This window comes from Zeugodacus cucurbitae, chromosome 2 (assembly GCF_028554725.1).
Source record: "Zeugodacus cucurbitae isolate PBARC_wt_2022May chromosome 2, idZeuCucr1.2, whole genome shotgun sequence".
Lineage (NCBI taxonomy): Eukaryota > Metazoa > Arthropoda > Insecta > Diptera > Tephritidae > Zeugodacus > Zeugodacus cucurbitae.
Genome location: NC_071667.1, coordinates 42,311,186 through 42,599,543, shown reverse-complemented (window position 1 = coordinate 42,599,543; position 288,358 = coordinate 42,311,186). Strand labels below are relative to the sequence as shown.

Genomic DNA, 288,358 nt, shown 5'->3' with positions numbered 1-288,358 from the left:
CAAGACCGAGCACACTCCTGTAGGACACCCAGAGGTGATCTAGTTATTGATGACCAGAGTATATTGAGTTTGTGGAGGGAACACTTCTCCAGACTGCTGAATGTCAGTGAAAGTACAACACCAGGAGATTGCGAACCCGATAGGGTGCGTGTTCTTTGCGGAATATGGTCGGAAGAAAGCATGCCTGACGATTGGAATCTCAGTGTACTCTGCCCAATCCACAAAAAGGGAGACCCCATCTGCGCCAACTACCGTGGGATAAGCCTCCTTAACATCGCTTATAAGGTTCTATCGAGCGTACTGTGTGGAAGACTAAAGCCAAATCTTGGAGAAGACCCGTGAAAAGAGGATCGACACAAACCATCCCTTTGGCGACTTTAAAGCTGCTTTCGACAGCACGAAGAGGAGCTGCCTTTATGCCGCGATGTCTGAATTTGGTATCCCCGTAAAACTAATACGGCTGAGTAAGCTGATGTTGAGGAAGGACCTCTCCGAGCCGTTCGATACCAAATGAGGTTTCAGACAAGGTGACTCGCTATCGTGTGACTTCTTTAACTTGATGATATAAAAGTGTACAGCTACTGGCATACACCGGTGATATCGATATCATTGGAAACAACACCCGCGCCGTTAGTTCTGCTTTTTCCCGCCTGGATAAGGAAGCGAAGCGAATGGGTCTGGTGGTGAACGAGGACAAGACGAAATATCTCCTGTCATCCAACAAACAGTCAGCGCATTCGCGTCTTGGCTCCCACGTCACTGTTGACAGTCATAACTTTGAAGTTGTAGATAATTTCGTATACCTAGGCACCAGCATCAACACCGATAATAATGTCAGCCTTGAAATCCAACGCAGAATCACTCTTGCCAACAGGTGCTACTATGGACTGAGTAGGCAATTGAAAAGTAAAGTTCTCTCTCGACGAACAAAAACTAAACTCTATAAGTCCCTCATCATTCTCGTTCTACTTTATGGTGCAGAAGCGTGGACGGTGTCAACATCCGATGAGGCGGCACTAGAAGCTTTCGAGAGAAAGGTTTTGCGGAAGCTTTATGGTCCCTTAAACATTGGCAACGGCGAATACCGCAGAAGATGGAATGATAAGCTGTATGTGTTATTCGACGACATAGGCATAGTCCAGCGAATAAAAAGACAGCGGCTACGCTGGCTAGGTCATGTTTTTGGAATGGACGAAAGTGCCCCAGCTCTGAAAGTCTTCGATGCAGTACCCGCTGGTGGAAGCCGAGGAAGAGTGAGGCCTCCACTCCGATGGAAGGCCCAGGTGGAGTAGAACCTGTCTTCACTTAGTATTACCAATTGGCGCCAAACTGCCAAAAAAAGAGATGCGTGGCGCCCTGTTGTGGACTCGGCTATAACCGCGTAAGCGGTGTCTACGCCAGTCAAGAAGAAGAAGAAGAAAATGAACGAATCAGATTGAATTCAAATTTGCGATCAGATGGGTTTCAAATGAATTTAGGCGTAGTTGTGAACGGATCTCCCATTTTCAAGGATGTTATGAAAATGAGATGTACCAAATCTGGTTGAAATTGGTCGATTGGTTTCTGATGATAGGTTTTTGAGCCAAAAGTGGGCAGCACTACGGCTATTTTTTAATATAAGCAATATCTTACTTTAGTCATCCAGGAAAGAAGAAATCAAAAGTGGTCGCATGTACAATTTATGGAAGGCCTTAAACGCTTTTGATATCTGACAGTTTTGATTCATATTTAGAGTTTTCCGATATGAAAAACGAATGAGCTGAAACTCCGCAAGCAACCAATTTCATAATCTCCGTCATGGGCATTACTGTATATTTTCTTAGTTAGTACAATCAGCAATTGCTTTTCCCACAGAACAGTGGAATAAGCATTTATACAATAGCTTGAGAGGATGCAATAACTAGTTTCGATACGAGTAACTTCGAAGTTATAGAAATACCCATTCCTCCTGTATGTATGTGTATAGGTTTTGCATTAAGTCCATAGCATTAGTGTACAAATATTACAATCTATTCTATTGAGAATTGAGTATAACCATTTTTGTGCAAATCCCAAGCTTTCGAAAATTTCAATGAAATAGTATAGGCTAGTAAAGCGCAAAGAGTGTTCCATTTATATTATAACTATTATTTCTTTCGTAAAATGTATACGTTTTTCTCTTAATTCGTTTTTGAATATATAATTTTTTGTGACATTAAACTGCCACCAAATGGTATTAACACAACATTCACTGTAAATTACACCATCACAACATCGCTTGCCTCACCTTTGAAATATAGAACACCAAATTCTCTAGCATCTGTCCTTGCGGAATTCAGCACGAAAATCTTGATTAGAGTACAGAACTGTTTACTCATATCTTCGTAGGGCAACTGGAATGCAAACAGGTAGCAGATTATATTTTACCAAATTCCTTATCATCTTCTGTTCCTAAAATTCTTGAGCTACAGTGCATTTTGTACGCGTCTGGCATTGCAATTGCTGTGGAAGCAACAATTACCGCTTAAGGGAAGGCAGCTTTGTGGCAGTGAGCTGGAGAACAACCAAAGTTTGTGAAATATGCATGCATTGCGAATGAAGTAAAAACCATTTCTCTGAACTAATCTGGCGATGAAATTATCATTTGTTACATTTATAGGAAACTTACTACCACAGACGTACTCAAAGGCGCAGTTTATACTTTTCATCTGACTAAGCAAAATCTCATCAGGCTGGTGTATTCAGTGATGACCATCTATGTTTAACAATTCGTTTTAAACTTATTATATTGGAATTTCAGTGTCTGTGTCTATGTTATATGTGAAAAAGGGATGGTTATAGTTCGCTTTCGCTTCTATATGCATACATTTTAAGAATATATGTATATAATAAAATACATAGCAAGACTAGAATTGGAACGTCGCATCAGCGTTTGTGTTTTAATTCAAATTGTGAAAAAATTTGGCACAGCCAACACAAGCACCATATACAATTTTTTACCCCAACTCAATGCGGGGAATAAAGTTTCAGATTGGCACAAAGCCAATGGGTAAAATAGAGTAATAACTCCCGCCCATTCCTATATAACCATTATGTTTGAAACTACCATAAATGTGATAACTATCCAATGACTAGCGTCAAAAAAGCTAGGAATGTTAAACCAGGCTTGCTTTTTAAAAGTAAAAAAAAGCTAGGAATGTTATACCAGGCTTGCTTTTTAAAAGTAAAAAAAAATTAAATGAAATGTCTCACAAACTACTTTAGTGGCCTGAACCGATTGAAATACCAACACAAATATCTTTATGCAGTTAAAAATAGAAATAGAATTAGCAGGAATAATATGTAGTTTGTTGCAACTCCGATATAAAACAACGAGAATTGAAAATATTATGTTATAGCAAAGAAATGAACAACAGAGGTAGTAAAAATTATTTACACACCCAACGTTTTTTTTTACAAATTTCACACAAAAAGCTTTTGCTTGTTGTTGTTGTCGCAGGGTAACAAAATGCTATGTTGTTGTAAACCTTGCATTCATAACTAACTAACAAAGCCTTAAAATATAAAATTTGGTAAATAAAATACCGAAAGCAAAGGAATTATGGATTATAACTAGATCAGAGACTTTTACTAAGTTTAAGACTGGTGTTGTTAGTAAAAATAATTATATAGAATTTAAAGGAATACTGTTTATAATGTTATTAAAAAAAGGAGACGAACAATTGCAAGGATACTTTAAAGAGAACTGGGCAGAAACCTGTGATACTCAAAGATAATGTAGAACATTAGTAGGAACTGTCATACATACCGCATGAACCCTGTATATCGAATTTGATACATAGTTTATAGTGATATTTCAAATTTTTGATACCAGCATTCATTACAATGAGCATTATGTTAAACTATAAGAACCGTAAAGTCCTTGCGAGATCCAAAGTTAATAAAGTTGTAGATAATAGTCGCTGTTTCGACCATTTATTAATAGCTAGCGCTTAATTAATGCCTTGTAAATGTCACTCATATAATATTAATTTACAAAAAAAAATGTAGTTTTCTGCTTAAATTCGTAATTAATTTCTCGTGGTCTCTTTCGATTTTGCTCTCTTCTAAATCATACAATGTCATCATGTATCTGTCATTATATATACATACGTACGTGAGTTTCACTTACTTCTTTAGTCCTTCATACTACTGTTTGCAAACTTTACAGAAATAGTCGGGCTTACCACTTCTACACAAATTGCTGTTACATTTTCCAATTTATGTAACAAAATTGGTTTTCCTATAACAGTAAAACAATTGGGTTTTGCTGTCATCCATAAAAGTACGAACTGAATATTTGTATTTCCCATCAACTTAATACAGGATCATAACCGCATACAGAATTGTAGAGAACAAAAGTAAGGAAAGGCTATGTCGACGTTTTATTCGATATGATGCATTGAAACTTGACATCGATGTTATGCGATGCATCGAAAAAGTATTACTTTTACCAAATGTTATTAAAATTGCTTTTACAGCAGTAAAACTGAAAACTGAACTGAAAAAAAGTTCTGAAATAATACTATTTAGGAAAATATCGATTAAAAATTATATTATTCAATAGTTTAATTTTCTAAAAATAATATAATACAAAGTACAACAAAACTTATTCTATATAGATTTTAGTTGGTTTTTACAAACCCCAATATTTTTTTCCTACGCTTTGCATAAATTAAATTTTTTTAGGTTTTATTCTATTCCTTTGATTGCCCACTGTTTGACTAGCTTTCGAAAATAAACGTTCGCATGGAACTGATGTAGCGACAATTGTTAAGTATTTAAAAGCTACTTTATATAAATTAGGAAATTGTGTTTGTATATCTTTTCAAATTTGGATTTTCTGCTAGCCTTCCAACTGTAGTGCGCAAATACATGGATAGCTCGTCTGCAATATACACCAAATTGTTTTTATTTATTTGTGGATCGATTGTATACATCGATGTATACCATCACTGGATGTAACCAAACATTATATACTATCGCAATTTATTTATTTAATGTTATTAAGATTACACACAAATCGTTCCGTATATTCAGCATAAATTTCACCCATTTTCACCACCAACCTACAGCATATCCAAAATTACACCGATACCGATAACCATATATGCGGAATAAAGTTCAACGGATGTTTGAAATTAGTATGAGGACTAGAGGAAATATTGATTTCACCCATTTTCAAACTATACTGTTGTTGTGATGACATACAGCCCGGAACTAGACGTAAGACGGCCTTTTAAACTGATGGATCACTGCAGAATCAAGCAGAGGTGTTTGCAATTGGGAAAGCTTCTTAGATATACTACAATGCAGCACCAGGTTACTCTAAAGTTAACAGTCAGACAGCAATCAAGGCAATAAACTGTTTCGGTATATCGGCCAAAAGTGTCTTGGGTGACAGTGGATGGTGTCGTCAAAAACAAGTCACTTCACTTCTACTGAGTGCCAGACGATAAAGACATCGAAGACACCGAGATAGTAGACGAGATTGCCAAGAGAGGTGTAAAACTGTTATCTGCAAGAAAAATCAAAGCACGTTGGAAGGATTTACCAGGTTGCAAATTTACGAAAGGTATGTGTAAAGCGGTAAATCAAAAGTACACAAAATTCCTATTGGCGCAGAAGGAAATTTAAGAACATGGTTGCCATTCTCATTGGTCACATTCCTGTGGCCTAACCTAACCTATCTAAAAGAACGTTACCGCTTTAGTTATTTGTAGCCAAAAATGTTGTTATTATCTTTATAAGTTTTGCGGAATATGCCATTTTTTTTTATAAACTCACAGCATGTTACTCAAAGTATAATAGTTTTTTTTCACCTAACGGTTGTTTATAAGTCCTAAAACTAAACGAGTTAAATATAAATATATATAAATACAGTGGAACTTCCATAACTCGAACTTCTATAACTCGAAGATCTCCATAACTCGAACTGTTGAAGTGGCAATAGAAGGCAACTTTCACACAAATTTCCTTCCATAAATCGAACTTTTTGGTCAGGGCATAATACAAAATTTAAAATTTTACTATCGAGGGAGAATTTTAAAAGAGTTTCTCTATATCCTACGGAGGCGAACAAAAATTATAATATTGCAGTTATAGATTGCATAATTCATTTAACAAAGGCATAAGATATAGACGTCAAGAGCCAAACAATAGCAAAATGCAACAATCAAAATTACAAAAAACATCTTTTAACGTATGTCCATAAAAATTTTTGCGAAGTAAATAAATAAAATTGTGTATGGGTGATTCTACGATAAGAGGTTTCAATTGCATAGAAAAAACGGCCAAAGAAAAACTTTGGATTTTTTTCATGAAACCTCTATATCCTCCTCAGTCCCAAGGGGGGAAAAAAAGTTAGAAGTCGACAAAAATATTGTTTTAAGCTTGCCACGTTAACATTAAAACAAAAATTTTGTTCAAGGACAAACAAAACTCATAATTATTACCCTTATCCTCCTCAGTCCCAAGGGGGGAAAAAAGTTAGAAGTCGACAAAAATATTTTTTTAAGCTTGCCACGTTAACATTAAAACAAAAATTTTGTTCAAGGATATATGCGATGAAAGGATTCGAAGATAAGACAGGTGCAGCTGGCTGGACATTGTGACATCCTGTAGACTGCACGTGAGGACCGAAGAGGATATTATTATTTTTGTCGCTTTTATTTATCTTCTCACATAAGGGAAAGTCACTTAATACATATTTTATTACTTTTTCGACGACCAGGGTAAAGACGTCAGGGGAGAGACATAAAGTTTATGGTAGATAATTAATAGTATTAAAAATTAAAGGTACTATCTTTCCTTGATGAATAAACCCTAAAATTACTATAACAAATCAATAAATTCACTCTTTATCATAAATAAACGAATCAAATATTACATATAAAATCTTAAGATCTTTCAAAAACATTTCTGACTTTTTAAAGACGTAATCCTCTGCCCTTCAAAAGAAGATTTGGCATGGGGAGAGTCTGGCCAGCCTGATCTTATTTATATATACATACAATGTATATATATTTGGCGTATGCACCGCTTATACGATTATAGGCGAATCTATTTGAACGCGCTAGTCATCTCTCCTTTTTGCTGTTTGGCGAAAATTGGAAATGCCAATAGAAACCAGAACACTTTTAACCTGGTTTTCCTACGGAATTGAGGGCTTACTGTTCCTCTGCTTCCACCAGCGGGTACTGCATCGAACACTTTCCAAGCTGAAGCGCTTTCGTCATTCGAACAACATGACGTAGCCTCTGTCTTTTTATTCGCTGAGCTACATATGTCAGTATCGTCGTATAGCTCATCGTTCCATCATCTGCGGTATTCACTTTTGCTAATGTTCAAAGGACCATAATTCTTCCACAAAACCTTTTTCCCGAAAACTCCTAGTGCCGTCTCATCGGATGTTGACAACGTCCATGCTTCTGCACCATAAAGCAGAACGGGATGATAAGGGACTTGTAGAGTTTGGTTTTGGATCATCGATAGAGGACTTTAACATTTAAATGTCCACTCAGTCCAAACTAGCATCTGCGTTGGATTGCGAGGCTAATATTTTTGTTTTTGTTGATGCTGGTGATGGCGGGAGGTGGGGAAGGGGTCATGTTCAGAAGTTCACGCAAGAAAGACTAAAGCAGCTCACGACTTCCGGTCCGGGTGCCATGATGAATAATATCTAGTTATTTTGCCAGGGGAAATACGGCAGGGGAGAGACGTTTTCATGAAAAATTTAATTGTTTTAATTGACTGAATTATTTTTTGGGTTAATTATTTATTTCACTTTAATTATCACAGTATTAGTAATTTAGGACAATAAATGCAAATAAATTAAATTAATAGTGTACGTTATATGAATTGCCAGCGGAGAGACAAAATAAGTTTTCGAATCCAGTACACCGCACGATCGGGGAGCAATAACTAAAAAACTACAGCGATCAAACGGATTTCGCGATTAGTATTGTTAACTTCAGGCTAAAATGAGCCCATGAGCACTTTTTTCAATGCGATCGTCTTTGAATTTATGTCGTACAAGCGGAACAAAATTTGGCATTAAAAAAATCGGGACAAAGTTAATTTTAATAATTATATGAAATAAACAAAATAATTTTGTTTTTTATTTAACAATACTTAATTTTAATTATTTTACTTTCGATTGAACTTAGTTTTGGTTTAGCATCTCATACAAAAAATATATGTATTGTCCGAAAGTTAAATAAAAAGTAGCAACGAGACAAGCCAGGGGATAGACTTTTGTAGACTTTGTAAGGAATTCCAGAAAAAAATTGTAATATTAAAAAATCGATCATTGCCCACCAAATGGCGTTAAACGAAAAGCTATAATGTGTCATTACTAAGCCATAAATAAGCTATGGAAATTAAATTTTGTACAGAAGATCACAATAAGTGAGAGGAGGGGGGCTTTTTGTCCTCGCTTCCTAATAGGTTTTTTGTATATACACTGTCATTAGGACAGGGGTTTTTTTTCATATGAGAATTCATAAATAAATGTATTCTCATCCGAAAATATGAGATAATGCCACTCCTTAGAAGGTTAAACGTGTTCGAGCGATATTGATTTGATCACATTAATATTATTTTTTCTTCAATTTTGACGGAGGACTCGTGATAACGCAATCGGGATCGCTATCCTGATGACGTAATTTTCGTTAGCAAATTTTTGAACTGTTTTGGTTTTTAATTCATTAAAAGTTTGTGAAGAATCGTAGAGTTTTATAGCTCTAACCCAAATCCTATGAATAATATATCAACTAAGCATGCTAGGGGGCGCTTTCCTGATGACGCGCAGTGTATATCCCAAACTACATAAGCTATATAAGTCAAACTTACTTCACACATTTCCTTTTAGCATCTAATTATACAAAATGGATGGATTCGAATAATAACCTCGCCCACCCTTCATACAAAGAGCTGCATACAAATTTTTATAAAATATGGAAAATGGGTCGCCCATTTTTCGGTCAAAAACCATATCTCATGAACTCCTCAACCCATTTCAATGAATTATGGTTCATAACATTTCCTTTGCATCCTGATATCGCCGATGGAAAATGGGTTAAATCGATTAACAACCACGCTTACTCCCCATACATCACAATTTTGAATTCCCTCTGATTGGTTCACCTTGCTATATATGTATGTAAAAAGCAAGAACTAGAGAAGATATAGGAACATGACTTTACACAAATACTTCTAGTGTGGCATAGCGCATCTAAAACTCACCGAAATCGGACTATAACCCTTCAAGGCCCCGAACATGATGGTCTAACTGCTTGTAGTTAATTTTTTGCCGAAAATTCTGGTAAATCTCTCAGAAGTTTTAAATAAATAGGTGGGAATCTATTTCTCTATTAATCTGTCTCTGAACCAAAAATTGGTGAAATCGGTCAACTTCCGGTGGGCTTTATATCGCATATATCGGTTAATATGTGAGATATCTTCTTCTTGACTGGCGTAGACAACGCTTACGCGGTTATAGCCGAGTCCAAAACAGCGCGCTACGTATCCCGCCTTCTGGCAGTTTGGCGCCAATTCGTTATTCCAAGCGAAGCCAGGTCCCTCTCCACCTGGTCCTTCCATCGGAGTGGAGGTTTCCCTCTTCCTCTGCTTCCACCAGCGGGTACTGCATCGAATACTTTCAGAGCTGGAGCACTTTCATCCATTCGAACAACATGGCCTAGCCAGCGTAGCCGCTGTTTTTTTATTCGCTGGACTGTGTCTATGTCGTCGAATAACACATACAGCTCATCGTTCCATCGTCTGCGGTATTCGCCGTTGCCAATTCTTAAGGGACCATACATCTTCCGCAAAACCTTTCTCTCGAAAACTCCTAGTGCCGTCTCATCGGATGTTGACATCGTCCACGCTTCTGCACCGTAAAGTAGGACGGGAATGATGAGAGACTTGTAGAGTTTGGTTTTTGTTCGTCGAGAGAGGACTTTACTTTTCAATTGCCTACTTAGTCCATAGTAGCACCTGTTGGCAAGAGTGATTCTGCGTTGGATTTCCAGGCTGACATTGTTATTGCTGTTAATGCTGGTTCTCAGGTGGACGAAATTATCTACAACTTCAAAGTTATGACTGTCAACAGTGACGTGGGAGCCAAGACGCGAATGCGCTCACTGTTTGTTTGACGACAGGAGATATTTCGTCTTGTCCTCGTTCACCACCAGACCCATACGCTTCGCTTCCTTATCCAGTCTGGAGAAAGCAGAACTAACGGCGCGGGTGTTGTTTCCGATGATATCGATATCATCGGCGTACGCCAGTAGCTGTACACTCTTATAGAAGATTGTACCTTCTCGATTTAGCTCTGCAGCTCGTATTATTTTCTCCAGCATCAGGTTAAAGAAATCACACGAGAGTGAGTCGCCTTGTCTGAAACCTCGTCTGGTATCGAACGGCTCGGAGAGGTCCTTCCCGATCCTGACGGAGCTTTTGGTGTTGCTCAACGTCAGCTTACACAGCCGTATTAGTTTTACGGGGATACCAAATTCAGACATCGCGGCATAAAGGCAGCTCCTTTTCGTGCTGTCGAAAGCAGCTTTAAAGTCGACAAAGAGATGGTGTGTGTCGATCCTATTTTCACGGGTCTTCTCCAAAATTTGGCGCATGGTGAATATCTGGTCTGTTGTTGATTTTCCAGGTCTAAAGCCACACTGATAAGGTCCAATCAGTTTGTTGACGGTGGGCTTTAGTCTTTCACACAATACGCTCGACAGAACCTTATACGCGATGTTGAGGAGGCTTATCTCACGGTAATTGGCGCAAATTGTGGGGTCTCCCTTTTTGTGTATTGGGCAGAGTACACTGAGATTCCAATCGTCAGGCATGCTTTCTTCCGACCATATTCTGCAAAGAAGCTGATGCAAGCACCTTATCAGCTCTTCGCCGCCGTATTTGAATAGCTCGGCCGGTAATCCGTCGGCCCCCGCCGCCTTATTGTTCTTTAGGCGGGTAATTGCTATTCGAATTTCTTCACGGTCGGGCAATGGAACATCTGCTCCATCGTCGTCGATTGGGGAATCCGGTTCGTCATCTCCTGTTGTTGTACTTTCACTGCCATTCAGCAGGCTGGAGAAGTGTTCCCTCCACAAACTTAGTATTACTTATCAATAACTAGATCACCTCTGGGGGTCCTACAGGAGTGTGCTCCGGTCTTGAAACCTTCAGTTAGTCGCCGGATCTTTTCGTAAAAATTTCGAGCATTACCCCTGTCGGCCAGCTTGTCAAGCTCTTCATACTCACGCATTTCGGCCTCTTTCTTTTTTTGTCTGCAAATGCGTCTCGCTTCCCTCTTCAGCTCTCGGTATCTTTCCCATCCCGCTCGTGTTGCGGTCGATCGCAACATTGCGAGGTAGGCAGTCTGTTTTCTCTCCACTGCGAGACGACAATCATCGTCATACCAGCTGTTTTTTTGGCATTTCCGAAAACCAATGGTTTCGGTTGCAGCTGTACGTAAGGAGTTTGATATGCCGTCCCACAGCTCCCTTATACCGAGATCCTGATGAGTGCTCTCAGAGAGCAGGAGTGCAAGTCGAGTAGAAAATCGTTCGGCTGTCGGTTGTGATTGCAGCTTCTCGATGTCGAACCTTCCTTGTGTTTGTTGACGTGTGCGCTTTTCTGCACAGAGGCGGGTGCGTATTTTAGCTGCTACAAGATAGTGGTCCGAGTCGATGTTGGGACCACGAAGCGTACGCACATCAGAAACACTGGAGACATGTCGTCCATCTATCACAACACGATCGATCTGGTTGCGAGTAATTCGATCCGGGGACAGCCAAGTAGCTTGATGGATTTTCTTATGCTGGAATCTAGTACTACAGACGACCATATTTCGGGCCCCGGCGAAGTCGATCAGCCTCAGACCGTTTGGTGATGTTTCGTCATGGAGGCTGAATTTTCCGACTGTTGTGCCAAAGACACCTTCTTTACCCACCCTAGCGTTGAAATCGCCAAGCACGATTTTGACATCGTGGTGGGGGCAGCGCTCATAGCTACGTTCTAGGCGCTCATAGAAAACATCTTTGGTCATATCATCCTTCTCTTCCGTCGGGGCGTGGGCGCAAATCAGCGATATGTTGAAGAACCTCGCTTTGATGCGGATTGTGGCTAGACGTTCATCCACCGGAGTGAATGCCAGGACTCGACGACGGAGTCTCTCTCCCACCACGAATCCCACACCGAATTTGCGCTCCTTTATATGGCCGCTGTAGTAGATGTCACAAGGACCCACCTTCTTCCGTCCTTGTCCCGTCCATCGCATTTCTTGGATTGCGGTGATGTCAGCCTTTACTCTTACGAGGACATCAACCAGCTGGGCAGAGGCACCTTCCCAATTAAGGGTCCGGACATTCCAGGTGCATGCCCTTATTTCGTAGTCCTTTAAACGTTTGCAGTGGTCGTCATCAAAATTGGGGTCTCTCATCCGAGGCTGTTTTGTTCTTTTCATTGGGGGTGTTTTTATGTGGTGGGTCCCAAACCCTACGCACAACCGCATAAGCGGGTTTCGCCTTCTCACTTTAGCTCGCCTTCAAACGGATGTTCGTTAGCTACCCAGAGGATACTTGGTCTAAGACCGGAAGTCGTGAGCTGCTTGAGCGACATGTAAAAGAATCGTTCCTGGCCACTCCCAAGTGAATGGCAGTCAGAAACTTTCCTCACTTGCGTGAACTTCTACATATGAGTCCATCCTCTTATGAGATATGCTCTTAGCAAAATTAAGTGAGCATATAGTCTAGGATATAGTGTGCCTTGGTGGTGAAAATGAGTGAAATCCGTTCAGGAATTACTCCAGCCCTCATTTACAATATAGATATGACTATTTTCTTTATTCTATTGGACTTTATGTCGAATATATGGATCCAAGTGTAAATGATATTATTATATATATTTGAACAGTTTAAACAAAAAATATTTCAAAGCACAAACGGTATTTTTGTGACAATTTGAAAAATATTTTAATTAAATGAACTATTTAAATTGGACCCTGAAGGCACTCAAATAATTTCATTGAAATTGGTCCATCCGTTTAGGAGGAGTAACTATGTACAAATACGTAGGTTGATGAAAAATTCTGGCACGTACAGTGCACAAATTCAAACAAATTTACATTAAAGGTATACTAAACGGTGATCCATTTCTAGGATCCCTACTTTTTTTTAAAGAACAACAGAAAATTCAGGTTTAATGGGAAATTTTTATTATTATTCGAAAGAACATTCTTTGACATTTATTTTTAAAATATTATCTCTTTCAAGTGTTTACGCGGGTACGTCTTAAATGATTCATCAGATGTGTTAAAATTTCGATGACTTTTGACGAGCTTTTCGACTAGTAACTGGCGAATGACACGCGTGATGTTTTTCTCTATGTCCTGAATCGAAGCGGGATTGTCCGCATAAACTTTAAACTTTACATATTCCCGCAGGAAAAATTATTATTTTTAACTTATTAGAATTGAATTGTTGTTAGTATTTAATCATTGTATACTAGGTACAATTGTAATAAAAAATAATAATTTTTGAAGCGTCAAAACGTCGGATCTTCTCAATAGTAATAAAGATGTACAATTTATTAACGTTGTTAAGGCGAAAATATTTCCATGATGAAATGCCAAACAATACTGAACAAAACTTACATGACAGCTTGACACGCTCGGCTACTGAAAAAAGAAAGTAGTGTACTACTTGGTGATCCAATAGTTTTGTTCACTTAACGGTTTGGAACCTACCTAACACTGAACTGGTTAAATATTAGGTTATGTATGTATGTACATATATCTAAATGATCATGAATCATGATTCATGATAATAAGAAGAGTTGAAATATCGATGTATGTCTGTCCGACCGTGCAAGCGATAACTAATAAAATAAAATTTTTATGAACCAACACATATCCATTGGAACCCTGAGTAGGTTGGTACAGTAGTTTTCCGAAATAACGAACACATTAATTGTCAGGCCTGTTCGTTGCATCGAATTTTTCGTTAATTCGAGTACTCACTTAGAGGTATGTTTTTCAAAAAATTTTTTTTTAAATATCCGTAAAAGATATTGTTCTTCTTTGTGGCTTTTAGCCTTTTTGTGCCACTTAAACTGCTGCATAATTAACAATTTTCTCCCTGAGGCTCTGCAGGTCTTCTTCACGTTGTTCGTTACACCGAGTACTTACAAATCCCCGATGTTCTTTATTTAAGGTGTGTGTGATTGGCGTTGCAACCGTTTAGCCGGTTATAGCCGAATCGACGATAGTGCGCCACCTGTCTCTCTCCTTTGCAGTTCGGCGCCAGTTGGAGATCCCAAGTGTAACCAGGTCGCTCTCCACCTGGTCCCTCCAACGGAGTGGAGGCCTTCCCCTTCCTCGGCTTCCTCCGGCGGGTACTGCATCGAACACTTTCAGGGCTGGAGTGTTTTCGTCCATTCGGACAACATGACCTAGCCAGCGTAGCCGCTGTCTTTTTATTCGCTGAACTATGTCAATGTCGTCGTATAACTCGTACAGCTCATCGTTCCATCGTCTGCGGTATTCGCCGTTGCCAATGTTCTGAGGACCATAAATCTTGCGCAAAATTTTCCTCTCGAAAACTCCTAGTGTCGTCTCATCTGATGTTGACATCGTCCAAGCTTCTGCACCGTAAAGCAGGACGGGAATGATAAGTGACTTGTAGAGCTTGATTTTGGTTCGTCGAGAGAGGACTTTACTGTTCAATTGCCTACTCAGTCCAAAGTAGCACCTGTTGGCAAGAGTTATTCTGCGCTGGATTTCGAGGCTGACATTGTTCGTGTTGTTGATGCTGGTTCCCAGGTATACGAAATTATCTACGACCTCGAAGTTATGACTGTCAACAGTGACGTGGGAGCCAAGACGCGAATGCGCCGACTGTTTGTTTGATGACAGGAGATATTTCGTCTTGTCCTCATTCACCTCCAGACCCATTCGCTTCGCCTCCTTATCCATGCGGGAAAAAGCAGAACAAACGGCGCGGTTGTTGCTTCCGATGATATCAATATCATCGGCGTACGCCAGGAGCTGTACACTCTTGTAGAAGATTGTACCTTCTCGGTTTAGCTCTGCAGCTCTTATAATTTTTTCCAGCATCAGGTTAAAGAAGTCGCACGATAGTGAGTCACCTTGTCTGAAACCTCGTTTGGTATCGAACGGCTCGGAGAGGTCCTTCCCAATCATGACGGAGCTTTTGGTGTTGCTCAACGTCAATTTACACAGCCGTATTAGTTTTGCGGGGATACCAAATTCAGACATCGCGGCGTAAAGGCAACTCCTTTTCGTGCTGTCGAAAGCAGCTTTAAAATCGACAAAAAGGTGGTGTGTGTCGATCCTCTTTTCTCGGGTCTTTTCCAAGATTTGGCGCATGGTGAATATCTGGTCAGTTGTCGATTTTCCAGGTCTAAAGCCACACTGATAAGGTCCAATCAGTTTGTTGACGGTGGGCTTTAGTCTTTCACACAATACGCTCGATAGAACCTTGTATGCGATATTTAGGAGGCTGATCCCACGGTAATTGGCGCAGATTGTGGGATCTCCCTTTTTATGGATTGGGCAGAGCACACTGAGATTCCAATCGTCAGGCATGCTTTCTTCCGACCATATTCTGCAAAGAAGCTGATGCATGCACCTTATCAGTTCTTCGCCGCCGTATTTGAATAGTTCTGCCGGTAATCTATCGGCCCCCGCTGCTTTGTTGTTCTTCAAGCGGGTAATTGCTATTCGAATTTCTTCATGGTCGGGTAATGGAACATCTGTTCCATCGTCATCGATTGGGGGATCGGGTTCGCCATCTCCTGGTGTTGTACTCTCACTGCCATTCAGCAGGTCGGAGAAGTGTTCCCTCCATAATCCCAGTATGCCCTGGACATCGGTTACCAGATTACCACCTTGGTCTCTACATGAGGATGCTCCGGTCTTGAAACCTTCGTTAAGTCGCTTCATTTTTTCATAAAATTTTCGAGCATTCCCTCTGTCTGCCAGCTTCTCAAGCTCTTCGTACTCACGCATTTCGGCCTCTTTCTTTTTTTGTCTGCAAATGCGTCTCGCTTCCCTCTTCAGCTCTCGGTATCTATCCCATCCCGCACGTGTTGTGGTCGTTTGCAATGTTGCGAGGTAGGCAGTCTGTTTTCTCTCCGCTGCGAGACGGCACTCCTCATCGTACCAGCTTGTTTTTTGTCGTTGCCGAAAACCAATTGTTTCGGCTGCAGCGGTACGCAGTGAGTTTGAGATGCCGTTCCACAGTTCCCTTATACCGAGATGCTGATGAGTGCTCTCAGAGAGCAGGAGTGCAAGTCGAGTAGAGTATTTCGTGGCTGTCTGTTGCGATTGCAGCTTTTCGACGTCGAACCTTCCTTGTGTTTGTTGACGGGCATTCTTTGCTGCACAGATGCGGGTGCGTATCTTCGCTGCGACCAGATAAGGTACTCAATGTAAAAATAGGTTGCGGTTTTCGTTAACACGAATATTCGTTATTTCAGAAAACTATTGTATTTGAAAATTGCGAAATCGACATATATAAATCGGATTATAATTGGATCCTGTTTTGCGTTCTTATAATTTTCTCTTTAAAAACAACACATTTCAGTTTAAAATTATTTTTATTATCGAGATATAATATTTTATATGTTTTCCCCAGTAATTTGAACTCTTACATACTAGCGCTAACCAAATTCACACAATTAGTGTGAAGTGAATTATAACCGTTTATTTTTTTGAATTCGTTTTTCAGAATATGCATTTCCATTCGAAATTTCGAAAGAGTGGTAATTAAATGGTGATTGTAATTTTCAGAACCCCAAGTGTGAAGTGAAGTGAATTTGCTTAAAACTCACTTTGAAGTATAATACAGTGTAAGTTTCCTAGTCCGACATCTGACAGCTTCCATTCATCAAACGCTACTCATACACTTGCAGTGCAAATAAGCCTTGCATTAACATGTACATACAGTGGAACTTCTCTAACTCGAATCACCATAATCCACAAAAAAACTTCGAGTTAGAGAGACTTCGAGTTATAGAAATTTTCATTAAAAAATATATTTTTAAAAAAGCTGTGAGATATAGATTTATACACAATTTTATTTATTTACTTCGCAAAAAGTTTTATTGAAATACATTAAAACATGTATTCTGTAATTTTGTTGGTTGCACTTTGCTATTGCTTTGCGCTTGACGTCTGTATTTTATGCCTTTGTGTCACGATTTATGAAATCTTTTAAAATTGTTCCTTGATAGAAAAAATTTAAATTTTGTATTGTGCCCTAGTCGAAAAGTTCGATTTATGGAAGGAAATTTGTATAAAATTTGACGTATATTGCCAATTCAAGAGTTCGAGTTATGGAGAACTCGAACTAGAGAATTTTGAGCTATGGAAGGAAATTTGATTTCTAAACGCTATTGCCAATCCAAAACTTTTAGTTATGGAAAACTATTCGGCTTATAGAAGTTCGAGTTAATGAAGTTCCACTGTATATACATATGTAAATATATTATTTTCGCTTATTTATCCATTTCATTAATCCCTTAGGTTGGAGTAGCGTTATGACTTACTTCTTCTATAAAAAATTATATTTTTATTTAAGTATTTAGTTATTTAACTCAATAAATAAATACTATTCTAATTTTGATAAAATTTTATTTCGTAAGTTTTGACAGTTATTTCATATTTGAACCATTCACAATAGCACGAATTTGTCTACAATTTGTAAAACAAAACGTGGTAGCATCGGATAAATATTCTAGTTTTGTGCTGCCAGCCTGCTGGAACAGGTATTCAACGTATAACTATTTAATTGGGATACATGCTAATATTAGTGTTTATAAAATAAATAAATAAATTTTGGTTACTCCATGCTTGTCACTTATTATCATTTAAACGAGTACATCCCATTCCTCGGAAAAAAGTACATATGCTGAAGGTTGATGTCCGAGATCATAAGGACCTCATTTTTATTAACACTTCTGATATAACTGTTCGACGATAGTACTAAATTATGTATCATGCTGCGCTGTATTGTCGACATAGCACTGCCTTAACTAAAAACTATAACCAACATCTATTACCTCATAGATGGCGCAGAGAAGCGTTAAATATTTGAAGACTGCAAGATATTTCTGCCACATAAATTTGGAAACTCTGGTGATCAACTTAATTTATTATTTTACTTTCGCATTTTGCAACTTATACTTTTAGTTTAAAAACTAATCCTAACGCGTTCAGGGTTCATATCACAATATATACAGTAGAAAACCTTATTCGTGGGGAATTCTCGGTGGTAAGATAGCCGCCATATTGGAAAAGCGCAGTGCTGTATATATTGAGTACTTAATTTTAGTAAAACATTAGTCATAAAATAGCAAATATTATATATATTGCTGTCTTATAGATAGCGAAATTATTTATTTTTGCTATATTTCACTTATAGAAGATTTTAACGTCAATGTGTGCCATATTATTGCAAAAAATTTATTTAATGTAGATGAGATATTTCATAAGTGGTGAGAATAAAATACAGCTCTAATACAAGTACTTCTCTGTGGTAAGTTATATTTAGCCACATTTATTTACTGACACAAAATTAAAAAAAATGCATTTTTGCTTGTTTTTACTTAAATTATTTACAAATAATTATATTTAAAAAGCTTTGAATTGCAAAACTTGGAAGTACACAAAAGCTTTATGGGCTTGAAATGATACGTGGTCGCCTCCTTATTAAACATTTTTAAAACAAAAATGATCCTATTGAATAGGTATTTCAAACCATCGGGTCCAAGGTAACAAGAAACAAAATCGTCATTTAATACTAATACAAGTTTTTTATGAAATTTATAAAAAGCTCAACAGCTTTTACTAAGTTTGACGAATCCCACAATTTTTATTTTGTAAAATTATAAGCTTCTTCAGAAATTGTGCATTTTAAATTGTGCATTTTAAAATATTCATTATACATATAACCATATATGTAAATATGAAAATCAAATTCTCTGAAGGAAATCGTTTTCAATTATATCAATTTCCATACAATGTCGAATAGATTGCTGACTATCTATGATACCAAAGCTTGAAAAGTTTGCCAACAACTATCTTGAACCAGACGTACATACTCTTTCAAGGTTATTTAGTGAAAATTATTCAAATTGTTTCATAGTAATAATAAATCTTTTAATATTTGAAAGCGCCAAAAGCAGGGTCACCAATCCAGGGATGTATTTATTTTAATACAATATTTAAAAATGAGTTGAATCGCGCTATAAACTTGTACATAAAATATAACTAACTTATCAATAAATAACATTTAATACCACCATAAAATTTAATAAATATGCGAAATAATTTAAAATAATTACAATAATATTGAAAAAATTTATTTTATTTAATAATTATTTAAGTACTGTTCATCGAACTTTAAACATTTTGTGAAGATTAAATGCTAGCAAAACACCCTAATTACCACAATTGTAGCAAAAAAGCGTAGCACAAACTCAAATACGTCTCGGTGGTGTGTTTAAAGATGAAAATTAATGTAAACAAACCAAAGGTTTTTACTGCATATACTGAGGTTATAGTATGTATGAGACTGGCGTTGCAACCGTTTAGCCGGTTATAGCCGAATCGACGATAATGCGCCACTTCTCTCTCTCCTTTGCAGTTCGGCGCCAGTTGGAGATCCCATATGTAACCAGGTCGCTCTCCACCTGGTCCCTCCAACGGAGTGGAGGCCTTCCGCTTCCTCCGGCGGGTACTGCATCGAACACTTTCAGGGCTGGAGTGTTTTCGTCCATTCGGACAACATGACCTAGGCAGCGTAGCCGCTGTATTTTTATTCGCTGAACTATGTCAATGTCGTCGTATAACTCGTACAGCTCCCTTCCCAATCATGACGAAGCTTTTGGTGTTGCTCACCGTCAACTTACACAGCCGTATTAGTTTTGCCGGGATACCAAATTCAGACATCGCGGCGTAAAGGCAGCTCCTTTTCGTGCTGCCGAAAGCAGCTTTAAAATCGACAAAAAGGTGGTGTGTGTCGATCCTCTTTTCACGGGTCTTCTCCAAGTTTTGGCGCATGGTGAATGGCTGGGCAGTTGTCGATTTTCCAGGTCTAAAGCCACACTGATAAGGTCCAATCAGTTTGTTGACGGTGGGCTTTAGTCTTTCACACAGTACGCTCGATAGAACCTTGTATGCGATATTTAGGAGGCTTATCCCACGGTAATTGGCGCAGATTGTGGGATCTCCCTTTTTATGGATGGGACAGAGCACACTGAGATTCCAATCGTCAGACATGCTCTCTTCCGACCATATTCTGCAAAGAAGCTGATGCAAGCACCTTATCAGTTCTTCGCCGCCGTATTTGAATAGCTCTGCCGGTAATCTATCGGCCCCCGCTGCTTTGTTGTTCTTCAAGCGGGTAATTGCTATTCGAATTTCTTCATGGTCGGGTAATGGAATATCTGTTCCATCGTCATCGATTGGGGGATCGGGTTCGCCATCTCCTGGTGTTTACTTTCACTGCCCAGTATGCCCTGGACATCGGTTACAAGATTACCACCTTGGTCTCTACATGAGGATGCTCCGGTCTTGAAACCTTCGTTAAGTCGCTTCATTTTTTCATAAAATTTTCGAGCATTACCTCTGTCTGCCAGCTTCTCAAGCTCTTCGTACTCACGCATTTCGGCCTCTTTCTTTTTTTGTCTGCAGATGCGTCTCCCTTCCCTCTTCAGTTCTCGATATCTATCCCACCCCGAACGTGTTGTGGTCGATCGCAACGTTGCGAGGTAGGCAGTCTGTTTTCTCTCCACTGCGGAACGACAATTCTCATCGTACCAACTGGTTTTTTGGCGTTGCCGGAGACCAATTGTTTCGGCGGCACGCAGTGAGTTTGAGATGCTGTTCCACAGTTCCCTTATACCGAGATGCTGATGAGTGCTCTCAGAGAGCAGGAGGAGCAAGTCGAGTAGAGTATTTCGTGGCTGTCTGTTGCGATTGCAGCTTTTCGACGTCGAAACTTTCTTGTGTTTGTTGACGGGCGTTCTTCGCTGCAACCAGATAATGGTCCGAGTCTATATTTGGTCCTCGGAGCGTACGCACGTCTAAAACTCAGGAGACATGTCTTCCGTCTATCACAACGTGATCGATTTGGTTACGCGTGTTTCGATCAGGAGACAGCCAAGTAGCTTGATGTATTTTCTTATGCTGGAATCTGGTACTACAGACGACCATATTTCGGGCCCCAGCGAAGTCGATCAGCCTCAGGCCGTTTGGCGATGTTTCGTCATGGAGGCTGAATTTTCCGACTGTTGTGCCAAAGAGACCTTCTTTACCCAACCTGGCTTTAAAATCGCCAAGCACGATTTTGACATCGTGGCGGGGACAGCGCTCATAGCTACGTTCTAGGCGCTCATAGAAAACATCTTTGGTCATATCATCCTTCTCTTCCTTTGGGGCGTGGGCGCAAATCAGCGATATGTTGAAGAACGTCGCTTTGATGCGGATTGTGACAAGACATTCATCCACCGGGGTGAATGCCAAGACTCTGCGACGGAGTCTCTTTCCCACCACAAATCCAACACCAAATTTGCGCTCCTTTATATGACCGTTGTAGTAGATGTCACAAGGACCCACCTTCTTCCGTCCTTGTCCCGTCGTATGAGGACATCAACTAGCTGAGCAGAGGCACTTTCCCAATTAAGGGTCCGGACATTCCAAGTTCATGCCCTTAAAACGTTTGCAGGGTACGTCATCAAAAGGGGTGATCTCATCCGAGGCCTGCTTCGATTTTTCATTGGTACTTAGTTTTTATGTGGTGGGTCCTAAACCCCACGCACAACCGCAGAAGCGGGCTTCTCCTTCTCACTTTAGCTCGCCTTCAGACGGATGTATATTGGCTACCCAGAGGATACTTGGTCTAAAACCGGAAGTCGTGAGCTGCTTGAACCATGTGGAGAAGAATCGTTTCTGGCCACTCCCAAGTGAATGACAATCAAAAACTTTCCTCACTTGCGTGAACTTCTACACATGATCCCATCCTCTGTAATAGTAAGAAAAATAATTGTCGGGCAGTGTAACACATAGTTTCATCAACAACCCTATCAGCTGTATTAAAATTCTATTTTTTATTCCCAAACTATAAATAGGTTCACGGTTGCCATTTTGGTTTCTTTTGGTTCATTGGTCCATGACTTTGCGAATTGGTCCATTTTGAATGCAACATTTTATCCAATAAATGAACATGGTTTTTTCATTATCGCTACAATAAGATTTCGATTTAATCGAAACTCCAACGTATTAATTGTGCCTTGACCAATTTCCTTAATTGGAACTTGCTTCGAAAGTAATCGAATCTCAATTTTATGTTGAACTTTTTTGGGAAAGAGTAGGTTTCATAAATAATATCAAGGAGTAAGTTTCATAAATAATAGATTAGGACAAGCAGCTTTCGGAAAATTATATAACTTCGTTTATTAGGTATTAACCTTGCGCACAGTTCAGCCGCTGCCGAGCGAAAATTCTTGGAATTAAATCTAATAAAAACAAAATTAAGAAACCAGGGAAATCTCATTACATATGGGCACAAAAGATTTTTTAAATACGCTCAACATCTCTTATTTTAAGGGGTTATATACTTTGTGGTGCGGGAAAATTTTGATATTCGGTAGAGCTATGAAACCATATTTTTATTGAATACTTGGTATACATCTTATGTCTAATCTGTAAAATCAGCTCAAAAACATTAAAAATACTAATAATTGTCAAAATGATATGATATTTCACGCAAATGCGTTTTTTTATCAAAAAGGCTTGCCGTGACTACGATTCTAGTCCATTGAAAATTTAAACGAAAAAATGAAATCGTTCAAGGACACGTAAAATAAATTATGAACAAATTGAAATAAAAAAAAAGTAAGGGAAGGCTAATTTCGGGTGCAACCGAACATTTTATACTCTCGCAATTTATTGAAGAAACTTACAAACATACAAAATTTACCCATTAATTCGGCATAAAGTTTAATACAATAACGAAAATCGTAATATATACTATATGTGGGTAATTCTTTCATTTTCACCAGCAGGGTACACTATATCCAATACTATACGCTCACTTTATTTTGCTTAGATATCTCACATATTAACCATACTTATATGCTGTATAAAGTCCACCGTATTTTTGAAAATCCTATAATTAGGTATAAGAAAGTTAGGGGAAATTATGACACAATTTTAACCATTTCTGGTACTTAGGATAAAACGAAAAAAAGGAAATATTATACCAAATTTCATTGAAATCTGTCGAGTAGTTCCTGAGATATGGTTTTTGACTCATAAGTGGGCGATACCACGCCCATTTTTAATTTTGTAAAAAAATCTGAGTGCAGCTTCCTTCTACTATTATTTCTGTGAAATTTAGTGGTTCTGTCGTTTTTCGTTAGTGAGTTAACCCACTTTTAGTAATTTTCAACCTAACATTTGTAAGGGAAGTGGGCGTGGTTATTATCCGATTTCAACTATTTTCATGGTGTGTGGTGGGGTACGTAAGAGAACCGACTGCAGAAAGTTTGGTTTATATAGCTTTTTTGGTTTGTGACTTATACATATATAAATATCCGATTTGTGGGCGGGGCACGCCCACTTCCCCAAAAAAAACTACACCTAAATATGCGCGTTCCTAGTGCGATCCCTTATTCCAAATTTTACTTTTATAACTTCATTTATGGCTTATAGCCATTCGGTTTAACTGCGCTTTTAATCAGTTCCAATTTTGTAGGTGATAGACGGCAGCAAAGCGAGTTATAAACTCCCATAAACAGCTGTTTGGCAATAATATTTCCATTTTGGTAAAATAAAATTGGATAGAAAGCAAATATTGCGGTTGTTAGCCGCACAATTAGTACAAAATCACTAATTACTAAAAAAATATACATAAATACGTTATTATTAGAACATCCATTTTAGAAAAAATAGATATTTCATTGCATGCGTATGTTTTTTGTTTACATTTAATTGAAAAACAGCTGTCAGTATTGCATATTTTCATTCACAATAGGTTAAAAGCGGCCATTTTAACAATGTTGCCAAAGAAAATGCCACGAACTCCCACTACCTCTCTAAAATTTTGAGGATTAAATGGGAGCTAGCAAACGGAGTTAATTGAGATAACTCTCGAATTAACGCCGATGTCTGTCAAGGGTATAACGGTTGTTTAATACCTAAAATTAGTCGAGATTGATAAAGAGTTATATAGTATATAAAATAATGATGACGAGTCGATTTGAATTCCGGATGTCTGACTGACCATATATGGGCGATAGAATAAATTAAGAACATACATATATGTATATGCGATTGTATATACAGTGTCCGACAAAATTATGTATACCCCTTGAATGTTAACACCAAAATTATGATATCTTTTAAGCAGTGAAATTTATCGCTTTGATTGTTTTCTATTTTATTTGTTGGTATATTGCATTAAAAAAGTTAAATTTAAATATTGTACATTTGAACTATTTGTTTCAAAACACACGATCATCTAAAAAAGACAAATAATAACAACCACAAAAGTATGGATGAAAGGCTTTTTTATTTAGTAGGGGCTGTAATAACCATCTTCTCGGATTTTCCGCTGACTTGTTCGCTCAGAAACATTGATCAGAAAGTTTTCTGAATAATTCGGGCTTAAACAGTGGAGTCTTTCTTCATTTCTATGATTATTTTGGTCTCTTCACGAGCTGTGATTGCCCTTTGGGCGGCCTGATCTTGGCGCGCTCTCTAGTCCGCCATTTTCCTATTTATTTATTATCACTTTTTGGATTGTGGTCTTGCTCCTGCAATATTTTTCTGTGATTTTCTCTTACTATTGTCCAATTTAATGATCCTGACCAATCAATTTTAACAAGTCAAAGATTAATACTCCTAATTTGGCATTTAACTAAAAAAATCTTTTAAGTATTGACCAAAACACCTTATTGAGATTAAATTGATGAAATTTAATCTTTATCAAGTTTATTTACCGATATCTTTACAAATTATTCACACACTGAGACACTACGCGGAAATATTGCCACGGTATCCATACTTTTGTCGTGTGTAAATCTTAGGTGATCTTCAAAAAGGCTACATTCTGCAAGCGAAACAAAAGCTAACGGTAAATATCATACCATTATTATTTGATAGCTTATTGTATCTACCAATAATATGTGCATTTTTTTTTTGTTGAACTCTTGAAAGAAATATTCAAAGAATAGTAAAAAAATGTGGTGGGGTATCCATAATTTTGTCGCATACTGTATCATATCATTCAAGTCCCACGTTAAAACAAACCCATTGTCCACAAATGTATAACAATCAAAGAACAAGCAACTAAAGAACATTACAAAAGGTTTTACGCTCATAGAAACTCTCAGCAAAGTACACATTCACGTTTCATTATAAAACAGTAGACTCAGTTTTGTACAAAAAATTCAACGCGTATCAATCCTTGATTCTCCACCAGCAGTTGCTATGAATTGAATCACGCTTTAAATTTGTAAACATGAGAAAATACCTATGTTTGTAAAATTATTTAAATATAGTATGTACATATAGAAAATTCTCACCGAAAATTGATACACTATTGAAGCATATTTGCTGTAAGACCATGCTGTAAGACGAAATATTAACGCTGTAAGGCTTTTGACCATAAAAACGCTACAAAAAAGATATATTGCACCACACACAACACACAGTCACACACTCGTGATATTACCGCACATGCGTATTTTACATATATTTACATACATATATCTATATACACGAAAGTCAGGTAAATGTGTGAAATATACGTAAAGGAACATGAGAAACCAATACCAGTTGTAGAAAACAGTCGATTCACTAAAAAAAAATCGAATTGATGATGGGGATACAAATACAAATGTAGAAAAAGAAAAGGGAAGGTGACCAAGTTTTTTACATGTGAGCATATATGTATGTATACAGTGGCTCACAGCCAAAGTGATGCAACCGTACAAGAAATACTAAAGCAAGTATTACTTGAAAACTAATTAAATTTTCCAAAAAATTAAGTTTATGCTTTAAAAAATCAGTTTTTATAGTTATTTTATTTATCTACAACAAAAACAAACTACAGATTTTCAATTGCATTAAAATCTGAAGATTGTGCTGGTGTTTGTACTATGTCGACAGTTCCAAATAAGCTAACTTTGCACAACTCCGAATTTGTACTTCGGATCTTTATTTTGATTGTACCGAAAGTATTTAATTTCACGGCATTTTGTAGCAAATTTCGTTTCAAAAGGTCCAGATACACACTCTTGTACATAGTACAATCGATGAACTCCAAATTCCCGACACCAGGAGACGACATGCATCCCCACATCATTACATGCTCTCCGTCATGTTCTACGGTACTACGTAGATTTTGCGGTTGTAGTTCAGCAATTGGTTTTGTCCATACATATCTATTTCTATCCGATCCAAAGAGGAAATTACTCTCATCTGCAAAAATTACGGGATTCCAGAAGCATGTAGGCTTATATAACTGTTCGTTTGTAACCTTTAACCTTATACTTCGAGTTTTAGGATTAATGTATAGTTTATTTAGGGCTGTGCGGCCATTTAAATCAGCTTCTCTGAGCATTCTTTTGTGGTTTTGGAATGGCTGTTCTTCCCAAGGATTTTTTCCATTTCGTTGCTTTAAGCCGGAGCACTTCAATGGGGATTTTCTCGTATTTTCCGTACCATCCAACGGGAGTCATTTTTGTTAAATTTTTTATTATGAGCCGATTTATTTTATTTACGACACGATTTTCACGATCATAATATTAAATGATATGCCGAATAGTTCCTTGACTCAGTTTCATCATTTTCGCGACGTTGCGTTGAATTTTTATGTATTAGTATTATTCGCGTACTTCAATACTGGTTTGGTGGCCCATTTTTATACTCTCGCAACAAATGTTGCTAAAGAGAGTATTATAGTTTTGTTCACATAACGGTTGTTTGTAACACCCAAAACTAAACGAGTTAGATATAAGGTTATATATACCAAAGTGATCAGGGTGAAGAGTGGAGTTCAATTCCGAATGTCTGTCTGTCCGTCCGTCCGTCCGTCCGTCTGTGCAAGCTGTAACTTGAGTAAAAATTAAGATATCTTGATGAAACTTGGCACACTTATTTCTTTGCACCATAGGAAGGTTGCTTTCGAAAATGAGCCAAATCGGACCACTGCCACGCCCACAAATGGCGAAAACCAAAAACACATAAAGTGGGCGTGGCATAAAATGGGCGTGGCTTTGCCCACTTATGGGTCAAAAACCATATTTTAGGAACTACTCGACCGATTTCAATGAAACTTGGTTTGTAATAGTTTCCTTACATCCCAATGATATGTTGTGAAAATAGGCCAAATCGCTTCACAACCACGCCTACTTCCTATATACCAGAACTTTGAAGACGATCTGAATCGTTAACTTTACAATATATAAAGTAAGCACTAGTGAAGATATCGGTGCAAAACTTTGCACAAATACTATGTTAATAGTGTGGCAGCCCCATTCTAAAAATCGCCTTAGGTTTTTAAGGCCCCATATATCGAACACGAGGACCTCGGTGCTTCTAACCTAACATTATGGTTTCCAACTTTCAATAGGCTTTATACAATATATATGACGAATATGTGGGTCAAATTGTGTATTATATAAAATTAATAAAGTTAAATAAATAAATTGCGAGAGTATAAAATGTTCGGTTACACCCGAACTTAGCCCTTCCTTACTTGTTTTATTTAATGCTTTTAAAAATATAAATAATTTTTTCGTTTTTTTTTTAAGATTAAACATATGTACCTAATCAATAAATTAGTAAAAGTTTTTAATTTTGAAATATAAACATGATTTTTTACTAAGCGATTTTTCATTTGGTTGCTGTATCATTTTGGTTGAGAGCCACTGTACATAACTAATCATATAGGGAATATTAAGAACTACGTACATATACAAATATTTATGTTTTATATACGGGTTTAGTTACGGTAACACTAAATCGTTTAAGAATACAACAATGAAATAAAATGAATTATAGTCATCTTTGTTGTTCATGATTGGTGAGTCAATTGCTGTATTCTTTTTGGAATATTCAATAGGGAAAGCAAATTGTTTTACATATATATTTCCCTTTTTTTCAGCAATTAATTTTGGATATACCACAAGTTCTTTTATAGCAATACATTTTTCAGTGCTTTTGAATGTTCAGTTAGACCTGATTAAAAGAGCATGTTGTCTAAATATCTCTCCCTCCATGTATAACTTGAAGGAAAACTTACTTACCTATAGTAAGTGTTAAATAGTATTTAACATATTAGTGTCAAGATTGGGAATACCAATAACGTGATAAGGATGACATTATTAGTAGGAATTGATTGCAGAATTAGAAGACATTCATTGATGTGTAGAGTCCGAAATTGCCACTTGGATTATTATTAATTTTATAACATTAATATCAAAAATAATAGAACTACCGATGTCAGATTTATTAATTTCATATAATCCACAAGGCGCATACTTAATATCAATATTAATACATACATTAATATTAATATTATTATTATATTATTATTATTATTATTATTTTATTATTAGTATTAACAATATTTTTAAAAGTGATGAAATACAGAATATTTTGTTGGTTTTAACAGCATCCAATTATCGAACTCCAATTTCCTTCTACAATTGTGTTATTATATATAGAATCATAATTTTAACCATTCGATTCCATTGTTATTTTTATGTACATTAATTTTTCACTCCTTCAAATTCCCCTACTTGCTGAAAGAGTGTCTCTTAATAACTAATGAATGATTTTATACTAATTTAACACCTTAAAATATTCAAACCAGTCCTAGGTTTACTGATAAGCATAACGACACAAATATCTTTCGCATTGTCTCTTTTCTGTACAAGAGTTAATTTGATAAAAATAGAGATGTACAGTGAAATCAGAATATTACCGTACTCACAAAAGGATGATATTAAAAATATCTCATGATATAATCAACTAATCCAAAGCCTTCAAAATCCTTAAAGACTTAAAAAAACCGGACTTGATCAGTATGGAACCAATGTGTTACATCAAACTCCAATAAGTAATAAATATAAAATAAAGTCGCGATGCCGATTATTGTAAAAAATTATATTAGCTTCCGTAATTGACTTTGGAAGAAGACAGAAACCGCTGAGTCTGTTATCTTGACAAAATAAGAATAAAACCATGTTTATACCATGTTCACGGTTCCCGTTTTGGTCCATTTGTTTTCTCTTGGTCAGTTGGTCCATGACTTTGTGAAATGGTCCATTTTGAATGCAACATTTTATTCAATAAATGAACAGGGTTTTTTCATTATCGCTACAATAAGATTTCAATTTAATTGAAAAACCGACATATCAAAATTGTCTTGACCAATTTCCTGAATTGGTACTTGATTTGAAAGTAATTGAATCTCAATTTTATGTAGAATAGACTCTTTTTTGGGAAAGAGTAGGTTTCATAAATAATAGATTAGTGCAAGCAGCTTTCGTATACTTGTACAACTTTGTTTATAATGTATTTAGCCTTTCGTACAGTTCCGCCGCTGCCGAAGGAAAATTCTTTGAATTAAGTCTAATAAAAACGAAATTCAGAAACCGTAGCACTCTCAATACATTTGGTCGGCAAAACATTTTTTAAATACTCTTAAGATCTCTTAAATCAGCTCAAGAACATTAAAAATACTAATAATTGTCAAAGTTAAAAAATAATAGAATAACAAAAACTAAGATAATAATGTGAAAGGGGTTAAGGGGTTATATATGTTAAAGTCGGTAAAAAAATATATATATTTTTTATAGAGATTTAAGCAGTAGAAGCGAAGTTATAGCGTTTTTCATCTTGCTCCCCTACACTAGACAAAATTGTACTTAAAACTTTAAACGCATTTATCTCGAAATCATGTTTTTCAGAAAACGTCATTGCGGTGACTTGGATTGCCGAAAGAGTTTTCAACCCATTTTATTATCATACTCTCGCAACAAAGTTGCTACGCCCACAAAATGGTGAAAACCAAAAACACATTAAGTGTCATAACTAATACCCCTGATAGACGGCGGTGTTATTTCGGAATAACTGCTTTAATCGGGGTTAATTCGAGAGTTATCTCAGTTAACTCCGTTTGCTAACTCCCATTAAATCCGCCCACAAAATGGCGAAAACCAAAAATTCCATAAAGTGTCATTCGGAATAACAGCTTTAATCGGGGTTAATTCGAGAGTTATCTCAGTTAACTTTAACTCAAAATTTTAGAGAGTTAGTGGGAGTTCGTGGCATTTTCGTTGGCAACATTGTTAACCATGGCCGCTTTTTATCTATTGTGAATGAAAATATGCAATACTGACGGATGTTTTTCAATTAAATGTAAACAAAAAACATACTGCAATTCAGAAACCAAAAGAAATTATATTTTTATTTATTTTCTAATTTTATAAGCCCAGAGAACCTTTATCTGTTAAGGTATCTGTATTAATACGAAAACTAAGCTTATGTAGTTCCCATATCAACTTACATCTATGCTTACCGTTCTAAAACCGTTTGATACATGGCACTCTAGGTCAGGCAAATTTTAAATTGCAGATTTACAAGATCTGGAAATGTTATATTTAACTATATCGGATATATCAAAATTATTTATTTTGTAAAATAAATGGTGGGCCAACGATAATTGTCTATCAAATATGAAATATGATGCACAGAGTATAAGAATTATGTTCCCGTAACGGTTGTTTGAGTCACCTAGAACTAAAGAGTTAGATATGAGGTTATATATACCAAAGTGGATTATACTCGTACCATATTTTTGATTTTTTGGAAGGCAAATATTTAGATTTTGGATGCTAACTTCGAAAGTCGGAGAATACACGTTGTTTACCTATGATCCAACCTCCCGGAAAAAGTAAGCTTGGTCCAATACCAAGAAAAAAAACTATTTCTAGATAGTTCGTATAGTGTTATTAATCAACATCCATACGCATAATAACTCCCAATTATATCTCAATATAATATGATATTAATAAACTTAAATATTAAGTCAATATAAAAGAACGGGATAAGGGTATTTTAAATTTGGTATTACGTTCTAATTCGACGACAAAAAAGGCTCGATACTTGAAATGAGTGTAATGGTTGTTAATATTGCCTAATAATGAGTCTTTATTTATTTATAACATTTCTAAATTTAAATTTTGTATATAATAGAAAATATCTCTACGTCTTTGGTCCTTACACATTGCGATAGTAAAATATATTATTCAGTTGTATCCGAACTTAGGGGTTCGTTTCTTCTATAATATAAAACATTCTCAAAATAGTTCACACTTCTTCTATTTTACCATTTCCGAGAATGTTGTTCGCTTCCGTCCTAACTCTGTCATATATACTTCATTGGACTTGTTCAGTACTACTGCACTGTTGCACAATGTTTTGCTGTTTGCTGGCATAACAAATATCACCAATAACGCTTTTCTAAAATAACAACAACGAGTGGTAACAAAATCTTTTGCAGTAGGTGTTGACAGATCTTTATATTTCTACCATTTCGGCAAGAATAAAAAATTTATGTTATAACGTGCGTGGTTGCCGCATTACATGCCGGCGATAGAAGAAATTCCATGCAACCACTTTGTACTCTTGAATGCCGACTCTGACATTTTTATCGCTGTTTACAGTAATAAAGGCCATTTCACTCGCAAAACAAAAAATAAAACTTTCTTTATTACTACTCGCAATATTTCGTGTAGTAGTTGCTACCGACAAACGAAACAACAACACCGAAAAGATAATAACAAATTAAATAAATGGTTATGTAGGCATTATTAGCCATAGTCGTATACGTGCACGATCTTTTACCCTATATATAAATATAAATATGCGTAAATCTACAAAATACACATTAATTGATTAGCCACACTAAATATGTATTCACGTATAAATGTACTCGTATTGTAGATTAAAGTACCCTCAGCAAGTTTAATTTATGCTTCAGTAATTCGCTAACTCTACGAAATGTTGTACTAATTAAAGTTAAACTTGATTTTATATATCGTATGGTCATGGTCCTTTTTAGAGATATATTTTTTTTAATTATGTGCACATCACATTAAATATTTAATATTAGAAAACTGGAAAAGCTGCATTGACGTAAAAGTTTTCGATTTCTTAAAATATCGATTTGTTGCACTAATCTTATGACATGGTGAATAATGAACCGACACCAAAGCTACGTTGTATACAACACAAGTGTTCATCCATCCTCAGACCTACACATGTCTATGCAGTTGTACATGTGTTAGTACATTCGTCTGAATGATGAAGGCTTGGCCTGATTGTACTGACATGCATGCAGTCGAGCGTTCCATATACTAGCCATTACTTGTATTTATGACATTTTGACTGTGGGCTTAGGTGTTGTTGTCATCTTATGCTGTCTTGAACAGTGAAAAGAGGTATTGTGAGTGCAGTTCACAGCGGAGAGACGACTTGTGCAACCGAAAATGATAAAAAGAAGTTGAGAACAAAAGTGTCATCCTTTCTCAATACATTTTATGGCCTTTCTTTTAATCTGACCTACACCTCACAACTCCTTTCATAAAAAAATCGTCAGACTTTCGTAGATGTACGCACATATGTACATACTGCTTAACAATGAGTATGATATGTTGTAATTGTATGTGCAGCTCTTCGGGGGTTGGAGTTAACGAGGCGACGTGTTGTTATGTTCCGGCCGCCATGTTCGTCGTCAGCTGTGATGGCGATAGTTACATATATGTATTTGTAAACGGTTGTGTGCAATAATGCATCTCGCGAAATGAGTTTCTTATTAAATATTATTGTGTGTTAGTGGCAGTTTGAATTTGCTGCAAATGTCTACGATGACATCTGTTCAAGTGGTTTTATCTCCGGTTTCGTATTATAGAAACTTTTAATATCCTTACAGATACAACATTGCTAATACATCTTTTTTTAATTTCTGTATCGTTTTTGTACATAAAAATAATATTTTCTTTTTTATTATCTATATATATTAGGATATATGCATATATGTGAATTAATTAAATTTTTAAAGTATGCGAAGGTTATGATTAGTTTTGAAACTCTTGATAAACTTTATTTGAGTTTTATTTTAGCCATGTGATTGTGGAAAATAGGTTTTAGCTCAATATAGGAAACATTTTTTAGAAGCTAAATTAGTTTCTTTTCTGGAAACTACAAACATATTTAGTTGGCTTATGTAGATTCCAAAATCTTTTACTTTAGTTTATTTCATTTATACACATATGTATATCAAGTTATATATTTTTTGGTCTACTTTATCTTCCGAAAGTATATCACGTTTAAAGGCAATTATAAACCGAATGCTATGTTTTATTAATGAAATTATGTATATGCAATACTTGCATTTCTTCTCCAAACCGTGCTATGAAATTGATATGTGCAGTTTTACTATGTAAATGTTTAGCATTAATTTATTTCCCAAATATGTTAAAAATCTTGTTGCTAACCGTCAAGTGAAAATACAGTTTTCACTTTCAGTAAAAAGTAATCTTAAGTCAATATTCACAAAGACCTAAACTTTATTAAACGTCTGAACTCTAAAGGCCTACTACTGAAAGGATCGTATAGCATATATAAAATATATATTTCATGCAAATTATTAAAATTTTGAAAACTTAACAAACTTAGTATTGCATGTTATACCAAATAAAAAATGGTATTAATCTACGGAAGCTACTTATACACATGCATCTAAAATCATATTTTGTATAAGCCATCCTTCCACCTGGATTGAATGAAAAAATCAGCTACTGAAATGCAACCCCAATTAAATGAATGTATTTGATTTCCGCCCCTCTGGATTTTATGAGTACGTAGTGAGAATAAGGGATGATACTCGTGAAGATGATGGAGACTACAGCAATGGAAAACAAATGGAAACAATGAAGGGTTTGCCAACAAACATTTAAGCTATGAAAATATAATGGAAAAAGTATTGTTTTTGTAAGTAATAAAAAGTTCAATTATATTAATATACATATATTTACATCAGGCCTAAATTCTTTTTTATAAATTGGTTTTATTATTTAAATGTATATAAAATATAATTTTAATATTTATAAAACAAATACAATTATTTTGCTTTATCTTATAAACCAATATTCATATATCATAAGAGATGATAAACAAATTTCACGACTGGAAACAAGAGACTAAATTTCATAAAATGGTTTACTGAACATTATTGGGCATATTTCCTCGAAAACAGTTGACAACAAATTGGTTGACTTACTCTTGCTTAAACCGGTGAATGCCAATTTAGTAATTCAGATATGCCATCCGCAGTTGTTCTCCTGGGTGCTATACTATTAAATCAACGGGATTGTTGCCGCATTTAAATGAGAAGGAACCGTCACCAACGTGTGTGCTGCGTTGCAGCTGTTAAAAAACAGGGGCGAGATTCGACTTAAATTCGGTTTTCTACTTTTTTCCGAGAGTAATTTAAAAGAGAATTTGTTATAAATTTGAATTAGAATATATATATAGGAAATATAAATTAAGAGCTTCGTCTTAAGCAATCGAAGAAGCTTCGTGTGTGTACTAGCATGAGTTCTAGTTGAGTATCATATACTCGTATTCAGAAATAGATCAAATAGCTTGTTTATAAGAATCCATTTAAAAACTAAACATTCAGCTGATATGACGACAAAAATATGAGAGTACGTGTAATGTTAATCAATATGCACTAACATGATGCTCCCATTAAACTGTTTCCAACTTTATGTAATGGTAACTCAGACACATCCCTTCAGGATGACCCACTCTGGGTGCCTTCGAAGTAATCACGCTTTGATACTTACACTAGGAAAGCAAATATAAGTTCGATTTGGAACGTATCATAAGTGAAGATTTCGCACATTCAACGCCAACACGTTTCACTGAATTAATTTGCTCATATACATGCTGAGGGTGTGTCCCATATTTACAAAACTGCCGAAAATGAAGCCGAAGTTTAGTATATTTTAATAGTATATTTTAATAAGGACTATTTCGAGTCCTTAATTAAATTTAATTAATAGTTATAACGAAGACTACGAATAAGGCGGTAAGTTGTTATCCACATCAAAAAATTATATGTTTGATATGTTGTTTTGCGGTGCGGCAATGGAGATGCGGGTACTGAATAGGGATGCTCTTATCTTCTTAATCAAAATTAAACTGGACTTTGACTTTGGATGTTTTGTTTTGAGTACTTTTGTATGAGATAAATAACTCATAATTATTTGATATTAGAAGAACATAAAAGTATATTTTCAACTTTAAGAAGCAATAAATAAGTGTTTTTTCTTATCGGCTATTTATTGAGGTTTAAATTAAATATTTATCTAATTTGTAAGATTTATTCTAAAAGATAATGAATATTTCGATATTTTAAATTTTTACTTTTTTTTTACTTTTAGATATTTACCAACCATTGTAGTGCCACATGCCGTTCTTATGGAAATGATTCTTATTTTTTGAACTCCCTAATAAATATTTAGATTTAAGCATATTTATGGAATGCTAGAACGTTTCGCATATTGACTATAACTAGAAAAATTAAAGCACATCACTACGTCTGCTTTCATCCGATTGGTTCGAGGAGAAGATGGGGGATTGTCTGGGTGGTCTGGAATGAAGATTCGTTCTTATACTTCTACATATATATATATTTCTATACATATTCACTTATAACTTATCCGCATATGTACCCAAAAGAACATTTATAATAATTGATGTGTATTTGCCAAAGTAAAGACGGGTAGGCATTTGGCCATTTAAGGATGAAGGAATTATAATGCATGGCACGTTCAAATCTTTTGTATATTGCATTTATACTTCATTATTTGAAATCCGATATTTTTGTTTTCTAGACAGGAAAGCACAATTTTTCGAAGCTCACTATACATTTGTAAATGAAGGCAATCACATCAGTATATACGCGGTATCCTAAAGTAATTTACAAAGCTTAAATTACTTAAAGCACGGAAGTAAGATAGTGGAAAGAATTGAGTTAACGCAAAAACAGCTGTTATTTGATATTAGCTCCATGCTTTTTGTTAAGAGACGTATTATATGCGAAGTGTATGATATCAAGCTCAAAACTTCTCTTTAAATTTAATATGTGAAACATTTACCGTTAATAAAATATCCACGTAAAAAGGTCCAGGGTCAAATAGTAAAGAGTTTTTCTGTTACAAATTCAAATACTATGGTTTTGGTATGAATTCTCCATAATATATTTTTGTTCAATTATGGAATAGCCTTCCATCATCTAATTTCAAATTAGTTAAGGAAAGTCTAGTCTAACATTCAACAGCATCAAGTTACTTCTTAATAAGACTAGAAACACAGGTAAATGATTGGATTTACGGTCATATTTATTTATTTCATTTTAGTTCAATATGCTTGACCCAATGATTATCCAACTTTGATGTAGATTATATCCTTGCAAATTTCGGAAAACGGTGGCCATCAAGGGACAGCCTTTGACTACTTTGAAGCAAGTTCACCGAGTGAATTTTATTGTTTCGTTGTGTTGTTGTTGTGAATTCAGCAGCAGTCACATTTGTCATTAAATGAATTCAAGGTAATAGATTTTTCATTTTTGGTCAATAAATATTTAAATTTTTTTACTCTCGCAACAAAAGTTGTTAAGAGAGTATTATAGTTTTGTTCATATAACGGTTGTTTGTAAATCATAAAACTAAACGAGTTAGATATAGGGTTATATATTTCAAAATGTTCACGATGACGAAACGAGTTAAAATCCAGATGTCTGTCCGTCCGTCCGTCAGACTGCCCGTTCAACGGATAACTTGAGTAAAAATTAGGATATCTTGACGAAACTTGGTAAACATGTTCCTTGGGACCGTGGTATTAAAAATGGGCGAAATCGGACCATTACCACTCCGCAAAATGGCGAAAACCTATAAAGTGTCATAACTAAGCCATAACTAAAGCTAGAAAAAATTTGGTATACAAGATCGCATAGGAAAGGGCATATCTGGATGTAATTTTTTTTTAAGTGGGCGTGGCCCGCCCCTAATAGTGTGTCTCTGTTCCAAAAATTATAGGTTATAGGTTTTTCAAAAATACGGCGTGCTTTTTTCCTCATTCATCGGTTAATATGTGATATATCTTAGCAAAATTATGTGAGTGTATAGTATTGAATATTGTGTTCCTTGGTGGTGAAAAGGAGTGAAATCGGTTCAGGAATTACCTCATATGATGATTTTCACTATTCTATTGGACTTTATGCCGAATATATGGGTAAACTTGAGTGTTATCTTAATAAAACTAAATTGGGAGTGTATAAATGGTTCTGTTGCACTCGAACTTTGCAATTCCTTACTTGTTTTTTATATTTTAGTGAAAGTTTTAGCTGAATTTCTGAAGATAACTTAACTATTGATATTGTCGTATTTTTTGTATTACAATTGTACCTAGTATACAATGATTAAATACTAACAACAATTCAATTTTAATAACTTAAAAATAATAATTAAAAGCTAAATGTTAGAGAAATGCATTTGCTGCTACAGTTGCCTTGCTAAGTCTGAAGGCCTCTTACGTTTCAATCCGGTTTCTCGTTCAGCAGTACCGATGAGTCTGGATGCCTCTTCATTTACATGCTGTATAAGCCTCATTTCGTGAGTCTTTGCAAGTTTGGTTATTTCGTTTACTACTGAATTCACACCAAGATCACGGTCATAACATACCAAGGAGCATTAACTATACTTCTTAGTACCTTATTTTGGAAGCGCTGAATGCAGGCAATACAGTTTTGAGTTGAGCAACCCCATAGTTGAGCTCCGTAGGCCCAAATTGACTTTAGTACTTGATTATATATAAACAGCTTGTTTGCGATTGAAAGCGTGGGTCTTCTAACGACCGACCGGTAAAACGTAGCAAATTTTAAATCAAGCTCGCACCTTTTTTCTTGACATGCTCTTTCCAGTGAAGCTTAGCTTCTAGGATGCTTCCTACTTAGCATTATTGTGATATGGTATAGGAGTACCATTTATATAAATGGGATGGTATGATGTTTTTTTTAAGTAAAGTCTACGTGCATTGATTTGGAATCGTTTAATTTAATGCGCCACTTGGAAGCCCATTTAGTAATTGCATTGACTGCTGTTTGCACTCGAAGGGTAGATATTGAGGTTGCTGCTAACAGGGCTGTGTCATCCGCAAATGTCGCTGTCACATAACTTGACTAAGTTGGGATATCACTTGTAAAAAGCAAGTAAAGCATTGGCCCCAACACGCTTCCCTGTGGAACACCCGCTTCTATCGGTTGCAAGTTTGAGTATGCATCCTCTTGTTTTATGCGAAAGTATCTGTATATTAGGTAGGAAGCAATTATTTCGCAATATTGTTTGGGTAACATGCATTTCAGTTTCAGCAGTAGACCCGAATGCCAAACTCTATCAAAAGCCTGAGACTCGTCTAAGAAGGCCGCAGAACAAACGTTCTTTTTATCCATAGCATTTTCAACGAAATTAACGATTCGGTGTACCTGGTCAATTGTTGAATGATGATCACGAAAGCCGAACTGATATTGTCGTATTTAAAGGATTTATATTTATCCATGTTTTCATAATTTATTTGTTTTATCTCGATTACTAATCCCCCAATATAATTCTTTATGAGGTTTGTAGCAATATTTTTATGAATGAAGTGAAAGTTGCAAATTGGGTGGTGTAAAAAACTTACTGCTTAAGGTAAGGTTATTAATCCTTAGTAATAGAAAAGATGATACACTTTAAAAAATGTTTATTTCATAAAACCCCAATGAATTTTTTAAAACTTTCTAACTCTTTTAACGAATTATAGAATCAAGTGGGAATAACATTCGTTTATGCATACTTATAAGTCCAATCCGAATATTACTGTTATATCATGGTATGCCATTGCTTTATTTATTATATACAATATGAGTAAAACGAAATTGTAACATTTTTCACAGACCCTTTTAAGAGGTTTCAAACAAACGAAAACTTCAAAATATAAACGTTTTAGAAAATTAATGTAGTAATTTCAAGTAATTGTTTTGCACCACTTCATAAAGAAAGTAAAGGATTGGATGGTACACGGCACATGCACTGAATGGTTACATAATTAAATGTTTGTAGTATTAAACCGCTTTGTTATGTTTTACACAATTTGAATAGAATTTTGCATGAAAACACCTTACTCTTAAAGTTAAATTGTTCCATATTGGCCACTCATGAGTTCTGCTTCAATATATTACACGTGGAAATTTAAGGGGTTGTACTTGTTTTATATACATATATACCCAATCATACAGACATTTATATATATATTATATATATATATTATATATAATATATATAAGTTTACATACATACACTGCGCGTCATCAACCATGCTTGGTTGATACCAAATATTTTCCATAGCGTTTGGGTTAGAGCGACAAAAATTAACTTAATACAATAAACTTAATTAAATAAAGACACAAAACGATTGATTATAATATTTTATTGAATTGAAAACCAAAACAGTACCAAAAGTTGCGAACAAAAATTGGATCATCAGGATAGCGCCCCCAAATTCAGTGTTAATCATATCGCCTAAAATACCAAATTTTTTGTGGTGCTTAATTGATAGTTTGTTTCAAATTGATGTACAAATTGGGAAGAAGAATTGTTTTAACTGTGGAGGAAAAATTCTAAATCGAAAGAGTTCATGAATGTAGACTGTTTTTGCATAAAATTGAAGAAAAATTCAAAATAATAATTTCAATTACATCGAAATAAAGAAAGTTATGAAAAGAGCTTAAAATGTGGCTATGCTCGTCAATTTACGGAAGCAGGCGGGCGGTATATACTTAAAGAAGCTTCAAATTATCACCACTCCTCCGTAAAAAATGAAGAAAAAATAATATTAAAGTGATTAAATCATCTACAAAAAAGATGGTTAAGGAAGCTGAAGATTTAAAAAGGCAGAAACTAAAGAAAAATCCTTCTCTTAATAAGTTGCGAAAAGAAATACGACTAATTCTTGTTTGAACATGTTCAACCTTCTAACAATTGGCATTATCTCCTATTTTCGGATGAGAATACATTTATTTATGAAAGCCCAGATAAATAAGTTTTTATTTAATTGACGTGTGCAATGGATGGGCTCCATTTGGATCACAAATACACTCGGGTCTAAGATGTAACGGTGTAGGGAGTCATATCATATTATGATACCCGCGAATTGCAGTTTTAAACGCCAAATAGGAATGCAAATAAATATAACCGAATTCGAAAAAGTGGATTTCCTGTTTTTATACTCTCGCAACAAAAGTTGCTAAGAAAGTATTATAGTTTTGTTCACATAACGGTTGTTTGTAAGTCATAAAACTGAACGAGTTAGATATAGGGTTATATATATCAAAATGATCAGGGTGACGAGACTAGTCAAAATCCGTCAGTCTGCCGTGCAACGGATAACTTGAGTAAAAATTGAGATATCTTAACGAAACTTGGAACACGTATTCCTTGGCACCCTGATGAGGTTGCTTTCGAAAATGGACAAAATCGGACCATTGCCACGACCACAAAATGGCGAAAACCAAAAACCTATAAAGTGTTATAACTAAGCCATAAATAAAGCTATGGAAATATAATTTGGTATGAAGGATCGCACTATGAAGGGGCATATTTGGATGTAATTTTTTTGGGGAAGTGGGCGTGGCCCCGCCCCCAAACCGGTTATTTGTATATATCTCGCAAACCAATAAAGCTATATAAACCAAACTTTCAGACTTGCAGTCGGTTCTCCTACGTTCCCCACCACACGTCATGAAAATAGTTGAAATCGGACAATAGCCATGTCCACCTACCATACAAAGGTTAGGTTAACAAGTAAGGAAGGGCTAAGTTCGGGTGTAACCGAACATTTTATACTCTCGCAATTTATTTATTTAACTTTACTTATATTATATAATACACAATTTGACCCACTTATTCGTCATATATATTGTATAAAGTCCATTGAAAGTTGGAAACTCTAATATTAGGTTAGAAGCACCGAGGTCCTTATGTTCGATTAATGGGGCCTTGAAAACCTATGGTCCGATTTCGGTTTTTCGATTTTTAGAATGGGGCTGCCACACTATTAACATAGTATTTGTGCAAAGTTCTGCACCGATATCTTCACTAGTGCTTACTTTATATATTGTAATGTAAACGATTCAGATTATCTCCAAAGTTCTGGTATATAGGAAGTAGGCGTGGTTATGAAGAGATTTGGCCTATTTTTACAACATATCATTGGGATGTAAAGAAACTATTACAAACCAAGTTTCATTGAAATCGGTCGAGGAGTTCCTGAGATATGATTTTTGACCCATAAGTGGGCGAAGCCACGCCCATTTTCCATTTTGTAAAAAAATCTGAGTGCAGCTTCCATCTGCCATTTCTTATGTGAAATTTAGTGTTTCTGACCTTTTTTCGTTAGTGAGTTAACCCACTTTAAGTAATTTTCAACCTAACTTTTGTATGGGAGGTGGGCGTGGTTATGATCCGTTTTCTTTCATGTTTGGACTGTAGGAAGTGGCTAAAAAAACGACTGCAGAAAGTTTGGTTTATATAGCTCTATTGGTTTGCGAGATATGTACAAAAAACTTAGTAGGGGGCGGGGCCACGCCCACTTCCCCAAAAAAATTACATCCAAATATGCCCCTTCATAGTGCGATCCTTCATACCAAATTTTATTTCCATAGCTTTATTTATGGCTTAGTTATGGCACTTTATGTGTTTTCGGTTTTCGCCATTTTGTGGGCGTGGCATTGGTCCGATTTTGCTCATTTTCGAAAGCAACCTTCCTATGGTGCCAATATCTTAATTTTTACTCAAGTTACAGCTTGCACAGACGGACGGACGGACAGACACCCTGATCACTTTGGTATATATAACCCTATATCTAACTCGTTTAGTTTTGGGTGTTACAAACAACCGTTATGTGAACAAAACTATAATACTCTCTTTAGCAACATTTGTTGCGAGAGTATAAAAATTAAAATAAAAGTGGGTAAACTCACTAACGAAAAACGTCAGAAACACTAAATTTCACAGAAATAATAGCAGAAGGAAGCTGCACTGAGATTTTTTTACAAAATGGAAAATGGGAGTGGCATCGCCCACTTATGGGTCAAAAACCATATCTCAGGAACTACTCGACAGATTCGAATGAAATTCGGTACATAATATTTTATTGACACCCTGTTGACACATGTGAAAAATGGACGAAATCGGTTCACAACCACGACAACTTCCCATATAACTCATTTTTGAATTTCATCTTATTCCTTCACTTTATAATATATATATAAGGAATCAATGAAGATAGCGAAATAAAACTTTACACAAATACTGTATATGATCTGTGGCATCACTTGTGAAAAAATTGTCGAAATCAGACTATAACTTTTCAATGCCCCGGATATCGTATATGAAGAACTCAGTGCCCCATGGTAGCTTTTCACCGAAAATTTCGGTAAATCTCTCAGTTATCTTAATATAATTCAGAGGAAATATTTTTCTTCTAATAGTGTGTCTCTGTACCAGAATAGGTTAAAATCGGGTCATAACTTCCCTTATATATGAAAATATGAGAATACCTAATTATAGGATTTTCAAAAATACAAGCTCATCGTAGCTTATAAATCGGTTAATATGTGAAATATATTTATGCCGAATGTATGGGTCAAATTGTGTGTTTTCTAATAAAAATATAGCAATAAATTGCGAGAGTATAAAATGTTCGGTTGCACCCGAACTTAGCCTTTCCTTACTTGTTAAAAATATTTTTGGCAATCTAGACTGATATTCATGGCACAAGGCACAATGCCTGAACTCAGCTTGTCGGTGTTCTGGAGTGGCCGCCATACTCTCCAGACCTAAATATAATATTATAGATAAAGTCGGGGGATGGTTGGTTAAAAAGGTTTATGAAGTGGTAAGCAATTATACCATCAAAACGGAACTAATCAACCATTAAACTAGATTTTATTAAAAAATTATAGGGTTCTCTCTCTAATAAAATTTATGAAGTTTTTATTAACAAAGGCGGCACCACCCATTACTAATTTAAGTTAAAAATTTTCGAATTATCAATTAAAAATGTTAAAATGTAATTTTTCATATGAAAGCTATCCTGATGACGCGATTTTCGTTTGCAAATTTATGTACTGTTTTGGTTTTTAATTCATTCAAATTTTATACTGAATTGTATTGTGTCATTTTCTAGCTTATATTGAGGCAAATTGTTTAAAGTATGTTAGAACAAATTTTTGTTGCTCTAACCGAAATATTTGATATCAACCAAGCATACTTAGGAGGGCACTCTCTTGATGACGCGCAGTGTAAATTTTTATATACCTTTGTACTTATATGCACTTGTGTCACATAATGTCGCACTTTGAGTTAAATTTGAAGGGATGATTATTAACGCAAAAATAAGTTTTCTGCAAACGGAGGAATTTTTACCGCATTTATTTGCCTCCGGACTTTACTTTATCTATGTTACACGTTGTTTATCTAGCTTTCATCCACCCGAAAATTGGTGTGTGTTGCACTCCCGTTACAGCCCAATTTCAATGTGATGTCAGTGAACTGTTTGCAAACACCTATCTTGCAACGTTATTAAAGTTCATGCCTACTATTACTTTGTAATAGTGTATTTGAAGCATAGAAATTACTGCTTTGAAAATTTGTACACCCTCCTGAGATGCAATGTCGTAAATTAATAAATAAATAAGCCCAACATTTTTATTTTATTCTAAAGGGAATATTGAAATTACCGGTATGAAATGAATTCTCCTAACACAATAATTGCGAAAGTATTGATTTTGTAACAGCACAAAATCGCAGTATCTCATATCATAAATATTTATTGGAAAGAGTTCTTTTGGGCAGAGGTAATAAAGTTTTCTGTCAGTAGCATTTAAAATTTAAATTTAATAAATTGTCAAATAAATAGATTATTTATAGTTCATGAAAAGAATCTAGTTAAGTTGAACAATGTAAAAATGATAAACGAACCTACTAATATTATAAGAATAACATGCAAAGAAATTGGGTACCATATAAATTGAAGCCAAGATTATTATTACTACAACCCTAAACCCAAACAAGTAAGGAAGGGCTAAGTTCGGGTGTAACCGAACATTTTATACTCTCCTAATTTATTGATGTAATTTTATAAAGATAACACAATTCGACCCATAAATTCGGTATAAAGTTCAATAGAATAACGAAAATCATCATAAATAGTATATGGGGACTGAGGTAATTCCTAAACCGATTTCACTCGTTTTCACCACCAAGATACAATGTATCGAAGACTATACGCTCACTTAATTTAATATTACTTATAATTAGGTATATGGCATCTGGGGGAAGTTATGACCCGATTTTTACCATTTCAGGTACAGAGAGAAACTGTTATAAGAAAAAAATTCAGAGGGAATGAATTACATAAAAATATCTGAGGTATTTACCTATATTTTCGCTGAGAAATTACCCTTAAGCACTGAGTTCTTCATGTTCGATATCAGGGGCCTTGAAACGTCATGGTTCGATTTTGACAATTTTTCTACAAGTGATGTCACAGCTCAAATACAGTATTTGTGTAATGTTTTATTCCGCTATCTTCATTTGTTCCTAATGTATATATGTATTATAAAGTGAACGAATCAAAAGAATTCAAAAGCGAGTTATATGGGAAGTAGACGTAGTTGTGAACCGATTTCGCCCATATTCCACCCGTGTCATCAGGGTGTGAAGAAAGTGTTATATACCGAATTTAATTGACATCGGTCGATTAGTTCATGAGATATGGACCCATAAGTGGGCGACGCCGCGCCCATTTTCCATTTTGTAAAAAAATCTCAGTGCAGCTTCCTTCTGCCATTTCTTATGTACAATTTGGTGTTTCTGACGTTTTTCGTTAGTGAGTTAACGCACTTTTAGTAATTTTCAACCTAACCTTTGTATGGGAGGTGGGCGTGGTTATTATACGATTTCTTTCATTTTTGGACTGTATAAGGAAATGGCTAAAATAAACGACTGCAGAAAGTTTGGTTTATATAGCTTTATTGGTTTGCGAGTTATAGACAAAAATGTGCCCCTCCCTAATGGGATCCTATGTTCCAAATTTAATTTTCATAACTTTATTTATGGCTTAGTTATGACACTGTATAGGTTTTCGGTTTCCGCCATTTTGTGGGCGTGGCAGTGGACGGATTTTGCCCATTTTTCAACCTCCTCAGGGTGCCAAGGAACATATGTTCCAAGTTTCATTAAGATATCTTAATTTTTACTCAAGTTATCGCTTGCACGGGCAGACGGACAGACATCCGGATTTCAAATCCACTCGTCATCCTGATCATTTATGTATATACATATAACCCCATATCTAACTCTTATATTTCTTGGTGACACAAACAACCGTTATGTGAACAAAACTATTATGCTCTGTGCAACAGGTTGCGAGAGTATAAAAATCATTTGTGAACTGATTAACCAGCAATATCAGTAGCAAAGCCGAGTATCCATGATGCTCTGCATTGGGATCAGATGAGCGTTTTGTATTATAAGCTTCTAAAATCAGATAAAACCAAAATGGGCAAAAATCCATTAAATTGAAGCAAGCGATTGCGGAAAAATACACGGAATTTGCGATTAGACACGACACAATAATTTTCCACCATGACAACACTCGACCTTATATTGCAAGACCGGTTAAAAACATTTTGGAAAACTGCGGCTGGAAAGTTTTGCCTCACCCACCAGTGCCTCTTCTAACTACCATTTATTACGGTCGTTGCATAACGCGCTTCACATAAAAACATGGTATCGAAAGCCAGTTCGATTCATTCTTAGCCTCGAAACTGGCACAGTTCCTTTGAGATTGAATCCACAAATTGCCAAAAATATCAAAAGTGTTATAGGTTTATATGGACAATATTTTGTTTGAATAATACAATTGTACAATGTACATGTTTTTCTTAAATAAATGTTCAATTTATGAAAAAAATAACATAAAAGTAAAAATATGGGCATAATCAACATTGCCTTCCTATTCCAAAGGTCGTTCGTCTAATTCATCTAAAAACGAACGCTTAATTCATGGGCAACATGTTTTGGAATCATTAATCAAACTTAAACATTTCCATATTGTCAAACCACTGATAAAATGAAGGTTTATAAGACAACTTGAATTAAAGCATAAATTGTAAATAAGCCAAGATGGATTTATTTTTTAGTAAAGTTTATTTTATCTTAAAGTTTGCAATTATTTTGATTATATACAGCATATTCCAATACTTTAATTTAAATACTTACTCACTTAATCTATTTTAAAATTATAGATGATTTCGAGTTTTTATTCATTTCAATCAAATTATTATTTTCAATAACCGCGTTTGCGGGTAAAGAAATTACGTATATATGGTTTTTGTTACTTGAATATTACCGCTAGATATATGTACGTATGAATGTATTGTTTAAAGATATTAATATTGTAAGCACACATATACATATGTATGTGTATATATTTTAAATTTGTTTTTTTTTTTTAATTTGTTAAGTATTTACGTATTTTAGTCGGCTTTAGTATTATTAACGGCATATATATTTTGTAATGTATGTATTTCTTCGGTATGTGGTACGTATATGTGTTTACAAGTTTATTTATGAGATATTATATATATTTATTGTTAAATCGTACCTGCAATATACGAATGAGCATTGTACTCATATATAGTATATGTTTAAATATATACATATTTGCTTTAGATAGAAAATAATTGTTTATGCTTGCACTGATAAGATGATTTCAAGGGAAATTTGCATAACATTGAAGGGCAACTAAAATAAGGTAACCATTGGTGCAATAAGGAATATTGCAAAATATCAGAACAAAGTCGTAACCACCATTCGACGATATTTAATATTCATCATTATGATAGATTGCTTAAATCATTTCATATTTTTGACGTTGTAAAGAAAATAATTTGTTAAACTTAGCCTTCATTGACAATTCTATTAATATTATGAATAGAGCTATCAATATTATTATAGTTATTATTATAATTGAAAATAATGTAGCATATATCCCAAAATCAAAAAAAAATCAAAAATAATAATTTTTGCATCATGGGCTAGATGAAGATATGCAGATATTGTTTTAATTATTACAGATTTTTTTTGAATACTACATTTTTCGAGAAAATAAATACTTTTGTTCCAAAATAGATCTTGATTTAAGAAAGAAATAATTATTTTAATAAATGTTAAACATTCACATATTTAATGTAGTATTTTTGTAGATTCATATAATATCTGTTTTTTATCTTCATATTTCTAATATATATCATAGACTGAATTTATTCAAAAGGTCATAAATTTCAAAAACGTTTTAGGGCAGCAAGTAAGAATTCTTTTTTGGTAAGATATAGATAAAAAATCTGCCAGACAACGAATTGAGTTGCGTAATTGAAAAATTTTGAAACAAACTCTTACCTTTTTATAATGCACTTATTGTTCGATGGCTATTCTCTTCTTTTAAAATGATATGCAAAGTTTCAAGAAATATGTTAAATAAAACAGGCATTTTAGAAAACCTAAAAAATTTTGCATATCTTGTGTTTTTGTAGATTGCCGTCAGTTGAGGATCAAATAGGGAAATAGTGGACACGACTGACATTTTCCTATCTAAAACTAATTATTAATTGAATGGCGCATGAGAAATCATTTTTTGTTTAATGAAATCATTGTGAACATTAAAAGAAAGTTCTCAAGTAAAAATACTGATAATTTCAACTTTGTTTTTAATGCTTGATTGTTTATATCTACAATAGATAATACGAATTGTAGTACTTATTAATAATATTAATTATTACAAACACAATTTTTGTTATTCATTATAATTAAAAATTTAAGCTGTAGTAACTGAATAAATACACACAAAGAAAGAATAAAAATCAGGTTATTGTTTTTAAATGTATAATTTTTAATTGTATATCCTCTTGCACTCATTTCTTTCAATGAATCAAAGAGTTTCTTACTGGTTTTTCACAAATTTTATACATCAATCCTACTGCTTACACAATCAATTTCTCAAGCATTTCTGTTTCATTAAGAAAACTATAAAATTTTTACAAATCGTATAACTAATATGTTAACAAAATAAACTAAAATTTATTAAGTTGTGTGATATCCTATCGTTTACATATAATTAAGACTTTCAAATTACCTTAAAATACTAAATTCAACAGAAAACAGATTTAAAGGTTAACACAAGAATTTATTTAATTAAACAAATGAACATATTTCAATTATAGTTAGTTAAAGCAATGTGAAAATGGAAGAAAAGTAAATAGCCCATGTACTATAACCAGTTTGTCTTATAAAAGATAAAACGTTTAAATAAACTATCGATTAGAAGCTTAATCAATAGCTTTGTTTTAATTGTTACAAAATATTGAAAGTTGAGTTAGTCCGTAACATAGTATTCGGGTGAAGTGATCATGTGTAACCATATACCGTTCATAAATAGTTGTTAAATTTCTGTGGAAATTCAAATGTCAGTATATTGTAATGTATTCTGTGTATACGAAGGTGTGTTCATATATTATTTAATTCACATTACGCAATACATCGTCATATATGCTTTGCTGTTGTTCGCTGTTTCAAATATTTGTGTGTTCTTGATCAATTTAATTATGTTACATATATTACATTTAGTCATTTATCTTTTTTTCAAATTTTAGTTTCAACTATTGATAAGACGATTAATACGTTGGCTTTAAGTGGGCGTTTATATTTATTCTCATATTTAATGTTATTACTTTAGTAAATAATAAATATGTATGCATACATTACATTTATAATGAGCTTAAATCTAATACGTATATTGAGTCATTCCTCGTTATTTGCATGTCGGCTTGAGTTTATATTAATACACTTTGCCGCTGTATCTCCAACAAACGAATTATTTAAGTGAAGTTGCAAGTATACATGTATATATAATACACAAATTTATGTTGCCGTATATATGTATGTAATCATGTTAGTTCTGAAGGAAGTAAATTATTTATTTGCTACAAATGTTTATAAAACATTGTACCAGCTACTTTAAGTTTTGTTGTTGTTTTGTAAAATTTTTAAGCATAGTTCTAAGTTTTATATTTAGTCACTGGCTAAAATGTATACTAGTTTCTATTTTCTTGTTTGTTCCGTTTTGGTGATCATGGCTCTGTCAATGCTGCAAACCAAAGCAGGCAACAATATATTTTTTAAATATCGCATAATTATAACTTACCGAAATATGTCGTTTTTATCATTAATGAGATGTTAATAGCAAAGAGCTTGCATTAAATTACATTTCGTACGCATTATTTTATTACTTAATCAACTCATTATCACTAAATTATGGCATTGGAGAGAAATTTTTGCAAAAATATATATTAATTATTAATTATTGGAATATTAAACGTCATAGGGAGTCGAGAGAATATGACTAATAAGTTGTTGGTTTATGGTCTGATATTGAAAAATCGCATACAAATTTATAATTGCAAACATATTTATTTTATTTGATTTTAAGAAGTTGTTGAAGTAATAAAGATTTATCACTACGGCCCTTTTCTTTAAAGAAGGTCGTTATCAAAAATATTCAAAAACATCGATTTAATTATTATTATTAATTTCATTTACAAAACTTTAAATAAACTCGAACGATTCGCGCAATGTGAATCAAAATGCTGTCATCTCTCCCCAATTAATTTATAAAATTTTTGACTAACTGCGCTCTGTTGCTCGCATATCTCTTCTTCACATTTCTTCGCTATTTTAACAAGCCTTATGTATAGATGTAAATAAATTTCAAAATCTTACTTATAATATGCATGCATGTATTGTGTGTTCTATATATTTGTATATATATAATTATTTATACAGATACATATAAATATCTGATCTGATGCTTTAGATTTAAGTATAGTAGTATATAAATTTATAGTTTTCAGGCTTATCCAACTAATTTACTAAGTAAAATGTTTACGTATTTAAGTTATCATCTTTCGTTTAATATTTGTGTTAATGCTTTTCTCTCAAGCTTAAATCAATGTCCATCAGGGAAGTATTTAATCACTACACTTTCAATCAGCTGAGTATGCCTTCGCAGCAGCTGTTTTCGCTATAGATGCCTGCGTTTCTATTAATTTACGAAGTAACTTTACTTACAGCTTTGAGCAAATCATGATTGCTCTTTTCGAGCGCACTCATCATGCCTAAATTACTGCCGAGGCCACCACTAACGCCCACACCAGAACCGACACCAACACCCATTCCCAAACCTAGTTTAAGATCATTCTGACCAATCACCGAGTGGTGCAAGTGTCCTGAATTGTGTGCGATGATCGAATGATGATCCTGTTGCTGCTGTTGATGCTGTTGCTGTTGCTGCTGTTGTTGCTGTTGCTGTACTTGTTTATTGACGTTTTGCTGGGCGGATTTCATGGACTCTTGAGCTTTCATTTTTTCTTGCTCTTCGCGGTCGCGACGGGCCTGAAAAATAATTGAAAATTAAATTTATTTTGCATTAAAAGTTTTGTAATTTTTGTTGATTATGTTTTTCTAGGACCTTCAACAAATTTTTCATTTATTGGTAACAATTCGAACTAAAGCAAATAAAGAAGGAATAAATTTAGGCGTAACCACAAATGTTATACACTCACAATTTGCAAAGCTCTAAGGCAGGGAAATATTAAACAATTGTTGCATATGTATTCATTATATCAGATAGGCGCAAATCATTTAATAGGTGTACTGGGCTAAACCAAGGATTAATTATTTACAACACACGTGGCTAGAAGAAGATCAATACCTAATATTTTGTTTCCACGTAATTTTATTAAGATAAATTTATTCTGCATAAAGTTCAGAATTGTTATATGAAGTAAATGGGGGACAGGTGTAATCCGAACCGATTTCCCCCATTCACGGGAACAAATTATGGAAAATATGTAATATATATTGACCCCATATTCGGTATATGGGACCTTGAAAAGTTATAGTCCGATATTTTGACCACTTTTAAATGTACTGAGCAATTTGGAGCCCATTTGCATAATGTGATGAAGTGCTAAGAGGAATGCTGTATGTAACTAAATTAAGTTGTGGGTTATATATATAAAATCTCTCTCGATTTTTGCTCATGTTATCACTTGCGCGGACAGACATTGTGACAAACATCCGGATTTCAAATAGTCTCGCCACTCTGAGCACTCTGGTAGTTTTAGGTGTTACAAAGAACCGGTTAGTGAGCAACACTGTTATGCTCTGTGCGACATGTTGCGGGAGCAAAAAAACGTACCAATAATTATAAATATGTATCACATTTAAATTTTCATACACTTCTGCCTTTATCTTAACTATAAAATATGTTTAGGCTACATTTATATAATCTTGGTTATATTGTAACGCTTTATGATAATTCTGTATAAAGCACCCCACCTGTTCGTTGATTTCTTTTACGGCACGTAGTTCCTTCTTCAATTTCATGCGTCGATTTTGAAACCAAATTTTTATCTGACGCTCAGTAAGACAAAGAGCATGGGCGATTTCAATTCGCCGCCGGCGGGTTAGGTAGTGATTAAAATGGAATTCCTTCTCCAACTCAAGTGTTTGGAAACGTGTATATGTTTGACGACCACGTCGACGTGGGCAACCATTAGGACCTGGAATAAAAACAAATGAATGTAAATTACTAAAAAATGTATAAATACCAATATTATATTAATTTATAGTGTCTGCTATAATGTCATAACATAACTAATCTAACTTTTAAGAGAATTCGTTTACAAGATTTTTTAGAGCTTTTGTTGTACATTTACTATGGAGCTACTGTCATTGTGCTAAACTTTGCACATCCCACGAGATCTTATGTCCGCATTATATAAGATAACCTTGCTACCAAAGCAAAAAATTGAATTTATTTAAATTAGCTTTTGTTAATATGGCCTTTGGATGTCCCGGATAACAAACTTGATTACGATGCTTGCAATTTCGCTAATTTCCATTTATATTACAAATGGAAAGCCATTCCTCACATAATATTTAAATGTATCCAATATTATTTTCATTTTGGTATGGTACTTTCTCGATAAATGTTTAAATTGTAAAGTATTACCTTAACAGTAAATCACAAAGTTTTTGAGAAAAACTAAAAGTAAATGCTTCTATATACGTATAGGTAAATTGTGTTAATGATATACTTTAACGATTGGAGGAATATTCTAGTAAGTTGGCGACATCCTAAACATTTTCTTACAGAATCCTGATTTTTAGTATTTATTAAAGAAATTGTATCATCAAATTTGAATTTGGTTGAATTTGTAAAAACCACTCGACTCGTATATGTTGTTATTTACTCCATCTTCCAATTCATCCCTTTGTGAGAGTCTTCGTTTAAATTTTTGGCAAAATGCTTTCTTCATATCTGTTACTATTGGCGTAGCTAAAGGGTGAAAACTCATGCATTCGTTTTAGTACGCAGCATGTCTTTGCCAACATAGCTTAGCTGTACTGGTGTTGTTTATTTGTTTGTTTTGCTGATGTACTGCTGTGCTTCAGCTTGTAGCTCTCATTTGTTTCGAATGCACTGTAAATGTTTCCAAAGCGTGAGTGTATTCTACAACTTGATGCGTCAAGTCGTTCGACCACCTGCTTTGTTTCACTTTTGTCCTGTACTTTTTGTTGGATACATGTTCTTTCATATATTTCACTTTTTACCTCTTATTTTATTACTACCGATTTTTCACGCTACCTGTGTGAATTTTTTACCGTGTTAGTGCACTTACTGTTTTGCCGTTTTCATTTTTCGTGGGTTTATACTTTAAGCAGTTCAGCGGTATGCCGCGACGGGCGCACAGTTTACTGTTTATGTTTAGGAAATCAAAATTTCTTTATGTGCAAATTGTTTCTATATTCGGTTGGTAGTCGATTTTTTTTTCACTGCTCACTTTTTATTTGTTTTTTTTTTGCATCTGCATTTTTTACCTTCCAGGTAAGCATCCTCATACCTCTATTTGATTTTCGCAGAAAACGCGATAAGTCGTAACTTCATGCATTCCTTTTTAAGGGAAAATGTGTTTATTTAGATTAAGGTGTTTACGGTGCTGTGCGAAGTAAAATAACAATTTTAAAGCGTATAATTTTATTGTGAACAAAATACACATACAAGACTATGTTTTGCAAAACTGTGCATCTAATTTTAAACGGGCGAAACAGTACAAAAACCCTTTCTTCATTAATACATTTTTTATTTTTTTTTTTCAATATTTCCTTATTTATTGAATCTGCTTCTTTTTAAGCCTAACAACAAGTTATAAAATCTTAAATCTATTTAAAAACTAGACACGCTCAACCAAGTGATTGAGCTGTATTCGTAAAACGTTGCTCTTTAGTACGCAGAAATATCCCTTCTTTTTAGGCGTGTTTGATCGCAGGAATATACTAAAGCATTAGCAATGGGCAATAAATCTATAAATTAAATTTGTTGAAAACTGCGCTTCAAACTATCGAGCATTTTTTAACGTAGGACTGTACATACGTACTCGAGGATGCACGTTAAATAATTGATGACAGAAAGATTCATTTTAATCAACACAGACTAAAACTACACACAGTTCACATATATTGAGTGCTCTTGAACTATAAGACTGCTTTGTGCTCTGGAGTAGTGGGATTAATAAGTCTACTAACCACTCGGCAGTGGAGGATAGCGATGTCTTAAGATTTTTTATCAGAGATCTATACTCCTTTACAATAACAGAAAATTCCTATATTAAATATATTGATATACTAACTCTCTGAATCTAAAGGTGATAATTTAAAATCGGACATCCATAAGTGCTTTTCTGAAATTACCTTCAAATTTAAGTGCTTAGTGAGCTACTATAAATAATTACGTTATATAAATAATTCAGAACATAATTAAATCTTAAAAATTTCAGTAGACATACTTCTGTAAATATTCGTAATTATATATACATACATTATGTATGTAAATTCGGTTTACACGCATTTACTCAAAAATTGCATGCGGACAACTATAACAATTAACAACAATAATTTTGCTTCTTTTTCTATCATGCAATCATGATATAAATGCTTTAAAGAAGAAATCTGAGAGCGAGTAAGGCGATTAAATTTACAACAAATATATGTGTACGTCAAAGAGAGATAGGGCACTGCACTGGAAGTCACGCAGAAGTAGTACCAGTGCGAACAAAATCAAATGACTAAGCAAGAGTGCAGGGCTGAATGAGTTTACTACGGCTATGGAGTTTAGAGCACGCAGTAGCAATGGAATCCAATATGGCTGCTGTGCTGATATTGGTTTGTGGAGCGAACAGGTAGAGACAAATGTATGCACACGACAGCGTTTTACTGTTGTCATGACAACAAACGGGTGCTGATTGGGAGGTGCCAAGCGCTCTTTTCAATCTTCCATTTAGTCATGCGCTGTGCTCTCTATTAATATGTATGTGCTGCGAATAACAGCTATGGTGAGTTGAAAAATTCAACATAGATACGTACGTATTTGTATGCTTTTTGGTTCGAGTCTCGAAGATGTTCAATAAAACTCTAAAACCGAATTGGACTTCTCATATTATGTGGAACTATACAAGTTTTTCATATGCACATAATTAATTTATTTAAATGTTCATTACTTTAGATAGGGGAGTCTATAAAATAATAACTTACTATTATATACAAATTTGAGGTCTAATGACTAAAATATTTGTTATAATATGTAGTTAAATGCAAAATAGAACATAAACAATCTCAATCAAAACAAAGCAACAAACGAAATAAATAACTTATTCTATGCACATAAATATGTATTTTACTTTACTCTTACTTAGAAGCGAAGGATATTCATAGATATGTATTTTAAATATATAAAAATATTTTTGAAACAAGTAAGGAAGGATTATGTTCGGTTGTAACCGAATATTTTATACGCCCGCAATTTATTTATTTTATTTTATTCACTTAACACACAATTTGACCCACACATTGGGCATTAAAATCACTAGAATATCGGAAAGACCTTCCTCCTATATCCATTACTCATGCCACACATCGCCACCATACTATTTTATGTCCCAAAGTACACACATTTTTTCAAGACTTCTCACATACTAGCAGATATATATGTGGGCTTCATATCACTAGAAATTTGATATTCCTAATTTTACCGATTTTTGGCACAGAGGCCCAAAAAAGTAACATATCGCTCATTTACATGAATAGTGTCATAATCGACTTTTTTGAGTTGTGACACTGTTCATGTAAATGAGCGATATGTTCTATAAAATATCTGAAAGTTTTACAGATATTTTCGGTAAAAAATTATCTATAGGTAGTGAGTAGCCCATGTTTGGTATCTGGGACTTTGAAAAGATATAGCCTGACGTGGACAGTTTTAGACGTACGATGACACACCTCTAATGGGGTATATGTGCAAAGTTTATTCCGATATCTTCAAACTTATATTTATATTACAAACAGAACGAATCCGACGAAATTCAAAATTTAGTTATAAGTAGGCGTGGTTATGAATGATTTTTTTTGTGGCCATGAAGATCCGATACCTTCCAAACAATTGTTAGGTGACGGAATCGTTATTAGAACGGTCGTGTTTAAAGAGTTTAACCTACATAAAAATTAAATTAACTTTAAATTTTGGAAGAATTTGCTTCAAACGCGTGGGATTGGTATACCATAAACACCCAAAATATGTACACATGCCCTTTCCTCTGACACTGATGGAATGCGTAATTAATAACATGTAATTATACATACATATATCATTTTAATTTTGAATGCTTCGCACGCTGTCAAGACGAAATATCGCATCTTATGGAAGTTTTGTGGTGTCATTTACATGATAACTTTGATTTGGTATCAAAATTGTTGTATATATAATGTGATAGCATGGGCAAGAACAATAAGCAAGTGTTATGCATTTAAAAAATACTGTCCATACTATATTTAAAACTAATATTTGTAATAAATTGACATAGTGACTTTCTGAAGATTCTACCAAAACGCACTACAACTCTCAGAATAGTTTATCACCTGAATTATGATAATGACAAAAAAAAAAAATAAAATATTTATAGAACAATTGTTCATTCTGAAGGATGGATATGCTAGTTACATTCATGAAGGAGACGACGAACTGTACTTTTCAGTCGAAGACGATGGGATTCAAGATACACTGGAACGTAGCAATAGTGCTAAATAACAATTGGGCGGAGTATTCATTCACACGTTGTTGAATATTTAGACGATATATAAAAACTCACAAGTATAAATAAACATAAGCTAGAATATTAAGTCAAAATGTGGTCTTAAATAATTTTGTAAAAATTATACATGATTGGTATGCAATCAAATTAGAAATAGTGGTCTGGATTGGTTAGTTCATACCATGTAAAATGAAACTAATATACCATAACTCAGGAATCGGTTCTTAAAGAAAGTATGGACATCCGGCTTTAATTTGATTAATTTCTTTTGGGAAAGCATATTAAACTAACACCCCTATTATATACCTGTAATAATCTCAACATAGTCGCCTACAGGCTACCGTACGGAATATGACGGGCTATTGATCGCTAGTCGCCATTTTTTTGCATTACTAGCAAAACTATGAAAAACAGGCTACTGATCAAGACCGGTTTTTTCATTATAGATTGTAGTTTTGAGTTAAGCAATATATATATTTTAATTGTAATCGGATTACACCTGAGAATTCTGTTTCATTGCTTATTATTTATTATTTTAGTAGTATTTTGCTCTTATACACTGATGTTAAATTTTATATATTTTGGTATATTTTCTCCAGCATCAAAGTGGTCACTTCTGTAAGAATCACTGACATTTTATTTTGGTTGTGAAAATCTGAAGTCTTTTCCTTGGCATTTCTGATAGATACCTTCAGCAAAGAGTCGTATCGCTGCTCAAATCTTCAGAATTGGAGGGACAGCAGTTGATGGATTTAAAATGCGGCCAACAAGTATGAAAATGCTTTGGTTGATATACCGAAATACCTTTAAAATCAATTTGAAAATATACAAAATATAGTAAACATAACAAACATTTTAATGTTTGCGTACTTCACAAGTTGAAGATTCAAAGGATTGGAACGATCTCTAATTAACCGTCGAATTAATGCGACATTCATGCTTTCATTCCGACTTGTGAAAAGTAATTCAAAACTACTTAAAATAGTTCCTTTTTATATTTTAATTCAAATAAATTATTTTTGTTCACGTATTTGTGTTTTTAACTGCACAACTTGTCACTCACATTTGAAAAATGCTACCAAGTACTTTCAAAATAATTGTCAAATATATAAACTCGGGCTTATTATCCAGTAGCCTTATACAATTGTGGTGTAAGTATGGCACTACACTTTTACATTTTTAGAATTCCGCTTGATAGCTGCAAAGTAACCGGTTCTTTTGAGTTTATACTTTCAATAATATAATTTTCGATCATATTATAAACTTACATGAACTGTATTCCAATTATGAAAGACATATCTTCAGATCATCAGATCAGATCATATGTAATTCAATATATATGTATATCAATATATATGTATAGATATTGCCTCAAAGGTAAATCTAATACTTGTGAGAGAAATTAATCAAATAATAAAAAAAGAGAAGATAAACTAGCTTATTATATAAAAACCACATTGTTTTAGAAACATTATAAAATGTCGATCTTGCATATGAAGGTTTTTAAATTTATTATACTCTCGCAACAAAAGTTGCTAAGAGAGTATTATAGTTTTGTTCACATAACGGTTGTTTGTAAGTCATAAAACTAAACGAGTTAGATATAGGGTTATATATATCAAAATGGTCAGGGTGACGAGACGAGTCAAAATCCGAATGTCTGTCTGTCCGTCCGTCTGTCCGTGCAACCGATAACTTGAGTAAAAATTGAGATATCTTAACGAAACTTGGAACACGTATTCCTTGGCACCCTGAGGAGGTTGCTTTCGAAAATGGGCAAAATCGGACCATTGCCACGCCCTTAAAATAAAGAAATCCAAAAACCTATAAAGTGTCATAACTAAGCCATAAATAAAGTTATAAAAGTAAAATTTAGAATAAAGGATCGCACTAGGAAGGGGCATATTTGGATGTAATTCTTTTGGGGAAGTGGGCGTGGCCCCGCCCCAAAATCGGTTATTTGTATGTATCTCGCAAACCAATAAAGCAATATAAACCAAACTTTATGCAGTCGGTTATCTTAAGTACCCCACCACACACCATGAAAATAGTTGAAATCGCATATTAACCACGCCCACCTCCCATACAAAGTTTAGGTTGAAAATTACTAAAAGTGGGTTAACTCACTAACGAAAAACATCAGAAACACTAAATTTCACAGACATAATAGCAGAAGGAAGCTGCACTGAGATTTTTTTACAAAATGGAAAATGGGCGTGGCGTCGCCCACCATATCTCAGGATCTACTCGACAGATTTCAATGAAATTCGGTATATAATATTTTCTTGACACCCTGATGACACGTGTGGACGAAATCGGTTCACAACTACGACAACTTCCCATACAACTCATTTTCGAATTCCATCGTATTTCTTCACTTTATAATATATACATAAAGAACCAATGAAAATAGCAAAATAAAACTTTACACAAATACTGTCGAAATCGGACTATAACTTTTCATTCCCCGGATATCGAATATGAAGAACTCAGTGCCCCATGGTAACTTTTCACCGAAAATATCGGTAAATCTCTCAGGTATCTTAATTTAATTCAGAGGAAATATTTTTCTTCTAATAGTGAGTTTCTGTACCAGAATAGGTTAAAATCGGGTCATAACTTCCCTTATATATGTATATACCTAATTATAGGATTTTAAAAAATACGAAGAGCTTAATAGCTTATAAATTGGTTAATATGTGAAATATATTTATGCCGAATATATGGGTCAAATTGTGTATTTGTTAATAAAAATATAGCAATAAATTGCGAGAGTATTAAATGTTCGGTTGCACCCGAACTTAGCCTTTCTTTCCTTACTTGTCTTTTAATAATTCCCTTGTGCGTCGGTTAAGGCATGCATATATAAAAATGTATGCGTTTTAATAAACACGCGGTGCCGCTTTGTCTTTTACTTTTGGCATTCAGTTCAATTCAAATTCTAACATGTTTACATTGCATAATTTATTAACGATTGCTGTTATATTTGAATATACATAAAGAAATTGTTGAAATAGAAATGGCCCAAAAAAACATTAACTTTAATTCAAAGTATAACAAATTATGTCGGTACATGCGGACAATGATAACATAGAACGGTAGTTCTTGCCGGCACATATTTTTTTTCATACTATAAGCGATGACTTCGATACAACGCCTTTGTATGAGAAAATGTTTACATATTGCTTTCAACATGCCATCCGGGAAGTACCTTTTCTAAAAAATAAACAATTGCCTCGTTGGCAAGTGCGAAAAAAAAGATGCCAGAATGAGAAAAGAATAATAACATTTTGTTATAAGAACTCATAGCGTAAACCATATAATAAGTCAATTTTTTTATAAGTGACAAACGAATTTTAGTTTTTAGCCGATCAAACATTTCATTTTAATATTTTCAATACTAAAAAGTCATATTCCCATGGATTTATAGATTACAGATATTAAGTTCTGAAAACATGTTTTTCTCTTATCCGATTATTTCATTATCCTCGCATAGATACAAAATCATCGTAAACATATTGAATATTTAATAGTAGTGTATGTATGTATGTACACAATTTAATGTCCTAACTTCATGTCATATGGCAAGTGCGATTTTCGCAGTAGTTCCTAAATATGTACATATATAATGAGTTAAATTTAACAATTTCAAATAGTTGATAATTATCGCTAATTTTAAATATTGATATATGGTGTATAAGGAGAGATATCCAAATGAAATATTAAATGGGGTTTGGGAAGATTTTCTAATAATATCGTTAATTTATAGGTATAAATAACTGATCTCTGTTTTCTATACTTAAACCACATAGCGATCGAATTCAATTCCTTCACTCCTTTATTTTAAATAGGTAAGGAATGTGAAAAATTTGGATCAGTCTATTACTTTTATAACCATTATAAAAACTTAATTTGCCACTTTAATGACCACTTTTGGATATTTTATATCCCAAATGAAACACCAGAACACAATACATATAATTACAGCACACACATACATATAGCATGCTCATACATACAATATACAAAGCACAGCAGCATTATAAAAGTTAATCACCGTATTTTACGACCGAAGCTTATAATTGAGTTGTAAATGGCAGCACCTTTTTTGTAACACGTCATTAATCATTTGCTGTGAAAAAGGCAAAACCCATATGAGAACATTATTTAGTTCGCTAATGCTGGCACAGAACACTTACCAACAATTGTAATAACAAAAACTATACCAAAGTGGCATCATAAAAACGTAAACGGCCTAAACCTATTTGTTCGCTAAGCATTGACGGTCATACAAATTAATTATGGTGAGTGACCGATTTTTTCGTTTTGTATGATTTGTTTCGCGCTTTTAAACCAGCAAATATAAAATATATGCCACATGTATAGTCTATTCCATAAATTGTAAATAAACATGAAGGTAGGAAAGTAGTGCTGATATTTTATATTTAAATGCAATTTTCCAATGCAAACTCTCAAAAGATATTTTAATCAAGGTTCATCGTTTTTTTTTATTTTCAGAACTCAATAGAAAGAAATTCATCGCAATATATATTTCTTTCATTATGCTTTAAAGCGGTAACGGCGATGGCATTCTAATGTTAATAATTTCATTAGAATACCTTACTACTATAACATTTCAAGAGCTATTTCCTAATACACATGAAAATGCAACAAACAGATATTTCTCTATTCGTCTCGTATAGAAGGCAGCAGGTTTTTGCTGAGCTCTTATTGCCTTAGAAAAAAATACTATACGTTTATATAGTAAGTATTTATATGGAAAGAGGGTTATGTGATCAGAAATTAGTACGTTTATACGCCATTATATTAAAATACACACCCTTATTTACGGTGCCAGAAATTTACAAACACAAAAGCCATTTTGGCTATGGTTGCAACCGAAAGGACAAACCAAACCGGTTTTCTTTCGTTCTACTGCAACCACCAAATTGATGGCAAGAATGAAGGAGAAGATTGCACGGTGACTGAAATGTTAATAAGGCATTACAGACACATTATGTGCATCGTACTGATTAAATTTAAATAAATTTAATAAACATAAATTATTAGCAAACTCCCTCTACCACATGATACTTAAGCCCCAGTCACCATTAACAACATTCATCTCTGAATACAAAACCCACTACCTACAAACTTGCCGACTTGACATCTTCAGGGTTAAAATTTCGTGGCGCAAAAGGCATTTGTTTCCCTTCTTGTTTTCTGCTCTTGTCACTTTTCAGTGTGTACTAAGAATTTCAAGAGTATTCACAATTTGCTGTTGCTGTTACGCTTGGCTGTGAATGCATAAACTTTCATTTTCTGCTACCTTAATCGTGTCGGTCACATGTATACTGTCTTTGTCTTTGTTTTCGAAAACTCGCGCATATTGTTCGCCTGTGTCCTTATGATTTCGTGTTTTGGGGGAGTGGGCGCTTAGAGAATGGTGAACGTAATTTTGTTTTGCCACGCTTCATTACTAATGACTAGTCAAAACAGAAGCTACACTGGGCAAAACAAAACGAAACCTGAATATATAATATTTGCCAGATGTTACCGAATCCAAGTCATTCTTTCATTTGAGAGAAAATTAAATAATAATTTTGAAGTTTAAAACGTAAATACTACAAATCAAAAACAAATTGTTAGTGACAACCAAAAATAATTCAATATTTGAGACACCTTTCTGTTGAAGCGTAATATAACTAATGTATATGTCGTATTCATAAAAATGAAAACTCAGTAACAACCACTGAAACAAAACAAGAAAAAGAAATCGATTATCGCAGCTATTCGCCCTTAGAGTCTTTATTGAATTTTAATCAGTTGTATGGCTGGCTTACATCCTAACATACCCTACCATTACCTTTCACTTGAACCGTCTATGCTATGCAATATCTGCGTACACAAAGAGTTATGGTTTTACTGCAATTTTGGACGATGGTAACGTTATATTGGCAACCACAAGGGTGTGATAAGATAAAATGTCTGTAATATATAGGCAAAACTGCGTGGTTATAATTCTACACAAACAAATTCAGAAAATAAAGCAAACATTTGAATGACGGAAAATAAGTAAAACCTGTCGCCATATACATAGTATACACAAAACCTAATCTAAAGGAAACAACTACCAAATCTGAAAAAAAACAAAAAAAAAAGAGGGAAAAGAGATAAATATAAAAGGGAGAGTAGGTGCAGTGGCGATGATACCAAATTTAGCCTACCGACTTTCCATTGGTATATGTATATTAATTCCATTGGTATGCTAGTTAGTATTACATCCAAAAGGCTCATGTAGAGGGTAGGTGATAAACTGGTAGCAAACCGTGTATTTATTTTATTTTTTTGTGTATATATGTGTATGGGTGGATAGGTAACATATAAAAAAAACAAAATGAAAAGTTTCTCGTTAAAAACCGGAAGCTCCATTTTGATTTTAGACCCATGGTTTCTTGGGCAAATTTTCTTAGAATTCATCGTAGTTTACGATTTTGATAACCGCTTGGTGCATTTTATTTTTACCAATCAAATTGACCCACCCTAATGTATATATATTTCATATATATTTGTTTTGAAATCAATAAACTATATAAGTGGCTCTTTGGGAATACCGACATAAAATCAACTTTTAAACTAATAGTAATCACATCTATTTATCCATCCCTTTTATACAATCTCATCCTAATTTGTATATTTATATTTCGTAATTTTTAATTTTTAATGTTAATGAGTAATTTGGGTTTCATGGCATCAAAACTAGATTTTTTATTGTCTGACAAAATTATAAAACATCTGTGGGATATTGTCCTTACATCAATTCGAATTTGACATTGTATGAAGAAGTTGCGTGGTTTTACAGGAAGCTTTATTGTCACTCAAAACTTCAAAAGCGTTTCTTAACTGGTTTTCACTGCCAAATTTTAGACCGGCCTTCAGGAAATTTGTTTTTTTTTTTTCAATTACAACTTTTTAAAGTTTGCTATTTTTTCGTAAAAACCTCTGCCGAATTGAAACCGATTTTTATACTCTCGCAACAAAGTTGATAAAGAGAGTATACTAGTTTTGTTCACATAACGGTTGTTTGTAAGTCATAAAACTAAACTAAATGGAAAATCGGTCCACTGCCACGACCATCGTATGAAATCGTATAATAACCACGCCCACCTCCCATTCAAAGGTTAGGTTGAAAATTACTAAAAGTGCGTTAACTCACGAAAAACATCAGAAACACTAAATTTTACAGAAGAAAGCTGCACTCAGATTTTTTTACAAAATGGAAAATGGGCGTACCATTGCCCACTTATGGTTCAAAAATCATATCTCAGGAACTACTCAAAAGATTTCAATGAAATTCGGTATATAATATAGTCCATCTGATTCGTTCACTTTATAATATATACATTAGAAACCATTGAAGATCGCGGAATAAAACTATACACAAATACTTTATATGATCAGTGGTATCACTTGTGAAAATATTGTCGAAAACGGACTATAACTTTTCAATTCCCCGGATATCGAATATGAAGAACTTAGTACCTTAGTGTAATTTTTCACCGAAAATATCGGTAATTCTCTCAGATATCTTAGTTTAATTCATAGGAAATCTTTTTCTTCTAATAGTGTGTCTCTGTACCAAAAATGGTTAACTTCCCCCAGCTCCGATATCCCTAATTATAGGTTATTTGGGTTTAAATCGGTTAATATGTGAAATATCTTAGCCAAATTAAGCGAGTATATAATCTTAGATATAATGTATGTTGGTGGTGAAAATGAGTGAAATTGGTTCAGTAATTACCTCAGCCTATATGTATACTATATATGAGGATTTTCGTAATTATATTGTACTTTATGCCGAATATATGGGTCAAATTGTGTGTTATCTTAATAAAAATAAAGCAATAAATTGCGAGAGTATAAAATGTTCGGTTGCACCCGAACTTTCCTTACATGTTTATTATTTTTTCCTTTGCTCTAAGCTAATGATTTAGCTAAAAACGTATTTTTTAACTTTTCTCCAAATTAATTACAAATAAACAATTATGAAGAACAGAGTTTAAAGACAACAAACAGGTTTTGGCTTTTTTTGTTGGCATATTATACAAATTAAAATGCAATGCAGCAAGTATTAAAAATATATAATATCAAATATGACGAGAGCAGATGTATTAATTTTCTTAAACAAAACTAAGTTGGGACGAACATTAAAGTTCGTTCGCCTTTGCCGTTATTTAAAATAGCAGGGTTATATCTACATATACACATACGTATACATATGTGCTGTTTACATGATGTAAAAATGCTTCATCACGCTATGTGCTAATTACTTTTTAAATACATATAAACGTGAAACCACATGTTCATATTTACATAAATGAATTTGAGTAAACACAGTTGTTTCACAATGAATTTGCAATCGATTAAACTTAACTATACAGGCTTGTGCTAACCAGTGTAGAGACACCCGAAATGTGGGTAGTCATAGAATACATATTTATATACAACATTCATTTTCGGCATCGCGGTTGGAAGCACATTTTCGAGTGTAATGAACGCTTTATTGAAACTGGCTGCGAAAACGAGCGACAAAGACGCGAATGCAACGACGACAGAATATGAATGTGTAAACGGAATACAAAAGAGAGCTACGAAAAAGCAAAGAGATAGAGAGACAGGAGGCCAGACATCTCGTCGAACAGTTAATTTTAATTTAAATCTGTCTGAACGTAACTTGGTCCTTTCAATATCCTTCCATACTATATACACCTCTCCATATGCATTTTATTTACTAAAACCGCAGCGTATTAACAATATATGTAACCACCATCCATTACATTAATGTATGCGTCGTAATTGCTTCCCACATTGGGAACATTCATATATGTTTAAGGTACAGACACAAAGTAGATACATTGTAAACCGCACAATAAATTTGATTATAGACGACTGCCATAAATCCGCTCATTTATCCTTTAACCATCTAACAATATGTCGAATACAATACAGTGTGACAAGATCGAAGCTGTACACCCATTTCAATGAACACTTTTATGAACATACTGCAATCTATAGAACCTTTACATACATATGTTAACTATGTCAATATTGAAATAATTGCGGTCTACCACCAATTAAAGAATTGAAGAAGAAGTTTTGAAGAATGTTTAATGTGTTGTTTGGACTTCCGTGGTTTGTAAAGTAATAGGACCAAATATACAGCCATAAAGTATTTATCAAAACGATCGGAATGATGAAATAATTTCTGGATGTCTGTTTGGCCACCGTCCGTCTGCAGTTATGGATAAAATCAGTCCACTATTAGATTCTTACATTTGTATAATATGATAAAAGGTCAAATTTTCGAGGAGATTTGTAATCAAAATTCGTTGATCCCATAGATCTGCATATATGTAAATCAACTATTTATTCATGAAGCATATTTACAAAGTTAATTAACTGGAAAAGTATACTATGGGCGACTTTATATAAACGGTATCTATCGATTAGTGAGAGATGAGTTTATTCTTTAGTAAAAAGAGTTGTAATTCCGATATACAGCGTATGATAATATTCTTTCGGGTAATCCGATTCAAACGAGCTTTTAACTGTGTTTAATAATGAGCGTTCTTTTCCAATGTAAAAGTTTTTATAATACAAATTTCAGATTTATTGATATACAAAGCCTTAACTTAATAACGATTAAGGTGGTATATACATACTTTTCTTCCTTCATTAAACTCATTTAAACCTTTCAGTTTCATACTTTTTACATTCGCCAGTATTTATTGTTGTTCTACGTGCTATTTGCGAGTGAAGTAGGTCTGACTCTTTCGTTTATGAATACCTAGCACCGTATTTGTTGTTATTTTAACGTCATTTGTTGCATCAAGAATGTCAGCATGCATGTGGAATACTTATGCGTATGGCGCTTATCGGGAATTACTGGTTGTCGGTGGGCAAGACATGCTTGTGTCCCTCACTGTTTTTTGTTGGCTATCGTGTGTGTTCTGAGTACTAATATTAATAATTAAATGATATATATGTAAAAGAAAGAATAAAAAGGAAGAATGCTAAGGAATTCTTAGATTGGCTTTCTAAAATTTGTTATTACAAATCATATGTTTATATTATATGTAATAATTTTGCGATTTCGACATATATTGTTCCTCAAAAGTTAAAAATATATAGATACAGATAATGTAGATAGATATGTAGATAATAGTATACAAGTATACTATACCTACACCATTTATAAGTAAGCTTAATTTCTCAATACAGTACATGTACATATATATGTACTTATAAACCAAAATATAAAGATATGCAAAAAAGAATAAACATAAGTCTGCTGGGATTTCCTGTGAAAACACTCAAATTCCTTTCATTATAAAAATGACAAATCGTTAATACACAGTTTATGTTTGCTTGGAAAGTTCTGTAAATAACAATTGTGTAAGTGGTTGTCAAAGAATTACCGTTTATAGTCAGCCTTCATTTGTACTCATATCATTCTTCACAATTCATCATATTCACATATGTACTGATAATTAGCAAGCAGTGATCCGCAGTCAACAAATCTTTTTGGCAGGCATTTAAAACGGTTGGGTTAATTGGTTATCAGTCGTAACGGTTGTAATTCAATTAAATGTTTACACATAATAAAAAAATGTTACATTAATTGATATAACGTATAACTTCAAGTTCGTACAAAAAGTATTAAAAAGGAGTTCGGTCAAGAAACTAAGTGAGGTGTTAGCAATAAAGTAAGCGCTGTTTATTGGCGCGTTCTCATCAGTAAAGATGTGTTAAAATGGCATTACTAATAGTATATAGTATAGTCAAATTGTATTGCAAATATATATTAGCGCAAGATCTAATAAATATTCATGTACAACTATGTAACATTTCTAGATGTTATCCCATATAATATGTAGCTTGTATTATTTATGATGAGGACATTAATACTACGTTCGAACCGACATTGAAACGTTTTCATTGAGAGTTCACAAATTTATTTATTTGTTTGAATTTTGAGCATCGAGAATAGTATGTTTTAGATTCTTTAATATTTGCTTATAATTATTATTAATGATCGTGTTTTATAGAATCACGACAAGAAAATTTTAATAATGAAGGTATTGGCTTTGAAAAGCCAGATAAATGTCTTGCGCAACGATGATTCTTCAAGCGAATTAATCGAGACTCTTACAACCCAGCATCTTGGCCTTGCAAAACAGATAGAAGAGTTGAACAAACAACGTTTAATCCTATTAGGCATAATAAAGGAACTTGGGACGCCGATTAAATCATGTTGGACAAAAGTTTGTATAGGTTTCAACTGATGCCAAAGTTTTCAATGAAATGTCATTAATTCCAGCAACGTAAGAATAATTATTGGGAACACGATTGCCACCGAAATGGATCTGTGTTTTTTAAAGAAAACTTTCGTTCATTTGATGAATTATGCGACATACTTCGGCATCTACAAATTAATTCATTTCGGCCGCTGTAAATGACACACCTTGCTGCTGCAACTCCACTGCCAGTTCTCCAAAAGTGTGGTTATTTTTTCAGGGCCCGCGTAGAGCACGCACCTTATTTTGCCACAATTCAATTAGAAGTGCTTCCCCCCTCTCACCCCATGAATTTCTGTTTTTTTATACTTTTGTTATATCTTCATACTTTTGAAAATGTAAACCAATATTAACTGACAATTTGGGGATGGCAAAATATGTTTTCCAATTATATCAACTAAACTGGAGCAGGCATCGATTATAATCAGTGGAATGTAAGTTTTCAAGTAGTTTTCAGCGAAAAAACCTATCTTTGCTATGAAGACTTGTTTTCAATGTCGTTCCGAACATAGTATAACATATACAAGTGTTGATATATTTATCTGTTGTAAGAAAGTTTGAAAGATCTATTTTTAATTATTATTTCTAAACGCTGTTTTCCAGTTTTCTTAGTATTTAACGTATTTTTTGACAGCATTGGAATTAAGTTACTTCTATATTATTAAAATAATATTATATTTGAATTATTTTTAGTGGCCAACTGATATTAAAAAATATTAAACTTTTGATATGTCCTTACAATTAATAACCAATTATTTAAATGTCTGCCTAGCAAAAGCACGTTTAAAGTGCGTGCTCATTGAAATATACGCATACAATTTTAACAATTTCGTAAAAATAAGTCGTGAAACTGAAACATTACCCTCTTAAAGCTTATATACTATACATAAATATTATGTTGAAATTTCTGCTAACTACTTTTACAGAGCTAATTTCATTGCGCTGAGTAGAGCAATCGAAATGGAACAGATAATTTTAAAACGACAAAATACTGAATGGCAAAGCGTATTTTACTTTTACGATCGTTTTATGGCCTATTTATGATTTACGCGCTTGAGTACGAAACTGTTGTTCAGAATTTTGATGATGACCACGACGACAACACATCGATTATCGCAGTGTTAGTAAAAAATATAAACCAAATGATGATCATGGTAAATTTTAATGACCGTTTGGTGTCACTAAAATCATGTCTGTTGAATAATATTTATGTTTTATTGTTGTTTATTTTAAAATCCTATATATCAAATAGAATGGCGTTAATGACATTTTCGATTTATTATGATTGTTATGGTCTATTTGAAGAATAACTTTGAAAGAAATTAAATATTTTTGATCGTTAATTACACAAATATGTATTTGTGTGCCTTGTTGTGTCTGTATTAATTTTTATTTTTATTTTTTGTTCTTCCACCTACTTAATTCCTTAGATTAATAACTTTTGTTGAATCAATTAAAAAACGTTTACATATTATATAACGTCATTCAAAATCAAATAAATAAATTTTTTTTTATACTACTAAACTTAACTTGTTGTGCTTTTAATTATTTTTTTTTTAATAATCATTTTTTGCTAGTTGTGATTACTTTGACATATAAAGGTAACGCGTAAGCTTTCTATATAGCTATTAATTTATTTGGAGTTTATATAGCCCTTTATTTATCAATTTATTTTGAAATTCTGGTAAAAAATACAATTTGTCATACTCGAGCAGGTCTAAAATCTAAATATGCAATATAAACAATGTCTAAAAATATAAATGTCATTCAGCAGCATAGATTAGATTAACATTATTAGCGCCTCAATTTGTACCCTTCCAATATTGTAGTATAATTCGATACATATTAATTTGTCATATGTACTATGAATTATTTAAAAAATAACCTTACATTCTTCTTATCACTCAAAAAATTCGTTTCAAATTTGCCAGCGAAACGTTTGGTGCAGCCAACGATTACAGTCAAGGATCAACAGTTGTTATTTATTACTATGAAATGCTGTAACAGCTGAAATTTCAAACAAACTGTAATTAACCCAGCACACGATCTGACGATTTAATCGGCAACCAAAATGCCAAGAAGATTGTTCACAAGGCACTAAACTCCCCGTCAGTGTAGTCAGGCCTACAAGCAAAGCATAGCGTCAATGGCGTGAAATCACGTTCTCGAATTGCTTGTTTTGAGATTTTTAATCTTGCAAAGTGGCACACACAAACAAATAAGGTACTCAAATAATATCATTAAAATTCGTAAATGTTGGGCTCGACTGTGCGAATTTTGTTGTTTTCCTAGTACATGATCCCTCTTAAATATATGTATTTCCGTACCATTACGAAAAGTTGCACTTTTCCATTAACATAGCTCAATATTGCGCCTCATTGCTCCTGCAGTCAGTGATCGAATTGCACAATTATAAAACGATACTGCCTGGTTGCAGCCCATATTGAAAGAGGTGAATGAATGTTGACGAAGTTAATAGGGTTAATGTGATCAGGATAAGTTTTAGTAACTTGAGCAAGTTGCTGTTTAACAAAACTAAATCAATGCACAAATCCAACAGTTGTAGATATGACTTATCATGCATTTGCAACAAAATCTTGATAACATTTTCCAAAATATGAAATCTTATATTCAATAAAGTGACAGCTCAAAACTCAAAACTTATATTTCCATTAACTTATTTATTAAGCTAAAATGTTCGAAGATACGGAACTTAGAAATAAATATTTCGCACCAAATCTGACGTTTATTGCGCGGATTCAAGAAACCAGAACCAATTTAATATTTTTGCTGAAAACTGTTATTAGTTTCCTACTTAGTTTGGCGACAAAATTATGGTGGCAAAAAAATTATATTAACAATAGATCGGCACCATCATAACCGCGAGGCAAGAAAAAAAGAATACATTGACCTACGGACGACAAATAGCCATGCAAACATCGCAAACTAAATTGTCGCGTGGTTTTATTCTTGAAATACCAATGAAAGGTTTGAGCGGATGCATATGTGCAGGTACCTCAAAGTTAAAGGCATTTTATTTTCAAGGACAATGTGTGCCTAAAAGAACATTTACAGATCGTTACATGAAGAAAACCGTTAAGCAGTTTCAATACACAATATGTTGAAAATCCTCACTAATCACTATACTAACTCAAATCATTGAATTTATTTTTTGTACCCACCAAAATTTAACTGGACATGTTGAGTACTTACCATTAAAGTCTGCGCAGACGACTCTTTCAAAGGGGCTTCCCATCCAATCTGAAAAATAAAAAACACATGACCTCAGTAAACGTTTAGTTTTTTAACACATTTAGGTAATATATTTTGCTTAAAAATCTGGCTTGGCCTTGACAAATATTGAAAAAAGTGTGCAGCCAGTCTTATATATACGTTAAATCTATGTTTCAATGTATTGACATTGACCCTTTGAAAATACCATACTAACAACTGATTAAAATAGTTTTGACTTTACGCAAAGTAATGCGTATATTGACCTTCACGGTTAGCAATTGTTTCTACTAAATATCTAATATTGCTATAGCTTATATTATTTCATATTATTTGTGGTACCATTATTTAAGAATACAAACAAATTCTTTAGTAATACAAAATCCGGCATGTTTTTACAATTTAAAATGGACATGTTAAAACAAGTAAGGAAGGGCTAAGTTCGGGTGTAACCGAACATTTTATACTCTCGCAATTTATTGATGTAATTTTATAAAGACAACACAATTCGACCCATATATTCGGCATAAAGTTCAATAGAATAACGAAAATCATCATAAATAGTATATGGGGACTGAGGTAATTCCTAAAGCGATTTCACTCGTTTTCACCACCAAGATACAATGTATCGAAGACTATACGATCACTTAATTTAATATTACTTATAATTAGGTATATAGGATCTGGGGGAAGTTATGACCCGATTTTTACCATTTCAGGTACAGAGAGAAACTGTTATAAGAAAAAAATTCAGAGGGAATGAATTACATTAAAATATCTGAGGGATTTACCTATATTTTCGGTGAAAAATTAACCTTAGGCACTAAGTTCTTCATGTTTGATATCAGGGGCCTTGAAAAGTCATGGTCCGATTTTGACAATTTTTCCACAAGTGATGTCACAGCTCAAATACAGTATTTGTGTAAAGTTTTATTCCGCTAGCTTCATTGGTTCCTTATGAATACATTATAAAGTGAACGAATCAGATGGAATTCAAAATTGGGTTATATGGGAAGTAGACGTAGTTGTAAACCGATTTCGCCCATATTCCACCCGTCATCAGGGTGTCAAGAAAGTGTTATATACCGAATTTCATTGAAATCGGTCGAATAGTTCTTGAGATATGGTTTTTGACCCATAAGTGGGCGACGCCACGCCCATTTTCCATTTTGTAAAAAAAGCTCAGTGCAGCTTTCTTCTGCCATTTCTTATGTAAAATTTGGTGTTTCTGACGTTTTTCGTTAGGGAGTTAACCCACTTTTCGTAATTTTCAACCTAACTTTTGTATGGGAGGTGGGCGTGGTTATTATCCGATTTCTTTCATTTTTGGACTGTATAAGGAAATGGCTAAAAGAAACGACTGCAGAAAGTTTGGCTTATATAGCTTTATTGGTTTGCGAGTTATATACAAAAAAACTTATTTGAGGGCGGGGTCACGCCCACTTTTCCAAAAAAATTACATCCAAATGTGCCCCTCCCTAATGGGATCCTATGTTCCAAATTTCATTTTCATAACTTTATTTATGGCTTAGTTATGACACTGTATAGGTTTTCGGTTTCCTCCATTTTGTGGGCGTGGCAGTGGACCGATTTTACCCATTTTCGAAAGCAACCTCCTCAGGGTGCCAAGGAACATGTGTTCCAAGTTTCATTAAGATATCTTAATTTTTACTCAAGTTATCGCTTGCACGGACAGACGGACAGACGGACAGACGGACGGACAGACATCCGGATTTCAAATCTACTCGTCATCCTGATCATTTATGTATATATTACCCCATATCTAACTCTTACATTTCTTGGTGACACAAACAACCGTTATGTGAACAAAACTATGATACTCTGTGCAACAGGTTGCGAGAGTATAAAAAAGTATATTATAAAGAGGTTGTATCAGTTATATTTACTAACATTTTAAGAACTTTATATAATGTGTTTAACCTTATAGCTATTTTAAGGCATTTGTGTCTTTTGAAAATGTGACATCATCATTATGTCATTTCTATGAAATACATTTTATTGGTGTAACATGTTAGAATTGGAAGATTTGTAGTTTGTAAACTAAATTTGATTATGATCAAGCAGTTTGGAATAGAACTCCGTACATATTTAAAATATCGAATTCACACAGTTTCCTAGATATTTTGATTTTCCTTAGTACCATTTTTCAACAGTATCAACAACTTTTATACATACTTATATTCAAAATCTGGCTAAATTTATCCGAATAAAAAATCTTAAAAAGTTGTGATGCATTCATTTCATAAGTACTAAAGTTTAGATTAAATGCAGTCTTATCAATGCGACAATTTTTCACTGACAACAATAACCGCATTTATTGGGTGCCGATGAAATCGCGAAAATTAAGATGAGCGACGACAGTGTGCACACCATTTTACGTTTGTCTGAAATTCATTAGCAGAACTGCACACATTCGCATTATTTGCCCTCTATTTCTTACAATAATTTTAAGAAGCAAGTTTTGAGAAACAAAGACATAGCCGCATCACTCATGCGAGACAATATCTCTTACTACAGTACATCAATAATAAAGGAGATTGGGAGAACGCTGCATCACTCCACACTTGTGATTGAAATGTGTGTGCATCTTGCATTTAAATTTGTTATTCGAACAATACATTACGAGGAAGAAACAGATGAGTTCAGACTGTTGCGAATGGCGGCACTTGGCAACACACAATTCTAAATATTTCGAAATTGCTCTACGTTACATTTGCTTTCGCTAAAAAAGAGAATTAAGAATGTTGATATTGAAGCGAATATCTAATTTTTAATTTTAATTAAAATTAAAATTGTAGTTTATAGTGAGGTCTGCAATAACGTATGTCTACATCTAAATACATACTACATTTCTAATATTTGCCAACTTATTCCTCATTCGCTAATTACGGTCTTGCCTCACCTGGGAATATATTTTGTTATTTACTTGCTTATATTTTATGTCAGCTTATGACAAGTAGATAATAACTACGTTATATAAGTTGTCATTAAGATCGTAGTTGGCGACATAAATGCATTTCAAGTTATATATATATATATATATATATATATATATATATGTATTTCTGCAATCCGGTATGTGAACACCTATATGCATATATGGATATAAAATCAAGCCCGGTAGCAGCCAACCACACAATGCTTGATAAACCACCCTACAAGGAATCATGCAGGTTTCAAACCGGTTCGACTATAATACGTTTATTATTTGTTATGCTCTTTTAGATTAAAGCATTTGGGAAATCGGAATGTTCTATACCCATTATATAACAACCCGTTCCTATAGTTTCAAAATAATAAGAAATATCGATAAAAAAAAGGTTTTGGTTCAACTAGTGGCAAGGCTAAACAATATCAAATCAATTGATTTGAATCCCATTTTTAATGCGGCTCATTCCACGTTCATGCCAATTTACTAAACTGATTTATTATAAACAGTTTTCGAAAATACTTTATTGCAGGGGCGAACGCAGGGGAGGGTTTTGGGGTGTTAAAAAAAAAAAATAAAAACTCATTTATTATGACTTTCAGTTTTCGTTCCATGAGCAAACTGTTGTGAAATAAATTTAAATTAAAAATAATTATGCTATTTGCAAAAAAATACTTGAGTGTCTTAACTTAACCCCTGATGTAGAAGATCCCGATGATTTCGTTGCTGAATTTAGAATGTGGAAAAGGTTAAAAATCTTTTCTTCGGATTATATTTTCTAACTAAAATTTTGAATATATTTTCAGGAACTGGTTAAATCAAACAAAGAGATCCAAAACTTTTTTAGACGCGTTGAATTGTTGCGATGCAAAAATTTTCAAAACAGTGCATCGTTTTTTAAAGATTGGAGCAATCTATATCTGTCGCTTCAAGTGAACGCTCGTTTTCCTCACTTCGCAGGCTTAAACATATTTAAGAAATAAAACTGGAGAAGCACGCCTGAACGGAATGGCTCTCTTGAATATCCATAGAGATTTTATGGCCAAAATAAAAGAAGATTAGACTTCAATTTCTGAATAAAATAATGAAACATTGTCTTTTTAACTAAACCAACCCCCCCCCCCCAAATTTTTTTCCTGCGTTCGCCACTGCTTTATTGTTAATGATGAATGAATGATGAATAAAATGTTTTTGGTGATAATAACGGAAAAATAAACTATACATTTTTCGGAGTAGCTTGAGTTTCTCTACAGGGAATAGAGAGGAAACCGTATTAAAAAAACCAATAAAGCTATATAAACCAAACTTTCTCAGGACCGATTTTAATAATATTCGGTACGTAATATTTTCATAACAGACTGATGAAACGGACGGAATATGGGCGAAATCGGTTCACACCTTCGCCTACTTAATTTTGAATTCCATCTGATTCCTTCACTTTATAATATATACATTAGGAACCAATGAAGATAGTGGAATAAAACTTTACACAAATACTGTATATCATCTGTGCCTTAACTTGTGGAGAAATCGTAATCAGACTATAACTTTTCAAGGCCTCGGATATCGAACATGAAGAACTCAGTACCTAAGGGTAATTTTTCACCGAAAATATCGGTGAATCTCTCAGATATTTAAATTCAATTCAGAGGGAATCTTTTTCTTACAAGTGTGTGTCTCTGTACCAAAAATAGTTAAAATCGGGTCATAACTTCCCCTAGCTCCCATATACCTTATATTCGAATTACCAAACTTCCGGCGGGCTTTATACCGCATATATCGGTTAATATGTGATATATCTTAACATTAAGTGAGCGTATAGTCTTGGATATAATGTACCTTGATGCTGAAAATGAGTGTAATCGGTTCAGGAATTGCCTCAGGCCTCATATACTATTTATGATAATTATATGGGACAAATTGTATTATCTTAAAAATTGTAATATCTTTAAAATGTTCGGATGCACCCGAACTTAACCTTTCCTTACTTGTTTCTATATATATATATTATTAAGTTATTAGTCTTGAATATTAATTAAATTAATAAACACCTTCATATATACATATGAACCGAATTTTATTTATTTTGGGATTGTATTTGTTTTTGTTTGTCATGAATGAATAGACATCGATCAAAAATTGGGTAACGGTCCGACACTACTACTATTAAATCTTGATATTTGCTAATGGGATTAATATCGACAACAGAAATTAAACATTTAAAATACATACAGATTTCTATATGTATGTACAAATAATACCTAATTATTTTATTTGATTTATAGGAGAGATAATATTTTAGAGTTATTAGTTATTAACTAACGGAAGAAAAGTGGATTATTAGTAATTTCATAAATAAATCTATCACATTTACCAGCAAAAATACACTCAATTGGGCAAATTAACTGACAGTTCATAATTATACACTCACACACTTCACGTAATAAAAGTTTGAATCATATTTTAATTAATGGACATCATAATTGCCAAGCGTAAAGAAAATGTTGTTGAGGTTATTTAGCTCTCAATCGACCGCAAACAAATTTCAAAAAGTCTCCACTCATTCTCGTACTCGCAAGTTTATACACACATGCACAAACATTCATAGCAAAGAGCAAATAGTTATAACCTTGGCGCTATTTAAATAACTAATCACCAGGGCAGATATTGATATAGACAGTGCAAGAGAAACAACAAAAGCCAGAATCACAAAATATTTCATAAGTCACCACAACAACAATTTTATATAAACTATTTCATGTTTCTCGTTTTTTATGATAATCTATAGTTTAATAACACACTCGAAATGTTTAATAGCATGGAACTTATGAGGGCAGCAGCAGCAGTAGAGTGAAGAGCATGCATGGGAAATAAACGCTAAGCTTGTATGACAGAAGAAAAGAAATATTCGGAAGATGCCATTATGAATTGTACGCAAATTGGCAATAACGATGCCATTCATCTATTGTTTATATACTACATGGCTATAAAGGTATAATTTAAATTGAGACAATTGCCATTAAAATAAGCCTGAATGGGCAGTTGAACAGTTTATCGAATGAACACGCGTGGAGAGAAACGTGTCGATCGACCGGCATGAGTTTAGGAGATATGCTCAGCGATGATCACTCCCAAACTCAATCGTGATATGTATTGAGTGAAATTCGACATGAACACACATACATTGTGAAAAAAGTGTATTCTCGCAAACATATTAAACGAAGATATGTACATACATATATGTATACAAATGTATGTAAATACGTATTTTGAAGAATACAGTTAGTATTCAGAATTCAGAGATTGTAGCTGTATATTATTAAACTACGATAATATAGTAATTGCTTTTCGATTAAAATATAAATAATATTTTAACTTCTATATATAATATGTCGATATTGCTGAGTTCTTCCAACTTCGACAGTAGTTATTATTAGGAAATTGTGAACTAATCATTTGTCATAATTTTTTACTCTTATTAATTTGTGCTATGTACCAAGGGATTCATTATATTTTCATAGAGATAATCGTTTTACTAAGCTAACCTGTGTAGGATCCAAAATACATACATATATACTTTTAACTTAGCTAATTGAAATTATTATATACATATAGATATGTTAATGACACACATGGTAGGGGAAAGCTTTAACGCAATCATAACATATCATCATATATTGATCGACATAAATTGTATAAAGTAAACCGGTAGGACCGAGTAGAACCTGGTCTACTTTCAACTATTTTAGGTATTGAATTAAGGTACGGTTAAGAAAACATTTCGACTCGATATTACTACCATTAATATTTAGAATTATAAATCTCACCTGTTAAAGTCATCCATGGATACCTTGGCAAATCTGTAATACTCTGCCCAGCTCCGCCTGTGGACAAAACACCAGATGATGGCTGTGTGCAAGCGTTTCCGAGCGAGTCAACACCAACAGCGCCTGCAGAAGCGGCAGACGCAGCAGCGGCATGTTGATAGAATTGCGCAAAACTAGATGCAGAGGCGGGCGCACTCATTGATTGGTAACTATTCATGATGCTGTCTGTGTACCCTCTGTTGAAGAAAAAATTTAAATTGTTAAAAATAATACTCTCTTCTATCTGCCTTATGTTTGCATTGTTTCTTTCCTTTTCACTTATTTTCTTTTTGAAACAATTACGAGTACAAAGTCTTTGGGCTCAGGTAAACATGTACGTTACCAAATATATAAGGTCTGTATGCAAATGTGTGAAGGTCATTGTGCGTGCGAACTTTTTTATGCAGTCCAATTCAGTTATTCAAAAGAAGCAATGTCTGGCCATTTAGTTATGGTCAACTAAGTAGACTATTGAAAGAAACGGTGTAGTGCCTACAAATTGGCTTAATTGCTATTCATTACATTACATTGCTCCTGTTTGGTTACAGTCATATGCCAGTAATGACGTTTTTGTCAGCAAGTGTGCTCTAATTTTGGTAAATACGCTTCTATGACCAAGCGTAACAAATGGGTGGTTATGCGCTCTTATTTGCCTCATAAATATATGGTGTTCCAAATTCAAAGCATTAAGTTACTAATTATAATATGGATATTGATAGGTTAGACGAATATTTGTAATACAAGCTACAAACATCGGTTAGAAGAGCAATCTCATAAAGACATCACATGTTTTTTTTATTTTTAAATTAGTGGAACCCAAGAAATTGGAAAAAAAATAAAAACCCAAGAAAAAATTTAAATTTCTAAATCATACTTTGACAAACATTTAAATTATTATTATACAGAATATTATCTAATACAAAGAACTTATCATAAGTCATCTGCAATCTTTTGAAATGCAATTTTTTAATAACCCATCATACTGCCTAATAACGATATTTTCAATTCCAGTTGATTTAGCACTGACAAGACTTATAACGAATCGTAAAAAGATCTATTTCTTCCTTTAGCTCATGTTTCTAAAATGTCGATGAAGTTGAACTAAACTCGATTTAAAAATTCATGTTCACTGTTTCTATTTAGTGCGGAATTTATGCCGTTGGTGTCGACCATTATTTACTTCTGTTTTAAGAGAGCATAGTTTCTAGGCCTTTCTTCAATGAGTGGTTAATGAAACTTATAATGGGTTTCTCTTTTCACATCTGGAGCTAAGGGTATTATATATATAGATTTGCTTCTAGAAACCCCAAACGCGATAACCATGCTACAGGTCGGTGTTCTATAAATGTCTGGAAGTAAACATATCTTTCGGAAGGCAACCATAATGGTAAAAAGTTGCTCTGTCGCAACCATAGCGATCGGTATTGAGTTGGTATAAAAAGTTAAGATTGTATAAGAATATAGAGGAATGTTTAGACTGTTAGTACCTCTGTCTCACATATTGGAAAGTAAACTATAAATAAAACTTTCTAGAGTTGTAATTCTTCTAAATATTGCTGCTCACCTGCATGATTTGTCCTCCAGTCCAGAAAAGCCCGGCATGCCAGAGATGCCGTGCGATGATGGATGATTTGATACGTATGGATACATTTTACTGGTGGGTATTGCAAATGAAGAGGCAGCGGCGGCGGCTGCTGCTGCTGCTGCTACAGTGCTGGCAGCTGCGGCGGATGCAACAGCGACGGCGGACGCAGCGGTGGGTGAGTGATCGCTGATACTGCGATGCAGTGAAGATGATGTGGCTGAGGGCGAAGGTGAGCAACTACTATCTCCTGTTTGAGAATTAGTTGCTGATGGGGGTGTGAGCAACAGTTGCTGATGGGACAACTGCTGTTGCTGTTGAACGCTGTGCGTGTGACACAGACCGTTACCACTTTGGGAACTGACTGCTGCAGCGGCGGCAGCTAATTTATTTATATGTAACTGTTGTTGCTGCTGTTGTAAATGTAAGGCGGCCGACAAAGAATACTGATTGTGATGTTGTTGTTGGTGATGTTGATGGTTTTGTTGCAGCTGCTGTTGTTGAGTTGAAAGCGTTCCAAAAGTAGTTGACGATGGTGAAGACGAGGACACTGGTGAATTGGACGACTGGTTTAAATGACTACTGCCAATGTTGACGCTGGACGTCGAGGGCGATAAAGACGACGAGTGGACGGCGACAGAAGATATGTGATTACCGTTATTGTGATTGTTGGTGCTAATGCTATTGTTGTTGTTAAAACTGTTGGCTAGTGAATTAACGGACGCCGTTGAAGAAGCTGCGGCGGCGGCGAGAGCGGCGGCAACAGCTGCTGATGACGAATTTTGTGAGGTTGAAGTTAAATGTGAACTGATAAATGGCTGAAACTGTGGATACTTCGGTAGCATACTATCGAAAACAAATTTTGACATTGCACATTATTTTGTTGCCTCGAGCCTCCGGTCTTTAAATTTGCTTATTTTTGCTGATCGTTTATCTTAAATGCTTTCATTAAGTGTAAAGAAAAATTTGGGAATGGTTTCCTTTTCATGGATATTTTATGTACGAACTTGTATACTTAAAAGGAATATCAGGTGACCGAATTTTAACTAAATTTTCCAAAAATGATTGAAATAAACCAACTGATATTGCAGTAAAAATAATATTACTAAAACTTTTTATCTGTTTATGAGCGGTTTCAAGAGTACTTTGATAACAGATTTACAACTCTATTGCAAAAATGAAAATGAATTTTTCAAATGTCGTATTATAAAAATAAAAATTATTAGAACACGAAAATCAAGAAAACAATACTGAATAGAAAGCAGTAATCGTTTTCAAAACCATTTGATAAAATGTGGTCGCCCTTTTCCGACGGTTTCGAATTATTCTAGTTTTCAGTAAGTGAACATTCTTTGTAAAAGGAATATTTTCAATAAAGTAAAATCTTCCTTATATTGAATGAAATTATATAATGTGTCAGCAATATGTAGTCGGCAGACAAATTTGTAAAGATAGTAAACTACATTGTGAAAGATGAAGACGAAAATAACAAAGAGATACAATTATGACTACAATTTTTTCGACTCGTTCAAAATTCAATATTAGTGGAAAAGAAACGTAAAATATGCCTCGGGTATAGATGCATATTCTGGAGTAATAGTTAGTGTAAAATATCATTGAGGATAAGAGTAAAAGAAATTCAGGTACTGTATGTGAAAATCACTTAGAGGAAGAAAGATAGCCAAATAACTTTAAAATAACGAAAAATAGCGAATAACAAATTTCTATGATGGAAGTGTAATGAGTAAGTATGTGTAGTTGAAATTAAAAAGAAAATGTGTTTACCTTTTAAAGGAAGGATTATATATTTGTATATATTATAACGCGAATGATTATAGTTTACACAACTTTGGAATATATGTATGTAAAATTTCTTTGTTATTAAAACTTGTTTTTATTTATTTTTCATGAATGTATTGTGTTTCACATTTATATAATTGTATGCACTTTCATTTATTTGGTGTTTGAGTATATATAATATTGCCAATTTTCAAATTTCTGAACGCAACTTAGAAAAATTAAATAAAACCAAGACAAGAAAACACAAAACACAACACTTCTTCACATTCACTTTGACATATGAGACAGTAATGCCAATACTTTTTCACACTTCAACTTTGCGACGGCATTAACACCTTTTATTTTTCACTTTTTTTTACTATTGCTATTAATATTATCATTGTTATACTTAGGAGCTCAAAATCGAAATTTTATATTGCAATCGAAAGTAATCTTGTCACTGCTGCTGTTTTAGTAGGGAGGGGAAATTAGAAACAAAAATTAGTTTAAGGCAGATGTATATTCCAATATGAAAATTAATTTGCTTCCAGATTGATACATATCAATATGCAACATTAACACATCGACGTGTCCATTTCAAACTTAATCTGCATTTAAATGCAATGTAAAATGTTAACGAATGGAAAATACGATATGTGCTCGCTTTTCTCACAACTTGCATATGTAAATAATACATTTAAGATGGTAGATACATATATTTGTTTTAACCAAGACTATGGCATTTTACTTGTATCTACTCTATTTACATTTTTGGCACAAGCCTTACCAAATATATATAACAATTAAGTTAACAGATGTGTACTTTATTCAACATATCTGTTCAGGTATTCCGACCAATTTAAGATGCCTTATTGAGAAGAAACCATATTTTGGCAAAACTTTTTTCCAATACAAGTGGTTCCGCAACTACTGGGATCATTGTACAATTGTCTTGCTGACCATTTGCGGTTCTGTGAGCCGGTAACTGCAGCTTTTCACTTTGAAATTATAGCTGCAACTGACGGTAGTTTGTTGTTGTTCTTTTTCGTATTTTTTATGCGTTGTATGCAGTTTTATGACTTGTCATTACAAATGCGTTAGTTTTGTGGCTATTTAATTTTTATGATTTTTCTATGTGTTCTATCGGCTGTTTTTTTTTCTCTTGATATTTAGTAAAGGTATTGTGGCTATTGCTCGCTAATTGTGCCAGTTTTCAAATAGTATATATGCTTTTATTAATTTTAATAACATCTCCCGCATATTTATGCAATCAATGTATGTGTAGTGTTTCAGAAGACATTTTGATCGAATAGTCGATGTATATAATGTTTTACCACGTAATAATCACAATTTTTATATAAATGCATTATATTAGAGCATTTTGAGATATAAACGTTTTAGCAACAAATCCTTCTTGACAAAATCAAAATAACACGGCCAATTTGATCAGTAAAAGATTTTCCATCTTGTATGCCTTAAAAAACTTAAACTTTCAACGAGATTTTCACTAGCGCCAACAGCAGCAAAAACAAAATGTGCAACACGCGAATATGAAGCATAACAACATCTAACAATGAGAGTAATAACATAAAATAATAATAATAATAGTAATAGTAATAATATTGCACAAATACGGTTTATATGAACAGCATTACGCGTTCAACGTTCGACGTACATACAATATATGATATATGGCAATGGCGTATGGCGTTTTGACGATTGTCGCTCGTATTGTAGTAATAATCACAAACAGTTAAAAGACAATAAGACGCGAATTTTGCTTTCACGGCACTCGTTCGTACACTTTGATATCAAATCGTTGGTTCGCTATTATTTTTGTGTACGCTTGGATACGCTTCTGTTGTTCGTCGGGTACACAACGCCAGCGCTAATACTAAATCGCTAAACGCTCCGCAGACACTACTGCGCTCTACGATAATAAATATTATAATAAAACGAAATTTTTAAAAGAGTATAAAAATTCGTGTAATTGGTAATATCTGCGCTTTTGTACGCGCTATGACTATGCACACATTTGAGGCAGAGCAGCAGCGACGCTTACGCTCCAGCGACAGCGAGAACGACAGAATCCGCAGCTTTACAATCCAAAGTAGCAGTTGCGCCTCAGATCTAAAGCACTCAAACACGGTTGATATACTATGCTTGGGCAGCAGCGGTGAGGCACAGTGACCAACGGCATGAACAAATACGGCGACCCATTGAAACGAAGTAAAAATACGGTCGAATGAGTTGAGTGAGTATTCGTACTCGTGGTACTCAGTAACTGATTGGAATTTATCTATGTGTTAGTAGTTGAGCTGCACGGAGGCAAAAAGTAAAGCTAATTGGAAATGTCGCAATTTTTTGCACATGTGAATTTCATCTGGAAGGGAGTTGAGCAGCTGAGAGAGAAATTGGTGGATGAAAGTGTGCCAAAAGTATATTGGGAGTGGATTCGATTAGGCAGTGTTATATACATACATATGTATACGCACCAGGGAAAGATTAATGGATAATATTACTATACGAAAATGGATATAATTTCTATTTGGAATAATTAAAAATTTACAAGTATTTAGGTGCTACCAGGGCAAATACAATAACCACACTTATCGTATATACCTTTATAGCAAGTTAAGTATATTCGTATTTACACATGTACATACATATATAGCTCGGGTCTTAGTTCACATTACTCTTCTTAATTTCCGTTCTTTGAATACCTCATGACATGACAATAACACTCATAAAATCCGGGGTGCAGATCAGGAAACCAAATAAATAAACCGCAATTTCACACTCAACAGCCGCAGCAACGTTTTGGTGCTATCGTTATACCCGGCCTTTTGCTGCGCAGCTATAGTCAGCGTTGCTTTTGAATGTGCTCGGAGATACGACGTTCGTTGCCTCATTCACTCGCTTTAATTCTGAGGCTTCTTATATCGCTGTATGCTTCTTCTATTTCACTCTGTCTGTCGGGTGTTAACATTGACGTCTGCGGCTTGCCGGCAGGAGTACTCAATAATATCTGAATGAGCGCTCGTGATGTATATTCGTGTTGAACAAGTGATAAGTACATTGTTTTCGAGTGAAATAACAGAAGTATTAAATTTTGTGGTTTATTTTTGAGTAACTTTGCATGAGACTCATTTATAGTCAAGTTATTGAAATCCTCTTTATATTATATTTTCTCCACACAAGTTCCTTACATTTTAAAATTGTTCTCTGTTCAGTGTAGATTCTAAAGACTTTACTACTGTTTCGTTTTGTATTTACTGAGTGTTCTATGGCTGCTAATATTCTAGTTAATAGCGTGCAAATTTCTAATGAAAGCAGAAACCACTCTCCCAAAATGAGATTATTTGAGTGTTGTTTGTTAGCACAGATAAAAGAGCTGGATGATTGAGACTATGTGTGTACATACAAGTGTATTTTATGCATCTGTACATTTGCACTTTTATATTAAAATGTATGTACGAAGGTTCATGAGTGAATTTGAAAACAGAAATCATGAGGATTCATTTATTTTATCGTCCTGCTTTGGAGATAACTTCCCAAATCATAGACAGTTTTCATAGATTCTGATATCGTTACAACTTTCCAATAGATAATGAAACCAAAGCTGTCTAGTTAAATATAATATATTAAATATTGCTTAAACATGACATTTTTAAATACAAATATACATACAGTGGAACTTCCATAACTCCAAGATCTCCAAAACTCGAACACTTGAATTGGCAACAGCGTTTAGAAGCCAAATTTTGTAAAAATTTCCTTCCCTAACTCGAATTTCTATAACGCGAACTCTTGAAGAGTCAATAGGGTGCAACTTTCATACAAATTTCCTTCCATAAATAGAACTTTTTGGTCAGAGCATAATACAAAATTTAAAATTTTACTATCAAGGCAGAATTTTAAAAGAGTCCGTCTATATTGAACAGAATACATGTTTTAACGTATGTACATAAAACTTTATGCGAAGTTAATAAATAGAACAGTGTATAAATCTATATTTTATAGGTCTATTGGTCACTTCTCTACTTCCTTGTCAAAAATTTGACATGTGAAAGCAACAACAAAGTTATCTAGTTGAATTCGTGCAAGAGTGTATGCGGATACTGCATTAAAAATTCTATCGCCGCTTGCTGAGTGCTACCAATTTTTGTTTAGGCTATTCACAATAGTAAAAATGGCTCGAAGGATCAAAAAGGACAATACAAATATATTTTTTTAATATTTTTAACTTGATATATATTATAATTGATTAAATAAAACGTATGGCATGGAAATGAAATGGTAAAAAACATTTTTTTGCCTTTTTTTAGCAAAGAAAATTGTGCAACACTATTGAGCATAATTAAGATTTTTTTTTTAATTTTTGGATAGTGCATTCTATTGACTTCTCTATAACGCTTAGCCAATCGATGACAGCTACTATTGCAGTACATTGCGTTTAACATACTCACATTATATCTTTACACGATTACGCCAGCTTCTTTCATAAGTTGCAAAACTAACGAAAGTAACCATATCTTTAAAAACAGTACGATTTTTATTAAAACGGATTATAAGCATGAATTCATTTATATATGTATTGGTTATAAATGCACGAGTAATTTATGCAAACTATTAGTGACATTTGAATAAAATTGTTTATGAAGTTGTGTCTACTGTAACTTTTTATACTCTCGCAACAAAAGTTGATAAAGAGAGTGTTATAGTTTTGTCCACATAACAGTTGTTTGTAAGTCCCAAAACTAAACGAGTTAGATATATGGTTATATATACCAAAGTGATCAGGGTGACGAGTAAAGTTTAAATCCGGATGTCTGTCTGTCCGTCCGTCTGTCCGTCCGTGCAAGCTGTAACTTGAGTAAAAATTGAGATATCTTAATGAAACTTGGAACACGTATTTCTTGGCACCATAAGAAGGTTAAGTTCGAAAATGGGCGGAATCGGACCACTGCCACGCCCACAAAATGGCGATAACCAAAAACACATAAAGAGCTATAACTAAGCCATAAATAAAGTTATGAAAATAAAATTTGGAACATAGGATCGCATTAGAGAGGGGCACATTTGAATGTAATTTTTTTGGAAAAGTGGGCGTGACCCCGCCCCCAAATAGGTTTTTTGTATATATCATGCAAACCAATAAATCTATATAAACCAAACTTTCTGCAGTCGTTTCTTTTAGCCGTTTCCTTATACAGTTCAAAAATGAAAGAAATCGGATAATAACCACGCCCACCTCCCATACAAAGGTTAGGTTGAAAATGACTAAAAGTGCGTTAACTCACTAACGAGAAACGTCAGAAACACCAAATTTTACATAAGAAATGGCAGAAGGAAGTTGCACTGAGATTTTTTTACAAAACGGAAAATGGGCGTGGCGTCGCCCACTTATGGGTCAAAAACCATATCTCAGGAACTACTCTACAGATTCGAATGAAATTCGGTATATAATATTTTCTTGGCACCCTGATGACACGTGTGGAAAATGGATGAAATCGGTTCACAACTACGCCTACTTCCCATATAACTCAATTTTGAATCCTTCTGATTCTTTCACTTTATAATGTATACATAAGGAACAGATAAAGATAGCGAAATAAAACTTTACACAAATACTGTATTTGAGCTGTGACATCACTTGAGGAAAAATTGTCAAAATTGGACCATGACTTTTCAAGGCCCCTGATATCAAACATGAAGAACTCAGTGCCTAAGGGTAATTTTTCACCGAAAATATAGGTAAATCTCTAAATAAATTGCGAGAGTATAAAATGTTCGGTTGCACCCGAACTTAGCCTTTCCTTACTTGTTGATTTTAATTTTAATAAAAATGTAAAATTATTTGAAGATTTTCATCGGAAGGGATAGTCCGTCTATTCAAAGTTATTACAATTTGTATTAATTTTTTCAAGCGTTCGTAAAAACATGAATGCCATACTCTTACAAATTAAAAATAAACTACATCAATGTGCTATCAGTATCAGTAACTAGTCAGAGCAAGGGAGAAAAGTGAGAAGCGAGAAAATCAGAAATCACATAAGCAAGCATACGTTCGCTGAGAGAGAAAAACGAAATTATGTCCGAGTGCAATTTTAATTTGGTATGACATGAAAAACGCCGACATAATAATTCCGTTGAGTGAGAACTTCCATTGATGTGATTACCGAATGTTGTTGTGGTAGTTTTGTGTATTCTTTTTGCTGAGGTTGATAGTTTAGAGTCTTAAAATTATTGTTATGACAGTTTTATGAAGTTTTTAATTTATGGCTAGACAACAAACCACATCTAGTAATTTTCACTGACAATTCACTTGAACTATGTTCTATGAATGCATGCGTTTGTTCTGGTGCAGGCGCCACAGAAGTGCATATGTACTGTTGCTAAGTTTGGTAGTTTCTTCCTTTGTTAGTTCAGCGTATGGTGAATATTATTCGCTATTTGATTGGCCTAACTCGGCTTAGGCGGGCGTTAGATGCTGGGCGGTAGCAGTGCAATGTAAATATTATTCAATGGATTGTATATGAAATGCCCAATTCTTTTCACGAATTAAAATATGGATTTTCTAATATGCAGTGAATTTCTAATCGAACACTTGCCACTGGTAGTGGTATATACATATGTATGTACATACATACTAGTATAGAGTGGAATGGAACGCAATAATTTGATTGGGCATAGATTTGGATTCCTCGGTTGTGTACAAATTGAATACGCTAGAATATTACTTTATTAATTTCTACATTATAAGGATTATTAAACAATATTGCTTTTTTCTTATTATTATAAACAATAGTCTATTAGTTTATATTAATAATTGTAAGCGTCAAAATTAAACAGGAACTTTATAATAAGAAAATAGAGACGAAGAGGTAGATTGGTGTATCTAATTTATCTACGCATATTAAAAACAAATGATAATTGGATAAATGATATAGTAATATTCATTCTGAATATATGTAGGAACAGAACTGCATTTTAAACTGTGTAACATAAAGGAAACATTTCCTATAAAATAATGCAAATAAATAATATAATATAAGTATAACATATTGAATGATTAGTCCCTATTATGAGTTAATAAAAGTAACAGTTTCTTAACATATAGTGTATTAACATTTTTAATAATTTATTTATGTCTTTTTTATTTTGAATACATTTTGTCAAGTTAATTATTACACATTTTCATTAAATAAAGATTATTTTCTGCACTCTACAACATATTGTGCATAATACATTACATTCTTTGCAACCAAATTTAATATTTCTTATAGCTACACATGATATATATATATATTATATTCCATACTTATGCCCACATTTTAACACAATTTTGCATATTTTACTATGTTTCTTTGCATCAAGATCAGCAATTTTGTTGTTTTATGCATTTGCTTTGGTGATGGTATAGAAGACCAAATCCGTCGGTGTATAAACAAATAGAAACTGGATTCGGAGCCATTGGAAGCATTTTTATAATCAAAACAAATAATAAAACAGCGTCACGCATTATTCGTTTTAACTACCACTTAAAGTACCTACATCTACATGTATGTAGGTAAGCATGTTATGATATGTGTGTTAAGTTATTTCGCTTCTTTCGCATATCATTGGTCTCATGTTAGTGTTATTGTTTTTTTAAGGATAGAATTGCTGTGTACGTCAACTATTCAGGGCTGTAAAGCATTTGTCTGTACAACGGTGTCATTAAAAGATCATAATCGTAATAAACTAATAAAATTGAAACTGGGTGAGATACGCTGGCGCTACAATACTCTGCTTCAATGTTTAGTTGCCTTAATATACACACATAAAATATATTTTTGTGTGTATATAAATTGGCTGTCATGGATTATTATGAGATTTAAATGTGTTACAGAAAAATATTAACGTGAACATAATAAAATACTAATAAAACTCTACTAATTACCATAATTTGGATTTTCAGTTACATACATTTAAGATAGGTCTGCGAAGCACTACAAGCAGCCGAAACATCCTATAAACAAGACAGTTGGTTAAGGTTGTCAAGTGCAAAATAAAAATTGAGAATAATCACTATTAAACCCTTAAAAACAAACAGAAATGAAAATAAAAAACTATACTCAAATGTTGCGTCCATATATTTATAATTAGAAAATAGTTTTTACTGTTTTTTATTATTTGGAAAAGTTTAATCATTCATGTAAATCCTATCAAATAGCGGTACACAAAAACGTATAAGTTTTAAGCGTAATCTATGCAAATGATTTCCATAAAATGGTACGTAAAACTGTTTAAGGGCCAACAAAACTGCATCGTACCGACGAAGATTTATAATTAATATATAATATATAATTCACCATGCAATATCACAATGTATGTAGAGAATTTTCGTGCCAATAGGTATTTAAATATTCACTTGTTAGGTTAGGTTAGGTTAGTCTGGTGGGCCAACAGGCCCCGCGAAGACCAGTTATGGTCCTTAGCGATACCAGATGGAGTCCCGTCACGTATTCCCTGAGAAGTAGTCATCTGATAGGATGCCAGCGTTTAACGCGAATTTTAAGAGATGATGAGACCTCACTAATGATATCTCCTCCAACTTATCGTTCTGCGGGGTCCCTAGATACCTGAAGCGATCTGAAAGCCCCATCTTACAGGCGTGCGCTGCTGCTAGGCTGTGACCAGTAAGTATGCTAACCATGGTCCTACAGTCCTTTATGCACAGTGCTAGTAGGAAACTTGTATATTTCTGAACCACCGCTTTGCAAATGACTTTGCGGTATTGCATCCCGGTAGATTCTTCAATTTCGCTTTGATTTTCTTCATCATGCATCTGTCTATATCATCGGGCAGACAGTGCACGGGTTTGCCAATGTCGATCATGTTTCCGGGGGACAGCTGTAGACCGATCTTGGAAATCCCCTCACCGATGGCAACCAGTAGAAGTGTAGCAGCATATTCGTGGCTGCACTCTCCACTGCCACCCTGCTTCTCAAAACACGTTTGGCCGATATACGAAACGAGGTTATTGCCTAGATTGCCGCTTGGCTGTCTACGTAGACGTTAACTCTAGAGTATCGGGTTGGTGCATTAGAGGCTAGCTCCGCAGCTTTCCCAGTGGCAAACACCTCTCCCTGAAATATACTGCAGTAGTCCGGCAGTTTGTAAGGTTGCTTTATATCTATCTCCGGGCAGTATATTCCTGCACCAACTCCATTAACCATTTTCGAGCTATACGTATAGATGTTTAAGGTGTTACGCTTAGTTGTGTATATTCACTTGTAGGAAATAAATTTTTCTTTCCCCCGGTTTTTAATTAATTAGTTTTAATAAAAAATATCAAAATTGTTTAGAACAAATCAACTAAATCATAACAAATAATTTCTTAGCTCAGTATATACATTTATTTGGCATTTATTCGTTTGTGAAATGTACACTTAAGTATCAACTCAAAATGTTTTTATCACAGTTTGAGGTCAGTACTATACAATTAAGATTTGCTGGAAAAAATGTAATGTTAGCTATTTAAAAGAAATATTTTGTTTATTAGCTAATCGTTTGAACTCACCGTGGCGGGTTATTTTTGAATGATTCCTAGAAGAAAAATAAATTATTATGCTTTATAAATTCATAAATAATAAAATAATACATGTGTAGATTTTCTATAGAATATATCTCATAATAATGATATGGGTGTTATTAAACTAATTTACCTTTTTATTTATTTTATTGCTCACTACTTTATATTTTAACGTGGTGCAATAAATATTTAAAGTCAACACTACAAATGTAGCTCGATCTTAATGCCAATATTAAACCGATTTAGTTTATACGATTATACGGAGGTGAGTAATTGACATTCCCTTTTTATGGAAACCTTCTAATATTTATTTTTTCAATTGTTGAAAAACTTTTATTTCTACGCAAAAAAAATAAGCAAGACGAGTTATGAAGTGCAATAAATGATTGGAATTCGGTACTACGACGACATTTAAGCAAGTACATATACATATATGTGGGTCCTTTGCATGCGATTACTTTTGAAGCTGTGCTTATTCGTACCAAAAACGTTTCTATCTATTTTTGATTTAATTGATTAGTAATATTTATTTACTTAGTAATTGGTAAAACAGGCCATACTAGCATATATACATATATATGTCGATGTAGGAGGATGGGATCATGTAATCATGCTCACGTAAGTGAGGAAAGTTTTTGATTGTCATTCCCTTGGGAGTGGCCAGAAACCATTCTTCTCTACATGATTCAAGCAACACATGACTTCCGATTTTAGACCAAGTATCCTCTGGGTAGCTAACAGACATCCGTTTGAAGACGAGCTAAAGTGAGAACGCAACCCGCTTCTGCGGTTGTGCGTAGGGTTTAGGACTCACCATATAAAAACTAAGTACCAATGAAAAATCGAAGCAGGCCTCGGATGAGACACACGCCTTTTGATGACGACCCCTGCAAACGTTTTAAGGATAATGATATAAGGGCATGCACCTGGAATGTCCGGACCCTTAATTGGGAAGGTGCCTCGGCCCAGCTGGTTGAGGTCCTCATACGACTAAAGGCTGATATCACTGCCATCCAAGAAGTGGGATGGACGGGACAAGGACGGAAGAAGGTGGGTCCTTGTGATATCTACTACAGCGGCCATATAAAGGAGCGCAAATTTGGTGTTGGATTTGTGGTGGGAGAGAGACTCCGTCGCCGAGTCCTGGCATTCACCCCAGTGGATGAACGTCTAGCCACAATCCGCATAAAAGCGAGGTTCTTCAACATATCGCTTATTTGCGCCCACGCCCCAACGGAAGAGAAGGACGATGTGACCAAAGATACTTTCTAGGAGCGCTTAGAACGCACCTACGAGCGCTGCCCCCGCCACGATGTCAAAATTGTGCTTGGTGATTTCAACGCTAGGGGGGAAAGAAGGTGTCTTTGGCACAATAGTCGGAAAATTCCGCCTCCATGACGAAACATCGCCAAACGGCCTGAGGCTGATAACCTTCGCAGGGGCCCGAAATATGGTCGTCTGTAGTACCAGATTCCAGCACAAGAAAATTTATCAAGCAACATGGCTGTCTCCTGATCGAAACACGCGTAACCAAATCGATCATGTTGTGATAGACGGAAGACACGTCTCCAGTGTTTTAGACGTGCGTACGTTCTGAGGACCAAATACAGACTCGGACCATTATCAGGTTGCAGCGAAGATACGCACCTCTGTGCAGCAAAGAACGCGTGTCAACAAACACAAGGCAGGTTCGACGTCGAAAAGCTGCAATCGCAACAGACAGCCACGAAATACTCTACTCGACTTGCACTCCTGCTCTCTGAGAGCACTCATAAGCATCTCAGTATAAGGGAACTGTGGAACGGCATCTCAAACTCACAGCGTACAGCTGCAGCCGAAACAATTGGATTTCGGCAACGACAAAAAACAAGCTGGTACGATGAGGATTACCGTCTCGCAGCGAGACTCTGTGCAACATGTTGCGAGAGTATAAAAAGAAAGAGGCCGAAATGCGTGAGTACGAAGAGCTTAAGAAGCTCGCAGACAGAGGTAATGCTCGAAAATTTTATGAAAAAATGAAGCGACTTAACGAATGTTTCAAGACCGGAGCATCCTCATGTAGAGACCAAGGTGGTAACCTGGTAAGCGATGTCCAGGGCATACTGTGATTATGGAGGGAACACTTATCCGGCCTGCTGTGAAAGTACAACACCAGGAGATGGCGAACCCGATCTCCCAATCAATGACGTTGGATCAGATGATCCATTACCCGACCATGAAGAAATTCGAATAGCAATTAGCCGCCTGAAGAACAGCAAATGTGCATGCATCAGCTTCTTTGCAGAGTATAATCTGAAGAAAGCATTCCTGACGATTGAAATCTCAGTGTACTCTTCCCAATCTATAAAAAATGAGATCCCACAATCTGTGCCAATAACCGAGGGATAAGCCTCCTAAATATCGCCTATAAGGTTCTATCGAGCGTACTGTGTGAAAGACTAAAGTCCACCGTCAACAAACTGATTGGACCTTATCAGTGTGGCTTTAGACCTGGAAAATCAACAACTGACCAGATATTCACCATGCGCCAAATGAAAAGAGGATCGACACACACCACCTTTTTGTCGATTTTAAAGCTGCTTTCGACAGCACGAAAAGGAGCTGCCTTTACGATGCGATGTCTGAATTTGGTATCACCGCAAAACTAATACGGCAGTGTAAGTTCACGTTGAGCAACACCAAAAGCTCCGTCATGATTGGTAAGGACCTCTCCGCCAAACGAGGTTTCAAACAAGGTGACTCACTATCGTGTGACTTCTTTAACTTGATGCTGGAAAAAATTATACGAGCTGCAGAGCTAAATAGAGAAAGTACAATCTTCTATAAGAGTGTACAGCTGCTGGCGTACACCGATGATATTGATATCATCGGAAGCAACAACCACGCCGTTTGTTCTGCATTTTCCCGCATGGATAAGGAGGTGAAGCGAATGGGTCTGGAGGTGAATGAGGACAAGACGAAATATCTCCTGTCATCAAGCAAACAGTCGGCGCATTCGCGTCTTGGCTCCCACGTCACTGTTGACAGTCATAACTTCGAAGTCGTAGATAATTTCGTATACCTGGGAACCAGCATCAACAACACGAACAATGTCAGCCTCGAATTGCAGCGCAGAATCACTATTGCCACAGGTGCTACTTCGGACTGAGTGGGCAATTGAAAAGTAAAGTCCTCTCTCGATGAACCAAAATCAAACTCTACAAGTCGCTTATCATTTCCGTCCTGATTTATGGTGCAGAAGCAAGATTTACATAGTTCAGCGAATAAAAAGACACAGCGGCTACGCTCTAGGTCCTGTTGTCCGAATGGACGAAAACACTCCAGCTCTGAAAGTGTTCGATGCAGTACCCGCCGGAGGAAGCCGATGAAAGGGAAGGCCTCCACTCCGTTGGAGGGACCAGGTGGAGAGCGACCTGGTTATACTTGACGAGGGAAAGGGAGGAGTGGCGCGCTCTCATCGATTCGGCTATAACCGGCTAAACGGTTCAACGCCAATTGCATACATATATGTCGATAATTAATACGAATGCTTTAGGAGAGTTTGGAATTTAATAATCTAAAATATTTACTGCATATTTTATGAATATCGAGTTCAAACGAATACAAAATTGTCCACAATTCAATAATTCCTCCAAACTGCGGGTAAGCCATCTGTTAATATATATCTTGTATAGATAGACTAAAAAATATATAAATTCAAATAGGTAATTAAATATTATTTGGCAAAACAAAATTTTATTTTTTTACTTTTTTAAACACATGATGCAGTAACTTTTCTTTGTTATTTGTTACAGATTTTGAAAATAATTAAGCAAACTAAATAAATAGCAATATACCTTATGGAATCAATAACAAATTAACTGTCGTATAATAATTCACATAATTAGATTTTATTAGAAGAATATTTATATGTATACAACTTTGAGACATATTAAGGAAGGCTTTTCGATTTTGGACACATGAACTGTCAATAGTAGCAAATTGTTAATGAATTTGTGTGAAACATCCGTTTACATGCATATTATTCAGTTATGTTTTAATGGTTCATCACAGAAATTTGCATATAGCAAGAAATTTGGTTTCAATAAATTCACATACACCACTCGTACCAGCAGACAGACAGAAATAGGAAAATAAAGGATATAAAAATACCTAGTTGAATGAATTTTTTACTTGCGGTGGCCTAAATAGAAGAGTGAATTTGAGCGAAATGACGTCAAAGCGCGAAACACCCCAAACGACTTGACAAGGCCGTTCTGCCGCTAGCTTTTTTGTTGTATATTGCTGACGCTTATGGACATAATTTCGAACGTAACAAATTCCACTTCAGTAAAGATTTGTAGTAAGAAGAATATCATATTGAGAGTCATAAAGTTTTTATGATGTCTTAATAGATTCTACAGTAAGCGAACTAGTGAATATAACTTATGCTGCTCAGCTTCTTTCACAAAACCTTAAAGGCACATGCATATTTCATTGAAGTAAATGTTTTTGAAAGTTATTGAAGATTTGCCCCAAAACTGCGTAGTGGTATTTTCTTCCCTTAATTTATTTTAGTCATTTCGAAATTTCAGAAACTTCCAATTTTTTAATATATTTTTTCTAAAAAATATCACCACTCAGGGAATTATTATTTTAAATTCCGAACGATGTCGGTACATTTATTTGAAGTTGAAGAAAAGTTGTACATGAAAATCGATATAATTTCAGATCCTTTTAGAAACTTTAAACCGTGCTGAATTGGTTTCGAAACAAACCATTACAAGTATAATGATTTTTTAGTAGTATTAATTGTGCACTTAGATAAATAATTAAAAAAAAAAAATTATGTGCGATTATAATTTTGAGTTACTTTTAAAATCGTTTTTTCTTCATGAATAGCTATCCAGTGAATAATTGAAGTTAAATTTTGAGACTATTTGAAAATATTAATTCAACGGCGACATGTTACTATATTTAAGTAAAAAAAAATTTGTTTTATATTTTTTATAAATCAAATGAATTTAAGATGTCCATTGCCTATGAGCAAAAATTGAAAAATATTTACCCAAAATTAGCATACACTGAATGAGAGTTGTACATTTCCTTTTTTAATAAATTCCAGAAGTCTTATAGGCATGCAGCTAATAGGAAAATCATATGTTCCAATTATAGTAACCTGGGTTATACATTACACATTTTTAATAGTGTATCTTCAAATTTTAACAAAAATTGTTTATTGTTTACATGCTAATATAATTGGAGGGATTTCTCAATTGAATTTATCAAGAAAGGGAAACTGAGTGATCATTCTCAACAATCCGACTTTCCGATAATGCCTGCCGAATTGAAAATTGTATATGTGTTGATTTAAATTCTAATTTGACTGCATCAGGGAGACATCTATTGACCTATTTCCACATTTATGTAAAGTCAGTTAACTGTCGATAAGTCGGTAAGGCCGTGCATGATAATGCAGTTTAATATGCATTTATACGCATGTCCTGTAACAGATGTAACCAGGAAACTGTTCCCGTTAGCTATACTAATAAAACATAGCATCTATTTTCACACTATAAACACAGCATACTATTATTTAGTGGGAAAGATAATAATGATAGTGCGCGCTCATTAGACCAATAAAATTTAAAGCAAACTGGTTTGTATACTCCAGAAATTAATTGATAAGTATGAGGAAAATGTTTATAGGTGCTTTTGTAGGGTTTTATAATTTCCTGCAGGTATGTATTTAAGAAGTGAATGTAGTCATAGAACGATTTCACAATTTTTTTTAAATTGGGGTAAGGGACATAATAGCCATCATCGTTTCGCTATTTATATCCTCAATATATTAAAATGCTGTTCTTTTGCTAAAAAATTTGTAATATATTTACACAAACAAATTACCGAGTTTAATTCGATACAAGAAATTCTGTGAAAAATAAAATGGTACAATCGCGTTGTACAATGCTTCCAATTGTTTCAAATACATATTATAGGTAAGAGTTAATTATTGCGAATTTACTCAAAACACATAATGAATCAGGTTAAACAATATTTCTACCGCCCCAGGACGGTTATACGTTTATCATATTATTGTATCTTCAAATCTATTATTGTATCTTCAAATCTTCCGATTTAAATATCTTCGTCGTTATATTTCGTTGTATGCCTCAGAGGGTGCTTACAGGGTAATAGCAGACACGGCCGGTTTTGAGAATAAGGTATATTAAATTATTAAATTAGAAAATTTTTCAATATAGTGTCTTTTCATAAAGACGAAAACGTTATAGCTGGTAAATTTCAAAATGATTGATATATGTACATACATTATTGTAGATTTGTTTTAAGCTCGAATCAACATGTTTTGTTAAACTTTGTATTTTTTAATTTTATATTGAAGTGTGTAATAAATGAGTAAATTACAAAGTTGTTTGTTGTTAGCATTTAATATTATGAAGTTCGTATAATTACAATTACTAACAAATAAAATTTAATGCGATATTGTTGTTTACATTAACTACGTCAGAGTTATCATCGTAATCATCATATTGGATAAAAGTGTCCACTGCTGTACATAGTAGTTGGTTATACCGTTAATTAATTTAAAACTGTCTTATAAAATAAGGAAGCTCCAAGTTGATTCCGCTAACTTGCAAAGACTGACCTTGTGATCTCATGATTTTTCCCATGATGCTCTCGCCTTCATTACAGCCATTGCAAAGTCGAGGTTGATTTATGTTACGCAGAATGATGACAACTGATGCTACTTTTAATTGCATATTAATATTTTAAAAATTCTGTGGCATAGTTGACTACGCCCCTAGGTTTGTAGCTGTGTCAATCCGTCGAAGCGACCTTACCATTTCCAATATCTAGCAACTGCTTCGCTGTTTGATCTTTGCAAAACACTCGTATTGTAATTGGCGATTCTTTACGTGCTGCCACAAATTAGATGATTTTAGGCATGCGATTAGTTCGTCAGCAACAGTTGATCGAGGAATAACTGGAAGAGTAAGTGTAAATCACCAGACAACAGAATAATGGCTGGCGCTGGAGGCAACTTTGAAAGTCCTGTGCAGTACCTCCAACGAACTCTTGTGGGTCATTGTGCATTCGTCCCAAATTATCAACTTGCATATTTGGAAAATCTTCCCTATGAGTAAGTTTTTCTGCTAAGTGCAAAGTAGCTCCTATTCCAGATAAAGCCAACGCCATTTTGCGATTGAACCATTGCCAATATTAATGAAATTAGGACCCCCAGCACCCCCAGGAACTTCAAGAAAGTAAATTCCCCCAGATCCAGTGTTCACAGTTTGTATTAAACTATCGTATGAAATCCTAAATTGTTCATTCAATTGTTGAACCGTTGTGAGAAGTGTTTCGGTCAAGTGGTCGTTTCTCTAGTTCACATTTACATAAAATAAATAATTTTTTATATGTTTTGAAAAATGCTTGCTTACACACGTCACGGCTGAAAAACCATCCAAAGTGAAAGACTTTTGGAATAATTTCATTTTCATGTATATACGTATAGTAATAATATGTATGTGTGTGTGATTGGCGTGGAAACCGTTCAGCCGAATTGATGAACGCCTCTCCAACTTTCCATCGCAGTTCGGACTTGGTCCTTACAACGGAGTGGAGGTCTTCCCCTTCCTCGGCTTTCTCAGGCGGGTACTGCATCGACCACTTTCAGAGCTGGAGTGTTTTCGTCCATTCGGCTAATATGATCTATCCAGCATAGCCGCTGTCTTTTTATTCGCTGAACAATGTCAATGTCGTCGTATAACTCGTACAACTCATCGTTCCATCGTCTGCGGTATTCGCCGTTGCCAATATTTAAGGGACCGTAAATCTTCCGCAAATTTTTCCTCTCGAAAACTCCCAGTGTCGTCTCATCTGATGTTGACATCGTCCACGCTTCTGCACCATAAATGTGGACGGAAATGATAAGCGACTTGTAGAGTTTGATTTTGGACTTTACTTTTTTATTTCCAACTCAGTCCAAAGTAGCACCTGTTGGCAATAGTGATTCTGCGTTGGATTTTGAGGCTGACATTGTTTGTGTTGTTGATGCTGGTATACGAAACTATCTACGACTTCGAAGTTATGACTGTCAACAGTGACGTGGGAGCCAAGACGCGAATGCGCTGACTGTTTATTTATGACAGGAGATATTTCGTCTTGTTCTCGTTCACCTCCAGACCCATTCGCTTCGCTTCCTTATCCAGGCGGGAAAAAGCTCGGTTGTTGCTTCCGATGATATCAATATCATTGGCGTACACCAGCAGCTGTACACTCTTATAGAAAATTGTACCTTCTCTATTTAGCTCTGCAGCTCGTATAATTTTTTCCAGCATCAGGTTAAAGAAGTCACACGATAGTAAGTCACCTTGTTTGATATCGAACGGCTCGGAGAGGTCCTTTCGATCCTGGCCGTATTAATTTTGCAGATATACCAAATTCAGACATAGCGGCATAGAGTCGGGCCTTTTCCAAGATTTGGCGCATGGTGGATATCTGGTCAGATATAGATTTTCTAGGTCTAAAGCCACACTGATAAGGTCCAATCAGTTTGTTGACGTCACACAGTACGCTCTATTGAACCGTGTAGGCTTTATTTAGGAGGCTTATCCCACGGTAATTGGCACAGATTGTGGAATCTCACTTTTTATAGATTGTGAAGAGCACACTGAGATTCCAATCGTCAGGAATACTTTCTTCCGATCATACTCTGCAAAGAAGCTGATCCATGCACCTTGTCAGTTCTTCGCCGCCGTACTTGAATAGCTCGGCCGGTAATCTATCGGCTCCCGCCGCCTTGCTGTTCTTCAGGCGGCTAATTGCTATTCGAATTTCTTCATTGTCGGGTATGGATCATCTGATCCAACGTCATTGATTGGGGATCGGGTTCGCCATCTCCTAGTGTTGTACTTTCACTGCCATTCAGCAGGTCGGATAAGTGTTCCCTCCATAATCCCAGTATGCCCTGGACATCGGTTGCCAGATTACCACCTTGGTCTCTACAAGAGACCCTTCGTTAAGTCGCTTCATTTTTTCATCAAATTTTCGAGCAGTATATCTGTCGGCCTGCTTCTCAAGCTCTTCATATGCAAATGTGTCTCGCTTCCCTCTTCAGCTCTCGGTATCTATCCCTTGCCGCACGTGTTGTGGTCGTTTGCAACGTTGCGAGGTAGACAGTCTGTTTTCTCTCCGCTGTAAGACGGCAATCCTCATCGTACCAGCTCGTTTTTTGTCGTTGCCGAAATCCAATTATTTTAGCTACATCGGTACGCAGTGAGTTTGAGATGCTGTTCCACAGTTCCCTTATACGGAGATGCTGATGAGTGCTCTCAGAGAGCAGGAGTGCAAGTCAAGTAGTGTATTTCGTGGCTGTCTGTTGCGAATGCAGCTTTTCGACGTCGAACCTTCCTTGTGTTTGTTGACGGGCGTTCTTTGCTGCACAGAGGCGGGTGCGTATCTTTGCTGCAACCAGATAATGGGACGAGTCTATATTTGGTCCTCGGAACGTACGCACGTCTAAAACACAGGAGACATGTCTTCCGTCTATCACAACATGATCGATTTGGTTACGCGTGTTTCGATCAGGAGACAGCCATGTTGCTTGATGAATTTTCTTGTGCTGGAATCTGGTACTACAGACGACCATATTTCGGGCTCCAGCGAAGTCGATCAGCCTCAGGGCTTTTGGCGATGTTTCGTCATGGAGGCTGAAGTTTTCGACCAAAGCCCAAGTTTTCTTTACCCACCCTAGCGTTGAAATCGCCAAGCACGCTCATAGAAAGTATCTTTGGTCACATCGTCCTTCTCCTCCGTTGCATGTCGTGAGCTGCTTCAACCATGTGGAGAAGAATCGTTTCTGGCCACTCCCAAGTGAATGACAATCAAAAAAAACTTTCCTCACTTACGTGAACTTCTACACATGATCCCATCCTCCAATAACTTTATTACTATGTAAATCAAAACTTATCACTCAAAAAACAGATTTTTATTGGCTGGAATGTTTTAAAAATATCACTCATTTAAATGAATAGTGTCATATCTCAAAAAGGTCGATTTTTCAGTAGAGCGGTTTAAAGTTTTCAATTGTCTCTTATTTAGCTTTATATATTTGCATAAATTTATTGAATAAACTAGTAGCAGGTAATATACTAAAGGAGAGATGCGTGGCGCACTGTTGTGGACTCGGCTATAACCGCGTAAGCGGTTTCTACGCCAGTTAAGAAGAAGAAGGTAATATACTAAATAAAATGCTGAGCATAAGTGCACTAAATAGAGCATACCAATATCGTTGTAACACAAAATATGTCGTGCTTTTTGGCGAGATTCGAGTTTAACAACACAATGAGTGATTCTTTTTTGTATTATAGATATATGGAATTATATATTTCGCATTTATCAATTTAAACACGATATTTCTTGGTCAGTCCGATTAAAACAGAAAGTGTTTACTGATAAATATTTTGAGAAAGACTATTCACATATAAATGAACTCACTCGAGTTGTTACCTACATAAACAACGTTTCGTAACCGGCTACGTTGGTTAGGACATGTCTGTATTGACGAAAACACTCCATCTTTAAAAGTGTTCGATGCAATACCCGTTGCTGGAAACACAGGAAGAGGAAAATTTCCACTCCGTTGGAAAGATCAGGTGGAGAGCGACCTGGTTGCACTTGTTATATCCAATTGGTGCTGAATTTTAAGAAGAATAAATTGATGGACTGCTATTATTGATTAGGCTAAAATCAAGTAAGCGGTGCCTACGTCAATTGAAAATGTAGGTACATATATTGGGGCCTGTTAGACATAATATCCCATTTATTAATTTTAGGAAAGTTATATAATATTCTGCTTGTAAGATTATTGTGATAATGAACTCCATCTTTATCGATATATGTGACTAAAAAGGTCGACTGCATATATTTTAGCATCAACTAAAATATATAGTATTCATATTGTATATTAAAATTATTATATGTTATTAAACTATATTATAATAAACGTATACTACGACTCTACATATATGTATGTATATTTATATTTCTCATCGATTTCATAGATTATTCAGTAGTTTTATTTCAGCAATATAACATACTCTAACTATGTTACAAATTGAGATAAATAACTTTAAATTGATATATACAGTGGAACTTCTCTAACTCAAATCACCATAATCTCCAAAAAACTTCGAGTTATAGAAATTTTCATTAAAACATACATTTTTAAAAAAGCTGTCAAAAATAGATTTACCCACAGATTTAGTTATTTACTTCACAAAAAGTTTTATTTAAATACATAAAAACATGTTTTCTGTGATTTTGTTTGTAGCAGTTTACTATTGTTTGGCTCTTGACGTCTGTATCCATGCTTTTGTTAGATGATTTATGCAATCTATTAAAGTAATATCATATTTTTTGTTCGCCTCCATACGAATATAGGGACTCCTTTAAAATTCTGTCTTGATAGTACAATTTTAAATTTTGTATTACGCCCTGGTCGAAAAGTTCAATTTATGGAAGCAAATTTGTATGTAATTTGATTTCTAAACGCTATTGCCAATTCAAAAGTTCGAGTTATGGAGATCTTCGACTTATAGAAGTTCGAGTTATGGAAGTTCCACTCTACTTGTAGAATCACTTTAAGCAGTTCGTGACTTAAAGGGTTGCTTTTTTCCTAATGATAATGTGTTCTTGTTCTAAAAATATATAGAATCGTTTCGTTTTTTCTCGTAACCCCACATAGATTATATAATGGTTTTGGATTTACAGTACATAAATCAATCAAAAATGATGATATCGGACGAATACTTTGGACAAATAGAGCCCCAAAGGTGAATAAACTCTTTGGTCTATCTACTTGTACAATGTTCCTACTAGTTTTGTTGACTGAACAGTCGTTTATAATACCTAAAACTAAACCAGTTAGATATGGAGTTATACATACTAGTGATCATGATGACTTGTACATAGCTGGATAAATATATTCCTCACAACCATGAGAAGACAGAGAGAAGAGAAGAGATGAATAGATTTTATGTTAAACTTTTTTATTTATTTTTTTTTCAAAGATCTTGTAACAAGCTTTTTATACTCTCGCAACAAATGTATCTAAAGAGAGTATTATAGTTTTGTTCACATAACGATTGTTTGTAACACCCAAAACTTAACGAGTTAGATATAGGGTTATATATACCAAAGTGATCAGGGTGAAGAGTGGAGTTCAAATCCGAATGTCTGTCTGTCCGTCCGTCCGTCCGTCCGTCCGTCCGTCTGTGCAAGCTGTAACTTGAGTAAAAATTAAGATATCTTGATGAAACTTGGCACACTTATTTCTTGGCACCATAGGAAGGTTTCGAAAATGAGCAAAATCGGACCACTGCCACGCTCACAAAATGGCGAAAACCGAAAACACATAAAGTGCCATAACTAAGCCATAAATAAAGCTATGGGAATAAAATTTGGTATGAAGGATCGCACTATGAAGGGGCATATTTGGATGTAATTTTTTTGGGGAAGTGGGCGTGGCCCGCCCCCTATTAAGTTTTTTGTACATGTCACGCAAACCAATAGAGCTATATAAACCAAACTTTCTGCAGTCGTTTTTTTTAGCCACTTCCTAACACAGTCCAAAAATGAAAGAAATCGGATCATAACCACGCCCACCTCCCATACAAAAGTTAGGTTGAAAATTACTAAAAGTGGGTTAACTCATTAACGAAAAACGTCAGAAACACTAAATTTCACATAAGAAATGGCAGATAGAAGCTGCACTCAGATTTCTTTACAAAATTGAAAATGGGCGTGGCGTCGCCCACTTATGGGTCAAAAACCATATCTAAGGAACTACTCGACCGATTTCAATGAAACTTGGTTTGTAATAGTTTCCTTACATCCCAATGATATGTTGTGAAAATAGGCCAAATCGCTTCACAACCACGCCTACTTCCTATATACCAGAACTTTGAAGATGATCTGAATCGTTTACTTTACAATATATAAAGTAAGTACTAGTGAAGATATCGGTGCAGAACTTTGCACAAATACTATGTTAATAGTGTGGCAGCCCCATTCTAAAAATCGACGAAATAGGACCATAAGTTTTTAAGGCCCCATATATCGAACACGAGGACCTCGATGCTTCCAACCTAATATTATGGTTTCCAACTTTCAATGGACTTTATACAATATATATGACGAATATGTGGGTCAAATTGTGTATTATATAATATAAATAAAGTTAAATAAATAAATTGCGAGAGTATAAATGTTCGGTTACACCCGAACTTCGCCCTTCCTTACTTGTTTTATATACTTTAGTATGTATATATTCTCTCAATTCCAGCAAAATTATATTTAGTCCTTCCCAAAGCTCAACCAATTTTGTTCAGGTTATCTTGTGCTGTGGCGACCTTGTCAATAGGATTGATCTTTTCTCACTTCTGCACGTATTTCGATAACGTTTGTTTTGTTTGTGCATTTTTATACTCTCGCAACCTGTTGCACAGAGTATCATAGTTTTGTTCACATAACGGTTGTTTGTGTCACCAAGAAATATAAGAGTTAGATATGGGGTTATATATACATAAATGATCAGGATGACGAGTAGATTTGAAATCCGGATGTCTGTCCGTCCGTCTGTCCGTCTGTCCGTGCAAGCGATAACTTGAGTAAAAATTAAGATATCTTAATGAAACTTGGAACACATGTTCCTTGGCACCCTGAGGAGGTTGCTTTCGAAAATGGGCAAAATCGGTCCACTGCCACGCCCACAAAATGGAGGAAACCGAAAACCTATACAGTGTCATAACTAAGCCATAAATAAAGTTATGAAAATGAAATTTGGAACATAGGATCCCATTAGGGAGGGGCACATTTGGATGTAATTTTTTTGGAAAAGTGGGCGTGACCCCGCCCCCAAATAGGTTTTTTGTATATAACTCGCAAACCAATAAAGCTATATAAGCCAAACTTTCTGCAGTCGTTTCTTTTAGCCATTTCCTTATACAGTCCAAAAATGAAAGAAATCGGATAATAACCACGCCCACCTCCCATACAAAGGTTAGGTTGAAAATTACTAAAAGTGGGTTAACTCCCTAACGAAAAACGTCAGAAACACCAAATTTTACATAAGAAAAGGCAGAAGAAAGCTGCACTGAGATTTTTTTACAAAATGGAAAATGGGCGTGGCGTCGCCCACTTATGGGTCAAAAACCATATCTCAAGAACTATTCGACCGATTTCAATGAAATTCGGTACATAACACTTTCTTGACACCCTGATGACACGGGTGGAATATGGGCGAAATCGGTTCACAACTACGTCTACTTCCCATATAACCCAATTTTGAATTCCATCTGATTCGTTCACTTTATAATGTATTCATAAGGAACCAATGAAGCTAGCGGAATAAAACTTTACACAAATACTGTATTTGAGCTGTGACATCACTTGTGGAAAAATTGTCAAAATCGAACCATGACTTTTCAAGGCCCCTGATATCAAACATGAAGAACTCAGTGCCTAAGGTTAATTTTTCACCGAAAATATAGGTAAATCCCTCAGATATTTTAATGTAATTCATTCCCTCTGAATTTTTTTCTTATAACAGTTTCTCTCTGTACCTGAAATGGTAAAAATTGGGTCATAACTTCCCCCAGATCCCATATACCTAATTATAAGTAATATTAAATTAAGTGAGCGTATAGTCTTCGATACGTTGTATCTTGGTGGTGAAAACGAGTGAAATCGGTTTAGGAATTACCTCAGTCCCCATATACTATTTATGATGATTTTCGTTATTCTATTGAACTTTATGCCGAATATATGGGTCGAATTGTGTTGTCTTTATAAAATTACATCAATAAATTGCGAGAGTATAAAATGTTCGGTTACACCCGAACTTAGCCCTTCCTTACTTGTTTTAATTAATAAAATGTGGTGCTTACTCTTCTTGAACATCCTGATTATTATGGAACACAATTCTAAAACTCATTTGTTTGTTTCACTATAAAATATATAAATCAAGAATCAACGTAAATATCTTAACAACACTTTGCACAAAACTAGAATGGGTAGTGTAGCAGAGGGCGAAATCGGACCATAACTTCCCAATATTCTAGATATCGAACATCAGAACCTTTATATCATGGGAAAACGAATTTATTCGGAGGTTTCAAATTTTTCAATATTAAGATAATTATCGTGTAATGGAATGTCTAGCAAACCTTACTTCTAAATTATGCTTTATTTTTAAATCTAGTTCCTATATTTCCAATATCTACATAAATGTATTCATCCATACCAATACGACTGCATGATTTAGTTAGTATTAAATTTTTGATGGAAAACTCGTTTCACGCCATTGATTCAAAAGCATGATAAACAAGTAATGAAGGGCTAAGTTCGGGTGTAACCGAACATTTTATACTCTCGCAATTTATTTATTTAACTTTATTAATATTATATAATACACAATTTGACCCACATATTCGTCATATATATTGTATAAAGTCCATTGAAAGTTGGAAACCATAATATTATGTTAGAAGCACCGAGGTCCTCATGTTCGGTACATGGGGCCTTGAAAACCTATGGTCCGATTTCGGCTATTTTTAGAATGGGCCTGCCACACTATTATCATAGTATTTGTGCAAAGTTCTGCACCGATATCTTCACTAGTGCTTACTATATATATTGTAAAGTAAACGATTCAGATCATCTTCTAAGTTCTGGTATATAGGAAGTAGGCGTGGTTGTGAAGCGATTTGGCCAATTTTCACAACATATTATTGGGAGGTAAGGAAACTATTACAAACCAAGTTTCATTGAAATCGGTGGAGTAGTTCCTGAGATATGGTTTTTGACCCATAAGTGAGCGATGCTACGCCCATTTTCCATTTTGTAAAAAAATCTGAGTGCAGCTTTCATTTGCTATTTCTTATGTGAAATTTAGTGTGTCTGACGTTTTTCCTTACTGAATTAACCCACTTTTAGTAATTTTCAACCTAACTTTTGTATGGGAGGTGGGCGTGGTTATGATCCGATTTCTTTCATTTTTGGACTGTATTAGGAAGTGGCTGAAAAAAACGACTGCAGAAAGTTTGGTTTATATATCTTCATTGGTTTGCGAGATATATATAAATAACCGATTTGGGGGCGGGACCACGCCTACTTCCCCAAAAAAATTACATCCAAATATGCCCCTTCCTGGTGCGATCCTTTATTCCAAATTTTACTATTATAACTTTATTTATGGCTTAGTTATGACACTTTATGTGTTTTTGGTTTTCGCCATTTTGTGGGCGTGGCAGTGGTCCGTGGTTTCGAAAGGAACCTTCCTATGGTGCCAAGAAATAAGTGTGCCAAGTTTCATCAAGATATCTTAATTATTACTCAAGTTACAGCTTGCACAGACGGACGGACGGACGGACGGACGGACAGACAGACATTCGGATTTGAACTCCACTCTTCACCCTGATCACTTTGGTATATATAACCCTATATCTAACTCGTTTAGTTTTGGGTGTTACAAACAACCGTTATGTGAACAAAACTATAATACTCTCTTTAGCAACATTTGTTGCGAGAGTATAAAAATATAAATTTTGTGCTCACATGCATTCAAATATACCTACACGGAACGTGTCCACTTTGGTAAAGTGTGTGAGACTGTTAAAGGCGTTTCAACTCTGATTCGAAACAGTGCAATGGATGATATGTACAGTATGTAATGATATCACATATATATGTATGTCCATATGTTTGTAGTTCGATGACATTCACATTCTAACACATCGTGAAGGTGTCATTTAATAGTTCGGTTGTTGGTGAGCAGTCATGCACATGTATAAGCGATCTGTGTATGTTACTATCCATGATTCAATAACATAATAAAGTAAATGTATTATTTGTCGCTTTAGTGTAATGTAAAATAAAAGCGTATGATTTCAATAACATTTCGTTTAACATTAGATTCATATGTTTAATTTAAAATTCATCCGCAGTTTAATTCACACAAGGGCCGCTTATAAAGAAAATGTTTAAAACCCAGCAACAATTATACTTAGTGTAACATAATTAAATAATGGTTGTTAGGAAAATCCGAAACTAGTCAAAATTTAACTATCGTGTTGTTTGCGAAAATTTGTTTTAAGCTAGTAAGGAAAGGCTATGTATGTAATTTGATCCATATATTCGGCATAAAGTCCACTAGAATAACGAAAATCATCATATATGATATAGAAGGACAGAGGTAATTCCTGAGCCGATTTCATTAATTTTCACCACCAAGGTACACTACGGCATATGCTCACTTAAATTTGCTATATATTTCACATATTAATATATATGCGGAATAATGCCCACCGTATTTTTGAAAAACCTATAATTAGGTATATGGGCGCTAGGGAATTTATGGTCCGGTTTTAATAATTTTTGGAACAGAGACACACTAGTAGAAGAAAATCATTTCCTCCAAATTAAATTAAATTATCGTAGAGATTTACCGATATTTTTGGTGGAAAATTACCCTTAGGCACTGAGTTCTTCATGTTCGATATCCGGGGCATTGAAAAGTTATACTCCGATTTCGAAAATTTTTCCACAAGTAAAGCCACAGATGATATACAGAATTTGTGTAAAGTTTTATTCCGCTATCTTCACGGACGGACGGACAGACAGACATCCGGATTTCAACTCATCTTGATCATTTTGATATATATAACCCTGTATCTAACTCCTTTAGTATTATGACTTACAAACAAACGTTATGTGAACAAAACTATAATACTCTGTTAGCAACTTTTGTTGTGATATAGAAATACAGTTGAGGTCAAGCTATAGCCCTAGCCTTCAAAATTTAGTCAAACCAACTGTTAAATATTTGTATACTCTCGCAACAAAGTTGCTACGAGAGTATTATACCCCAGTTATATGTGTATTTCTGCTTTTGTTTATATTTCTTATTCACTGTTATTTTATGGATTTCGGTAAATGTGGAATAAAAGGTTGATATGTTACCGTTACTATGCAACGAAAATTGTTTCATACTTTTCTCGTTCGTTGTACAGTTACATTAAGAATGTGCTTATGAATTGGGTATTGCATAGTAAATATTTATATGTGCAAAATCAGTTTAGCGGATCTTTCTTACTGATAGTGTCACAGCAAAAACTTTTTTTGCTAAAATTTGTTTTCAAAATTATTGTAGGTGCATTAATTTAATGAATTATTAAAAATTTGATTACATTTATTTAACTTTAAGCCTAAAATACCTCGTGGTACTAGTTTATCAGCCGAGGAACAAGTAATAATCATAGGAATGCATGAAAGCGGATCGAAAATGGCTCTAGACCAAGGCGACATCGGAACTGTATCTCAACATTTCTTAAAAACCCCACTAATTATGGTATAGTGCGACGCATCGGACGAAAAACAACATTGATGAGCGGTGCGAAGGAAAGGCTAGTAGTTGCGGACTTGATAAGCAGCGATCAAATATGGACCTAGTTAAGACAGAAAATCACAATAAATATAATTTTTTTTTTTATTTAATTCGTAGGAAATGATTTTCTTCTACTAGTGTGTCTCTGTTCCAAAAATTATTAAAACCGGGTCATAAATTCCCTAGCGAAGAACATCTTTTTAATTGTGTGTTCAATCCACACGAAGAACATCTTTAACGACTGGAAAATTCCGGTATTACAATGTGCAGCATTGAATTCGAACCTAAATCCTATTGAAGATCTCTGGCGGAACCTCTCTGCTCCTGTTTTCCAAAACGGAAAGCAGTTTGAGACACCTTAATTTATCCATAAAGCAAGAATTTGCCAATATTTACATAACTATTCTACAGTCAGTAGTTAATTCTCTGATTAAGCGACTTTAGTTTTAAAATACAAGGACAATTCTACTGACTATTATAATAAAAATTTCTTTCAGTTAAACTCAAATGTATAGGCTTTACTGGTAAAAATAGTAAAATGCACATATAAATATTTACTATTAGCCTAAACTTCAATTCTGTTTTATAGTTTAAAAAATATTTTGAAATTTGTTAATTTGCAAACCTGCATACTCAGAAATATTTTGCAATTTTGTAATCTTCATTTTTTTTTGCAAATAGTTCATGCACATATAATTATTTGACTGATGTAGTTTTGTCCACATAATGGTTGGATGTAAGTCCTAAAACTAAACGAGTTAGATATAGGGTTATATATATCAAAGTGATCAGGATGACGAGTAAAGTTTAAATTGAATTTAATTGAGATATCTTGATGAAACTTGGAAGACGTATTTCTTGGCACCATAAGAAAGTTAAGTTTGAAGATGGGCGTCATCGGACCACTGCCACGCCCACAAAATGTCGAAAACCGAAAACACATTTATGGCACTAAGCTATAAATAAAGTTACGGAAGTAAAATTTGGAACAAAGGATCACATTAGGAAGGGGCATATTTGGGTGTAATTTTTTTGGAGAAGTAGGCGTAGCCCCGCCCCTACAAAGTTTTTTGTACATATGTCGCAAACTACTAAAGCTATATCAAGGACACTTTCTAGAGTCGTTTCTTTTAGGTACTACCTTATACAGTCCAAAAATAGAAAGAGGTTATGTTGAAAACTACTAAAAATGCTTTAATTCTGTAAGGAAAACCAACAGAAACCTTAAATTTTATTGTAAAGAAGGTACAGAAGAGCTTCACTCAAAATGGTATACAAAATTTTAAATGGGCGTGGTTCCGCCCACTTATGTGTCAAAAACCATATCTCCGAAACTAATCGACCAATTTCAATGAAATCTAAATCGGTTCACAACCATGCCTACTTCCCATATACCAGAACTCTGAAGTCGGTCTGAATGCTTTACTTTACAATATATAAAGTTAGTACTAGTGAAGATATCGCAACAGAACTTCGTTGAAATGCTGTATTTAAAGAGTGCCATCACCCTTCTAAAAATCGTCGAAATCGGTCCATAAGTTTTCAAGACCCTATATATCGAATATGAGGACCTCAGTACTTCTAAAAATTTTTTACCGAAATTATAGTTAAGTCTCTCAGATATTTTGAAGAAATTTTGAGGGAATATGTTTCTTCTAATAATATGTCTCCGTGCCAAAAAATAGTGAAATCAGGTCATAACTTCATCTATCTCCTATATACCTAATATTAGGTCTTTCAAACATTCAATGGACTTTATACCATATATATGCCGAATATGTCAGTCAAATTATTTGCTATATTAATAAATTAAAAACAAGTAAGGAAGGGCTAAGTTCGGGTGTAACCGAACATTTTATACTCTCGCAATTTATTTATTTAACTTAATTAATATTATATAATACACAATTTGACCTACATATTCGTCATATATATTGTATAAAGTCCATTAAAAGTTGGAAACCCTAATATTAGGTTAGAAGCACCGAGGTCCTCATGTTCGATATATGGGGCCTTGAAAATCTATGGTCCGATTTCGGCGATTTTTAGAAATGGGCTGCCACACTATAAATACAGTATTTGTGCAAAGTTTTGCACCGATATCTTCACGAGTGCTTACTGTATATATTGTAAAGTAAACGATTCAGATCATCTTCTAAGTTCTGGTATATAGGAAGTAGGCGTGGTTGTGAAGCGATTTGGCCAATTTTCACAACATATTTTTGGGAGGTAAGGAAACTATTACAAACCAAGTTTCATTGAAATCGGTCTAGTAGTTCCTGGGATATGGTTTTTGACCCATAAGTGGGCGACTCCACGCCCATTTTCCATTTTGTAAAAAAATCTGAGTGCAGCTTCCATCTGCCATCTCTTATGTGAAATTTAGTGTTTCTGACTTTCTTCGTTAGTGAGTTAACCCACTTTTAGTAATTTTCAACCTAACTTTTGTATGGGAGGTGGGCGTGGTTATGATCCGATTTCTTTCATTTTTGGACTGTATTAAGAAGTGGCTAAAAAAAACGACTGCAGAAAGTTTGGTTTATATAGCTTCATTGGTTTGCGAGATATATATAAATAACCGATTTGGGGGCGGGACCACGCCTACTTCCCCAAAAAAATTACATCCAAATATGCCCCTTCCTGGTGCGATCCTTTATTCCAAATTTTACTATTATAACTTTATTTATGGCTTAGTTATGACACTTTATGTGTTTTTGGTTTTCGCCATTTTGTGGGCGTGACAGTGGACCGATTTTGCCCATTTTCGAAAGCAACCCTCTCACGGTCCCAAGGAACATGTGTTCCAAGTTTCATTAAGATATCTCAATTTTTACTCAAGTTACAGCTTGCACGGACGGACGGACAGACGGACAGACATCCGGATTTCAACTCCACTCGTCATCCTGATCATTTGTATATATATAACCCCATATCTAACTCTTTTATTTCTTGGCGACACAAACAACCGTTATGTGAACAAAACTATGATACTCTGTGCAACAGGTTGCGAGAGTATAATAAATAAATTACGAGAGGATAAAATGTTCGGTGACAACCGAACTTAGCACTTCCTTATTTGTTTAAGCAGTATTTGTTATTTGTTTCACTGTTTTAAAGGGTTTTTTACAGTTTGAAAGAGTAATTCAAGGTTCATAGATGTAAGGTAGTTTACCTTTCTAATGTGCGGCCTTTACATTATAAATATAAAAAATACCAAAATTCTAACACACAAAAGAACATTTTCAAATATATATAGACAATAGACTGTAATGTCAGACAAAAAATCGAAGGCAAGGTGTAAGTAAAAAACAGTTAGTTAATGTACTAAGCAATAAAAAATAGTCAAGGTCGTCTTGTTTACTCGGTTCCACCTATTAATGGGTAACTGGGTTTAACTCAAAGTAAATTCTCTTATTCACTTGTGCATCATGCATAATGTGCAATAAAATCAAACACACTGACCAAACCACGATTTTTCACGCCCATTTACAAATTGCATTTAACTCTTAAAATGCAAGTCTGCGTAGAAAACAACAAGAACAATTCTATAAACTATGAAATTATTCATCACGCTAAGAGAGTTCTTCACCAGTGTCGTAATGTAATATTACCTGTATTATAATCATGCTCGCAGCGATACCTGCTGCCAACTGAGGTGACCATGAATAACGGGTGTAACACAATTTAAGAATTGCTTAAATATTGTTGTTACTCTTCGACTGTCAACTGACGTCGAGAAAAACTCCAGAGCAGAAGTCCAAGTCGAAATGGTTTTTTAAATGTTAACCGGACGAAAAGCGCAGAATTTATTTACTCAAAGTGTTATTTTAATGGCTGCGACAGCGAAATCACCAGCAGCAGCTCCATCAGTATTGTCGCCGCACAGCAGCCGAAACCATGAAGTAAAAATAGATAAAGTAGAAAACTTAGCTGAGGGGTGTGGGCAGGTGCTTTGCAGAAGCAGAGGCGAAAACGTGCATGTATTTGTACGTGTATTCATACATAATTCATTTTATGTACATCGCGGACCGTTTTTTTACTACCAATAAAATTACACTTAAATTATCATTAATGTTATTATTCATGTTTGTTGGTGGCTACTCTTACTTTTCATCGCTCATCACATAAACTTAATTTACACTGCCCATGAATATAACTAAGAGCATTTATCCAATCGTTTGCGGTTTGTAGAAAATATTGTACTAGAAATTCGCGCAAGTTAAAAAAGTTGAAAAAATTTTAAATTTTTCTTCTACTAACTTACTTGGGCTTAGTTGTAGCTGATTATAGTATTCTAGCCAAATTCAATAACAAATAATTTACTACCACCAATTTTGGGTGGTCTGCTCGTATTCGTTACAAAAGGTAATAACACATTTAATCAGCTTGTTTATAGAATATTTATTTTGTATATTCTGAAATTGTTTCCTTTTTTTACTCTCGCAACATGTTGTTTCTATTGTAAATATTTGCAGCCATTTCATTTCTTTCTATTTCTCAAAATAATTTCCCATGAAATCTCACAAAATTGCTTTTCGACCTATAAAAATGTCGGCGCTGAAAGTTTTATATTCATTTCAGTTCTTTTCTATCAATGAAAAGAAATTTACTTGCCTTTTGTTTTTATAGTTCAATGGACATTGAAGTGTTAAATGTTTATGGTGGGTTTGCAAATTGCTGATTTTGTTATATTAAGTAACACACACATACATATGTATATTAGGGTGGCCCTTATTTTCCAAAGTATCCCGATTCTCGATCGCACCCCCTAGAAATATGCGAATAGCCCAAAAACTAGTATATACAAAGTTTTGGGTCAATCAAAAAAGGTTTAGAGGTTGCGCAAGGAGCTTGAAATCCTGAAAAATTAAGAATTTTTGCCATTTTTATGTCTCCATATTTCAAAGCCACACTATCTGGTTTCCATACCGTAATAAGATCTGCATTTTATTACCTTTCCAAAATTACCACAATCTTAAAAATCGGTCGATTGATGATAGAGTTACAGAAATACAAATATGAAAGTAAATTTAATGTGGTGCATTCTCAAGCGTCGCATGCTCGTGATATACCGTTATAGCGGTTCTAATGTTATTCTTATTATCTTATTAGGGTATGGAAAACCAGTAAGGGATAGTGTGACTTTGAAATATGGAAGTCTGAGGCATAAAAATGGCAAAAATTCTTATTTTTTCAGGATTTCAAACTCCTTGCGCAACCTCTAAACCTTTTTTGATTGACCCAAAACTTTGTATATACTAGTTTTTGGGCTATTCGCATATTTCTAGGGGGTGCGATCGAGAATCCAGAAACTTTTTTATCCTCCATACAACTAAGGGCCACCCTAATGTATATATTCATATTTATAAGTATATATTACACAACAATCATAATGGCAACATGAAGCTTTTGTGGAGCTTCAACTTGGTTTATAATTATGATATCTCTGTTAAACTTAAAAGTATATTATGTAAAATATATGTTCTAAATAGAATGAAAATGTTGTTTGCCAGAGAGAATAACCGAGAATGAAAATATATAATATGTATGGTTTAATGTTAAAGTCAGTCAATCATTTTTGAGCAAGAATACGTTTCACCTACTTTTTTTAGTGTTATTAGCCTCTTTAATAATATAGATAGATATAAATTGAGGTATGCACTACGACCTTTCTTATATTGTCCAATAATATAGATAGATTAACAAAAAACAAAATTGAGCAAACCCAAAATACTTCAACATGTACCTAAAGGAGCGAAAGCTCTTTAATTAAGACCGCTAGAAACTTGAAAATAAGTTGCAATGGTAATGAAGTAAGCATTCATATCTTCTAGAAAAATTAAAAATTACACTTTAAAGGTACCTCCACCTAACCTTTGAAAATAGAAAATCAAACGCTAATCACGAAAACTTCATTTCACAATGTTTAAAATGGATGAAATCGGATAATAACCACGCCAATTCCTAATCAATACCAACTCTCTCATGATGCCAAGAAATACGTGTCAAGTTATCGCTTGCATGGACGCATGGACAGACAGACATCCGGATTTTAAATCGTCTCGTCATCGTGATCATTTTGACATATTTGTTTTAGCTGATACAGACAATCGTTAGGTGAACGAAACTAGATATGTACATATAATGACTAATTGATCACTATTTGGACTTGAATACCGACTAACTATTTAACTATGAAAGCCATTATTTATTTCTATTCGTATTTAGTATATACGAGAATTTCGTATGGTCTTATGCATAAGGAAACCATTTACAAATATTGTGTTGTCTGAAAGCTCCTTGTTATTGAATGGCCGGCAGTTTAAGGTAAAATAGCTTCACCCTGCCTGATCGGAATTATTGTTATTCGATTGTGACAGTGCATAAATTAGTTGGCGGTATATGTAATTGTGGTCACGTAAAAATGCAATTTGTAGCAGGAACAAATTATTTTACAAGTGACACCAGCCAATAATGACGACTTCATTTTACCATTGTGTGTATACCTTTTGAGTAGGTGTCAATGAATATGGCTGCCGAGAGATTTATTTCATTTTCAGTTATTCTGGGAGGAGGGAGAATATGGCTTTGCTAAACAACAACGGCAACAGTCAAAAATAAGCTTACTCACATTTAAAATACGGAACTCTTCATATGCTTATATGCATACACATTCGCCGTTGTGCAAAATGGACAAAATGGACAAATTGGTCAACAAGCGGGCATAAATTTCAAAATTTTCTTCACAACCCAAAGTAGGAGGCTACAAAAATTACACCAATATGGCGAAATTACAGGCAGGGTCAGCAAGCTGCCGACTATCTCGTCCAGTAGGAAGGTCAGAAGTTTGCAAGAAAGAGATACGTTTGGATGTGAATCTTTAACTTTAAAATAGCTGCGTAGTGTAAAACTAAACTACTCACTTTGTTAATTGTTTTGATTTCATTGACCTTTCAAAACCAACAAAAAGGGGACAGAGGAATCCATATTTGCAAGTGGCTACCAATTTTTACTTATCACTTTACTATGCCCACCTGAACAAAATTTGTCATACTATGATTATGTTTTTGCAGGGATTGAGGCAGACTCATAAAATCTATATTTTTTAAATCTGATGCTAATAGAGAGGAATATTAATATGAAAGCAATTTATTATTCATTTTGAATGAAACTAATTTCGTGAATTCTAATATTTATACATAAATACATACATATGTATATGATGAAAATCCGAAGTACTTACACCATTTTTAAATTTTTTACACAAAAACTATCATATGCGCATACATACAAACATACACATATCTGTATTTCGTTCGTGGAAACATTGTGTGCTCATTTATCGGCGCTTTGTAAAGTGCGCGTAAAATAAGCCAAACGCACATAAAATATTCGCAAAGATGGCTATTTCTTGATTTTATATACCTAGTATCAGTGTTTATGTGGTTTTTTGTCTTTGTTTCTCGAAATGCTGTTTACAGCAGAAAAATGAACGCGGGTATTATCCCCATAAAATATATGTCATGATGATCTGGATGAACAGGCAAATAAGGCAGGCTGTGAGTTGAGCTTGATAAGTTGAGTAGGACGATCACTATGGATCTGTACACATATTGACTTTGGCTATCTATTATAGATTTTCGTTTAAAGTATTCCATACATATATTAATAAGATTAGGAAATAGTGGTCATATATAGCGGGTTAATGAGATCTAAAGATTTAGTTATTCTTAAATAATCCAAATTTTTTATATGTATGTATATTGTATTGTAAAGCATTTGTGTTGTAACAATAAAGTTTTATACAAATATTTACTTCGAAAAACAATAAACCTTGTGGTATTAAATAAACTCCCGTGAATATTTATCATCTGATAAATTTTGGCAAATAAATTGATCAATCAAATCGATGTCTGAGGGACAATTTCTTACTCCATGAATTTTCAATTTTCAACGTAGCGATTAATGGTATAATGATTCAAACAAAATGTCTCTTTATGGCTTCAATCGCAACGATGCATCGCATATTGCAAGTTTGGCTAAAATTTAGTTTGCGCTAGAATTTCTGCTTCCTTACTGATGCTTAAAACATCGCCACCATCCATTTCTGTTATACTTACCATATGCATTTCGCACAGTTAATTTTAGAAAAAAGGGAAAACAAATCAGAGAATGCAAAAATATGAGAAATGATTCCTTCTTCTGCCAGAGTTCAGAAGTTTGGTTTGCTTTAGACTGCGTAAATGATATCTTGGCGCTTGAAATAACCCTGCCCCTTTGTTATATGAGGCTCTGCAGTTAGCCTATAGTTTTACATCTTTGGTTTTGTGGCGGAATATAATCAAACAAATTTTAATTGCGTTGCGAAATGAAATATTATAGGGTTGTAGACGCAGTGGAGACGGCACACTCTGTTCGTACAATTGGAAGAGTTGTGCTTATTATTAGTTTGTATTTGCCAGGCTATTTGAAGTACGGCTATAATCATACTTTGTATGATATTATGAAAATTTTCTATATATGTATGCAATTAATGTTAAATTTAACGCTCGGCAACTTGACTGTTGATGGCAAATGTATTTTCTCCAAATACCGTACGTGTTTTTACTGACACATTTTATGAGCGCAGTAATTACGGCGCTAAAAATTCAAGAAAAAGTTCTCTATACAAAGTGCTCACGATAATTACTTGCTTTTGAAAGAAAGCTAAATATGAAACCAAAGGTGGATTTAAGATATTAAAAATTACATGAAAAATTACAAGAAATTTTCCATTTGTTTTATAAATCATTAGTTTTGTTTGTACAATAAATAATAAAAATATATTTGTTTTTGGAATTGCTGCTTTTCGGTGCGTGATTTCGTATGCAACTATGTACATCTAAATCAACGAATGCTGCACACGCTAATTACAAAAAAGTATTTGGACTGCCTGAGAGTCCGCGTCATAATCAAAAAAATAAACATCATGGTCTAAGAGGTCTAAGCATAATCTTGTGAAAGCAACATGACTTTTCGTGAAAGTTATTATTTTCAATGTTCAAAATAAGGAATTTCTCAATAGGTAAAACGTTACCAAGTGTAACGCCTATACAATTCGTCCCGCATATTCGGCACAAAGTTCATATCATAAAATAACGAAAAACATTATTTATAGTATAATTCCTGAACCGGTTTCACTCATATTCGCCACTATTCACCATTTGATAGCCCTTTAGTAAAAAAAAAATACATCCAAATATGCCCTTTTCTAGAGTGATCCTCTCCACGAAATATTAATCAATCGCCCATCCGCAATACCAACACTCTCATGCTGCCAAGGATCGCGTGTATTAAGAAATCTAAATATTTACTCAAGTTATCGCTTGCACGGACAGACGGGCACACAGGTGTTAAAAATCATGGGTGAACTGGCCGAGTTAAATTTATTTCTCAGATCTTCAATGTGGAAAAGTTTAGAGCAACAACAACAGTAAAATATATTGCAAAAGAGTTTCAAATGTATAAGGACAAAAGAAAATTAATGAGATGTAGGGCTAAGCGTAACCCTCATTGAAGATGGAATCCTTCTGCAGCAATTAAAAATAATTATTTTACTGAAGGATCAATCTGCAGATCAATGTAATTTGACTGCTAATTTAATACTCTCGCAATTTATTGCTGTAATTTTATAAAGATAACCCAATTCGACCCATATATTCGGCATAAAGTTAAATAGAATAACGAAAATCTTCATAAATAGTATATGGGGACTGAGGTAATTCCTAAACCGATTTCACTCGTTTTCACCACCAAGATACAATATATCGAAGACTATACGCTCACTTAATTTTATATTACTTATAATTAGGTATATGGGATCTGGGGGAAATTATGACCCGATTTCAACCATTTTTGGTACAGAGACAAACTGTTATAAGAAAAAAATTCTGAGGAAATGAATTACATTCAAATATCTGAGAGATTTACATATATTTTCGGTGAAAAATTTCCCTTAGGCACTGCGTTCTTCATGTTCGATATCAGGGGCCTTGAAAAGTCATGGTTCGATTTTGACAATTTTTCCACAAGTGAAGTCACAGCTCAAATACAGTATTTGTGTAAAGTTTTATTACGCTATCTTCATTTGTTCCTTATGTATATGTATATGTATTATAAAGTGAACGAATCAAAATTGAGTTATATGGGAAGTAGGCGTAGTTGTGAACCGATTTTGTCCATATTCCACCCGTGTCATAAGGGTGTCAAGAAAGTGTTATATACCGAATTTGAATTGTATAGGTTTTCGGTTTTCGCCATTTTGAGGGCGTGGCAGTGGACCGATTTTGCCCATCTTCGGAAGCAAGCTCCTCAGGGTGTCAAGGAATATATGTTCCAAGTTTCATTAAGATATCTTAATTGTTACTCAAGTTATCGCTTGCACGGACGGACAGATATCCGGATTTCAACTCCACTCATCATCCTGATCATTTATATATGTATATAGAAAGAACCCCATATCTAACTCTTTTATTTCTTGGTGACACAAACAACCGTTATGTGAACAAAACTATAATACTCTGTGCAACATGTTGCGAGAGTCTAAAACTCTTAAGTATGTATTAGTATATATATGTTAGTATATCTATATAAATGTACATACATACATATATTATATTTTATGTTGAATTAAAAAAAATTGAAATTTGCTTGTTTGTTGTGTGCAAATTCGCTTGCTTCTGAGTTTCTGGAGTAATTTCCTACAATGGTTCTACTTCGGATTCGGTTGTTATGTCAAACAATTTTTGAAGTTATGACCGAATTGATGTATATTGCGATTTTCATGCTAATGCTTCGCAGAACATAGTCTAGTAAGTGAGGGTAGATTCAATGAGGTTTCTTTTGACCGCAGAAAAGTTCTATCAGTCAAAAGCTAGACTTTCTCTTTAATTGTTACAAACATAAAATTTTACATATAAATATTTCGTGAAAATACATCGACTGGTACGTGGAATCGATTACCTCAATCAGCATATGAAATTACTTAATAAAATTATGAGAGAGACTTTCGTAATTTTGGCGAAAATAATTCGTGTTTTCCTTAGGTCACAGGACCCTAATATCCCATTTCCGCCTACGCAGATTAATTAATTACGTATATTTTCTTTGATTAAGGAAGCCTAGATTATGCGTATGACACCTGAGTTTTTACTTTTATTCCTAATACAAGAAATTAGAAGTCAAATAGATAGCGTCAGCATAATATAAATATGTATGTCTAAAATAGTTTTGTTGCATTGATTTTGTAAAAATTTTACTTATTATAACACTTCTTTAATTTTGCATATTGTCTGTGTATTCTTTGCCATGTCTTTTCTTTACAAGTTTTGTTTAACCAAGGGTTGTTAGTGACACATAATTATTTGAACTATATATATGTACTATGTATATATATTTTTTTAATTACATTATAAAATATGTTACAATTGAAATAATTGGCGTGAATGCCCGTCTTTTTTAATAATTTAATTACAACATTTTTAGTTAAAAAGTATCGCTGTTGCCCTCAAATAATTATAAATAATGAATTATATAACGTATAAAGTGTGAGTACAAGTTGGTGATTTTTTTTATTTATTTTAGTTGCCTGGTGTAAAAAGATCGATTTTGGATCGATAAATAAATTTTGATAAAAACATTGACTATTCATATAATTGGAATATAGAAGTGTGTACATGTAATATTGAAATAAAAATTGCTAAAGGTGTAATAAATTATATTTTTCCCAAGTTTATGAACAGGATAGGAATATCTTCCTATTGAAATATGTGATGTAATTGATTTAGCTACCGAGAGTAAAAACAGCACATAGAAGATTTTCATTACTTTAGTTACGGTGTGGCGCAGTGTCACTTTACCAATGTGTGTCAACAAAGCAACACCGTGGAAATGGCCGACAAAGAGTTGAAGCTGTGCGGTCACTCGTTGTTTCTGAAGTGATGCATATGCGCGACAATTTGCTACTATGTTGCCTGGCAAGGCAATTTTTTCCTTTTTTACATTTTTTGGATTGTTTTCAAGTCGTATTATGTATATGTATTGTTGGTCTGTGAAGAGCACTACTACTCAGCTGGACGGTTTAACCCTTCGCAGAAACGTAACATATTGCAAGTAATATGCTTGCCATGCTGTTAGAAGCGGTGTGAAAAATGCGACTTCATTTTTTATGTGCCTGGCATATCTACACGTATGTACATATGTATGCACTATATGTATGTATGTATTAGTAGTTTTTTAAATTGGATGTACATATTTGTTTGCAAAAACTGGAAAAAACAAGATGTTTGATTTATAATGCCAGAAAAACCAGATTAGGTATTCGGTCTCTTTTCCATTTCAATGAAAACGAAAAAGCTAGTTTTATTATGAACTCTTTGCGAACTCCAAAATTTAAATGGCAGCGGGCAAATTAACGAATCGAAACTAAAGGAGAGAGGAGCGCTGCAGAATGCAACATCCAATGTTTGTGGTCAGTAAAATTACGTTTTAATGTTCGCTAACAGACATAAGTTTCACGAGTTTATGAGACATTCTGGCAGTTGTCAATGTAAGGAGGGCTTCCTTTTTCGTACCGATGGTAATACTTCTGTGCAGTTATGTGGTTACATATATATACACATATCATGCCTTCACTAATAATATCCATTTGTGAGCATAAAACTGTCATATGGATTAAAAAAATCAGTTTGAGAATTACCTATATGAACAATTTGATAAAATAATATGTATGAATTTATTTACTTATAAACAGTATTTAACCTAAACTACTCAAACACAAATAACTGCAATACTAGTTTTTAAACCTAAAAATAGAAATACAGAAATATTTGATATTTGGAATACATAACAATTTGGAATTAGATTGTAAATACTCGAATGGACTATATAAGAGGATGAATGAGAAAAGTATTCTATCAGCTCAAATAATGTCAATCAGTACTACAAATGAGAAATCAAACTGAGATAAGTTGCTCTCCTTTTATTTTTTAGAAAAGTAATTGCTAACTAATATCTTATAGACACATATCATACAAATTTCAGGTTCTTTTGCAACCGGATGACTCCCATGAATAAATCGTTCAGATTTATTGAAAGTGCCAAGTGTATTGTACTTGCTGTCATTCCTTTTTGTATGTTATTGCCTCTTGGCATATGTATTTTTGTAGTTATACGTGCATTTACATCCTACATACATACGTACATACCTGAAAATATTTAAATAATTTGTATGCCGTAATTAACTACTGATAACTTTAGAAGTAACTTTACGTATAGATAGAAGTGACTGGAATTTAAATTACAATGTTAGCTTTTGCACACATGATAAATATTTTTTACTTGAACTTGATATAATGTCATAATCCAAAATTCACAAACTTAACAAATGCAAAATCAATTACTCACAAATAAACAATTATTTCTACGTCATGTTGGGGCTACTTTATCAACAAATATATTGTAGAGAATAATTATCTTTAAAATATCAACAGTTTTTGATGAATACATTCAACTTGCAGTGTTTAAATTGTTGTCTAAATTGTTGTCTTAAATTGTTAAATTGTGACGTTAAAATACAACTTAAATTCAATAAAAACAAGTAAGGAAGCGAGTAGTTTCGGAGATATGGTTTTTGACCCATAAGTGGGCGGAGCCAATTGTATACCAATTTGAGTGCAGCTTTTCTTTTTCTGTGCCTTCTTTATAATGAAATTTAAGGTTTTTAGGTTTTCCCTTACTTAATTAAAGCATTTTTAGTAGTTTTCAACATAACCTTTGTGTGGGAGGTAGGCGTGGTTATTATACGATTTCCTCCATTTTTGGACTGTATAAGGTAGTATCTAAAAGAAACGGCTCTAAACAGTTTGGTTAATATAACTTTAGTAGTTTACGAGATATGTACAAAAAACTTAATAGGGGCGGGGCCACGCCCACATATCTAAATATGTCCCTTCATAGTGCGATCCTTTGTACCAAATTTTGCTTGTATAGCTTTATTTATGGCTTGTTATGGCATTTTGTCAGTTTTCGGTTTTCGCCATTTTGTGGGCGTGGCAGTAGAATGATTTCACTCATCTTCGAAAGTAAGCTTTTTATGGTGGATAGGAATATTTGTACCAAGTTTCATCAAAATATCTAAACTTTTTCTCAAGTTATCGCTTGCACAGACGGACAGACAGACATCCGGATTTCAACTCTACTCGTCACACCGATTACTTTGGTATATATAACTCCATACCTAACTCGATTAGTTTTAGGTGTTACAAACAACCGTTAGGTGAACAAAACTATTATAATCCCTTACCAACTTTGTTACGAGAGTATAAAAATTGGAGAAGGCGTATTCAAGTATACCATTAAGGTTTAGCTGAGTCACCAGATTGAACTGCTTACACATACTAGGGTGCTGTAATGTAATATATATTGCCGAACTCGTTAGGTCCAATTTTCATTTTTCCCAGTCATTTGTAATATATATATTTTTTTAATTTTTAGTCTATAACTTTTTTTTATGGTTTCCTTTTCTTATTAAGGTTTACGAAAGTACTTATAATTACTCTTCAAAAAATAACTTAATTCCTGATTTCTGCAATGGCTTCAATGATATTTAAAGTATGTTGCCTGGTAACAATTTAGAGAGTTATTTCCCTAAAGTATATTACTCAGGGACATGAGTTATGTACCTTAAAAAGAACGTTTTTATCGAAGGTGATTTCAACTGGTATATTTAGCAAGTTTAGCTTACTCTTCATTTCTCTTTTATATACTTCTCCCATATAAACAACTTTTATGTCATAGACCTATTAAACATAGATTCACAAATGCCCTGTGTAAAGTTTTTCCTGTTCTCAAAAATCTAAATTTATTGTTTAATCATTATTAATTGTAAGCAGTCCCTTATGGATATTGGATGAAAGAATCATATCATAATATAAATGTATTTTGACCGCCCAAATAAAATGTCAACAACCTAAGAAAGAAAGTCAAACCCGTTTTGGGTATTAATAGATTCATGTCATAGACTTAACGGCTACTCTTCCTGCATTCATAATAAACAAAAAACTCAAACTTGTACATATGTACAAAAACTGCAGGTAATAGACCAGACCAGGTGGGGGTGAAAAAACCTCAATGCTCATATTATACTAGATTATAAGTCCAAAGTGGTTTTGTTGAAACTGCCAAAAGGAGGAGGAGAAATTATGTCCGATGATTGAAATCTAAGTGTACTTTGCACAATCCACAAAAAGGGAGACCCCACAATCTGTGCCAATTACATTGGGATAAACCTCCTCACCATCGCATATAAGGTTCTATCGAGCGTACAGTGTAAAAGACTTAGGCCCACCGTCAACAAACTGATTGAACCTTATCAGTATGGGTTTAGACCTGGAAAATCTACAACTGACCAGATCATCACCATGCGCCAAATCTTGGAGAAGACCTGTGAAAAGAGGATCGAAACACACCATCTCTTTGTCGATTGCCGCGAAGTAAGCGAAGCGTATGGGACTGGTAGTGAACGAGGGCAAGACGAAATATCTCCTGTCATCAAATAAACAGACAGCGCATCCCACGTCACTGTTGACAGTCATAACGTTGAAGTCCTTGATAATTTCATATACCTAGGCTACAGCATCTACACCAATAATAATGTCAGCCTTGAAATCCAACGCAGTTGAAAGTAAAGTCTTCTCGCGACGAACAAAAACCAAACTCTATAAGTCCCTTATCATACCCATCCTGGTTTATGGTGCAGAAGCGTGGACGATGTCAACATCCGATGAGACGACACTAGGAGTTTCCGTGAGAAAGGTTTTGTGGAATATTTACGGTTCCTTAAACATTGGCAACGGCGAATGCCGCAGACGATGGAACGATGAGCAATATAAGTTACTCCGCGACATTGACATAGTGCAGCGAATAGATACCATACTTATACTTACTTATATTATTATATTTTGCTCCTTACGCGGCAAATTTACAGGAATATCAAAAAAGAAATCTATCAAATATAAATCACATTAATGCCGATTTAAGGTGCCAATAACTGCTTTTTCCTAACGAATGAAATACGGCAAGGTACACAGTTGTCTATTATTATAAACAAAGTTTATCTTTTCTACGTATAAAAAAATTTACAATAGGTGAGGCACGTCCACCTTTGGGTCAAAAACTATATCTATTAGAACTTAGTCCTTCTCTACTTGTTCTTATCCCATTATATTTATCTTCGTGGCCTTGAATAAGATTTTTAAGAATGAATGGGTTTAAGATGGATTGGGTAAACACTTCTTTGCCTTCAATTCAAGGAGCAGAACAGACCTTAAAAAAACTAATTTGTACAAGTTTCCTGGTTTGTATACATAAGAAAAAATAAATTGAAAAATAATTATAATAAATAAATTTATAGTAAGGAAAGGAAAATGCATGTACTGCTCACAAACTTTTTATAAAGTGTAGTTATATATATAACAGGTTTTTACAGTTTTACAACAACAATTAATGCGCTCATACATATACAGTATTCGTATTGGTAGAATATAAGCGATTAGTACACCATCTACATGCTACATTATTTTAATTAATTGCCAAAGAACAATGCGTATTTTAGATCTTAATGACACAAAACTCTAAATAACAGTGTGATTTGTTAAGTGATATTAAAGATATTTCATTCAGAATTTTCCCATGGGTTAATGGAAGGCATTCTATCTGACACATAAATTCATATCTTTCAAGAATTTATTATATTAAGTGCACTCTTAGAACAATAATAAACAAATTAAAAAGAACATTTGCTTATTTAATCTATTACAATGAATACGATTTTGCAACGACTTTTCATAAACCATATTATATAATTATTTGCACGTGTACATATATTTAGTATACATAAATGTTATGTTATTGGGATGTATACAGCTAGAATCATTTGTAATTTATATATGTACATATATTAGATATAACACCCTACCCATTATTTTTCTTTAAATGGTTTATAATGGTTGATTTTAATGGAATCGGTTCCTATGTTCATATGAGTAATTGATAACCAACTTAACTACATATTAAAATTATATGTAAATCCCGCAATAGTGATTAAATGTTGCCAATCTTTTCTTTCAGCATAGCGAAATATAAAAAAAAGAAACTCATGTATACACATAGATGATATCCCGAAGCAGTGTCAACGATTTCGTGCGACTATTTTGATGGCTTTTAGTTGCTATAGTATAAGCACTATACCTAGAGGTGTCAGTGTGTCAGCGGTATGGGCCCCACACAGCGTTTATTTTTATACTCTCGCAACCTGTTGCACAGAGTATAATAGTTTTGTTCACATAACGGTTGTTTGTATCACCAAGAAATATAAGAGTTAGATATGGGGTTATATATACATAAATGATCAGGATGACGAGTGGATTTGAAGTCCGTCCGCCCGTGCAAGCGATAACTTGAGTAAAAATTAAGATATCTTAATGAAACTTGGAACATATGTTCCTTGGCACCCTGAGGAGGTTTCGAAAATGGGCAAAATCGGTCCACTGTCACGCCCACAAAATGGCGGAAACCGAAAACCTATACAGTGTCATAACTAAGCCATAAATAAAGTTATGACAAGTAAGGAAGGGCTGAGTTCGGGTGTAACCGAACATTTTATACTCTCGCAATTTATTTATTTAACTATATTTATATTATATAATACACAATTTGACCCACACGTTCATCATATATATTGTATAAAGTCCATTGAAAGTTGAAAACCCTAATATTAGGTTAGAAGCACCGAGGTCCTCATGTTCGATATATGGGGCCTTGAAAACCTATGGTCCGATTTCGGCGATTTTTAGAAATGGGCTGCCACACTATAAATACAGTATTTGTGCAAAGTTTTGCACCGATATCTTCACTAGTGCTTACTTTATATATTGTAAAGTAAACGATTCAGATCGTCTTCAAAGTTCTGGTACATAGGAAGTAGGCGTGGTTGTGAAGCGATTTGGCCAATTTTCACAACATATTATTGAGAGGTAAGGAAACTATTACAAACCAAGTTTCATTGAAATTGAAATCCCATTTTCAATTTTGTAAAGAAATCTGAGTGCAGCTTCTATCTGCCATTTCTTATGTGAAATTTAGTGTTTCTGACGTTTTTCGTTAGTGAGTTAACCCACTTTTAGTAATTTTTAACCTAACCTTTTTATGGGAGGTGGGCGCGGTTATTATCCGATTTCTTTCATTTTTGGAACGTATTAAGAAGTGGCTAAAAAAACGACTGCAGAAAGTTTTGTTTATATAGCTTCATTGGTTTGCGAGATATATACAAATAACCGATTTGGGGGCGGGACCAGGCCCACTTCCCCAAAAAATTACATCCAAATATGCCCCTTCCTAGTGCGATCCTTTATTCTAAATTTTACTGTTATAACTTTATTTATGGCTTAGTTATGACACTTTATGTATTTTTGGGTTTCGCCATTTTGTGGGCGTGGCAGTGGACCGATTTTGCCCATTTTCGAAAGCTACCCTCTCACGGTCCCAAGGAAAAAGTACATCAATAAATTGCGAGAGTATAAAATGTTCGGTTACACCCGAACTTAGCCCTTCCTTACTTGTTACTAATATACAATATATGGAATTGCACAATTCACGGTGGCAACGGACGAAAATTTAAATTCGAATACCGTATGCTGATTTGGTTGCTTACCGACACGCTGCCTAACTCAGCCGTAGCACAGTTTCCTTTTTAGTTGTTTGTTTTCTTTGTTGCCTTATATGGGTTCGCTTAAATTGTCGCTGCTTTTAATATATTCTTGTCATTTATGCTATAAAATTAGCAATAAAAACTATTTATGAGACTATATTGTGTTAAATAAATAATATTCAACATTTGATTTAAAAATTGTAATAAACATGGAAATGAAATTAAAATAACGATGACAATAATGATAAAATAGTACCATATGTACACACATAGTTTTATACAACCGATGTCGGGCCAGCTTTTTCCATAAAATACATAATTTTACGTTTTTAAATAAGAATTTCTTATCAAATATGGTCACTAAACAATTTACTAAAGATCCTCAAGATTACTGCGTCTTAGTGCGAAATTTCAAATGAAAATGAAAATAATTTGTATCTTGTACTATTATTTAAAAATTCTTCGATTTTTACATATATTTATTTTGCAATGCTATTAATTAAAATGACTGAAAGAGCTTTCGTAAGCCATTATTCTGTGATTATTATTTCATAACCTCTTGACATAAGTGATCTTTCATGCTCATAAAAACATTTTGTTGGAATAAAAATATATAAAATGTTAAGAACACGTACTTGATTATTAAGTCAACTCTGTTTTTTCTATGTATGGTTTAGAGCAAATTAATTTTATTAAAATATATCATAAGTAAATCAATGTCTTTAAAAAATGCAAATACTTGTAATAAAATAACATACGAGTTAAGTATTTTCGAACTGCAATTTACGTTTAGAAGTTAATGTAAATTGAACCACTTAAATATTTATATATAATTATAAAGAGTCGTAACAAATTTAAAACATTTGCAATGTAATAAATTTTTCTTTCTATCAAAAAAAAATTTAGTATTGACAGCACTCAGTTGAATAAGATAAGATAAGATAAGATAAGACAACTTTATTAGTTGCCATGATTGACAAACCAACTGATTTCCTTAGAATTGTTCTGCATATTCTACAAGAAATCGATAGTTTTCAAAAACACATCATATATTATAATTCAATTATAGCCATGTGTTGTACAACAATCAACCGAAACTCCGCTAAATTTTGGTATCTTCCATAGCTGTAAAATGTATTTGACTTTTAACTCTTAAAAATATAAACATTTAAATCAAGGAGCTTCAATTGATTTCGATAGCCGCTAATGCACAAATGCAACAATTTTACATTGGCCCTTGGCAGGCAGAGAGGGGTGTATGAGTGTACATATAAGTATTTGGGAAGCGAGGTTGTTTCAAAATTATTTATATTATTTCTGAAGTGCTGCCATCAGTGCACTTTTCATATATAGAAGAGTACCCGCGCACTACTCATAATTTTTTTTTTATTTAGAAAGTGATAATTGTAAAATATTTGAATAGCACTTATTGAAGGAGTAAGAGAAATAGATTGTAATATTCATTATAGATTTGATTAATGGTTAGCAGATATGAAAAATAACAAATTTATTTACGTTTTAAATTATTAAAGCTTCGAATAAACGAAAAAATCAGATATTGTGGTCGAAAGGGTTCATTAAGTTGCCTACCTATTAACTTTAATAAAAAACAAGTAAGGAAGGGCTAAGTTCGGTTGTGACCGAACATTTTATACTCTTTATTTTAATTTCTTTATTTATTTAATTGTATTAATTTAGTACATAATTTGACCCACATATTCGTCATATATGTATATGGTATAAAGTCCATTGAAAGTTGGAAACCCTAATATTTATTAGGTATATGGGAGCTAGGTGAAGATATGTCCTCATGTTCGATATAAGGGGCCTTAAAAACCTATGGACCGAATTCGAATTTTAGAAAGGGGGTGCCACACTATAAATGCCGTATTTATGCAAAGTTCTGTTCCGATATCTTCGCTAGTGCATACTTTATACAGTTCCGAAATAACGAACACATTAATTGTCAGCCATGTTCGTTACATCGTATTAGTCGTTAATTTAGTACTCACTTAGAGGTATGTTTTTCAATAAAAATGAGTTAAATATCCATAAATTGCAGTTTAATAAATTGTTTATTACGCTATACGAGATCAAAATATGTATTTTTTCAATAGTAATACTTGATTAATCGCCGTTCGCTTCGTTGGAATACGAGGATTTATTTTCGTATTTTATCAAATTCAATTTCGTTCTTGTACTCATTTTTTGAATTTGAATATTTCTTTTGAATTTTTTCAAGATATATTTTTAATTCTGTTTTTACCACAATTTTATTTGATTATTAACTCGTTCTACATATGTCTTATTTATGTTGTTCGTTATACCGAGTACATACAAAACCGCGATGCTCGTTATTTAAGGTACTCAATGTAAAAATTTGGCTTGTTCGTTATAAGCGATTTTCGTCAAAGCGAATATTCGTTATATCGGAAAACTACTGTATATTGTAAAATAAAGGATTCAGTTCTGGTATATAGGAAGTAGGAGTGGTTGTGAACTGATTTGGCCTATTTTCACAACAAGTCATTGGGATGCAAGGAAAATGTTACAAAACGAATTTCACTGAAATTGGTCGATTAGTTTCGGAGAGTTTCACCCATAAGTGGGCGGAGGCACGCCCATTTAAGATTTTGTATACCAATTTGAATGCAGCCCTTTTGTACCTTCTTTATGAAGAAGTTTAAGGTTTCTGTTGTTTTTCCTTGCTGAATTAAAGCTTTTTTAGTGGTTTTCAACATAACTTTTGTCCATTTTTGGACTGTATAAGGTAGTACCTAAAGGAAATATTGTACAGAGTTTGGTTGATATAGTTTTAGTAGTTTTCAGATATGTGCCAAAAGCCTATTTTCACTTCATAGCTTAATTATAGCTTAGTTATGGCACTTTTTATGTTTTCTGTTTTCGCCATTTTGTGGGCGTGGCAATGGTTTCATTAAGATATCTAAATTTTACTATATACCAAACTATAATACTCTATTAAACAACTTTGTTGCGAGAGTATAAAACTACTACAGTGGAACTTCTCTAACTCGAATCACCATAATCCACAAAAAAACTTCGAGTTATAGGATTTTCATTAAAACATAAACTTTTTCAAAAAGGCGTAACATGTAGGTTTATACCCAGCCTTATTTATTTACTTCGCATAAAGTTTTATGTACATACGTTAAAACATGTATTCGGTAGTTTTGGTTGTTGCAGTTTGTAATTGTCCGGCTCTTGTCGTCTGTATCCCATGCCCTTGCTACATGATTTATGCAATCAATAAGTATAATACCATATTTTTTGTTAATCTCCATACGATATTTAAAATTCTGCCTTGATAGTAAAATTTTATATTTTTTATTTTGCCCTTGTCGAAAAGTTCGATTTATGGAAGGAAATTTGTATGAAATTTGATTTCTATTGCCAATTCAAGAGTTCGAGTTATGGAGAACTTCGAATTAGAGAAGTTAGAGTTATGGAAGGAAATTTGTATGAAATTTGATTTCTAAACGCTACTGCCAGTTCAAAAGTTCGAATTATGGAGATCTTCGAGTAATAGAAGTTCGATTTATGGAAGTTCCACTGTATGTATAGATATTTGTTCAAGTGATAAGATATGAAATTAAATTTAAAAGTAAACTAATAATAATGTTAATAACTATTTCTTTTCAGTAATTTACATACAAATTATATATTTTCCCCAATAATGCATTATGTGCGGAAATACGGATAGATGGCTATACAAACTTACCGGAATCGATAGTTTGGGAATAACCTATATGAGGCATTCTCTGAAAAAAAAGCCACTTGAAAAAAAGTTCTTTATTTTCTTTGTCAATGATATATCTTATAGTATATGTAGAACCTAAAATAAAACATAATGTGTTAGGTCTGTGTAACGCGAGGTTGCCATACTGTAAGGGGCCAAAGTTTTTTGTACAAAAATTTTGGAACTGCCATAACTTTAAAACTAATGAACAAATTTTAAAACACCATTTGACTTTTTTTGTACAGAATTTCTCAAACTTTAAATCTGTGTATCGTAAAAATTTTTAAAATTAATATTTCATAGCAAAAAATGAAAAAAAAAAATTTTTGAATTTTTAACCCAAAGGGGCATCGATATTTTTCGAAAATATCTTAAAATGTTCCTTATTTCATCACCTTTTTACCCCCCAAAGGGAATTTTGGGACAGCAATATTTGTATGAGCTACAAATAAAAAACCAACTCAGAACATGATGAAAAATCATTGATTTATGCACTATTATTATCTGAATTTAGCGTAACCCAGGATTAACGACGTGGACGTAGCCGACATTTAATCCCTTTTTGTTTTCTTTTTATTTTTTAATTTTTTTTTTATTTTTTTTTGAATTTTTCAAATTTTTTTTGTTTTTTTGGTTTTTGTTTTTTATTTAAAATAATTACGTACTTGAATCTAATCTACCTAATAATCTAATAGAGAGAATGCCTCATATATAGAATAGAACTCTTTGCTTACGTGCTCATAATATCAATGGAATGGAAAATAGCATATTGACTATGTTTTAATTAGGAGCTACCCTTTTTTGAAAAAATACAACAAATTTGCAAATCTTACTTCGAACCTACTAACGAAATCTGCGTTATGACATGGTATCAGTTTTAGTTTATTTCAGTTGAATCAAGTTTTCCCCTAATTAAGAAGGGTTCAATCGCGATAACGTGCTCAGTTCAAAATGATTTTTAAGTAGGCGTTATTTAAAACCAAATGGATTTGTTACAATCCTTCAGAATATACAAAAAATGTGTCTAGCTATACTTAATTTTATTTATTTTATTTTAATTTCCTTTAAATTATATACTATGTCTTTATGAAACTGCTTGATAGGAATACATCTGTTTTTTAGAATCGGTTCAAACACTTTCGATTATATATAAACCATTGTTCCAATTATTGATCATTAACAAAATTCTCGCCGAAAAGGGTTATATGTGCGTACACATATAACAGCTTGATTAACAATTGATTATAATAACAATAATTATATGAAATTTGAAATTTTATGGAGATAGTTATAAATAGCAGTCATATTTTGAACGTTACATGCGCTATAAATATGTATCGATATAATGAAAAATAATAAATTAAAATGTTGCCTGCCATAATAAATTAACACACTCAGCTAAATGAACTGTAGTTATACATTTTTTGTTTAGTCGCGGAATTCATCTATTTGTATTACTATTGCTGTTTTAATTATCAACAAGTTGTCAATTCAACAATTTTCGTTATAATATTATGCGAAATGTGATCAAATAGCGGCGGTAGTGCCGACTCTTGCAATGTTGTCACAAGCTAGAAGGCATAAAGTCATCTACTTTGGGCTTGCTTGCGATGTGGAGTAACATCAAACTGTTAAAATGTTTAAATAATTATTTATTGAACAGTAAAATACGCTCATAATTGCTATTAGTTGCCCATAAACTGCTAAATAAATGTTGCTGATGGTGCTGGCGACCAACCATGCGAACATTTATATAAAACAATACACTTACCAGCTTGCTTCTCCACTATAAAGAACACCACACAAGTGTGCATCTTAGTTAACACGTCTAAGGGGAGTTCTGGTATGCAAGTGTATAGTTCTCTACGTTATACTATGTATTCATGATAAATTTCTATAAACCTATTACACAGCCCGATAAAATTAAATTTAGATTTGAATTCAGCACCCCCAAATTAACTAGAATCAGTTGATAAATTCAAAGAAGCAAATTGAGTGTTGGCCTGTGTTATTACTGTTCATTCCAGTAGGTAGATAGATTCATTTTCTATAGCCTTCTTACACTAAGATTTACAATCGGGTAACTATTTACGCCAAATTGAATTGTTTATAATTGATTCTAAAAGTGTTAGAAGGTTCTTTAGTTTCGTGCAAAGCTTCACTATGTCATAGAACAAATAGATTAAGTTACAAAATATATTCGCATATAGAACTAAACTTTACACTCGTAATAAAGCTTTATTATGGGACCCAATGAGCGATAAATTGCAGCATTTACTACGCAAACTTTTAGTAGTTGATAGTAATTTTTTAGTTAATTTTCACATATTTATATTGGACGCTTAGATATTTCTTTATTAATATATATACATATAAATATATTAATATTTATGAATATGTATGTATATAAAATGAAACAAAATATGAAATGCTGCTGAATGCTGCAAAAAAGATTTTATATAACCAGGAGGGGCTAAGTTTAATTGTAACCGAATATTCTGTACTCTCGATCTTCGATCTTCATTCGTTGTTCGAAAAATTGTTAAACATTGATCAATCAAATCATATTTGATATATCATTAACTTATACATAATCATAGACTCACTTAATTTATTTAGAACAAAACAACTAACATAAATCACTCCCACTATATTTGTCATATTGAGACGGTTATATGGTAGTTATGTTACAATTAACATTTATTTCTATTGAGATATCTTAATCGACATAAGTGTGTACTAGAGCTCTTGGTATTCGACTAACCGAATTATCCGGATAGGGCGTTATTCGAATAATAATATTCGGTTTGCAGTATCCGGATAGTCGTAAGTTGTCGACTATTCCATTAACCGCTCATTTCCGACTATCCTGTTAACCGTTCGTTGTCGACTATTCGAATAGTGGAAGTTCATTAAATTTCTATTTTTATTAAAAAAAAGCGAAACTCACAAAAAATGCACACAATTGACATTTGCACAAATAAAAACAAACAAAAATCAAAGGCTGCTTGGATTTCAAACTCGCAGCAATAGTCGCAGCAGGACAACTATTCGAATAATCATAGTAGAACAAATTCGAATAGTCGTAACATTGCGATTGATTAATCGGTTAATATTCATACGAACGGTTACAATCCGGATATTCGAATAATAGCTTTTCGGGTTATTCGAATAATTTTAAGAGCCCTAGTGTATACAATACAAATTCGAAAACGAAATTCAATAATTGGGTATATGAGGAAAAAGCCAAACAGAGCAAGTATCATTGTATTAGGGGGTATAGTTAAAAATACATTGAAACATCTAATAATTGATAAATATAAACAGTATAGACTGAGATATAAAGTCGAAAGTCACTATATATTTATTGCCTTTGGAATACAACTAAAGTATGAGAGCATGTATCCACGCAATGTTTTAAGATAATTGATATATTCAACATAAAGTCCATCAAAATCACTATTTTAGTAGGGGATGTGATAATTCATAGACTGATTTCACCCATTTATCACTAAACACAATTTATCGAAAAAAATATGTCCATGTAATTTTTTAAATTTATCTCACCTCAATTTATCTATCTTTACTCTTATTGACCGATTTATACTATACACGATTTATATAATACAGGTGTACATCCATCCGTTAACAAAGATATTAATAAAATTTTTTGCAACTGTAGTACCATCTTTACAATACAATTTTATTATTCAGGCGATGTGAAAATTGAATGGAAGTTTGATGACATAGCTTTAGTAGTTATTGAAATATGTACATTTAACCTATTAGGGAAGGAGATACTTTCCGAATATTTTAGAACCACAAATTCCTCTCCTTACGCTGATCCTCTGTGTCGAATTTAATTTTTATAATATAATTTCCCGTTGCCCAATTTCCACCAATGTAAATTTTTCGGATTGTGCCGAGGAGCAATTACCGAATTTCATTAAATATTCAAAATTTTTTGAAATTTCTGTAAAAACCTTATTTCTTTTGATGATTTTGAAAGTTCCTCCTATTTATTATCATACATAAATGGGGTTTATATGAGATAACTTTAATTATTTTCTTATTATAATACTGGTACAACGATATCGTATGCCAGTTGGATAATTTTACACTCTTTTATTGTCAAATTGTGTCACATACATACATATGTACATATAACCACATCTTTGAAAAAATGGAATCAAAAGAAAATTTTGACAATGAATCTAGTAAAATCCGATACTAAACATGAAGCTTGTAAGCATACTATTAAAATACTATGAGACCCACAAAAACGCCTTCATTTAACACTATGAATATGCCACTAATTAAATTGTTTTCATATGTAATGTAATTTTAAAATCTTCCTAATAACGTTTATTTGGAGGTTTCCATAGTTGTAAATAGAAATAAATATATGTATTTATTAGACGAAATCATATCGTTATTTATAAATAGGAGAAATCTTGTGAAGTCAAACATGTACTCGCGGAAACCTCTAGTTTCTGGTCAAATTTTTAATTAAATATTTAACATTTTCAAAAATTTTCTTCATCTATATTTAAATATTTCTTAATATAACACAAAATATACAAACATATGTACATATGTATACATTTAAATCACTCAAAACTTTATAATATGTATCGAGTAAAGTCTCAATATTTTGGTGCGCCAAGAAATACTGCTCTCACATTCACACTTGGCATGCCCATAATTGCTCTCCTCAAACTCAAACTACGGTAACTTTGTTCGCCACATTCGTCTGCATATTTTCGCAATCAAATGCTTCTCTTTATCAAGCACGACCGAGCATTTAGTAAATTGTTTACCAGTGTTCTTTCGTTTTTTGTTCTTTTTTTAGAATATGCTGCGTCGCTACTAAATACTCCCAAATGTATGTCCGGCATTTATTGAACCCTGAGCGATTTTGCCCGTCCCCAAAAGGCTAGCAATGAATATCGACGCTTACTGCACACTAAACTGCGCTGCCTTCAAAGATACAGCAGTTTGTCCCCCTCAAGCAATAATGCGGTCTCACTCTTGTGAAAATATGGCTACCACATACCGCCATAGTGAAAAGGCAACTTGGGCTCACTACATGCAAACAATGTATTTTCCATCGCATTCTCTCTGCCATCATGAGCTGCATTGCAGTTTGGCTACACTATTTTTACCTAAATTTTGTGTTTATGCACGAAGATTCAGCGAGTGTGTTAAATAGAATAAGGTAGATATACGAAAAATGTTGTAGCATCTGTTTTGGTTATAGCTGATTTCGCCTGGTCCTTAATGAAATCTACCGGAATTCTCGTTTTCAAAAAAACCTAAGGACAAGCAGCGCTTTCAACTCGTTAACCACGCCCATTGATGTCAAAGCAGTTGAAACAGCTGTTATCTCATTAAAAATAACAGTTTGAACTGCTTTTGTAATCTGCGCAAAAAAAGCGCAAATAGCGCTAAGAAAAGTTTGAGTGAGTGTCGAAGCGACCATTCGGTGAATCGCGTTGTTGCCAACTTTGAATTCTCAACAATTAGAAGTCGCCGCTTCTTTCCTCAAGTGCTCGTTGTTCCCATTCGTTGATTTCATCAAACCCGACGATATTTAAATATATTTTATTTTACCGACGCTGATTTCGTCGGTCTGTCCTGATAGAGGTTTTTGGGTGCAGCAATTTGAATTTAAATTTATTTTGTCTTAGTTTATGTATTTGTATCTGTTTTGTATTGCTAATTTCTCTTGAATGCGTCAGAATTATTTTAAAACTGTAGTTCTTTATGAAGCGCCGTTTTGTAGTTATATTGTTCTTTTGTTAAATGTTAAACAAATACTTCAAACTCTGACAAATAATTGTATTTGACGAAACTGTGGAATTAGGTCTCATTTGCTTGGACTAGATGCCATTAAACTTTACAGTTAATTGTAAAATGTACTGAAGAATCTACGAAATTCATTTAAATATATTTGTTTATATTTATATCTATAATGTTGTCCAGTATTCCGAAAAATAGTTATTAAACACGAAATTTTAAAAGCATAAGAAATATGTATTTTATAATGTAGACTAGTGGTAACTTATTTATATTTGGTAATAATATCTCTTAGATTCATCAAAGCAGATGAATAATATTTTACTTATCAATTTTTATCAACTTTTGAATTTTTTTTTTTTGTAAGCTAGCTTCTTGAGTATGAAACTACTTTAAGAAGTTCATTATAGTAAGACAATTAAAAAGTAGTTCTAATTGTTTTAAAAAACACAAAAAAAAAATATTAATTTTTGTATATTCATTATATTTGTAGTTTTAAGCGTATGTTATTCGACTTGTACAATAAAATCAAAAAATGAAAAATTCTGAGGTAGAAAACGTTCTGCATTTGAAGGAAGAAGAGGAAAAAAAGAGATGCAATTATTATGAAGGGTAAAGCGCATTGCCTGCTGCTCATACATTTCACTTCACATACAGCTTTGTTCATTGCATCTTTTTTATTACTTTCCTTTTTGTTTTGTATCTTTTTTGCTATGTGGATGTCCTTCAACAAAATAGTAGTTTTTATGAGTATGCAATTAGGGGTAGATATGCACAAGTACACAATTCTCCAATCGAGGAAAGTGATATGACGAAGGCTGCACATCCCCGATATACAACGTTTTCAGATTAACAGTGTGCCATTTTGGTAGATCTTCTTAATTACTGAATATTAAATTTAGCATAATCATTAAATATGCAACTAATTTTTTATAAAGATATATTACGTTAATATTTTTTTGTTAAAATTATGATAACCATCAAGTAAGAAAGATGCATTTTTAGTGGAATAAGAGTGAAATAACGTCAGAAAAAACAGTTATCCAAAAACGCGTACAAAATGAAACTCAAGTTTTTATGGTAATGCAATACGGTAATAAGTATATTTATTTATTTATTTTTATTATAAAAAATAAATATTTTAGCAATGTTAATTTCTATCTAGTAATCAAGTTTGTTTCAAGCGAAATATTTAATTACAAATATATATATATTACGTTCTAGTGACTTCATTCATAATCGTAAACATTACACTGTATGTGAATGCAACACAATTATATTCGCTACTGGATGCAACTATACCATTAGCTGTCTCCATCAGCAAAGAACATTATCAAATGTCCTTGCTAACGTTAGATTTGAGGGTTGAATGTGTAAAAGGCAATATCTGACAAAGCCAAGCAAAAGTATACTCAAATCGCAGTATGAATTATCTATTACCCCTATTTTTATTGTTCCTATTACTTGTGTGATACCGAGGTGATCATGGCAAGGTGTAAAAATAGTACAAAGAGCACAACTATATATTTAAAGTAATCCAAGTGAAAATATAAAATTTCAAATTTCATGAGCATAAGCGAGAGAATTGGAAATTAGAGAATTGGATTTGATTGGAATCTTATTACACTACATACATTTAATGCGTTTTCACTTTCGCAATTTTTTCCTTATTCCACATCTTGATTTAGAAACAAAATTGTTGTTGAATAATAATTGTTAATTTAACCTATCAAACAAGATATTGCACACTCCCATTTTTAATTTAAAAAAAAACAATAATTTACACATAATCAAAATTGTACCGTCCCCAAGGGAATCATAATAACCATACATTAAATAAACGCTAAAAATATCATTTCAAAAAATTAATTATTAATGAAACGAATTATTTAATTAGATATATTTTAATGATTTTGCCCAAAATTAATTAACAATTTCTATATCTCCAACTTCATAATGCAAACCTTCCTTCAGGAAATAAAAACAAACAAAATTCACTTGGAAACACATGTGACCATCTGAACCTTTCCCTGATGGTGTAAATATAAAATTGTTATGTACATATGTATTATGTACATACATATATTGTTTAAATACAAAAATTGCTAATATTCTTCTGTCACTTATGTGTACATAAAATTTCGCAAATAAGGGTGGAAAACTGCGTTCAACTTGAAACTATTTTTTAATGTAAATAACTAGCACATATCTAAATATATAATACCTACCATACATACATACATACATGCTTGCAGTTGTTCACAGTTGGAAAGTGCTATTCGATAAAAGCACTACACTCGAACTTTTCTGCACAAAAAGCATTGCTGATGAACTTTTACAACTTTACAGTGACGCTTCTGTAATGTTGCATGTATAATTTCCCCTGTAGAAATGAAGAGGATTTAAAATTACCCTCAAAATTTGGGAGCGGGCGCAAAAAAGTTCAAAGTAGAAGAGTGAATTTTAATTACAATTGAAATAAAATCAAACATTGAATGGCGATAAAATTTAAGAAAACAGAAATTTATTATTATTTTCAATTCATTTTATATACATACATATTTCTAAACATGTTATCGTGGACCTTAGAAAAAGGGTAATTTTGGTTCGAAAGATGTTAATAGGAAGAGGGATATTTCTATTGTTCATTGTCAGCGTGAGTACATTTATACACATGTGGAATCTCTTTCGTCTGGAAAAATGTAAACACACGGATACTCCCAAACCGACAGAATAAATTCATACTTATGTGTACATACAAGCTCTTTGTTGGTATTGGTGTGTATCGGTGTAACGTCGTACACCTACGAATGTTCGTGTACAATAAAGCAATAATAACAATAGCGGCGACACCCAACGGCGCAACTCTCATTTTTCGCCTTTTCTGTTGCCATTGCCCTTGTCGTTTGCTTTTTCACTTTCAAAAAGTTACGTATATTTGTTAGATACGCACGTAAGTTCATCGAAAATCCCCCTGATAGCAGATATTTGTTTTGAGGCTAGCCAGCTACTGTTCGTCGATGGCGTTTCTCCCGTGCACCCGTAAGTACATGTGAATAAAAAATCGGGCGCATGCCGAATGTTGGTTGCTACCGCAATGGCTTGGCTATCATTCGAGCGAGTTTTGAACGCGCGGCTGCCACAACAGCTCATATGTACGCTAAACGTTGAAAAGAGCGAACATCGGCAAAAATCTCTCATAAAATCATCTGTCAAATACCATAAAACCAGCTAGAATCGATATCCAAACAAGTAAGAAGCAAAAAGTTATGTATTATAGTTATTTCCTGCAATTAAAAGTGTGAAAATTAAACGAAACCTAAAAAGCAATTGCTCAAATCTCAATTTTTAAAACTAAATTTTATAAATTTAACAAAATGTGAATGCGTTACGTGCGAGAACTGCCACCGCTGATGCCACTTAAATGCTGTGACACTCTGTAACAGTATGAATACGGTTGACTGCTTTGGGCGACCAAATAGTGTGGATAATGTTTCCGTTTTAATTTGGTCTGTAAATTCAACTAAGCTTTCCAAGATAAGTAAAAGGCGAACCAAGGTATTTCTCACAGCATTTCATTGCTAATACCACATATATATGTATGTAGCTAATTGTTTGTGGTCATTACGATTTGAATTTAAAGTGTTTCTCTCGCTAAGCCTGTGTGTCTATGTAAAATTATATTATATGCTTTCTGTCTCTTAGTGAATATTATTATTAATTTCCTTACTAAAACTTCATTTTTGCGACCGAGTAATACGATTTTTAGTAATGTAATATTTTATTATCAGTAAACCACAAATGTCAAAATCATTATGGCTACAGTATTGGTCAGTAAAAATCTGATCACCTTTATAAGAGATACTGCTCGATCAGCTGTGCAACACCAATAAATACTAGTTTTACGTGGTGGCGAAGCTTTCTCTCTGTTCGATCTCTATCTATCTCTCAAGTTTCCTACATTTGAACCGCTAATATCATAAAATGTTCGATTCTCTCCATAATGTGTGGACGGAGAGATGTAAACGTCTCTCCCTTTAACACATACCTTGCACTAGTGTACATTTGCTAATTAATAATAATTATAATGATTTTGTCAGTCAACAAGGAGAAAATAGTATATAAATAAATAATATATAGAATAATATTTCATTATTATAATTCCAAATAATTGCGGTGAACAGACAGTTAATTTTATAATTGAACATTACATTGTCGTCAATGTTTGATTCGAATCATTCGAAATTTGAAATGCGGCACCATCTCCTACAATCCGATTAATTGATTATATTTGAAATATTTTCGTTAGACAAGTGCAATACACCGAATTTTACGAAATGACTTAAGTACAATTTTATCAAAGCCTAACTACATCAAAACCACATCATTAATTTAATTATTGGCACTATTTATTTTTAAAAATGTTATATTTAAGTCTTTAAGACTACAAATGTTCTTTATTTTATTTTTATTTTTGTATACAATACCATTTATGCTTCTTCATATTCTTAATATTATACATCTACGAACGTACATCTAAAATAATCCAATTATATAAATACACGTATTAATGTAATGAGGGAGTTACGATTTTAACAACGGCACTGTAACGTAACGTAAATTACTATGACCATAAAATAATCATAAAATTAAAACCGATTGCGTTACTAAGGCAAATTGCCATATAATATTTCAGCTCGTTTTATTGGATTACTTGTCATACAGTTGAGTGACCTATTTATTACACATACATGTACAAGCATATACATATGCATATGAGCATGTCTATTTATGGCTAGTTTGTTTAAAGTAATGATATACGTACGAATGGTTTTCGCTTTCCTTAACTTTTGTTAGGGCAGGTCCGTACTCAAGCAACGCAATAGTCACACTAAATTTTTTTATTAAACTGAATTTTGCAATTATTTTAATATATATTATTTACAATTATTAATGTGGAACTTAGGTCCATTAATTTATAATAATATCAGCTAATAAAAAGCTGATTATCATTCCTATATATTTATTTATCCAATAGTTCTGCAATTCTATCAGGGGCAGTCATTCATAAAGATTTATTGAAACTAATGTTGTTAGTAAAATAAGAATTAGTATAACTTTGGCTGTTCTATATTATATATCTTTGAAATGTTTTATATGTTTTCATGAAATTTAACTGAGGCATTGTAGGCATTTAATTTTAGAAAATATACTAGCAACTTTGCAATAGACATTTGACAAAATAAAGAATTGCTAAAATATTTACTTAATTTCAGTCACTAAATCAGCTCTAAAGTTTGGATTAGCTTAGATAATAATGTTTTACAAATAGTTTATGTATTGCAATAAATACGTTAATATTACTAATCTCCAAGGAATTTTCAATAATATGTACTCTTTGTATGCCTAAAAACCAATTTAACAAAGTTCAAATAAGGAATATATAATACTGCTTTACTGTGGGCTTAATTTATTACTTACTTTACTTATTAAATTACATATATAAAAGATGGACAAGTATTTTCTTGGAAATTACGAGTGAATTATTATTTCGGCGTATATTTACGTAAATTAATTTAATGTTACTGTTTGGAAATTATCCAAATTAGTTTAACAGTGGAAACTTAAACACAACCAGTATATGTTTGGTGATCCTATTTAGTAAACTATATTATTTTTCTTTCAATGTAACAATAATGAAAAGTTGTGTTGCTTTCAGTTCATCCTCTATAACGATGGTTGTATATTTATTTGCATTGACAAAATTAATTCTAAAACTTTTGCAACTTATATAACTTCAGTTGTTTTTCTTTCACTATTCTATGCGATTAATGAAACTTAGCTTAAGACAACTTTTTTGGCTTATATTAAAGTTTATGACAAGGTAGAACGAAAACCACAAATGGGAAGCCACCAAGAAATTTTTACTGACTGTTTTCACTAACATTGCGAAAGTTTCAATTACCACAATTACTTATAAATGTATACATACATACATATATATATTCATATACAATCTTTGTACGTACTCACATTCAAAAACAATATTATTAATCAACATGCTGCTCATACATGACATGCTGTGTGTTTACATGAATTTATCCCCTTTGAGGTTCCACGCTTACAGAAGTATTATAAAATTCTTAATAGTTATACTCAAAACCAACTAAGTAACATAGCAGATAATAATAAGAGACTATAAACCATTCCGTTGAAGGGAAATCATAGAATAATTTCTCGATCTCCCATGATCCATAATAAATAAATTTTTACTTAATTAGCTTCATATTTATGACATTCCTCAAAAGCTGAGCATTTGCAACTCCAATCAAGAAGAAGGTATAATGATCAGTGGAAAATCTCTGAAAATCTCATTTCATACGGAAACTTGTTTACCTAATGTAATTATACATCAAGAATCCCACAGAATCAATTTTGACCGAAAACTTACCCCCATATATGCCTATAAGGAAAAACACTACCCTATAATTATGATTCGGGTTGTTTAAGCTCAATTTTTGAGCTGATGCTGTTCAAGTAAACGATATATTTGATGGCTGTGGTTGTAGCTGCTAAGGGAGAGAATTTTGGCTGACTTCTGTGAAACACCGGATGTTCATTGTGGATGTACTGTGCTTCTGAAGTCTACAGTATCAATGGAATCACCGCACACAGGAGCACAACTTGCTGGTGATGGTTTCTTTGCCAATTGCCGTGTGCCGTTTGCCAGCCGCCATGTAATCGCAACAAACTGTAATGGGTAGAGTGAGGGAGTACTTACCGAAAAACACACGCAAATCTGGCACGTACTCTTTGAACTCATAAGTTTGCGCTTTATATTGGGTAAATTGTGCAATATTATAAATTTTGAATTTTATCTCACGCATTAGATCGTTTGAGTAGTTGACGGTCTATAAAGTTGCAAGACATTGGATTGTAAATAAAGTGGGGTATAAGTATAGACCAAATGCTACCACAGCCGCAAAAAGCCACACTGGATCCCAAAGGTCCTTCCTATTAAATGCACAAACGTGAAGGTGTTTTTGTTGCGGATAAAAATATGTTTTCGCTCATGTATCCCTGTTTATACAATGTGTATGACTGGTGCTGTAGTATACCTAAATAAATGAATAACTAAGTACAAATGAGTTTGTACATGGACATGAATGCATGTATGTATATGAAGTTTGTGCATAAGTTTATCTGTAAAAGCGAGAGTATTTTTGTGCTCCTGGAACAAAGGGTGATTAGAGAGATTAGAAGACCTGTTCTCTTATATCCGTAAGCACAAAAAACGCATTTAGACAAAAAATATGTACAATACCAAAAAGTGACAATTTGAATGAGATTTCTGGGGTTGGCGTAGAAAATTTTCGAAACCATTGCAATGGCGTAGAAAGATGGCCACCTTGTTTAGTATCCAAATATTATAGTCATTTATAAACCAAGCTTTTAAAGAGCCCATAAAAATAGAAATTTATGGCAATTTCACTTTGTACACTTTACTTGTAAATATGTAACACTTATGTAAAATGAGTGATTTTATAGTACTGAGTGAGACACAATAATAATTAAGCGACTAATTAAGAGTAAGCGATACTAATAAAGTATTCACGGCACTGAAATATAGGCATATATTCATGTAGTATATTTGCTTATCAAGGTTTTGATATTACATATTTTCTAAAGAAATTGTAAGAAAAGTTGTATTAATATTTCTACCATATAAATACATTGGTTGAATAATTAATTAATTTTAAATTTCAACACTTGTATTTTCCAGATTTACGAAGGATAACTGTGTCTAATTGCACCAAAAAGGATTGTTTGTGCATGTATGCGCAAAATGGAAGTATTTCTGTCATATAACCGAAAGAAATTATATTGCCATACGCCACCATTTTGTCGTCTCAATTCATTAGCAATTGATTGCACAACAGCAACGTCGTACAACTGTAAAAAATTCAATGATTATGTAAGTTCTAAATAAATTGAAGGAACTATAACAAACGGAAGAGAATTTAATTCTACGCTTTTATATGGGAAATACGTAGTGAAATGGTGACTGACGTTACCAGAATTGCTGTTAATGCAACCTGAGAGAAGTTAAAGAAATTATGTTAAAGTTTTAAATGAAATAACGTCAGAGCATTCAAACTGGCCGAACTGAAACTGAATAAATATTCTTTCCCTCTATTCGCTATAATTTTGCCTAACGACATTGCAAAGTTTATCATTACCAAAAGCAACAGAAAGTCAAATTTCTACAAGTGTGACATGAGTTTTATAATCTTGTCGTATTGTTGTAAACACCAATTTAGATTGTCTGGCTTTCGCCGTTATATGTTTGCGCTTTGTTTATTATACCGGCGTATAGCTATACGATAGTAATGCTACGTGTTTCTAAAGTTCAGACTTCTCAAAAACTCTCTAAACGCAAACCGCTCTCTGTTTTGTTTCTGTTTCCTCTTCACCATCTAATTCGTTTATTGAATGTGCATTCCTTTTAGATTACATCAGATAATGTCGGAACTAAACTCATTGCGTTCAACTATGGATGAGAACAGATTGTAATAAAGTGTGGTAAACATTATGTCCTTCATTCCACGTTACGTTTTCTATACCTCTCTCATATGTTTCCTTATTTGGCGCTCTCTGTACTCCCTTCAATTTACTCGCGACGTAAATCCTTTGGTAAGGTAATGTGAAAACAAATTTGTGGCAAGGAAGTAAAATAGGTAAAAGAGCGAGAGAAGCAACTGAAAAAGGACGATGAAAATTCACAAGTAAAGAGTGCTTGCATTTTCCTTGATTTCCATGTTCATTAGTTACTGCTCAATCGCCGGAGCAGTAACGTCAGTCATTGTGAATGCGTATTATAAAAGTTTATCTCGAAAAGTCGTCATCTAATTAAATTACCGATTAATTTTTTTATAAAATAAATAAGAATTCAACAATTATTAATATATTAATTTAGTTAACGGTTTTTAGTGGATTGTTATTGAAGGCGTCATTTAAATATTTGACAACACTCGACAACGCATTACTTTTCCATATACATAAATCCCAACAGATGGAGGAAATTGCAGTGAATGGAGCAACATTGTCAAAATATAAATTGTGACTCGTTTTATATAAACTGGAATGGCAATAATAACAGTGTTCATAATCTACTATTTTTCGTCATCTTTATCGTTGTTTGTAATCCATTTAATTCGTTAGTTTTGCATTTAGTGATGTGGATTCTTGTGTTATTGTTGTGAACATGTGCAACTTCGTATACGTATACTGAATGTATCCTGAGTGTATACTATCCGGTATACCTTCAGTATACGTAACACGAGGCCACACTTACATCGTTGCTTTTCTTGAACACAAGTGAAATTATATTATATATTATTATTTTTATTATATGTATAAATAAACTATTTTTTAAGAACTACTTGCACTTTATATACTTCATAATATATACACACATATGTAACTTTTTATTTGGGAAAAATAAATTACACTTATGCTTTCACAGCAGTTGTTTGTTTCCAAAACTTAATTGCCTGTTATTTTATAAACGGATTTGAATTCTTATGGTAAGAATTGTAAATGTTTAAATTTATTTCCTCAGGTACTGTATACATGCGGCTTCCATATAAATCTCTTTACTGGTAGGTAAATCTCTTTCATGCAATATACATATATGAAAATAAATAAAAAAAATAACAAAGTAATGGAAAATCAGCATACGAGTATAGGTTGTGTAATGGATAAAATTATAATAAAAAAAGACAAAATATATATTTTGAAATGTTCAGCTTTTCTATTTGCCAATAGTTTTGTGAAATATAAGCATTTTCATAATTAGAATAGCTTGGAACAATATTTAAATTTCAATATATATGAAAATAAATAAAAAGATAAACAAAATTATTGGAAAATCGAGTATGGGTAGTGTAATGGATAAAATTATAATAAAAAACAAAAACTATTTGACAATAGTTTTGTGGAATATAAGCATTTTCATAATTAGAGTAGCTTGGAGCAATATTTAAGTTTTAATATATATGAAAATAAATAAAAAATTAACAAATTATTAGAAAATCAGCAAACGAGTATAGGTTGTGTAATAGATAAAATTATAATAAAAAACAAAATAAATATTTTGAAATGTTCAGCTTTTCTATTTGCCAACAGTTTTGTGGAATATAAGCATTTTCATAATTAAAGAAGCTTGGAGCAATATTTAAGTTTCAATATATATGAAAATAAATAAAAACTTAACAAAATTATTGGGAAATCAGCAAACGAGTATAGGTTGTGTAATGGATAAAATTATAATAAACAAGTAAGGAAAGGCTAAGTTCGGGTGCAAACGAACATTTTATACTCTCGCAATTTATTGCTATATCTTTATTTAGAAAACACACAAGTTTACCCATATATTCGGCATAAATATATTTTTGAAAATCCTATAATTAGGTATTCTCATATATTCATATATAAGGGAAGTTATTACCCGATTTTAACCTTTTCTGGTACAGAGACACACTATTAGAAGAAATATATTTCCTCTAAATTAAATTAAGATACCTGAGAGATTTACCGAAATTTTCGGTGAAAAGTTACCTTGGGGCATTGAGTTCTTCGTATTCGATATCCGGGGCATTGAAAAGTTGTAGTCCGATTTCGACAATTTTTTCATAAGTGATGCCACAGGTCATATACAGTATTTGTGTAAAGTTTTATTTCGCTATCTTCATTGGTTCATTATATATAATAAAGTGAAGGAATAAGATGGAATTCAAAAATGAGTTATATGGGAAGTTGTCGTGGTTGTAAACCGATTTCGTCCATTTTCCACACGTGTCTTCAGAGTGTCAAGAAAATATTATATACCGAATTTCATTCGAATCGGTCGAATAGTTCCTGAGATATGGTTTTTGACCTATAAGTAGGCGATGGCACGCCCATTTTCCATTTTGTAAAAAAATCTGAGTGCAGCTTCCATCTGCTATTATTTCTGTGAAATTTAGTGTTTCTGACGTTTTTCGTTAGTGAGTTAACTCACTTTTAGTAATTTTCAACCTAATCTTTGTATGGGAGGTGGGCGTGGTCATTATCCGATTTCAACTATTTTCATGGTGTGTGGTGAGGTACGTAGGAAAACCGTACGAGATATATTCAAATAACCGATTTGGGGGCGGGGCCACGTCCACTTCCTCAAAAAAATTACATCCAAATATGCCCCTTCCTAGTGCGATCCTTTATTCCAAAATTTTACATTTATAACTTTTTTTATGGCTTAGTTATGACACTTTATAAATTTTAGGTTTTCGCCATTTTGTGGGCGTGGCAATGGTTTTGCCCATTTTCGAAAGCAGCCTCCTCAGGGTGCCAAAGAATACGTGTTCCAAGTTTCGTTAAGATATTTCAACTTTTACTCAAGTTATCCGTTGCAAGGACAGACGGACGGACGGACGGACAGACAGACATCCGGATTTCAACTCGTCTCGTCATCCTGATTATTTTGATATATATAACCCTATATCTAACTCGTTTAGTTTTATGACTTACAAACAACCGTTATGTGAACAAAACTATAATACTCTCTTAGCAACTTTTGTTGCGAGAGTATAAAAACAAAATAAATATTTTGCAATGTTCAGCTTTTCGGTTACACCCGAACTTAGCCTTTCCTTACTTTTTTAAATTTATATTTTCCTCAGTTATGTTAGTTGCAGTTTACAATAGTTGTTAGTGGTTAATCTTTATATACTTAATTATTTTAGATCAGATAAGGTTTAAAGGCAAACGAACGGACTCATTCCCTGTTTAATAATATCTACACAACCTTGTCCTTAAACTGTCTTATCCGCATATAATCGCTTGCTTCTATTGAAATTTTGATAGATAATTTAAAACGTGGTAATATTGATGAAAGATTGTACTAAGTTATATGAAATGTTCAACAGAGTTTCGTCCATTTTGGAAGATTGTTAAAAATCTGACCACATATTTCACTTTGGTTAAGTAAAACTGATAAAGGTTATAATTTAATTTAAGAGACACATTTGTTCATCTTTTCTCTGATATGGTCTGTACTCCCGTATATAATATGTAAACATAACTAAATGAAACAATAAATACATATTTATTCATTATGAGCGATGTCATTTAGTAATATTATGAACACTATTTAATTAACTTTTACTTTGTGCATAGCTATAGTCAGTTGATATTTTAGAATTAAGGGCACCACACAACAGCACCATCTGTTATGTGATAGCTGCACTAGTAGGCTAGCAGTTATCAGTAAATGAAACGGAATTATGTAGGTATGTATGAGACCAAGCGACAAAAATTCCAATAGTATGAGTAAATATCCTTAATTTTTAAAATACATGAACATTTTTTTTATTTTGTTTTGACTGATTTTTCAAACCTGATTTAAATAAAATTTTCATATTAATGTTTCAATTAGATAGCTTTTTGTTCGGTGTGAGAAGCATAACATAACCCATTCTCGTGTTTTATTTCGATCTAATAAGATTAAGTTTTGGTCATACACTCCCATACAAAAATATTTGTCTTAATTTGCTCAAATCTCGTGTTATGTAATGCATTAAGTGTTTTTGAATTAAAATTTAAAATCTATATATTGTACTTAAATTTTTTCCTTTCATGCTGAACCGCTCCAGTAATAATTAGCTTTGTTCTGAATCAACAAATAATTATAACATAGAAATAAAAAAAATAAGTCTAAATATTAACTATATCACTATCAGGAAATGATAGCTCTACGGAAATTAAAACCATGGAAAATAAGGGGATTAAATTTAATAAAGGCTATGATGTAACACATTCAATATATATGTTATATATTGAGACTAAGAAACATATCAAGTTTTATATGTATACCCAAATGAACATTATGACGAGACAAAATTATTTTCTGATGACTTTCTATCCGTATAAATAATCAGCAATAAATGTAACGGCAAAGATGTATTACAGGTTTTAAATGCAATCTCATAAATCAGCAATTACATGACATTGAAAATAATCCGAATTGCATTTCTTAAAAATTTTAAATTTCATCTGAGACCTTCACTTAAAAATTAATAAATCAAACATGAATGAAGGTATCTAAATATACCTTAGCACAAATATTTATTTTAAAATGTGGCAACTCTTATGTAAATCTGGTCGATATATGATATATGTATAACCAGTACGATGTAAAAATTTATACACTACTTCCTCTTGCCCCATATACCTTCCAATTGTTCGAACTTCCGAATGACTATATATTTATGTACATAATTATGTTAGGTACCATAACAATATTAATAAATATATTATTTTGGATATAATGTGGTTTGGTTCAGAAAGTGGGTGACATCGGTCCCCAGCCACCAACTTAGATCAACGATTTTCGTAATTCTAGTTGACTTTCAGGCGAATATAACTTCATATGTGTTTTACATAATAAATTGCATGGAAAGATTTTCTCAAGCATACTTAAATGGAACAATGCCATGCTATTTTTGTAATTTATAATAATGATCTACGTAATAAAAATAAAAATTTGGCTATAGTATATGTTTTATGGTCATTTAAATTTAGTGATTTAAAATATAATGTAATCCACATTGATGACTCAAATCAACATCGACGCAAGTAACTTATCGTATTACATTATTGCATTATATTTAAAACAAGTATTATTCATAGAAATTGGATTGAATTTAAAATATTAACATTTCTTTGTGATAAAATGATAATGATTAACTGGTAGTTTCATTGCACGAAAAGATTTTGATAAATCAATCTTTTTCTAGAGATCATTCTATTCAGTATTACTAAACAACATTAATAAGCTGTACTTCTATTTCAGAAATATAAGGGACTGGACATGGCATCTACTATGCGGGTTGTATAGTAATATAACAACAATAAACTGGAGTACCGACACAAAGGTGTATAAATGACATAGTATTTGTAGACACCTATAGCAAAACCATATAGGAAAACTTCACCAAAAGCAATAGGAATAAAATGTTTTTCATATCAGCATTCAGCCCTCGTTGCTTATACCATGTTGAAATTCATTCCATTTATTTGATCATACTATACATACTTTGTGCCCAACAACAACAATATAATAATACGGGTATCAGTAACACTTGGACAACAACATAATTAATATTCAGGTTATGTTACGTATGGCGCAGCTGAGTAAAAATGCATAGCGCAACTGATGAGAAATCGAAAGCAGCGAGAGATATTGAGAGTAGCGGTGGTGGTTGTGGGACACCCGTCGCTATGGAAACAACGCTCTTCATGATAGGAAGATGAGGTCGGAGAAGAAGAGCGAATGCGAGCTATACAGTCGCACGGCCATATTTGATTTCTCGAGGTACCAATCCGCATATTTCATAAAAAATCTGTTGCTGACTATGCGTACTCACACATGTATACATTTCAATATACTATAAAACTATTATATATATTTATATATGTATATAAAGCTAAGTTATAAATTCACACATCTAAATATTTGTTAATATTATATAAAAATATATTGATATATACGGTATTAGCGACTAACTACCGACAAAAGCTAAGGATTCCAATTTCTATATATGTAATATTAATGAATAACTAATTATGTACTTATTAAATAAATAAAGGAGGATTGTTCACGTATGAACTTCTGCTCTTCTTCATAAAAGACGATATTATTCTTATTAATACATTTTTTAATTTTTAGCAAACATTATATAATTAAAGACTTAACAAGTTGAACCTCTCTCGAATACCTCTCTAATTATAAGTCCACTAAATAGTATACTTACACCTTCTAATGTAGTCTTATTCTCTTCCTTTGTTAAATTTTCGAAAATATAAAGAAAGTTATCACAGTAGAGATATTAAATAAATATCTCTTATTTCGATTTTTGTAAAGGTTTAACGACTGTAGAAAAATGAAATACTTCAGTTTCGATGCTGTAACATTACATTAGTTATTAACATATTTTATATATTTTTTTTCACACGGGATCGAATTGTACTACAATTACCTTAGATTTACAATCTCAAAAAATTTCAAAAAATATATGTTACAATTAACTGAGGATTTGTGATAAATCATCGGACTTGTTAGCAAGATTTAGTAATTTTGATCAAATTTAATTTTTCTGGAAAGTATATGTTGCCCGACAGGCTATTTGCAAGTTTTGAGACTTCGGTTTTTTTAATAAAATTTTTGCTGTCTTAAATATTATACAATCTTAAATATCATACATACCTTAAACGTGTAATCCGTTCGGTTGTAGATTCATAATCTGAAATGAATATTTTATTTTTTAGGGAAACTTTATTTGATGCAATAAAATTATGACTTTAGTAACATTGGCTATATATATCGCTCATTTACATGAATAGTGTCATAACTCAAAAAACACGATTTTTCAGTTTAGTATGCAGAAATATGCGCAATTTCATCGTCCATATTGTATAAAAATTTCATTCTGATGCTTGGAAACATAAAGCGTGAAATAAGAATGTGCCGTTATGTTATGTGCATTATTTTTTAACCACAACATCGACACATTTCAGTTGTGCAAGAATTAGGCATGGTTTTTTTTAGAACGAAAGACATATTTTGTGTTACAACACATATTGTCATATGGCAAATTTGGTTTCCTTTTCAGAAAGAACGACATATTTTGTGTTAGAACGATATTATTGAAAAGGGACTTAAATTCAAGTTGCTTTTTTGAGCAGTAACGACACATTTAACTTATGACAGCGAAATTGATTAATATTTTTCACAAAAAACGACATAATTCCAAAAGGGTTACGTTTATGCCTACGGCAAAGCTTCAACACACTTTTTAGTCCACTTATGTTAATCATTTTATTAAATATGTTCCATGCCACTAGTTTTTTCAATACACTTATGGCATTGTTCTATATTTGCTAAATAAGAGACAATTGAAAACTTCAAACCGCTCTCCAGAAAAATCGACTTTTTTGAGTTGTGACACTATTCATGTAAATGAGCGATATGTATATGGATATTTTTATACATTTATTACAAATTCTTCGGATTACATATTGTGAAATCGACTATACTGGTAGAATGTTAATTGAAAACATGGAGGTTTAAAATATATTTGGCTTAAAAACGGAAAACCATTTATTTTACCATTTTTTATGGTATCTCCCCTTGTGCTTATTATGCATGTTAAATAAATTTTGTCCAGCACAGATTTGATATTCTTTCACTTGTTCGTGTAAAAATCAGAATGATGTTGTCAGCCATACACAGTGACTGTTATTAATTTATTTAAATGTATATACAATAAATTGTGATATTTTCAATTAACTGTCAGACAACCAGGCAGACAAGCGAACAAATGACAGGCAATCGAATGAATAATTTAATGCCAGGACAAGCATTCAACATAGTGAAGAAATTCAACATCGTTCGCAGCGAACTTTGTTTAAATGTAAAACATAATATTTTCATCTCATACAAATCAATTAATTTGCCGCGGGTAACATAAAAATGTCAACATCAATTATTGAAAATTGCAACGATTAAAATGATTTCTTGATTTATGAAACATTCACATTGTGTTTAAGTCATTAATTTTGGTTAGTTGTTACATACATCTCAATATAACTATTGTTTTTTGGCCAAAGTGTTAGAGATTTATACTTTTTATTTTAAATTTGTTCCAGTAATAAAAAATAAAAAAATAGAGTAATAGTACTCCAAAGTTCATTTCATAAGTATTGCGAGCATCACAATTTCATACTTCTAATATTTTGCAAAGCATGCATGCCAGAAAGTTACTAAAATTTTTATTGCCTGAGAAACAAAAAATATATTATATATGGCAGTGCTAGCCTCTAACATAGGTTGTCGACAAATCTTGCTGGGTTTTGTCTACATTGTCCGCATTGTGCGCTTAATTGCTGATATTTGTTCGAGAATAGTAATATATATTAAAATTGAACTTATGTATTCCCTTTCCTTTTCTTGAATTTCATGTACCAGTTTATGTATGTATGTTCCTAAATGATCACATGTAAAAGCGAGAGTGACTTCTTTGAGGAAAACTGTATCTGTGTAAATCACGAATAAATAGTAAAGGATTATATGTAGTTTATGAGCGTTTAACAACTATTTAAAACAGATTGCAGCAAACTACTGAGTGCATATGGCTGCAAAATAGAACATATTAACTTGAATTTGCTCTTAACCAGCTGGGCCACTAATAGGCCCATTAGAGTGATTTGCGTTTATCCTTGAAATATACTTGATATTTTACAAAATAAATATTATTTAAAAAATTTTGTTCTTCAACAGCCTTATGTGGTATGTTTAAGTGGATGTCGTAAAGCAAAACAAATGCTTTCGACTGCAATATTGTATTTATTTAAATCGCAATAATTTAGAAAATATATTATTTTATAGAATACATATAAATCAACTGCACATTGTATCAACTTGATTCTGATGGTAAAAAGAAAATGGATAAAACAAATAGAAATACTATATATACATGGTAGCTGACAGAGGGTTCACATTTTAAAACTGAGAAAAATAAAAATAATATAAACAAATAAAAAAAAAACACAATATTTGGAAACAGGATTCTTAGCAATTTTCTTAGCAGCAATATTGAAGATGTCACGCTCATCAAGACATGTTTTTCTAAAAATCCAAGTAATTCGAGCAAATTATTAAATTGTATTGAATTCAATTGACTTTCTCGAATTACTCATATCCATAACGAAAAAAATAAGTTTATGGATTTTTGTAATTTGAGTTCTGTACCTCTGTAATAGGTTGCAACACGTCGTCGGGGTAATATCGGTTATCAATTTTCGTTAATAAGGCTCAGGAACTCGGAGCGATATATCATAGATTCTTCTTAATTTTACAATTCTGATGTTATTGTCATGAATATCATTTTATTATACTCTCGCAACAAAAGTTGCTAAAGAGAGTATAATAGTTTTGTTCACATAACGGAGTGGAGTTCAAATCAAAATGGCGAAAACCGAAAACACATAAAGTGTCATAACTAAGCCATAAATAAAGCTATGGAAATATAATTTGGTATGAAGGATCGCACTATGAAGGGGCATATTTGGATGTAATTTTTTTGGGGAAGTCGGTTTTTTGTATATATCTCGCAAACCAATAGAGCTATATACACCAAACTTTCTGCAGTCGTTTTTTAGCCATTTCCTTATACAGTCCAAAAATGACAGAAATCTGATAATAACCACGCCCCCCTCCCATACAAAGGTTAGGTTGAAAATTACTAAAAGTGGGTTAACTCACTAACCCAAAACGTCAGAAACACTAAATTTCACATAAGTAATGGCAGATGGAAGCTACACTCAGATTTTTTTTACAAAATGGAAAATGGGCGTGGCGTCGCCCACTTATGAGTCAAAAACCATATCTCAGGAACTACTTTACCGATTTCAATGAAACTTGGTTTATAATAGTTTCCTTACATCCCAATGATATGTTGTGAAAATAGGCCAAATCGCTTCACAACCGCGCCTACTTCCTATATACCAGAACTTTGAAGACTATCTGAATCGCTTACTTTACAATATATAAAGTAAGCACTAGTGAAGATATCGGTGCAGAGCTTTGCAAAAATACCATGTTTATTGTGTGACAGCTCCATTCTAAAAATCGCCGAAATCGGACCATAGGTTTTTAAGGCCCCATATATCGAACACGAGGGCCTCGGTGCTTCTAACCTAATATTATGGTTTCCAACTTTCAATGGACTTTATGCACTATATATGACGAATATGTGGGTCAAATTGTTTATTATTAATATAAATAAAGTTAAATAAATAAATGCGAGAGTATAAAATGTTCGGTTACACCCGAACTTAGCCCTTCCTTACTTGTTTTATTTATTTTTGGGCACGGCAAACGTATGTTTATTAAATAGGTAGAATATTACCAGGATGACAGGATTATTTGGTTTTCGGATATTGTCTAATCAAGCGCCGCTATCCCCGTACAACGGTTTCGTGCCAAATTATTAGCAGCGGAATAACTGTATAACGAAATCAGTTAAATATTTCCTTTAGAGCGCATATAAAATATGTAAATATTACGGTAATTCTGGATGCATTTATATCGTATATGTATATTATTTAATGAAGTAAAATATGGATGGTAATATTTTTTCGAACACACTTTACTTTGGTTCTAAAATCATATGAAAACAGACCAGAACTTGCGCTAGCCTTCATGCACTTAGTAATTATAATGATTTCCGCATCTCCGGTTGACCATAATATGTGATATATATATTTTTTTTATTTATACATATTTCTTTATTTATTGAATCTACTTTGTTTAGAGCCTAACAATAAGTAATAAAATCTTAAAACTATTTACATCTAAAAAAGATCAGGAATTTGGTTGAGCTGTTTTGGTAGAACGGTGCTCTCTAATAGAAGAGATCTAACTTCTTTTGATTGATTTGATTGCAGGAATATACCATGGCATTAGCCAATGGGTTTGGATGTTCACGAAGTTTAGAAATATATTTCTTTCTGCTGCCCTCTATCTCCTTCTTTACCATAGGAATATCAAGATCTTTATGGATATTTTTGTTACGCATGTACCCGTGAACCCGGTGAACCAGTGATTGTTCTAAGCATTTTAAATTGGAATCTATGAATTAGATCAATGTTGGTTGCACAGGTCGGACCCCACAGTTGAATACCATACATCCAAATCGGTTTTATGATTGGATTGTATAATAGGACTTTGTTGTCTAAACTAAGTTTAGAATTTTTGTTTAAAAGCTATTTTAAATTTGCTGCTCTTAACTTCATGCAGGTTATTTTACTCGTGAAAAGGTTTCCGCCACGTGAGCCTTCGATCCAGGTGATTCCCAAGATAAGTTACATTCCCTTGGGGTACTAGCACATGGTTTATTTTAACTGTCCGGCATGTTTCCGATCTTAGAGCAAGGAGAGCTCTGCTATAGCAATATTTGGTAACCCAATTAATATTTTTGGAGTAATATTATCGTGTCCTGAAGCCTTTTTCGGATTTAGTTCTTTTATTATCCTAGTAATTTCAGAAGTAGACGTCCTAATAGACATGACGCCTTGACACATTAGCGTAATTGGATAAAGTTATTCTTCTTCTTGACTGGCGTAGACACACTGGCGTAGACACACGCATCCCTTCTTCTGGCAGTTTGGCGCCAATTGGTTATTCCAAGCGAAGCCAGGTCCCTCTCCACCTGGTCCTTCCATCGGAGTGGAGGTCTCCCTCTTCCTCTGCTTCCACCAGCGGGTACTGCATCGAATACTTTCAGAGCTGGAGCACTTTCATCCATTCGGACAACATGACCTAGCCAGCGTAGCCGCTGTTTTCGCTGGACTATGTCTATGTCGTCGAATAACACATACAGCTCATCGTTCCATCGTCTGCGGTATTCGCCGTTGCCAATTCTTAAGGGACGGTAAATCTTCCGCAAAACCTTTCTCTCGAAAACTCCTAGTGCCGTCTCATCGGATGTTGACATCGTCCACGCTTCTGCACCGTAAAGTAGGACGGGAATGATGAGAGACTTGTTGTTTCTTTTTGTTCGTCGAGAGAGGACTTTACTTTTCAATTGCCTACTTAATCCATAGTAGCCCCTGTTGGCAAGAGTGATTCTGCGTTGGATTTCCAGGCTGACATTGTTATTGGTGTTAATGCTGGTTCCCAGGTAGACGAAATTATCTACAACTTCAAAGTTATGACTGTCAACAGTGACGTGGGAGCCAAGACGCGAATGCGCTGACTGTTTGTTTGACGACAGGAGATATTTCGTCTTGTCCTCGTTCACCACCAGACCCATACGCTTCGCTTCCTTATCCAGTCTGGAAAAAGCAGAACTAACGGCGCGGGTGTTGTTTCCGATGATATCGATATCATCGGCGTACGCCAGTAGCTGTACACTCTTATAGAAGATTGTACCTTCTCGATTTAGCTCTGCAGCTCGTATTATTTTCTCCAGCATCAGGTTAAAGAAATCACACGAGAGTGAGTCACCTTGTCTGAAACCTCGTCTGGTATCGAACGGCTCGGAGAGGTCCTTCCCGATCCTGACGGAGCTTTTGGTATTGCTCAACGTCAGCTTACACAGCCGTATTAGTTTTGCGGGGATACCAAATTCAGACATCGCGGCATAAAGGCAGCTCCTTTTCGTGCTGTCGAAAGCAGCTTTAAAGTCGACAAAGAGATGGTGTGTGTCGATCCTATTTTCACGGGTCTTCTCCAAAATTTGGCGCTTGGTGAATATCTGGTCTGTTGTTGATTTTCCAGGTCTAAAGCCACACTGATAAGGTCCAATCAGTTTGTTGACGGTGGGCTTTAGTCTTTCACACAATACGCTCGACAGAACCTTATACGCGATGTTGAGGAGGCTTATCCCACGGTAATTGGCGCAAATTGTGGGGTCTCCCTTTTTGTGTATTGGGCAGAGTACACTGAGATTCCAATCGTCAGGCATGCTTTCTTCCGACCATATTCTGCAAAGAAGCTGATGCAAGCACCTTATCAGCTCTTCGCCGCCGTATTTGAATAGCTCGGCCGGTAATCCATCGGCCCGGCCGCCTTATTGTTCTTCAAGCGGGTAATTGCTATTCGAATTTCTTCACGGTCGGGCAATGGAACATCTGCTCCATCGTCGTCGATTGGGGAATCGGGTTCGCCATCTCCTGTTGTTGTACTTTCACTGCCATTCAGCAGGCTGGAGAAGTGTTCCCTCCACAAACTCAGTATACTCTGGTCATCAATAACTAGATCACCTCTGGGGGTCCTACAGGAGTGGTCCGAGTCGATGTTGGGACCACGAATCGTACGCACATCAGTAACACTGGAGACATGTCGTCCATCTATCACAACATGATCGATCTGGTTGCGAGTGATTCGATCCGGGGACAGCCAAGTAGCTTGATGGATTTTCTTATGCTGGAATCTAGTACTACAGACGACCATATTTCGGGCCCCGGCGAAGTCGATCAGCCTCAGACCGTTTGGTGATGTTTCGTCATGGAGGCTGAATTTTCCGACTGTTGTGCCAAAGACACCTTCTTTACCCACCCTAGCGTTGAAATCGCCAAGCACGATTTTTACTTCGTGGCGGGGGCAGCGCTCATAGGTACGTTCTAGGCGCTCATAGAAGGTATCTTTGATCACTTCGTCCTTCTCTTCCGTCGGGGCGTGGGCGCAAATCAGCAATATGTTGAAGAACCTCGCTTTGATGCGGATTGTGGCTAGACGTTCATCCACCGGACTGAATGCCAGGACTCGACGACGGAGTCTCTCTCCCACCACGAATCCCACACCGAATTTGCGCTCCTTTATATGGCCGCTGTAGTAGATGTCACAAGGACCCACCTTCTTCCGTCCTTGTCCCGTCCATCGCATTTCTTGGATTGCGGTGATGTCAGCCTTTACTCTTACGAGAACATCAACCAGCTGGGCAGAGGCACCTTCCCAATTAAGGGTCCGGACATTCCAGGTGCATGCCCTTAAATCGTAGTCCTTTAAACGTTTGCAGTGGTCGTCATCAAAATTAGGGTCTCTCATCCGAGGCTGTTTTGTTCTTTTCATTGGGGGTGTTTTTATGTGGTGGGTTCCAGGCCCTACGCACAACCGCATAGGCGGGTTTCGCCTTCTCACTTTAGCTCGCCTCCAAACGGATGTCTGTTGGCTACCCAGAGGATACTTGGTCTAAGACCGGAAGTCGTGAGCTGCTTGAGCCACATGTAAAAGAATCGTTCCTGGCCACTCCCAAGTGAATGACAATCAGAAACTTTCCTCACTTACGTGAACTTCTACATATGACTCCATCCTCCATTGGATAAAGTTGGCAACTTAAAATTATACATAATTTTTTAAATATTGTGATTTAGTCTAAAAATTAATGAAATGGATATGATGATGATCTTCCTTCAAGGTTATTTTAATCGATTCACTATTTCGACAAAAATCGAAATGCTATGCAGAATTTATACCTTTTTTGATATTATTATAGACTAAACTTTAGCAGTAAGTTGTATGAGTAAAATTTAAATTTTGAAAATTTAAGCTAATCATCTTCACACTAAACATTCCTTTCATGTATTATTCTTATTACTAATATTAATTTTAATATATTTTTTGTAAATATAAGCATATACATATTGAATAAATATGCATAAATATACATAGTAGCATAGAAAACTTCATCTTTAAATTCGACGTAAGAGTATTCTATTGTACATAATTACACCACCGCGGTGAGTCAATTATAATAATCTCGAAATGATATTTCTCCAACAACAAATTACAACATATTATAGGAAAGAACAAACATTGCTGGTGCTTGACTGTTCATTGACTCTCAACTACGCTTACAGCCCCCGTTTCGCATACGCTTTAGTTGTTTGCGTTGCAGCTTTTGCCTTCACTTAAAGCTGTCAACTTTTGCTACATAAAATATTCAATTGTATTGACCATAATTTTACCCGTAAATACGCACGCACACGCGCCATTAATGTGTAGGCTGTATAGAATTATGCAGTAAAGAGAAAAGGAGCGATGACATTTAATGAAAAACTCCTTATTCAATTAAAAGCACCGACTAATATAAAAACATTCTTTAAATGGGTGGAGCTGAATGGGAAGTAAGCGTCATTGGTACGAAATTTTGTTGGAAACGAAGAAAGCCGCAGAAGGTTTACGTATTTCATTTTAATCATGTAATATTAAATGATCCTGGTTTTACCAGGTCAATACAACTTATGCAATTTCAGCTGCTTTGTTAGCTCTTCATATAATTCAAACAGAACTGTCAGCTAAAGCAGGTGTATTGCGTTAATCGCTAAATTGAAATGTGCCCAACACTACCGAATCGATTCTTCTTTACTTTACCTTAAATTTTTCCATATACAGATGATACAAAACTCCATTTTTTCGGAGTGGCTTCGGCAATAAAACAACTATTGAAAACTGATGTACATGTTAATTTTGGAGAATAGTAAGTAAGTGTAAAACCCACACTACAGTTGTATGTTATTGATTATAACTGTCATTTTATTTCCCTTTTTTATTTCTGCCCACTTTTATATTGCGACAAAGGATTCTAAAATGTAAAGGCATTGTTAAAGGTTTACTAATTCTACATAGATTTCAATTCAGGGAAGAATCGCATAATTAAGTATTTCATCAAGCAGCTGTCACAGATCGCAGACTTAATTTGTTATATTGTTATCAAAATACGCATCAACAAACATAAGAAAAGCTCTATAACAATTACCGGAACAAATACTTATGCATGCTCTTATCTTTATGACCGGGCCGCTACTGCCATATAGAAATAGTGACATTTGCCTATTTGCGAATTGAATAATTAAAGGCTTCTCCTTGGGATATTGCTTTTTCCCGAGCGTTATGTCGGTTGCTTTATTTTCACAACTATGGGTGGATTGCATTAATTAAATGTTATATATACCAAAGTCATCAGGGTGATGACTTAAGTATAGTCTTACGTCCGTCCGTCCTGCAAGCGATAACTTGGTATCAAGAGTAACATAATTTTGAATTCCATCTGATTCATACATGTTAAAATATATACATCAATAATCAATGAATATATCGGAATGAAGCTTTGTACTTTGTGTACCATCGCTCTTCTAAAAATTGTCGAAATAGGACTATAACTTATAAGGCCCCATATACCTCAGTGCCTATGTATATTTTTTACCGAAAATATAGGTAAATCTCTCAGATATTTTATAGAAATTTATAATACATCTTTTTTCGGCTGAAATCGGACCTTAACTTCTATAACTATATATTATGATTTTGGTTATTCGAGTGGGCTTTATGTCGAATATGCGAGACGAATTGCGTGTTATCTTAACAACATTAAATAAATTAATTGTGAGAGCTTAAAATGCGTTTACACCAGAACTTAGACCTTCCTTATTTTTTTATGCTCTCGCAACATGTTGCACAGAGTATCATAGTTTTGTTCACATAACGGTTGTTTGTGTCACCAAGAAATAAAAGAGTTAGAGTTGTGGTTATATATATATAAATTATCAGGATGACGAGTGGATTTGAAATCCGGATGTCTGTCCGTCCGTCTGTCCGTCTGTCTGTCTGTCCGTCTAAAATTGGGTTAACTCGCTAAGGAAAAACGTCAGAAACACTAAATTTCACATAAGCACCCACTTATTGGTCAAAAACCATATCTCAGGAACTACTCGACCGATTTGAAACTTCGTTTGTAATAGTTTCCTTACATCCCAATGATATGTTGTGAAAATAGGCCAAATCGGTTCACAACCACGCCTACTTCCTATATATCAGAACTTTGAAGACAATCTGAATCGTTTATTTTACAATATATAAAGTAAGCACTAGTGAAGATATCGGTGCAGAACTTTGCACAAATACTACGTTGCGAAATCGGACCATAGGTTTTCAAGGCCCCATATATCGAACATGAGGACCTCGGTGCTTCTAACCTAATATTAGGGTTTCCAACTTTCAATGGACTTTAACAATATATATGACGAATATGTGGGTCAAATTGTGTATTATATAATATTAATAAAGTTAAATAAATTGTGAGAGTATAAAATGTTCGGTTACACCCGAACTTAGCCCTTCCTTACTTGTATATTTATAATATTTATTTAAAAACAAGTAAGGAAGGGCTAAGTTCGGTTGTGACCGAACATTTTATACTCTCGAAATTAATTTATTTAATATTATATAATAAACAATTTGACCCACATATTCGTCATATATATGATATAAAGCCCATTGAAAGCTGGAAACCATAATATTAGGTTAGAAGCACCAAGGTTCGATATATGGGGCCTTGAAAGCTTATGGTCCGATTTCTGCGATATTTAGAAAGGGGCTGCCACACTATAAATGCAGTACTTTACATATAGTGGGCGTGGTTATAATCCGATATCCTCTATTTTTGGACTATATAAGGAAATGCGTGAAAATAACGACTCCGTTGATATAGCTTTAGTAGTTTACGAGATATGTACAAAAAACTTATTAGGGGGCGGGGCCATGCCCACTTTCCCAAAACAATTACATCCAAATATGCCCCTTGCTAGAACAATCTTTTGGACCAAATTTTATTTCCATAGCTTTATTTATGGCTTAGTTATGGCACTTTATGTGTTTTCGGTTTTCGAAAGCAACCTTCCTATGGTGCCAAGAAAGAAGTGTTCCAGGTTCATCAAGATATCTTAATTTTTACTCAAGTTACAGTTTAGACAGACGGACGGACGGACAGACAGACATCCGGATTTGAACTCCACCCTTCACCCTGATCACTTTGGTAGATATAACCCTATATCTAACTCGTTTAGTTTTGGGTGTTACAAACAACCGTTATGTGAACAAAACTATAATACTCTCTTTAGCAACTTTGTTGCGAGAGTATAAAAAAAAGATAGTGTTTATCATAATAACAAATGTAGCTGTAAAAGTTACTTTATCATATTTTTGAGTCTACAATACATTGATAGAAGTGTAAGGTTCGCGATGCTTTTTCTTTTATTGTTATATTATTTCGGATATAATGGATGGATAATTTCGGTACACAAAACTTTTGATTGCTTAATAAATCAATCACTAGTTCCTTTAATAAAAAGTGCATACATACATATAACTTCTATAGACAATGTAACGGTTTGGCACATGCCGGGCTCCACAACTACCACAGTCGCAGTTTGAAAATGAAATATTCATTCGCCTGTACGTGAATAACATTCATATATACATGTAAAGGAATAAATAGCTAAAAGTCGGATGCTGGGTGCTATTTGCCATGAAGGGTGTGCGACATTTTAGCCACCTATATACAAACACATCTGCGTGTGGAAACACGGTTGGTAGCCTTTCTAAAGGTTAATTCAAAATAAAACCGCATAGAGCATCAATAGAAACATAAGAGATAGTAGATATGCATTTATATGTAGTATATTACATAACCACAGCTGAAGCCTTCGCAAAACACACAAACAAGTGAGTGTATAAAGATCTACATACATATATTTCTGCAATTTGCTCAAAAGTAATGAGAAGAGTTTGGAAGAGGGCAAAAGTTTATATACTGTTTTAATAAAATTGATACAGTAAATTTCTTTGGTTATCAGCTATTCCACTTACTTATATTAGCAATAGTAATTTATGGTGATGGCTTCTTCCAGAATGATGTTCAAACGCTCCACTACCAAAAGGAAAAAGCTATGAAGAGCTAAGTCGTAGCGTAGATAATTTGTATGACTAGAAGCCTTGTAAAATTTTTCTGCATGTCTCGAAAACATTACTCTAGAAATTAATATTAAATTAAAGATCGTTATGGGACGAAGTTTTGAATACACTCGAATCGCATTGTGCTACGAAATAAAACCTGCTTAATTCCTATATAGAAAATATTTTTTTTTGTTAATTGTAACATTTCCGTCTAATTGTGATACGGTATTTTGCCCATCAACCGATTTTTAAGGTATAAATTCAACTGGAAGAAAGAAACTCGAACGAGCGAAGCTAACGAGAAGATGAAAGTCAGGGTTGTTTACCGCTGACTCATATTTGCTAAAAAAATACCAAGATATACTTTTTATAAACAAATTCTAATATATAGATATTATATATAATGTAGTCATATTCATAGCGTAAAGTATTCAAAATGTGTTAATTTAACCTAAATGTATGTAATATGACTTTGTGTACTATATGTCCGCTAAAGCTAACCGGCATTCGTATAAGTATTAATGACGAAACTCACTTATTCTTGCTGATTAATTGACAAGTGACTTCCGACTGAGTAGCTAAGTGCGCGTCGCGGCGCATTAATGATATTGCTCGTATTGCATTTAGTAGCGTGTTCCATTAAATACCTACTCCTTAGCATATTACTTAAATGAACCTATTTATTGATATATACGTCCAACAACTGTCACTCTAATAGAAATATCTTATTAGTAATGTATTCTCATGACATGATACGCCATTACAATAATATAAACAAATACATTTTATATAATTATTTAATATTATTAAAAGCTATACAAATACATTTTACATATAAAACATCATCTTTTATGAATCCATCAAAAGACATTTCCTTACAAAAAATCAGGTAACTACAAGTTACGAGTCAGCTTTCGAAAAATACTGCATACATAAATCAATTGTTTCTTTATATTGCCAATAAAATTTGGTTTAAATTGAAGTTTTGAGCACAATCAATTTATGTTTACACTGAACTATAATTTATTTCATACTTTAATTGTATTTGGATTAGTAACAAAAATTCATTTTAATTGATTCATATTAAATTTATAACCATTTTATATACATATCAATATTATAATAAAACTCATCTAACTTTTCCGGTTTCTATATTATTTTCTTCCTTTAACATTGGAATTCTTTCTGTACAACTAAAACTTTAACACAATCTCATAATTCTCGGGCTATATCATTGAACCAGATTAATTGCTTGTGTTCGGGCTAATGACCAATTTGGTGTAGAATAAATTGCTTAATAACCACTCAGCCCACCGCCATCAATACTGTATTTTATCAGTCACCGATTTAAGAAATGATAAATACATCAATTCAAGCATCAGAATACTTTATAAAATTCGCAGAAATTTATTTTCTCTTTGATATTATATTATAATATATAAAAGATTTGGGGAAAAATTATATAAAATGGCTTGTAGTATCTTATGTTATAGAAAGTAATATGTTTTCATTCAAATTTTATTGTAAGGTACAGGTAATGAATCAAAGATACGCGACTATACGACAGCTATAATAATTCAAAACAATTCATATATATGTATATATACATCCCATACAAGCAAACATACAAAAATACAATAGAATAAGCAACACAAAGAATACACCAAGCTGAGTAGTTGCGCATCAGGTGCCTTAGCCCTTTGAACTGCGTGTCGATTTCATTTTAAAACATAGCTCACCCGCGGCCTTCAATTTACCGCGGACTACGTTATAGCTAGAAAGGTAAAAAGTGCACCTTTTGCATGAAAAAGGGTTGGCTACATACTTGCCATTTCAGTATTTTTCCCAAAAGTCCGACTACTTTATGACAATTTCTGGTGGAAGGATAATTTTTGTTGCTAAAATAAGACAATTGTTTTCGTTTTCTTTAGCATTTCCCGCAACAGTGTTATTCTTTGTTATATTATATTTTTCTTTGGCTGTCTGGAAAACGTTTTTTAGAATCAAAATACGAACTCAGTTGCACTAAATAATGGGTTTAGCAAACTACAATAACAATATGTGCAAAGGTACACACACAATTTACAGAGCCGTTGTCATTTTGCGAGCCAATTCAATGAAAGACCTAATCAGTATAAAAGCAAATCATAATACTAATACATACACCGACATTTTCCTGAAGTACATATGTCTTAAGTATTGTAAAAGGGTTAATTTTAGAAATTCGTTGACAAGGTTATATTCAGGTAGAAAAGGATGCAAGTATTATACGAATCCTTTATTAGTTTCAACTGCTTCGAGTTAAAGGAGCAGTTTAAATTGGAGTGTTATATTAGAGAGCAGCCGGAGTATTCTATTCTCTTGCGTGGTAGTATTTCTCAAATCTCAAGGCCCAAGATAAAAATAGTATGTTCTCCGTTTTCGCAGTTAGCCTCAAAAATCGAAATATTCGCTTCGAATTACGAAATTTAGCTTTCTGGAAACGCCATTATTAATTAAAGTATATAAGTTACCAAATAAGTAGAAATATGGGCATAATCAACCTTTTCTTCTTATTCAAATGGTGTATAACATTTTCGATCAAGCTTATATGACGGAGGATATAAGCGGTCGAAGTTGGTTATATGAAAAACAAAAATAAAAAGTTAAAATTAAAAAAAAAGAGGCAAAATTATTAAAAATTGGTATGTTATTCCTTTGGTTCAATACCCACCCGAGTTCTGTACAATGTAATAATATAAGGTCGGGTAAAAGAAATTCATTATTTTTACATTAAATTAAAGGTTTTATTTAGCACAGATATAATGATCCGATTTAGGTCAATTATGCACCGTTGTTTCATGTGGCCTGGCAAGGTTCTGATGGAATACAAGTCTACTCCTATTGTTCAAAAACTACCGCATATTTCAATTTCATATTAAACTACACATATTTTACTTGATATTGTAGTTAGTGAACCACCATCATCACTATCCAATTCTGAAGCAGCGATTCGCAGTTGGAAATTCGGTCCTTGATGTTTTGTGTAAACTTGTCTGACAGCCATACATCGAGTTTTGTCATCAAAATATCAATTCCACTTATATTAGATTGAAGCTTTTTGTCTTTTGAATTTCACGGCTATGTATACAGCGCTACAGAGCTCGTATCTGGCAATACTATACATCTTTGAAAGGTCTTGACATAACCTACAAAACGATATTGGTTTGGATATTGCGTTCAACAGTTATAGATGTGTAAACATGGAGTTCACTGACACCGAAATTCGCGCTATTTTAAAGTTTTCCTTTGTTAAAGGCAAATCCGCTAGAGAAACGATCCGAGAGAATAATCGTGTTTTGGGGGATGGTACTCTATCACTTCGAACTGCAGAGGAATGGTTTCGGCTGCTGAAACGGAACGAGCTCGACCCATTTTTGAAGCGGATGGTGACTGGCGACGAAAAATGGATCACATACGACAATATCAAGCGAAAACGGTCGTGGTTGAAGGCCGGTGAATCGTCCCAAACAGTGGCCAAGTCGGGTTTGACGGCCAGGAAGTTTTGGTGTGTGTTTGGTAGGATTGGAAGGGAATCACCCACTATGAGCTCCTCTCATATAGCCAGACGCTTAATTCTACCATCTACTACAGTATACTCTCGAAAAGTAAATTCTCAGAAAGTAAATTATCGCGGAAAAGTTAATCACCTTTAAGATTACACATGCACCTCGAAAAAGTAAATTTTTTAATTTACTTTTCAGAGAGTGTGATATAAAATTCGAAACGAAGCAAGCAGCGTTTTTTACGATGTTGCAAAAACACTTACTCTCTTGTTTATCGCGTCTTTTTAGTAAATAAACTCTCCTACTTGATCCACTGGTTTAAAAATGAAAACGATGCAAATCAGGTGTCAGACTTTTTGAATTGCCGTACAAAAATGGTCAGAAAATATATTGCAAAAGAAAAAAAAACAAAAGAATATTCAAGATTTTTTCTCTTCATAGTAAATACATATGTATGTATGTATGTAAATGTAAATATGTTTTTTATGTAAATCCATATGTTTTATTGAAGCAAATAAATTAATGAATTTTTTAAGTTTAAAAATGCATTTAATATTATAAAAACAGATAATTTATGTATATATTTGGAAAAGTAAAAGTTTCGAAAAAGTAAATTACCCAAAATACCAATCGATTTACTTTTCGAGAGTATACTGTACGAACAACTGAACCGCTTGAAGCAGGCGATCGGCCAAAAGCGTCCAGAATTGGCCAACAGGTAGGGTGTAGTGTTTCACCAGGACAACGCCAGACCAGACGCTTCGTTGATGACTCGTCAGCGGCTACGGGAGCTCGGATGGGACGTTTTATTGCATCCTCCATATAGCCCGGACATAGCGCCAAGTGATTACCACGTGTTCCTGTCCGTGGCGAACGCCCTTGATGGTGTAAAGTTGAACTCAAAAGAGGCTTGTGAAAAGTTGCTGTCCGAGTTCTTCGCAAATAAGAAGAGGGGCTTCTACGAGGGGGGTATTATGAAGTTGCCGTTTAGATGGATTATCGAACGAAACGGCGCATATTTGAACTAAATCCGATCACTGTATCACTTTTTATAAAGCTTGAATAAAGAGCAAAAAAGCGGAAGGAAGATATTTGCCAACCTAATATAACGTGATTTACACTAAAGCGATATAGTCGAAAAATAATTAATTTACTATTTTCCTACTATTTTCGAATACTGGACTCAAAGCTCCAATTTTTCCATAAAGGAAAAATAAAAGGACAGCTATACTACTAAAGTACAAACATGCTGGGAGGACAGGGGAACAAGTTTATTTTTCTATCAATTATATATATATACAGTGGAACTTCTCTAACTCGAATCACCACAAGCCACAAAAAACTTCGAGTTATAGAATTTTGCATTAAAAAATAAAATTTTTTAAAAAGCATTTAAATATAGATTTGTACATAGTTTTATTTATTTACTACGCTAAAAGTTTTATGTACATATGGTAAAACAAGTAATCTGTAATTTTGTTGGTTGCACTTTGCTATTGTCTTGATGTCTGTATCCCATTCCTTTGTTACATGATTTATGAAATCCATAAGTGCAATATCATATTTTTTGTTCGCCTCCATACGAACATAGGGACTCCTTTAAAATTCTGCGTCGATAGTAAAAATTTGTTTTTTGTATTATACCCTGGTCGAAAAGTTCGATTTATGGAAGGAAATTTCTATGAAATTTGACTTCTATTGCCAATTCAAGAGTTCGAGCTATGGAGAACTTCGAGTTAAATAAGTTTGAGTTATGAAAGGAAATTCGTATGAATTTTTTTTTTCTAAACGCTATTGGCAATTCAAAAGTTCGAGTTATGTAGATATTTACGATCTTTAGTTGTTTACGAATTATATAAGTGAAAATTCTCTTGAAATTCTCTTACTTATTTTTTTATTTGTTTTTGTTTTGCATTTGTTATCATACTTGTTCCTATAAATTAGTTCATGAATGAATTAAAGAATTGCTAAAAAATTTGGAAATTCTGAGCTACGAGTTATCTAAAAGTGGGTAACACGTTTATTGCCTAAATTTTAGCCTACGTACTTATTCTTCAGACACTTTTAGTAGGTTAAAAATGTTGATTGTATAGAGGGCGTGGTTATATTTGATTTCACCCGTTTTTATACTGTGGTCTTCTAATAGAAAACCCCTTTTTAAATAAGAATGAACTTCCAAGTTCAGTTAAATGAACAAGCTTAGCTAGATGAACGAAACAATAAGAAGGTGTGTAAGATATTGCGAGGGTATTCACATTAAGCTATCTGACGTGTAAATTTTATTAACCACAGATTAGAAAGTGTATATAACTCCATTCTGCATATTTTTACTAATGAATAAATTTGTGTACCTGAATAGCAAAACCAAGAATATAAGTGATGATGTGGTCGAACAAGGAAAATTAGAACAATTCATTATATAAATAAGCATATTTTCTAAACTAGTTTAATACGTACAAGTAATACTGGCACGCTATCATTTATACGAAGTAGTAAGTACTTTATCAAAGAACTTGAACACAGAAATGCAATTTATATGAGCAATATATATATAAGTATATACCTACACCCGCTTTCATTCGTCCTCATTTTTATTTTTAAAAGTCCCATCAAAATTAAAGTATTATATTACTTCTTTCCGACGGCGGAATTTACTTGTAAATCAATTTTGCGTAAATGTTCTCGAAATGCTAACTTTTGTACTAACAGCAAGAGGAAATAGGTCGGATGTCTGTTAGCTACCCAGGGGATACTTGGTCTAAAACCGGAAGTCGTGAGCTGCTTGAGTCATATGCAAAAGAATCGTTCCTGGCCACTCCCAAGTGAATGGCAATCAGAAACTTTCCTCACTTGCGTGAACTTCTACATATGACCCCATCCCCCAAAATTGTATGTGCTTACCTAAAATTATTAATACAAATGTTCTACACGTTATCACATTTTAAAATGATACATAGAGTCGTTCTAATTAATATGTATCAATTTCATTTATAAGTGGATCTTATATCAACATCCTTGTCTGCAACCTAGATAAGGTTTACATTTTTTCCCACAACCATAGTCTTTTGTTGAACTTGAAAATTTAAGCTTCTATATCCAATAGTTAACACACTTTTCCATATTTTAAATACATAGTCATATGAATGGTCATTGCTTTTAATCGCGAAAATAGGTACTAAATAGAATATATAATATAGAGGATGTTACTAAAGCACATTTCAGTATGCTGAACCATCGTCATCATCGAATACTTATTTTTAGCTTTTTATATATTTTAATCAAATTTAAGTAAAGGCATGTAACCACGTCAAAATAAAAGGAAATATCAGGTTATTATAAATATTTTATTATATTGTAAATACTGAAAATATAATTCATTTATTTTCCTCAAGCGGCTTGAGTCGTTATGAGTCTTTTCAATCAGATTTATAAAATGCATACTTTGTAAGTATAGACCAGCCCAAGAATCTATATTGTCGGTACACACGATTTTTATCAGTCTGCTATTCTAAATATAAATCAAGTATGTTTTTGTTGTTAAAATAAAAATGTTCCCATAATAACATAGTCATGGATTCTTCATTGTCACTTAGAAACATGTATTTGAATGTATGTGGATAACTCTTGATACGCCAATACCAATACAACTTTTGTTCAACTATACGCCATGCGCCATTAATATTTCTGTAAGAACATTTCGTACATACAAGTGTTTCCTTATTACAAGTATTTGTAGTGATTCCATTAGCGTTTCTACTGGCTGCCATCAAACGAACTCAAAAATCCATTGAGAATCGACCAGCAAATGGCTTCTATTGTTTGTTTCCTCGTTTTGGTCGATCGTTTGCTCATCGTAGCTCGCTGCCACAAGCCCTTTCAAGAGTTTATACTATAAATTTATGAATATTTAATGTATGTCTGTGTATGAACATGACGCTTGTAATAAAATATGAAAACATTTCAGCCATAGTACTTGAGATCTCATATTTTTATCATCAACACTTTCGTCATCACCCAAAGCAATGTTGCTTTCTTCTATTGAAAATGCCTACATTGAATTATATAGAATGAAAAAATTTCATTTGGAAATGTTACTTCTATTTGGCTACAAATGACTTTTCAAACACATTAATTACATATTTGAACTACATTTTCCATCAATTCCTATTTCAGCGTTTACTGTTTTATATTTCAGTGAAAACTGAAATTTGAGTCCAAACTATGTTTCCAATTATATTTCCCTGATTTTATCTTTTTTAGGCATTTGATGCCCGCCATTTGTCAGTTCTAGTTTGTTTTTGTGGCGACATAAATTATAATTTACTGACCGTACTATCTATACACAAAAGCGATTATTTAAAAACGATACGACATTGCACAAACGAAAGATCTGTGTTCCAAAGGTTATTTTTAAAACAGTCAATGATTTTAAATCCCTAAACGATTTGAACAACAACTAAAGAAGATTTAAGTTTAGGTGTTGACAAAGCTTTATATCAAAAAATGATACACAAGAATTGAAAAGTCGTTATCCGAAAAAACTGTGAATGGATTATAATTAGTTATATTATTAACTACTAATATAAATCATGGAGTTATAACGCATTTTTAATATTTAATACATTTGGGTTATGTTTTATGTATTTAGATTATAACCTAACCAACACAAATCCATCATATTAGCGCTGTGGGACATAACTTTTACTATCGCACACATAAAGCACCAATAAAGTCAAATGAAAAGTCAAAAATCATTAAATTACGAGATCATTTAATTATGCAAATAGGGCTCGACAAGTATTGAACCGATTTCAACATTTTTCGCACCACGCCCCAAAGTTGTATTTCGTTATTATTATTGATATTTGATTAATATATTGTAAAGTAACATAAACACATGGCATTTAATAGAATAGTATGTGAGATTATTCGATTCCGCCAATTATAGAATTATAGAATTGGCATATCAAACGTATCAAACGTATCAAATTCGTTGAATTCCGTGTGGTAGATGTTGAGATTTAAAAAATGCCACGCCAATTCAATTTTAACATCGATTCATATACAAACCTCTTGATTTAAATTTAATGATCCTGAGTTCGGTAGACATTTATCGAAAATTTATTAGTATTGAACATAATTTTCAATCTCAATTAAAAAAAAAAGCTTTCACTAAGTTCGGATCATTTAGATTTAGCAGTTTATGAGATATAACCGCATAAGCGGTGTCTACGCCAGTCAAGAAGTTTATGAGATAACACGTAAATAAATCTATTAGAGGGCACTCTGCCTTATTTTCAAGATTTTTTAAACCAAAGATACACCTTCCTAATTGTGATCCTCCGTAACAAATTTATATTCTGTGGAGTGATTTGTGGCTTAGTGTCTTTCCTGCCACTTATCACGAAGGCAGCTATTTAATGAAATATATACAATATCTTTAAGATATAGACTATCTGGTAAAAAATTGGGATATATAATTTAGCTAAATTATTTGATATACGTACGTGCATGGCAAGCCAATAGAAATGTTTAGAATGACATCTAAACCGCCATTTTAAGTTTAAAGCATTGCTTATGTTATTATTAGTAAATTATATGTTGGAAACACCAGTTCAATAACTGGTTTGGCCATAGTGTGAATAGCCTATCCGAATGGGTTCCCTCCAATTATATTTAAACATGTTATTCATGAATGGCGTTACCCTAAATTCAGTACAATATTATAACACTACAACTACCTTGATTTTATAAATATTACCGTGCTATCCAATAATACGGAGATGCATAACGGTAGACATCTCACCATGTAACACTGCAGCCATTGCTATGCGCAGATAGTAACTATACAACGAACTAAAATGGTTAATATGGTTTTCTACTGTTCATGCATATCAAATATCCTTTTAAATACGTTCGACTTGATTTTGAACTAGTCAATGACGTTCAGAATTCAAGTTGTTACCAACCGTGAATTCCACTGCTAACGAAACGTGTTACCGACGCTCCATTTGCAATCAAACGTTTTCCTGAACGGCCTGAACGGCTGACAGCGGTGCCGCAATAAATTGTTAAATTTATTTGAAATTGAAACTTAAAAGATACACGCACAACCAATCGAAAAGCGACATATATGCATAGACACAAATACCCGTAGTATATACGGTTAGTATTTGTGGATATTCCTGGCCAATATATTAGAATAAAGATAGGTATGCGTAAGAAATATGCATTGAAAATATTTGGAAGAACTTAAATCCACTAAAAGAACTCTATAAATCAGTTTGTTATACAACGAATTTAAAGTAGTAACCTCACATATTAGTAAATATGTGTATAACTTCAAACTCATACATAATCACTGCGAGTATACAGAATTTTGTAAAGTAAAAAATATATATTTTGCACATAATCGAAAATATTATATTTAAAATTTATATTTTATTAAAATGAAACATTTATCATTTTATTTTTTAAACAATGGATATGTTATATACCTATATATAGAAGTACATTATATGGATGAAGAAAATATTTTACGGCAAGTTATCTAGTCAAATTGCTATTCTCGATTTTGGTTATAACTATTATTTACTATACTCATCATATTTTTATTTAATAATATACTGTAACATACTTTTTTTAAATAGACTTAGATGAATAAATTTGTCAGGTATTTTTTTCTTATTTGTTTGTCTGACATTTAGGTAAGGGCCGGACAGATCAAAAAAATCGAAGGAAAGAATGTAATAAAATTTTCTGCATCATACCACTCACAAAATTTTGTGACTTCGCTCCATCGCTCATTCGCAGCTTATGTTATAACGTTTCCATCTATTATATTTACATTATATACATTCACTAATATCATATGCCGATATTTTCTGTCTTTAAAACATATGGATTGTACACATCTATCTAATCTAAGGAATAGGGTTCATCAAAGTTTTTACTATATTATATCTAATATATACACAAATGTATGCACCCCAGCAGATATCAAATGTATTTACCTATTTTCAGCTATGTACTTAGCTATTATGTAGCTATGTATGGTAACGCATGTCTGCTTATATACTCTTAAATAAATAAAATTCTGCGCATGTCATTTCTAATATCAATTTATTTGTATAATTTTACATATGTTTTACTACGAGCAAATGCTACGCCCAAAACAAAAGCTCTGCGAACCATGTGTAAGTTAAGTAACAGCGTTCGCCAAAGTTCCAAATGTATATGATAGAAAATTAAAAATCTTTTGAAATGGTAAGAAAAAATTATATCCTTTACATTGCTTAAGTACAGCTGGAAATTTCATAATATGCTTCAACATTTCCCCTCAACTATGTATATCGAAGACTTAAACCAACTTTAAGGGCGCCATCTGTGATTAAGCGCCAGAAGTAGCTTGTTTGGCAATTATTCCGCTAGGTGGTGACGAATAGACACCAGCAGTAAATGTTAGAACATAGAGAGAAAATTTCCCTTCTGTTGAGTATACCTATTTACAACTACTCTCACATTTGCCCGCCACCATTTCCAACACATTCAAACAAATGACTCTCTCCTTGCCGACGCAACAAATACTAACCAACTGTACAACTACTACCGCAAATGGCGACCCACTTGCCTAATAAGCTGAAGGCCTTTGCCATTGGTCGTTGTCATAACGACGGAAAACCTGATTTACCCTGGCGGCCATGCACGAGTTTTGCGCATATGCATGACAAAGGTTTTTCCATTTCGTTCTTTCTCATGAACCACACACATTTATGCATACAAAGCCTCGGCAGTCTAACAGACATGTCGTTTATTATTTGCCTTCGTAGTATCGGTTCTGCATTTTGATCAGAGAGTTGCTATATTTGGTTAAAGGCTCCCATGACTCCGGATGATATAATTTGACATTTTAAATCATATGAATTGATTTGATATGATTTGTCTAACAGCAAACTCTATTCTTGGCCAAATAATTGTAGCGCCAAGTGCATTCAAATGCTCCTGCTATGGATCTCTTTATTTTAGAAATCTTTGTATTTTGATATTAAAATAAATTGTGTTTACAACATATTACTATATAAAATCAATATCTTCATTTCTTACATATAATTTTAAAGAAATTGAAATTATGACCAAAAGGTCTTATAAAGTAACAAACAAAGCAATCCATTTGAATTCACTACGAGGGAATATGTATGTACCTTATGCTACTATAAGTGTCTGCTTTTATATAAGTACATCGTACATAACTAAATTTTAAATATAATATTTTTTTTAAATAAATCAAAACAAATTTTCTATTGAAGTATTAAATATATGTATATCTATATATAATAATAAATAGCATAGAAAATATGTGACCTTTTGAAAACAATAAAGAGATAATATATAAGACTCGCGTAAACACAAGTAAAAAGGAAAACAAATCGCACAAATATTTAAAAAAGAAAACGTTTTATTTTATTTTATTATTTTGCTTGCAAAGTAAGTGCGAGTTCCATAGCTATTAAAACCGTTAAAGAGAAATAAAAAAAAATCAACAAAATCTCACAAATCTGATTATTATACTCTTGAACGCCTTTAGTGGGCATTTTTATATAATGAAAGTTTTGACAAAATAAAGTTCATTAATTTTTTTGTAAACCTAATCAAATTATCTGTAATGTTTCTTTTCTAAATTACTTAATTTCATTTAGTTAAATATGTTTTCATATAATTTGCCATTTTCATTTCTATTATAGTGGCAATATCACTTGTTTAATCAAACATTTGAATTAAACATCAAAACATGCGCAAATAAACCAATGTGAGATTAATGTCTTGTATAAATAAAAACATTAAAGCGATGGAAAACAATAACGTTAACTAAGCAGTTATGACATTCAGTTAGCTAAACTTTGGAAACTATTCAAGCAACAAAACCAATAAATAAGAGCAAGAGAACGAAAATTTCGAAAAAGCATAAATACATAAATAAAAGGAAACAAAGAAATGCTGATAGTTTATTGGAAATAAAAACAAAAGTGCGGTCGTCTTTTAAAATTCAGCAAAATACGGTAAACCCTCGGATGGCTTTCGCGTGCAATAACTTGAGTGAGCGAAAATGGCAAAATACATGCAGCATGTCAATTCCACTCTACCAAAAATAAAATAGTGAAATGAATTGAAATTATTTTCCGACCCCATGGCGTCACGTGCTTGTATTTGCTTAACTTCATATACAAGCTTATGCAAATATAAAATACTAAATATGGGAACATATATATATATTCACTTGTACTATTGCACAATGGTTCCACCCATAGGCCAAAAAACAAAAAAAAATCTCAAAATGTTACCGATGGCCTCTGAATTTTCCAAACTTCTTATTTGCAAACCGGGTTTTCCTAACAATCTAACGGTACTTTCTAAAAATAGAGTTAAATGCATGAACACCTGTTCATTTTCAAAGCATATCAGAATTTTTTGGAAATTTCGCAGCAACAACGCACTTCAAATTGTTCTGGTAATTGTTCAGGTTATGAAATTAACCCGGTACTGTCCAGAACTTTTTCCATTAGATTCGATTTTTCTGGAATGAAGAACACCTATGTATTTTGACCGCCTGACTACTTTTATATAACTTTTCCGTAAAATGCGAATAGCCAGCGTGTTTTGTGGTGTAATTTTCAAGTTATTTTTTAAATGAATTTGCGTGTGATAATTCGGCTTAATTAAGACTAACGTGATTGGTGTTTTTTGTGGAATTAGTGTTTGTATCGCCTATTTTTTAACCTTTTTAGTGCGATTATTTCACATTGTCTTTATCAGAGTCTTAAGGTAATGACCATGACCATGAGATGTATTTTTACGCATTAACGCCATATAAGTGCAATTATTTGTGATGTGAATTTATTTACTATATATTTAAAATATTTTTCTTGATTTTTGGTGAACATTTCAAAGCGATATCTCAACGGGAAGTACTTATAGTCGCGTCTTCAAACAAGCCGAATCACTGTGCATTGATTGGTCAATTCGCAATATAAACTCATAATTCTGCTAAATAACCGGTAGCAAAAGCAATCAATTTATCCTTTAGAATCGATTACCAAAAAAAAAAATTATTTTTATCGGTATTAACATTTACACATACATAAGCCTTACAGGTCTTGTATATTTATGAGTTTTTGTTAATTTATTTAAAACTCTCAGTCGACTCATTGCATGGGCATATTAGCCATCAATGCTAGTACCAATTGAGAAAACCCAATTTGACATTGCAGCGATGAGCGGAATTTGTAGTATTTTCTTTGAATTTTATAACCTCGTTATGATGTGTTAATTGTACCAATTAAACACCCATCAGACATTGACTCCAACGCGAACGCTACGAACGCAGATACATAACGAAAGCTCGCGTATTTATCACGCAGCCAGCAGTTAAGTAAAAATTTGAGCGCTGAATGAAAGTCATAAAATATTTGTATTTGTGTGTATTGTAATATCAACGTAATATTACGTAATGTACCAAGTATATATATACATATAAGGATGTGTATATGAAAATCAGCAGTAACCCTTTAATAGGCTGTTCTGAAATAAATCAATTACTTGTTTGAGCAACGGTCAATTGTAAATATGTTTAAGGTGTCTGTAGGGGATTACGATTTAGCAAGCGTGGCGACACTTGCAGTACTTTAATAAAAATAAAATTTCGGACTTTAAGCAATTATAAGGAACAACAAAAATAAATACGTATACCATAAACTGTCGCGCTTCTATATGCGAGGTAATATGTTCAACTATAAAATATTTTATGATGGATTGCAATGGTAATGTGTCTACGATTCTTCTACCTGTCACACACAAATCTTTATATACACCTATACACCACTAAACGTTTAATGATTACAAATTGTTTACTGTTTTATGAGCTAATGTTATGTATAAACGAGTCATAAAATTTGGTGTAAGCAAGCAACCGGTAAATAAATGAGCAGTGCAAAACAGTAGCAGAAAAAATGTTGTGGTAGGTCATAGCTTTTATATAAACAATTATTGGCAATTGAAATTATGTGTATTTAACAGGTATAATAACCAAACTGATTTGGTCACTCGAAATAATAAAAGTGGCACTTGAAACTCGAAGTAAGCTATTGTCTAAAATGTGGAGAAGGGTGTCTAATAATCGAGATTGTAATTAGTACCGTACCATTAATTTGTGCTTAAAATATTCATTTGCAAATGCGTTTTTAATTTTGCGCTGTTTTTTTACTTTTTTTTATATAAATAAAATATTCACATAAAAATAGGTAGAGAAACTAGCTTAGGCTTTGTATAATGTTATATTTTCAACTATATAGACACTTATGTAAATACATCAATTTTTTATTAACGTTTTTAAAACCACTAAATGATGATTTCTTAGTACCCAGAAAATTAAATATTTATTGACAGCATGAATATAATGTATGATGGCAGGGTTGGTTGTATTAACCTCAACTACATACATATGTACATTATGGATTAGGATTAATTTCACATTAGCTGATATTGAAGCAGTCATTGCAGCTGATCATACCATACCGTCCTTCCAACTCATCTTTTATTTATATGTGTATGTAACTATTAAAAGTCTATGAATTTTTTACTTAAATTCCCTTAATTTAACCCTTTATACTTGTGCTTGCATCAGTGGTATTGCAATAATTTGGTATTCTCCTTAAATACCTATACAAAAGAAAAATAACTTGAATTTGTTAGCATAGTTGGTTCAACCTTGGAAATGTTTTACAATAAGAGGTCCCTGCCTGTTCTCATAATAATGAAGCAAAAATCGTTGTAAGACCAGATATATATTAGGGTAAAGCCAGAGTCAAAATAAACGATTTTAATAATTTGAAATTAATCATTTTGTTAATTGAGTAAAGAAATAGCTGTTGAATTCTAAAAAATGTTCAGAGCATAAAACCTAATTTACTTTGTTCGGCCATTAATATACATATATATGTATACTATATAGTTTATAATAAATGTTATGCTCAGATATTGCAAATACCTATGAGTTCAATCTTTATTTACTTCAATTAAAATACGTTTAGATGTATACAATCATGCTAAAAATAACTAATTTTGTCTGCAAATTTCGGCGATGGATATTCGACTATATAAGGAACACTGAATTTAATTTGGCTACGATAAATTAAGACGATATCCAAGACAATGAAAACAACATAGTTCAGATATTAAAACAAGAATAGTTGTTTTTGACAATGACATTATCAGTTTTGTATATGGAGTATGGTGGATGTTGCAACAGAAGCTATGAGTAGAAAAAAAAATATTTCGAACTCAGCGCACTTATTTGAGTTGCTTCTCTCCTAGTATTTTTCGCTTACAGAAGATTTTTGTAAACAAAGACAAAAAAATCGACAATAGTGAGAAACATATTACGAATTGTTTAGGCGAATATGAGGGTCATAGAGTGATATGGAGAAAGCCAAAATTGTTTCATTGCTCGCACAGAGTGTGAATCTTTGCTATTAGCTCTTCTTCACTTGATTGGAATATTTTTGGGTTAACCTTTGTTCATTATTTTTGTCTCTGCGTTGAGTCATTGTCTTCTCACTGATGATTACAAAGACTAACTGCTGTACGTAAATATTGAGTTAATATAATTTGGTGTGAATTTAAGGTTTTTTATTTTCTAAAGCAAATTAATTGTTTAAGATATTAAATTCGAAAATTTTAAATATTTTAATTTGCAATATATAAAATGTCATTAAAAACGACAAACATATCTTATATTTTATGAATAAGCCACACAAGAATCTTATATATGTATGTAACAAATTTGGTTTGTAACACGACTAAATATTACAGAATCTTTACGATATTTTTGAATACAGTACTTCTTTAAATAGGCACATTTTCAAGGAGCAGGTGCAGTATTGACAGTTTTCAGTCCACCAAATTCCCAGTTTGTTTATATGCGAGCTCAGTTTGCAGTGGCCAGCATAAACTGTTACAAGTAGTCACAACAAACCTATTTTTTAAAGAAACTTTTCAGAATTACACAGCAGTTTAGCTTGTATTTTAACATTCATAAGGGAGCTTTAGAAAAGGAAAACGAGTTTCATTATTTATCTTGGACTAACAAGAAATTTGCTCACAGCCACAGCAACGCGCATAGATGGAGCAAACAAAGGAAAAATGCTGTTGATATTAAGAATGTTTAGAGCAGTGTTTAGAAGAGAGGAGAATGAAAGTAGACGTAAAAATCCCAGACAGAAATTTAGATAAATTATTCATTGTTGTAGTGTGCAAACCTCATTGTGACTATTTAAGTTAATTAATGAAACGCAGCTTTTACTTTATTAAGCAGAGTCGGTAACATCTGCAGTGAGTGAGGAACTAGGACATGCACTAAGAGAAACTGGCGAACAATGTGATTTTCTTGTAAATTCACGTTTAATAATGTGTGCGTATACATATCTTCAATAATATGTTTTTGTTTTTAATAGTAAGGAGAAACGCAATTACCTCAGCCAAAAAAATAACACGATTGAATGAGAGAAACGAAAACATATTATTAAGAGCAGATGTGAAGCTCCGTGATGTATGCAGCTAAATGGATTAAACTGCGAGGACGTAAAATGAAAGAGTTTCGAAAAAAGATGAAAGTTCACATCTGTGCCATGTAATGCTAAGGGATGGACAGCTGCTGTTATGAAGCAATCGTGTAAATAATGGCTGCCGTTGGAGCAAATGGCACACGTTTACAACGCAAACAAAATGTTAAGCGAAAATATACAAAATTTCCATTGCCATCGGGGAGGGTTCGGTCCTAGGCAGGACTATGGTAAGAGCTAACACAAAATGTGAGCAAATAACGCATGGGTATTTCCATTATCGACATGTTAACAGCTAGAGAACAGCAATACCCCAGCTTTTATATAGTAAGTTGCTCTTAACTACTATATATAAGCTGGTGTTTTAAATTAAATGCTGCAAGAAATGATCTCGACTGGTTTACTATACGAGTTGAGCAAAACCATACATATTTTTAAATTCCATTTCAAAAAAATTCGCTTAAAAAAATGTAAATATAAGACGTATTTACATATTTGAGGCCAAAAGTCTATAGTTTAAGTTTTTAATTTTATACATCTATTAAAGTTTTGTACATTACTTATATAAATATATTCGATAAACAGTACCAGTAGCCTGATACGAAGTTCACCCTCTTCTTTTTTCCGCACGATACCTTTAAGGGTTGTAAATTAGTTAAGGCAATGTATAGACACCGCGTGAACGAACCACGCTTTTAAATTTAACCGTTCAATTTTGAACTTTTGCCAAAAATTTACGAAGCACATCATTACTATGATGCACAACGGATGTGTTGGAGATGTGCAAAGTAAAAAAGATGATGAAGAGCGCACTCAGTTTTAATTCTCCAATGCATTGGCTTATGTACGTGTGTTGAATTAAGTGTAGGGGAACTGAATGGGCGCGATCCAGTATACATTAAAGCAACATTTGCATATCAGTCACGTCACCGTCGGTAGAGTCCGACTACCCCATGTTGGCTTATTATAAGGTTGCACAATTTCTACAGCCAAATGTTGAGAAGTGGTGTGAGTATTAGTACATGAACGTGCAGTAATAAGAAATGGAGTGAAATGACGCTCGGTTAAATACATGAGCTGGGGATAAAAATTTTTCAGTTTGAAATCAAATTTATGGGAATCACGAACTTTCTGAAATTTGTAAAAACTTTTTCATTGCTATGTATCTTATTTCATAGATGTGCACAGTAACGATAAGTGCAAATTCATGCAATTTGTAATGCTCAATGCTCGCATGGTATTAGCCACTAATGAACCAAAACGTTGTTTATACATACAATGATAAATTAAAGGGAACATATGTATATGTGTATAATGTTTAACACTTTTAACAATTCTGAGAGTATTTAAAATTGGGTTCTGTTGATATATCCATATTTTCATAAGACAGTGGTGAAAGTCATATGTTCATTAAAATCCTTAAGTTATATTCCAGAATGCAGCTTTTGCAATTTCATATGACTAATAACAACACCATTCAAACTTACCCATACCTAAGTTGTATACTACGAAAGTATTTAAAACTCTTGGAAACATTGTCTTAAACATCTTCATTTTATTATTTATTTTCGAACAATTTTCAAGCCATCTTTATTATTTAATACCAACTTATGTAAACTATAATCTATTATTTTATTTTTATACTCTCGCAACAAAAGTTGCTACGAGAGTATTATAGTTTTGTTCACCTAACGGTTGTTTGTAACACCTAAAACTAAAAGAGTTAGATATAGAGTCAGATATACCAAAGTGATCAGGGTGACGAGTAGATTTGAAATCCGGATGTCTGTCCGTCCGTCCGTCTGTGCAAGCTGTAACTTGAGTAATAATTAAGATATCTTGACGAAACTTGGCACAAATATTCCTTGGCACCATAAGAAGATCAAGTTCGAAAATGGGCGGAATCGGACCATTGCCACGCCCACAAAATGGCGAAAACCGAAAACACATAAAGTGTCATAACTAAGCCATAAACGAAGATATAAAAGTAAAATTTGGAATAAAGGATCTCACTAGGAGGGGGCATATTTGAATGTAATTTTTTTGGGGAAGTGGGCGTGGCCCCGCCCACAAATCGGTTATTTGTATTTAACTCGCAAACTAATCTTCTATAATATAAAAATGAATCGCAAAATGTGTTACTAAGCGCATAACACGAGAACCGCTGAACCGATTTCACAAATTTTTTGTTTAGAATGTTTTTAGAGGTACCGGGATGGTTCTTACGGAGAGAAAAATTAGAAAAATTGCTTGAAAAAGTCTTAAATCCACAATTTCCCTAATCACCCATACAAACAATTTGTGTCGTTAGTCTCGAAAAAAGTCGAGAAGGGCCAAACCGATCTGTCTAATTTTAGTTTTGAAATATTTATGGAAGGCCAGGGAAGGATTAGAAAGTAAGTATATATCGAAAAATAGTGAGGAAGATAACAAGAAGATGATTTTATTTGAATTGACAACAAAATTATAAAAAAAAATTAAAACAAAAAATTATAATATTTTGAAAGTTGTCATTGTTGATATGTTAAAATATTTTTATCATTGTTCAATTGTATAAGGCTGTGTCGATAGCCCAAAACAATTTGTAACAAGTAGGGAAAGGCAACCGAACATTTTATACTCTCGCAATTTATTGATGTAATTTTATTACACACAATTTGAAATAAAGTCCAATGGAATAACGAAAATTAGCATATATAATACATGAGGGTTGAGGTAATTCCTGAACCGATTTCACTCATTTTCAAAGCCCAGTTATATGGGAATAGGGGCAACTTGGCACCTGTTAGTAGGCAGACAAACGGAAATTCGGCCTTGAAATTACTCCTAAATTGCAAATGAACGAAACACCAGTCTGCAAAATCGCCAAAAAAAAAGAGCTATAAAGAACATTTTCCAGATATTAAAGTCGCTGGAGGTACTGCACAGGACTTTAAAAGATTCACGCGACAACGAAAATATTTTTGGTGAAGCCATGATTCTGTTGGCAGGTGATTTTCGCCAGACTATTCCTGGATCAACTGTTGCTGACGAACTAATCACATTCCTAAAATCATCTAATTTGTGGCGACCCATAAAGAAATATAGAAATAGTTGAAAATGGTAGCGACGCAGTTGACACCTCGATGGATTAATAACATTTTTAACGGGTTTCTGTAACTTCATGGCCTCGAAAGATGACGTATTCAATTATCCCACAGACTATTTTAAATTACTGGACTATCCCCACTCGCTTGCAATTAAAAGTAGTGTGAGTTGTCATCATGCTGCGTAACATAAATCAACATCAAACTTTGCAAAAGAACAAGACTGGCTGTGAAGAAGGTAATCAATAGCGTCACCAAAGCCAACTGTGAAATTTAGTCATTTGTTACTTTCTCCAATATACGATTAAAAAAATCAAAGTTTTACAAATTATGATGATTTACGCTTAACACAGATCTACAATAATGTCTATCAATCATTTTTAAATTTATCGGCTATAACGTTTTCGTCGTCTTTATGCGTAAGAATTTGTTCTCTGCATTGAAAGATTTTCTAATTTAATGTATACCTTAGCCACAAAAACGTGTGGCCGGGTCTGCTAGTAAAGCTATATAAACCAAACTTTCTGCAGTCGGTTCTCTTACATACCCCACCACACAGCATGAAAATAGTTGAAATCGGATAATAACCACGCCCACCTCCCATACAAAGGTTAGGTTGAAAATTACTAAAAGTGGGTTAAATAACTAACGAAAAACGTCAAAAACACTAAATTTCACAGAAATAATAGCAGAAGGAAGCTGCACTGCGATTTTTTTACAAAATGGAAAATTTGAATTTTGCAGAAGAAATAGCAGAAGGGAGCTGTACTCAGATTTTTTTACAAAATGGAAAATGGGCGTGGCATCGCCCACTTATGGGTCAAAAACCATATCGCAGGAACTACTCGACCGATACGAATGAAATTCGGTATATAATATTTTCTTGACACCCTGATAACACGGACAAAAAATTGGCGAAATCGGTTCACAACCACTACTACTTTCCTTATAACTCAATTTTGAAATCCATCTTATTCCTTCACTTTATAATGTAAACATAAGGAACCAATGAAGATAACGGATTAAAACTTTACACAATTAGTGCATATCAACTCTGGCTTCACTTGTGAAAAAATTGTCGAAAACGGACCATAACTTTTCAAGGCCCCATCGAACATGTTGAACTCAGCGCCTAAGGATAAATTTTAACCGAAAATATGGGTAAATCTCTCAGATATCTCAATTTAATTCAGAGGAAATTGTTTTCTTCTAATAGTGTGTCTCTGTTCCAAAAATTATTAAAATCGTGTCATAACATTTCCATATACCTCATTGTAGGTTTTTCAAAAGTATCTTCTCCTAGCACCCATTTACCTAATTATAGGTTTTTCAAAAATACGGTGGAGCTTTATTCCGCATATATGTATTGGTTAAATTTCTTCAATAAATTGCGAGAGTATAAAATGTTCGGTTGCACCCGAACTTAGCCTTTCCTTACTTGTTATTTATATTTTTCTTATTTATTCATGTGACTGACCCGACCGAGGAACTTAACTCAACTCTGATTTCCCAAATCCTTTATTGAAATAATTAAAATATTAAAAATGTGAAATAATTAATTATTTCTTTGATTTGTGAATGTGAAACAATGTTATTACTCAGAAATTGGGTTTTGCTTCAGCTGTCAGTAAACATTTTTTGAAAGCATTTGCACCTAAGAAAGCAATAGATTTAAATATTTCGCACATACAAATTTTGAATTAAAAAAAAAAATATTTTTAGAAACGAACATCATTGTTGGCAGAAATCTGTGAAATAAAATTATATTCAATTTGTTTATTATAACTATTTACAATAGTTAAATTTCAGCCTGCTGCTTCTGTTATGAATACATATGAAATCAAACTTCGCATATTTTTGCTAAAATCTTATTTGTAAAGTCACATGAATGCATAATCACTTTCAAACAAATCACATATTTAAAATTCAGAGCAGAAACTGCATTAGCGAAATATACAAACAACTTTTTGCACATGGTGCAAACGTTAAGGAAGCATTCTAACGCATCTCATATTCTGATAAAAATGTACCCAATACGTCTGCGAATGTGCCCAAAACTAAAAAAATTGAACAAAATCACTTTGTCGCTACTTGTAAATTCATGAAAATGGTAAGCTAAAGAACTAAATGTGAAAGTAAACATTTCGACACCATTGGAATACGTCAGTAACTCAACCTCAAACCACATCATCTGACTGGCTTCCGCTAGCCTTTTTATTGGTATATATGTTGAACTTGAAGTAAAGGTACGTGAGTCAATCGACACATTTCATTTTGCTTTCAACCCAACTCCAACTCCTCCAACAGATATGAAGCAGGGGCCAATGACCAATTGTTGTTAAGAGTATTGTGCAGTTTTGCGATTTTCTTTAAATTACATTTGGTAATATTGTTTTTAGAAAAATGTAATCTGCACATTCATCAAATTGGAATGCAATGCGCTAACAAAGTCTGAGATTATTTATTAAATGACGGATACGGAAAAGTGAGAAATGAAAGAAAAATTTGATTTAAAATATATTATTAACAAGTAAGGAAGGGCTAAGTTCGGTTGTGACCGAACATTTTATACTCTCGCAATTTATTTATTCAATATTTTTTAATAAACAATTTGACCCCCATATTCTTCATATATATGGTATAAAGTCCATGGAAAGTTGGAAACCCTAATATTAGGTTAGAAGCATCGAGGTCCTCATGTTCGATATATGGGGCCTTGAAAACCTATGGTCCGATTTCGGCGATTTTAGAAAGGGGCTGCCACACTATATCTTCACTAGTGCTTACTTTATGTATTGTAAAGTAAACGATTCAGATCGACTTCAAAGTTCTGGTATAAAGAAAGTAGGCGAGGTTGTATTTTCACAACATATCATTGAGATGCAAGGAAAATATTACAAACCAAATTTCATTGATATTGGTCTAGTAGTTTCGGAGATATGGTTTTTGACCCATAAGTGGCCGGAGCCACACCCACTTAAAATTGTGTATACCAATTTGTGTGGAGCCCTTCTGTACCTTCTTTATAATGAAATTTAAGGTTTCTGGTGTTTTCCCTTACTGAATTAAAGCATTTTTAGTCGTTTTCAACATAACCTTTGTATGGGAGGTGGTTATAATCCGATATCCTCCATTTTTGGACTATATAAGGAAATGCCTGAAAAAAACGACTCCTGAGAATTTTGTTTATATAGTTTTAGTAGTTTACGAAATATGTACAAGAAACTTAGTAGGGGGCGGGGCTATGCCCACTTTCCTAAAAGAACAATCCTTTGTACCAAATTTTATATTATATTTCTATAGCTTTATTTATGGCTTAGTTATGGCACTTTATATGTTTTCGGTTTTCGCCATTTTGTGGGCGTGGCAGTGGTCCGATTACGTCCATCGAACTTAACTTTCTTATGGCGCCAAGGAACACGTGTTCCAAGTTTCATTAAGATATCTCAATTCATCAGACATCCGGATTTGAACTTTATTCGTCACCCTGGTCACTTTGGTATATATGTATATCCTTATATCTAACTCGTTTAGTTTTAGGACTTACAAACAACCGTTATGTGTACAAAACTATAATACTCTCTCAGCAACTTTTGTTGCGAGAGTATAAAAAGTAAGGAAGCTAAGTTCGGGTGTTACTGTACATTTTATACTCTCGCAATTTACGAATCACAAAGATAGGGAAGTATTTGCAGATATTGGCAGAACTTAATATAACAAAATGTTGCAAATGAATTTAATATTTTTTATTCCATGAAAACGTTAAGAAATTGTAATCATAGGCTAGAATTCCACTAAAACATCTTAGAAACTTACCGATATTTTCGGCAAAGGGATCAGCCATACATACTGAGGTCATTGTATTCGGTAAATAAGTAAAAAATAAGTCCACTTATATATATATTGTAAATTAAAGACTTTAAAATTGTGAATGGATTTAAAAATATGGAATTATAAAAGATTTAGGCGTGAACCTATTACTTGGTTAAAGACTAACAATAAGTATTAAAATCTTAAATCTATTTACAACTAAAAAAGCTCAAGAATGTATTTGAGCTGTTTTGGTAGAACGTTGTTCTCTAATAGGCTGGTAGATCTCTTCTTTTTAAACGTGTTGGATTGCAGGGATGTACCTAGGCATTAGTTAATGGGTTTGGCTGTTCACGAATTTTAGAAATATATTTCTTTGTGTTGTCCTCTATCTCGTTCTTTACCATAGAAATAGCAAGATCTTTATGGATATTTTCATTACGCATGTACTTGGTGAGCAAGTGATTGTTCTAAACATTTTATTTTGGAATCTCTGAATTATTTCAATGTTGTACATTTGAATACCATTAATCTATATCGGTTTTATGATTGCATTCTATAACAAGACATTGGCTAGGCTAAGCTTAGAATTTTTGTTTAAAAGTCAATTTGAATTTGCTGCTCTTAACTTCATGCTTAGTTATTTTACTCGCTATATGTTTTCGCCACGTGAGCCTTCGATCCAGGTGAATCCCTATCATTCGCTTGGGGTACTAGTACATTGTTTATTTTAACTGTCCGACACGTATGTAAAGTGCTTGCATTTTTGCTCATTAATATTTATACGTCAGTTGGCTAGCCATTCTTCGACAAAATTTAAGTGCTCCTCTAATACTCTTGATGCTCTGATAGGGCATTTGTTAAGGCTTGCTAGAGCTGTGTCATCCGCAAAAGTGGATGTCAATACGTTATTTGCTGATGGAATGTCTGCTGTATATATTATGTACAGGGTTGGGCCTAGTACACTACCCTGACGTACACCAGTCCTTATTGATGGTTCTTCTGATATGAAATCTGCTACTTTAACTGTAAATTTACTGTTTCTTAAATATGACTCCAAAGTTTTATTTAATTGTCCATTGTTTTCCAATTGAAGTGCAGCTCTTCTTTAAGTGTGTTACCGCATTTATTAAAGTTAAATAACTACCCAAAGCTGCTAAAATGCTTTATTAAAATATAATTAATTTTTGTTCTTTACAAATATTTCATTGAATAATTGATATAATTTCGCTTTAGAATAATTCAAAAAATTCTAAAAACGTTAACCGCATGTTTTGTATAATATGCTTTATTGAATTTTGTTTTCTATCATTTATATGTACATATAAGTTATATGACCTACATTCACCGAACAATTACGAAAGAATCTCATGCTTCCCCTTACATATATTGTAACATAACATAAAAGACGCGCTGAACTATAGACTCCACAGAGAAAAAGTAAAACATATACAAGGGTGTCGTGAGAGTGAATACAGCCAACACTCGTTGAAGATCATAAAAGAAAACATAAAATTCACTGTGCGACCTTGGAAAGTAGTAAAAAATTCTTAATGACTCTCACTTTTTATAGACAGAAAAGTCTGCAATGTTAAAGACATGTGACACGCTTTAACACTGAACATATAACAGTTGAAACGACAACAACAACAACCATAATGTCTAACCCAACAACAAAGTTTCAATGCCAGATGAATTACAACAAACAGTAAACATTTTCGAGCAACTGAACTTGGCCGTTGTAATGAGGTAAGTTGTGGTTTGAAAAAAAATGCAAACCAATGATGAGAGTGATCAGCTGTAACTGCCAGACAGTGCAGCCTATTAAATTTTTTTCCTTAAACACGAACTATGCGGTTTTTATGTATCCTCGCTAGTTGGAGGCTTCAAATAGCTGAAATAAAATTGATCCCTTTAAATTGATTATTTATTTGCATTCAATGTAAATAATAATTTTAACCAAATTGAAGAAAAGAATTTTACGGTATATTTATTTGAAATTTATAAAATTATTGTACTCAAACGACTTTTTTCAAGTATAACTACATGCATATGTTCGAAAGAAATATTTAAAAGCACGTATTTTATTTTCTCTATTTTTTATTATAAATCAAAGTAGATGTCTCGACAAAATGTTAATGTCGACAAATTAATAAACTAGAAAAATATTTAGTTGGAAGGTACATAAATTATTACTAGGGGAAATATTCTAAAGGAAAACTCAATAATGTGTAAGTTAGTTTAGAGGAAGACGCAAAAACTTAAAAATATTAAAATATGTCCGAAATTAAGTAGAAATAAATAAATGTATGTTCCATTTTGTAAATATTTTATGTCTGTTGATATAAAGTTTTCCTTTTTTAACTAAGTTCATAGTAGATTTATTTAACCGTTGTCGATATACTAAAAAGAAAAACCATAATTACATCTTCGGAATATTCATGGCTATTTTTTATACCTTTACAATTGACACATACATAACCTTCAAAACACTACATGGACTACTTTGTGTCCCCTTTTCTTTTTTAACTCTTCTCTTCTGGCCTTGGACAACCCTTTCTAAATAAATTGTTGCTAAAAAGTGCATACTCAAGGTCAAAATATTGATTTAAAGAAAACACATTTATTTTAATACATGACCATTGCAATTTTGTTTGAGCTCACTTTCGCTTATTGTATATTTATTATTTTTGAAGGATACGAACAGGGAAATCTTAACACGAACATAACCTTTAGTGCGAAAGGATAGATCCTTGCTATAAATAAAAGGAGAAAATACTCAGTTAGTATGGATGGTGAAAAAAATATTTCGTTCCATTTAACAGAAAAACAATTACAAAAACAAATAAATGGGAATAAATGGTTTGGGTTTACTAATGTTTGGAACATAATTAAATCTATGCATAAGAGTATGCATATATATTTACTTATGAGCATATTGAAGTTCACACATATGCAGGTAGTACTCGATTGAATGCCTTCTGCATTAATTCCCTTCAAATACGACTCTACCGCGGTAAGAATTGATTTTTATTTTATCAAAGCGAGTTAGTCAGATATGTATGCAATACAAATACATTCATGTTTTTCATTTCGTTTTTTCTTTTTTAGAAAGAATGAGTATGAATGACAAATACGTGACCGCCTTGTATAAGCTGTATCCGCCATAACCGGTCGATGTAAATTTATATTTTAATGTTATGTATTGAACTGGTATCTACAAGTTACTAAGTTATAGATGTCACGACTAGTCTGAAATGTATAGCAATATTATGCGTTGCAGCGAACAGTATCTACGACATAGCGACCGCTTATAAATCAATGCATTGTCGCCTTCTCATACATTTTTTAAGCACCTGGTTAGTGTAATTCGTATGTCGGTACCTAAAAGAAGATATAAATTCTTATGAAGGCCTTTAGATAGAGTAGAAATAAAATAAAGGGCATACTTTGTTTTAATATAGAATATTTTAGTGACTACAGCGTTCATATTTCATTACTTCTTTGTTACTTTTGTTGGGAAAGATATGCAAATCAAATACGTTGGTTATTAGTATGTATGTCGCATAAATAAATTTAATAAAATATGGTCAATATTTTTGACTCCGCAAAGAGTTCATTGTGAACCCAAGCGATAGCGATCAGCCTAGTTCTAGTGGAACCACTACTTAACGGTGATGATGTATACTTGTGTGCGCCTGAAAAGCAGTAACGGCTTATCGCCTCACTGAAATGGGTAGCTCTTCTTGACCAACTGACAAATTTAGTATTTATGTTTATCATCATCACATTTGTTCAAGTATTTGCATTTCAATTCGGCATTTATGTAAATCTTCTCTCGCAGAAGTTGTTGGTACCAAGGTGGTAGGTTCAGAGAGGCCGTGATGCTGCCATTCGCGAATGCATTTCACATTTAACATTCAAAAACAAATTGTTTTATTAATTTAATAAACAGAATTAAGACACAGGTTCTTCGTGCAACGTCATATATAAACAGTGATGCGTAAACGGCAGAATTGATTAAATAACATATAAGAATACAATTTTTTTGTTTTCAACATATATGTATGTATACGTATACAAAAGAATTCAAAGCATTCTATAGCCAAAACATACAATATTTCAATAATTTCAAATAGTACATAATTATTTTGATCAAAAAGTAATCTTAAAGTAAATGTTGAATATTAGATATACGAACTTTTATTGTTATAGAACTTTAAATTATTTGTGCTATTTTAACATATCATAATATTAATTCTAGAATATAAAAGTACATATACATACAAAACTACAGTGTTGTGTCATTTGTTCCCCAATGCAAAACCTTGCTTCATTCATTCACTAAAAACAAATTCATTACTCCTGTTTTAATCGTTTACTTACTGCTCGCCGCCTGTTTTCATTAAAGCAAAAAAATATTACAATTATGCCAAGGAAGTAGGGGAATTGCAAAGCTTAATAAAAAGATGTGATAACTTGTCTAAAAAAGTTATTATATTCATAGTTATAAATGCTTAATATATAATCATGAGAAATTAATTCTGAAAAAATGGCAACATAAAGACTACAACTTATTGCAGATTTATTTCAGGGTGAAGTATGCAACGTAAAGTTTAACGTTCTTATACATAACTTGGATGATAATCATGTTAACGTACGAGTTTTATACAAATATACATATGTTCCTTTTCTCCATGAAATGCAAGGAAGTAATAAATTATTATTTTTATGCAATTAAATCGTTTTTTTAAGAGATATTGAAATAGCAACAAATTAATATATTTAAGCATTGACTGGAAAGCTGATGAAAAAACCATCTGTCTTATATCCAAAACGAGGCATTAATTATTTCATATGTATTTAATGCTGAAAACCACCAACTATTAGGTATATGATACGATTTTATCCATTTTTGTGCAAAGTTTTGTTTCGCTACATCATATTTTCGCACGAGTTGAAATTTGATGGTTTGAACTTCTCTTTGCAGGATATCGGCAAAATAGGATGGCCAAAGGATGAGGCGCAATTTTGGAGGAGGGAATGTAATGGTATGGCACGCATTTACGTAGAATCATAAAATCCAAGAAGTATACAGAGTTGCTGGACGATGGGTCATGGAAAATAATGTATAAACAAATAATATTTTTGAGTAAGACTATAAGTGATTTCAAGGCAAATTTTTTTTTTTTTTGCAATAAAAAGTGTGTATTTAGTGTAAGTGTAATTAATTATTAAACTACTGAAACCACAAAATTACATTTTCACTCTTTTTTCTTCACCGGTCTTCATTTGGTCCCAATTGGTGATACCAAGTGCAGTAAGGTCCTTCTCCACCTGGTCTTTCCAACGGGGTGGAGGTCTTCCTCTTCCTCTGCTTGCACCAACGGCTACTGCATCGAACACTTTCAAAGCTGGGGTTTTTTCGTCCGTTTGGACAACAAGCGTAACCGTTGTCCTTTTATTCGCTAAACTATGTTAATGTCGTCGTATAACTCAAACAGCTCATCGTTCCATCGTCTGCGCTATTCCCCGTTGCCAATCTTCAAAGGACCATAAATCTCAAAACCTTTTTCCTAATGCCGCCTCATAATTTCACTCTTACTTTTTACAAAAAGTCATTTGCGTTTAATAAATCGTCCAAGTATTTTTAGGTTATTTTCCCAAAAAAATTATTTTAGAAACATATTTTGTTAAATTGATTAAAAACTATATTTTAAAATGGTTTATTAATTAATGCTGAGTTCTAACGCCAACAAAAGCAATGGTAGATTGAAAATTAAAAAAATAGCGAAAAGTAAGGAAGGGCTAGGTTCGAATTTAAACGAACGTTTTATACTCTCGTAAATGTTATTAAAACAGACGTATATTCGGTATAAAGCCCACTAGAATAATGACAATAATTATACATAGTATACATGTGGACTGAGGTTCCTTCCTAATCCGATTTCACTCATATTCACCACCAAGCTACATAATGTTCTAGCCTCACGCTTACTTAATTTTGCTAAGGCTCTTCACATATTAACCGATATGACACCACCGGATGTTTGAAAAGCCTAATTTAAGGCTAATGGACAAATCAGATGGACTTAAACATTTTCAACCTAAAGCGACATTTCATTTCTTATTTAAAGTACTTCATATCATTTCGGTAAATGCCATTTTGTGGGGTTGGTAATGGCCGCACATCTGCAATACCTACCCTCTCATGGTGCCCAAACAGACGGATAGACCGATATCCGGATTCCAACTTTACGCGCCACCCTCATTACTTTGGTATATATCACCCAAACTAGTATAATTTATAAAACATCTGTGTCAAACTTTTATCGGTATTATTTTAGATTCCACAATTTTATATAGTTTAAAATGTCTCACGAAATTTAACAACAGTAACACAACAAGCAAAGAAAATTGCAGAAAATGCCGTGCCAGCAAGAGTTCGCGCCTATGATAGGAGATATACATATGTACATACATACATAGTTTAACCAGCATCCTCCTCTGACAAATTTTGGTTTCGTGTATCACACATTGCGGCATGTATGTAAATTGAAAAATATTATTATCTACTTATGTACATATTTGTATGAACATAAATATTTAATGAATATCAATTTTCAGCACCTTAAGGAGACGTCAGCTTGAAATGCATATAATTAATGCAGCTCAGTTCAAATGCAGTGTTTATGGAATGGAACCACTGAGGTACAAAATTATTTAAAGCTTGATTTTTTATTATCCATCCATCCATCCTACAATATTTGTTATATTATATAGGAAACGTAATAATACTATTCCATTTTAAGTTTTTAAGTACTAGTTATCCAATAACCACGGAATTGCAACTAGCGCACATTTACATTTATAATTTAATATTATGTATGTATGTAAATAATTTCATTTTGTAAGTCTGCGATTTAAAATACATTTCAGAGGCTAAGTAAATGTATAATTGCAATAACACGCATCAAAGTGAAAATAGTATCAAGTACCCGTTTCTACTTGACGTAAGATGACCACTTTGCGGCACGAAAGCATAGAAATGAAATAATTAATATATATATAAACACTTGAAAAATTATTGAGGGATTCATTTCTACCAAATTCTCGAGAATTAAACTATCTTACGTATCTGATATTATAACAATGTGAAAAATATATAAATTGAATAAAAACCACTGTTCTATTCAAAGTACTAAATGCACTACTGTATATTAAAACATTTAATGAATGTACAATGGGCTTAGTAGATCTCATATCTCCGCAACTACTTGACCAAATCGGCCTTACATTCCCATCATATACTCAATACTATATGTCAAATTATTCCCTTTTAAGTTGTTTCAATATCACATATCTATATTAGCGTAACATATCTTATATTATATGTCAGCGCATTTTGAATTATGGCATGCGGTAGTAAATCTATGGGCATGCACAAACTTTTTTATTTAATATTTTTTTTATTATTTTAATTATTCTGAAATATGCCTCCAAAACTTATACTTGCAAAATATTCGGTAGAACTCTTACCTAGGCATTCTTTTATTGTTATAATTTGTATTCAACAATTACTTTACTTAAAGTATTTGTAACACACAAATCGTTATCGCAACAAATATTATAGCATTCCTTTGTAATCTTAAAGTAGAGTAAGTTTCTACAACATGTTGATTTTGGACCATGCCATACCAATGCAACATAGAATATTCTTTTTCACATGCAATACTAATTACTTTCCCGTAGCCTAACACTTTGCTTTGCTTCTGGTGGAAATAAGTTACAAAACCTGGATCCCTAGAGAGGGTCACAGTGGACAGGGACAACTATTGTTCAACACTTTTTGAAAAGTTGGGGTGACAAATCTCTGTTTCAAATCGGCCTGATATTAGCACAGTGGGTACTGGTAATGGTTACTGTATAGCGTAGTTTCGTATGATAATCGGTTTGAAATTTGTACAAAGGACGTAGCACCGTGAGTGAAATTTTAACTAGCGGGTGGGCATCCATGATACGGTCAGTATAGAAGTTATTTTATCAAAATTATGTGAACGTGTTCTCTTGGACTTACTGCAGTTTCGTTCAGAAAATGGCGAAATATATGTACAATTTTAACTGTAATTACTTTCTTCCCTTTCGACTCTCGAGTCAATGTACTGATCAATGCGTAAGTATTTTTTTAAAATCTGTGTTTTGATATTTTTTTAATCATATTTTAATTAAATGCCAAATGTTGATGAAATCAGCCCAAATTTGATCTAGCCCATATATTTATATAATGTCTCCACCCCTTTTATTGGCTCTGTACAGGATAAATCATCAATATGTAAGATCTTTTAATGTCATTAAGAGATTAGTTTATGTTAGACGTATAAGAAAGTAGTAAGAAAAGTTGGTCAGTCTGTAATGTGAGCGGTTCTTATATCCACCACGAAAGTAATAGTAATGAAACTAAGTGATCACCAGACCGTAATAGAGGTTAATAAGATACCTGCTAGATGCTAGAATAACCAATTTTAAATATTAGTTTAACAAAACAGTAAACTTTCCCAACTCGCAACCTGTTGCACAGAGTATTATAGTTTTGTTCACATAACGGTTGTTTGTGTCACCAAGAAATAAAAGAGTTAGATATGGGGTTATATATATATATAAATGATCAGGATGATGAGTGGAGTTGAAATCCGGATGTCTGTCCGTCCGTCCGTCCGTGCAAGCTGTAACTTGAGTAAAAATTGAGATATCTTAACTTGGAAGACATGTTCCCTGGGACCGTGAGAGGGTTGCTTTCGAAAATGAGCAAAATCAGTTCACTGCCACGCCCACAAAATGGCGAAAACAAAAAACACATAAAGTGTCATAACTAAGCCATAAATAAAGATATAATAGTAAAATTTGGAATAAAGGATCGCACTAGGAAGGGTCATATTTGGATGTAATGCCCGCCCCTAAATCGGTTATTTGTATATATCTCGCAAACCAATGATGCTATATAAACCAAACTTCCTGCAGTCGATTCTCTTACGTACCCCACCACACACCATGAAAATACTTAAAATCGGATAGTAACCACGCCCACCTCCCATACAAAGGTTAGGTTGAAAATTACTAAAAGTGATTTAACTCACTAACGAAAAACGTCAGAAACACTAAATTTCACATAAAAAATGGCAGATGGAAGCTACACTCAGATTTTTTTACAAAATGGAAAATGGGCGTTGCGTCGCCCACTTATGGGTCAAAAACCATATCTCAGGAACTACTACTATAATAATATAAATTTAAATCGAAAATGTCTCATAAAATACTAATGATAACCGGCGTAATGACCGGATATCGCTCAAAGTCAATTTACCCATTTAAGGTGTGCTTATCAATATCTTTAATATCTTTTATTAATTATTCATTGGAATGCTTGTGAAACAGAGAAATAAGTTCTGCAAATTTTAGCAACGCATAATATAGCTCTGTATTTTTCCAAACAATATTTACATATTTTTTTAATGCGTACAAATATATAATATAACATAATTTCTGCTATTATTTCCAGACTTCCGCTTAATTTATTCTAATAACAATATAAGTAATGTGTTCGTCTGTATTTTTGCTTACTCTCTGCGTTATAGTTATTGCAGCGGTTCAATTTTCAACAGAGATTTTTTGGTATGTGTTTAGTTTAGTAATACATAGTTTGTTTTGTTGATTATTTAACTTGTCTAATTTTTGGTTCTTTTTATGATTGTTGCGGGAAAGTTTTGTGATTACTCACATGCGTCAGAGCGTTTCGCTGAAATTTAATCAAATAACTTCAATATATTTTTCAAGGATTAAGAAAGTTGACAAAACTCTACTTTGATTTAATGGTGTGGATACACCAAGTTGGAGGTAAGAAGCAGCTAAAATGAGCGTTCTCATGTGAGAATGCAAATGCGCAGAGCAAAATATTTGCTTACATACATTACTTAAAATATTGTTTTCTTATTTATATGCATATATTTTCGTTTGTTCCGATGACACAGCTTTATATTAAATAGTTAAATTTGTACATTTTTTTAAATAAATACTTCGAATTGTTTATTTAATTAGTTATTTACTATATCTGTTTATACTCAGGTTACAATTTAGAAAAACTTTTGAATTTTTATTCAAGCTGTCTGCACTGATCGTTTATAATGTACAGTTGAACTTCCTTAACTCGAACTCTTGAATTGGTAATAGAAGTCAAATTTCACCTTCCATAACTCGAAGTCTCTGTAACTTGAAGTTTTTGTGGATTATGGTGATTCGAGTAAGGAACGTTTAACTAGATATGTAAATTTTCATCCATCAATATATACGTAATCGTAGACTAATATATGTTAAGTAAAAATCGTTGATGGTTTATTTGACAATTTCGATGTATTTGCGTGTGTTCAAATAAATTCAAAAAAGAACAGTTAAAACAAATTTCCTTAATTTCTTCTTAATTTTTATTATTAAGAATTATATTGTACTAGCTTGTACTTGTTATTAACTGCCAGGTTAAAGTTTAAAGAATACTTGACTTTTAAATTAAAAAAATTTAAAAATTATTTTTATTTATAAACCGGGCACTTGATTATTATGAAAAACATTAACTGCAGATAAATAGGTGGAGGCCACTCACCGATAACTACAGAACTATAATATTATGTAAGTAACTAAAACACTAAAAGAAATACGATACCGTCCCGAATACAAATCATAGATAAATTATACTATTTATTTATTTCTGTTGAAGTAACCGAACTTATAACAGCAATAAAAACAAGTAAGGAAGGGCTAAGTTCGGGTGTCACCGAACATTTTATACTCTCGCAATTTATTTATTTATAACAAACACACATATTCGGTATATGTATAAAGTCCATTGAATGTTATGACCCGATTTCACTCATTTTTGGCACGGAGACATTTTAGTAGAAGAAACTATTCCCTCTGAATTTCATCTAAATATACCCATATTTTCGGTAAAAAAATTGTTAGAAGCACTGTGGTCCTCATATTCGATATATAGGGTCTTGAAAACTTATGGACCGATTTTGACGATTTTTAGAAAGAAGACGCCACTCTAAAGTACACGATTCAGATCGACTTCAAAGTTCTGGTATAGGGGAAGTAGGCGTGGTTGTGATCCGATTTGGACTAATTTCACAACATATCATTGGGAAGCTTGGAAGGTATTATAAACCGAGTTTCATTGAAATTGGTCTAGTAGTTTCGGAGATATGGTTTTTGGCCCATAAGTGGACGGAACCACGTCCATTTAAAATTTTTTATACCATTTTGAGTGCAGCTCTTCTGAAATTTAAGATTTCTGGTGGTTGTCTTTACGGAATTGAAACATTTTTAGAAGTTTTCAACATAACCTTATATATATAAGGTAGTACCTAAAAGAAACAACTCTAGAAAGTTTCCTTGATATAGCTTTAGTAGTTTACAAGATATGTACAAAAAGTGGGCGGGACTACGCCCATCTTCGAAAGCAATCTTCCTATGGTACCAAGTAACACGTGTACCAAGACAGACGGACGGACGGACAGGCATCCGGATTTCAAATCTAGTCACCCTGATCACTTTGGTATATATGACACTATATCTAACTCTTTTAGTTTTAGGTGTTACAAACAATCGTTATGTGAACAAAACTATTATACTATCTTAGCAACTTAGTTGCGAGAGTATAAAAATATAAATAAAATAGCGCTGAACAAATTCAGTATGTACATATGTAAGTGTAAATTGAAATACTTAGTGATAGCTGCATACAACAATATACAACTCCTTTATTCCTGGTGTTCCTATTCTTTAACATTAATTTCTTCTAACCTTTGCTTTCTGTCTTTCATTATATATCTTAATTGCACAAGAAAAAAATTTCGAAAAGGGTCTAAATTATTATAGGACAAAATCAAGAAATTTTAACAATATGTATGTGCAATATAGTAATTATAATCATTTTAAAATATTTGTAAACCTATGTTAAACTTACTAAATAATGCTTTAAAAGAGAAAGTGATTTCTAAAATATCATTGATTAAAATAATTAACTTTGACAGTTTTCCAGCGACGAGCTTAAACGTCAGATACGGTGTATTTTGGTCGAATGCCAGCAACTCTAACAGCGTTCATGCTGGAACGCAATATACTAAGGAGCATTAGTATGCTTAACTTCACCAACCCCATTTATGATTCAGCCATGTGAACATAAACGCCATACCTATACATTTACATTTTGTACAAAAGTAGTGGATGGAAGCAGGACAGACATAAGCATCAGCATTCTGCAAAAGCGTTAGTTAAACAAGAAATGCAATAACTAAACCAGAAGCCTATCTGTCGCTTGCTCACACGAGTAGATTTTCAATACAACCATTGGGCGATACTAGTTTTAAGATTTTTTTGGCATATATAACATGAGTTGTTATACAGATGAATGTGAATCAGGCTGCGTTACCTAAGATACAGCTGCTGCGGAATGCTGCAAACAATTGTAGCTAAATTTGACGTACTGCTAACGGTGCCATCTGACGGGAAACTGTAGTGTAATTTATCTCAGATGGGACATGTCAAGTTGATGTGTACATCTATACATATTCATGAATTCATATATTCTGATTGGAACAAAGAAATAAGAAACGAACAAACGTTTAATATAGAGAAGGTTCATGGTGTGCCGATATTAAACGTTCTCTGATTCAAATCTGTTGGAATGAAGAGATAGAGAAATAGGCAGATAACAAATCTTTAATTCATATTTTTGCCGCCAGGCTGCAATAGCCCAGCCAATCCATCGCTATTTATAAAATTTGATCAATATACAGAAATTTTTGCATAAGCAAATATATATTTAGCAACTGGGCCGAAAATAAATTAATTAAAATTATTTTTTTTTTAGAATAATACGATTTCAATTGCCCTATATCAAAGCTTCTTTCAGATATACAATTCCGCTTTGATTGCGCCCTTTCTTTATAAGTTCAAATGTGACGAGAGTACTAAATTTTATATATTTGTTGTATGACTATATGAAGACCATTCTTTTGATGACCTCACACTAAAAAAAGAAAAGCATCAGTCGTTGACAATGTGTATGTTCATACGTGAAACCTATATAACTTTTGTCTGTAATATGCAATCAAGAATATAAACAATGATTATTATATAATTAAGCGTTCAATTTGATTTTCAATACATTCAGCTGTTTTACGTATGTGAAATTGAGTAAATCAGTGTCAAAATTCATAATATAACATGGAAGGGCAAAGTTCGGGTGTAACCGATCATTTTATTCTCTCGCAATTTTCAAGCTCACATTGATGGCGTGGAAATATATTCAGGTGTTGGAAAAACTTTCTATCACAAAATGAATTTAATATTTGTTTTTCATGAAACCCTTGAGGAATTGTAATCATATATGTGATAATATTAACTTATACTTATCTTAATCGAAATATTATGATCATCTATTCAGGTAGTCCACAAAGTAAAGAGGTGAAGTCAAACAGGCAGGGGAAGGTGTATACAGGAACCTACTTGCTCGAAATCTAATTGAGACAACATACAGTTTTACCCATATATTCGGTATAAAGTCCATTAGAATATCGAAAGTCGTGATATATAGTATATGGGACTGGAGTTATTCCTGATATCTCAAGTATTAACTGATACATATGGCATAAAATAAAACCCACCGGAAGTTGGAAATTCATAAAATTAAGCATCATCTATAACATCAGGATGTTTAACAAATATTATGCACTATTATTGGTCGTGAGCGGTGCCATGTTCATTAGCATCTTTAAAGTAAAATATAATGCTTCTGCCGTTTTTCTTGGGTGAGTTTTTACAGTTTTTAACCGAACCTTTATATGAGGGATCGGCGTAATTATTTTAAATTATCAAAGATACCCATATATATACTGTGATCCCCTGTACCATTTTTATAGCTTTTGTTTTGAAAGTAAGTACAGACAGATAGACTTCCGATTTAAATTCTCCACGTCATTCTCATCATTTTGATATACATATATAAGCTATATCTATATCAACTATTTTTAAGTGTTACAAAGAACAGTTACACTGTGGATCCGGTTGTATGAAGCCACGGCCATAAATACTTCCGGTTGAGATATCGTTATGAAACTTCATAAATAAAAAATTGGCGATATCGTGCGACTAATCCTATAGCTTCCAGGAACGATCCGACAGGAGAGGCAAAAAAAATGTATGGACCAAATTACGTTGGAATTGGTTGAGTAGTTCCTGAGATATAGTTTTTAACCCATAAGTGGGCGTCGCCACGCCCATTGTACATTTTTTATTGCAGCTGTTCCGTCCAATCTTTACGATAAAATTTAGGGTTTCTGATGTTTTCCTTACTGCACTTTTAGTAGTTGTCAACATAACATTTGTATGGGAGGGAGGCTATATAATCAAGTGCTTAAAGGAGATGACTCCAGAAAATTTGGTTGATTTAGCTTTAGCAGTTTATGAAACATGCACAAAAAACATAAATGGGCACGACCACGCCCACTTTAAAAAAAAAAAAAATATATCCACCTGCATAATGTGATCCTTTGTACTAAATTTTGTTTTCATAACTTTATTTATGGCTTAGTTATAGCACTTTACAAGACAAATTTGACCTTGAAGAAAAAATATGGCGTTAGTGTATTGTAGATTATGTGAATTTCTGCAGCAAACTTTAACTTTTATATTAACTTAAGAAACCCACAAATACAATCGACAAAAAAGTCAAAGGGGGTGGGGTTTAACTGAACATAATAAAAACGCATACAAAATATTCAAAAATCTAGGTAAAAAAGCATTAATTAAAAAAAAAATACAACACAAATTACGATATTATTATTGAAACATAAAATATATACTTTTTCACTTAAAAATAAAATCATTAAAATTCAGGAACGTAAATATTCGACAGACCACTTTGAATTTCCCCTTTAGTTGAGAAGTATTCGCTGCACTTTGAAAATGAACATGTGCTCACGTCTTCGATTATATTTTTAGAAAGTCCCGTTAGATTTTCAGATAAAACTGAATTTGGATCATTTTAGAGACAATTCGTTTACATTTTGTCAAAATATTTGCTATCGATTTTTTGAATTTTGGCCTATGGGGGGAACGACAGTGCGTTGGGTACTCTCAGCACTTTGTTGTGAAGGTATGAAAAAGGAATGCAAAGGTTGTGAGACAATTCTTAAAAATGCTTTTTACACTAGTCTATATATATGTAGGTATAAAAGTGTTGAAGTCAATTAAATAGGGAGTGAAAAAAAGATTTAAACTTCCATTGTTAGTAAGGGAATTAATTATTGATAAATGCTAATATATCAGAGTAGTATTATTCCCAAATAAAATAATTGTGTTCGCCAGAACTGTAGCCAGATGTCTTCAATATCTGAGCATTCTCGAGGAACCCATATTCCATATTATTGCTCGAGTATCCGCACTTGGTGATCGATAAATTCAAACCGAGGAAGTTTGTGCGAATAGACGAAGAAATCAAACGACAATAACGGAGGATTTAATAACTGAAATTCAAACTTACTGGGTGGTCCATATTACCCACGTGGTCTATATTTGCCTACTTTACCCTATATGCAAAATTGTGCTTCCGTCTGTCCATATGTGAAATCTGGGTGATTTATGTGAAAGCATTGTTTAAGATGGGATTGCCTCCGCCCTTTAATATGTGCTATTTTTGCTAAGGAATGAAAATGGAGACTAACTGTAACAATGAAGATCTCAAAATAAAACACGTTGGCTATGAACTAAAAGACTGGTAATGCAATGAGAAGGGAACTTCTATTTTTGGCTTCGCTCAAATCGTTTAGTTTATAACTAAAACCTAATTCTAATATTCGAATAAGTTGCGATTATGACCGTAAGTTCTCAATCAGCGCTTATAACAATGAATATAAACATGTTCAAGTGCTTGTTAAATTGCTAATTGTTTCTAACTTTATTTCAATTATACATTGAACATGTTTCTTCTTATAAATAAAAGGCTTGAAATAATTATTAAAAAAAGGAGTTGAAAAATATTTGAATTCACAAATAATAGCACACATTCGTTTACTTAATTATTAAGTTCTTAATTTTTCGTTCACTCTTTCAACACGGCATAGCAGACAGATACACACATTTGAACTAATTTCCGCACATTTTGTTGGATACGTGCGGCAATTCTGGGTGGCTTTCGTCAAGTGAGTACTCCAGTTCTTCCTGTGATGCTATTATCAAAGAACAACAACTAGAATTTAAATTAACCCCATATCGTACTATCCACCTCGCAGCTCTCTTCTATGAAACTTGTGCGCAATATAAACTCTATGCGTTTAAAAACATAAAAGCCAACAAAAACCGTAGTCCAAATAGATCAGGAAAATGAAATGCTTAAACGCTTCTTTGACTCTTCCATAACTATTTTGGCTTTTTCACTACCCGTTGCCTTGCTTAACACGAGCACAGTGACTACGAACATGACTGCTGTGCAAGATAACACAAGCAACAACAAAGTCAATTCTATACAAAAAGCAAATCAGGAAATATAAAACAAAAGCAGTGTACAAAACAAGAAAGCGGAGAGGAACTCGAAATGGCACTAGTGATTTCAATGGCCGCCGAAGAATGACAAACAATAATTCCATATGGCCGGGTGCGAGCGCTGTCTTTCTCTTGTCATGGGGACGGAAGCACAACACTAGTCATGTGAGCGCGAACGAAAGAGCAAAGACCGAGCAGCTAAGAACTAGTAGGCAGATGAATGGAAGAATATTTGAGCAGGCATGGCTGACATCAACTGAGACGGAAAATAAACCATAGAAAAGTGTAGGTATATACATATGTATATAGATGTGTTTTGTGGATATCCCGTGTGCATTGCTGATAGGAATTCGATCAATTTAAGCGTTGACTTAACAGTGGTGCAAAATAATGCATACTTAATTGGAAACTATTATATTAGTTAACAACGATATATAATTATTTCTCAATACATTAATTGATTAATGAATTAATTAATAGTATTCCATTATTTTTAAATAATAAAATTATATATATAAATTAAAGTTACGTTTAATGTAGTGCATGAAATTATAGTTTAATAAAAAGGAATCCGCATGTACATATGAATGTATACATTGTAAGTAGTAGATAATTAAAGTGAATATTGATTAATTTTTTCTTCATATCTGCCTCATCTGTGAATTTTTATATAAATGAAACAACAAACTGATCGTAGCTCCGATCAATAATATGATCCACAATTAAGGAAAGGCTAAGTTCGGGTGCAACCGAACATTTTATACTCTCGCAATTAAAAAAAAAAACGAATTTAGATAACACACAAATACCCATAAATTTGTCATAAAGTTTAATAGAATAACGAAAATCAGCATATATAGTAGGGCTGATACATATATGCGGAATAAAGCCCACTGTATTAAAAAAAAAAACTAGAATTAAGTATATGGGAGTTAGGAGATGATATTTTTGAAAAACCTATAATTAGGTATATGGGAGCTAGGGGATAGGGGATATCGGGTCATACGATTTTAATAATTTTTGGAACAGAGACACATTATTAGAAGATCTCAGAAGATTTACCCATATTTTCGTTTAAAATTTACCCTTAGGCAATGAGTTCAACATGTTCAATATCTGGGGCTTTGAAAATTTATAGTCCGTTTTCGACAATTTTTTCACAAGTGAAGCTGGAGATGATATGCACTATTTGTGTAAAGTTTTATTCCACTGTCTTCATTGGTTCCTTATGTATACATTATAAAGAGAAGGAATCAGATGGAATTCAAAATTGAGTTATATGGAAAGTAGGCGTGGTTGTGAACCGATTTCATCCATTTTCCACACGTGTCATCAGGGTGTCAAGAAAATATTATATTCCGAATTTCATTGAAATCTGTCCCGTAGTTCCTGAGATATGGTTTTTGACCCATAAGTGGGCGATGCCACGCCCATTTTCCATTTTGTAAAAAAATCTCAGTACAGCTTCCTTCTGATATTATTGCTGCCAAATTTAGTGTTTCTGACGTTTTTCTTTAGTGAGTTAACTCACTTTTAGTAATTTGCAACCTAACCTTTGTATGGGAGGTGGGCGTGGTTATTATCCGATTTCAACTATTTTCATAGTGTGTGGTGGGGTACATAGGAGAACCGACTGCAGAAAGTTTGGTTTACATAGCTTTATTGGTTTGCAAGATATATATAAATAACCGTTTTGGGGGCGGGCCACGCTTAGTTCGATCCTTTATTCCTAATTTTACTTCTATAACTTTATTTATGGCTTAGTTATGACACTTTAAAGGCTTTTGGTTTTTGCCATTTTCAAGTTATCCGTTGCACGGACAGACAGACATTCGGATTTCAACTCGTCTCGTCATCCTGATCATTTTGATATATATAACCCTATATCTAACTCGTTTAGTTTTATGACCTACAAACAACCTTTATGTGAACAAAACTATAATACTCTCTTAGCAACTTTTGTTGCGAGAGTATAAAAAGCATACATTGTAAATTTTTTAAACGCTAAAATGATTTTACTGAAGTTGTAGTACATATAGCAGTTTAAATTCAATTGTTTTCTAAGTAACTACTGGTGCTGTACTGGAATCTGTATAATATATATTGTAGATGTAATTAAATGAATGACAATGACATTTATCACATCGTGAAATCTCCTCCATATAGATAACCTGCCCTAAATAACAATATGTATATGTAATGTAAGTATGGAATGCCTTTGTTCTATTTATAGTATGCAAAAGTGTGGAACAGTAAAGGCTACATCATCTACAGCCTTTAAATTATTTTTTCTTTCGCTCTCTGTTCATTGGCTTTGGCACATTGCTACCGAATCTCTAATTAGGTCGAACCATATTTTCTCTGCTGGCGATTTCATTTGTATTCTCGAAAATGTAAATAATTCAATTTAACTTAATTGGGCGTCTCCAGTGCATAATTACTTCGAGCGAAATCCCACTTTCGGCGACAATATGACGCGAAAGCTTTTACTAAAGAAGACGTTGATTTACGTAACGTATGTGCATGTGTATGTAGGTGTGTAAATAAGCCATTTATTATTTTACTTGTAGCGAAATGTAAATTGTCCATCAAATTAGATAAATAAAAGTATGTTTTTTTTATATTACAGTTAGAGTGGCGCAAGGGGTACAAACTAATTAAGTATAGTAAAGTAGGCAAATGTGGACCACCAATCTTTTTTTGGTATAAGTATAGTTCACCAAATACATGCAATAATACAATCAAATTTATTTGATTAAATAAAAAAAAAACAATTAGTTTTTATTTTTTTTAACAATAACTCCAAGCACAAAATATATTATAAACCGAGAAAAAACATAAAAATATCCAAAAAGATGAAAAACAAGTAAGGAAAGGCTAAGTTCGGGTGCAACCGAACATTTTATACTCTCGCAATTTATTGCTATATTTTTATTAAGAAAACACACAATTTGACCCATATATTCGGCATAAATATATTTCACAAATTAACCGATTTATAAGCTATTAAGCTCATCGTTTTATTGAAAATCCTATAATTAGGTATTCTCATATATTCATATATAAGGGAATTTATGACCCGATTTTAACCTTTTCTGGTACAGAGACACACTATTAGAAGAAAAATATTTCCTCTGAATTAAATTAAGATACCTGAGAGATTTACCGAAATTTTCGGTGAAAAGTTACCATGGGGCACTGAGTTCTTCATGTTTGATATCCGGGGTATTGAAAAGTTATAGTCCGTTTTCGACAATTTTTTCACAAGTAATGCCACAGATCATATACAGTATTTATGTAAAGTTTAAATTCGCTATCTTTATTGATTTCTTATGATACATATCTTAGAAAGAATAAGATGGAATTCAAAAATGAGTTATATGGAAAGTAGGCGTGGTTGTGAACCGATTTCATCTATTTTCCACACGTGTCATCAGGGTGTCAAGAAAATATTATATTCCGAATTTCATTGAAATCTGTCCCGTAGTTCCTGACATATGGTTTTTGACCCATAAGTGGGCGATTTTCCATTTTCCATTTTGTAAAAAAATCTCAGTACAGCTTCCTTCTGATGTTATAGCTGTCAAATTTAGTGTTTTTGACGGTTTTTGTTAGTGAGTTAACTCACTTTTAGTAATCTTCAACCTAAACTTTGTATGGGAGGTGGGCGTGGTTATTATCCGATTTAAACTATTTTCATGGCGTGTGGTGGGGTTCGACTGCAGAAAGTTTGGTTTATATAGCTTTATTGGTTTGCGAGATATATACAAATAACCGATTTATGGGCGGGGCCACGCCCACTTCCCCAAAAAAATTACATCCAAATATGCCCCTTACTAGTGCGATCCTTTATTCCAAATTTCATAACTTTATTTATGGCTTAGTTATGACACTTTATAAGTTTTTTAGGTCCGATTTTGCCCATTATCGAAAGCTACCTCCTCAGGGTGCCAAACAATACATGTTCCAAGTTTCGTTAAGATATCTCAATTTTTACTTAAGTTATCCGTTGGACGGACAGACAGACATCCGGATTTCAACTCGTCTCGTCATCCTGATCATTTTGATATATATATATATATAGCTATATAAACCAAACTTTCTGCAGCCGTTGCTTTTAGCCGTTTCCTCATACAGTCAAAAAATTAAAGAAATCGGATAATAACCACGCCCACCCCCATACAAACGTTAGGTTGAAAACGACTAAAAGTGGGTTAACTTACTAACAAGAAACGTCAGAAACACCAAACTTTACATAAGAAATGGCAGAAGGAAGCTGCACTGAGATTTTTTTACAAAATGGAAAATGGGAGTGGCGTCGCCCACTTATGGGTCAAAAAACATATCTCAAGAACTACTCAACCGATTTCCATGAAATTCGGTATATAACACTCATGACACGGGTGGAATATGGGCGTAATCGGTTCACAACTACGCCTACTTCCCATATAACTCAATTTTGAAATGTTCTGATTCGCTCACTTTATAATACATTAGGAACAAATGAAGATAGCGGAATAAAACTTTACACAAGTATAATTTTTCGACAAGTGATGCTACAGTTCAAATACAGAATTTATGCAAAGTTTTATTCCGCTATCTTCATTGGTTCCTAATGTACATGTATATTATAAAGGGAAAGAATCAGTTGGAATTCAAAATTGAGTTATATGGGAAGTTCATCCGTGTTAATTTATTTGATTTTTCTGATATTTAACTATTATGAAATATCTCCCAAAAAATATTTAATTCGCCTGAGGCTCTTTGAGAAAATTCTTTCGCTATCTCCAAATATGTCCCTTTATTATGACTTAGTTATAGCAATTTATAGGTTTTCGGTTAACGCAATTTGTGGGCGTGATAGTGGTCCGATTTTATAATTTTTTTCTCAAGTTTAAGCTTACAGGGGCCGTTGGACAGACATCTGGATTTCAAATCATCCTGATAATTTTAATGTACAAGGTCTATTAAAAAAATATGGTGAATTTAAAAAAAGCAAACAATAGTGTTCAAGTGTGCTAAGAAAACGCAATATTGTTTTTTCTTTTAAATTTAGTAGTTTTAACTAACAACATTATTCATTTCCCTATTTATTTTTATGTTTTAAAAGCTATTGTAACTTGAGTACGAATCTGTTTAGGGGAAATAAAAAGGAATTTTATAACGTCATTCAAATAGCGAATTTGCTATAAAAATGGCAATTTCAAATCCGAAAGTGTTTAAAACCAGATTTTAATTTGAATAGTCATGAAGAATTTTGATAATTAATTTTAAATATTAACTACTATCTGTAATGTATTGTATTTTGAGCGAAAATAAACAAATTCTTAAAGAAATTACGTCAGCGTTTGCGGTTAAATAAACATGTAATCAGGATTGCCGGTAGAACTGAATTAAGAAAACTAAAATATGGCAGTGAACGCTTGCTTAAACTCAAACAATTTACCTAAATTTCGTAATGTCTTTTCGAACTTAATGCATCATGCCAAAGAATTCTACACGTCACGTGCCACTTTAACATAACCAATCCAATTACCGAAAACTTTGACAGGTTGACAGGAGATACATATTCGAATGGGGTTACAATCCACCCCTAACAACTTATGAAACAAATTCAGAGAAGCAAGGAATACTACCTCATTCTTCTGCGAACCCCAGTTCAAAATAAACTTAACAACATCTTGTTACCTTTACATTTCACAACTTTTACAAAAGATCTTATTGACTATTAACTTGAACACAAAAATACACACAAAACTAGTACTCGCCTTATTTATCCCACTGCAATGGGGTAATAACAAAAGAAATTTAACCTATGTGAAAACATACTCCCAGTATTTTCTTAAAATCCAATAAACTATGTAAGTTACGCTTACATTACAAAACGAAAGTGGCACAAACGGTAGAAATGAAATGAATGGAAAAGGTGTGTTGTTTAATATTTTGGAGTTTGGGTGAAGGAAAAAAAGCATTGTTAGATATTCAAATCACATACAAATATTGCGAACTTGTCAGGTTTTCTGTCTGTATTATAAATAACAATATTAATATAACAACATCTGCGTGATGTACTCGGAAACCCGATTTTCATATCGAACCAATTTGACTTATTTGAGGGCAAATATTTCCATTTTGGGGGCTAACTTCGAAAAACGGAGAACATGTGGATTCAATCTCCTGGAAAGTAATAGTTTGGTCTAATACCAAGCCGAATGTTGGACAGTGTAATAAATCAATCTAGAAATGAGCACTACTGTATAAACATGTTTTAAAAATGACTTACCTTCAGTCGTTTTCTAGTCCATATTTCAGTAACTGAAAAGGTAAGAATATAAATTATAGTTTCAACAAAAACAGCATTACTAACGAAATTAAATAGATTAAAACTAAATATGTATGTAGCTACCCTTCCATTTGTGTGTCACTCCACCTCGCACTGGCTTCTATAAATCCAACTCTAGCAATTTATAAACTATAATCATAAACATATAAACACAAACTTTTTATAGCAAAACTTTTAGGTTTCATTATTTAACATATTGCTTATGGATTTATTACATATGCAGATCCAATTATATAATCTTCATTATCTGTTCGTTATCACTATAGGTTTTCATCTTCTTCCATATGCCTTACATCAGAAATTACATATCTATCGCTTATGCGTGATGCAAAACAATAATACAAGTTCTTTCATTATCCAATCCAATGTTGGTTTAATATAAAAACTTTGCATGTAAAATAGTGGTTTATTATACATAGAAATGGTGTAGAAAAACCTGAAAACTTGCTTTTATCCTTATACAAATGATGCAGTAAAGGGAGATAGTTTCACACAGTGTAAACTGTCGTAACGCATGTTCTGAGAGTGTATCCTTTTAATTAAAGGCTTTGGTTTGTTTTCCTTTTTTTTAGAAAACTTGTTTGGTAACATATTTATCGTATGGTTTCGAAGAGAAGAGAGATTAAATTTATCATTTCTAGAATTTTGATGTATGCATATACTTCTAGTTATTATTAAAAATACTTAAATTAGTCTTATATAATAAATGATTTTCAGTTCGTTATAGGGAATCTTAGATATCATACATATTCTTAATATTTTTTCATTCCTTGCGCTATATTTACTTTGGTTCATACCTCGCATATTTATATACATAGGTATGTGTCCATGAAATATTGTGATACCAAATGATAAAATCAAACAACATCTAAGGAGGGAGAGGCGTTTGCAATGTCGCCCGCAACGATATTATCCGTTCCAACGTTGTAAATCTTCCATCATATCTGAATCCTAAATAATAACATGGCTACTGTTACCGCGTATTATATGTACATACATATGTACATACTTAAATAACTACTTATGCAATAGTATTGGTACACACGTTTTATATTTTTGCTCCTTCGGCTCACAAATTATTATTTGTGTGTCCAGTGCGGGTCGTTGAGGAGAATGACAAAAAGGAAAAAATCACTTGAGACATCTCAAATACTATTCAACCAACTTTATAAAACTACCGATATACACACAGATATATCTGTTTATACCGAATATTTTTTATTAGATACATATATGAAGGTAGTCTTGTTAGTATAAATGTGAATTATTTATTGCCGTCCCCCAACATGAAAAAGTACTTTGTATAAGTGTAGAAAAACAAAGGGTCCGGAAAAATGTAAATATTTATATATGTATGTAGAAAAGCAGATAAATAGTCGAAGTGAGGTGCTTGAATGAAAAGAAAAAGAAACTGTTGCAGCCATATTAACTCTGGCAGCATGTATGTGCATAGAGGCGCGTGCTGTGGCATAAATGATTGTGTTTTTATGTAATTATATTTTACATAGCGCTTACCCTAACAAAAGGATATCTGAAATATTTTAGGAAAAACGATGCTGAAATAATATTTATTATTTATGTTTAGTCATTAATTTCTGCTCAATGAAATTTAAATCACATTCAAGTATTCATTTCTCCATAAACTACTTTTGCATTGACATATGTACAAGATACGCTATGGTACACTTGAAGAATTAAATATGAAATAGAATATAGAATGAAATACCTTAATTCTTATCAATATAAAATAAGCTTTACATAACTTAGTTATAAAATATAATATACTAGCAGACCCGGCCACACGTTTTTGTGGCTAAGGTATACATTAAATTAAGTTGGTCCAATCTTGGCTTCGGCGACGATATTGATTACTCGAGGTTGATTTATGTTACAACTCACACTACTATTAATTGCAAAGTACAGACAATTTTAAATAGTTTGGGATAATTGACTACGTCATCCTGGTTTGTAGCTGTGTCAACTCTCTTGGACCGAAATTCTAAATTGTCGCATTAAGATCATCGATATCTTTTTTTTACCACCAATATAGGTCATTCAATCAGTCATTTATGGTTATCATATTGAGGTTTCATGTCAGGAAAACTTCTCTTTCGAGTAAATGAAGTGACAGAAATCTCTTGGAAATGCTATTAATCCATTGAGGTGTCAACTGCAAACTACTTCTACAATCGCAATTTGATATTGTTGCAAAAACACTCATATGTTAGTTGTTAATTGGCGATTCTTTATGTGTCGCCACAAATTAAATGATTTTAGACATGCGATTAGCCCCCGTCAGTAACAGTTGCTTCAGGAATAATTGGAAGAGTCTGGCGTAAATCACCTGCTAACAGAATCCTGGCTCCACCAAAAACGTTCATCGACAATCAAGATCTTTTAAAGTCCTATGCATTACCTCCAGCGACTTCTTGAATATTTGTAAAATCTTCGTTATAGCGCTATTTTTGACGATTTTGCCGACTGGTGTTTCGTTCATTTGCAATTTAGGAGTAATTTCAAGGCCGAATGTGCCGTTTGTTTGCATACTAACAGGTGGCAAGTTGCCCCTATTCCCGTTAACCTTGGTGGTGAAAATGAGTGAAATTGGTTCTGGAATTACATCAGCCCTCATATACTATATATGATGATTTTCTATTGGACTTTATGCCGAATATATGGGTCAAATTGTGTGTTATCTTAATAAAATTACATCAATAAATTGCGAGAGTATAAAATGTTCGGTTGGACCCGAACTTAGCCTTTCCTTATTTGTAACAAGATGTTTTGGGCTATCGACACAACCTTATACAATTGAACTATAACAGAAATATTTTAACAAAGCAACAATGATAACTTTCAAAATATTATTTTTTTGTTTTCCCTTTTTATATTTTTCTTGTCAACTCGAATAAAATTCTCTTATTATTATCTTCCTCGCAAACGAACAACGAACGAACAGCAATTTTTTTTTATGTTATATTATTATCAAGCGACAATTTTTTTTAATTCCGCACAGGACCATTCAGTAGGGAATCGACCGCGCGAGTGATCTTAACCCGTGATATCTTTTGAATGGAATGTCAGAATCTAATTATTCAAAAAGTTATATAAAGGTTTTGAAGCGATCTTAAATAATAAATCATTTATTTCTATAAGGATTAATACTAAGGTATAAATAAAGAGCCTTTTCAAGCAGTGGTCTTTTAATTAATTTTTTTCGCTTATTGTGACAAAACTATAATAGTTAGAGATATGATGTCGCGACGAGATAATGATAAGTTCTACAAAATTGTAGTACATCACTTTGTTATATCTTCATTCTTTTTCGCAGCATTCGCGATTAAAAAAAGTTTTTTGGTATTTTTTTTACATTATCGGAGTTTTGGTAAGGAACCCTATTTTTTTAAACTAAATATAGCCTATGTCACTCAGGGATATTATAGCTTTCCAACGGTGAAAGAATTTTTCAAATCGGTTCAGTAGTTTCGGAGCCTATTCGAGACAAACAAACAAAAAATCAAACCTTTCCTCTTTATAATATTAGTATAGATATAGATTAATAATAACAAGACATATGACTCAAATTTCAGCGTTGCATATGTGATTTGGGTACTTTCAAAAAATTTGACGTGATAAACCGATATACTAACTAATAATTGATTGTGTTAACATGCTTTGCTGTCGTGTTTGAAATTTAATAGCTCTTATCTCTAGAGACCGACCGATTAATCGGCCAGTATCGGCCACAAAATTCAGCCGATTCTTTCTACTTCTTTCGGATAAAATTCATTTCTTTACTTTTTTTATTTCTTTAAAGCATAAAATTTGAATTCTTCTGTTTACCATATAAAGCACAGTGATTTACATTTGACTAAACTAATAAATAACCTCGATGATAATTTAAGTCTAGTATAAAGAAATTAAATTGCATTATATTGAAGGTTTTATTTAGCACTGCTATAATTCGATTTATGTCAAATATTCACAGTATTGTTTAACAACTTGGTAATAATATCATAATATCATAAAGCCACTATTATTGAAGCTTTCGTAACTATGAGAGTCTATTTTTAAAAGTTCGGCATAGACAGGATCACTTAATAATCACTAGATGCTGTCCTGGACTATAAGGTGCATGCAAAAGAACCTTCCAAACAATCTTCCGAAGTTTCTATCGAGTCACTATCACTATGTGACACCTTTCAGAATGCAAGATATAAATGACATCTCTTTGAAAATAACGGATTATTTTTACTAGACCTACTATTTTCGAATATTGACCTTCCTGCTCATATTTGTCCTTAAGGGATTGCATGGGTTTTGTCGGGTAAAAAATGGCCTATTTTGAATAATTTTTTTTTACAATTATTTATTAAATCCAAACTTTTTTCTGTCTTATAGATATATATTTAAAGAATAACTTCTGAAATTTTCATAAAAAGAAAATTAAAACTCCTCCATTGAAACGTCATTTCCGGTGACACCTCGGAAAAAAGGTGCATCCGCGTCGTCAGCATAACTCTTGACAGGATCATCCAAAATGAAAAAAAAAAAAACAAAAATAAGTGTTGTAGGTAAGACCATAAACTCGGTAAGGAACGAAGGAAAGACAAAAAGAAAGAAAAATTGGAATTTTGGCACACATTTTTCCAAAAAAATAATAATTTCAGTCAAATTTGCTTCACATATTTTTATTTTAATAGTTGTAATTGAAAAAATAAGAAATCCTTCGTTCAAGCACGAGTAAATTGTATCTCGAACACCTATGCAAAATTTCATCAAGATCGGTTGAGTACATTTGACAACCGACTTTGAAAACATGGTTCTGAGAAAATTAATAAGCAAAAAACAAAAAAAAGGATTTTTGAATCCACGAAACCCATGTAATCCCTTAAAGGAAAAAAGCTATATTGCTGATTCGTTTTGAAAAAACGTGAAAACTTATTTTTTCTTTCAACATATGTATATATATATTATAATAATAATTTATTTAGTTTTGAATATTAATTAAATTAATAAACAACTTCATATTTACATATGAACTGAGTTGTTTACTTATTTTGTAATGTTAGTTGTCTTGATTTTTCTTTTGTTACTAAACTAATTTACTAAATGAAGTTATTGATGAAAGAATCGGCATCGGCATCGGCAAAAAATTTGGTATCGATCGGGCACTACTTATCTCATATATAAGTTTCCCCATACGTATGTATGTGTTGCATTTACTCATCCAGTTGATCATCAGATAATCCCATTCGATCGATAGATAGGTTCAGCCGAGCTTCACTGAATTGTACTTAATGTTTCAATGAAAGTGATTTGAATTAAAATATTTGATGCTTAAGTAATGTACTTTAAGTAGATATTTTATAGAAATTTATGCGAATATATTGTAATTAATGTGGTAAGAATTTACATTAAACAAGCATTAAACTCGATTGATTTAGTTGAGATTTCGCTTAGATATGTATCTGAATTACAAAAATGTGTTGAGATAAATACAACTTTTTCTATGCTTGAGTTATATGGGGATAGACACGAAACTTTCACGATGTTACATATTCTCAAATTGAGCTCTAACATGGAAACAATTAAAACAAGTAAGGGGAAGTTAAGTTATACTCTCACAAATCATAGAATACATTTTTTAAAGACAACACAATTTTACCCATATATTCTGCATAAAGTCCACTAGAATAACGAAAACCATCATATATAGTATACAAGGGCTGAGGTAATTCCTGAACCTATTTCACTAATTTTCACCATCATATCTAAGACTATATGCTCACTTAATTTGGCTAGGATATTTCACATATTACCCGATTCATAATGTATAAAGCCCACCGTGTGTTTAAAAAACCTATAATTAGGTATATGGGAGATAGTTATGACCCGTATTAACCATTTTTGGTACAGAAACACACTATTAGGAGAAAAATATTCCGTCTAAATTAAATAAACATATCTGAGAGATTTATCGGAGTGGAGCTTCTTTTTTGCCATATAGTATTTTAGTAATTTTCAACATAATCTAGTATATATATGCGATATTTTTTTGCATTATTAGGCCAAATTAGCCATGAAGGCTGATAGAACAAAAAGTTTTTGTGATATAGCCCATTCGCCTTGTTCAAAGAGGATTTTGAGTTATTGGTGATTGAATCTCTATCTCTCGGTTATACATACACACTATACCAATGTTTTGCCATCCTCTCAATTAACAGCATACAAGTAATTCGTAGTCTACATAGCAGCAGCTACTAGTGCCGAGCTTATATCTGTGCCCTTTGTATGAGTTAGCAAAACATGTCGTATGTTAATGCACTCGATTGGTGGCCTGCCATTAAAATAGTGATCAATAAATTGTGAGCAATAAATATTACATTTTATTCCGAGCCTTGCTGTACCTTATTTTATTTTTAAGCGCTATATGTGTATATTCTCTCTTATTATGATACCAAAATGCTACTCAACCATTTATTTCGTTTGCGAGTCAGTTCCATACGCCTACCACGCGAATAAATTGAATACTTTATAGGTTTAATCGGACGATTTACTTTAATTTTTTAATTATTACATAATTTATTCATTTTTAATGCAGAGGACTAGCTAACCCATTTAAATATTGGTTACTAACAGTTGGTTGCCATATAGGAGGTATCATCTCACTGTGAATCTAATATACGTATTGGTATCTTCAGAAGCTCGACGTTCTTTCTATAATATCAAACTGACTTTAGCGCAATTTGTTATATATTTAGGACTGCAATCCGTTTTTCTATAATCTTGTAGTATAAATATTTACATTTGCTCTTAGCGTGTGGTGGAAAAGCGTAAATTTTCATATTTTCTCTTTATTTGGAACTGCTAATACAAACAAGAAGTGCAATTTTCGTCTAAAAGGTTATATAAATTTATGTTAGAAATTTTACCCTTCGGTTACGAAAATAATGGAAGGAAATGTAATAGAAAATATGTGGTGCCTAAACAGTTTACACTTCAATTTTGTGAAGGCTTTTTAAAACGTTCAAACAATGTGTAATATAAAAGAATGGTATACTTCAAAAGGAAGAAAAATAAACAGTGGCAAGAGTATCGATAGGCGGTTTAAACGTATGACAACGTCTGGCTATGGTTGCCATATAATTAAATTAATCGAAATAAAATTATCAAAAAGCATCAAACTTGAAAAACTGTTAAGGCGCAAGTATACAAAATAAATTTAATAAAAACTTGTTAAAGAAATTTGATTTTATCAATTAAAAATTTTAAATAGTTCATATCTGATAAAGAATTTATGAGTTTGGTATCCCTGTTCAATAGGATGGTCGAGATTGAAATGTTCACAGCTCGTAAAATTTCTGAGGCAGGTACATATATATATGCATTGCTGAACGAACCCTTTACCTTTTAGTGAAACTTATTGTCTTAAAAAATTTCTTGTGTGCCGTTTTCTCGCGCCATGTATTCTCTGTTTATGTTGCACTGCATCAGTTGCAGGAAAATATCAGTTTTTTGTTTTAGAACACACATTAGTTTCGCTTCATTTTATAAACCAAAAATATCAAGGAACTCGGCTTTTACTGTTAATACCGTCCATGACGATACATTTCCTCAGCAGGGAAGAACCCATGTAGTGCGTGAAAAAAGTGAAAGTGAAATACTAAAAACTAATATTAAAAATGTTGTGTATACTCTTGTACATATATACATACATATATACTTATGTATATAGTATAACTTATGTTGAACAAACGGCTGGATGGAACGATTTTGTCCCGAACCAATTTAACGAATCCGCAATTACATACAACGAAACAAAAATACTCTTGTTTATCTTTAATTTAAATACTTATTCGTGTGTTTATGTAAATATATATATATATATATTCGGAAAAATATGTATATATACATAAACATAAAACTGTTCATACAGGTAGTTGAAAATGCCACATGCAAAACTGGTTGAGCATTAACAAACGTTTACTTCTATACCATTGGCTTAGCGCGAAATGCGTTTAGCATATGATATGAACAACTGGCGGTAGAATGCGCTAGTGTAATTGTAATTTCCTGATACAGCAATATAAATGTCTGATCACCTCGAGTAGTTTGATAAGAAATCACATAGAGCTAGTTTTTTCCGACCGAGACAAAAATGTGGTATATGCCATATCTAAGTTCATTCAACCAGCACAAATGTTGTAAAGAACAGACAAGCGAATAATAAATTTATAAAGCACGGGAATACTATAGTTTCATTGGCAACCAATTACACTGTGCAAATTTTAACGGTTGCTTGTGTCACCCAGAAAAAAATGAGTTAGTTATATACATAATATAAAATGATCAGGATGACGAGTGGAGTTCAAATCCGGATGTCTGTCCGTCCGTATGTCCGTGCAAGCCATAACTCGACTAAAAATTGAGATATCTTAATGAAACTTGGTACACATATTCCTTTCCACCCTGATGAGGTTGGTATTGGAAATAGGCGAAATCGAACCATTGGCACAAAATGGCGAAAACCGAAAACATATAAAGTGTCAAAACTATGACATAAATAAAGTTATAAAAATAAAATTTGGTACAAAGGATCGAACTAGGGCGGGGCATATTTGGATGTAATTTGTATAGGAAAGTGGGTGTGGACTCTCCCCCTATTCAATTTTTTTTGTACATATCTCGTAAACTACTAAAGCTATATCAACCAAACTCTCTAGAGTCATTTCTTTTAACTAATTTAATAGAAGAATTCGGATTATAACCACTCCCACCTCCCATACAAAGGTTATGTTGTAAACTACTAAAAATGCTTTAATTCACTAAGGAAAAACACTAGGAAAATTTCATGGTTAGGATGGTACAGAAGAGCGGCACTCAAATTGGTATACAAAATTTTAAATAGGCGTGGCTCCCCCTACTTATGGGTCAAAAACCATATCTCCGAAACTTCTCGACCAATTTCAATGAAATTCGGTTCATGACATTTCCCTGGTATCCCAATGATATGTTTTGAAAATGGCCCAAATCTGATGACTACCAAACCTACTTTCTATACACCAGAACTTTGAAGTCGTTTTCTTCTTCTTGACTGGCGTAGACACCGCTTACGCGGTTATAGCCGAGTCCAAAACAGCGCGCCACGCATCCCTCCTTCTGGCAGTTTGGCGCCAATTGGTTATTACAAGCGAAGCCAGGTCCCTCTCCACCTGGTCCTTCCATCGGAGTGGAGGTCTCCCTCTTCCTCTGCTTCCGCCAGCGGGTACTGCATCGAATACTTTCAGAGCTGGAGCACTTTCATCCATTCGGACAACATGACCTAGCCAGCGTAGCCGCTGTTTTTTTATTCGCTGGACTATGTCTATGTCGTCGAATAACACATACAGCTCATCGTTCCATCGTCTGCGGTATTCGCCGTTGCCAATTCTTAAGGGACCATAAATCTTCCGCAAAACCTTTCTCTCGAAAACTCCTAGTGCCGTCTCATCGGATGTTGACATCGTCCACGCTTCTGCACCGTAAAGTAGGACGGGAATGATGAGAGACTTGTAGAGTTTGGTTTTTGTTCGTCGAGAGAGGACTTTACTTTTCAATTGCCTACTTAGTCCATAGTAGCACCTGTTGGCAAGAGTGATTCTGCGTTGGATTTCCAGGCTGACATTGTTATTGGTGTTAATGCTGGTTCCCAGGTAGACGAAATTATCTACAACTTCAAAGTTATGACTGTCAACAGTGACGTGGGAGCCAAGACGCGAATGCGCTGACTGTTTGTTTGACGACAGGAGATATTTCGTCTTGTCCTCGTTCACCACCAGACCCATACGCTTCGCTACCTTATCCTGTCTGGAGAAAGCAGAACTAACGGCGCGGGTGTTGTTTCCGATGATATCGATATCATCGGCGTACGCCAGTAGCTGTACACTCTTATAGAAGATTGTACCTTCTCGATTTAGCTCTGCAGCTCGTATTATTTTCTCCAGCATCAGGTTAAAGAAATCACACGAGAGTGAGTCACCTTGTCTGAAACCTCGTTTGGTATCGAACGGCTCGGAGAGGTCCTTCCCGATCCTGACGGAGCTTTTGGTGTTGCTCAACGTCAGCTTACACAGCCGTATTAGTTTTGCGGGGATACCAAATTCAGACATCGCGGCATAAAGGCAGCTCCTTTTCGTGCTGTCGAAAGTAGCTTTAAAGTCGACAAAGAGATGGTGTGTGTCGATCCTATTTTCACGGGTCTTCTCCAAAATTTGGCGCATGGTGAATATCTGGTCTGTTGTTGATTTTCCAGGTCTAAAGCCACACTGATAAGGTCCAATCAGTTTGTTGACGGTGGGCTTTAGTCTTTCACACAATACGCTCGACAGAACCTTATATGCGATGTTGAGGAGGCTTATCCCACGGTAATTGGCGCAAATTGTGGGGTCTCCCTTTTTGTGTATTGGGCAGAGTACACTGAGATTCCAATCGTCAGGCATGCATTCTTCCGACCATATTCTACAAAGAAACTGATGCAAGCACCTTATCAGCTCTTCGCCGCCGTATTTGAATAGCTCGGCCGGTAATCCATCGGCACCCGCCGCCTTATTGTTCTTCAAGCGGGTAATTGCTATTCGAATTTCTTCACGGTCGGGCAATGGAACATCTGCTCCATCGTCGTCGATTGGGGAATCGGGTTCGCCATCTCCTGTTGTTATACTTTCACTGCCATTCAGCAGGCTGGAGAAGTGTTCCCTCCACAAACTCAGTATACTCTGGTCATCAATAACTAGATCACCTCTGGGGGTCCTACAGGAGTGCGCTCCGGTCTTGAAACCTTCAGTTAGTCGCCGGATCTTTTCGTAAAATTTTCGAGCATTACCCCTGTCGGCCAGCTTGTCAAGCTCTTCATACTCACGCATTTCGGCCTCTTTCTTTTTTTGTCTGCAAATGCGTCTCGCTTCCCTCTTCAGCTCTCGGTATCTTTCCCATCCCGCCCGTGTTGCGGTCGATCGCAACATTGCGAGGTAGGCAGTCTGTTTTCTCTCCACTGCGAGACGGCAATCCTCGTCATACCAGCTGTTTTTTTGTCGTTTACTTTACAATAAATAATGTAAACTTGTGATGATATCGGAACAAATCTTTGCACAATCACTGCATTTATAGTCTGGCATCGCCCTTCTAAGAATCGTCGAAATAGAACCATAAATTTTCAAGGCCCCATGTATCGAACATGAGGACCTCAGTGATTGTTTTACCGAAAATATACATATATAAGTCCCTTAGATTTTTTGAAGAAATTGAGAGGGAACATTTTTCTTCTAATAATATGTCTCCGTGACAAAAATGAGTGCAATCGGGTCATAACTTCCCCTAGATCCCATATACCTAATATTTGGAATTTCAAACTTTCATTGGACTTTTTACCGTATATATTGGTTAATATGCGAAATATATCAGCAAAATTTGTGAGCATATAATGTTGGATAAAATGCAGCTAGGTGGCAAAAATAGTTGGAATCGGTCCATGAATTACCCAGACCCCATATACTATATATTTATATTGATTTTTGTTTCCTAATGGACTTTATGCCGAATGTGTGAGTCAAATTGTGTGTGTATTAATAAAATTATATAAATAAATTGCCAGAGCTTATAATGTTGGGTTACACCGGAACTTAGCCCTTCCTTACTTGTTAAACATTAAATTTGTTTGAATTATACTTCATTTGAACACTTTACTTAAACTGAAACATGGAATGGAAACTGTTTCGTTAAACATTGAATTACTACGTCATAACTGAATTTGTTGAGTCTTACAAATGCATTTGGAAGACCGAAGAAGTCTTGAAAACTAAATAAACGAGTTATATATATTATCTAAGACAGAGATCGTAAGCAAGAGAAATATTTCCAGATTTTGGCAAAGCTTTAAATTATAAAATGTTGCAAATGAATTTAATATTAATTATTCGACAATTTCAATTGATTTCACTCATATTTGTTAAATGATAACTTTTAAATATACGAGTATACAGACTGTTTCAGCAACTTACATTTATATTCAGTACAAAGTTCACTATAATATTATTATTTATATAGTATGTTGGGACATGGGTAATTCGTGGACAGATTTTACTAATTAAATCGTATTAATGTTTAGTACTTATAACATTTTTTAAGGAGTTTGGCGTAATTATTATGACATGATTTATGATTTATAATGGGGTTACTTTTTCAACGACCGACCAATAATTTCGAGTGTGTATATTTTACTGAAGTAATATTAATGCCTGTAGATTTGAAAATAATAAATTGTATTTCATTTTGATAAAAAATACCAGTATAATTTTGTATTTTTTAAACTATTTATATAGGATATAGGGAGCCTTGAAAAGTTATGCTCCGATTTCGGGAATTTTTAAATGAGCAATGTCACACCTCACCAAATGTCTTTCTTCTTCTTTATTTATATATTGTAAAGTGAAGGAATCAATAAGGCCTCCCTGATGTTCCTCAATTTTACATTTATATCTTTATTTAAGGTTTGTTATTATATTTATAGCTTTTGTTCGTGTTCTCTCCGTAACATCAGGCTATTAGGAAAATAGGTACTTGCGTATTAAAGCCATCGCAGCAAGTGTCAAAATAAGCGGGCTTCACTCGCACTAACATTTTCTTTATTTTACAAGATGATTTTTTTTAAATAAATATTGTTACATTATGTTATATAATGAGTCTGTTTGTTATTTAATATTGCTTAAGTATTTAAAATTTATTATTAGCACTAATGTAAATATTCAAATATTTTTCATTGACAAAAAAGTGTAAAAGTGTACATTTTTATTATTTCTAAGTTCCTACGACTTCCGTTTCAAACATAAAACCAGAAACTTTCTTATTGAACTGACTATATACGCATTTGATCAATTGGTATGCATAAAAAAATCGGAACACCTACACATGTATCTGTCAGTTTTCATGTAAATAGAAGTTTTGACTTTTGATCCACTTAGAAACTCATATTTATAATTTTATTACTATATGTTTTCCGTTTGACTTTGTTATGTACATGCTTTGAAATTTTTAATACGCCCGAGATGTTGAAAGTACATATATGTGCAATAAAACGCATACAAACATATGTATATACGTAAATAAACATATTGATATAAATAAATCATATGTATATACATATCAATATTTTACAATGCTTAGAAGCGTGGTGAAATTGCAATAATACACAGGAATGTTAACAAGTATGCTCGTAAACGTCACGTATGTATTGTGACACCCAAAACCGCAATATTAAGACCCCCAGCCCTAGCAACGTTTCACCTATACACGACACGTTCCTCTGACTACCATAGAGAATGGGCGCTATAAGTTGAGCATTGTGTATATCGTTTCGTGAGTGCTTATTAAAACATTAACAGCAAATAAAATTAGGAGATTTATAACGAATTAACATTTTAATTAAGAATATTTATTGGTTCACTTTTTATTCATGAAACGAACAGCAGAAGATCAACAACATAAAACCATTATATTATTGATATTTTAAACTTCAAAACGTAGAACAGAAACAATACAATAATTTAAATAATTTAAAAGCACAGTGGCGGAGGAAAAATTAATTTCAATCCAACCAAGTAAATAATGCCAAACTGCAGATGATTAAATAAACTGGAAACAATTTACCGCTGTCAATTGATTTGGAACACACATTATTTTGCTTGGCACGGCTCGATATATCGTTCAGGTTCACGAATACATATATATGTTTGTACATATGTACATATAATAGTATATTGAGTCCGTGAGTCAAAGCAGATTTCGAAATTTTCGCAAAAACATATACATATGTACATGCAAATATAATATGGAAGAAAGCGTAAGAACCGTATGGGCGGTAATATATACATATATTTATATAAGATAAATTAATACAAATGGCACTGCCCTGTAGAAAATTAGCAACCAACTTCTTAAAAAAGCAAGAATCTGATTACGGATCACACACTGTAGACTTTATATGCAGTGTAATGCATTTAATTTATAGAACCACCTTTCACCCATTCTGAAGAGTAAAAATTATCTTATCACGTTATCTTATTTGCAGATTCGTATATGAAATATTGAAAATGAGGGTACTCAGTTTGAACTTCGAAATTGTATATACTTTTTAAAATAAGATTACTGGAAAATGTAGAACTGATTTACATACGTACCTATACATACATATGTATATAATCTCTTTTTAGTTAAGACAGGGAAAATTAAGTTTCAGCTTTAAAATTGATTATTGGGTAAAATAGTAATACTTTGCCTACATAATGTTTATTTTTGGAAAATTATTTCCATGTTTGCTTCCTCGAATGGCTCCACTTTGCAAACATAAAGGTTAAAATAACTAATGGAAATAATATCTGTAATAATGCATATGGAGGTAGACTTTGATGAGATAAAAAGTACATAAATGTCATAAGCATTATTTTATATATACCTTATGAACTCGATTTCACTTTTGAAATATGAAATCATTAATTTTTCTAAGTATATATATATCTTTAAATGCAAGTCTTATTTCTTAAACGGGATGGGATTTGCAGTTAAAGTATTAATAAAAAGAAACCACCGCATAGCTCCCAAGGTTGTCATCGCATGACCGAAGCTATGAACAAAAGCGACAAAAAAAGAGCAAACAGCTTGTTGATATCCACGACCTAGACATCTCCATAAAGTAAATGACAGCCACTGTCAGCAAAATTGATTTTATCTTTTAAAGTTTAAATGTTTATTAATTTTTTTTTCTTCCATCATTAGCATTCATTCCATATATTCCATACAAATTGAAATATGCCGCCGGAAAATGGTGACTCAATAAGTTGAACAATACCGTCCATATGAAAGAATAGCGTGCCAGTGCCGACAACGAATAACTTCATTTGGCAATCAATTTAAATGAACTGGCTGCTGTTGATCCCCTATTGCAGTTGAATAAACTCATTGAAAATTGGCATGATGGAGCTTCCAGACAAGATTTTTGTACTGCTAATTTATAAATCATACTACCCATAGCGGTGCCCAGTGCCACAAATCATATTCGCAATACTCGTAAATGAGAAAATCAAATGACAAGCAGATGATGTTGATTGGCACAGACGACGCGATCTATTCAATATACAGTTCAAATGACGATGGATGCATTTTTCCGCATATTTTCATCAGGGATGTTACTCACATTGTTCCCTCTAGCATCGAAATTACGAAAATCATTACTCCAAGTTCCGACTTTTGAAATAAATTCCAAGAAATGTACTATAGAACAAAATGAAACTGGCCTCACCATTGTGGCTAGCCAGTTTGGCACCAAACACAACGTTTTATTACCCTCGTAATAATAATATAGTTGCCATTGTGTACATTCATACAATTGTATTGTATTTGAATATGCATATATACATATATTTATATTGTAGAGAACAAATAATATACTTATATTATTCGTATATATGCAGTATATATATTTAAGATATAAATAGTGGTTTAAAATTATAAGTAAAAATCATAATTGTTCTTAAAATAATGAGAACTTTCTGCAGGTTTCATAACTAACTAACTCAAATATCAAATTACTTTTTCTATAGAATAATAAGTACATATAAATGCTGTGAGTAGAAAATTATTTTTAAATTTTATTTTTACCAGCAATTACGATAAAATAAAATTATTTCTAACATAATGAAGGTCTTTTGAATTTATAGCATTATGTTTAGTTAAACTAAAAAGGCTTGATTACTGCCATACAAAAGACTATTTATGAGTATTCTGCTGAATGACAGTGAAAGTACAGCACCGATTACCCAATCGACGACGATGGAACAGATGTTCCATTGCCAGACCGTGAAGAAATTCGAATAGCAATTACAAGAACAACAAGGCAGCGGGGCCGAGCTATTCAAATACGGCGGCGAAGAGCAGGTGCACGCATCAGCTTCTTTGCGGAATATGGTGGAAGAAAGCATGCTCGACGATTGAAATCTAAGTGTACTCCGCCCAATTCACAAAAAGGGAGACCACAATCAACGCCAATTACCGTTATAAGCGTTGCATCGCTTATAAGGTTCTTTCGAGGTACTATGTGAAAGACTAAAGCCCACCGTCAACAAACTGATTGGATGTTATCAATGTGGCTTTAGACCAGAAAATCTACAACTGATCAGATCTTCACCATGCGCCAAATCTTGGAAAAGACCCGTGAGCAACACCAAAAGCTCCGTCAGGATCGGGAAGGACCTCTCCGAGCCGATCGGTACCAAGCGAGTTTTCAGACAAGGTCTATCTCACAACAACTCACTATCGTATGACTTCTTTAACCAGATGCTGGAGAAAATAATACGAGCTGCAGAGCTAAATAGAGAAGGTTCAATCTTCTATAAGAGTGTACAGCTGCTGACGTTCGTCGATGATATCGATATCATTGGAAACAACACCCGTTGTCAACATCCGATGAGACGGCATTAGGAGTTTTCGAGAGAAAGGTTTTGCGGTAGATTTATGGTCCCTTAAACATTGGAACGCTGTAATGATGAGCTGTATGTGTTATTCGACGACATAGACATAGTTCAGCGAATAAAGACAGCGGTGGAAGCACCAGGTGTAGAAGGACGTGGCTTCACTTGGTATTACCAATTGTCCCCAAACTGCCAAAAGGAGAGATGCGTGGCGCGCTGTTGTGAACTCGGCTATAACCGCTTAAGCGTTGTATACACCAGTCAAGAAGAAGAATAATTTACTTATTGAGATATACTAAATATACTTACATGTGACCTTTCCAAAGTAACAACCAAAACTTTTATTTCGCTGCATCAAGTAATGGTTCAGAACAAAGAAAAAATTACTTTAAAAAGATGTTAACGATTGCTTTTATATTGCGTCATACCATAAACATGCGCATTTGTAAAATATATAGCAAAAAACTTGTCACGCAAGTGAACACGGGACCGTCACTTCCTATCAGGATGTCGTTGTAATATTAATGGTATGAATATCAAGAGAAATTATATTCTATCCTAAAGATGTATCACTTTCTGCCATATAATATGGATTTCGTATCAAATTAATAAAATATTTATATAAAAAACAATAAATTATATAGCATGTGATTTTGAAGTTTATTTATGTATATATCTATGAGTTTAGATATTAAAAATATATTTATACCCCCGAAAATGTTGCCCAGAGTATAATAGTTTTGTTCACCTAACGGTTGTTTGTGTCACCTAAAAGTAAAAGAGTTAGACAGGGTTATATATACCAAAGCGATCAGGGTAGAGTTGAAATACGAATGTCTGTATGTCCGTCTGTCATACTCCTTGGCTATAACCGATAACCTATAAAGAGTTTTAACTAAGCCATAGTTATGAAAATTGTATTTGGTACAGAGTATCACACTATAGAGGGCATATGTGGACGTAATTTTTTTTTAAGTGGTCGTGGTCCCGCCAAATAGGTTATTTGTATGTTGTCGCAAACTACAGAAGAAAACGGCAGAAGAAAGCTGCGCTCAAAGTTAAAAAAAATGGGCGTGGCGTCGCTCATTGTTGGGTCAAAAACCACATATCAGGAACTACTTGACCGATTTAAAGGAAATTCGGTACATCATAATTTTTTGACATCTTGATATTGCCAATAGGAAATAGACGAAATCGGTTTACAGCCACTTTCCTTATATCACCATTTTGAATTCCACTCAGACCACTCCGGCTTCGCACGGGCGTAAAAAAACATTTCAAAAGTTATAAGTTTTTACACACTTATAATACTCTCCCATACTATGTACTTTGCCGTTTCTTACGTGGTTTCATTTTAAAAAAGTACAATGAGCAAAATTCGAACATGAAATTATATTTTATTTGCAATGAGCTAAAACTTGATTACGACCTATAGTATGTTGTGTCCGTTGTCTTTCTCTCTGATTATGAAGGCGTTAGGAACGCTCAGAGTTCGACGGACTTGTGCGAGCTTGTATATTTCTAATATTTTGTTCTTCAACCCGCTGCATACGCTCCGTACTCGACTCTCAAGCGTGCACTTGGCAGTTTTTGAAATTTTGTTCATCATGCTACGAGCACTCATTACTCGACTCTCTGGCACGCGATTGCGATGCGAAAAGAATGACTTGCAAGACGATTTTCAGTCTCAGATTAAGATTCTTCATCACGGAGTCTTTTTGATACCTTCAGGTGGGAACTATTTCCTGAAAGTTGAGATTTTGGCAATAAATATAGCCTAGGTTAGTCGGGGTGAATGTAGCTTTTCAAGCTTTTCAGAAATACGATGGGCCTTATACCTTATAAATCAGTTAGTATGTGAAACATCTTAACCAAATTAAGTGAGTGTTTAGTCTTGGATATATCCAATATATTGTGCCTTGGTGGTGAAAATGAGTCAAATCGGTTTATGAATTACATCAGTCCTCATATATATTTATGATGATTTTCGTTATTATAGTGGACTTTATGCCGAATATATGAGGAAAATTGTATTATCTTAATAAAATTAAATTTATAATTTGCGAGAGTATCAAATGTTCTGTTACACCCGATTTTAACCCTTCCTTACTTGTATATATTACTTATGTTCATTAATGGCCGATAAAAACCACATATGGAACATATATAGAACTTATCTGGAAAAATATACATAAAACATACTAACAAAGAAAAGTCAATTACAGCATTTTGGTCTCTTTCATTCAACAAGTGTAAGAAACCATTTACTAGGAATAGTAGGAACATTTTTGGTTTCTAAAACATTAGTATTACATAGAGCAATTAGTAAAATATTATTTTTCCTATTATTATTCATATACGTATACCCTTTCATCTATTAGGTTTAATTTCATTAACTAGAGAAATTCTCCAACTACATAATCAAAATAGTTCTGCGTATATTAGTTAGCCTGTACTGTATATATAATAGCACTGAAAATTCATATAAAAACGAATAACTTTCACAGAGTTAAGAAAATTAGGTTTCATGTTTTAATATCTTACTATTTTAAAAACGTTTAAATGCAATATATTTGACACCTCATTTACTAATTGATTACTTTTTTTGAATGTTAATGTAATTAAATGTTTTATTTTTACTGAGAAAGACATCTCAGAATGGCCGCTAAAGAACTAGTACCTGTAATAGTCAGCAATTTTTTAAGTTGTATGGAATATTCTTCTCAGGTCGACTGTACATCTTTAACATTCAAGTATATACATATTAATATATTTTGTTGTCTGAAGCTCGAAGCTAATACCGTCACTACCGGTTAACGTCAATCAACGGCTATATTCCATTACTGGGAGCAACGCACTTGTTAAAAGAAATGTACTTATACCAGCGGGCTAGCAATCTGACATGCGTTGTATATTGTCTATTGTTTGATGTTGCACATTGTCAGCTATTTCTATTCTATTCGTGTTCAAGTTACATGTTTTTTGTAAAATTTTTAGTTAGACAAACTGGCAACAGACTTTATGTTCACACCAACTTTTTATATAGATATTGTACACTAACTTTAATATATAATATTTTATTAATGTAAGTCCTCTAGTTGATACTATTCAGTATTTCTTATCGGAAATGTGCTTTCCCATGTTTGGATATAGAATATTGTTGTGAATTGAGAGCTGTACGAATTATCAATAATGACAAATTTACTAAAAAGTGAATTATTCGCATTTTTATTCACATATTTATATGATTTACACTTACCCAAGAAAATTAATAACGATTTTTTTGACTGAGATGTTCTGCCATTTCGGCTTTCTCATTATTCTCCATATCACCAATTTAAAAAAATTCGATATTATCAATGCATGCAATGCAGAGCACTAAAAACCAATGCCAAGTGCATATTCTGCATCCCCAATATCAGTCATAATATTTTTCGTGTTTCGGAAAGGCAGATACTAAATGTCACATTCATTCAACAGCCAGTTGCATGGGCTACACTAGCGACGATAACGCTTCATTCGACCCGCCATTGAAAAGAGGCGTATCGAATATTACTCATTAGTAAACTACGTAAGAACAACAACAAAAGCCACAATAATAAGCATAGTAACGATAATTTTTACGGCGAAAAAATATATGCATGTTTCTCTGCATATAAACAAGCAATACAGTGTATATGGAAGTTGTCGTCTTTACATTATGCCTCACTGCCTACTGCCGATGTGATTTGTCATTGCGCTGTTGTCCCTGTACTTGTCTTTTTTGCTGCACTGTTACGTCGCACTTGACGACATCTAGCACATATAATTTATTAACGAAATTATCGCTTAAACAAGCCATGCCGGCACGCCTATCAACTACAAGCAGACACGCTATAACTTCCGATATTTTTTTATTTATTTATTTACTTTTAACGTCGTTCGCTTTAGAGCATGTTCACACTAATATTCAATTTATTATATTATATATTATTTTACAGCTAAACAATAGCTGACAGCAATATATTTATTATTTTTTCTGATTTTTCATTATCATGATTCCATGATTTTCTGATTTCTTGTACATTTAAAAAACTGCAGCAAAAAAAAATTTAAAAACAATATAATAATCAAAATTACTAGAATTGTTAGTATGTATTTGTTGGTAAACTTAATTTGGTATGAAGTAACAACAATGATGTTAAACGATTTGAGGGAAACTTGATTATACTATCACACTTTTAATTAATTTTAAAATATGATTATGATCTATAATAATCCTGTGTTGCGTGGTTTCGATCTGAGTTAAGACTAATACCAAGAGTAAAGAGTTTCTCAAAATTCGTCTGGAACATAAACTTGCCAGACGATAGAAATAATCACAATAACTAATGTACATAATTCACAAACGATTTTCTGGTAAGAAAGAATTTACTTTGAAATATACTAGAGCTCAAATGGATACCGGTTAGATAAATTCATAATACCAATTACAATAAATTAGATATGTAAAAGTGGATATGTATTTAAACAACATTTACAATTTCAAATTAGAACTCCTTTAGAGTGCCACGAGAATTCGATGAATTAACATTTTCTTGATTGGAGGGTTATATCCTATCGTTGAAGATGATATTCTCAGTAACTTCTCTAGATATAAATATAATATAAAGAAAGTAGTCATCTAAACTTTTTCATGTCGCTAACTAACTTCTCCGTTTTTTAGCTAGTCGCTCTATCGAAAGAATTTTTCATTACAACAATGCTAATTAGGTACATTTTATACAAAACCTAAACTTTTGTCCCAGAATATAATCATTTTCTAATAGACACATTTTTTTATAAAGCTTGAAAGAAACACTGTTGCTAATTGGAATCCGATATCAGTATCTGAACATACATACGAGGAATTTTTCCTTATATTGCATTTGATATATTTGTACGTTACTCAAAATAGAATTTTTTAAATTAGAAATAACAAACATATGTATGTATATGTACAATACTAAATTCATATACCTTAGTAAAATACAGCAACCACTGACGTCTGCAGGTCTGTATTCGTCTTCGCCGGTGACAGAGAAGATAACGTATCCCATTTTCAAAGAAGAAAAATAAGAAAATATAAATCTATTTTTCAACATGTCATGTACATGTGTATATACGAATATGTGATAAGAAAACAGAAATAAACAAAGTTAGTCCCCAGAAATGAGAGATAATAAGTTTGCAATATGGAGGAAAAAGAAAAAGCATGGGTGATGGTGGACCAGAAATCATCAGCCCTAAATTGGATTGTAAATGGTGAGGATCGAGGAGAAGTCGTGACATATTCGGCGCATGCCATATTAGAGTTGCATGTTGTCTCATCCCTCAGAAAACCCGATAACATCTTATTTGAAAAAAAAAGGTAGGAGTCTGGGGTATTCTAATAAATTCTAATAAGATTTTGTAGAAAGGCGAGTAGCCATATTGCATTGGCTAAACTGAGACGTGCAGCTTCATATATATGTATGTACGCAACGATGTTAGATAGACATATGAAAAACTGCATTTGCGCCAACGTTTTCGCATATAGGTTTTGGTTGATTGCATGCAGTGAGATTTAGTTGTTCGTTGCAAAAGAGCAAAAACAACTAAATATAACAATAAATTAGGGGTTACTTTTCCCGACGTTCTCACACCTTATGACAAAGCATAATACTGGTGGTTGAAAGCGTAGATATGAACTTCAAGCAAACTTCAGTCCAGTCGATTTTTGATAGTTTGGTACTTGATTAAAAATTTGTAATTGTTGTTACAAAATTTTGTTTTAGCTTAATACTTTTAATTAATTTTCGAAGATTAGCTATTAACCATATATTAAACACTCTTCGCTAAATTGTCTTAATGTTCGATTTGCTTGCAAACTTAACGCACCATACTACCACATGATATATTTCTGATGAACAGGTGCATATAAGAGCGACTGCAATTACCTCCACAAAGAGATCCGTTATATTAAAGAGAGATGCAAAAAGTGAAGAGACAGATGGAAGAGACTGGAAAGGTGTAGTTTTTACTCACTTACACTATGACAACTGAGAGCCACCTACACATTCTCAATCGCACGCACACTTTCAAATGAAAGAGAGATATGTGTGCGTTAGTGTTTGTGAGTACGGTCGCCGGCGATATTGTTGCGTATGTTTACATTATTGAAGCGCAACTCTTTGCATTTGTGATGAGATGAGAAAATTATTTAAAATTTTAATAGAAAACGTAAAATATATTTTATATACTAAATAATGGAAATGTTGTTATATAAACTAATTTTTGGTTACATCTAATACAAATATAATATATTCATTATTAAAATTTTAATTATCAAAATCAAGAAAGTCTCTTGGATAAATATTATGGAGAGCACAAAACAAAATAAGTAATATAATACTAGTTTACTTTTGATATTTACACAATCTTTGATAAATGTAATAGATTACAATGCGATTTTGGCAGCTTAATTTTACTAATTCTAATACTAATTTTACTCTTCAAGTAAATTCGCGAAAGCATAGAAACCAACATACAATTTAAAGTTTAGTTCATTTGTTATTTCTAATATTATGTTTATATGTATATAATTATATATTTCGGCGTACAGAAATGAATATGTATATACATATCGCTCATTTACTTGAATAGTGTCACAACTCAAAAAAGTCGATTTTTCAGGAGAGCGGTTTAAAGTTTTCAATTGTCTCTTATTTAGCAAATATAGAAAACTGCCATCAGTTTATTGACAAATCTAGTGGCCTGTAATATATTAAATACAATGTTGAGGACCAAATAGAGTGTACTAATGCTTTTTCTTGGGCATAAATGTGACCCATTTTGAATTATGTCGTTATTTGTGAAAAATATAAATCAATTTCGCCGTCATAAGTCAAATGTGTCGTTTTTGCTGAAAAAAAGCAATATGAAAAATTTAATTAATTATCACCAATATCGTTCCAACACAAAATATGTCGTTCTTTCTCAAAAGAAAACCAACCTATGACAATATGTGTTGTAACACAAAATATGTCGTTGTTTCGTAAAAAAAAGTATAACTAATTCTGGCACAACTGAGAAGTGTCGTTATTGTAGTTAAAAAATATTGCAACATAAATCATATATTAAATATACATAAATGTTTGAAAAAGGAAAACATTTTTGAATATTTTTTTTCAATTTAGTTAAGACACACCTACTAAGGTGTCTGTCTACACTACTGACTTTTAGAATTTACTCACGTTCTTATATTCGTTCAGTTTATCTCTACTCTCGTTAACTTTTTCGCAACATGTACCGTTATGTGTGTGTTTTAACCCTTATAAATGGACAATTCTGCTCTTAGGTATATCTTTCTAAACACAATTATTTAATACAAAAGGACATGAGCGCGTCACAAGCTAGTTTTCATTGGCACAGTTGAATTTGTACACAGTGTCGTATTCTTGAAATGGAATTATAATGGCGTCGCACCTCCCTACTTCTTATTCATTCTCACATGTTTGAAACTTAGTCCATTTCATTTTCGCTCACTCCATTTGTACGAAGGGGTGTATATACATATTATGGCTGCTGCCATGGCAACGATACAATGGCGAGAGCAGCCGCGCTCAACGTCGAAACCTCTTTTGCTTTGGCTATACATATTTTCATTCATTTACCTGACATTGTTGCGTGCGCACCAGCCCATCTATGACTGTGTGATATTCTTGTGGTAACGATGTTTAGTGAAGGCGTAACGTGGTTTTATATGAAATCGATAAATACTTGAAGTACCGGCGGCTAGTGATATCTAAAACCGTGCACGAATCAACGGTTGAATCTCTGCGACGTTTCTCCGCGTGCTGAGTGCGCAAACGCCAGCATAGGACCGAATGGAGCATCAATGCTCACCCCTCCACATTTAAAAGCTGTTTCTTTTGCTTGCTAGAAAAAGAAGACCATTATTTTTTGGACTAGACTGCAACAAGCCGATTTTCACTCGCGAGCTGTTCTTAATTATTCACAACGGTTTGGTTACGTATAAATAAAAACTCACAATTTATTAAATTTAATTTTATTAAACGTAAATCCAACGATAAGCAACGGCTTGATTAGAATATTGACAATTGTAACCCCCAATTGCCTTGGCCCATATGCAATCTGATTGCTGCCAGTCACAGTTGCAGAATGCGCAAAGCTCGAATCTGATATTCTCATTTTCTCTCTTCTCTCACCAAATCTTCCTGCTCTTATTGTCATGGCTGACAAAATCAATACACACGCAGATGAATTCAAACTAGCTCGCAGCCGTATTAAACTACTTTTTCTGCTTGATTTGCTTATTACATTTCATTACTGCATTCTCTACACAATTTTATTTATGTATGTATATGAGAAAAAACGCAAATGTGCATACGGCAGAAAGTATTTTTCAAAAATTTTAACAATTACAAATACTACAATAAGTGCCAACGCAAAAACTTGATAAAATTCGGTGTCCAACATCCGTCGTCCTTTAAAGAAAATACAAACTTTAAGCGTTCTCTAATACTATACAATTTTATATGTATTTTCATGTTAACGGTTGTAGCAAACTGCCGCAATTATATACGCCTAATGGTATGGATTCAACCTCATACATCGTATCATTTAATAGCGACATCAATTAGTATCGTTAACATCAGCCGAAATTAAAATAAATTCAGAATAAAGTATGGAATCGAAAATTAATCACAAATATTTTATACCACTGAAGCGATTTTTTGGGGCGAGTATTTGTATCATGACTTAATCAGCGTAGCCGCTGTCTTTTTAATACATATTTGTATAAAATACATTCGTAAGAAGTAAAGAAAGACTACGTTTGAGTACAATTGAGCATTTCTAATTCGTATCAAAGACAGTGGAATTTTTTTAGGTGTATGAATATAATATTCGCTATTATGCAAAATTGTGAATAGAATTGTGCTATTATGCACCCTCGGAGGGTGGAAATTTCTTAGGGATACGGATTTGATTTATATTTAACACTAGACACATTGTGGTCAAGGAAATATGTATGTGCACTTCATTTCATTACAATATCTTTGAAGTTGGAAGGAACCTAAGGGGACCCTTTTGGAATCTAACTTTTACTTGACTCGAACATGGAAATTTATATGAGAAAATGATATCTCATAATATAATAATATTTAAATAGATGTGGATATATGTATGTTTGCATTTATTAATTTGAACTTGAACTCTTTTAGTTTAAATTATTAAAAAATATTGTCATAACAGAAATTAAACTAATTTTTGTAATCTTAGTGCTACATACTTTTTGCCTGGATATGAAAAGGAAAAAAAGTAAACTACATGTACGTATATATTTTAAATAGAAATATATACGTTACGATGTTAGGAATTTATTTTTTCAGTCGTAGAAAACAAATATATTTAACAATATCTCAAAATAATTGTGGTGCTGATAAATATAGTCAGCTTACACAGCAACACTCAAATTCCATTGACGAGTTATCTTAACGAATTTCCCATTTTTTCCTTATCATAGACTAAAGCACATATATTAAATGGTATAATATACAATTTGGAGATAACATGTGCAAGAGACTGGTTTCCAATGAATTCAATTAACTGTGTGTTTATATGTGTGTTTTTATTTGAAGATAATTTTTAAGATTTTTCGATCTATGGCAAGTCTCAATCAACTATTAAATATTTGAATATTCATACAATTGATATTTATGCATGAATATCTAGATATGTAAATGTATATGAAAGTAAGAATTAAACAATCATCGTTTTCACAGTTCACGCAAATGGTCTACCCGAAAAGGAAGATAAAAATTAAAGCTATATATATATGTAAATATTCTCAAGAAAGACCTCAGAGGAAACAAACGAACAATTATTTGTATATATTTTAACGTTTGAAACTAATCAATTATGAAAGAATATCTAATGATCATGATGACAAGACTTCTGAACTGATTTTCGAGTATCTACTTCTCCGTTCACCGGTGTATCCGTTCAAACGACAACTTGAGTAAAAAATATGAATATTTATTACAAGAGTACTCGGGTAATCTGAAGATTTGGTGCCGAATATATGCAAATGGACTATTGAAACGGATACAAATAGCGATAACGCCATCATGTACTTTGAATTTGATACAAGACCAGTGGCTTTTGATTTACTTCACAACATATTTATCGGCAGAATTTAAATACATTGATTGGATACGAGAATTAGAAACAAAAAGTTCAGTTTTTCGGATAGCACATTATCTAATATTAGTTTTTGGGAACCGGATTAAAAAAATTCTGTTATTGCTTATGACTGTGCTGATAACAATACATTTTAAGAATTAATGAATTTTTCAACTCCGACCAAAGTCACACTTCTTCCAAAATTTAAGAGTGTTTAGCATTGGAATGCGCTCAATTTTCTCACTTTCCTACTTTTATTCGTATTCTAAAAGCAATATTTTTGATTATTAAACACAACAAAGGAAACGATCTGACCCATACCTTAATGAAGAAATAGCGACATTTAATTGACCGAATGATTTTAAGTATAACCAAATACTTCATTGACATAGTCTAATAAAACAAATAAAAGCCTTATGCCCTAAACTTATTGCCAATACGATCTTTCGACACCTTTTATGACGTTAAACTAAGCAAGTTTTACCTTTTAGTTGAAAAGTCGAACGAAATACGAATACGCGCAACGCAATGATGTGGGTGGTTACTTAGGTGGCCGTATGCTCACGATGTTCTATTTACGTACTAGTACATCGTATATTTGAAACGTTTGTATAAACGCTGAGTCGCAAGCAATTTAGACCCACCAGCGTTCTGGGGAGATTTAATATAGTGAGCGTGTATTGTGAATAAACGCAATGTGTTTAATACGAGTTTAATACCATCATAATTTTCCACTCAAAGTTGTCGAAATATATCGAGCGATGGTGGCACACAAAGTGGCACAATGTTGCGTGTGTTTCAAAAAATACCCCCGGCACGTTTTTCTGCTGCATAACGCTAAATATTGAAGGAATTTCGAACCGATGCAATGAATACGTGCCACCTTTTATAGAATGCTGAAAACAATGTTTATAGTCCATCATTTGACGGTGAAATAAAAATAAAAGGTCGGATTGTGGATGATTCCCTTAAGACAAATTTTCCGGAATTCGTATGTTCAAAACGAATGAACCAAACGCAAACGGACTGCAAATGTAGCGAAACTGAATAACAAATAAGGCACAGAGCTCCACTTTCTTGCCGTATATTTTTAAAAGGATGCCCAATGGAAAGCGTTGAAACAGCGCGTGACACAATAATTTCTTGAAATTTTTACAACTTCAAAGCTACCTCCCTTTTTTCTCTTATTTCTTATGTTTAACCTTTGGCTTCACATTTTATATACTTGATTCTAAACTATATGAAAAAAGGACAGTTTACGCAAATGCTATGTCCTTTAGGATTCAACAAATCTGAGTAGCTCATTTCGGCAAAACTTTGAATATTAAAATAGTTTTAGTGTCAAAGTTCTTGATAGTATATTTTTAAGCACAAGCAGTTCAAAAATATCTGTTATTTTATGACTAAAACTGTATAGGTTTTTGCAAACTACCTTTTATGTAATTATGAACCCTTAAATATTTTAAAGATCTGGTTCATCCCTGAAATATTTCGAATATTTTCAGCTATTGATCCAGGAATTAGTTTTGATTATAAAGTTAGTCAGTGAAAATGTTTATAGTTCATCACTTTAAATAAAAATTCTAAAACCATTCCTACACACTATTTAAACTCTTAAGTGTAAAATATATGTGCATACATATCACGACAATACATTTGGAAATCTTGTGAAAAAATATATCAATCACTCTTCAATCTTTTTACTCTTTGAAATGACCTTCATGAAAATTAAAAACGAGGTTTTTTCTTTGCTCGCATCTTAATGTGCTCTAACTGTAATACAATATGAGTGATGGCAAGCGAACTGCCTGTGCCTCAGTTGTTCCACCAGTCTCGTTTGTGGAAGGCCACAGTTAAGAATTAGAGCGAAACAAATGAAAGCGACACGATTTTTAGTGTATGGTTAAAACCGTTTTGCCATTATTGATGCTACAATTGTTTTAAATGCTCCACATAGCTGCAGCACTATAAAACATATAATATTTATAATCACCACAAGTAAAATCTTTGCTGACGGAAAGTGTGAGATCTCCATTTTTTTGTGTTCGAGGTCATTTAATAATTGATAGCAAATTGCCCAGCTGTGTATTTGGTTCGTTTTCACGTTTTTTACACAACGAACTAACAGTGAAAGTGAATTATATTAGATGTTCTGCAAAAATTTACCTTTGTTTGTTAAAACTGAAGGTGATTACTTTGTAAGCGAATCAGCAACTAAAATATACTAACATGACATGACATATACTGCCAGTGACATTGGTTATAGTTTTGCAGAAATAAATTCTCATTAGCCTAAGTAAACATTCTGATTCATAAAATCAGAATATAATTATGTTAAATATCTGATAGATATCTCTATTAATTAATAACTTTTATGTTTACCAAGTTTTTTCTTTATTCTTAAATTACTTTCACGAGCTTTAATTAATTATTTCAAACTTGATTTTGATTAAAAATACAATAACTCTCGATATAGAACTGTTACATATTTTAGCTTTAATTACATATAAAAAGTGACTGTTATTCATATACATATGGATATTCTGACAACAGATTCAAGGTAACTATTTTTCATCTAAGATTGGTAAAGTCTTCACATTCGTACATATGCATATCGAATTAACCATAAATTCCTATAGCTTCCTTATTAAAGTTGCGAAATACATAAGTTATAAAATATCTGCTGCCATTTTCCAACAAGCTGCGTCAAAATGGCTATACTTTTATATGTACCTTCGTATAGGTAAATGGGGGGATCAACCACACGCCAATAGATGCAGTAGTGCTAGTATGCTTTTAGTTTTGTATAATAATATGAATTTTTCTATACCTAGCACAGTGTTGTGAAACAAGCTAGTTTTTAAGAAGAGATACACGGAAGGGAAAAAAATTGATGGTTTGTAACATCGTTGCTAAGATGATCAATTTATGCGTCTGATATGAGTATTCCATTTTTTTACAGATTATTATTATCAGGCATGTGCTGGAATTGGTTTTCGCATGAAATGGAAAAATGTTGATGATTAAGTTACTAAGGAATAGTTATTTTAGTTTTTGTAGTTTATTTGCTTTATTTAATAAATTAAAAATAATAAAACTTATATTGCATTAAATTATTTGAAATTTATTCCTTATATTTGCCGAACCAGGATGAAAACGGCGGATGAATGGTTTATCTTGAATATTTTTTCATGATGTTCTTCCATGGCAAATCTAAAATTTGAAGGCGGCGTATGTTGTGGGAAGCGCAGCACATACGTTTGGCCAAGCGCTGGACCTCTGAAGTTTCATTGTATGTAGCTGGTCATCAGTTATGACCGTTGGCTTCATTTGGGGCCTTATATCGCTAATAATATTTTGAAAGGATTCTTTATTTATCCTGTAAAACGAAATGAATCTATAAATATCACTATATTATCGTTGGACATACAGCTTTATACTTTTAGGCACTGACACTGACTCTGGAATATCTAAAGGATACAAGGAAATGACAATTGTTTTGAGTTGTTTCGAATTTAAGTTCGAATCAGAATGAAATCGAGTGAATTTCATCTCACCTAAAACTAATTCATGCAATCTGTATATTAATTTATCGTAATGTTTTTGGTTGGTCATTAAAGGAAAATTAAAATTTCAAATAATTTATATTTTTCTATGGTATACATTTATCCCATATGTGATATACATCTGTTCCCTCCCTCCTCCTTTAGTATGCATGACACTTGCATTACACTTTAAATATGTATTACTTGCAGAAAGCTTCTCAATCTTCACAGTTATACAAGTGCTTCTCCATAAACAAACAAGCAACTGTAAGGTAATGTACATACACACATTTGTGAAAAGAATGTGTACTCATTTGTTATACTATATACATAAGTGTAATATAAACACTAACGAACGAGTATGCACTCTATATGCCAAAAATACGATTTGCCGCACTTCTTATGCTTTTACTTGCATTCCACTATTGCCGTCGAATAACAGCATGTTCTACAGCATAGAAGTAAATTACGTTTTCTTACATCTCATAAAAAGTCCAAAATATATTTTACTTAAATCAAGAATTCTGTAAATTACTTTCATAAAAACTCTGTATGTTTGGCACGTACTCACTCGCATTTCAGTATATTATATTCATTTAACTTGTTATATCGTGCCTCCCCAGCTTAATGCTAAACTAAGTTTGTCTAATACTTCTTTGCGGATGTGATAAGAACACATTTACATGTTTATTCAGCATAAATAGTGAAACAGCTGCCTACACATCTTTATCGAACGTGTTTAATGTGATGCATCACTAAATTTTCTAGTACTATACACTTCGTTTTCCAAAACCACATAGGATTCTGCGATAACTCGGTAACCTACTAAGTTGATGTACTGACATTTAGCAAAAGGGTCACTTGGAGAAGGGTAATTCCTTCACAATGTTTGAAAGTAGACATGATTCCGCCCTTCATATGGTTTAATTTACTTCCATCATAAATTTGCTTTCATCAAATAAAATATGTTTCCAGAAATCCGGCGGTAAAATCAGGTTATGTAACTTTGGTGTGTTTACAAACAAAATAAACGCATACCTTAGGCAAATCTTCCATGATATAAAAATGTATGTACAATTAAATACACAAATATTTTTTTTAATAAAAGAGTTAATGGCGTTAAGTGAAAAACTCTAATGTGTTATAACTTCTTCTTCTTAACTGGCGTAGAAACCGCTTACGCGGTTATAGCCGAGTCCACAACAGTGCGCCACGCATCTCTCCTTTTGGCGGTTTGGCGCCAATTGGTAATACCAAGTGAAGACAGGTCCTTCTCCACCTGGTCCTTCCACCGGAGTGGAGGTCTCCCTCTTCCTCGGCTTCCACCAGCGGGTACTGCATCGAAAACTTTCAGAGCTGAGCTAATGTGTTATAACTAACCTACAAATTAAGCTGTGAAAGTAAACTTAGTATACTGAAAAGTGAAAATTTTACAGCAAATATCGTAGAGAGAATATGCATAAAAACAGGCATTAAGATTGAACAATGAATCAAAGAACAATTTTAAAGGAGTCCCTATATTCATATGGAGGCGAACAAAAAATATGATATTACCCTTATAGATTTCATAAATCGTGTGACAAAGGCATGAGATACAGACGTCAAGAGCCAAACAAAGTGCAACAATCAACATTACAGAATATATGATTTAATGTATTTGAATAAAACTTTTTGCGAAGTAAATAACTAAAACTGTGGGTAGATCTATATTTTACAGCTTTTTGACAAATTTTATGATATATTGAAAATTCTATAACTCAAAGTCTCTCTAGGTCGAAGTTTTTTGTGGATTATGGTGATTCGAGTTAGAGAAGTTCCACCGTATTTTCTTGACATTCTGATGGTCCGAATAAAAAGTCGGTTCACATCCACGCTTACTTCGTATATAACAGAATTTTGAAACCGATCTGAAATGTTTACTTTACAATGTACAAAGTAAGTACTAGATATCGGAACAGAACATTGCATATATCGAACATGAGGCCACAGTACTTCTAAAGTGATACAAAGTGATAAAATCGGTTTAGACCTTCTACCCTCTTCCCAACATTGCCTTTAAATTGTATATACATACATATGTATGAATATACCTGAATGAATATGATGTCACAATATAATTAAATGGGGATATTTCGGTAAGTATTATTTCATCTGTTAGCACAAATTATGGCTATTACAATGTATCCTAACACTGCAGTAATATGATTAATATAGTGAATTGTGTTAGTCAGATTTATTTTGTTATATGTACATACATAAATATCTCGGTCATCGGTACAGCTTTCTTGTTATAACTTATAACATTGTTCGAAATTGTCCAAAGTCAAGTCATACCAAACTTACTTGAAATTTAACGTGTGTGGAATTTTATCAATTCAAATTTCTTCTTTTAGTTAAACGTTAACCGTAGTATATATATGTATTATTTTACTATAGATGTATATGTTTCATTTTGCTTATGGCTAAATTTTGATAGTAAAACCTAGCCCTTTAGTTTGGCATTTGGATCCATGGTTCTGTTGCCATCAACATAAATTATTGGAAGTAAACACAAGTAAATATTATGAAGACAGTCACTGGCCCAAGTTGCGAGTAGTACGTCGTACACACATACATATGTATCCCCTTGTTTACAATAATTTTACTTTTATTTGTTTGCCAGCACATAAAGTAAAACGGATGGCGTCATTCAAATTGAAAAAGAATTGAATTTGTGAAGTTAGACTGGTAAGTAAGGCTAGTAAGTAGCTCGTATACAAGAAGCTGACAGTACTTTTGTTTATGTTCGCGAAATAATCTTCGTCGAGGCGTGCTGAACAGCATCGTTAAAATAAATTGATTATTGTGCCAATAACATTATGTATTTTTGTCATTTATTCAAAAACATTACTTTTTCCATTGAGAATATTGTCCACTCCATAAAAATAATACAAACAATCCAGGCGAGAAACAACTGGACTCGGAGTTATATATAAACGCCAATGCTTAGTATTATACTTACATATATGTATACATATGAAATATGTTGCAAATACAAATTTAATACATACCCATATTTTGTATGAAAACTAGCCTGTGACTTGTAGTAGAGAGGCTATCGAATTGTAAAATGTAATGAAAATAAATTAAATTAATTGTAGTAAATTATAATAAAAATAAATTTCATGAACTCACTTATCTAGCATTTCCGAAAATTAGTATTTCCAATTTAATCAGTACAATTCGAAACAAAAAGTGGAGATTACGCGCGTGTATATACCAAAGTGATCAGGGTGACAAGTAGATTTGAAATCCGGATGTCTGTCCGTCCGTCCGTCTGTCCGTCTATGCAAGCTGTAACTTGAGTAAAAATCAAAGATATCTTAAATAAATTAATGAAACTTGGAACACATGTTCCTTGGGGCAGTGAAAGGGTTGCTTTTGAATGGGCGAAATCGGACCATTGCCACGCCCACAAAATGGCAAAAACCAAAAACACATAAAGTGTCATAACTTAGTCATAAATGAAGTTATAAAAGTAAAATTTAGAATAAGGGATCGCACTAGGAAGGGGCATATTTGAGTGTAGTTTTTTTGGGGAAGTGGGCGTGGCCCCGTCCACAAATCGGTTATTTATACATAACTCGCAAACCAATAAAGCTATATAAACCAAACTTTCTGCAGACGGTTCTCTTTCGTACCCCACTACACACCATGAAAATAGTTGAAATCGGATAATAACCACGCCCACCTCCCATACAAATGTTAGGTTGAAAATTACTAAAAATGGGTTAACTCACTAACGAAAAACGACAGAAACTCTAAATTTTACAGAAATAATAGTAGAAGGAAGCTGCACTCAGATTTTATTACAAAATGAAAAATGGGCGTGGAATCGCCCACTTATGGGTCAAAAACCATATCTCAGGAACTACTCGACAGATTTCAATGAAATTCGGTATATAATATTTTCTTTACACCCTGATAAAAAATGGGCGAATTCGGTTCACAACAACGACTACTTTCCTTATAACTCAAATTTGAATTCCATCTGATTCCTTAACTTTATCATAAGGAACCAATGAAGAAAGCGGAATAAAACTTTACACAAATAGTAGATACAAATCATCTCTGACTTCACTTGTGAAAAAATTGTCGAAAACGGACTATAACTTTTCAAGGCCCCAGATATCGAACATGTTGAACTCAGCGCCTAAGGGTAAATTTTAAACGAAAATTAGCGCAAATCTCTCAGATAATTTAATGTAATTCAGAGGAAGTTGTTTTCTTCTGATAGTGTTCTGTTAAAAAAATTATTAAAATCGGGTCATAACATCTCCTAGCTCCCATATACCTAATTATAGGTTTTTCAAAAATACGGTGGGATTTATTCCGCATGTATGTATTGGTTAATATGCGAGATATCTTAGCAAAATTAAGTGAGCGTATAGTCTTGGATATAGTGTACACTGCTGGTGAAAATTAAAGAATTAGCTCAGCCCTCATATAGTATATATTACGATTTTCGTTATTCTATTAAACTTTATGCCGAATTTATGGGTAAATTTTGTATGTTTGTACGTTTCTTCAATAAATTGCGAGAGTATAAAATGTTCGGTTGGACCCAAACTTAGCCTTTCCTTACTTGTTTTTTTTTTAAATAATGTCCCATTCAATTCTTATGAAATTCTCTTCGACTTCTTAATAAGCTCATATAATCATATTCGTTTCTATATGTATCTTTATATATAAAATTTCTCTATACGTGTGTATGTCACTGAACTCCTCCTAAACGGTTGGACCGATTCGAATGAAATTTTTCGTGGGTCTTCAACTGGATTCGAATGGATTTTTGCTACCATTCGGTCCAATTAAAATTGAAAAATAAAATATTTCATATTTGCCAAAAATTTATGTAACTGTATAGAAACCGCCTAAGTATACCTTTAGGTGTTGTCAACTAATGAGCAACGCTCCCCTTTAATAGGCACTTGAGAATAATAATAAAATTACCGATTTTTTTTTTTTTGCTTACAATTTTTGCTCTACTTATTGCGAACTCGCTTTTGCGGTTGTGCGTAGGGTTTGGGACCCACCACATAAAAACGAAGTACCAATGAAAAATTGACGAAAGCCTCGGATGAGAAACACCCCTTTTGATGACGACTGTAAACGTTTTTCGGCTATAACCGGCTAAACGGTTCCAACGACAATCACACATACATGCCCAAAAGTGTAGTTGTCCAATTTAATTTCTGTTAATATTTTCAGCGTACAAGCAGCAGTACAAGCGTTACTTATTATGCTACACATTATGCTATTTGTGTAATAATATTACCAATTTTAGTTAGTATATACCAGAGAGCAGCTTCGGGTATGTTCGAGTGTGTTCAATCACACTAGCTTAAATTCGGTACGAGTGTGTCGTAACACTCTTCAAACACGTGTTTGATCGAGTTTAGAACCCGAAGCGAAAATAACGCAAACGAACAATCAAGACGGTCCTATCTTCGAGTGCAAGCAGCAAACTCGGATTTTATGTATATTATATTTTCGGGTGTGTCGTGCACGTGTTGATTGTGATCGACACACTCGAGTGGCACTCGAAGACCAAAAAATAATAGATAAACATACGTACACACATATGTATGTATGTTGGCGTCGGGATGACGCGTTCTGTCTTAGCTCTTTTGGTTGAATAATTTGAATATTAGACGTACATAGTACATAATATAAAAGAATAATTCAATTTAAGAATAGAATTCACTCAAAACTTATTTTATTTATTAATTCATAAATCATAAATAAAAAACATTTCATTGCACTTAAATATTTTAATTTTTTTTTAATCACAAATTTCAGTTGTAGACCAGATAAGGTGTTTGTGCCATTGGAAATGTTCTCACAACCCGAATTTTCTATCGTTGTCATTATGAATTATAAAAAGTAAACAAAACAAACAAAACCAATAATCGTTGACAATCACTACGCAATAATAGCATGACTGCCAATTACATACATACATATTCTGAAATTTTGTGCACACTCGTGTGTGACTCGATCACATTCAATACGATCGGGTTAGAGTGCCAGCTCGTTCACAAACGAGTGTCAACTCGGCACTCTGTTAAAACAAGCATATATGCTTGTGTTTCGAGTGTCGCGAAAGGCTCGTTCGTTTTGAACATGTCTCCAAGCGATCAATACGTGTATTCATACCGAAAAGTTTAATCAAACAAAATCAGAGTGGACATTCGAGTGTGCACGAAAATGATATATCCGTTGCAGCTCTCTGGTATATACTTTGTATTTACTTTTCAGAATGTTTTCCTCAACATTTTTATTGTGAAAAATCACCAGCTGCACTCTTGCCCTGCCCCGTACTATTTTTGACCTTCATTATGCTACAAAGTCGTACAGTAGAATTGCGACATGCTTTACGTGTTTAAAAAGTAGATTTTAATGTCCTAAAGAATATGTAAAATTTTGAATCCACTGTTGCTCATCTTGAACCTAAAAAAATAGACCACAAGATATCAATCCTCTTCCGAAAAAACTCAAACAAGAGTTCCACTGGCATTTGACGAAAATTTTTTACGTTTTTAAGTCTAAATATCCAAAAGAACAATTGCCCGGCGTTTAGTAGAATATTGCTTGCTAAATAGAGAAACACGCAGGACGCCCCTACTAACTATGATTCAGCGAAAACGACACGTAGACTTTGCAGTGTCACATTGGTTTTAGTCTGCAATGCAGTAGAAGAATGTCATTTGGAGTTATTAACACATAGGCCTAGATGATCGAAAGTATGCTTGATCACCAAGAAATCAGTAGTTCTACTATAACTATGTTTTCCGCGTAGTGGAGAATTGTGGTCGATGTTTTTGTTGATATCGTGTTTGTGCACTCATAAAATGGATGGAGTTTTAAAAAAGGAAATAATGGTCTGTATATTGGAGAATGCTCTGTTGTCGGGGGCTGAGAAAAATTTGACTGTTATGTGGAAATTTCAGCAGAACAACGACCCAAAACACATGGCAAAGTTTTTCAATGAAAATTCCATCAAAGTTATGGTTTGTTTTGACTTTAACACACTAGACAAAAATATCCCAAATATTGATGTCTTATTTGATAAAATAGGAATGACATGAAAATCAGTATAAGTGGCGCGTTGACGGAATTTTTTTATATGAAGACCCAACTCATATAGGTCAGTATTGAAGTTAAATGTTATACAACCAAATACTAACTAAAAACAAGTAAGGAAGGGTTCAGTTGCAACCGAACATTTTATACTCTCGCAATTTATTTATTTAACTTTATTAATATTATATAATACACAATTTGACCCACATATTCGTCATATATATTGCATAAAGTCCATTGAAAGTTGGAAACCATAATATTAGGTTAGAAGTCCCGAGGTCCTCGCCTTCGATATATGGGGCCTTAAAAACCTATGGTCCGATTTCGGTGATTTTTAGAATGGGGCTGCCACACTATAAACGTAGCATTTGTGCAAAGTTCTACACCGATATCTTCACTAGTGCTTACTTTATACTATTATATATTGTAAAGTAAACGATTCAGATCGTCTTCAAAGTTCTGGTATATAGGAAGTAGGCGTGGTTGTGAAGCGATTTGGCTTATTTTCACAACATATCATTGGGATGTAAGGAAACTATTACAAACCAAGTTTCATTGAAATCGGTTGAGTAGTTCCCAAGATATGATTTTTGACCCATAAGTGGGCGACGCCACGCCCATTTTCCATTTTGTAAAAAAAATTGAGTGCAGCTTCTATCTACCATTTCTTATGTGAAATTTAGTATTTGTGGTGTTTTTCGTTATTGAGTTAACCCACTTTTAGTAGTTTTCAACATAACCTTTGTATGGGAGGTGGGCGTGGTTATCATCCGATTTCCTCCATTTTTGGACTGTATCAGGTAGTACCTAAAAGAAACGACTCTAGAAAGTTTCCTTGATATACCTTTAGTAGTTTGCGAGATATGTACAAAAAACTTAGTAGGGGGAGGGACCACGCCCACTTCCCCAAAAATATTACATCCACATATGCCCCTTCCTAGTGTGATCCTTCATACCAAATTTTACTTCCATTGCTTTATTTATAGCTTAGTTATGGAACTTTAAATGTTTTCGGTTTTCACCATTTTGTGGGCGTGGCAGTGGTCCGATTACGCCCATTTTCGAATTTTCTTATGGTGCCAAGGAAAACGTGTTACAAGTTTCATTAAGATATCTCAATTTTTACTCAAGTTACAGCTTGCACGGACGGACGGACAGACAGACATCCGGATTTGAACTTTTCTCGTCACCCTGATCATTTTGATATATATAACCCTATATCTAACAAGTAAGGAAGGGCTAAGTTCGAGTGTAACCGAACATTTTATACTCTCGCAATTTATTTATTTAACTTAATTAATATTATATTATACACAATTTGACCTACATATTCGTCATACATATTGTATAAAGTCCATTGAAAGTTGGAAACCCTAATATTAGGTTAGAAGCACCGAGGTCCTCATGTTCGATATATATATATATTTTTTTTTTCAATATTTGTTTATTTATTGAATCTGCTCTTTGGAGCCTAATTTAATTCTAATTAAAACTAGACAAGCTCAACCAAGTGATTGAGTTGTTTTGGTGAAACGTTGCTCATCAGAGTGCTGGCATATCTCTTCTTTTTAGACGTGATTGATTGCAAGAATGTACTAAAGCGTTAGCCAATGGGTTTGGATGATCTCGGAGTTTGGATAAATATTTGTGTCTGCTGTTCTCTACTTCTTTCTTTACCATGAGAATACCAAGATCTTTATGGATATTTTCATTACGCATGTACCATGGTGAGCACGTGATTGTTCTAAGCATTTTTGATTGAAATCTCTGAATTATATCGATATTGGTTGCACAGGTCGTACCCCACAGTTGAATGCCATACATCCAAATCGGCTTTATGACCGCATTGTATAAAAGCACTTTGTTGTCTAAGCTAAGTTTAGAGTTTTTATTATTATTTATGTTCGATATATGGGGCCTTGAAAACCTATGGTCCGATTTCGGCGATTTTTAGAAATGGGCTGCCACACTATAAATACAGTATTTGTGCAAAGTTTTGCACCGATATCTTCACTAGTGCTTACTTTATATATTGTAAAGTAAACGATTCAGATCAGCTTCTAAGTTCTGGTATATAGGAAGTAGGCGTGGTTGTGAAGCGATTTGGCCAATTTTCACAACATATTATTGCGAGGTAAGGAAACTATTACAAACCAAGTTTCATTGAAATCGGTCGAGTAGTTCCTGAGATATGGTTTTTGACCCATAAGTGGGCGACGCCACGCCCATTTTCCATTTTGTAAAAAATCTGAGTGCAGCTTCCATCTGCCATTCCTTATGTGAAATTTAGTGTTTCTGGCGTTTTTCGTTAGTGAGTTCACCCACTTTTAGTAATTTTCAACCTAACCTTTGTATGGGAGGTGGGCGTGGTTATTATCCGATTTCTTTCATTTTTGGACTGTATTAAGAAGTGGCTAAAAAAAACGACTGCAGAAAGTTTGGTTTATATAGCTTCATTGGTTTGCGAGATATATATAAATAACCGATTTGGGGGCGGGACCACGCCCACTTCCCCAAAACAATTACATCCAGATATGCCCCTTCTTGGTGCCATCCTTTATTCTAAATTTTTCTATTATAACTTTATTTATGGCTTAGTTATGACACTTTATGTGTTTTTGGTTTTCGCCATTTTGTGGGCGTGACAGTGGACCGATTTTGCCCATTTTCGAAAGCAACCCTCTCACGGTCCCAAGGAACATGTGTTCCAAGTTTCATTAAGATGTCTCAATTTTTATTCAAGTTACAGCTTGCACGGACGGACGGACGGACAGACATCCGGATTTCAACTCCACTCGTCATCCTGATATATATATATAACCCCATATCTAACTCTTTTATTTCTTGGTGACACAAACAACCGTTATGTGAACAAAACTATGATACTCTGTGCAACAGGTTGCGAGAGTATAAAAATATATATAAATATATACGGTTAATATTATTTAACATAATAAACTTTTACGATAACTTTATCGGATAATGATGACTTTGAAAAGTTTAAAGAAGAGGTTCTAATTTATTTAGATTTAAGCCGCAGGAAGCTGAAAAGACTTTTGTAGTATTAATTTAGAGTGCACCTCATGACAAAGTCGTGTGACATACCGACAATTTTAATTTTAACATTAATCTTTCAACTTCAGTGTACGAACTTCATACCATAATAGTAAATTATCTCTTTGCTTTGCTGTCTATGTTAAATATTATTTAAGTGCTTCTATGTACCTTCAATATTTACTTAATAATTGACTTATGCCAGGGTACGTTAATATTGTTTTCGGTGTCTAATTTATTATTCTCATTATTGTCAATAGTTTTCGTACTACTTATAAAAATATTTCATTGTGTAAACATTCAAATTAATTATTATACTCTCGCTACAAATGTTGCTAAAGAGAGTATTATAGTTTTGTTCACATAACGGTTGTTTGTAACACCCAAAACTAAACGAGTTAGATATAGGGTTATATATACCAAAGTGATCAGGGTGAAGAGTGGAGTTCAAATCCGAATGTCTGTCTGTCCGTCCATCCGTCCGTCCGTCTGTGCAAGCTGTAACTTGAGTAAAAATTGAGATATCTTGATGAAACTTGGCACACTTATTTCTTGGCACCATAGGAAGGTTGCTTTCGAAAATGAGCAAAATCGGATCACTGCCACGCCCACAAAATGGCGAAAACCGAAAACACATAAAGTGCCATAACTAAGCCATAAATTAAGCTATGGAAATAAAATTTAGTATGAAGGATCGCACTATGAAGGGGCATATGTGGATGTAATTTTTTTGGGGAAGTGGGCGTGGCCTCGCCCCCTACTAAGTTTTTTGTACATATCTCGCAAACTAATAGGGCTATATAAACCAAACTTTCTGCAGTCGTTTTTTTAGCCACTTCCCAATACAGTTCAAAAATGAAAGAAATCAGATCATAACCACGTCCACCTCCCATACAAAAGTTAGGTTGAAAATTACTAAAAGTGAGTTAACTCACTAACGAAAAACGTCAGAAACTCTAAATTTCACATAAGAAATGGCAGATGAAAGCTGCACTCATATTTTTTTACAAAATGGAAAATGGGCGTGGCGTCGCTCACTAATGGGTCAAAAACCATATCTCAGGAACTACTCGACCGATTTCAATGAAACTTGGTTTGTAATAGTTTCCTTACCTCCTAATAATATGTTGTGAAAATAGGCCAAATCGCTTCACAACCACGCCTACTTCCTATATACCAGAACTTAGAAGATGATCTGAATCGTTTACTTTAGAATATATAAAGTAAGCACTAGTGAAGATATCGGTGCAAAACTTTGCACAAATACTGTATTTATAGTGTGGCAGCCCCATTCTAAAAATCGCCGAAATCGGACCGTAGGTTTTTAAGGCCCCATATATCGAACACGAGGACCTCGGTGCTTCTAACCTAATATTATGGTTTCCAACTTTCAATGGACTTTATACAATATATACGACGAATATGTGGGTCAAATTGTGTATTATATAAATAAATAAATAAATAAATTGCGAGAGTATAAAATGTTCGGTTACACCCGAACTTAGCCCTTCCTTACTTGTTTTTATTTGTTTTATTGACACACCTATGTATAAACGGCTGTGTAAGATAGATATAGTTAAGAGCATGTACATATATGTTATAGAGACATGTACAAATATGTCTTTATTTAACGGTGAATTTACGTGTTCATATGTATGTATATAACTCTTTTCATCGTAAATGCGTGTGTTCAGATGTCATTAATTGATTATAAAGGTTATGACTTTATTATAATTAACCGAATAAATTGATACATTTACTTGTATTTTTTAGTTAAGCAATGCATGGTATTTAGAAAGATAAAAATATATATATTCCAAGTAATAGTAACAAATGATATAAATTAAAAACTTTTAAACTAGAATATGAACATATTTATTGTTTATATGATTGGTTGGTTGCAAAAGCACCTAACCGCTAGCGCACCCAAGCCATCATTAGGCCTAGGGTGTTCCCAAGAGATATCCAGTTCTTCGCCAATTAACAACTCCTAACGGCCCAATTTCTTTTAAATTGGAATATTGGGTTCCGTGGAAGGTAAAGTCTCGTTATCCCACTCGCATGCTCTGAATTTTTCCAATTCCACGTTACCAACTTTTTGAAGATGCTATCTTAAGGGTGTTTCATTATATTTTTGAGGCTAATATACATATTTTGAAGGTGTTATCATCACGGGGTTAATTATCTACGATACTGCTTCATTATCCTTATGGCCAGTACACTATCTGCACTACTCTAAAGTAATTTTATGTTAGGCTCCTATAGCATCAACTGTTTTAAGAACTGCTTAAAGAAGCGTAAAGGTCTAGACTCTAGAGGAGCTTTAGGACTCGACTGTCCATTCCTGACAGCAAGATAATAAAAACATGTTCCCTTACTTGGACAAAATCAATCCTTTAGATTTTATGTGCCGCAGTATTTTATAATATACGATTATTTCCGTAATGTTAATTACAAAGTAATTTAAATAATTTCTTTTATTCCAAAAATTATCAAAATCATTTGTTCATTATGATCCATCCCTATAAAATTTAATTAAATATATATAATGGTGATATTATATTATTAATGGTTATAGGGTTAACCTGTAACTTTTAATATTTTTTGTTGTTTTCTATTTGAATATAGTTGGCTTAATTTTTGCGAATTCCGCAATTTTACCCATAACATCAAGGTTCGCCTCAAAAGTTTAGTAGAATATATATATAAATATATATATATATATATTTAATGATATGGCTGACATTTAATATATCTTTATCATTTTCTTTTTGTCCCTTGTAGGGGTTGAAATTGAAAATGAAGTTGGTACCGAAATGCAGTTTCTGCATGCATGCGACTGCATCCCTTGCGAACTTCTGCATATTCAGGTAGGGGAATTTTTTATAAGCAGAGAGCTTTAGAAAGGAGGAGTTTCGTTCAGTATGCGAGAACAAAACATTTGTGATTTACTCTGCAGGATGGACAGTTGCGCAAACGCAGTTAATGAAAATATAGCAACAAAACCCAACCCAAACCCCAAAACCCAAATAGTATACAAGGGAAGACATGGAGGTATTAAGTAGAAATGCGAGAGCTAAAGCAATATCAAACATGGCAAAAGAATTTTATGATAGTATGGTAGTAAGTTTTTACGTCTTTACTATCCTTTCCTTTTTGTTTCAACCTATTATATTTTCTCGAAGTACAATTTAAAAAAAGTATAAGCATGATTTAGTCATTCTAAAAAGCTAAACGTATAAGAGGATTTTACATTTTTATTAATCCTTGGCAAAATGAAAAGGGATCAATATGTACCATTTTGAAGAAACATTTTTTAACTAATTTAATAAATTTAGAAGCACGATTTCAGAATATATACAGTGTTCAATATCACTAGAAAAATATATGTAATAGCAATACTTACTTTAGATACTAAAAACACCTGTGAATAAATAGCAACATCATTTGGATGTTTTTTCAGAAAATGGATGAACACTTTGAAATAAAGCCTTTTGCATGTAGTCAAATCTGAAATTACGAAACATTGAAAATAATTAAAATAGCTTAAAGAAATGTACTCTCCGCTTGATAGAAGGAATAAAGAATAGATATTTTCTTTCATCAGATTTCATTAAAAGATTTGCTAGAGCATGAGTCACTGAAATTAATATACCTGTGCTATTCACATAAAACGAATATTTCCACTTAAACATATGAAATCGTAAAAAAACTTTTGTGACAAATATAAAAGTAACAACGATAGATTAGTTTCTTGAAAAATATTAGACGTGCATATAGGGTGTGTTTTAGAGATGTGTGTAGGTGAATACAATTAAATAATTTTAAATTTATTAATTCGCAAATCGTAAAATATGTTTGCTTAAACTGATAAGGAATATGTATATACTTATTTGACAAAACCACAGCATATAATAATTTCTTATGGGTACAAATTAGCCCGATGGACCCCTTTAGATTGCATGCTCATATATCTCATATATTGATATGTCCAAAGTATTTTTAAACCTCGAGTTTTAAAATAACGCATATTTAGCAGAAGCGAAATGTAACACGGCTTAATTTCTAATATTATATTTGTTCATTAAAAATATATTATTTTATGCTGACTTTGAGATATGCAAATACTAAGAGTAAACTAAACTAAGTATTAATTGCACAACCATATATGTATAATAACTTAGCGTAACATATATCTTGCATCTACATAATTTATTTTTTTACTTCTGATACTAAAGGGTGATTTTTTAAGAGCTTGATAACTTTAAAAAAAAAAAAACGCATAAAATTTGCAAAATCTCATCGGTTCTTTATTTGAAACGTTAGATTGGTTCATGACATTTACTTTTTGAAGATAATTTCATTTAAATGTTGACCGCGGCTGCGTCTTAGGTGGTCCATTCGGAAAGTCCAATTTTGGGCAACTTTTTCGAGCATTTCGGCCGGAATAGCCCGAATTTCTTCGGAAATGTTGTCTTCCGAAGCTGGAATAGTTGCTGGCTTATTTCTGTAGACTTTAGACTTGACGTAGCCCCACAAAAAATAGTCTAAAGGCGATAAATCGCATGATCTTGGTGGCCAACTTACGGGTCCATTTCTTGAGATGAATTGTTCTCCGAAGTTTTCCCTCAAAATGGCCATAGAATCGCGAGCTGTGTGGCATGTAGCGCCATCTTGTTGAAACCACATGTCAACCAAGTTCAGTTCTTCCATTTTTGGCAACAAAAAGTTTGTTAGCATCGAACGATAGCGATCGCCATTCACCGTAACGTTGCGTCCAACAGCATCTTTGAAAAAATACGGTCCAATGATTCCACCAGCGTACAAACCACACCAAACAGTGCATTTTTCGGGATGCATGGGCAGTTCTTGAACGGCTTCTGGTTGCTCTTCACCCCAAATGCGGCAATTTTGCTTATTTACGTAGCCATTCAACCAGAAATTATGTAGACCATAAATCGGACGTAAAGCGCGAAACACATTTCGAACCGAACACTGATTTTGGTAATAAAATTCAATGATTTGCAAGCGTTGCTCGTTAGTAAGTCTATTCATGATGAAATGTCAAAGCATACTGAGCATCTTTCTCTTTGACACCATGTCTGAAATCCCACGTGATCTGTCAAATACTAATGCATGAAAATCCTAACCTCAAAAAAATCACCCGTTATTTTCCAGTATGCATATCTACTACTACCTCCAAGCACATTGTACTATCGTTGTCAGTGTCTGATTCTGCCAACGTTCGGGTGCATTCAATTTACAACGCGCACGTTCTAGTTGTTGGTTTTTGGTTTTTTATATATATTTTTTATGTATACATATACTCATACTAGTTCATAAGGATAAAATGTCTATTCTACGTGACAATTGTGCATTTCCCCTACACTTTTACACTTTGCCTGGTATCTTCGAGGTTGAGTTCCTCCTGCAGAAGAAGCATGCACAACCTGCAATTTTTATATTCCCTGGATTTCTGCGACTGCTTGCTTATACTCTTACATAAGCTACATTGTCAATGATATTCTGTTCAATTGTCATAATTATCTCCCCAAATCATGGAGCTATGCTTCGTCATACTGTTCAATTGCAGGTCCGTTTACTGTGGCCCTTCCTCCGTCTCAATATCGTGTCTGCTTTTTTTGTTTTGTTTTTTTTTTTTTTGTTTGACTGCAATAAAATGTGATTGAAATTTCCGCATACAATGTTGGCGTTTCTGGCGAGTTGACAACCAGTTACCGCCGAAATGCTACCCGAGCAGCCAGACAGGCGGCCAAATTAGTCCCACCAAGTCAGTTGCTTAGATTCTAATAGTTGGTATACATTATACAAGTAGGTCTATTTAATATTTCTTAACTGTGTATCTTATATTTTCCGTAGCAATTTCTCAAAATCGGAAAATTTATCATATTTTCCTTATGTACGCCTCTCATAGCTCTCACATACACAAAACTATGTGTGTCACAGTTTGCTTTAGCTATGGTGTTGTAAGCATTAAGTAAATAAGCAAATTTTTAAGTTAGCGTCTCTACATTTCTCAAGCTACTTATGTAGATGAAATTAAGATTATTAAACAGCCTCATATAAAACTTTGGGATTGCTAAAAGTTTAAAATTCAACATGTTGAAGAAATATATGTCATGAGCAAATTATCCGCTAGAGAGATTGTTGAAAAATCAAGTTGCATGTTTATTGGAGAATATTTTGATAGGTCGTACAGGTGATTGTACGCAATAAGGAAAATAAGGGAAACAGACATAGAAAAGTTGTCCGTACTGCATTCAAAACCCATTAGTGTATAAATAAATCGTTAACAGATTAATTAAAAGAATGTGCAAAGGTTTTTGTAAATGTACGCAAATAATTTTTTATTAATAATTCTTTTAATAATTGTGTCCAACGGTTATCCTCCTTTCGCTCATGCGCGCTAGTGATCAGTCAACATGGATTACGTCATTTATTTCATTTTACTCAGAATCACGATAGATGGGAGTTTGTTATGTTGTTTGTCGAGATATACAGAGGTAGTCAAAATTATTTACACATCGAACGTTTTTTACAAATTTCACAGAACAAGCTTTTGTTTGTTGTTGTTTTCGCAGGGCAACAAAATGCTATGTTGTTGTAAACCTTGATCTGTTCTTAAGCCAATGAAGTCAGTTTGGCAAGAAATATGACGGAAAAATAAACAAATGAACTGAAGACTCGCAGTATTCAAAAGTATTTACACACAACTTGAAATGGATTATTCTGTTATTTTTTAATTGAAATGTTTAATGTTAATGTTTAGTCTAAGTTTCTATTCTAAGGTGATAAATTCATAATTGGTTACATTGCCTTTGGCATCAATAACAGCTATTTTATGGTACGAATTGATTCAACACAATTGGGCGCTAAGTTAACTGTTAATTTAGACCAAATGTCGGTAATTTCGGCGTTTTCGGTTAGTATATCAATTGTCCTCTGATATTTAACGAAACCCAAATATTTTCAATAAAGTTTAGGTCGGGACTCTGCGGAAGTCAACTTGATTTGCTTATAAAATGGACCATTGTCCTGTTTTCCTATGTAGTCAATAGTTGGATAAGGCCTACTAACCCTTACAATGACATGGTCATGTGAATTTTGATATATCCAGATGATTTAGGGTCCCTAAATTAGTACCAAGGAGGATGGAGTGATATGTAAAAGTTCACGTAAGTGAGGAAAGTTTCTGACTGCCATTCACTTGGGAGTGGCCAGGAACGAATGGCAGTGAAAGTACAACACCAGGAGATGGTGAACCCGATTCCCCAATCGACGACGATGGAACAGATGTTCCATTGCCCGACCGTGAAAAAATTAGAATAGCAATTACCCGCTTGAAGCACAACAAGGCGGCGAGGGCCTATGGATTGCCAGCCGAGCTATTCAAATATGGCGGCGAAGAGCTGATAAGGTGCATGCATCAGCTTCTTTGCGGAATATGGTCGGAAGAAGGCATGCCGACGATTGGAATCTCAGTGTACTCTGCCCAATCCACAATAGGCGCCAACTACCGTGGGATAAGCCTCCTTAACATCGCTTATAAGGTTCTATCGAGCGCACTGTGTGAAAGACTAAAGCCCACCGTCAACAAACTGATTGGACCTTATAAGTGTGGCTTTAGTCCTGGAAAATCAACAACTGACCAGATATTCACAATGCGCCAAATCTTGGAGAAGACCCGTAAAAAGAGGATCGACACACACCATCTCTTTGTCGACTTTAAAGCTGCTTTCGACAGCACGAAAAGGAGCTGCCTTTATGCCGCGATGTCTGAATTTGGTATCCCCGCAAAACTAAAACGGCTGTGTAAGCTGACGTTGAGCAACACCAAAAGCTCCGTCAGGATCGGGAAGGACCTCTCCGAGCCGTTCGATACCAGACGAGGTTTCAGACAAGGTGACTCACTCTTGTGTAGGGATGGCAAAAAATTTTTTTTAATCGATTAAATAATCAAATGATTAATTGCAAGATATAAAAAAATAATTGCAATTAATTGCAATTAATGTAAAAAAATCGATTAATCGATTAATTCCAATGTTTGCATAAAGACCACAACCAAGTTTCAGCGACGAATCTTGTATTATAATGCTCTATCACAGAGTCCCAGACATATCCTAAAAGAGAAAATGGCCTATATTTGAAGTTAAGTAGCACATTAAATTTTTCAAAATTCGTACAGCAATCTTAAAGTAAAAGAATTGCCTTTTGCTTGAAAGACTATGTTTTGTATTTTTGCATAAAAATAAAACCAATAAAATATAGGAGACTATATTCTTATTTCAGACATTCAAATTATTTTGGTATATACACAAAAACAAAAACGGAAATAAAATTAAAATATCGTATTAAAAATTCATTTGTCTTAGCATAAAGGAAAATATATTCATTGAAGTCAAGAAAATTTATTCTCTGTTCAACCAAGTTTGAAGAAAAAGCAATTTCGATAAACGTTTTGTTGTCAAACGATTGCGTTTTTCGGTCGCAGTTGCACCCGCTTTTGAGAAAAGCCGCTCAGCTGGTACTGAGGTACCAAGTAGATGACAATACTTTTTTGAAAGTCCGTACAGTTTTGGGTAAACGGTTTTCATTTCTTCCCAAGCATCAATAGTGTTTCCACTTAGTTCTAATACCTGACAATTCAAATAAAAGCTCAATTCATCTTGTGGAGATGTAAAATCGTTGTCCTTCCTCCTTCTTTTGTGCACTAGAGTTTTGTGAGGAGCCCAGAGATCAAACTCATTCTCTACCGATTCCACTGACGATTCGCTGCCCGTTTCCATAGTATCATCTGCAACTGTTATTTCAGTACGTAAAAACTTTATAACTGGGGACAACGCTAATGGGTCTTTGAAATGAATTATTTTGAATCTCGGGTCGAGTAATGTTGATGCAGCTAGCAAAAAGGATTGTTGATGTAGCCAAATCTACGATCAAACTGATTTAACACGACATCTTTTAGTTGTTCAGCGACTGGCTGTTTAGCTGTTATTCTCACTATTTGTTCCCGACCACAGTGAACTAATGGAATCACTTGACTTAACGTTGCTCGTTGTTCACCACTTAGTTGTACAGTCATTGCTTCTAATGGTCTCAATACACTGAGTATTTCGATGATATCATCTTTTTCCTTAGATGTTATCATTACCGGTGCGTCAGAATAGTTGAGGAGTATTTGGTTAATATATGAACATAGTTTAATGAACCGTTCAAGCATGTAGTAAGTCGAATTCCAACGTGTTTTCACGTCCAAAATTGGCTTTAGCATTTTGCCTTCAGCTACTCCGGCAGCAGCTTGCATATTTCGAAGATCATCATTAGCTTTAACACTTCTTTTTAGCCACTTAACTATTTTTTTGCATTTTACAACAACTGCATTTACTTCAGGATCGTTCAGTGAGTTTTCACATACCAAATTGAGGGTGTGTGCAAAACAAGGCATATGGCGTTTTTTGCCAAAAGAATCATGTACTGCTTTTACGATGTTTGCACCATTATCGGTCACTACAGCCATTACTTGTTTTTCGTCAATAGAAAAGTCTTTCAAAGCAGCAATGAGAACTTCGGAAATATGTGATGCAGTATGTGTTTCCGTTAATTTATAAACGCCAATTGTTCGCAGTATTCAAAAGTATTTACACACAACTTGAAATGGATTATTCTGTTATTTTTTAATTGAAATGTTTAATGTTAATGTTTAGTCTAAGTTTCTATTCTAAGGTGATAAATTCATAATTGGTTACATTGCCTTTGGCATCAATAACAGCTATTTTATGGTACGAATTGATTCAACACAATTGGGCGCTAAGTTAACTGTTAATTTAGACCAAATGTCGGTAATTTCGGCGTTTTCGGTTAGTATATCAATTGTCCTCTGATATTTAACGAAACCCAAATATTTTCAATAAAGTTTAGGTCGGGACTCTGCGGAAGTCAACTTGATTTGCTTATAAAATGGACCATTGTCCTGTTTTCCTATGTAGTCAATAGTTGGATAAGGCCTACTAACCCTTACAATGACATGGTCATGTGAATTTTGATATATCCAGATGATTTAGGGTCCCTAAATTAGTACCAAGGAGGATGGAGTGATATGTAAAAGTTCACGTAAGTGAGGAAAGTTTCTGACTGCCATTCACTTGGGAGTGGCCAGGAACGAATGGCAGTGAAAGTACAACACCAGGAGATGGTGAACCCGATTCCCCAATCGACGACGATGGAACAGATGTTCCATTGCCCGACCGTGAAAAAATTAGAATAGCAATTACCCGCTTGAAGCACAACAAGGCGGCGAGGGCCTATGGATTGCCAGCCGAGCTATTCAAATATGGCGGCGAAGAGCTGATAAGGTGCATGCATCAGCTTCTTTGCGGAATATGGTCGGAAGAAGGCATGCCGACGATTGGAATCTCAGTGTACTCTGCCCAATCCACAATAGGCGCCAACTACCGTGGGATAAGCCTCCTTAACATCGCTTATAAGGTTCTATCGAGCGCACTGTGTGAAAGACTAAAGCCCACCGTCAACAAACTGATTGGACCTTATAAGTGTGGCTTTAGTCCTGGAAAATCAACAACTGACCAGATATTCACAATGCGCCAAATCTTGGAGAAGACCCGTAAAAAGAGGATCGACACACACCATCTCTTTGTCGACTTTAAAGCTGCTTTCGACAGCACGAAAAGGAGCTGCCTTTATGCCGCGATGTCTGAATTTGGTATCCCCGCAAAACTAAAACGGCTGTGTAAGCTGACGTTGAGCAACACCAAAAGCTCCGTCAGGATCGGGAAGGACCTCTCCGAGCCGTTCGATACCAGACGAGGTTTCAGACAAGGTGACTCACTCTTGTGTAGGGATGGCAAAAAATTTTTTTTAATCGATTAAATAATCAAATGATTAATTGCAAGATATAAAAAAATAATTGCAATTAATTGCAATTAATGTAAAAAAATCGATTAATCGATTAATTCCAATGTTTGCATAAAGACCACAACCAAGTTTCAGCGACGAATCTTGTATTATAATGCTCTATCACAGAGTCCCAGACATATCCTAAAAGAGAAAATGGCCTATATTTGAAGTTAAGTAGCACATTAAATTTTTCAAAATTCGTACAGCAATCTTAAAGTAAAAGAATTGCCTTTTGCTTGAAAGACTATGTTTTGTATTTTTGCGTAAAAATAAAACCAATAAAATATAGGAGACTATATTCTTATTTCAGACATTCAAATTATTTTGGTATATACACAAAAACAAAAACGGAAATAAAATTAAAATATCGTATTAAAAATTCATTTGTCTTAGCATAAAGGAAAATATATTCATTGAAGTCAAGAAAATTTATTCTCTGTTCAACCAAGTTTGAAGAAAAAGCAATTTCGATAAACGTTTTGTTGTCAAACGATTGCGTTTTTCGGTCGCAGTTGCACCCGCTTTTGAGAAAAGCCGCTCAGCTGGTACTGAGGTACCAAGTAGATGACAATACTTTTTTGAAAGTCCGTACAGTTTTGGGTAAACGGTTTTCATTTCTTCCCAAGCATCAATAGTGTTTCCACTTAGTTCTAATACCTGACAATTCAAATAAAAGCTCAATTCATCTTGTGGAGATGTAAAATCGTTGTCCTTCCTCCTTCTTTTGTGCACTAGAGTTTTGTGAGGAGCCCAGAGATCAAACTCATTCTCTACCGATTCCACTGACGATTCGCTGCCCGTTTCCATAGTATCATCTGCAACTGTTATTTCAGTACGTAAAAACTTTATAACTGGGGACAACGCTAATGGGTCTTTGAAATGAATTATTTTGAATCTCGGGTCGAGTAATGTTGATGCAGCTAGCAAAAAGGAATGTTCGATGTAGCCAAATCTACGATCAAACTGATTTAACACGACATCTTTTAGTTGTTCAGCGACTGGCTGTTTAGCTGTTATTCTCACTATTTGTTCCCGACCACAGTGAACTAATGGAATCACTTGACTTAACGTTGCTCGTTGTTCACCACTTAGTTGTACAGTCATTGCTTCTAATGGTCTCAATACACTGAGTATTTCGATGATATCATCTTTTTCCTTAGATGTTATCATTACCGGTGCGTCAGAATAGTTGAGGAGTATTTGGTTAATATATGAACATAGTTTAATGAACCGTTCAAGCATGTAGTAAGTCGAATTCCAACGTGTTTTCACGTCCAAAATTGGCTTTAGCATTTTGCCTTCAGCTACTCCGGCAGCAGCTTGCATATTTCGAAGATCATCATTAGCTTTAACACTTCTTTTTAGCCACTTAACTATTTTTTTGCATTTTACAACAACTGCATTTACTTCAGGATCGTTCAGTGAGTTTTCACATACCAAATTGAGGGTGTGTGCAAAACAAGGCATATGGCGTTTTTTGCCAAAAGAATCATGTACTGCTTTTACGATGTTTGCACCATTATCGGTCACTACAGCCATTACTTGTTTTTCGTCAATAGAAAAGTCTTTCAAAGCAGCAATGAGAACTTCGGAAATATGTGATGCAGTATGTGTTTCCGTTAATTTATAAACGCCAATTGTTCCATTAAATTGCTTCGTCCCATTTACACCATGAATTGTCACACCAAGCATGCTATTCATTTCTACATCAGTCCAGATATCTATCGTTAAACTCAAATATGAAAAAGTTTTTAGCATCGCGTCATTAATTATCAATTTGTTTTGTAATGTATTTTAATATACCTTCAACAAAGTCAAAAGGTAGATTATTCTTGATAACCATTTCCACTATTCCATGCTGTAGCTTTTGGTTCTTTGAGCCATGAAGCGAAAAGTTTTCAATATTTTGGAAGACTTTAGAAATGAGGGGTTGAGGATTTTTATTGCTACAGCTGGGTAGCTCCATCATGCTGCTTTCATTCGGTTTCTTGCTGCTGAAGCTTGGCCCCTCACTCAAAGGGCTTTCATTAATTGGTTTGCTGCTGCAATTCGGCATTTCAATCATGGTTTCAGTGTCATCATCACTTAGGGAAACATTGTCTTTACTCCTAGATTGCAGAGTCTAATTTGTACACATATATTTATATATAACTAGAAGAAATTTAAAATGTAATACCGATTGCTCCAACTTACCACCAATTTGCAGGCTACAGTTGCATGCTTTAATTTTAAATGCTGCAACATATTTGATGTATTATTAGAAAATTTTAAATTTTTGCAGCAAAGTTGACATTTAACGTAGTTATTGCTTATTTTATTAAAAAATTTCCACACTTCGCTCTTAACTGGCGCCATTGCTCTTCAAACAACTGAACGTAAAATGCGTTTGACTTAACTGTAAATGCAGTGTTACCAGACATTCATTTTTTGATATTAAACTACCTTGACATATTAGAATTTCACTATGTTTACAGCGTTTGCAGTCATTAATGACTGATGTGACCAATTTCGACCCTTGTAAGCTAACTTAGATGAACATAAAATGTATTAAATTTGAAAATGCTGTTTGCGATTATTTTGCAATTACTCGAGTAATAGTCGAGTAATTAGAAAAGGTGTTTCGATGCAATTAAATCGTAAATTGAATGAAAATAATCGATTAATTTAATCAAATGATTAATCGTTGCCATCCCTACTCTTGTGTGATTTCTTTAACCTGATGCTGGAGAAAATAAAACGAGCTGCGGACCTAAATAGAGAAAGTACAATCTTCTATAAGAGTGTACAGCTACTGGCGTACCCCGATGATATTGATATCATTGGAAACAACACGCCGTAAGTTCTGTTTTTCCCGCCTAGATAGGGAAGCGAAGCGAATGGGTCTGGTGGTGAACGAGGACAACACGAAATATCTCCTGTCATCAAACAAACAGTCAGCGCGTTCGCGTCTTGGCTCCCACGTCACTGCTGACAGTCATAACTTTGAAGTTGTAGATAATTTCGTCTATCTGGGAACCAGCATTAACATCAATAACAATGTCAGCCTGGAAATCCAACGCAGAATCACTCTTGCCAACAGGTGCAACTATGGACTGAGTAGGCAAATGAAAAGTAAAGTCCTCTCTCGACGAACAAAAACCAAACTCTACAAGTCTCTCATCATTCCCGTCCTACTTTATGGTGCAGAAGCGTGGACGATGTCAACATCCAATTAGACGGCACTAGAAGTTTTCGAGGTTTTGCGGAAGATTTATGGTCCCTTAAACATTGGCAACGGCGAATACCGCCGAAGATGGAATGATGAGCTGTATGTGTTATTCGACGACATAGACATAGTCCAGCGAATAAAAGGACAGCGGCTACGCTGACTAGGTCAAGTTGTTCCAATGGACGAAAGTGCCCCAGCTCTGAAAGGTTTCGACGCAATGGAAGCCGAGGAAAAGGGAGACCTCCACTCCGATGGAAGGACCAGGTGGAGAGGGACCTGGCTTCGCTTGGTATAACCAATTGGCGCCAAACTGCCAAAAGGAGAGATGCGTGGCGCGCTGTTGTGGAATCGGCTATAACCGCGTAAGCGGTGTCTACGCCAGTCAAGAAGAAGAAGAAGAAGAAGAAATTAGTACCAAATCTCAAAAACTTAAGTAAAGAAAACTTCTCCAAAAAATCATCATGTCACCTCCGACTCTGTTTAGCGCCTAAACTGCATAATTCTTCTTCTCACGTGGTAAATGCATAAAGCGTTTACTAAACAAGCTTGGAACAAAAATTCAGCTTTATCTGCCCCCGACAGGCTTTAGGATGCAATTTAAGAAATGAGAGACATATCGCTTTTTATGGTTTCGGAAATATTGACCACTTTATACACATCGCAGGTGTTTATGTTAATTTCTTTTGATGTCCTGAGCAATGTAGTATCATTGACTATTATTGCACTGTTCTGATTCGATGCTGCGACAATATTAACATGCTTTTTTGTGGGAGTTTGTATGACAGTTCCTACATTTTCTTTGAGCTATCACCAGGTTTCCGCGCAGTTCTCTTTGAACTGTATATGCAATTGTTCGTCTCCTTCTTTCTAATAACATTATAAACAGTATTCCTTTAAATTCTATAAATTTTTACTAACTCCGAAGCCGAAACACCGCCTTTAAACTTAGTAATAGTCTCCGATCTAGTTATAATTAATTTGTTCCCAATTCCTTTGTTTTTGGCATTTTATTTACTAAGTTTTATATTTTAAGGCTTTGTTAGTTAATTATGAGTGCAGCAGAAGCCAATCACTACTCTTGCTTAAACCAAATCCAAGAATAAAGGCTTAATAGCGGTGTGTAAATACTTTTGACGCAAACAAAATGTGTGTAAATACCTTTGAATACTGTGCGTCTTCAGTTCATTTGTTATTTTTCCGTCATATTTCCAGCTATTCTTGCCAATCTGACTTCATCCGCTTACGAATGGATCAAGGTTTACAACAATATAGCATTTTGTTACCCCGCGACAATAACAACAGCAAACAAAAGCTTTTTCTCTGAAATTTGAGTACCTCTGTATGTTGTAGTGTTCAAATGCAAAACTAAATTCATTTGCTGATTATAAAATTATTGATCTAATAGTAGCTCTACCATTTTTTATATTTTTGAGAAGCGAATCGCATATATCAAATGATCTGTCGTGAGAAGGAAAATCCTTACATAACCAACTGGTGTATTTGCTTTCATATTTGTTTTACAAGTTTTCAATCAAAATACCCTACTAACCTAGATTGCGCGATAAGATATTGAGGGATATTGACATTTCCATATATATATTTTTTATCTTTTGAATTTCGCGGCTATGTATACAGCGCTACAAAGCTTGTATCTGACAATACTATACATCTTTGAAAGGTCTTGACATAACCTTCAAAACGACGCTATGCATGATTAGTTTGGATATTGCGTTCAACAGTTATAGACTTGTAAACATGGAGTTCACTAACACCGAAATACGCACTATTTTAAAGTTTTCCTTCGTTAAAGGAAAATCTGCTAGATAAACGTTCGGTGAGAATAATGGTGGTTTGGGGGATGGTACTATATCACTTCGAACTGCGGAGGAATGGTTTCGATATGTTCCTGAAACGGAACGAACTCGACCCATTTTTGAAGCGGATGGTAATTGGCGACGAAAAAGGGATCACATACGACAATATCAAGCGAAAGCGGTCGTGGTCGAAGGCCGGTGAATCGTCCCAAAAAGTGGCCAAGCCGGTATTGACGACCAGGAAGATTTTGCTGTGTGTTTGGTGGGATTGGATTGGAATCATCCACTATGAGCTCCTCCCATAAGCGTCCAGAATTGGCCAACAGGGAGGGTGTAGTGTTCCACCAGGGCAACGCCAGACCAAACACTTCGTTGATGACTCGTCAGAAGCTACGGGAGCTCGGATGGGAGGTTTTATTGCATCCACCATATAGCCCGGACCAAGTGATTATGATATATTAGATGGAAACAGATTATTGAACGAATCGGCGCATATTTGAACTAAATCCGATCACTGTAACACTTTTTATAAAACATTGAATAGAGAGCAAAAAAGCGGAAGGGAGGTATTTATCTCAAATAAATTAAATGAGGATTTCAAATACTCGTACAATAATTAAAGATAACCATAAGGATCTATTATGTATATACTGTTCCTAAAATGCTTCAGTTAATCGGCATTGCATCAATTGTGATTGGACAATAATTGGATTTTAAAACTTCAACAACTACAACGAAATTTCTCATCCTTTTCGCTATGAACTTTTAAAATCATGAAATTATTATAGCTTTCGTTTTACACTAATTTCGTTCTGAGCATTACAATATTATTTTTATTCAGAGAACACAGACCTTTTTACAAAAAATATTTTCAAACTCTAACTTATTCGAGGTAAAATGAGTCTCTTATCAAACTCGGAATCTCCATCTGAAATATAAAAAAAATAAAATTTGAACTTTCAATCGTACATTGGCTTTCATTAAATACCTTTAATAAAGTAAGACATGAACTATTCATATACATATTAATGGTAAATGTATGAATCCTGTGCATTAAGTTTGCTTATATATGTTAGCACATTAGTTTTTTGACAATCCGTTTTCCATATTCCCGCCGTGTTTGAAATTAATTTTGACTAAATGAAAATCGCATTAGGCCAGGCATTTCAATAACGACTGAGCATATCACATTAAAATTGAAAGAATATTGAACTTCACTTGACTAAATCTGAAAAGTCATAAAAGCCCAAAATGTGAATGCAAGTTCTTATTGATTAAGCGGTATACGCGCTAAAGATGTTTATATGTGTTTATGTGTATGTTAGCATCTATATACTATACATGTGTTCAATACTATACTATTTAAAAATATTGCAATAAAATTTTTACTACGCGCCCCCATCGCAACAACGATTGCCATTTCAATAATATTTCCCCTGCGCAGCTATCCGAAGAAAAATTTTGCAAGCATCTCATCGGTTCAGCGCCGGTAATAAGAGCTCAGTGGATGCGGATTTGCATAGTGAAGATACATGCCACACGAATGTATATATTTGTAAATTTTCAAATTCTAAATATGTATGCAAGTATCCATTTATAAAATGCATCCAAATTAATGTTCGCATTTGGCATAATCAATGTGCTCCGTTGGATTTTATTGCGTCGCACTTCTGCTGCTTTATAAAATAATAAAAATTGTCCAGAGAGTAGCAACGGGCAAATGACGCCGTTTCTGTTGGGTATGTCTATGACTACAAATCGTTGTAATGTCGAGTAGAGGACATTTTGTAAAGAAGATTAATAAATATTAATATATTCGGATAAATATTGTTCTTAAGATTTCAAAAGACAATTTTACATAACTGTTATGAAATGTTTAAACATTTACTATTCTATGAAATACAAATATATGTATATCAAACAAAACGTTTGAGAATTTCAACCTCAACCCTAAATACCAGTCAAGGTATTTATATAACGAGTATGTCGTTACTACTATCGAGCATCTTATAGCTCTAACAAACCAATATTCATATAAATTTCAGTATTTTTCTGTGAGAACTGATTGACATTGTATGTATACATATATGAAAAATATTCCCAGAGTACAAGACGAAGATTTTCTTAAAAAACGTTGTTATTTTTCGATGAAATGTAATGAAAAGTTTATCCACTTTAGCAAATTCTGAAGTATATATTACCCATTATTTATAAAGCGAGGAAAAAATATACTTAAACAAATAATTTACATTCCCAAGTATTAGAATGAAAATTACAGAAAGTTTGTTGCCTATATAAATGAATTGAGTTTCGTATTTGCAACGAAGAAACCTTTGTATGAAGTTCAATATACTTAATACGAAAGAGCATGGAGAGGAAAGGGTTAAGTTTACATAAAAGTAAGTAAGGCGAAAAATTAAACGAAGTCAAACACTATCCCACTGTATATATGTCCGGGAGAGCGAATATTTGTTATGAGCCATAAAAGTTACCAACCGTGTTATTGCGAAGGAGCCACCATCTAACCAACCAATTAAATAGGCGTGTGTAAAATTTCAAATACCAAACATCTATAGACAGATTCTTATGATTTTCAAAACACACCGATGTACGCAATCGGCAATTTAATTTTGAAATGCAAATTAAAATAATGTGCATTTGAAAAGGTAAAATTTATACAGCAAAGACAAACAATGCAAATTCGGATTGGAGCGTTATTATACAATAGAAGAAATGGATAAGCAAAATAACCTAATAAAAGACATAAGGCATTAAATGAAAATGCTTTAGAGGAGTGTACGCAGCTAACTCACATGAAAAATATGCAATTTAGAGAAATACTTAATTCCGATTATACCCTTTTGTGCTTCGACAGCGCACGTTTTCCTTGTATAAAGATCTTAAATTACAAACAACGAAAGTACTAAAAGCGTATACGCGATGTGTTCAAAAAATAACGAGAATAACAGTCGCCTATTTTAATGTTGTCGCCTTTAAAATAGTCTCCATTCGATATCAGGTATTTTTGGTAGCGCTTCTTCCAATCGTCGAAATACTTCTCAAATTATATTGTTGGGATATCCTTTGGCTCTTTCTGATATCTCGTATGCTTATAAAAATACGGTATTTTATCGTTCTCTTCAATTTGGAAATAGAAAAAGATACACGGAGTCATGTTTGGCGATTATTACCATCATTACAGTATTGTTTTTGTCCAAAGAATACTCAAACAAGCAACGAAGTGTGAGCTTTTACAAACAAAAATCGCTAAGCTCATAAAAACAGCTGAAAATTATATCGTACCTCAGGGGCACGCATATAAAAAAAAAAATTGACAATCAATTGCATCTCTACACCCATGAAATTTAAAATTTTACAATTCCCGTTATTTTTTGAACACATAGCGTATACATACACATTTCAAATTTTAGATTATATATGGGGAAGATATGATTTCATTTTGATATGTTCCTTCAGAATTCCAGAACATTAAAGTCTGTATCGACCGAATCGGCACACGAATTTCTATTGAGTCTGTAAATATACCAAAACCTTGGACTAACTAATGCTTGAAAAAATTTTCGTTAATAAAGTACGATTGCATATAGTCTTTGCTCTTATTTGGAGGTTACATCTCACTGTGCTTCCAATCAGCAGATCCTCAGAGCAAATTTAATATAGAGTATAGAATAATAACAAATATAGATTGCACGTGTCATGGCTTTGGGAAAGTATAAAAGTGCCTTAGTCGGAATTTTAAGTATCAACGGTTCACTTCACTTAATCTTTAATAAAGATGTGAACGAAATTGAGTACCCTGTGCTGATGCATAAAACGAAGTATTCGAGAAAGCTTCTTATTATACCTGTTCTAAATAACATATGCAATTCGTATATGAAAGAAGATATTTAACGATATGAATTCCTACACACTCCAAGCGTGTCTTCAGAAGTTTTAAAACCACTGTTACTAACAATGCCGACGTTCTAAAAAATTACGGATTAAGTTGTTGAGAGTTGGAGTAATTGGCGTAATCGAACGCGTATTCTTGCCATTCCTTTTCTCCAATAGCACTTGAATGTATAAAAGTACATTTGCGCTGCATAGGGAGTTTAGCTTTATATTACGTGAACAGCGAATGTGCTCCGATGCGTAGTGCGTATACTTCGGTACTTGATTTCCATTTTACAGCTTTCTCATAAAAGCTGATTGAAAATGCTTATTAGATGCAAGATTAGATAGGATATCAATATGGGATACCAAGACGAAAGGAGTGAATGGAATAACTTTTAAAATTGCAAATTTCATATGGCGCTGGAGAAGATATAGGGGCCAAATTTTTTGCTTGACTGCAGGCTGGTGTCGTTTCATAAAATTCGTTTAAGCAAGATACGTAATCAATTTGGTGTATTTAAAGATCCCATAGTGGTTTTGCTTTAATTTGTAATGTAAATATTTTAAATGTATTTACTAACATTTGTAAGTAATCGGCATGAATCGAGGAAAACAGCAGCCAATCAAAATAAAACACAGCAAATGCGTTTGAGATACTCTCGCTATATACAAATTCTATTACTCTCCTACTACGTGTACGTCTACCACAAAATAATCTGAGAACCAATAGTTGAAAATGTATTATCATGGAAACATGGAAGTTTCTAAGATTATTTAACAGCATAAATATCGTATGACTGGAAGACAGGGAAAAATAGACCCACATTAAAATTTAGTCAAATTTAATATTTCTATAATGTTACAGAATAGAATAGTTTGCTTCATTAGGGCCTCTAAAAGTTCAGTTTTTAGATTTTGATGTGTGGAAGTAACGGTAGGTTTACGAAAATTTTCAATATTAATAAAAATGCTATTAAAAAGCACTATCTTCATATTACAATGACCAGGATCGTTATATTTGTTACGTGGTACATTTCCAATTAAGTTTATGAAGATGTTACTAACAATGCTGACGTTTTAAAAAAATACGGATTAAGTTGTTTAGAGTTGGAGTAATTGGCGTAATCGAACGCGTATTCTTGCCATTCCTTTTCTCCAATTACATGCATTAAGTCAACAGAGAACCAGAAATCATTATAGAGCGATTACCGGGTAAGAAGAAGCAGGAACAATTTCATCTAATTTCGGCAGCAAAATAAAACTTTTGAATATCTATTCAAAAAATTTTATAAATTTAGCTCAGTTGGGCATTTTTTTGTTTTCACCTCTTATCTGTATATGAGATCACTGGTATTATGGAGCAGTGGTTTATGAGATATAAAATGTCATATAAAATGGGTTGAACAAAACCTTATATATTCGTTTTTTGATCATTGCATTAAATTAAAAAATAAAGTTTGGCTGATAGCTCTGTTCCTGCATTATGAGCCTAATATAAAGATGAAATGGATCAAAATAGTATACAACACCAAGTCATTAGCTTCAGAATTTTACTTCATTCATAATTCTTAAAATGTCGCTGTGAGCACAACAGGTAGATAAATAATACGAATCAACCGCATGCCACCTATTTCCACCTCATTTCACACAAGAAATTATGTTATTCTAAGCAGCTTTTGAACAAAGTAATACGAGTAAAATACTGTTCAGCAATGCCCTTATACAAACAATTTAATGCGTAAAGTTTTTATTGCACAAAGAAAAAGCATTCACACAGATTATTTGCTCTTTGTCGTATCTATGGGACGAGTTACTCTTGATTTCTGATGTTTTTCTTTGGGTAACAACATTTTTATTTAAAAACTTTGTGATTATAAACAGTTAGCAGAAATATATTTTTTTGTTTTTTCTTTAAGAATTAAAATCTTTAAAAATACCTTTTTCAGGTCTGCTTCTATACCCTTGTATCTATTATGAAATTTTTTAGCTTTGAGTCGCTACAGAAGTTCCACATTTACTTATATACACGTTTTCCCCTTCTTTACTTCATAACAGTATTTATTTATATATTGCAGCAGTTCGGGTGTTTTATGAATAAGTGGTGGACCCCGAGGTATGTATATGCACACTAACCATACAAACTGTCTGTACGACGGCAGAAATAACATCGTTTACCTGTTATGTGAGATTTCTATGGCCGAACCACCGCATAGCCGAACCATTGCATCTACATATGTATGTGTATAAATTTAATATAGAATGACAACAACCAGTATACACTTATAATCGTGCGCAGACAGGGCGTGGTTCTACGCAATTCGAATACACATCCATTGCAATGTATGATACTTATCTGTGAATGTGTATAAATTTGAAGCTATTTGCTCAAGTTTGTGTACATATATTATACATATACAATACAAAAGTTGAAATAGTTAAAAATTGTTGTTCAGTTTAAAACTGCAACAGAAAAATTAGCGAAAATCGACGCTGAACATGAGATTTTCAGCCTAATTTAAATCATAAATAGACGTAAGTATATGCACATATCGGTCATTTACTTGAATAGTGTCACAACTCAAAAAAGTCGATTTTTCAGGAGAGCGGTTTAAAGTTTTCAATTGTCTCTTATTTAGCAAATATAGAAAACTGCCATCAGTTTATTGACAAATCTAGTGGCCTGTAATATATTAAATACAATGTTGAGCAGAAATGGACCAAATAGAGTGTACTAATACTCTTGGGCATAAATGTGACCCATTTTGAATTATGTCGTTATTTGTGAAAAATATAAATCAATTTCGCCGTCATAAGTCAATTGTGTCGTTTTTGCTGAAAAAAAGCAATATGAAAAATTTAATTAATTTTCATCAATATCGTTCCAACACAAAATATGTCGTTCTTTCTCAAAAGAAAACCAACTCTACCCTATGACAATATGTGTTGTAACACAAAATATGTCGTTGTTTCGTAAAAAAAGTATAACTAATTCTGGCACAACTGAGAAGTGTCGTTATTGTGGTTAAAAAATATTGCAACATAACAAGTTTAATAACGGCACATTCTTTTTTCACCGCTTATTTTTCTGCGCATCGGAATGAAATTTTTATACAATATGGACGATGAAATTGCGCACATTTCTGCATACTCAACTCAAAAATTGTGTTTTTTGAGTTTTGACACTATTCAAGTAAATGAGCGATATGATAGAGCGAATCCGAATAATGTATTATATTAAACTAGACTCTTTTCTACTTTTAATGAAGAATTATATATGAAAAATTTATAGCTTTCTCGCCTCAAGTTACTTGCAACAGTTCCCAACTATATTAATGTAAATATGTTCTAAATATGTAAATATGTTATAAAATTCCACTGTTTACGTTCAACGCTTATATTACCACCAAATCTCTGCTACATTTTCATTTGCTTACTTTTATACATGCTTGGGTAACTTAATTAATTTGGTGACAATACTGCCGCCTTTTTGTCTAGATTTATCAAATCCTAGTATGACACTGTGTAGCAGAAGCATTCGTATGTACATATATTTGAGACGACATTGTTTTATATATAAATTAATACTCGTACATGTATCAATAAATATACATATTCACACAAGAAGAAGTACTCGTGAGCCATAAAACGTTTATCCATGTTAATAAGCTATAACTTTTACCTCGGAATAATTCCGTGACAACTTAATATCCTTGGTGCCTCTAAAAGGTCTTTCTGTCTTTCCATACATCAACATGAATATACAAATATGTTGCTTTGTCGCAAAATTAGAGTATGCATGCCAAAATTAAGGTGCACAGAAGTATTGTATTTCCTACATAAAAGTGTACCTTTTGCATTGCCGCATCCAGCAAATTGAATACATTGTAAAATATCAAGATGCCTTCAAAGCTCTATAAGCTAAGAATCAATTAACTATACTAAGTTTGCTTGGCACGGATTTAGTACTTTGCAAAATATACATACAAATTAAACAAAATTAATAAAATATTAGATATTTGTACCTTAATCTGTGACTGTGGCAGATCATCTTATGTTTTTTCGAATTAATTAATTCAAGAAACATATTGCAAACCGATTTTTGATTAATTTTTTAATTTTCGCAAATTAATTTATGAAAATGGAGTGCATTGCATTCATATGAGAATGACCATAATCGAACACCAAGTAATTCATTGGACAATATCCAACTATTCTTTGGATTCAGTTAGATATTTTATCGACCTATCTGAAATACCGTTATCATGAGTAATTTGTCTAACTAATTTCTTCTATATATTTAATATCTTTCTTAAATTCAAATAAACTTGTTGTAATTTAAATATCCGTGTCCATCTACAGTTAAAATTAGTTACCGGAATAGTACGTAAACTTTAAAATTTTTGATGATTTGGAAAATTTGTTTGCTTCTGAACTAAGGTATCTAAGACTTTTCAAGACTGTACCTCGAAATATTAAGGCCTACCACACTTCTCTAATTTAATAGTCACGATGCAAATTAAATGCATTTTAATAAAACAGAGTCCTGATGGCGGCCTACTGTAGATCCATATATTTGCCATATGATGCAGTTGCATAAGTAAATAATTTTATTATTGTACAAAATTATAAATAGTTTGTGTGAATATTTAAATATACCAATATATTTGCTTAAGAAAAACCAATTGTTCAAATTGCGTTCAACTCATATTTATAAAAAAATTAACGACATTGACGATACCGTATTTGTATTTGAAATAAGATCATCAATATTAACACCGGTTGCGACTGGTGTTGTACAAATTTAAGGAAAACCCTCACTTGCAACATAACTAACTACTCAAGGTCACCACAGTAATAATAATGATTTAATGGCACCCATAAATAATTTTATGGCTTTTAACTCATTCATTTCTTTGTGTATAGTGAGTAAATAGGCTAACGAACAGCAAGAACCGATATACAAGTATGTTCATACATGTTTAATACATACATGGAAAACATAGCAACATCGGAGGGTAATAAAGCGTTAAGCATAACAGTATTGCAGTACGTACAATGAAAGAAACGTGAACGCGAGAAAGTGACAAATTACTTTTTATTCATAATGAACACAGTTTCTTGACTCTGAGAGCGAAGAGTAAATATCCAAAAACACTAATATATTTTTAACATAAATATACAACGAATGCAAATAACACCTTGTTTAATATATCCCTAATTATTAATAGTGGGATGTTAACGGTAACATAGTCACCTGGTTTCAATGGCATATATTTTAATATTATCGAATTAATCGATTGTACAAGTAAAGCCAGGTCCCTCTCCACCTGGTCCTTCCATCGGAGTGGAGGTCTCCCTTTTCCTCGGCTTCCACCAGCGTGTACTGCATCGAATACTTTCAGAGCTGTAGCACTTTCATCCATTCGAACAACATAACCTAGCCAGCGTAGCCGCTGTCTTTTTATTCGCTGGACAGCTCATCGTTCCATCGTCTGCGGTATTCGCCGTTGCCATTGTTTAAGGGACCATAAATCTTCCGCAAAGCCTCGAAAACTCCTAGTGCCGTCTTATCGGATGTTGACATCGTCACCCTTCTGCACCGTAAAGTAGGACGGGAATGACGAGAGGCTTGTAGAGTTTGGTTTTTGTTCGTCGAGAGAGGACTTTACTTTTCAATTGCCTACTTAGTCCATGGTAGCACCTGTTGGCAAGAGTGATTCTGCGTTGGATTTCAAGGCTGACATTGTTGGTGTTATTAATGCTGGTTCACAGATAAACGAAATTATCTACAACTTCAAAGTTATGACTGTCAGCAGAGTCGTGGGAGCCAAGACGCGAATGCGCTGACTGTTTGTTTGATGACAGGAGATATTTCGTGTTGTCCTCGTTCACCACCAGACCCATTCGCTTCGCTTCCCTATCCAGGCGGGAAAAACAGAACTTACGGCGCGGGTGTTGTTTCCAATGATATCGATATCATCGGCGTACGCCAGTAGCTGTACACTCTTATAGAAGATTGTACCTTCTCTATTTAGCTCCGCAACTCGTATTATTTTCTCCAGCATCAGGTTAAAGAAATCACACAAGAGTGAGTCACCTTGTCTGAAACCTCGTCTGGTATCGAACGGCTCGGAGAGGTCCTTTCCGATCCTGACGGAGCTTTTGGTGTTGCTCAACGTCAACTTACACAGCCGTTTTAGTTTTGCGGGGATACCAAATTCAGACATCGCGGCATAAAGGCAGCTCCTCTTCGTGCTGTCGAAAGCAGCTTTAAAGTCGACAAAGAGATGGTGTGTGTCGATCCTATATTTACTTAGTTTAAATAAATGCTTCAATTTCGATGCATTATGATCCAGGGAATAGTTGTTAGACGTCAGATCTATGAACTCCAAATCAGTACAAAAATTCAATGCATTCAGACTCAAAAGTTTCTGAACTTAATTAAAATTTATTTGATGCCCAAGTAATCCATTACAAATACAATGCTTGAATGATCTTCAAGCAGTATGTTGAGCAACCAAAAATATATTTTAGTGTAAAAAATATGAATCCAAATTGATCAGTGCTAATAATTCGGTAAAGAATAATATACTCTAACTATTTACTTTCGAACCTTGGGAAGTTGCAATGAATATATCAGAGAATGTGTGAAATATCCTTACAGGTCCTTTGAAAAATTTTATTTCTTAAATTTAAAATTTACCAATACTTATAATCAAATTAATTTAGTTTCGAATTTTCTACACATACTCCATATGGAGCAAGTTTTCTCTTAGCCTTTAAATGACAAAGTGTCGTCAAATTTACCATGGCAACAATGTGGTCGGTGAAACATTGTTGCACCTATTAGATTTTAATTAAGCAACAATTCTGTAGTTTTAGTTTTTAGTATTGCTGTGCCGTTGATTGCACATTCAGTGTGGAGAACCAACTGTATACTGATAAATGAACTGAGAGAATGAGAGAATGCGAACCAGAAATAATAGCGAATAATCGATTCCATGTAGCTGCCTTTGCGTCCGTTGTCGCATTGCACTTATCCCGGTTTCTGGTCAACAGTTGGTGGTCGTTCAGCCAGTGTAAGCGTACGCCCATGACAGCTGGCGAAAATATATACCGACTTCAGAAATCGCTACTTGTCGTCATAAATTTGTAGAAAAAATGGCCAATTTACGCAGCGGAGCACATGAAGTTATTTGCACATTTTTATTGGTCTCATTTGCAATTGCCGTTTTTTTAATTCTTTTGCAACATTCGTTTTGCATATAATTGGATAACTTGCTTAGTTTCATTAAAATGTTGTCATATTAGCGCACTGTTAATCTGCATTCACATCCAACGCTCAAAACCGACAACCGTCTCACTTCAATGCTTTAAATTCTTCCCGCAATGCCAATTAAGCAAATCTGCAACAATGTTGCACCACTGCAAGTGCCAAGTCACGAAAACCGACAATTATCAATCGCCATTTCCCAACATTGCACTCGTCTACACTTATATGTTCATTCGTTAGTGCACACTCATACTTGTAAATCCTAGATGATGATTTTTTGCAATTCAGGCATTGAAAATAATTAATATGCTGCTCAGTACAATACTAAAGCCATTGCAGTCAAACAAATAAAATGAAAAAGGAATAATAAGTGTGCTTAAGCATTCAACATCGATAAAGCTAAATACAATGAACTCACTCCAACCTCCAAATGAATTATGGTACGTGTTAGGTTTGTAGAGTGTAGGTGTTATATTGAATTGGAAAAAAATTAACAAAAACATCTTGCATCGCATCCGGTAAATTATAACCAGGGGCAATCCCTTCTAGAACTACTATACATTTCTCAATTTTGCTACTAAAGCGTATTAATAAAATGGTCTACATTTATATATATTTTAAACAAATTATTCCTGTAACTGTATACACATTTTTTTACTTTTACATACATTTTATACTTTTACATATATTAAGGCTCTTGAAGACGAATTAATATTGCTGCGGACTGCGGACAACTCATGTAGGCATAATAAATATTAATAAATTAAAGTTTGTTACATTTAGATCTATTTATGGAACAAAGATATAACATTATTTTATATTGTTGGACCCTAATTTCGATATACTTGTTGACTTATTTACTAATCTCACTTGACTTATTTACTGATATCCCAATCGGTCTCAAGTTATTGGTCTCAGATTGCTATATCGGTTAGTTTTATTTATTCGGACTGACGGGTGACGGCAACCAGCTCGCAATCCGCCTGTATATATAATTTTTATAATGTGTTTTTAACATTTCCCTCAAAAAACCAAATATACATCCTGGATTTAACCCTTAAATGTATGAGGTCAGCCCCCAATATGGAATCTTCCGACCACTTCGTTAGGTCACTGTCAACTGAGTATAAACTTCTGAAAGCTGCGGTAATTTTTAAATAACGCTTAGCTTTTATGACTGTGAGTAAACCAAACTGCGATACAGATTTTTTTGATCGAATTACGAAGTCTTAATTGCGATGCGCCATGCATTTAAGGGTTAAAAGATATTTTCTGTATTTCTGCGAACAGTTCTTAACTAAAATCTGTGCCACACGCCAGAGTGCATAGTTATGCAAAATATGACTATTTTATACACATATAAATAATTTTTAAAATATAAAAACTCAAAATTACATATATGAATACATATACATATGTTTTTGTAAGATTAATTTCTCCATTTTATAAAGAAAGCTTCTACTACTATTCCACCTTCAATACTCACTAACAATTTTTATTATGTTATCCTCCGAACTATACCACCCACCCATTTGGATAATAGAGCAATACTGAACACGAATAATTCTGTCAGTTTTCCATTTGGATAATGGAAAAAATCCATTTCCATTTGAGTCGTATATTTCCATCTACATCGTTAATGGAGTCGACATTTATTCGGATTATTTTTAGCAAAACATACAAGGCAGCAGTAGTATGAGTGAAGCTATAACACAAGTCAAACCAGTTTCAATAAAATTTGCTGGAGAATTTGGCAGAAGTGTACGCAACGGCAAAGACAAGAAATAGAATACAGTGGATAACAACTGAAAGTTTAACGAAGTTGATAGTAGTCATTTGCAGATAGTTTCTTATTAGTATTTTTATATTTTCAAAATGAGTAGTAATGAAATTTAACTCTCGAAATGCAAGGAAAATATTTGTAAGCATTTTTGGTATATGGAAGCAAGAATATATATATTTGTACATATATTGTATATACATACATAAGTAGATAGATGATACAATTACCACTCTTACAATGCTCTATCAATATGAGAGTGGTTCGGAGAAAATTCACGGCGAAGAGGTCAGACTCAACGTACATTACACGATAATAAAATCATATTTGGCGCCAATTCAAATATAATTTTCGGAATGAACTAATTCTTGTGTTCTTTGCCATAAATACGTATGTATGAATACAAGCGAACTTCAGATATATATAACATGTATATAGGTATGTATATAGTTTGTCCATAACAAAAGCTTGTATTTTTGTCATGAAATACTTCTTATAACATCTATGAATCTTCTGAATGTAATTTATAATGCGTAATACCTTCAATTCGTTGAAAAACACCAATTTAAGACTACACTAAGCCGAAAAAACATAGTATGCATTCTTAGGATTAAGCTTTGTGACGAGTATAAGACGAAAAGAGCTGTATGTTTTAAAAAAATTAATTTATAGTAAACAGATTTTGTTTATGTAAACAGTTAAATATGTTTTTTAGGTTTTAGATGTGTTTATGTCTACCGAATTATATGTATATACTACAAATTGAAACTGATTTAACGAAATGTTAACATAAAACCGGTTTAAAAATTATCTAGCATGCAACTCAATTGCTTTCCCATATTGGAGCCAAAGCGGGAAACCCTAATTGAGTTTGAAGTCAAGAAGAGTTGAAGTGGAGGAAACATTTATAATTGAACAAACGCCCCGATGTATTTATTACACTAACAAATGCAGAAAAGCAACATGGCGAAGCCATAGTAAATATATGGTAGGCTCCATCATTACTGAGGCATATCAATGAACGTAAACATATTCCAATAAACAAACCGAATCAAAATGAAAGAATATGAATAAAACTTGTGTTGCACATTCGATCACACGCACAGTAAGATATTATTTTTAAATATCTTCATTGGAGTATTATAAAAAAATACATTCCTTTTCTCTTGAGCGTTGAGTGGAAATAAATGTCAATGTTAAATTCAAGCCATAAATTCAAACAAATTGACAGACACTTACTCTCGCCAGAATATAAAATATAAGACTTGTCTCAGATAAAATTACCAGTCAAGTATATAGATACTTATATTAAAATACGAGTTGCAGTTATTTATTTTTACTTCCGCCAGTTATCAGCCTTTAAATCATTATCTGCCTGACACACAAGTCAAGTAGACCTCCAGCAGTTCTGCGAAGTATCGAAATATTTAAGGGGAAATAGTTATATACTATTTATAAATTAATTATTCTTGAAGTTGCGTACTTTATTTACAGGAAATAAATAATTGCAATAATGCAGTGCATGTAAAATAGAAATCAGTAAAGCATAAATATATTTAATATTATAAATTTAACAAATAAATTAAACCTTTATTTTTTTAATTCAGTCACAAATATTCTAAAACATAAAAGAAATTCTTAATTTATGGCATTATTCAGATAAGTTAATAATAACGGCACTTATCACTGATTGTGAAATTAGTACTTTCTACTATATTTAACAAAATTGCTTAAGATCGCAAAAACTGTACATGCAATTAACAGCTGTCTCAAGGATAAGAACCGTGGCAAAACCAAACACAAAAACAACTAAAATGAGTACATATGTAGTTAGTTTGTACAAAGGTCATTTTCAACCAGAATAAGGTCATTTTCTACAATATGAATGTAGAAATAATGGTATTATTTCTTTCATATTTTTTGTAAGGGCACTATTGTTTTTTTCAGCTGAGTTTTAAATACTTATCGGCTTTCACCCTTTTATGTCCTTATAGCAGTTTCTTACCTCCTTTGTTTAAGAGCGTTCCAATGACAGATATGGAAAAAGAGTTTAAGAACTATTTGGATGGATGCATGGTGTATTTCGTTTTATAGGTAAATGTGAAGTTATGTATAGAGGACTTAAACTTTGAAAGAGATCCACAATCTGATAGCATGAGCAGGCTCTGGAATTCACTTGAAACTGTGAACTAAATTATACTTTTCTTCGATATATTTAAGACTATTTCTCTGACCGTTATTTTCAGCAAGCACCTTCTTTAAGGTTATAATTTTTTGTCTTCGTTCCAAAAATGAGCATTTATCAAAATACAACAGTATGATTTTTTCTCGATAATTACATATGACGTAACAAGTATCATTGATTCATTAATTCATGATATCAACATATTCATATGAAATAAGAGGTATTCCAATATATTTTCACACAAAGAAAGGAAATAGATCGGTAATACGAATACAAATTGATAAAAACTGCAAAATAAATAATAGTTTGCGAGGAACTGAATAATAAACAACTATAATGTGTAATGAGTGTAATTCCAACCTAGAGGTCTATTTAAATTTAGATTCTTTATTTTCTCTAACGAATTTGAGTTCCCAAAACAATATTGAGTTGTTCAGAGCAGGTTGCTAAGAAATTTCCATTAAACTACGTTACTTTCAATTAAAAGTATTAGACCGTTTTTTTATCAATAGCAATATATAACAAACGATTGCAGAATTTTAGATCTAGTGAGAATGTTATCGAATTAAAGGATATTATATAAACTGGATGATTCTTGGTGTTGCTCATGCAGTTTGTGAAGTATCGAAAAAATGTGAACTTACGCCAAATTTTATAAATATGTATATAAAGCAACGGACAGAGTGCCAAAAAGGAATTCGTCTCTCATCAAATGTATTTTATTTAAAAACATGCAAAAGATGCATACATTTTTATCTAAATGATCACTGTCGGAATTCCTACGAAAATTGGATTTCATATTAATTTGACCGGATATACTTATAAATATCTATAATAACATATATATATATATATGTACTTATCTGCTTTCAAATTTCTTATTGGCATTGATTCATAGATACTACTGCTGTTTCTATATGCATATATGTAGTATTCTAATTCGACTTGAAGAGTTTGAAACCACCGAAAAGAAATGTTCAAAATATTTCATGCATATTCTGAAAAATTGCATCGAAATTGTGCGCACTTACACTACCGCAAGTGTGCATAAGTGTTTGTGAGCGGAATAGTCCGGAGAGTTTTAAATAGGGTTGCAATAGTGTGAGTGAGCAATTGGTTGACTAAGAGAATTGCAGTCATTGTTCTCAGGAGGAGTTGAGTGATTGAGTGACACTGGTCTCAACGTTTCCTTGCATAGTTACGGCGCCATCTTTGTGTGAGTGAGTGCAACTATAAGATACTGTTAAGTAACTTCCAACAAAAGATGACGCGAACTACCAAGATGACAGACCTTTGCGTTAGAAGAAGAACTATTAAATTTCCGGCTTATTACTATATATTCATAAACTTCGTTTGCGCCCATCAGACATTATTAGATGCATTTGTTAACACTTCTGCAGCAGCATAGTAAACATATTTCAACCAATATTTATTTTAAAACCTTGAATAATACAACGTGTGCAATTAATTAAAACAAGAGAGGAAGGTTTAAGTTCGGGTGTAATGTATCATGTTCCGACAGCAAATTTTAAGTGAGTAGATTACATTTAAACGCTTGACAAAACTGCACTATTCTTACTGCCGTTGAAGATTTATAAATCAGCTGTTTTTGACTCACATACGTAAGAGTGTTTCTGTTCTGTTAGCTAGCAAACTTTCTCTTGTGAAACTATGAAAACACAAATTATGAGTTATTATAAAAGTGAATTAATTTTTTATTGTCACTCATTGGCTTTAGTATAAAATATCTTCCCAAGTAATTTATTCAATATTATATTGATAAATTATAAAAATATAATACGGTTGGTTCTCTTCTTCTTCTGAAAGGCCAGCAGCAACCAGCACCTACTAGCTGTAAATAAACACTCTAAATAAAGCTGTGACATTTTTTTTTACAGTTGGTAGTGAAAATGTGACCGACAGATGGCGCTTAATCAGAGTCGCACAGAGGGATTTAGAGAAGTTTAGCTTCCAATCACTTCGGCGAAGTGATTATGATAAATCAAGCGGTTTCTTCTTCTTCTTCTTGACTGGCGTAGACACCGCTTACGCGGTTATAGCGGATCCAGCGGTTTAGTGAGTTAAAATACTCAACAGCCTAAACCTCTCGGATTAGTGTCTGTGGGGATATAGTATTAGGCGTGTTTTATTTGACCAGCAAATTAAGCAATTAGCTTATTTTGTATGGAAGACTTAACCTACATGATTATGTTGGCGGTCATAAGCTTTCATAGCTTGTATATTGAACTAGAGGCATTGCCAAAAAAAATGTGGTTGGCAACAGCAAGAAAGCCTATTTTGAAATATGAATATGTAAACAAACCAAAATTATAAATTCTTTTAAATGCTCAAAATGGCAAATCAAAAATGTATCCATATTTATTTTGATCATCCTAGATTAAATAATGACTGAATAGTCCTTAAACGTCAGAATATTTTAGAAAAGCAGTAAACAATTAGAACTTTATTTATAAATTCTACCGTTTTTTTTTTTCAAATATAATAAATGAAATATATATGAAAGAATTTTTGAAATCGGCACAGTAGTTTTTGAGTTTATTCATTACAAACATACATACAAATATTTCCACTTTATAATATTGTATAGATGGAGGGTGAGGCAATTCCTGGACCAATTTCACCACCAAACTATGTACATTATATCCAAGACTATACCCTCACTTATTTTGGTTTGAAAACCTTAATACTAGGTAGATGGGAACTAGTGGTAGTTATGACCCGATTTCACCCATTTTTGGCACATGGACTTAGCAATAGAATTCCTCTGAATAACATTAAATTATCTGAGTGATTTACTGATATTTTCGGTAAAAAATATCTTTAGACACTGAGTTCTTCTTGTTCGATATATGGAGCCTTGAAAATTTATGGTCCGATTTCGACAATTTTAAAATGAGTGATCTTTATTGGTTCTTGACCGATATGTTGTAAAGTGAACGAATCAGATGGACTTCCGAATTGTGTTATGTATAAGGAAAATAGGCGTGGTTGTAAACCTATTTCGATCGGTAGTATCCCGGTTTTAAAAAAATACGTACGTTAACACGTACCAAATTTCATTGAAATTGGTCGAGTAGTTCCTGAGATATAGTTTTTGACACACAAGTGAGCCACACACATTTTAAAAATGTTTGTCTTCATCTGAGTACAGCTCATTTCGTGTTTCTAACGTTTTCCGTTAGTAATTTAACGCACTGGTAGTAGTTTTCAAAATAGCCTTATATTATTATCCGATTTTACTAATTTCCATAGTGCATAATCGGATGCTAAAGGAATTGTGCCCAGTTAGTTTGGTTTATATACTTTATTTATTTATATTTTGAAAACAAAAATTATTTTCAGAGTTTTATATATGGTTTGGTTATAGCTCTTTATAGATTTTCCTTTAACTCCTTTTTGAGGGCATGGTGCTAATGAAAATTTTACCAATCTTCATTCATATAGCTCAAGTTTTATTCAAGTTATCGCTTGCATGGACAGACAGACAGACACCCGGATTTCAACTAGTCTCGTCATCCTGATCATTTTGATATATTTCCCTCTGGTTTAGTTTTATGACTTACAGACAACCGTTATGTGAACTAAACTATTATACTCCCTTTGCAACATGTTGCTAGAGTATAAAAAATTTAATTATTTAAAATATCCACATCCAATTTTGATTTTGCACGACAACTTACATATTGTGATTACACATTTGATGATGTTTATCCACCTTTTTTTTGGTATGCTAATTACCGAAAGAAAGGAAAGTTTCTGATTGCTATTCACTTGGGAGTGGCCAGGAACGATTCTTTTACATATGACTCAAGCAGCTCACGACTTCCGGTTTTAGACCAAGTATCCCCTGGGTAGCTAACAGACATCCGTTTGGAGGCGAGCTAAAGTGAGAAGGCGAAGCCCGCTTGTGCGGTTGTGCGTAGGGCTTGGGACCCACCACATAAAAAAAATCTCCCCAATGAAAACAAACACCGAGCCTCGGATGAGAAACCCCCCTTTTGATGACGACCCCTGCAAACGTACTAAGGATCATGATTTGAGGGCATGCACCTGGAATGTCCGGACTCTTAATTGGGAAGGTGCCTCTGCCCAGCTGGTTGATGTCCTCATACAACTAAAGGCTGACATCACCGCCGTCCAAGAAGTGCGATGGACGGGACAAGGACGGAAGAAGGTGGGTCCTTGTGACATCTACTACAGCGGCCATATAAAGGAGCGCAAATTCGGTGTTGGATTTGTGGTGGGAGAGAGACTACGTCGCCGAGTCCTGGCATTCACCCCGGTGGATGAACGTCTTGCCACAATCCGCATCAAAGCGGGGTTCTTCAACATATCGCTGATTTGCGATGCTGAGAAGGGCGATGTGACCAAAGATGCTTTCTATGAGCGCCTAGAACGCACCTATGAGCGCTGCCCCCGCCACGATGTGAAAATCGTGCTTGGCGATTTTAACGCCAGGTTGTTAAAGAAGGTGCCTTTGGCACAACAGTCGGAAAATTCAGCCTCCATGACGAAACATCGCCAAACGGCCTGAGGCTGATCGACTTCGCTGGGGCCCGAAATATGGTTGTCTGTAGTACCAGATTCCAGCACAAAAAAATTCATCAAGCAACGTGGCTGTCCCCTGATCGAAACACGCGCAATCACATCGATCACGTTGTGATAGACGGAAGACATGTCTCCAGTGTTTTAGACGTGCGTACGCTCCGACGACCAAACATTGACTCGGACCATTATCTAGTAGCAGCAAAGATACGCACTCGCCTCTGTGCAGCAAAGAACGCCCGTCAACAAACACAAGGAAGGTTCGACGTCGAAAAGCTGCAATCACAACCGACAGCCGAACGATTTTCTACTCGACTTGCACTCCTGCTCTCTGAGAGCACTCATCAGCATC

At 33.6% G+C, this 288,358-nt stretch overlaps 2 protein-coding genes and 3 long non-coding RNA genes across 10 annotated transcripts; 2 read left to right on the top strand and 3 right to left on the bottom strand.

Moving 5' to 3' along the window:
- Positions 1-47,148: 47,148 nt before the first annotated feature.
- LOC105217108 (homeobox protein abdominal-A) lies at positions 47,149-83,214 on the bottom strand. 4 transcript variants are annotated; one of them, XM_011191947.3, is made up of 7 exons: positions 82,904-83,214; positions 81,276-81,488; positions 79,473-80,432; positions 77,870-78,105; positions 71,075-71,122; positions 51,697-51,920; positions 47,149-50,748 (listed from the first exon to the last, which is right to left on the bottom strand). In XM_011191947.3, the coding sequence occupies exons 3-7, from the start codon at positions 80,357-80,359 to the stop codon at positions 50,404-50,406; spliced, it is 1,740 nt and encodes a 579-aa protein (XP_011190249.1). In that variant the 5' UTR covers positions 80,360-80,432; positions 81,276-81,488; positions 82,904-83,214; the 3' UTR covers positions 47,149-50,403. The 4 variants fall into 4 exon arrangements, with proteins under 4 accessions (XP_011190249.1, XP_054081938.1, XP_054081937.1 ...); XM_054225963.1 differs by having other exon boundaries at positions 82,945-83,214; XM_054225962.1 differs by having other exon boundaries at positions 82,949-83,214.
- An 81-nt stretch (positions 83,215-83,295) lies between these two features.
- Positions 83,296-85,741, top strand: LOC105217107 (uncharacterized). The gene is made up of 3 exons (XR_851971.2): positions 83,296-83,523; positions 83,583-85,228; positions 85,293-85,741. It is a non-coding gene; the product is annotated as an uncharacterized LOC105217107 (long non-coding RNA).
- Positions 85,742-87,707: 1,966 nt separating this feature from the next.
- On the bottom strand, positions 87,708-232,395 carry LOC105217106 (uncharacterized). The gene is made up of 5 exons (XR_003752716.2): positions 231,681-232,395; positions 211,863-211,894; positions 152,903-152,939; positions 90,838-90,863; positions 87,708-90,769 (listed from the first exon to the last, which is right to left on the bottom strand). It is a non-coding gene; the product is annotated as an uncharacterized LOC105217106 (long non-coding RNA).
- LOC128919974 (uncharacterized) lies at positions 140,527-146,971 on the top strand. 2 transcript variants are annotated; one of them, XR_008470082.1, is made up of 3 exons: positions 140,527-140,850; positions 145,382-145,573; positions 146,590-146,971. It is a non-coding gene; the product is annotated as an uncharacterized LOC128919974 (long non-coding RNA). The 2 variants fall into 2 exon arrangements; XR_008470081.1 differs by lacking the exon at positions 146,590-146,971 and having other exon boundaries at positions 145,382-145,608.
- A 30,811-nt stretch (positions 232,396-263,206) lies between the features above and the next one.
- LOC128919973 (zinc finger BED domain-containing protein 4-like) lies at positions 263,207-265,739 on the bottom strand. 2 transcript variants are annotated; one of them, XM_054225965.1, is made up of 2 exons: positions 265,480-265,739; positions 263,207-265,408 (listed from the first exon to the last, which is right to left on the bottom strand). In XM_054225965.1, the coding sequence occupies exon 2, from the start codon at positions 265,042-265,044 to the stop codon at positions 263,716-263,718; it is 1,329 nt and encodes a 442-aa protein (XP_054081940.1). In that variant the 5' UTR covers positions 265,045-265,408; positions 265,480-265,739; the 3' UTR covers positions 263,207-263,715. The 2 variants fall into 2 exon arrangements, with proteins under 2 accessions (XP_054081940.1, XP_054081941.1); XM_054225966.1 differs by having other exon boundaries at positions 263,207-265,394.
- Positions 265,740-288,358: the final 22,619 nt, after the last annotated feature.

What these genes read in the sequence shown, in the direction of transcription:
- LOC128919973 (XM_054225965.1), bottom strand. Translation starts at nt 265,044, where the DNA reads ATGCTAAAAACTTTTTCATATTTGAGTTTAACGATAGATATCTGGACT.
- LOC105217108 (XM_011191947.3), bottom strand. Translation starts at nt 80,359, where the DNA reads ATGTCAAAATTTGTTTTCGATAGTATGCTACCGAAGTATCCACAGTTT. An exon ending in TCCATGGATGACTTTAACAG is followed by an intron (nt 71,123 to 77,869) that starts GTGAGATTTATA and finishes TTTATTTTTCAG; the next exon opens with ATTGGATGGGAAGCCCCTTT. An exon ending in TAAAAGAAATCAACGAACAG is followed by an intron (nt 50,749 to 51,696) that starts GTGGGGTGCTTT and finishes ATTATTTTTCAG; the next exon opens with GCCCGTCGCGACCGCGAAGA.